The 208,264-nt window shown below is 40.7% G+C and overlaps 4 protein-coding genes and 1 long non-coding RNA gene across 11 annotated transcripts; 2 read left to right on the top strand and 3 right to left on the bottom strand.

The window, feature by feature from the left end:
* Positions 1–11,433: 11,433 nt before the first annotated feature.
* On the bottom strand, positions 11,434–53,754 carry APH1B (aph-1 homolog B, gamma-secretase subunit). Of its 2 annotated transcripts, XM_005894554.2 has the most exons (6): positions 53,494–53,750; positions 51,162–51,332; positions 44,421–44,491; positions 43,209–43,331; positions 24,363–24,490; positions 11,434–14,930 (listed from the first exon to the last, which is right to left on the bottom strand). In XM_005894554.2, the coding sequence occupies exons 1-6, from the start codon at positions 53,604–53,606 to the stop codon at positions 14,763–14,765; spliced, it is 774 nt and encodes a 257-aa protein (XP_005894616.2). In that variant the 5' UTR covers positions 53,607–53,750; the 3' UTR covers positions 11,434–14,762. The 2 variants fall into 2 exon arrangements, with proteins under 2 accessions (XP_005894616.2, XP_070234148.1); XM_070378047.1 differs by lacking the exon at positions 51,162–51,332 and having other exon boundaries at positions 53,494–53,754.
* Positions 53,755–65,465: 11,711 nt separating this feature from the next.
* Positions 65,466–132,146, bottom strand: RAB8B (RAB8B, member RAS oncogene family). Its single transcript, XM_005894522.3, has 8 exons — positions 131,946–132,146; positions 86,234–86,294; positions 82,693–82,753; positions 72,748–72,825; positions 71,664–71,753; positions 70,315–70,380; positions 67,564–67,614; positions 65,466–66,244 (listed from the first exon to the last, which is right to left on the bottom strand). Exons 1-8 carry the CDS (start codon positions 132,067–132,069, stop codon positions 66,152–66,154), a joined length of 624 nt encoding a protein of 207 aa, XP_005894584.1. The 5' UTR covers positions 132,070–132,146; the 3' UTR covers positions 65,466–66,151.
* A 124-nt stretch (positions 132,147–132,270) lies between these two features.
* LOC138989401 (uncharacterized) lies at positions 132,271–168,333 on the top strand. The gene is made up of 4 exons (XR_011465664.1): positions 132,271–132,930; positions 148,154–148,345; positions 160,337–160,518; positions 167,571–168,333. It is a non-coding gene; the product is annotated as an uncharacterized lncRNA (long non-coding RNA).
* On the bottom strand, positions 134,644–205,104 carry LACTB (lactamase beta). Of its 4 annotated transcripts, none has more exons than XM_070378043.1 (11): positions 204,660–205,101; positions 204,149–204,215; positions 200,743–200,933; positions 200,113–200,464; positions 199,060–199,225; positions 181,366–188,041; positions 175,961–176,057; positions 168,347–168,520; positions 162,473–162,524; positions 154,682–154,811; positions 134,644–135,499 (listed from the first exon to the last, which is right to left on the bottom strand). In XM_070378043.1, exons 1-6 carry the CDS (start codon positions 205,020–205,022, stop codon positions 187,510–187,512), a joined length of 1,671 nt encoding a protein of 556 aa, XP_070234144.1. In that variant the 5' UTR covers positions 205,023–205,101; the 3' UTR covers positions 134,644–135,499; positions 154,682–154,811; positions 162,473–162,524; positions 168,347–168,520; positions 175,961–176,057; positions 181,366–187,509. The 4 variants fall into 4 exon arrangements, with proteins under 4 accessions (XP_070234144.1, XP_070234142.1, XP_070234141.1 ...); XM_070378041.1 differs by lacking the exon at positions 162,473–162,524 and adding an exon at positions 138,339–138,547; XM_070378040.1 differs by lacking the exon at positions 162,473–162,524.
* RPS27L (ribosomal protein S27 like) lies at positions 171,024–174,537 on the top strand. 3 transcript variants are annotated; one of them, XM_005894521.3, is made up of 4 exons: positions 171,024–171,178; positions 172,094–172,202; positions 173,130–173,240; positions 174,337–174,537. In XM_005894521.3, the coding sequence occupies exons 1-4, from the start codon at positions 171,173–171,175 to the stop codon at positions 174,363–174,365; spliced, it is 255 nt and encodes an 84-aa protein (XP_005894583.1). In that variant the 5' UTR covers positions 171,024–171,172; the 3' UTR covers positions 174,366–174,537. The 3 variants fall into 3 exon arrangements, with proteins under 3 accessions (XP_005894583.1, XP_070234146.1, XP_014333350.1); XM_070378045.1 differs by having other exon boundaries at positions 171,053–171,178; positions 172,098–172,202; XM_014477864.2 differs by lacking the exon at positions 171,024–171,178 and adding an exon at positions 171,215–171,486.
* Positions 205,105–208,264: the final 3,160 nt, after the last annotated feature.

Genomic DNA, 208,264 nt, shown 5'->3' with positions numbered 1-208,264 from the left:
CCTTGCCTTTGAGGAAGGTTGGGCCATGGGCACAAGGCATCTGGTTAACTTCAGGGACCTCGCTGAAGGACCCTGGCCAGGTGCAGGACCTCTCTCCCCATTTCCTCGGAGTCCTAACATTCCCTCATGGGACAAGGTGTCTCCTCTCTTCCAAGAGGGCGGATGCCTGAAACCCATGTCTCTTGACTTGTTAGCTGTGCCCCATCCCTCACGTGAGAAGGAGTCACCTTCCTTCAAGGTGTGGGGAGAAGCTCGAGACCCACTTATAAGAAATAACAATACCTCCAGGGCTGCCTGCCAGGCAGCATAAGTGCCACCTGGGCAGTGGGGTCACCATGGCATCACCACGCACGTCCACACTGGACACAGTCCTCTGGCTCAGATCCAACAGTCGCAGGTATAGGGGAAGGCGTGAGGCCGGGACAACGCCATGGAGGAGAGTCTCCACACCCTACCCGTGCCCTTTCACTATAGAATGACTGGACAGAAATAAGGGTCAGAGTGCTTTGTGGTACAGAATTATTCACTATAAAAAAATTATTGCAGGGCAGCATAGCATCGAGACTGCAGTCAACCAGGAACTCAGTAATGGTTCCTGGCGGTACACTTTTGAGTGGGTCAGTGCATCTTCACGTCCTTATCCAACAACCCAGGGAAAGAGAAAGCCCTGCCCCGATCTTATAAGGAAAACGAAATAAGGGCTGGTGCTCTGGGCTGAGTCATGCCCACAAAACTCCCGAGGTGGAGGATCTTCAATGACAGTGCAAGGTTCACCCTCCACAGCTCTAGTGACATGGAAACGCCTTCATGTAACAGAATTTACCATGCTTATCACAATCATGCCACAACCTCATAAAACCCCACACGATAAAGACACTAAAGGCCTTTGTGACAACAATTTCTGGAAAGTCAACCACAACCCCCTGCCTCCAATCTGCTTTGGAATGTTAAACTCCAGCATCTGCTCAGAAAAAGTTTGATGAAGTTTGACCACTACTGGTAGCAGACAAAGGAGTCAGCTTAACTTCGGGGATGTTCCCCTCACCTCTAACTCAGCGAACCAAATTCCCCAAGGACACGTTCACTGAACTTTCTCCTTTCCTAAAGCTGAACTGGAGATAAGGAATAAATACACACACACATATAAACACAGAAACATACACATATATAAACTTCATTTGTATAAAATTCTAAAAAATGCAAACTATAGTGACAGAAACCTCAGATCAGTGGCTGATTGGGGACGAGGTGGGAGATGAAGGGATTACAAGGGATATGAAAACTTGTTGAGATGATGAAAATGTCTGCTATCTTGATGGTGGTGATGGTTTCTCTACATATGTCAAGACTGCTCAAATTTCATACTTGGACTAGTGCAATTTATCTTACATAGACTATACCTCAATAAAGCCATAAAGAAGAAGAAGAAGAAAACCCCCATAGAGCAAATAACATCCTGCCCCAACCTCGCATTTCCGTTCAGAGCTTATACCCCTGGTGCATCAAGAAGGAGATGCCTGGCCAGGCCTGGAGCACATCTCTGGGACTCGTCCTGCTGGCGGGAGCCCAGGAGAGAGCGTGATCTCTACTCGCATGGCCACTTTGACCTCTCCACATTGTAAGTCAAAGTCATTCCTTCTGCTTGAGTTCACTCATTTCAAATATTAACTTACAATTACCTGCAATGAAGACAACAGACACAGGGCCTACGAGTTCAAGGGCACACTGAGACCTCTACAGCAACTGTGCCAACGGTGACAGGGTTGACCAGCTTCCCTGAAACAAGCAAAGGCTCTTCTGGTGAGGCAGGTAACGTAACCAGCTAGTTCATCTGCTGAAACTAGTGGCCCAAGCTACCTAGAGATCCAACGACAGGTCTCATGCATCTTAATCTCACTGCTTCCCAACCATGCGGCACATACCCATTTGAAAAGTTTTCCTGAATATGCTACATCCTTTTCATGTAGAACAAGTGTGGTCAGGAGCTCATCACTCCCTCTGAGCCACTGGGTAAAATCTGGCTTAATCTTATGTGATACAATAAGAAATAAGTACATGGTCTTTGTCTTCAGTTCCTGGCACAGAGATCCTAAATGTTATTTATAAGAAGCCCCTTTAAGCCATACCTCAGCTGATGCTGCAGAGGTGATGAAGGACTTGCCTTGTGGTCCAGAGGTTAAGAATCTGCCTGTTAGGGCAGGAGTCATGTCCAATCCCTGACCTGGAAACAGTCTACATGCTGTGGGGTAACCAAACCCATGTGCTACAACTGAGTCTGAGTCTGTGCACCATGAACACTGAAGTCCATGGACCGAAAGACTGTGCTTGCGACAAAAGAAGCCACCGCAATGAGAAACTTGAGCCCCACAATTAGAGAGTAGCCTCTGCTTGCTGCAACTAGAGCAAGCCCAAGTGCAGCAATGAAGACCCAGTGCAGTCAAAATTAAATAATAATTTTTTTTTTTTTAGTTAGGTGATGAAGCTTGGAGGATGGGGGCTGGTTGCCGGAGGAAATAACCATGTGACTGGAGGGCTGCAACTTTCAACCCCAACCCTAACCCCTAGGAAGGGGAGAGTGGCTGGGAACTGAGCTCAGTCACCAATGGGGATGATTTAATCAATCTTACCTGCATAGTGGGACCTCCATAAAAACTCTAAACAATGAAGTTCAGAGTGCTGCCAAGGGCGGTGCTAGGATAGGGGTGCACCCACAGAGTACATGGAAGCTCTGCCTCTTTTCTCCATGCCTTGACCTACGGACTTCTTTATCTGGCTGTTCATCTGTATCCCTCGTAATATTCTTTATGACAAACTGGCAAATGTAAGTAAATGTTTACTTGAGTTTTGTGAGCTGTTCTAGTAAAATATCAGAGCTGAGAAGTCATGGGAACTTGCAATTTATAGACAGAGATACAGGAGACAACCTGGGACTTGCAACTGATGTCTACAGTAGGGGCAGGCTTGTGGGATTGAGCCCTCAGCCTTTGGCATCTGCAATATCTTCAGACAGTTAATGTCAGAACTGAGTTGTTAATAAATTGTAGAACACAGTTGGTGTCCACCAAGAACTAGAGAATTGCTTGGTGTGGAGAAACCTACAGGTTTGTCAAAAGTGTTAAAAGAAAACAGTATTTTCCTTTATCTCTCTTCTCTCATTCAAAGTAACTTCCAGCTGACTCTTTCTCATATTTCCTTATTCAATAGCAAAGATTTAATGAGGAACCACTGTCTGCTTTAACACAGAGTAAGTGATGGTGATTCAACCATAGTTAAGATACAGCAGTACCTGTATTCAATGATAATTGACATCACAATCTTATTTGAGGAGACAGACGGAAACCATTAACCATAATAAAGAGTTGTATGAAAAGATGCTACATGTCTTATCAATAAAAGGACTAAACAAACTGTATATCCCTAAGATGGAATACCATTCAGCAAAAAGTCACAACTTACTGATATACCTCAAAGCATGAAACTCAGGAAATTACCTTGAGGAAAGAAGTCAGATACAAAAGAGTACACTCTGTGTTATTCCATTTATATGAAGTTCAAAAGTAAAACTAATGTATGGTGACAGAGGCTGGAAACAGCCATTGCTTCTGTGGAAGCCATTGCCTCTAGGAAGGGGGGGAGGGAACCACTTGGGGAACAGTAAACACTCCACAGTTTCACTGGGGTGGTGCTTAGACAGGCGGACACAGTTTCAAGACTCATCCGATTGTACACTTCTGAGATCTGTGCATTTTTCTGTATGTACATTATTCCTGGATTTAAAATATATATATACATGAATGTTAAGAAATCACAGTGGAAAAAGTCACTTGTTTTCCTGAGTCTAATCAGGAAACACTTCACAAAGAGGGACACTTGAGCAGGACCTTGAAGGAAGAACACCATGTTTTCTGGTTGGAGCTAAAAACAAGAAAAAAGATGTGGAGGTTTGAGAGTCCCTGGTACATAGTAAGCAGAGGTGTCAGGGACGTGTTTGAGAATGCCTGGGAAGAGAGGATAGGGAATGGTGGGAGGCAGGACAGTAGTTGGGATCAGAGTGTGAAAGGCCTTGTATCATATATTTTGTGATACATAAAATATCATATACTTTCTTTTTTTGATAATACATTTTTTTTCAATTTTATTTATTTGATTTTTAAAAAATCTTTTTGGCCATGCCATAAGGCATGGGGATCTTAATTCCCTGACCGGAGATCAAACCCACATCCCTGCATTGCAAGTGTGGAGTCTTAATCCACTGGACTGACAGGAAAGTCCCCATGTATACTTTCTAATAAGGACAGCAAAAAAAATCACAGAAGTGTTTAGATTACATTTTGGCTGATTCTGTAAATAATATCTACTCATTCTTTTAAAATATAACTATTTAATTATGTAGTAAAAAAAAAACTGGCTGCACACCAAAACACAGGGGATCTTAGTTTGATCAGGGATCACACCTGTGCCCCCTGCATTGGAAGGCAAAGTCTTAACCACTGAACCTCCAGGGAAATCCCCTAATTATGTATAAAGCCAAAAAGTCCCCCATAATCTTAACTCTTGAAATAGTCATAGCTAACTTTTTTTTTTTTTCCATTCCATGTGGTTTGTGGGATCTTAGTTCCCCAGCCAGGGATGGAACTCACGTCCTCAGGAGTGAGAGCACGGAGTTCTAAGCACTGGACCAGCAGGAAATTTCCACTAAAAATTTAATTTTATCTTTCCACAATTAATTTGTGTGTTAAACATTCATTTTCAAATATTTAATAAACAGATCTCACCTGCTTTAACTATTGTATTCTTGGTACCTAGCACAATGTCTGGCATATTAAAATACTAAATGGAAAAATGGTTTATACCTTGCTTTTTGTTTTCTAGCATATTCCAAATATCCTCATTCTTTTTAAATGGCTGAAAAGTGTTCTGCAATTGGAGGCAAAGCTCTATTGACAGACAGACATTACAAATTCTTTACAGTTACAAGACTATTACAAGATGCTTATGTTCCTGGATATATTTCTGGAGGATCAATTCCTAGAAAAGGAATTGCTGGCTCAAAAAATGCACATCTCATGGACTCTAGAAAGATGGTACTGATAAAACTATTTGAAGGGCAGCAATGGAGATGCAGACATAGAAAACAGATCTGTGAACATGGTCGGGGAAGGAGAGGGGAGGACAAATGAAGACAGTAGCATGGAAACACACACACCAGCGTATGGAAAGCAGCCAACCAGTGGGACTTTGCTGTGTGACACAGGGAGCTCGGCCCGGTGCTCTGTGACAACCTATAGGGGTGGGATGGGGATGGGAGAGAGGTGCAAGGAGGAGGGGACATATGTATACCTGTGGCTAATTCTTATTGGTGTGTGGCAGAAACCAGCACAGTATTGTAAAGCAATTATTTTCCAATACAATTTTTTCCAATACAATTTTTTAAAGACAATAAACTCAACTAAACAATTTAAAAACACATCTCAAAATCTTATCAATATTTTATAAATTTTGCTAAATTACCACCCAAAAGGATTGTACTGGTTTGTTTGCTGACAACAAGCTGTTCCAACCTTATCCTCAACAGTTCTTTATTTTATTGAGATTGACATATAGCACTGTATAAACATAAGGTATATGGCATAACGACATGACTTACATACATCATGAAAATGATTATCACAATATGTTTAATGAACATCTATTATCTCATACAGATACAAAATTAAAGAAACTGAAAAAAAAATTGTGTGTGATGAGAACTCTTAGGATTTGCTCTCTTAACCTTCACATATAATGTATAGGAACGTTAATTATTGGAGAAGGAAATGGCAATCCACTCCAGAACTCTTGCCTGGAAAACTCCATAGACAGAGGAACCCGGAGGGCTACAGTCCATGACATCACAAGAGTCACACATGACTTAGCAACTAAAGGACCACCATCACCAATGTTATTTACCATGTTGTGCATCATATCCCTAGTAGTTATTTAACTTATAACTGAAAGTCATAGTAGTTTATGACTGCTTTATTCAATTTCCCCCTTCCCATACTCTCCACTCCTCATAACCATATATTTGATCTTTTTCCATTTGTTTGTATGTTTGTTTGTTTATTATTGTTTGTTTATTATCAAGTATAACTGACCTATAACACTATGCTAGTTCTTATGTTACATAATGTAGTGATTTGGTATTTCGGTATAATTCAAAATTATCACCACAATAAATCTAGTTACAAAGTGTCAGCATACAAAGGTACTACAGTTATTGACTGTATTTCTCACACTGTACGTTTCATACCCATGACTCATTTATTTTGCAACTGGAAGCTTGTCCCTCTTAAATCTCTCTCACCTATTTCTTTTCTCTCCCCACCCCTTCCTCTAGTAACCACTTGTTTTGTTCTCTGTATCGATAACTGTTTGTTTTGTTTTTAAAATTTCACATATAAGTGAAATCATACAGTATTTGTCTTTCCTTGCTGACATTTCACAAAGTTTAATACCCTCATGTTGTTGAAAATGGCAAGATTTCATTCTTTTTATGGCTGAGTAATATTCCATATTTTATACACACACACACACACACACACATATAAATATATTGGGCTTCCCTTGTGGCTCAGCTCATGAAGAATCCGCCTGCAATGCTGGAGACCTGGGTTCGATTCCCAGTTGGGAGGGTCCCCTGGAAAAGGGAAAGGCTACCCACTCCAGTATTCTGGCCTGGAGAATTCCATGGACTATATAAGTCCATGGGGTGCAAAGAGTCGGACACGACTGGGCGACTTCCACTTCATATAAATACATATAGCACGTCTTCTTTACCCATTCACCTATCGATAGGCACACTTGGACTGCTCCCGTATCTTGGCTATTATAAATGCTGCAATGAACACAGGGTGCATGTATTTTTTTTAATTAGTGTTTTTGTTTTCTTTGGATAAATACCAACGGGTGGAACTGCTGGATCATACAGTAGTCCTATTTTTAATTTTCTGAAGAACCTCCATACTGTTTTCCATAGTGACTAAATCAACTTACATTCTCATCAGCAGTCCAGAGGCTTGCCTTTTCACTGCATCCTTGCCGTCACTTGTTATTTGCAGCCTTTCTGATGATACCAGCTGACAGGTGTGAGGTGATATCTCAGTGTAGTTTTGATTTGCACCCCCTGATGATTAGTGATGTGGAGCACCTTTTCACGAGCCTGTTGGCCAACTAAATGTCTTCTCTGGAAAAATGTCTTTTCAGATCCTCTGGTTGTTTAATTGGATTGTTTGCAGGTTTTCTTTTTTTTTTTTAATGTTGAGTTTTATGAGTTCCTTATATATTTTGTATTATTAACCCTTTATCAGATATATTATTTGCAAATATCTTCTCCCATTCAGTAAGTGGCCTTTTCATTTTGATGACAGTTTCTTCTGCTGTGCAAAAAGCTTTTCAGTTTGATATAGTCCCATTTATTTTTGCTTGTTTTCCTTGAGACATAGTCAAAGAAAATATTACTAAAACTGATACCAGAGTACTGCCTTTGTTTTCTTCTAGAAGTTCTATGGTTTTATGTGTCTGTTTTTTATGCCAATACTATAATGTTTTGACAACAACAGCTTTATAACATAACTTTTCTGGTAGAATTCTTCAGTGAAGCCTTTTAGGAATTTCTTTATGTAAACTGGAAATTCAGAGTCTTTAATACACATAGGGCATTTCTGGTCAGCTCCAATACATAAAGAGCTTGAAAGCTGTCACTCCCACACTTAGAGTAATAAAATTCTAAAAGTGAAAATCAGTATTTTTCTCACCTTCATTAGAGAAGGTTAAGGGATGTAGGCTCACCAAAAAACTAAATCTTAAGATTTAGTCTTAAGATTGTAGGACATCTCCTCTTCCACATCAACCTTACTATCAACCAACAGGGCTCCAATACAAAAACAGTGGGTTACAGTTCAAAGATCTGCAAGACATGGACTTTGAGAAGGAGCACATGGGAGAGCCCAAAGTCAAGAGGGGAGACAAAACCAAGGGCACTGGAAGGACCTAAAGCCTCTGGTACTCAGCACTGCAGCAAACATTAAACACTGTCCAACTCTTGCTCAGACTGACACAAAACTTATATTAAAGGCCTATTTACTTCAGTTACCATTACCCAATACATATGTCTAGCTTGCAATCAATAATTACAAGGCACATTAAGAGGTAAGAAAAAACACAGGCTATAGAGATATAGGGATATCCAGATTTTCTAGTCCTTCTTGAGTAAGTTTTTAATTAAAAAATTTTTTTTCTTTAAATTTTGGATGCACAAGCTCTTCCTTGAGGCACGAGGACTTTCTCTAGTTTCAGAGCATGGCCTTGAGAGTACGCAGGCTCAGTAGTTGAGGGAGGCAGGCTTAGACACCCTGAGGCACATGGGATCTTAGTTCCCCAACCAGGGATCAAACCCAAGCCCCCTGTACTGGAAGGTGGATTCCCAACCACTGGACCACCAGGGAAGTCCCTTGAGTGAGCTTTATTAAAATGGAATTTGTCTACTTCATTTACAATTTTAATTTATCGCCTTTAAGTTCTTCATAATATTCCCTTTTTATTTAATAATGTAGATGCTGTGGTGATATCTTCACTTATTACTGATATTCATATTTTGTACCTTCTCTTTTCTCCTTATCAATCTGGACATAGTTTTACCAACTGTATTGATTTTCTCAAAGATTTTCATTTTATTGATTTCTCCACTGTTTTTCTGCTTTCTATCTGACTTACGCTATTCTTGTATGCTCTTCTCTTCTAATTTCCTTTCTTCTGCTTATTTTAGCTTTAGTTTGCTCCCCTGTCTCTAAAAACTTTTTTTGGCCTCTCACATGTGGGATCTTAGTTCCCTGACCAATGATCAAACCCACACTCCCTGCATTGGAAGTGCAGAGACTTAACCACTGGACTGCCAGGGAAGTCCTTCCTCTGTAAAAGTAAAAGTTTTTTAAAGTAAAAGTTTAAGTTCTTATTTTTAAATATTTTAACTGATCTAATATAACATTTAATGCTGAAAAGATCACATTGCATTCTCTCTTCAGAGACTCTACTTTGGCAATTATCCCCTCTACTACATCAATTTTTCCCTTTCCACTGAATCATCCCCATCTTCTTACAAACATGCTGTTACAGTACAATATTATAGAGAAAAAAAAAAAAAAGAACGCCCTCTCCTGCTCCCACATCCTTCTCGGGCTATCATCCAATTCCCCTATTATAATTATATGGTTATCTGTACTCTACATGCTGTGGCTACTTCCTTATCTCCTAATCTCTATAATCCACTCCATTTAGGTATTCACCCCTACACCGAAAGTACTTTTATCAAAGTCACCAGAAAATTTCATCTGTCCATATGCAAAGATCAATTCTTATTGTTAGTTAGAATTCTCATGTTAGTCATTGCTCAGCAGCATTTGACATACATCCCCCTAGCTCCCAGGCCACCATGCCCTCCTGGTTTTTCTTCTTTCCTCAGTGATCACCCCACCTCTACCTGTCAACTGGAGTGCACCCAGAGCTCAGCCCACAGTCCCACCTTTTCCTCTGATATACATCCATGACCCAGGTACCCTTCTTCATGTCTAAAACTTTAAGTATCATCTTATGTATTCAAGCTATTCGATATCATTTCCTAGTTTGTAGTGCATTTTGTAGCTGCCTTATATATTCTCTAAAAACAATGATCCTCACCATCTTGTTCTTTTCTACCCTTTTAAAGTCTCTCTCTTACACACACCCACACAATAAAGTATCTGATACAATGTTCTGTGTATGGTGAGCCTTGATTAAACACTGCAGATTCCATCTCTAATTTTGTTCAAGCACAGAAAATATGTATAGATTTACTATTAGGTAGAAAGGCAATGGCACCCCACTCCAGTACTTTTGCCTGGAAAATCCCATGGACAGAGGGGCCTGGTGGGCTGCAGTCCATGGGGTCGCTAGGAGTCGGACATGACTGAGCAACTTCACTTTCACTTTTCACTTTCATGCATTGGAGAAGGAAATGGCAACCCACTCCAGTATTCTTGCCTGGAGAATCCCAGGGACAGGGGAGCCTGGTGGGCTGCTGTCTATGGGGTCGCACAGAGTCGGACATGACTGAGCGACTTAGCAGCAGCAGCAGAAACAGGATTTACAGTGACCCACACTTAAGCAACAAGCACCACCTACTAATTATTGAATATTAAAGCCAGGGCTCATAATCTACTGTCATCCCTTTAGAATGTGTCAAATCCCCAATTCTTCTATGGAGGCTGAGACCATAAGCCTGGAGTGGGTCCTTCACTCAGCATTTTCAATGAGGCAAAGGTAAAATACGTAGGTCTTTCCATGGGAGGTTTCTTATGTGTTGAGGCTGGTCACAGGGAAATCCCTGTTCCAACTAAATATCAAACAAATAATAATTAAACTAGAGCCAGAATTCCAGTGCAGAAGGAACAGAGAAATTGTACATGAATCTGGGCTGTCATCTGAGGAAAGCCTACCTTTTGTCTTACAAGTTATGGTTTTGTTACTATTTTTTAAATTATTTATGTATTTATCTGGCTGCGTTGGGTGTCAGTTACGGCACTTGAGATCTTCACTGCGGCGTGTGCGAGCTTTCCTTCTGGGGCACAGGATCTTTTGATGCGAGGCACAGGCACTTCCAGGCGGTGCGCGGGCTTCTCTAGTTGCAGTGCTCAGGCTCAGTAATTGCAGCAGGCAGACTTAGTAGCTCCACAGCATGTGGGATCTTAGTTCCCTGACCAGGGATCAAACCTGCATCTCCTCCATTGGAAGGCAGATTCTTAACCACTGGACCACCAGGGAAGTTAGACCAGAATCCTTGGTTCCTGAGGATACTTCACCGAATAACACGGTTAACGTAAATGTGGAGCAGCCTCATTTTAAACCAGTATCAGGACGCATCACAGGGTATCGAATTTCAGGCCCTAACAACTCTCTGTGTAACCTGTCTGATGGTGGAGGCCAAGCCCAGCCCTTTAGCCACACTGACTCCACACCAAGGGAAGGAAAAACAAAAATGACTCTACAGGCTGCTCAGGGTCACTAGGAGAAACTAAATTATACTATCCTGGTCAACCAACTGCCATCTTTAGCCAGGATTCCATGATGGTTTATAAATTTACTATCTCACAATTACTTGGGAGATTTTTTCAAGGGCATTCAGGACCTTCGAGAATTCTCCTCCACTAGGTTTATGACACCTCAAGGAATTTGCCTGCACCAAACTGCTTTTGAACAAACAGAAATGAAATCAGCCTTTTGAATTTTAAATCAGAAAACAAAGATTTGTCTTTGAAAAGAATCTCAGAGTTGACCAGTTACAAACAACATACAATCAAATTTTATAAGAGGCAAAAATTGTAGTAACAGACACTGAAGGATACACTATTCCAAAGAAGAGGAAACATGAGAAACAAGTCGTGACAATCTTTTTATTGTTTACTGAAAAATACAAGTCTGGAAAGAGTCTATTGCATTGTGTACTGAACGTAAGGTCTGATACTGCAAGTATATACAACATAACAGTATAACTTATATAAAATGATACATATAGAACACAGAGACAGTGCCCAGCCCTCTAAACACTAAAAGTTAATGGGATGAAGCAAAGTCTTGTATTAAATCAGAAATGTAAACACTGCAATCATATACAAAGTGCTCTAAGAGAAGAACTCTGAAACTTTTTTGTTGTGACAGCCGTCTACCTGGAGTTGGGAATGGTTGGGCCTTAGGAAAACGAAGTCAGCAAAAAGCTGACACTCTCAAGGAGTTCTTCCCAAGAAGCCGGCTGCTGACACCTGAGACAAGCTGCCATTCTGGCTTCTCTGGAGCCCTCAGGCCCACTCTGACCATTAATCCATGTCTTAGGGCTAGTGTGAGGCCAGCGAAGAGGATCAGGTAAGAAGACACTTCCATCATGACTGCTTGTCCTGCACCAACTCTATGCAATAAGAATACCTAGCATTTTTGACCCGTAACTGCCACTCCCAGGAAAAAATGAAATGTGCTCGAGAAGAAAAATACTAACGTTGGGAACAAAAGCCATCTTCTATACAATCTGCAGATACCATTCATTCCTTTCAGCCATGTTTTCACTAAGGTTTGCAAAGAGGCTGCTACTATTCTATTGCCAGTCACACAGGCCACGATCAAGGGTAACAAAACGTCTCCAGTTACAACCACTAACTCAAATGAGTTAAAAAAAAAAAAAATTATTAGAGAACCATAAGCGATCTCAATGATTCACACGGCAACAGAGTCAAGTGCTGCAACAACATTCACATTCCATGGTCAACTTTAACTACAGCCTCACTTCCCTCCAAACTGAGAAAGCTCTGTGTGGAGGAGAACATACAAGATTACCACCATCGCCTCCTCTCCAAACACTATTAGGGCTCAGAAAGTTCCTTAGAGGTAACAAATGCAAAAAAAGAGAAAAGATAAAAAGAAAGCACATCTCAATATATACATACAACAGAGGAAGGCTGCTCTCCCTCTGGGCTTCCTTGGCATCAGGCAGAACAAGGCTATTTGCAATAACTGTGCCTAAGCTGACTATGGCAACACTCACAAGAGAAATAAGGAGCTACAAAGTTCCTTTATTCATAGGTAAGCATGGATTACTAAATAATTACTAAATAATTTCCTGAATTAAAAAGACAGTCTCACCATCAAAGAAAATTTTCTTCCTGCCTGAGATGCATTTATAAATGAGATTTCACAATATCCCAGATTCTTAATATTGAACTATTAATGCACAGAAGACATCCTCAGAGCTCAAGTATGAGTAATATCAATATTCTCAGATATTTATACACTTTAAAGATCAGCAAATATTTTACGAGGTTATACATTCAAGAGATTTGTAAATCAACCGTCATAACCAACTGTATCTTTTTCTTATTCTGTTCATCAAAGAACACCATGTTCCAATAGGAATGAAGCCCAGTTCAATGGGTATATAATTCCCTTCAATTCTGCACAGCAGATTTCACTATTCAGTCTCTATGTCCTTGACTCTTCCATAACTCACCTAGTCTAAAGAAAATCTTGTATAAAGGTGGAAAATTGCAAACCCCAGCAAAAACACTGGTGTCAGTGCTGAAATACACTTTAGGGGAATAACTATAATTGCTTACGAAACTGTTTATAGTTTTGCCAGAAATCCTACTGCTCCTGAATCCCCAGATTGAAAAATTCAAATAATTTAAACATAAGAGGGGATTTCACTGATAAAGATCTAGTTCACGTGTAAGGTTCTGGTTCTTAGAATGATGTGTGACTACCCCAAAATACTGGCTGCATTTCCATTTTAAACATATCTGTTAAATTCTTGTCAAATTCTCCCACCTGTCACCTCACTGGTGAACCCTTTCATTTCCTGCTTCTATTTCTTTTGGCTGTTCTATTGTACATATGGGATTCACTGAGGTTCTCTCTTTAATGTGTACGGAATTTCCATTTCATACCAACAGCTCCCTAAAAGTCATCAAAAGGGAACAATTTCTAGCCTAGTAAAGGCACAATTCCTCTTTATAGAGGAAACCAAAAAAGAGTCGTTTGGAAGCTGAACAAACATCTTAGATACGCCTATAAAGGGAATGCCCTATCTGCCAACAATAATCCAGAGACATTTACAAGATCTAAAGAGTACATGGACTATGTTAAAAGCATGAATTTGGCAAATTTAAGACATATTCCTAATTTTCCACTACACTATTTGGGGGGAATGTGCCAGTTAGTGTCACAGGAGCAAATTAGAAGGGTCAACACCGCTCTACTGGCTTGCTCTCCTCCTGCTTTTAGTAAACTTCTGCCAGCTCCAGTGAAGCCTGTCCCAGGGTACATCACTCAGCAACCTGCAGAGCTGCTCAGAGATAGAACAAACGACTTCAGGTCAACTAGTCCAGCAGTGAGCACTCAGCTGGTAAACACTGCCCCGGGGCAGAGCCCATGAAGAGCCTTAAGCCCAGGACCTACAGAAGTTGCACAAAATTCTTGGTTTTATATCATCTTCCCAGGAAGTTGGAAATTGGGTTTTAGTTAAAGAAATGGAACCTATGCTCTAAAACAATGTGATGCTTCAAAAAAGCAAAATCAAGATTGGAAACAGTAGAGAAAAATACAGTCTATTCGTCATAGCTTACTTTGGCTAAATGATCATAGTGTCAGTGCAATGTATTATTGTATTTGAAGCACGGCCTCCACGTTCTCATAAAACAGGGTACCAGTGAAGTACATGAAAACAGTTCATAGAGATGATAGCCCTTTAGCCTTCTGTGACTTCAGAACTCGAAAGACACAGGCTAACCAGGATTTATATTCAGATACTCGCTCAGTGCAGGCTGAGTTAAGAGATAGCAAAACATCTGATTTTTATTCACCTACAGTGTTCTCAGGAAGTTCCTATTTGGGCAGCAATGGTTCTCAACCTGGCTGTGCATCAGTGTCATCTAGAAAGCTTTAAAGAATTACCAAGTGCTCAGACCAATTAAATCTGGAGATGGAGCCCAGAGATCAGTATTCTTTGTTCCCCAGGAAGTTCTAACATGCGCTGGCTGCACCAGAGATGTATCCCTTTCAGAAAGCTGTTGCATGAAAGCCGAATCGTGTCTAAATAGTTTGGTTTCTTCTAAATTCCACCAGGAAAAGGGATGTTTAGAAAAAGGCACAGTTGTGCTTCCTCTAATGAGGCAGCTTACTGTTTGAGAAGTGCTGGTTCTCGGAGGTTATCTGGCACGCTGGTTGAAGAGGAGGAAGTCCTTGTCTTGGCAGAGCAGGCAGAGTTTCAGGCTTCGGCAGCTGCCTCCAGAAACAAAGAAGGCCCAGACGCCCATGAGCACCATGATGATATATGCCAACACCAGATTTAATCCGTAATGAGGACTGATTAAGGTCTGCAGAGGGAAAATAAAAGCAACCTTATTAAATATGTGGAATAACCTAAGATAATGGAAAATATGAAATACTTTCAATAGTGGAGGTGTGTTTCACCAAACATCTGATGTATGTCATGGGCCCACAGACACACAGGAATTAACCTGGTCAGCAGACACTAGCCCATAAACCTGTGCTTTGGTGTATTCAAAGGGCAACCCTAGAAGGTAATCAGAAGCCAGACCTAATGAAATACCCAATAGAAAACAGATGTTATATAACCAGGGTCCAGTTTATAATCATTTTTCTGTTAACTAGCTCTGAGAATTGAGAAACTTAAGACAAGTCTGTGTTGAAAGTGAAAGTGTTAGTGGCTCAGCTGTGTCCAACTCTTTGTGACCCCATGGACTACAGCCTGCCAGGCTCCCCTGTCCATGGAATTTTCCAGACAACAATACTGGAGTGGACTGTCATCCCTTCTCCAGGGACCTTCCCGACCCTGGGTCTCCTGCATTGCAGGTGGATTCTTTACCATCTGAGCCACCCTCTCCAATCAAGGGAACAAGAGGGAACAGCATCTCTTTTTCAGCTGCACAACTGCTGAGGGTTCCAAAAGTTCATTTAAAAACCACTGATGAGGTCCCACAAGGTACCAGTGAAGACCACAGAGCCTATCCTAACAGAGCTTATGGCAGTAAGGGAGACAGGCAATGAGTGAAGAAACAAGTAACTAATCACAGGACATCCTTGGTGGCCCAGTGGTTAAAATCTGCCTTCTAATGCAGAGGACATGGGTTCGATCACTGATCAGGGAACTAAGATCTCACACGCCGGGAGTCAACTAAGCCTACACGCCACAACTAGAGAGCCTGCACACTGCAATGAAGACCCAGTGCAGCCAAAGTAATAAATAATAAAAAAAATAAATACTTACACATTGTGATAAATGCCAGGACAGAATAACTACAACTGAGACGGTGCTAGTAAAGGTTAAGAACAAAGTGATCCACTCAAGGTGGACAAGGAAGGCGTTGAGAAAACGGCATTTAATCTGAGACTTACAAGAGGAGGTGTAAGCCAGCCTGGTTTAGACTAAGGGAGGGAACCCAAGCAGGGCAAAGAGTTTGGTGCAGCTGAGGATCTGAGAATCACTATAAATGATGTGTAAGTATGGAGAGAAAGCACAGAGATAGGAGAGGAAGGCAGGGGCCAGATAGGCATGTCGGTGCTAAGTGTGAATTTTACCCTCAGAACAATGAAGGGTGCAGAAGGATGTTAGGTCAAGGAGCTGAACAATTTTAGATTTTTAAACTGCAGAGAATGCATTCGAGGAGGCAATGGTGAAAGCAGGGAGAACAGTTAAGACAACTCCTCACCAAATGAGTGGAGTACAGGATAGTGGCTTAGTCCAGGGTGGTGGTGGTAGAGATGGAGGGAGTGGGTGACAGGACTTGACTTGCTGATGGATGCAATGTGAGAAACAGAGAGCCCAGGGGTGACTTCCATGGTTCTGGCTTTAAGGAAATAGCGATAGTAATGAGCTAGGCAAGACTTGAGGAAGACCGAGTTTAAAAAACTTGGGCAAAGACTAAGCTAGGAGTGATAGGTGGGAACCAAGTCCAAAGAGGACATACTAAGAGTGGGCTGGCTCTGAGATTTCAAAAAGCGGGTGTCAGGGGACTTCCCTGGTGGTCCAGTGGTTAAGAGTCCATACTTACAATACAGAGGCACAGGTTCAATCCCTGGTTGGGGAACTAAGATCCCAAATGCTGTAATGAATGGTCAAAAACAAACAAACAAACAAACAGATGTCAGGTAAGCAGTTAGGTTTCTGAGTATGAGGCTCTGAGGAGAGGCCTGGGCTAAAAAGAGAAATACAGAAGCACAGTTCATAAACGGGCTTAAAGCCACGGCTACGAATGTGATTACCCACAGAGTTAGTGTAGAGAGAAGGGAAAAGCGAAGTCAAGCTCCAGTCCTGAGAACAATTATAAAGTATTTGTGCTGTTTAGTATTGCAGGAGCAAATAAAAGCACCAGCACCACCCTACTGGCTTGACTCATACTGAAAAAGAGTTAGCAAGGCATCTGAGAAGAGCAAGGAGTGGGATGAGAGGGAACCAGGACAGCGCGATGCAGAAGCCAAAAGAGGAAATGTTACAAAGAGGGGGCGGCCAACTCCTCCTAAAGGCTGATGAGATGGAGGGGAAAAAAAAAAAAAAACCCAGCATCCTTTAGATATGGAGTGATGGAGGTCCTTTTTGATCTTGAAACATGCAGTCTTAGAAGAGTGGTTGGACAGAAGCCAGAATGCACTAGGAACATGACAGAAATTTCGCTGCGATGCAGACTAGGGAAAACAAGTCACGGCTAGAAAGAACCGGCAATAATGAAGAGTTTTATTTAAGATACGTCTAGGGACTTTACTGGTGGCTCCCAGTGGCTAAGACTCTGCACTCCCAAAGTAGGGGGCCTGGCTTCGACCCCTGGTCAGGGAACTAGATTCCACATGCTACAACAAAGACCTGGTGCGGCCAAATAAAACAAAAGCAAGCCCCAAACCCAGACACGTCTATGTGCCGGTGAAGAGACGGTAAGGCTGGTGATGGAGGACAGAAGGAGTAAGGTCGCAAAGAATTAGGTCTGGAGCTCAAACAAGGGACTAGCCTTTGACAGGAGAAGGAATACTTTCTCTGCTCGACCAGGATAAGGTGGAGAAACAGGTTCTTTTTAAGAAAGAAGAGGCTCTAATTGGGTCAGTTTGTCACCACACACCTCTGCCCGGCGAGGTTTCAGGGGGAGTGCTCCCCAGCACCTCAGCGTCCTCACCCTCGCCCTGCCTGCACATTCCCTTGCGCGAAACCCCCGAAACCTTCCTACCCGCTCTGGCCAGGGTCACAGGCTGATTCTGCAGACAGCACCTTGTGCACAAAGAGCGCTTTTCTCAGGAAGCATCTGCGGGCATGGCAGGCACTGAGCCCTTCAGGTTCTCCTTCAGATTCTTAAGGATAATTCTATTCCTCAAATCTGCTGAGTTTTAACACACTTTGTAGGGTGCTAAGCTACTTTGGCCACCTCGTGCGAAGAGTTGACTTATTGGAAAAGACTCTGATGCTGGGAGGGATTGGGGGCAGGAGGAAAAGGAGACGACAGAGGATGAGATGGCTGGATGGCATCACCGACTTGATGGACGTGAGTTTGAGTGAACTCTGGGAGTTGGTGATGGACAGGGAGGCCTGGCGTGCTGCGATTCATGGGGTCGCAGAGAGTCGGACACGACTGAGCGACTGAACTGAACTGAAGCTACTTTCCATCTTTTAGCTTGTTTCTTTAATAAAATTATCTCTTTTAAACAATTACAGAAACAATACGTGATTATTGTAGAAAATTAAAATGTACAAACGAGTAAAACAAATTTTAAAACTTGAAATTCAGATAGGCTAATTTTTACACAACACTCAACATTAAGAGAATGTAAAGACAAACCACACTGTAGGACAAGTTATTTATAATGCATATATCTAATAACAGAGAAGGAAATGGCAACCCATTCCACTGTTCTTGCCTGGAGAATCCCATGGACAGAGGAGCCTGGCAGCCTACAGTCCATGGGGTCACAAAGAGTTGGACATGACTGAAGTGAGTAGACAGGCATATCTAATAAAAGCCTCTTTTAGAGAATACCAAAAAAGAACCTAAAAAAAAAAAAAAGACAGACGACCAGTAGAATGATGGGTAAAAGATGTGAACAGGCACATCCCAAGAGAATTATCCAAATGGCTGATAAACATAGGAAGACACGCTCAACTTCATTCACCATCACGAAAATGAAAATGAAAACCAAAATGGGACACCACTACACATCCAGTGCTAGATAAGGGTGACAATAAAGAATGCAATCCTAAGTGCTGATGAAGAGGTGGAGAAAATACAACTCATAAATCAATGGTGGAGTGTAAGTTGATACAACCTCTCTGAAAAAGTGAGTGGTATGAACAATCGACATATGTACACCCCATGACAAGGAATTCTACCCCAGGTATACATCCAGAAGAAATATGCATACATTTTTACCAAGAGATACACACTAGAATGTTCAAAGCAGTACTGTTCACAATGGTTAAAACCTGGAGACAGCATAAATGCCTCTCTGTTGTGGAATGGATAAATGACGGTACAGTCATACCGTAGAACACTATTCTGCAAAGAAATAGCAATCAATAGCTATAAACTAATTAATTTCCCAAACAAAGATTGAGTGAAAGGAGTCAGACGCAAGAGCAAACACTGTACTGTTCTGTTTAATAAATACCAAAAGGCAGGGCAAGGTATCGAGTCAGAAGTCAGGACCGTGGTTATCCCTGGAGGGGTGTGGGGGGCGGGGAGCAGTGAAGTAGCACCAGGAAGCTCATGGCAGCAGATGTTTTAGCTTTCATTTGGGTTTGAGTGACATTGGTGTGTTCACACTGGGAAAATTCATCAAGATGCACACACTGGACCTGGGTGGTCTAGTGGTTAAGACTCTGCGCTTCCAATGCAGGGGGCGTGGGTTTGATCCATGGTTGGGGAAATAAGATCCCACATGCTGCTCAGTGAAGCCCAAAGATTAGAAAAAAAAAAAAAAGATGTACACTTTTGATTCATATACTTTACTGTACATGTGCTGTATTCATAAAACTTAAAACTTTTTCTGAAATCTGTCATTCAGAGACAACTATTGTTAACATTTTGGTATGTAATCTTTCAAATTTTCTGGGTTCTTTTCAATCATCAGAGAGAATAATATAAACTTTTCAATATTCAACAATAGTTACTGGCCATCTCCTATGTGCCAGGGATTCAGGATACAAAGATTGACAAGATCCCATCCTTGATGATCAAACCCTAATTGGAGACGTAGATGTAAAAGCTGTATCAAATAAAATAATGCTGGCCAGGGAGAAGGGTTATAACACAGCTATAAAAAGGGGCTAGGATAGTGCTTTCAGAAATGTGCACCTTTTCCAGGAAGGCCTCACATGAAATGAACAGTTTTCTAAGCTGACCTAGGTTAGGGGGGAGACCCATCACTGCAGATATTACAGCATGAACAACCTGTGAGCCACACTGGGTCAGTTCAGATAGAGTGTATGATATGAACTATGGGGAGCAGCAAGAGCTAAGTTTAGCACCAGTAAGATTCAGTAACAGGCTTATGTCAAACGAAGAGGTCTGGGTTTTATTCCACTGGCCTCTGCTACAACCCATCACTCTCTCTTCCTTAATACACTTAGCTTCAGGACACCTGACTCCTGGTTCTCTTCCTACGTCACTAAGTTGCTCCTTCTCAGTCTCCGTGGCTGGGTTCTGCTCTTGCCCCAGCCTCAAGGTTGGAATGCCCCAGGGCTTAGTCCTCTGGCCTCTTCTCTCGTCTGCTTAGACTCACTCCCTGTAATGACCTTTTTAAGCTTGGATTTCTCTCCCAAACTCCAGACTTTTTCATCCAGATACCCACCTTGGATGTCCAACAGGCACCTCCAAGGTACCAGGACCAAAGAGGACTCCTGCTCTCCCTCACAAGCTTCTCCATCCCAGCTGATGGCAACTCCATCCTTTGAGTTGCCCAGGCTCAAAATTTTGAAGATGTCCTTGGCTCCTCTTTCTCTCCCTAGCGTTATCCAGTCTGTCAGGAAACAGCTATTAGCTCTACTATCAGAAACATGTCCTGAATCTGAACATTTCTCATTGTCTCCATTGCTATCTCACCCAAGGTGTCCCCATCCTTCTCTTGATGATTTAATTTCTTCCCCTGTTACAGTCTACTCTGAAAACAGCAGTCAAAGTGAGCCTTTTAAAACGTGATTCAAATCAAGTCCCTGTATCCAACACCCTACAGGAATCCATTTCACTAAGGCTAAAAGCCCAAGCCTTGCATTATCTAGATATGGTTCCCATTTCCAACCATGACTTCCATCCCCAATTTCAAATCTGTGACAGTATCTCCTACTAACTTCCCCTGGCTCATGGTTCTGGCCACTCTCGCTTCCATAAACGTGCCAAGCATGTTAGTCTTAGGACTTTGCCACTAGCTGTTCAGTCTGTCATGTTCCTTCTCCAGACAGCCACATCACCAACTTCACTTCTTTGCTTAAATGTCACCTTCACAATGAAGCTGACTTTGAACTACCTAGTTTGAAAATTCAACATCCCCAGCCCCTACAATCTAGAATCTTTTTTTTTTTAATTACTTATTTTGGCTGTACTGGGTCTTAGTTGTATCATGTGAGATCTAGTTCGCTGACCAGGAATCGAATCCAAGTCCCCTACAATGGGAGCAAAGAGTCTTCCCCACTGGACCACCAGGGAGGTCCCTTGAGCCCTTTGAACCCACTCTACTTTCCCTTTTTTCTCACAGCACCAATCAATTTCTAACATATTTCGTTTTATTATGTCTATTGCTTATTGTCTCTCTATCCACTAGATAGTAAAGGCACAGTTTTTTTTTTTTTTTCCTGTAAATTGTTTTGCTCATCTAGAACAGTGTCTGTAATACAGAAGGCACTATTTGCTGAATGAATGAATGGTGGACTGGATCCATAAGAAGGACATTGGCTTTTTCTTGCTATTTCCTTTCTGACTATTAAAGTATATACAGTAGAAACTTTGGAACATGTTGAAAATCATAAAGAATAAAAGAACCCATCCAGAGATGAAAACTGTTAATACTTTAATGCATTCTCTCTCCAATTATTTTTCCATGAAGATTTGACTTTACATAGTTGTCATCATTGGAGAAGGACACGGCAACCCACTCCAGTATTCTTGCCTAGAGAATCCCATGGACAGAGGAGCCTGGTGGGCTGCCATCTATGGGGTCGCACAGAGTCAGACACAACTGAGGCGACTTAGCATGCATGCATGCATTGGAGAAGGAAATGGCAACCCACACCAGTATTCTTGCCTGGAGAATCCCAGAGATGGAGGGGCCTGGTGGGCTGCCATCTGTGGGGTCGCACAGAGTCAGACACAACTGAGGCGACTTAGCAGCAGCAGCAGCAGCTGCCATCATATTAAGGGTAACTTTAGTATGACTGAAATGTTTTAGGTAGGGAAGGCAAGAAGACTGTTCTTTAGATGGGTGAGAGAGCAGAGTCCAGTATAAGAAAACTTGATATGAACTCTAAATGGATGGAGAAGAAAGAAACATGAAGCAGGACACCATCAGAAGGAACTTTTGAATACTTTAGGTGAGAAATGATGACGGTCTAGATGAGGCAATGGCTGGGATCATTCTAAGTATATGACAAGTTATGATTAAAATCAGACCAAAGCATTAAACAGTGCTTTAAAAATACACCTAGTCAAGTATCCTTTTCAACTTTCTTTTGAAAACTGGCATTTTAATACCAGTGAGGAGGGATTAAGATGGGTACTCTTTGGGAGGGGGTTTCACATTTTTTTGGCCATGTGGCATGTGGGTGGGATCTTAGTTCCCTAACCAGGGATCAAACCTGAGCCCCCTGCATTGGAAACTTGGAGTCTTAACCACTGGACGGCCAGGGAAGTCCCAGGCACTCTTGATATTAATCAGAATGATTAACAATAGTATAACCCTTTTGGAGAGAATTTTAGCAATCTGCCTCAAGGGCTTTAATATATATATATATATAATTTTTTTAGATTTTAATATTAAGAGCTTTTTTTGATGTGGACCATTTTAAGGTTTTTATTGAATTTGTTACAGTATTGTTCCTTTTATATATTTTGGTTTTTTGGCCTCCAGCCATGTGGGATCTTAACTCCCGATCAGAGGATCAGAGATTGAACTGGCATCCCGTGCATTGGAAGTCAAAGTCTTAATTACTGGACCATCAAGGAAGTTCCCAATATTTATTATGCCATTTTTCTGGGCGACAGCGATGAACTGTCTCGTCCTAACAAAATTAGCATAGTTATAGTTCTTCCCAAAAGTAAAGTATCTTGAGGAAGGAAATCCTTTTTCTAATTTGCACGAAAGTGACATATTAAATTTTTTTTGGATAAAATTTTATTAAAAATCTAGAAAGTGAGTTCTTGTATATAATGCTTTCTAACACAGATTAAATTATCTCTTTAAAAATTAATTAATTAATTTATTTGTGATGGTACTAGGTCTTCATTACTGCACTCGAGCTTTCTCTAGTTGTGAAGATCAGGGACTACTATTCGTGGCGGTGCACAGGTTTCTCACTGCGGTGGCTTCTCTTGTTGCAGAGCAAGGGTTCTAGGTACTCGGGCTTCAGTAGTTGTGGCTTGCAGGCCCTACAGCAGGGCTCAGTAATTGTGCACAGGCTTTAGTTGCTCTTGGCATGCAGAATCTTTCCAGACCAGAGATCGAACCTGTGTCCCCTGCATTGGCAGACAGGTTCGTATCCACTGTTGCTGCTGCTAAGTTGCTTCAGTCATGTCCGACTCTGTGTGACCGCATAGACGGCCCACTGTCTTATACATACATATAGCCCACCAGGCTCCCCTGTCCCTGGGATTCTCCAGGCAAGAACACTGGAGTGGGTTGCCATTTCCTTCTTCAATGCATGAAAGTGAAAAGTGAAAGTGAAGTCACTCAGTCGTGTCCGACTCTAATGACCCCATGGACTGCAGCCCAGCAGGCTCCATGGGATTTTCCAGGCAAGAGTACTGGAGTGGGGTGCCACCGCCCTCTCCGTCATATCCACTGTACCACCAAGGAAATCCTTAAATTGTCTTTTGAGTTTGTCTGAAGTCTTTTTTTTCCCTCAAGCTGCAGACAGGTTTTTATTTTATTTATTTATTTTTGACATTAAAAAAAACTGAATAGTTGATTTGTGCCAATTTCTGCTGTACAGCAAAGTGACTCAGTTTATACACATATATACATTTTTAAAATATTCTCTTTCATTATGGTTTGTCCCAGGAGATTGGATATAGTTCCCTGTGCTATACAGTATTCGATTTGACTTCCTAACTCCATTCATTAGAATCTGAACAACATATTGAAAAAGTTTCATATACAATGATGTTCAATTCAAAACAGCTTTCTAATAACCAAAAGTAGAAAAACAAATGATCAGTTAAGCAAACTATAATTTTATGTAATGATATAAAAAGCTATTAAAATGTAAATATTAAAAGGATCCATAATAATGTAGAAATTGCTTAAAATGTGTTCCATAACATAAGCATAATGCAAGACTATTTCAGGTTTGACTAACTTAATTAAAAGAAGACAACTACCAAAAAGAAATAGTTTATGAGATCAACCAACAAATTAATAGTTATCTTTCTATAGTAAGACTTGGATGATTTAATCTATCATTCACTCATTGTTTTAAATGACTTTTTCTGAATTTCCTCATTATCCCACGAGAGTGTATTTCACTTAGAGTGGAATCTATCACTTCAGATGTGTGGACTTAAAGCTCCAAAACCCAGTTCGAGCAGATTTGCAATACTCACCAGGGCTGACACCAGCAGATGGGAGAGAAGAACTACAAGAAGGGTATACCACTTCTTCTTCTCACAGCCATCGAAAAACACGATGCCCCAGAACACGTGCAGCAGCGTGATCACCAGTGTCATGAAAGCTGGAAGACAGGCAAGCATTAGTGCCCAGTCGCAGGTGAGCAGACCCCAAAGTCCACTGAACACGCCCTTGGACGCAGGCTCTTGGGGTGCCCCGCACTAGTGTGAGGGTTCACCCACAAGTGACAGAGGACCCTGCCACAACATTCGCGTGAACAGTAATTCTGAAAGCAACATTTCTGAACCAGGGGCCAGCTCTGCAGCAGCTTCTCACCTAGAATGTGAACCGGTCAAACAGTCAACCTGGATCTGGCTTTCAAGGAGTTTCTCTTAGGAACAAAATAAAATTACTCTGATATATACTCAGCTTTTCCAAGTTGGCCTTCTGTACTAATCAAGAAGCTTTTTTTTTTTTTTCCACTAATCAAGAAACTTTTTTTTTTTTGGCCACACAACAAGATGTGTGGGATCTTAGTTCCCTGATCAGGGATTGAATCCATGCCCCCTGCACTGGATGCTCAGAGGGTGTCTACCACTGGACCACCAGTGAGGCCCCCAAGAAACTTTTCTAAATTAAAACAAGTGTCTTTGATTTAAACAAGTCTTCTCATTAAAGTGGAATTTCTTCTTGGATCTTTTTTTAAGGCCAGTGGGAGAATAAAAATATTAGAAATTGCAATAATCATCTAAGATTCTTCTTAAGCAATGGAAACTGAATCCGATCAGTACACACAGGTTTTTCTATGGAATACTGTGTGTGTGCACGCATGTATGTGTGTGTCCTGCATCCTGGAGATTTTTTACTTAAAATGAGCAAGTTTCAGGAACTCCTTGGCCATCTAGTGGTTAGGACTCTGTGTTCTCACTGCCAAGGGACGGGGTTCGATCCCTTGTTGGAGAACTAAATTTCACAAGCCATGAGGTATGGCCAAAAAGAGAGAGAGAAAGCAAGTTCTGGATATTCTGAAAGCTTCAACGTGGGGATGAATGAATAAACCAGAATGAATAATCAGGATGAATAAACCAGAATGAATAAACTGTGGTGTATTCACACAGTGGAATACTTACATGTTCTATAATGGTCTCAAGAAAATAATGTTGAGTGGGGGAAAAGCACATTGTGAGAAAATGCCCATATTTCAGTTATACGAAGTCAAAAGGCAAATTATCACAGAGACATAACTGTTGAGGTTGGAGGAAAGCAATTTGTTACATCTAGTGAGAGTGTTTCAGCAAATAATGAGAAATACTTTACAGGAGAAGGGGGATAGAAAAAAAAAACAACTTTGGAACAATAGCAGACTAAACTAAAGTGATTTATTTTAATCCCACTGATGATCCTTGAAAGGGCAGTTTCCCTGAAGATATAGATGCCTGGCTGTGTGACAGTGTATAGAGTTGAGACAACTGAAAGCACCCAGTAGTTCATTTTATGTCAGAAAAGACCAGAGTAGAAACTGTGATTCACAGACACAGACGTTCATACTCTAAGGCTTTTCTAAAGCCTACATGTCAATCAAGTGTCAAGAGAAAGCAATGACACCACTAATGAGTCATCTGTTCATCAGCTATGTGAAAGGAAGATCAAAATGGAGTCAGTGTTGCTAATAGAACTCTCTAAATAGAGCCAGGCGGCCATTAAGGAAGTGTGACTTAGGCATAGCTTAGCTGAGATGGAATCTGATATTTTTACCTGATGAAGTCATAAACCTGCCAGAAACTCAAGACACTTCTTAAACCCTTACCCTAGAATAACTCACGAGAGTCTACCCACTTAATGGACCACTACCCTAAAACAACATGTGATTCCTTAAGGACAAATATTTTCTAACTTATGTCCATCACAGTTCTTACCACTCAACTTTTAACAACCTCATAGCCTTTTGTCTTATTAGGCCCGACTCTATTTCTTCCGTGGGACTTTCTTTCAAGACTACCCATTCTTGTAAGACTACAAATCTGGGTCTTCCAACTAGTAATTCTTAAGACTCCAGAACACTCTTATTTGCAGCCTCCTGCTTTATCTTTTGTTTGACAGCTCTATTTGCCCTCTCCTCTACACATTACCACGAATATTGAAACCAGCCAATCATCTTCCTATGGTCAAGTCTGAGAGTTCAGATACCTCGAAAATGCTCTTACTTATGGACTTTTTAGTTCATTCTCATCCAAAAGAGCATTACTCTGTTTCAGACAAGCATTCTCAAGGAATCACTAGCCTTGAACTTTCTTCCAAATTCTAGGTGAGTATTTCTGCATGCAAGGCTCTTTCCTGATAAAAATTCTCTCTGATGGACTGACTCTGTCTCTAAAGTAAAGTCCAAGCATCTCAGGTTAGCATCCAAGGCCCTCTGCAACCTAGACCCAAACTACTATCCTCTACTCATCTTCAAACACATCCTACTTGGTAGGAAACCAGAAGTCCTACATATACTCTCTCTGTGCCTCTATGTTCTCATTTTTTTAATTGGCTGTCCCTTTCGCCTGAATCCTCTACCCCTCGCCACCACCCTGCCCTTTTCACCCCACCTAAATCTTACTTCTATTTAACACCTAGCTCAATGCCATCCCCTTAATGACGTCATCCTGATGCCTCCTCTGTTTTTGCACTCCACACACAGTTACTGAGCGCCTAGAGAGTCTGCCTGGGGACGATGCCTATGGCTCTAGGGCCGCACAGCCCTCAGCTGGGATCCTGGCCCCGCAGTGTGCCTTCGGGCGAGCGATCCAACTCCCCCGAGCTTGTGTCCTTTATTTCCAAAATGCAAATAATGCCCCAGGCTGTTGTGTAGGGAAGAACAGTGCTTTGCAAACCGTAGTTTTTCAATAAATGACGATTACTATGTGCTATGTTGTCTAGATTCAAAGATGAATATAAGCCAGGACCTTCAATTTAGTGAGTTGCACTAACACGTTGGAAAGTGAAGCAAAGCAGCAAGCAATTATCACATGTACCCAAGCTTCCTGGGTACCTGACTATGTTTTAAAACGTATTCTCAGACTGTCTTGGTGGTCCAATGGTAAAGAACCAACGCAGGGGACATGGGTTTGATCCCTGGTCCAGGAAGATTCCACATGCTGTGGAGCAACTAAGTCCATGGGCTGCCGCTACTGAAGTCTGTGCACTCGAAAGCCTGTGCTCCAAAACGAGAGTGGCCACCAGAATGAGAAGCTGAGCACCACAGGAAGAGCAGCCCCCGTTCGCCCCCCGTTTGCTGCAACTAGAGAAAGCCCGAGCACAGCAACAAAGACCCAGCACAGCCAAAAATAAGTGAATAAAACACTTTAAATATGCACTCCTTCACTCCTGTGGATTTCTTCTTCATCTAACACTGGAGTATTACTCTTACATTTACTTTCTTCCCTTCTCTTTTATTAATCCATACAAAGATTTATTAGCACCTACTACGGGCCAGGCTTCCCTGGTGACTCAGATGGTAAAGAATCTGCCTGCAATGCAGGACACCTGGGTTCGATCCCTGGGTTGGGAAGACCCCCTGGAGGAAGGAATGGCAACCCACTCCAGTATTCCTGCTTGGAGAATTCCATCAACAGAAGAGCTTGGAGGGCTACAGTCCATGGGGTCGCAAAGAGTCAGACATGACTGAGCGACTAAGCACATGGCCAGGCAACAGGGCTATCCCAGAGGATAAAACACAGTCCCAAGGAACTTCCTTTTCAGAAAACAAGCCCATTTTTTTCAGTTTACTATGTTTTATTAACACAATACCTAAACAGGATCTCTCAGACATTTATTAAAACACTGGTATTCCTATTTGATGGCTTATTTATTTAGCTAGCACTAGTTCCAAATCTGGAGAAGGAAATGGCAACCCACTCCAGTATTCTTGCCTGGAGAATCCCAGGGACGGGGGAACCTGGTGGGCTGCTGTCTATGGGGTCGCACAGAGTTGGACACGACTGAAGCGATTTAGCAGCAGCAGTTCCAAATCAGGAAAGGAGTACATCAAGGCTTTATATTGTCACCCTGCTTATTTAATTTATATGCAGGGTACCTCATGAGAAATGCTGGACTGGATGAAACACAAGCTGGAATCAAGATTCCCCTGAGAAATATCAATAAGCTCAGATACGCAGATGACACCACCCTTATGGCAGAAAGCGAAGAAGAACTGAAGACCCTCTTGATGAATGTGAAAGAGGAAAGTGAAAAAGTTGGCTTAAAGCCCAAATATTCAGAAAACTAAGATCATGGCATCTGGTCCCATCACTTCATGGCAAATACACGGGGAAACAGTGACAGACTTTATATTTGGAGCCAGACAGGGAAATAGTGGCTGATCTTATTTTTGGGGGCTCCAAAATCACTGCAGATGGTGACTGCAGCCATGAAAGTAAAAGACGCTTGCTCTCTGGAAGAAAAGTTATGACCAACCTAAACAGCATATTAAGAAGCAGAGACATTACTTTGCCAACAAAGGTCCGTCTAGTCAAGGCTATGGTTTTTCCAGTGGTCAGGTATGGAATTGAGAACTGGACTATAAAGAAAGATGAGTGCCAAAGAATTGACGGTTTTGAACTGTGGTGTTGGAGAAGACTCTTGAGAGTCCCTTGGACTGCAAGGAGATCCAAGCAGTCAATCCTAAAGGAAATCAGTCCTGAATATTCATTGGAAGGACTGATGCTGAAGCTGAAACTCCAATACTTTGGCCACCTGATGCAAAGAACTGACTCACTGGAAAAGACCCTGATTCTGGGAAATATTGAAGGCAGGAAGAGAAGGGGACAACAGAGGATGAGATGGTTGAATGGCATCACCTACTCAATGGACACGCTGCTGCTGCTAAGTCGGTTCAGTCGTGTCCGACTCTGTGCGACCCCATAGACGGCAGCCTACCAGGCTCCCCTGTCCTCGGGATTCTCCAGGCAAGAATACTGGAGTGAGTTGCCATTTCCTTCTCCAATGCATCAAAGTGAAAAGTCAAAATGAAGTCGCTCAGTCGTGTCCGACTCTTAGCGACCTCATGGACTGCAGCCTACCAGGCTCCTCCATCCATGGGATTTTCCAGGCAAGAGTACTGGAGTGGGGTGCCATTGCCTTCTCCTCAATGGACATGAGTTGGAGTAAATTCCGGGAGTTGGTGATGGACAGGGAGGCCTGGTATATGCTGCGGTTCATGGGGTCGCAAAGAATCAGACATGACTGAGTGACTGAATTGAACTGAGTTTCTATTATTAGATGGCTTCTATGGTCATAAGCCTTTACTATTACAATGTGCTGCTTAGATTACTGGGATTTGTTTTTCCTAATTGGTTAGAGGTCCAACAGAAACTGAGACCTGAATATCTAAAATGATTCTGTCATATACATGTAGCTAGAGCTACATACACACTATTTTGATACTTCTCTATAGTAAATGGAATTAACTACAATTAGAAATGAAGATTTGTTAATAGTATCACTAGGGTACTGTCTGGAGAAGGTGATGGCACCCCACTCCAGTGCTCTTGCCTGGACAATCCCACGGGCGGAGGAGCCTGGTAGGCTGCAGTCCATCGGGTCTCGAAGAGTCGGACACGACTGAGCGACTTCACTTTTAATTTTCACTTTCATGCACTGGAGAAGGAAATGGCAACCCACTCCAGTGTTCTTGCCTGGAGAATCCCAGGGACGGGGGAGCCTGGTGGGCTGCCATCTAAGGGGTCGCACAGAGTCGGACACGACTGAAGCAACTTAGCAGCAGCAGCAGCAGCAGGGTACTGTCTTTTATTTACTAAACCTTTCTCATGTCATGTTCCTAAAGATACAAAATTCTAAAAGTCCTTCAATGAATCAATGAATCTAATTCTAAAATTTAGCTTTTTTTTTTTTGCCTTACCACACAACACGCAGGATCTTAGTTCCCCAACTAGGGACTGAACCCAGGAAACCTGCAGTGGAAGCTCAGAGTCCTAACCACTGGACCACCAGGGAATCCCCATTGCTTTGTTCTAATACTCTTAAAAGTTAAAAAAAATTTCAAGACTTTCCTGGTGGTCCAGTGGCTAAGACTATGCGCTCCCAATGCAGGGGGCCCCGGGTTCAATCCCTGATCAGGGAACTAGATCCCACATGACACCACTAAAGGTCCTGATGCCACAGTGACGATTGAAGATCCTGAGTGCTGCAAATAAGACCTGGCACAGCCAAATTAAATATTTTTTTTTAACGAAAAAATACTTTTCTAAGTTAACTATAAGAATATCAAAATTATGTGCTTTTATAATCCAGATTAATAAAAAGAGCTTCCGTAATTTCTAATATTTGGGAACATCAATCAGAAAGCTGAAGAGTGCTAAGAAGTATTGTACATCTGTTTGTGAAACTATAGCTTTCTAGTTTTGTTTTGTTTTTAGCTTGCTAGTTTGATAATGGACTTCCTCTTCTAATAACCTTTTACACATTCTCTTGGTAGAGAATGTTTCAATCCAACCTATTTCTAAAGAAAATGTTTCAGTGTTATCTCTAAGAGGCTACATTTACTATTTGGTTCATCAATCCTTGCTGAACACAGCCCAAGCTTTCCAGCACACAAACTCATAACTATCTTCATTTTCATGCTTGTCCCTCTCTCCCTCATTCCCAGTATCTACTTTTCTGTCCTTACAGACAACAGCCTAATATAGCTACTGATTCTAATACTAGCATGGAAACAGCTATCTGGCTTCCCCTGCCAACTTCAGAGAATGTCTATAACCAGGCTAGAGAGCGCCACAGGCTGCTGCTGCTGGGTGGTGGCAACAACAGGCAGAGGAGGACTTCCCAAAGCCAAGGCTCAAACTCAGCTGCCCAGAGCCACGGTGTGATTACTAAAGGGCTCCTGATTTCTCTTCCCCAGTAAGAGAAGGGTCTGGCGCATCAAGGTTCTGCAAAGTGACAGCCTCTCCTCTTTCCTTCCTGGTTGCAGAAACTCGCCAGATCCTGGAGAGATCTCTAGTGACCTAGCCCAAGTCAGACCCCAGAACACATCTAGTGCTTTTGAAAATGCTTTTCCAGTAATAAGGATTTAACTTTACATTTTTGCTTTAAAAACTGTAACAGAATTCTGTTATCTAGTTTATTGTAATATAAATGTACATTTATTACTAACCAAGTAACATTCTCCCACATTAAAATAAGACATTTTGAACGCCATCTCATATAGCCATAAGAAAGGCATAGTACTAGCCCTTAATACCAACCAGATCAAAAAGAAAATGTCCTGAAAGCAATCTGAATATAAACAATATAACACTATGAAATATCATTTCAGATTTATGAAAATGCTCCTGAAGGACATTCACGAGCTGAACAGACTGCCAAGGAAACAATGTTATGCTGACAAGCCCCAGAGCAGATGGTGACAAATGATGAAATTCTCTCCTCCAATCAGTGTGGAGAGTCAGCGTTGGGAAGCCCCTTAAATGCTGTCTGATCCAGTCCCCTGTGCAATGAAAAAGCAGATCCCACACAGGGTCCACTTCCAATTACTCCCAGTTTAGAAGCTTATTTCATCACAACAGTCACTATGGGAAAGTCTCTTCTCAAACTGAACCCAAATCTGGCCTTTTAATTTGGTGAATCTCAAGTGGGGTGATTTTGCCCCCAGAGGTCACCTGTCAATGTCTGTAGACATTTTTGGTTGCCACACTGCGGGTGGGGTACTTCTGGCTTCTAGTAGACAGAAGCCAGGGATGCTGTTGAACATCCTACAATACACAAGACAGCCCCCGCCACCGCCCCAACAAAGAACTCCAAAGACCAATAGTAACAAGGCTGAGAAATCTTTTACCAGCTCCTGCTTCTTAAGAAGCCTAGGAAGGTTCTTTGAAGAACCAAAAGTCAACTCTTTTTTCCCATATGTGGCACATTAAAAATACCTGAAACTCCCTGTTATAGCTCAACTATTGTCACAAAAATGCTGCATAAGAAACCACGCCAAACTCACTGGCCAGAGCTGCCATTGGCACGTAGGGTGTAAGGCAGTGCTTATAGGAACCTGGGGTACAAGTTCCTAATTCAGTGTGTGTGGGCTCTCAGGGTTCTATTAATACTTTGCATGTTGTAAAGCAATTATCCTTTGATTAAAAATAAATTAATTTAAAAAATACTTTGTATGACTGCTTCACTGACTTCATGAAATTAACTAGGACCTTCCCACATCTGATATTGCCCTGGAATGGCTGCAGGTTTACCTTACCCACCATCAGGTTTATCTTTTCTTAAAATGCTTGCTCCAAACCAGCTCTCAAACTTCCACTCCTAAAGCCATATCTAAAGCAAAACCGAGCCCATAAGAACCTGGATGGAGATTTAAATGGAAGTTAGAGGTAACATTTGCAGTTGGATTAGATGTGACTTAATGAAAAAACAGGAGAATCAGGATTACTCCAAGCTTTTGGGCCTGAGCAACAGGAAGGATGGAAGTGCTTCAGCTGAGATGAGGGAGACCACAGAGGTACTCCGCTCTAAAGACGCTGTCCCTCTGTCTTCTGTCCTCCAGAAATGCTTGTAGGTCCAGGATACTGTAAATCATTGTTTCGGTGAATGTAAGGAGAAAGTCCCCTGAGAAATGGAAAAACAGCCTACCATTTGAAACAAGGCACTTCAATCTCAAGATAGAAACATTCAAGAAGATCTTTGTAAATGAAAATATTCAAGTAAATGTTTGGCTAAGAACTTGAGAATGAAAAAGATGGTAAAATCTGATAGCTCCGTCTCTTAAAATAAACCTCAAGCTTGATTAATCCCTTAAAAGAACCATGAAGATTTCCAAACATCTATGCATGTAAGAAAAGCGGTTTGGGGAAACTGAGCTAAAACCTGTTCCAGGAATAGTGTTGGAAAACTTCAGATAACACCAATGAGACGTGTTGCAACGTGAACAATTCCCTCAGAAACCGAGCCATGCAGCCACCCCGAGGGGAACAGGGTGGTTCTCTCTAGCAGAGCAGGGGAGAGGGAGAAGATGAACTGGTAGAAGCGGTTCCAGTGCTGATGAGAATCCTTGGTGAGATGTGAGCACAGAGCAGGTCAGTAAATGCCAGGGGCCCAGCCATGGCGCTGCAGAGGATCAGGAAGGCCAGGCTCATCAATAAAGCTGAAGACAGGATTTTTTTTTCTCCTTGCAAATTATTAATATTGGGTGTCATGGGTAAATTAATATTCCTATAGAACTAAATGAAGGAAGATACTACGCTGAATGATATTTTTAAAAAAAAGACTACTTTTTCCCAATGCAAATCATCTTTACAGGGTACTATCATGGCTGGTCATCGTGGCTATGAAAAAAAACTCTGTAAGATTCATTGAAGAAAAAGACACTAAACACACACCAAATAAATAAATGTTTATTTATTCATAGCACCAAATGTTAAAGGCAGCAGTAGATAAAGAAAATAAGGACCAATTCACATGTGAGGATGACACAGACCTCAGACTTCTCTGGTGGCCCAGTGGCTAAGATTTCCAATGCAAAGGGCCAAGGTTCGATCCCTGGTCAGGAAACTAGATCCCACATGCTGCCCACTAAAGATCCTGGCATGCTGCAATGAAGACTGAAGATCCTACATGCCACAACTAAGACCAGACACAGCCAAATAAATAAATAAAAGAGGATATAAGGCCTGGAGAGACAGAAGCACAAGGCTTCAGGCTGCTTGAGCTGCAAAGGGGTCAGCAGGGCCTCTTCCCAGCCACGGGAGCAAGGAGACGTCAGTGTCTCAGAAGGTTACCGGGGACACCCGTGGAAGAGCCGCAGGCTGTGGCATTCTTTCAGCCACTCTCTGACGCAATTCACTGAACTGCCTGTCTGTGCTCTGCCGTCTATGGGGTTGCACAGAGTCGGACACGACTGAAGCGACTTAGCAGCAGCAGCAGCTCTCCCTGAAGATGGCCACCTGGGCTCCGCACACTTGATAATGTATCACAGGCTACTAGAGCCTGCAACAGGCCAAGGCTTGGGGAGAGGAAATTTACAAAGTATAACCTTAACATTTTCAGTTATTTGAGCAACTTGAAGGAAAGACTATTGCACTACTGATGTAAAGAAAGCACAGAATGAAAATACATCTTTGGTGACAAAGCCAATGACAGTATATGAAGTATCCTTGTATCACCAGCAGAGACAGTTGGGATCATTTATTATAATTAAGACTCTAACAAATTCAGAAAAAGATAAGAATTGCAGATTAAGCTTTATAGTCAATTACTTTCTCTGTATCATTAATAATGTAATAGTTCCTCTACCACTTTGGAATTGGTAGTTATTAGATAGTTTTTGGACAAGGCAATGGCACCCCACTCCAGTACTCTTGCCTGGAAAATCCATGGACGGAGGAGCCTGGTGGGATGCTGTCCATGGGGTCGAGAAGAGTCGGACACGACTGAGAGACTTCACTTTCACTTTTCACTTTCATGCACTGGAGAAGGAAATGGCAACCTACTCCAGTGTTCTTGCCTGGAGAATCCCAGGGAGCCTGGTGGGCTGCCGTCTCTGGGGTCGCACAGAGTCAGACACGACTGAAGCGACTTAGCAGCAGCAGCAGCAGAGATAGTTTTGCACACCAAGTGCTTTCACTTAAAAGTCTAAACATTTAACAAACTGCCACATTATAGAGATTATACTCAAAATACTGTGGGGATAAAAGTAAAATGAATTAAAAAAAAAAACTCACTGGGTTTCAACAAGAAAGATTTACTCTCATGCTCATTTGTCTAGAGGATGACTATGCTTTGGCTGATCAAGTGAGCCCAGGCTCAGCTGGACAGCTCTGTTACTAGTACAGCTGGGTTGGCTTGTCACTGCAGGCTGGGCCCAGGTCTGCTTTATACACGCTCATTCTGTGGTCCAGGCTAAAGGGGCATTAACTACGGGGCATGTTCTCTGGTCCATGACCCAGATCCGAAGAGGGCAGAACCAACCATGCAAGTGCTTTTTAAGTCACTGACTTATATCCAGTTAGTGACTTACATTACATTAGCCATTTGGCCAATTCGTGTCACAGGACTGAGGTCAAAGTCAGCGATAGGCAAGCACAATCTAGTCATCATAAGGCAATGGAAGGATGTGGATGTATAATTTTACTACAGCAGAATGACAAATTTGGACAAAAATGGAATCTCCCACATTCCCTTTCATTTTTCTTTAAGCTCAATATTCCTCTGCCCTTCAGTCATACAGCTTCTAGGTTTTTCACCATACGAATGATGTTCTTCTACACCAACTTTAGTGCTTCAGTATTCCTATTAAATCACAATGCTCAGAACTGAACACAAGGACTTCCCTAGTGGCCCAGTGGTTGAGAATCTGCCTGCCAATGCGGGAAACACAGGTTCAATCCCTGGTCTGGAAATGTTACACACACTGAGTGGGCCAACTAAGCCCATGTGCCACAACTACCGAGCCCTAACTGCTGAAGCTGGTGCTCTGCAACAAGAGAAGCCACTGCCATGAGAAGCTCACACACCACAGCTAGAGTAGCCTCCACTGGCCACTACTAGAGAAAGTCCGTGCTCAGTATCAAAGACCCAGCACAGCCAGAAATAAGCAAATATAATTACTTTGAAGAAATAAAAAAGAACTGAACATGATACTTCACATGCGATCTGACCCGTACTGACTTCTCCAAATAAAAGGTTTAGTAGCTAAAAAGTTGAAAATCTCACCTAGACAAGAGCACTGCCAAGAAAATATAATGTAAATGAAATGACTTAGGGAAGTTTTAAAAATAAAACATCAGATATTCTTACTGAGTAATTAATACATTTTTCTTCTAAATCATAAGGGAGCCGATTCAGACTGATGAACCCAGATACCACATAAATCAGAGGAATTATCCTTTCTCTAAATGCTATGCTTCAAGAACCAAATTCTCTACCCTTAGGCCATTTTATAGTTTATAAAGCACTTAAATATATGCTAATTTCATTTAATTCTTTATAACCCGGAGCTAGGTATTATTTTTGCCTCTGATGAAAGATGAGGAAATTGAAGGCTGGACGGAAGTCCAGTACTTCTGTACCCATGAACACTGTCTGTCTTACCTCCGGGACTACTAGGAAGACTGCTTCCCTCTGCCTGGAACACTCCTTCCCAACACCCAGCTTGCTATGCCAGCGTACCTACTATTCATCCTTTAACTTTCTACTGACAGCACTTCCTCCATAAGCAATGCCTACCTTTCCTTTTTTTTCAAAAAATATTTATGAGTTCATCTAGAAACAAAGAACTCCACAAAGTGCTGGGGATACTGCAGGAAACAAGGCAGAGTCTTTGCCCTTTTATGGCTGAGCATCCAGTTGGGGTGAAAGACACAAATAACTACACAGTTGACTAATTACCTACAAATATGGTAAGTATTACAAAGGAGAAGCACTGATACAATGAGTGGGTGAGAGCTGTTGTGTGCATTCATGGCTCTTCCTCATCACAGTACTTAGCGCACTTTGTTACCATCAGTTGTTTGTCTTTATTCCCCACTGTGAGTGGAAAGTATATACAGACTGGGCTGTTGAATAAAAATATTTATTTATGGAATGAGAGATTAAATGATCAAAGGACTTGCCTAAAATACTAAATTAATGAGCCAGGATATGACTTGAACTTAAGACTCAATTCCCATATCTTGCCTCTATACAGAATTTCTAAGAAATGGTAATGATTCTAATAAAAGTTAATGTTAGCCTGCTACACAACTACAAACAAAAAGAATTAACTTATAATACATTTAATTTATAAACTATGCTTAGTTGCTACATGACAACCTATGTACATACAGGTATCACATAGTATATAACTTGTACTAACAGATACACTAATTAGATCTCATAGTCTTTTTTATTCTGGTTATTACTTAGCCATTTGTAATGGAGTACAGTAAAGAGCCTCTTGAGGAAAGTGAAAGAAGAGAGTGAAAAAGTTGGCTTAAAGCTCAACATTCAGAAAACTAAGATCATGGCATCTGGTCCCATCACTTCATGGCAAATAGATGGGGAAACAGTGGAAACAGTGACAGACTATTTTTTTGGGCTCCAAAATCACTGCAGATGGTGACTGCAGCCATGAAATTAAAAGACGCTTACTCCTTGGAAGGAAAATTATGATCAACTTAGACAGCATATTAAAAAGCAGAAACATTACTTTGCTAATGAAGGTCTGTCTAATCAAGGCTATGGTTTTTCCAATAGTCATGTATGGATGTGAGAGTTGGACCATAAACAAAGTTGAGCTCCAAAGAATTGATGCTTTTGAACTGTGGTGTTGGAGAAGACTCTTGAGAGTCCCTTGGACTACAAGGAGATCCAACCAGTCCATCCTAAAGGAAATCAATACTGAATAATCATTGCAAGGACTGATGCTGAAGTTGAAACTCCATTACTTCGGCCACCTGATGCAAAGAACTGACTCATCTGAGAAGACCCTGATGCTGGGAAAGACTGAAGGCAGGAGGAGAAGGGGACAACAGAGGATGAGATGGTTGGATGGCATCACCAACTCAATGGATATGAGTTTGAGTAAACTCCAGGAGTTGGTGAAGGACAGGGAGACCTGGTGTGCTGCAGTCCATGGGGTCGCAAAGAGTTGGACACGACTGAATGACTGAACTAAACTGAAACTAAATGAAAAATTTTAAATGATCTCATGCTTAAATACATGGTAATAGCAGCAAATAATACATACAATAAACACAAATACAAGCAAATTTGAGATTATATTCTTAAATGCAATAAGCAATTTCTTAAATGTATAATTCAAAATTTATGCTCCAAAGAATGATGTTATAACAAATAAACTCTAGCACATGATAAAGTAACAGGTATTCCTGACTCTATAGGTACACATTCATAGTATGGTCAGCCTGCTATCCTAACTTAGCTAAAGATATTCAGTTCAGTTCAGTTACTCAGTCATGTCCAACTCTTTGCGACCCCATGAACCGCAGCACACCAGGCTTCCCTGTCCATCACCAACTCCCGGAGTCCACCCAAACCCATGTACGTTGAGTCGGTGACGCCATCAAACCATTTCATCCTGTCGTCCCCTTTTCCTCCTGCTCCCAATTCCTCCCAGTATCCGGGTCTTTTCCAATGAGTCAGCTCTTAGCATCAGGTGGCCAAAGTATTGGAGTTTCAGCTTCAACATCAGTCCTTCCAATGAACACCCAGGACTGATCTCCTTTAGGATGGACTGCTTGGATCTCCTTGCAGTCCAAAGGACTCTGAAGAGTCTTCTCCAACACCACAGTTCAAAAGCATCAATTCTTCAGCGCTTAGCTTTCTTTATAGTCCAACTCTCACATCCATACACGACCACAGGAAAAGCCATAGCCTTGACTAGACGAACCTTTGTTGGCAAAGTAACATCTCTGCTTTTGAGTAAGCGTCTTTTAATTTCATGGCTGAAATCACCATCTGCAGTGATTTTGGAGCCAAGAAAAATAAAGTCAGCTACTGTTTCCCCATCTATTTGCCATGAAGTGATGGGACTGGATGCCATGATCTTAGTTTTCTGAATGTTGAGCTTTACGCCAACTTTTTCACTCTCCTCTTTCTCTTTCATCAAGGGACTTTTTAGTTCCTCTTCACTTTCTGCCATAAGGGTGGTGTCATCTGCATATCTGAGGTCATTGATATTTCTCCCAGCAATCTTGATTCCAACTTGTGCTTCATCCAGCCCAGCGTTTCTCATGATGTACTCTGCATATAAGTTAAATAAGCAGGGTGACAATATACAGCCTTGATGTACTCCTTTTCCTATTTGGAACCAGACTATTGTTCCATGTCCGGTTCTAACTGTTGCTTCCTCACCTGCATACAGATTTCTCAAGAAGGAGGTCAGGTGGTCTGGTGGGCCCATCTCTTTCAGAATTTTCCACAGTTTATTGTGATCCACACAGTCAAAGGCTTTGGCATAGTCAATAAAGCAGAAATAGATGTTTTTCTGGAACTCTCTTGCTTTTTCGATGATCCAGCGAATGTTGGCAATTTGATCTCTGGTTTCTCTGCCATTTCAGCTTGAATATCTGGAACTTCATGGTTCATGTATTGCTGAAGCCTGGCTTGGAGAATTTTAAGCATCACTTTACTACCGTGTGAGATGAGTGCAATTGTGCGGTAGTTTGAGCATTCTTTGGCATTGCCTTTCTTTGGCATTGGAATGAAAACTGACCTTTTCCAGTCCTGTGGCCACTGATAAGTTTTCCAAATTTGCTGGCATATTGAGTGCAGCACTTTCACCGCATCATCTTTCAGGATTTGAAAAAGCTCAACTGGAATTCTATCACCTCCATTAGCTCTGCTCGTAGTGATGCTTCCTAAGGCCCACTTGAGTTCACATTCCAGGATGTCTGGCTCTAGGTCAGTGATCACACCATCGTGATTATCTGGGTCATGAAGATCTTTTTTGTACAGTTCTTCTGTGTATTCTTGCCACCTCTAAAGATATTATCTAAAGATATTATAACACTTTTTTTCTTGAATTTACAGAAGTCACACATACTATCACCAAATTGCTGCACATTTTTTACTTTCTTCTAAAAGAATCTTTTTAAGTCAATCTTGCAAAAACAGCCTAGCTCTCTAAAGGGAATTAGCGCCATCTAGTGACAGAAGCTGGTAGAAAAATAAATTTCATTAGGAGACTGTTATTTGAGAAGCAAAGAAGAAAACTGCTTATGTAGCAGTATAATACACTGATTTAGAAAAATACAGAAAACTCTAGCACCCCCTCCTGGCTATGTTTTATTAATTTATATTGGATTCTAACAGATTTTAGCTACTTGTACTCCAGTTCTAAAAAAATACTAAGACTCCTTATTACGATCATTTTTTTACGTTGTCAGAAATATTCTAGTTATGGGATGTTTAAAAGGAAGATAATTTGCTCTGTTAGAGGCACGACTAAATCAGTATGACCCACTGTACTAACATACTTTCCTTTCCCTTAACTTGCAGCCAGATGTGAAGGGCCTTGACTTTATCCTGCAGGCCTTGAAAAGCCCTTACCTAGTTTTACACAGGGAAGATTTATTTGGGGACAGTATAAAGGATGGATACCTATAGAAAGTGTGTTGAGGAAAGACTAACCAGGTGGGGGTTAATGGTAGTAATCTAGACAGGAGGTAACAAGGCCTAAACCGAAATGATGAACAAGAGTCCACTGGGTTAGAGGATCACTGTAACATGCAGGATATCTGTCAACTTTTTACTGCAGCAATTTTTTAAATTCGGTTATACCTCATCTTATCCTGGAGAAGGAAATGGCAACCCACTCCAGTATTCTTGCCTGGGAAATTCTGTGGACAAAGGAGCCTGGCGGGCTACAGTCTATGGGGTCGCAGAGAGTCCAGCGTCACTGAGCGACTAACACTTTCATCTTATATCTTTTCTGTTATTACTTCAAACTGCCTTGACGAGATTAATCACTTTTTGGGGGGGTCTTATTCCCCCTCCAAAATGATAAGCTCCTTGAAGACAAATTACTTTTATAAAGATGTTAAAGATGATTTAATTAAAAGAATCTGTGCATGGGGTCATTTATTTCAATGATATAGCTTATGAAGACAAAAAAAATACAGTGGTGTTTTAGAAAACTATTTTTTGATAGATTCTTGTGTAATTTAGGAGAGATTTTATACTAATTATGTACACTACCAACTCTTAAACGTGTGATCATTGTATCACGGGGACAATATTCATCTGGTGGATGAAAAAGCAGTTTGAAATATATTGGCTTTTTTTTATAGGCATCTTTGGATAAAGGTGAACTCAACTATTTTTTTTTTTTAAAGAATACAGTACAGTTTATTTTTAAATGTTCAAAAGCAAGAAGACTAAATATATTTTTTCAGATACACACATGAAGGTAAAACTTCCAGGTTTTAGCATCAAAGTAAAACATCTGTACATGTTAAAAACCTAACATCTGTACATGTTAAAAACCTAACTTTCAGACCTGGCTAACCCAGGGACTGAACACCACAAAATCAGGGCCGCAGTTTCCTGTGGGGGAGGAGTGGGGAGGAGCAAGGGACTCTAAGTTCCTGCTCATGTTCCAGTTCTTAAGAAACAAGGAAGATGGGTTGTTACAGTTGCAATTTTAGATATGGTACACACATTTTTTAGATAAGTGACATTACCTCACATTAAATAAGAACTGTTTTCCTTCCTCTCAATTTCAAGATTAAATTATACTTTCCATCCCCAAAAGCAGCCAAGATGACAAACTATAAAGATTAGTCCTTACACTGCCAATAAATAAAAACAAAAACAACACAGGCAGAACACTTTGACTGAAATCACAGCAAGATCCTCTATGACTGACCTCCTAGAGTAATGGAAATAAAAACAAAAATAAACAAATGGGACCTAATTAAGTTTTTGCACAATGACAGAAACTACAAGCAAAGTGAAAAGAAAACCCTCAGAATAGGAGAAAATAATAGCAAATGAAACACGGACAAAAGATTAATCTCCAAAATATACAAGCAGCTCGTGCAACTCATATCAGAAAAACAACCCAATCAAAAAGTTGGGCAGAAGACCTAAACAAACATTTCTCCAAAGAAGACATACAGATGGCTAATAAGCACATGAAAAGATGCTCAACATTGCTCGTTATTAGAGAAATGCAAATCAAAACTACAATAACGTATCATCTCACACCAGTCAGAACAGTCATCATCAAAAAGTCTACAAACAATTAATGCTGGAGAGGGTGTGGAGAAAAGGGAACTTTCTTGCACTGTTGGTGGGAATGCAAAGTGATATGGCCACTATGGAGAACAGTGTGGAGATTCCTTAAAAAACTAGGAATAAAACTACCATATGACCCAGAAATCCCACTCCTGGGAAATCATAATTGAAAAAGACACATGTACCCCAATGTTCACTGCAGCACTATTTACAATAGCTAGGACATGGAAGCACCTAGAGGTCCAACAGGTGAAAGGATAAAGAAGTTGTGGTCCATATACACAATGGAATAGTACTCAGCTATAAAAAGGAACTCATGTGAGTCAGTTCTAATAAGGTTGATGAACCTAGAGCCTCAGAAATAGAGTGAAGAAAGTCAGAAAGAGAAAGACAAATATTGTATATTAACACATATATGTGGAATCTAGAAAGATGGTACTGATGATTCTATTTGCAGGGCAGCAAAAGAGGTGCACACAGAAAGAATAGACTTTTGGTCCCAGTCAGGGAGGGAGCAGGTAGGAGGCTTGAGAGAGCAGTACTGAAACGTACATTACCACATGTGAAACAGCCAGTGGGGACATGCTACATGATGCAGGAAACCCACTCTGTGACAACACAGAGGGGTGGGGTGGGGAGGGAGGTGGGAAGGAGGTTTAAGAGGGAGGGGACATGTGTATGCCTGTGGCTGTTTCATGCTTAAGTATGGCAGAAACCATCACAATATTGTAAAGTAATTGTCCTCCAATTAAAAATAAAATGTTAAAAATAATAAATAAAAATAATGCTGTTAGAAAAAATCAAAAAAGCATGTAGCTAGTGCCTGAACCCTAACCCTATAAAAATTCACTTATATCAACTATACAGCAAAATTATTAGTATAGTAACAGAAAAATGAATTTTATACAAGCTAAATCCACTCTAAAATTCAAAAATACCTTAACTGTAATTCTTACTTTCCTAGGTCTCTTTCATCACAGTGTCTAACAGTACCTTGCCTTTAGAAGGTACAACATAAATTTCTATTCACTGGAATTCCTAAACCAGGGAATTCCACTAGGGATGACCATAGACCAGAAGTCTGAACATTCAAACCAGACACATACCTGAATATAGGAAGAACTGGGGAGGGTCTCCATGAATGCCCACCGTGCCTGGTCCCAAGGAGTCAGACAGGGTATTTACAAAGGAAAATACGCCACTCATGATTCCAAAGCCCAGGCCAGAAACTAAAGAGGAAGGAAAACACTGTTAAACCTTATTCACACTATGATTTCTCTTCAAATCACATCCCCAAGGACTGGGGGACACTATTTTGCTGAAGGAAAAAGGGTGCACAGACTGTTGGAGAAGCAGTGGGAAGTTGTCTCAGAAAAGGCAAGTGTTTGGCAAAATGATGAACTGGGGTGGAGGCGTGGGGGAATGGACAGTGAAATGTAGCAGAGAAATGAAAAACGAAAGAGATCCAAGAAGGCTCTGAAGTGACAGGCGAGACAGAAGGATATGATATTAAAGCTCTGACTTTAATTCATGATAACAGAGTCTACAGAATTAATTTTGATGCAATTGAGCTTGAGGGGTGACTGCATTGTAAAGAGGGATCCCTCAGTCAAGCTGGGTGACTCAATTTAGGAACCTAGATCCAACCTTTAAACCATAATTCTGAAAGAAAAGTACGAAAAGGTATTAACTGTATTAATATGAAGAGTTTTCCCAGTACAAATTCATGGAATCAACCCAGAGAGGGTAATAGTAACATCACTTGGAAATTGTTAACGGAGTGTATACATGTTAATAAAAACCTAACTGTCAAATTTGGTTAATAGTTAATGGACACACAGATAAGAGTCAATTGAAATCACTTTCCTTTATAAAAGGGCTCTGCTACTACTGCTAAGTTGCTTCAGTCGTGTCCCACTCTCTGTGACCCCATAGACAGCAGCCTACCAGGCTCCTCCATCCCTGGGATTCTCCAGGCAAGAACACTGGAGTGGGTTGCCATTTCCTTCTCCAATGCATGAAAGTGAAAAATGAAAGTGAAGTTGCTCAGTCATGTCTGACTCTTTGTGACCCCATGGACTACAGCCCACCAGGCTCCTCCGTCCATGGGATTTTCCAGGCAAGAGTACTGGAGTGGGGTGCCATTGCCTTCTCCATATAAAAGGGCTCTAGAAAGAAAAAAAAAAAAAAAAATACACCAATAGGTCAATGCAGTAATACTACTAGAAACCCACAAAGCTATAAAAGATAAAAATGGCTTTTAGGTCAAGTTTTTTTTTTTTTTTTTATCTTTACAACACTATGCAGCTCTAACTTACCATAAGCCAGCAATCTCATAGAGGGTGCTTTCTCATATGGGTTTATAGTCTTCAAACCCTCACTGGCTTTTCTAAAATAAAAACACACATATAATTTTTTTAAAGTAGTATATCAGAAAAACACATAAGGTATCTTAAAATTCAGATACTTAATGAGGTTTTTGATCAGATTATACTCTAAATCTAAAATCCATTTAAATGAGTACAACAAAGCTTCAAATAACTAAAATCAACCAAAATTTCCAATCAACTTTTGCCTTTTATCTGACATTCACAAAGAATAGGAAAAATAATATAAGTAAACAAGCCATCAGTATTGGGTTTAATAAGGGGGAAAAAAAGCAATACTTATGACTAAGCTTGTGTGTTAAGTGACTTCAGTCATATCTGACTCTGTGCGACCCTATGTACTATAGCCCGCCAGGCTCCTCTGTCCAGGATGCTCCAAGCAATAATACTGGAGTGGGTTGCACCACCCAAGGACTGAACTTTCATTTCTTATTCTCCTGTACTGGCAGGTGATTCTTTACCACTAGCACCACCATGACTAAGCTTCAGTATCAGTTCACTCACTCAGTTGTGTCCAACTCTTTGCAACCCCATGGACTGCAGCACGCCAGGCCTTCCTGTCCATCACCAACTTGAGGAGTTTACTCAAACTCATGTCCATTGAGTCAGTGATGCCATCCAACCATCTCATCCTCTGTCATCCCCTTCTCCTCCTGCCTTCAATCTTTCCCAGCAGCAGGCTCTTTTCAAATGAGTCATTTCTTTGCATCAGGTGGCCAAAATATTGGAGTTTCAGCCTCAACATAAGTTCTTCCAATGAATATTCAGGACTGATTTCCTTCAGGATGGACTGGTTGGATCTCCTTGCAGTCCAAGGGACTCTCAAGAGTCTTCTCCAATACCACAGTTCAAAAGCATCAATTCTTCGGCACTCAGCTTTCTTTATAGTCCAACTCTCACATCCATACATGACCACTGGAAAAACCATAGCCTTGACTAGACAGACCTTTGTTGGCAAAGTAATATCTCTGCTTTTGAATATGCTGTCTAGGTTGGTCATAACTTTTCTTCCAAGGAGCAAGCGTCTTTTAATTTCATGGCTGAAATCACCATCTGCAGTGATTTTGGAGCCCAGAAAAATAAAGTCAGCCACTGTTTCCCCACCTATTTGCCATGAAGTGATGGGACCGGATGCCATGATCTTCGTTTTCTGAATGTTGAGCTTTAAGCCAACTTTTTCTCTCTCCTCTTTCTCTTTCATCAAGAGGCTCTTTAGTTCTTCTTTGCTTTCTGCCATAAGGGTGGTGTCATCTGCATATCTGAGATTATTGATATTTCTCCCAGCAATCTTGATTCCAGCTTGTGCTTCATCCAGCCCAGCGTTTCTCATGATGTACTCTGCATAGAAGTTAAATAAGCAGGGTCGACAGTATACAGCCTTGAAGTACTCCTTTTCCTATTTGGAACCAGTCTGTGTTAGGAAGTACTTAATTCAACATGCCATGGCATCTACCACTCTGAACTGTTCCTCTCCCCAAAGTACTGTATCTTTAATTCCACTTTCTTAGTACTTTGCTGCATTTCTGCCTGGGTTAGACTTATTGTGCCACCCTCCCTTCTACCTTCCACTCCGTAGAACCTGAATGGTACTCATTCCTCAAAGTCTAGTTCAGGCAACAATTGCTCAAAAAAGCCATCTTTACCAATGATTGATAGTCATTCACCCCATCTCTCTCTAGTCTTAGGTTTGTTTGTTGTTCTTATGGGGATCTTTCATGTGGGATCTTAAATCCCTGACCAGGGATCGAACCTGCCGCCCACACTGGAAGCCAGGTCTTAACCACTAGACTACCTCTCCTTAAGGAAGAGTTAAGGAAGTCCCTCTCCTTAACTTTTAAATCCTGTTCACACTGATGGTCTGAACTCTCATATGGATACCTAATCACATGGTCTTCTGATTCTAAAACAGTTCTTTCATATCCCCAATCAGGCTTCAGGGGAGAATAAAATGCTACCTTCAGAAAAGAAGATAAGTGAACACCTGAAAGAACCACTGCTCAGTAAGAAATGATCTTCAGAGTGATTGTATCCAGGCTTCTGTTGTGGACAACCTGCAAACTTACATGAGTCCTGCCCCCCACTCCGCCACAAATGTGTCAGGACTGTGGCCAGGTCAGTTCCACTCTCGTCACTATTACTATCCTTTGTTGGTTAGAAAGTCTGCAACAATATTCCTGACTCAAAGGATATTTAAATTATATTTACCATAAAATACATTTTGTAAAGCTACTAAGGAACCAAACATTTTAGAATGACTTTTCAACAAGTGCTGAAACAAGAGTGAGTGAGGTTAACTCTAAGAGTAGAAAATTAGCCAGAACACAGAACTTATATTCTGGGTTATTGTGTTAATTAAATTTCAAGGTATGCATATTCACTGCAGTGAGCCTATCTCATCACATAAATATAAATATATATTTATATATATTTGCCATATATATATATATTATTTAATGTATTAAACAAGGCAACACAGAATTCAATCAAAATAGTAATATGCATAAAGAAAAATGTCTTTGGGATTTCCCTGGTGGTCCAGTGGTTAAGTAAGACCCAACACTTGTATTACAGGGGGCACAGGTTTGATCTCTGGTCAGGGAACCAAGATCCCACATGCCACACAACAAGACCAAAAAAAAAAAAGGAAAGAAAAAAAAATTTGCCATTTCATTTGCCATACTGTGACCACCTTTCTCTGGAACAGTAACCACCTGAAATGCCCAAGTAGCCTATATAAACTCACCTATCACAGGAGTGTTTTGAAAGGCTAATGAATGCTTACAGACCTACATAAGAGCAATAATCTCCATCAACAAACAGATATAATGGTATAATAGAATCAGTAAATTTTGGAAGATTTCTGTTTTATATAAATTGCTCAGTAATGAATAAAAGATTTTTGATATTTAGTATAACAAAGTACTGCTATCACAAATATATTAAGGCTGTAAACTGAAAACTTTTGTAAATGTCCTCCTCCTATGAGGAAGGAAAGGTCTAGTGCACCAACAGTTCTCAGCGCCAATACCAGGAAGTGAAAAAGTAAAAGGCACCGTCATCTGCTTCCAAGTTCCTGATGGAACAACACACAACTGATGACATGAGGGACAGTGATTTTCATTTCACCATTTTACTGAAATGGAAAAATTCTGTTTGCATTTATTATTGTTTCTAAGAACAAAAAAAGAAAAAGCTCAATTTTTTGAAATATAAACTGAAATACCAGCTTTCTTGTTTGCTCTGATTCACTCTACATGTGTGTGTAAGAGAGGGAAAGTACCACGGAATATGCATGTAAATGCACTATTTTAGAAATTTTTTAAAATAGACTTATGCCTTTTAAAAGGTTATAGCAATGATTATCTTATCACTTCTTCTATAAATGATTTTTAAATTACCAAATCTTTATGGGATCAGCATTATCAGACAACTGAAACTACAAAAGCTTCACTCCAAGCCAAAAACATTCTAGTGTATATTTTAGGCAATACGCAGGACCATAACTTGGATTTTTTTTTCCTTCTAATTAAGCTAGAAAAAACTATCATTTGTGGCCACGTGTCAATTTCTCACAGTGCAATGCTTTGCTAGGCTGAAAGTTACGATTCATTCATTCAAGATGAAGCACTGTTCCTAAGGCCTGAGTCATGAAATAAATTCATATTGAACTACAATGATAAGTGGCCTTCCCTAGTGGCTCACGGTGGTAAAGAGTCTGCCTGCCAATGCAGGAGACGCAAGTTTGATACCCGGGTTGATACCCTGGAGAAGGAAATGGCAACGCACTCCAGTATTCTTGCCTTGAGAATTCCATGGACAGAGAAGCCTTGAAGTCTACAGTCCATGGGGCTACAAAAGAGCTGGACACTACTGAAGTGACTAAACAACAATAAATACTTTGATTCAATTCTATATATATATATATATATATATAAAACTGGTGCAAGCTCTCCACACTTTAATCTTGGCACCAAATTCAGGTAGCAAAAATATTATTGAGGCAGTACTTTAAACTTAAAATTTCAAAACCTACCTTGGCAGTGGAGATAGTTAAAATATTGATTAAACTGAAGTTCTTATATTTAATTTGGTGAAGCCTAAGAGAGCAACTTAAATGTATCTATATAAATGTTAGTCATGAGTAAAGTACATAATTTTCAAACTTGTTTTAACATGTAACTATATAACATCCAACATTTTAAAAATGTGCTAGGAAAATACTTATCATATTCCAAAGGTTTGTTGCAGATCCATTTTGTAAAGGCAAACAAAGGCACCTGTTAATACATATTTGTCCTATTATTTATCTGCAAATCGCCAAAGGTCCTTTTGGAGGACCAAATATGGTTTCCCCAGAAGGCCAAGGAGGTTTCTCTGAATTTCCTGGCCTGAGAGCCTGCAGACTGACAGCAATACTTCCTTCCGCATGTGGTCCTATGCCCTCACTGCCCTCATTAAAAAGGGCAACCCATGGGGAATTCCCTCGCAATCCAGTGGTTAGGACTCCGCACTGTCATTGCCAGGATGCAGGTTCAATCCTTGGTCAGGGAACTAAGATCCCACAAGCAGCACAGCAATAGCCGCCATTCCCCGCCCCCACTCCCCACAAAAAGGCAACTCATGTTGGGCTTGTTGTCTTTTGGAACCTTGGGTTGCTGCTGCTGCTGCTAAGTCACTTCAGTCGTGTCTGACTCTGTGCGGCATAGACGGCAGCCCACCATGCTCCCCCGTCCCTGGGATTCTCCAAGCAAGAACACTGGAATGGGTTGCCATTTCCTTCTTCAATGCATGAAAGTGAAAAGTGAAAGTGAAGTCGCTCAGTCGTGTCCGACTCTTAGTGACCCCATGGACTGCAGCCTACCAGGCTCCTCCGTCCATGGGATTTTCCAGGCAAGAGTACTAGAGCGGGTTGCCACTGGAACCTTGGGTTAGAGCCAATAAAGCTTTGCATTTCAGGAGGAAATCATGAAGAAACACAACAGTAAAGAACAGCAGATACTCAGCCAATTCAGGTAACTGAGGTTGTAGAATCTCAAGACCTAAAGGGTTATTACTAAAGCCAGGACCTATCTATGAAAATCTACTGAAATCAGAAAACGCAAAACCAATGTGAGCCAATGACGATGACGTTAGAGTAAGAAAGTCCAGTACAATTAGAAACTGGCTTAAGAGAAAAGTGCCCTGTCAACGGTGGGAAGGGCCCTGCTTTCTGAACCACTCTGACCACAGCGGGGCACTGTGCTGGGTCCTGGGCACAGGTAAACCCCGGGCATTGCCAAAAAGGGGTGTGTCCACTGACATAAAAGAACAGAGACAGGAAAAGATTTGGAAGTCACATCCCTGTCTTCTAAGGGCCAGGTGAGAAAATGAGGAATGCACAGTCTTGAAAGAGATAAGATGACAACCATGTGAGAGACCGCTTTTGCCTGTGCATGGTAGAGGTGAGACAGAGGGGAGATTTTTATTACCTTACCATATTCTACAGTAAAAATTAAATTTTGGAATGGCAGTTAACTGCTGCATGCCAGAAATATTCAACCATAGCTGAATGTCCATCTCTTAAGGATACTGTAATTCCCATGGAACCTGAAATGTTATCTTTGATTTTTATCTGTTGCTCTTTAATATTTCCAGGAACTAATGGAACTTTCATTTTTAAACCTTTTCTAAGATACTACTTTTGCTTCTAAGCAATGGCTTCCTGGTTTTCTACTCGTGGTTTAAATTGCTTCATTATTAAAATTTCAGTATCTGTTATTAAAAGCATCAAGTAAAAAATACAGAAGCCTTGGCATTTTGACAGGAACAAAGGATCAGAAGCCTATTACAAGAGATGCTATTGAGGTCCTTTCTGTCTTGGTTGCACCCCTGAAAGTCATAAAGTGCTTTAATGAACTCATTTGCAGAAATGAAAAAACAGCACATTTATCAGCCTACTAACTAAGCATTACTACGTAATCAAAGCCAAACTCATGACTGCCGGAAGGAAACTACTGCTCCAAGTTCAAGCTCTGCTTTCAAACAGTGGTTTCACGTGAGCTCCTCATGGATCCTACAGATGACCTGCTTCTTGGCCTAGAAAGGGAACTCACGCCCACTTTTTTTTTTAATGTATTTTTCTATTACAGACATGAAATCATATGACATTATCACAAAATGAACACCTGTTTCCCCAATACAGTCAAAATTATGGCAAGCATAACTGCCATAAGAATTATCTATTTTAGGTGATGTCAAAGAGAAGCACATATAAATTCTGATTTGGAACAGTTTTTGTACTTATTGTTTCGATGACTTGCTCTACCTTATTTTTCTCTATGGCACTTATCTTGTAATGTATGATATATTTTCTTATTTATTCATTTGTTGTCTCTTTCCACTATAAGGTACCACCACCATGAGACTGTCTTTTAATCATGATGTATCCCCAGTACCCAGAGTAGTGCATGGCATTAAGCAAACTCTCAAGACATATTTTTTGAATGAGTGAAGGAAGGAATGAGGGCCCACAACTCAAAATACTCAATATTTTCAGGCTGGAAGTGTACCATCCCCTGGCTTGGAACTATGTAGGAAGACACGGACCTTCAAATACAACAACATACTAATGTTTCAAATTACTAAATAATAATTCAAAAAAACACTGGGGAAAAAGGTAAACCAAACACTTACTTTAAAAGTTTATAATATGCAAACCGGAACATTTCTTGGATAAGGACTGAGATTAACACTCCAAAAATCAGCAGATATTTCTCTCTTGGTTCATCTTTGTTACCAATAAGGGTTGCTGTCGTGAACCAAATGAGGGAAGAAAACAGCAGAGACACCAACCAGAAGAAAGCTCTGAAAATTGGAGGGGAAAAAAGTTATAAGTGAACAGGATCAAAAATGATTTAAAAGCAGGAAAGAAAAAAGGGACTTCCTTGGTCATCCAGTGGTTAGGACTCTGAGCTTCCAATGCAGGGAGAGCAGGTTAGATTCTTGGTTGGGGAATAAAATCCCACATATCACATGGCAATAATAATAATAAAATGTACAGGCTGCCACATAACACTGAGCACGATTCCATGTGCTATACACAGTTGCTGCTGCTGCTGCTAAGTCGCTTCAGTCGTGTCCAACTCTGTGTGACCCCATAGACGGCAGCCTACCAGGCTCCCCCGTCCCTGGGATTCTCCAGGCAAGAACATTGGAGTGGGTTGTCATTTCCTCCTCCAATGCATGAAAGTGAAGTCGCTCAGTCGTGTCCGGCTTTTCGCGACCCCATGGACTGCAACCCACCAGGCTCCTCCATCCATGGGATTTTCCAGGCAAGAGTACTGGAGTGGGGTGCCATCGCCTTCTCCAAACACAGTAGGTTCTGGTTATTCATTTTAAATATAGCAGTGTGGTTTGGGGGAGAATGGATACGTGTATCCATATGGCTGAGTCCTTTGCTCTTCACCTTAATCTATCACAACATTGTTAACTGGCTACAGCTCAAAACAAAGTAAAAAGTTAAAAATAAATAAAATGTATAGAGCCAAGATATACTGCTTACAGCTGAAAGAATTATAAATAAAATAAATAAAAATAAAACCCTGCTTGAGAATAAAGAGATTTCCTGACAGAAAACGTTCAACTGTTCTTAATTAATGTGCGGTTTCCCTGGTGAAACAAACATGCAGTCCAAGAGGAATTTGAAATTTTTCGTAAAAAAATCACGTTTTTCACTGACCCCTCTTTTTGTAAGTACATCTGAAGACTATTTGCCAAGGACTGTCTGGCTGGAAACTTCGTTATTTGCTAATTAAGCTTCCTAACTAAAGCTTTGTCCACTGATGTGTAAATATTTTTTCCAGGAAAATGTCTATGTCTCTATTAACAGAACAGTTGTTTAAAATCCAGATGTTGAAAGCCTGTGCTCTGATCTAGATCAGTTTCCCACGTCTGGTTTTTACAACATTCCTGTGGAGTTTAATGATTATAACAAGCTTTACAGACCTTCTGCCCAAATCTCTATTGTATTTTGTTTTGTTTTACCTGGCCGCATAGGATCTTAGTTGTGGCCAGCAGGCGTGGTTACCCCAAGGCAGGCATGTCCCATCTTGGTTCTCCAACCAGGATCGAACCAGAGTCCCCTGAACTGAAGGGCAGATTCTTAACCACTGGACCACCAGTGAAGTCCCTCTATATTGGTTTTTAAATGACTCTTGTGATGCAGCACTTTCAATACAGTGAGAGAGGTGAAGAAGTTCAGAAAAGGTGGGACTCACTGGCCTGGCCTGGCCGTTTCTCCTGATGCCAGTTGAGACTCAACAGCACAGAGGGTCATGGGGAAGCTCCAGTAAGAGCTGCCAGATAGGTGAAAACTGGCATTATGATCACATTCGCCACAGGAGTTCGGTATTGACCAAGCTCCTGCAAAGAGATGTACTACAGGTGCCGCGGAGTTTTCACAGGCTTCTACCCCTTGGCCGCATACCTGGATCACCTGGGTCTTTTAAAATAAATTGCGTGTTCTGAATCCCACCCCCTATACATTCCTATTCAGTTGATCACGGGTAGGGGCTGGGCAGGAGTGTGTTTTAAAGCACCTGATCCCCAGGTGCTTAAGGGCTCTTAACTAGCTTGGGATTACAGACGCCTGTTTGAATCTGAGGCGCGCTCTCTCCAAAATAAATCAAAGATGCATATTTGAAGTTATCCACAATTCTTTACACAGTTTTAATGTATGACCAACGCCCACCCACGGACCCTAGGCAGACTACCGAACCAAGCGTCAGAGTTTTCTGAGACCCACGGTGTTAGCTCCTTTACGATGTGAGCTCGCTCTCTGAGGTCGCCGACCCTCGGAGGAGGGCAAGAAGTCCCAGGGAAAGGGGTCTCAGCTCTCCCTCTTCCAACCATTCTCCGCTCTAAAGCCCAACGTGATCAAGAAGTTTGGTGGGGCGCCAGGGATCGCGGGTACCCCCAGCGGGGGAGGGGAGCCGCGGGTCCGGGTTTCCCGGAGCAACCGCCTTACCCAATGATGAGAAAGATGATGCGTAACGGCTCGGTGACGATGGTGAAGATGTAGAGGGCAAGCGCAGGCCCGAAGGCAATGAAGGCGCAGCCGAAGAACACGGCCGCCGTCATGGCGACCGCAGAAGCCGGCCGGGGGGCCTGGCCTGGACCCTGGGGCGCAGAGCGCCGAACCAGCTGTGCACCGGGACGAGGGCGGAGCAGGACCAGGGACTGGAGGCGGGGCGAGAGCAGGGCGCGGCGGAGGGCGAGGGCGTGGTGGGGGCGGGGCGGGGCGCGGCGGTGGGGCGGGCCGCTGCGGAGGGGCGGGGCGGGGCGGGGCAGGTCTGGAGGGGCTGGGGGGCGGGGTGGGCCTCACCGGGCTTCCGCTCTGGAGGCGCTGTTGTTGTTTGCTTACTCAGCCCTCGTCGACTCTGCGAGCCCTTGGACTGCAGCATCAGGCTTCCCTGTCCTTCACCATCTCCCGGAGTTTGCTCAAATTCTTGTCCATTGAGTCGATGATGCCATCCAACTATCTCATCCTCTGTCGCCCCTTCTCCTCTTGCCTTCAATCTTTCCCAGCAGCAGGATGAGCTGGCTCTTCGGATCAGGTGGCCAAAGTATTGGAACTTCAGCTTCAGCATCAGTCCTTCCAATGAATATTCAGGATTGATTTCCTTTAGGGTTGACTGGTTTGATCTGCTTACAGTCCAAGGGACTCTCCAGAGTCTTCTTCAATAACACAGTTTGAAAGCATCAATTCTTTGGTGCTCAGCCTTCTTTATGGTCCAACTCTCACATCCATACATGACTACTGGAAAAACCATAGCTTTGACTATGTGGGCCTTTGTCAGCAAAGTAATGTCTCTGCTTTTTAATGCGCTGTCTAGGTTCCTCACAGCTTTTCTTCCAAGGAGCAAGCATCTTTTAATTTCATGGCTGCAGTCATTTGCAGTGATTCTGGAGCCCAAGAAAATAGTCTGTTGTTTCCCCATCTATTTGCCATGAAGTGATGGTACCGGCTGCCATGATCTTAGTTTTCTGAATGTTGACTTTTAAGCCAGCTTTTTCACTCTCCTTTTTCACTTCCATCAAGAGGCTCTTTAGTTCCTCTTCGCTTTCTGCCATAAGGATGGTGTCATCTGCATATCTGAGGTTATTGATATTTATCCCGGCAATTTTGATGCCAGCTTATGCTTCATCCAGCCCGGCATTTCGCATGATATACACTGCATATGAGTTAAATAAGCAGGGTGACAACATACAGCCTTGACATACTCCTCTCCCAATTTGGAACCAGTCCGTTGTTCCGTGTCCAGTTCTAACATGTCTCAAGGCGTAGTAGCTTCTGATCCAGAGGCAGAGATCGCTGGAGATTTTAAAATTGGAGCAAAGCACTCAGTCCCCTGCTGCCACTAATCGTATACATCAGGCTGGCCAAGGACGCCAGCCGTGAGGTGCCTAAGAGGAGTGGAGGTCCCCAACCCCCTTTGGATCCAGGACAGGGGAAGATTCCCGATCAACTGAAGAACACGCAGGACATAGGCAGGATTCCATTTCTAAACAAAGGAGTCTTTTTTTTAAAGGACATTATGCCATTTGTTGACTGTACAAAACTGTAGCTGGGGTGGCTCTGATGACCCAGGTGATAACCCTCAGACTGTAAAAGGCCCATCTCAGGGTTGTTTAGGTGAGCTAGTTTTATTTGTACTCCACTCCTGCCAAGTCTTTAAAAAATTGTTTTGAAGGCATTCTTTGATTACCCCATAGTAACAGGAACATCTCCCTGCTCAGTTTTTACTCGTTTGTCTCTCCCATTAATACATAAAACTTTGGAGGGCAGGGTTTTTGTTTTGTTCTTTGCTGTTTGCACAACAGCAGTGGCTCAGATGGTAAAGAATCTGCCTGCAATTCAGGAGACCTGTGTTGTATCCTGGGGTTTGGAAGATCCCCTGGAGAAGCGAATGGCTACCCACTACAGTATTCTTGCCTTCAGACCAGAAGAGGGTGCTCACTAAATACGTGTTCAATGAATGAAATAATTTAAAAAGTGGAATTCACAAACATTTGCTATTTTATATTAATTGAACAGTTTCTGAGAGTTTTACAAATTAAAACCAGAAGGTTTATTTCCCTGATCATTCACATCTAATAAGATTTATCTCCATGTCTAACAGTCTGGTCTTAAGTCGCTCAATCTTGTCCAACTCTTTGTGACTCCATGGACTGAATGGAGCCCGCCAGACTCTTCTGTCCCTGGAATTCTTCAGGCAAGAATATTGGAGTGGGGTTATCATTCCCTTCTCCAGGGGATTTTCCCAACCCCATGATTGAACCCAGGCCTCCTGCATTGCAGGCAGATTCTTTACTGTCTGAGCCACATTTAATGGGGATAATATTTAACATATTATGGGTTATTTTGAGAATTGTGCCTGCTTGGTAAGTGCTATATAAGTGTTAGCCATTTCTACTTATTCTTTATCTATCATGAATAAAGCTCTTTGGAATCAACACTGAAAAGACAAAAATTGGGACCTGACTGAAAATGTTTTGCGGCTCATTTCTTTATGGTAAAATGTCATCTTTGTCCATTTAAAAGAGACATATATAGTTTCCTTTTACTCCACAGAATTTTTCTTCATTTTGAAATGTCTTTTCCAGTATCTATTAAAACTCAGGTTGAGACAATAGTTGAAACTGATAAAGTGATTCACCATTAGATAGATTCCTTTGGTTCTATCCTGAATCAGATTTGCCAAATGTAATTACATTATTTCAGGTCCATGCAGAAATGCCTTCATGGAAGCATATCATACTCATGTCCTTGGTGTGAAATTAAGCTTTTTTTAATATGAGAAATTGTAAGCAGATACAATAGAGGATCCCCTGAGAAAGACAAACAGGCATGGCTTTATTGACATAAGAAAAGCCATTTTTGGCTTAAGCTGTTTTGTCATCTAAGCCTGGACACAATGCTTGTCCTTGAACTGGTCTTAGTAATTAATAATCTTCTTTTAAAAAATATTTATTTCTATTTATTTGGCTGTGTTGGGTCTTAGTTGTGGCATGTGGACTCTAGCTCCCTTGCCAGTGACTGAACCTGGGCCCCCTGCATTGGGAGCACACTCTTAGCCACTGGACCACCAGGGATGTCCCAGTAATTAATAATCTTAAGGAAACAAAAGAATGCACGACTATTATCAGGCAAGAGAAGCAACAATGGTAAAGATAATACATCAGCAATAAAGACTGTTTCAATGGTAAAGATTTGCCTGAAACCTCAACCACCAGATCAACTGGAACCTGAGGGATGATGCATTTGACCTTTCCTGACCTTCATGACTTCAATCAACTTAAGCTTGGACTACTGTCAAACTTAGTCTCGATTCTATGCTGAATTCCCCTCTGCTCAAGCCCCTTCATGAATATGCATGCACAGTTACCTTGACATTTCCCCATTTTTGCTGTCTGTACACTGCTTTGAGAAAGATCCCCAGTGTTCTCCATACTTGCTGCGAGTAATAAATCCTTCCTTCTCCTGATCTTTGGCTTCCTTGTGTTTTTTTGCATTGACGTCCACCAAGAGGTGAACCCAGTTTTTCATGTAGCAAAATGGCTATCTACATTTTTCTTGCAAATTTCACAAAACTATTTCATTATCATTATTCAATATCTCTAATTTACTTTTTAAGTTCAGGGCTAGGAAAAAAGTTTTATTTTGCCTGACAAACACATATGCTCAGCCTGAGAGCTAACTTATCATATTCAGGCTTTATCTTAATTCCCAGGAAGCTTGGAGCTAAATCTAATAGTCGATTATAGCAACTATTCTTCTTCGTTTTAATTACAATTACTGCCATGACTTCAGAATATGGCTTATTCTTTTATCCCTATTTTGATTTGATTACCTTGATTTTAACCAAGATCTGTGTCTCCATTAAAGCTGCCTCAAATACTTTGGAAGTAGGCAACTCAACATAGAGAGCTATAAGTTGGGGGAATTTGTACTTATGATATCTTGACTATATCTCAGTTCAATTTTAGTCTTCAAGTCTAGTTAAAAAATGGGGAGGCAGTGTAAAACCTATAATTAAGTTAAGTTTTCATCATTGGGGAAATGATGTTTTAACAATCAGTTATCCACTCTCCAAAAAATCATACCTAGGCCTTACAAAGAAATATGAGACAATTGTATTTAGCAGCTCTAATTATGAAATAAATGGCAACCCACTCCAATGTTCTTGCCTGGAGAATCCCATGGACAAAGGAGCCTGGCAGGCTACAGTCCATGGGGTTGCAAGAGTCGGACACAACTTAGCGACTAAACAACCACCACCAATGTAAAATGTAATGAATCTGCCCCCTATCTATGAAGATATCTTTTTAAAATTTATTTTTAATCAGTGGATAATTGCTTTACAATGTTGTATTGGCTTCTGCCATACAACAACGTGAATCAACCATATGTGTGTATGTGTGTGTGTGTGTGTGTGTGTGTGTGTATCTCCCCTCTTAAACCTCCCTCCTACCCCCACCCCCAATATTAGGACATCTTTAACTGATATGTCTGTTGGAATAGAAATTAGCTAGAACAAACCATCAAAATCATCAACAAGATAATCTTCAGCACTCATGGTTATTTACTAAAAACACTTATTTCAAGCTTTGTCTGAATTACATTTATGTAATGCATTGCTGTTTAAAAAGCACTTTACACTGATTTTAGCAATTCCGTTTACTAGTGAGGACTGAGAAGCTAAATAGCAGTGCTATTGACTTCTCAAGTTTTTATGAACTTACTATGAGCTTTCTCCAGAAACTCGAAAACATACTAAGTGATGTTGGGAGTTAAGTCTCGAAAAGATACCTGGGGGAAGGAGGCTGACACGTGCTATGGACAAGAATACAAACTGCTGGAGGAGTGGGAGTATAAAAAGTAATACCACATTTTAGCAATTTATCCAGTAATGCTTGGACATAGCTACTAGTAATTCATAATATGCTAATGAATTCACTTGAGCTTTATTTTCTGATAGTGCTGATAGATTATACTCAACCATTTACTTATTCATTCAAAATGCATGTTGCATGACTATGACGTATCAGGCACAACGCTAGGCACTGGGAGTTACACCAATGAAACAGCTGTGCATCCTGTCTTCACCGAGCTTACAGTCTAGTGAAGACACCAGACAGGAAAGTGAAAGTCGCTCAGCTGTGTCCAACTCTTTGCAACCCCAGGGACTATACAGTCTCCAGGTCAGAATACTGGAATGGGCAGCCTTTCCCTTCTCCAGGGGATCTTCCCAACCCAGGGATCAAACCCAGGTCTCCTGCATTACAGGCGGATTCTTTACTAGCTGAGCCACAAGGGAAGCCCCAAAATACTGGAGTGGGTAGCCCATCCCTTCTCCAGCAGATCTTCCCGACCCAGGAATTGAACCAGGGTCTTCTGCATTGCAGGTGGATTCTTTATCAAGACAGGCAAGGAGAAGGATTATGAGGATATAAGAAAGGGGAAAGTGAATCCATGTAACTCAGATTGGACTCAAACCCAGTCAAAACCCATGGTCTTTTAACTGAGATCACACACTTGTTTTCAGAACTTAATGAAACTCAGGTTTTGGATGTTCCACTGCAGAAAGAATTCAGTGAAAGACAAAAGTGATAAGTAAAAAAGTGGATTTATTTAGAGAGAAACACACTCCACAGTATGTTGGCCATCTCAGAAGGTGAAAGTGGCCTTGAAATATGGCATGGTTATTTTTTATGGGCTGGGTAATTTCATAGGCTGAGTGGGAGGAGTGTTCCAACTATTTTGGGGGAAGTGGTGGGGATTTCCAGGAACTGGGCCGCTGCCCACCTTTTGGCCTCTGATGGTTGGTCTCAGAACTATCATGGTGCTGCTGGATGTGTCATTTAGCTTGATGATGTGTTACAATGAGCATATAATGAGGCTCAAGGTCTCGTGGAAGTCAACCCATCTGCCATCTTGGACCTATTTGTTTCTTCATCCACCATCTTGGACCTATTTAGTTCTGATCAGTTTATGTCATGTCCTCGGGCTATGTCATTTTTTCAAAGGTTGTACCCTGCCCTCTTCTCTCCTGTTTCAGAAGGAGAGCCAATCCAAATTTGTGAGGTATTGCTAAAGAAGATGACACCCACTCATTCAGGACTCGGCTTTGGAGTTAGTAAAGCTAGGAAGTAGGAGAGACATAGAAAGACAAGAGAAAAGGCTTCAAAGTGAAAGAAAGCCGAGCATTTCTGAGCATAGGAAGTAGGTCAGGATGTCCTCGGAGTGTGAGGAGAGATGAGACAAAAAAGGCCAGCAGGTTAGAGTTCACCTCAAGTTCCAGGCTTATCCAACGGAGTGGCAGGCTCTGATCTCCTTTGCAGATAATGGGAAATGGGATTCCAGATAAGAAGTTCTTGGCATCTGCAGGTATGAATCAGGGAAATAGCAGGAGTCTGGAGAAAAGCAGACAAACTCAAAAGAGATTTAGGAATTGTGCAAAACAAAAGTTAGTTACTGATGGGCTCCATGGAGTGAGGAAGAGGGAAAAATCAAGGATGATGGTTTCTGCAAAGATATATATATACACACACAAATTAATTAATTTTACTTGTGTTGACTGAAAAAAAAAAAAGGCACAACCTAAAAGTTGAGAATTTTGTTTCATTCAGCCGACTTCATTCATTAAGCCCATAAGACAGCCTCTCAGATATTTCTGAGTTACTGATTCAAAGAGGCAAGGAAGGAGCCAGATATATAGGAATTTTTGAAAAAGCAAAAAACCTGGTAGTCAGAACATCAAAAAGATTACTGTTCATGTTAATGAATTTAGCACTTTTCTACAGATGGGAAGATGCAAGAGTCTGGGCTCACTGAAATCATTTCTTAGGTATGTACCTTACCTATCTAGATCTAGAGTCAGCGTCCTGCTTTTCTTCATCCTGAATCCCCTCTAGGTGCTGTTTTGCGGGGTGTGTGTGTGTGGGGGGGGTGGTGGTGGTGGATGCAGTGGCTCATGGCTTGATGGCCACAGTATCCTTTGTTTGCTGATATGGCCATTGATGTGTTTCATACATACTTGCTGTGGGAGTATACTCATGTATCCCTGTAACTAGTATTAAAAAACTTAAATTTTGTGAATAGGAAACATTGAAGAGAGGGGGAAAGGATTTACTCAATTTACTGATATATAAACAGCATTCTGGGTGATTTGTCTTATTAAAAGAAGATCCTTCTGTATTTAGTAAAGGTTAAAATAGTGTAAAATATTTAACAAAGACTAAAATAAAGATGGGGGCCAGATAATGAAGCTTCTCTTTTTATTGCCAAACTTACTGAGGCTCTGATGAATTTACTTCCAACTTAAAAAAAAAAAAATTATTATTTATATTTGGTTTCTGTTGTAGCACCCGGGCTCCAGAGCATGTGGGCCACCCATTGGGCATGTGCGGGCTCAATGGTTGAGGCCCTTGTGGGAGCATGTGGGATCTTAGTTTCCTGACCAGGCATCAAACCCGAGTCCCCTGCATTGGAAGGAAGATTCTTAACCACTGGACCACCAGGGAAGTCCCCCTTTACTTTTAATCTTTCTTCAAATTAAAAAGTAAATGGAGAACCAAACAACTCCTAATTTATACTTAACTTTCTTTAGTGACAGTTGATTTTGATGACTGCTGAAATTCACTCATTTTTTTCCCCAACATTTCTTTAACACCTACTATATGCCAGGTCCTTTGTCTGATACTGTGAATACAAAAACCAAACACTCAGTCCCCAGCCTACAAGAGCTGAGTCTAGTGGGGAAGGAAAGTAAACAGATGATTCCAATCCAGGGCCGTGAGTGACACTTTGGGCAGACATAGGACAGGGTTCCTAACCATGGATGGGGTTGTTGCTGAAGTCTTCCCACCAAACCCTTACTGAATATTGAAAGATAAGGAGAAGTCAGTCAGGCAAGGGGTGGGAAGTCAGCAGAAGGAGCAGCCTAAGGAAAGGAATGACAAAGCATGTTATGTTTGGAGATGCAAGTACTGATGAGGCTCAAAAGATATGTGTGAGTTCAAGTGTGACAAAATCAAAGGCTGGAGAGAAAGAGGTGGAGATCGCAAAAGACTTTGCAAGGCTAAAGGGTTTAAATGTGGCAGTTACAGATTTAAAAACCATTCAGCACAGTGAAAATTGGAGAGGAGGAAAATAAAATTAGAGACTAGAAGACTGGTTAGGCGAGATTACAGAAATCTAGGCAAAAGATAAGGAGGCCTGAACAAAGAGAAACTAACATGACATTGTAAATCAACTATAAATCATCAAAACTGCTGCAAAATATAAATAAAATTTCCCTCTCCCAAAAAACAACAACAAAAAAGAACTCTAAGTCAGATGTAAAGTTTGCTAAAATATCTCAGGTCTACCATGGTTTGTGACACATACCTAGCAAATTAGAAGAAACATTTTTTAAATGTGCATTTCAGAGAGACATGAGTATTTTCATTATGTAGTTTTTATTTTAGACGAACATTGTAAAAAAAAGTTCATCTGGAATAAAATCCATTTTTTTTCTTAAAAAAAAACCCAAAACATAGCATCATTATCAGTACACAGTTAATGACTTGGCTTAAACAAGATTAACAACATGACAGATCCATTTTATCTGCAGGTTTTTCACACTAAGCCGTTGGAGCAAAGGTAAAGTATGCTGAAACATAGACAGGAGGACAACTCTATGGAAAAAACAGGTATTTCCCACTTGGGACATGATTTTAGTCAAAAACTTTAAGGTACTTTGCTTTAAAGGAACAGTGTCAGCTGCAAATAAACAAAATAAGACCCATCTGTAAGGCCATAGGAATGAATTATAATTAAATTCACATTTTAAAAAAAGGTAAGAAATGAAACAAGAAGTTCTATTAGTTCTTGGCAATAAGAAATGCAATTGCGTATGGCACAAGCATTTTAAAAAATGAAGTAAAATTTGAAAATATACCTAAAACAATTGCTTGCTAATTTCCATTTCTGCAAATTTCAACTACATTTTTTTCATCGTGATCATGACATTAATTTTATTAGTCTGAAAAAAGACCGTTTCTACTGTAAAATTGTGCTAGTACTTGAAATTTTATTAGCATATCCTCTCCATCTACATCTCTACCGGACAAGGCATTTTTTAGACATTCCCCCGCCCCCTTTTGGATGTAACAAGAAGGCAAAAGCAATGTCCTTTCTGTTAAAAGAAAAAATCTAAAAAATCTGATATGAGAAACAAGTGCTTAAAATCTGAGATAAGTAAACCAACATAACAAAATACTGTTCTAAAATGTTAAGCTTAAAAACTCATCTTTCAAGATTAAGAACTAAATTTATAAAGAAATCAAAGTTATGAACAAGGAAAGAAAGTCTGCTTACATGTATCACTTACTGCTCACAAGAAAAACTCAGTAAGCCTTAATACAGATTCTCAGCATTCAGAACCTGTAAAATGGAGTTATAATCTCTTATTTAGAAATTTCTGCAAACATTTATCTATATTGCACAGCTAAATTTATTAATGGAGACAGGAAGATAATACTTTTTTTTCTGCGCTATTGGATAAGACATGTATGATCTATCCTAAACTACCTCCTACCTTTTCCAATGATGCTTTAGTTCAAAACAAAACATAGAGTCTAAATTGTGCTGGATACTTAAAGACTGGCTCACTGTTTTTCTACTAGGTATTAGAATACTAGTTAGCTAAATGAGGTATAATTAAAAAATAGTCCTTCAAAGTAAAGAGTATAGTCTTCTGAAAATTTGTAACAAAGACTGCACAAAATGTTCATGTGAAGAGAAAGAAACCTTGCAGCACCGCCTAACTGATGCACAGGTGGATTATTTTCCCATCATCTGTCTGAAGAAAAATGTAGCTAAAGTAAGTTCCCAGGGAAACATTTTATAATTAACTGATCTACATGCTACTTAGTTACAGCACATTTGCATTGTCTGATAACCCTCAGACTCTTATTTGAAAAGGTCGAGCCCAATCATTGTCAAAAATCAGCACATTGATAATAAAATGCAGCCACTGAACCACTAACACTGCTGCAAAAAATCTTCATGTATCCTGACCCATAAAACCACAAAAATGTTCACACAAAACTAGATTTCTTCGGTTTCAGCAGGGAAAAGACAATTATCTCTCACTAAATTCATCTACAAATAGAAAAAATAATGCACTATATGTACATTATTAAGCAAAGTGGAATATTTATTGGGGCAGTGTTACCATGCAGAAAGTGAATTTCCTATGGTCTTAGCTCAAATTATATACAATTTAGCAAAGCTAAATGTAAGAAAATAGCAAGGACAATTTATTTCTATATAACAGAGTATATACCCCCAGTTTGCTGCTACTTCAAAGAACACTTTTAGACTCATCTAACTTTTATAGGCTCTTTCAAAGGGAAGTTCATGGAGACTAGTTATTAACCCATAAGCAACAACAGAAGAGAAAAGGAAAAAACAAAACAAACAAAAGCAAAGCATTCTGTTAAAAATAAAAAAAGGCTAACCACAGATTATGTCAGTTTTGGTTTGCAGACAACCCCTGAGATATAAACCAAAGTGTTAAGACACCAAAGAGTCCGAGGTAAATTACTAAGAGGGTTACATTCATATGTGGTGTCATAGCACTTGCCTTTTAGAAATTACCTTGTTACCATCCAGAAAGCTTAACTGCTGGGATCTTTTTCTGAAAATTAGTGAATACAAGATGTTTCTAAGAAACTATTTTCTTCATTTCAGAAATATATCAATATCTAATTTTAAGATGGTAGACTTACAATCCACTTGTGATCAAGGAACTACTGATTTCACTGGTACACCAATAAGTGCTTTTAAGCCTATGAGTACCAAAAAAAAAAAAAAGTCAAGGAGATCGAAATTTGTGAATATTAAGTTTAGAGAACCCATCAAAACTAGCTCTGGTATATATTTCCTGCCACTAAATTGTGCCTAAGTTTTCAAACAAGTAGTAAAGACTGACTAGGCCAAGTATTCCAGTGATACATCTTAATTTGAAGCAGAATTCTCTGCAGTAACAAGCAATCCATTTCCACTTTCATCTTCCAACCTTAACCATCAAGCATGATGGCAACCAGTGTGAAACAAAACTGGCTTAACAGGAACTATAATTATTAGTGCCTAATCACCTCGTTATTACTCTCTCTGTCTTATGACACTGAAGGCTGGAATAATAGAATGAATTTGGCACCTAAGTTAATACTAAATACTTTCTTTTTTCCTTATGTGACAGATTCATCTACAAAAGGCATTACCAGTACCAGTGTTATGATGAGAAAGGCAGCTAAGCTTTTGGTTGGCTTTGGCCCAAATGGCTGGACCAAGTTCTATAACAGTGAACCTGAACAGATGGATCTGGGTTCTACACATTCAATAACAGCTGTTGTAAAACTGAAACCATGCTCTTATTTTCTCTAATGAAAAGGTGAGACTTTTCCTAGAGGATGCACTAGAACTAATTACTCTTAATAATAATAAAAGTCCAATTAAAAAAAAAATCATTTCTACCATTACCAACAACTATCTCTATAAAATTACATCCACAAGTTAACCTCTCTCCCTATGGGTAAGCTTTCTGTGAACTGAGTCTGAATCTAACTCTTCAGACAGGGATTATGGTAAGAACTGGACATTACTACTAAACCAGCAAGCTAAGAGCGAGTCTAGGAAGAGCTATATGACATATGCTGATGTGACAAAACATCAATTAGATGCTGAAATAAAACCCTAAACTAACTCTCTGCCTATGTAAAATTCCAGCTCAAGAAGTTTACATGTAGAAACAGACAGCAGTGTTCAAATATGTCTTAGGTGAGTGATTATAATAGGTCAAATGTAGGAAAGAGGAGGGAATACAAATCTCAAGAAAAGTGACATTAAGATGGTTTCCAAATGCAGCTTCAATAGATTAGGCAGAAGTAATCAATTAAAAAAATGATTTATTCAGCTACTCAGACTCTTCGGCAAAAAGGTCAGGAATGAAGAAAAACTCTGAATAATCTAAAGAAATAAACTGTGGCCTCTGATGGGCATTTTTAGGAATTTCTAAGATAAACTTTTATCAAAATTTAATGACTCTTATTTAAGAAAACCAGAGCCTTTAAACAAATGCTATCAATGCAATAACATTTGGCCATATGAACCAGACCAAATGTCCTAAAATTTTAGTATATTAACTTCTGCTTTAAATGTTCTACTCTTTTTTAAAAAACATTCCCCAAAGCAAATTTGTCTAGAACTTCATGTCAGAAGTGTGCAGATAAGAATCTCAGATTGTGCTGTAACAATGAAAGGCTAACACTGATGTGCAAAGTGAAAAAGAAAAAGATAGCAGCTTCTGCAACACGCAATAAAACAGAGGAAAAACAAGTTAAGTCCGGCACGTGTCTCCACTTCATGGCTTCCACGTTTGAAGAGAGAAGCCTGTTATCCTGATGGGCCATAAGGCTGGAATCCACTGCACACTCAGTGTGCAGAATCTAGGTATAGGTTCAGCGGTGCTCTCAGTAGCAGCCAGGCAGGATGGTTCTGAGGCTGGGTGACCTGTGCTTTCAGAGAAGCAGGAGAGGGTCCTCAAGGTGTGCTGCAGTCTCTCATAAAGAGTTCATCAAAGGAGCAAACAACGGAAGAAACTGGTCTTCTTCGATCGGTTTTCTGTTATTTTCACTGGTCCACCTGCCCCTGATGAATTGCTGTCGTTCTGAAAAACAGAAAATGAAGTTACCAAGGAGATAAAAGTCTCATGGTTTGAGCCCAATTATCTAAAAAATAAAAATATCTAACCATGCTCATAAATTTGTACTCAGTAGTCTAATTAGGAAGGGAACTAGCTAAGCTCTTATGTTTTTTATTTCTTTGGAAACGGTGGGTTAAAATGGGAAAAATATTTTAAGGTGAGCACCTAATACATTAACAACATTTTGGTTAGGAAGTTCCTATTTCCAGTCCAAAGAAATTATAACCACAAGAGTGTAAAGTATCAAGGATAATGATGGAGATGATGTTAAGATACTACGCTTACTCCTTGGAAGGAAAGTTATGACCAACCTAGATAGCATATTCAAAAGCAGAGACATTACTTTGCCGACAAAGGTCCGTCTAGTCAAGGCTATGGTTTTTCCTGTGGTCATGTATGGATGTGAGAGTTGGACTGTGAAGAAGGCTGAGCGCCGAAGAATTGATGCTTTTGAACTGTGGTGTTGGAGAAGACTCTTGAGAGTCCCTTGGATTGCAAGGAGATCCAACCAGTCCATTCTAAAGGAGATCAGCCCTGGGATTTCTTTGGAAGGAATGATGCTAAAGCTGAAACTCCAGTACTTTGGGCTCCTCATGTGAAGAGTTGACTCATTGGAAAAGACTCTGATGCTGGGAGGGATTGGGGGCAGGAGGAGAAGGGGACGAGAGAGGATGAGATGGCTGGATAGCATCACTGACTCAATGGATGTGAGTCTGAGTGAACTCCAGGAGTTGGTGATAGACAGGGAGGCCTGGTGTGCTGCGATTCATGGGGTCGCAAAGAGTCGGACACGACTGAGGGACTGAACTGAACTGAACAGGCAATCCTGTTAGAGGCAAGAAGAGCTGGTAACATAAGGTATACAATTACATGCAAGATTTAGGGTAAACCAAACTTTTCAGGTTGTCCTAATGAGTCATCACTGAGATTGTTTCAAATTGAAGCAGACTTGAGCAACTTCAAAATCATAGTTATATACAGACACAGAGAGAGATTAAAATATTTAATTTGTGCCATTATTACTTTAATTATTCTGAACAAAATTCAATCAAAGACCACTTATGGAGCCAGAGGAAAGAACTGAAAGAGTTGCAGTTCAGAAAAAAAAAAAAAAATCGGAGGAAACAGAAATAAGAATCAAAATTTAACTGGGATAAAAGGTAAGACAGGGAAAAAATGACTTAATGTGAATATATGCCTTTTCTTTAATTAAATAAATAACATAAATAAGAAAATTTATTTAAACACAGCATAAGGAAAATAAAATTATATATTATACAAACCATTTTTCTGTTGAGTTTTGTCATTATATCTCGTGCAAGTGTAAAAAATGCCTAAAAGATAAACCAAAAGATTTCATTATTATATGTTTATCTTTTAAATTAGAAATGTAGATTTATTTCATTATAGAATAAAAATATATTACTTTAATGTTTTTAATTGAGAAAAAGAACATAACTGCAATCAGTAGACACATGACTACTGTAACTTTTCAATTTTATCATAAAGGTTTTCCAATATAATCAAACTGTCATTCATCAAATATTTTCTGCACATAACATCTGGCACTGGGACTTCCGTGGTGGTCCAGTAGTTAAGATCTACCCTGCAAAGCAGGGGACACAGGTTCGCTCCCTGGATGGGGAACTAAGATCCCACATGCCACGGAGCAACTAAGCCTGAGCGCTGCAACTGCTGAAGCCTGCATGCTTTAGAGCCCATGTGCCACAACTAGAAGAGTCTGTGCACTGCAACAAAAGACCTGCATGATGCAATGAAGACCCCACATGATGCAGCTTAGACTCAACGCCGCCAAATAAGTAAAATATTAAAAAAAAAAAAACCCACAAACATCGGCACAAGTTCCTAATATGACACCTGTTGAGTTGCGAGGCAGAGGCTCTACAGCACTTGTGTGTCCCCAAAGTCAGGGCATAGTTTCTGGTATAGGAGATGATGAATATCTGCTTAATAACTGAAGCAATAATTTTCCCTGGTGGCTCAGACAGTAAAGAATCTGCCTGCAATGCAGGAGACCCAGGTTTGATCCCTGAGTCAGAAAAATCCCCTGGAGAAGGAAATGGCAACCCACTCAAGTATTCTTGCCTGGTGAATTCCATGGACAGGCTACAGTGTATGGAGTCACAGAGTCAGACAGAACTGAGTGACTAACACTTTCATTTCACTTTCACAGCTCTGAAATCTATTTTCATAAAAATTTCTACCCTTTATTCCCAACTTCCTCTCTTTCAAATGACTTTCACTCTTATCCCTGAAAACATAGAACCTCTCATGTCTCAACCCCCCCAAATCTCAAGAGTTTCTACGCTCAACTAAATTCCCCACTATGGTAATAAGTTCCAGTGGTGGCAGGACAAAATCTCAGTGGCATTTTACGCCTAGTGTGTCTTGACCCAACTCTAAGTCAAATGTTTTTAAAACTTATCATCCTGACTTTGCTTCTACAGAGCCAGGATTCTTAAGGCTTCTTCAGTTGTCTCCATGCTAAACCCACTGCTATGTCAATCTGTTCCCAACAATTCCTCACGTCCCCAAACATGTCCAGCAGGGTTATTATTCCCAAACCAGTCAAAAAGAAGCAATACGATAACTACTATTATCACTTTGTCAGTGTCTCACTGTCACACTGGTCACCTGTGAGTCAAAGTTTCTAAGTAATCCTATCCCAGTTTTTGAGCTTAAGTTAAAGCTCTGGGAAAACTGCTAATCTCTGCAGGAAACCTGACTAGAATAAGCAGCCTGAGCAATCTCCAGGTCAGTATTTCCATAGAGAGAGCTCAGTGTGCTCTCTTTCTCTTTTTTCTTTGGCCATGCCACGTGCCTTGTAGGATATCTTAGTTCCCTGACCAGGGATTGAACTTGGGCCCTCAGCAGTAAAAGTGCAAATCCTAACAATTGGACTGCCAGGGAATTCACAATTCAATATTCTCTTTAAGTCACAGGTGAGATCAGGGCACAGGACTAGTGGAGACTGTAGTCAGGGTACAGAAAATGTTCTGTGGCACAGTCCTACCACATCTCAGAGCAAGTTTCTCTCCTGTCTCCACCATTAAAGCTGACTGAAGAGGCTCCTCTCTTTTGCATGAAAGGAAATCCTTTTGTTGCAAGCAAAAGGAAGCATTTTTCTACTTTTCTGTTCTCCAATAAATAAATCAGAAGAGGTTTCCTGTTTCCTAACACCCCCTACCTGAAAAAATGACCATTAGTTATTTAAAAGAAAGAAAAAGTTCTGATCAGTGACCATGAGTCAAGTCATTAAAGTCTCAATTTGCAGTCATGATGTCACGGTGAACAGTGACTTAGCTTGAGAAAGTAAATGTTTACGAAACCCTCAGTATTACTGTTAAGTAAATGACATGTATTAACATATATGTATTATTTTTATGATCAATTTAAAAAATGTTTTTAAAAAAGAAAATATTATCAACATTCTGCCCTTCTAAAGAAAATCTATTTCTTAGAAGACTTTAGATAATTTGGTTTTAACAGTTAACTCACTGAAAACTTATTAAAACTACTCTCTGATGAACACAGTTTCTTACATCTATTTAATGCCATTGTATTAAAAGGGATCATGCTTAATTGACTTCAAGCATGTATTCTAAGGGAATCTGTTCAGTAAGCTAACAGTTGAATTGTCTCTTGAGAGTGCAGACATGAAAGGAATTAAGACTCTGTGCTACAAGTTGGTGTAGGATGACATGAACAATGATGAATGAGCAGAGACCACAGCAGCAGGATTTCCAGCTTCCCAAACAAAGGGCAAAACTGCACTGAACCTGAACTGCCATCTTCTGTCCAGTGACTCTAATGAAGCGACCTAATATATGCCAAGTGAAAGACAGGTGCTAGAAATCTAGCAACCACAGTCCTCGTAACAGAAGCACAAAAGTTTATGAAATGGAAATGGAAGCATTCACTAAGTCAGGAAATATCAAGGCTCGGAGAGTTGAACGCAGGCACCAAGACATGAACGCTACTACGTAACGAGTCACCAAACATTTCCTTCTCACCTCTTCTACATTCATACTGGATTTTGCACTCGTCTCCAAGAATTTAATCCCATAGTCAATTGCTAACTGAAAGACAAAAGAGGAACAATGAAATTCAGGGCAAGCTTCTTGAACATATAGAGCATTTATATTTTTTTAGGTTTTCCAAAGTCCCAAAGGGAGAGTACTTAGTTCAGAACTCCTGTGGTCCTCAAATTTCTTTGCTTTCTTCTATTGTGTTTGAAATTTAGAGATCCAGTTCCATCATCATAAGTAACTAAAATGGCACCACTTCCTCTCCAAACATAACTTGAGTACTTCTCTTTTTTTCTACTATATCTTTAGTTCTCTAATCACTAGAAAACATATTAGACACTCACCTCTACCATAAATTTGGGATACATTTGCCTTCAAATTACAAATCTCCAGCAATTACTATTGTAAGTTTTCATTATTTTCTTAATACATTGGATATTTAAGATAATACATATTATTTTAATAAATAAAATAAATAAATTTTATTAAACTGCATAAAAGAACTAAAGCTTAAAATACTAAAACTTAAAATCTCATTGCTTGGGTTTCTATTATCGTGGCAAATTGTGAATTCTTCTACATTCCCATCTATTTCCAAAGAATTCCCAGTTCATTTGCAACAAGACTAAGTGTTTTCAGGCGAGAAAAGTGTATAGTCAGATTAAAAAAACAAAATGCATTTTGCCTGTACCCCTAAAAAAAAAAAAAAAAAAAAAAGCTAAAAAAGCTAAAGCAAAATTACAAGACTTAAAAAATTGAAGCCTTTAAGTCAGTTTGGAAAATGTCATAGAAATGAATATATATGTATAATAGACTTGTTTTGCAGGACACAAAAGAGAGAAAGGGTTATAAATATAAATATCTAAAGCTCAATGAGTTTAAAAAGAGTTTATTCATAATGACCTAAATCTAATGTGTAGTAAAATATTCTTGGAAAAAAAAATAATGAACTGAAAAATGATTACTGTTGAAACTTTACCTATCCTCTGACTTTTTTTCTAAGAGAAGGAATTGGTTTAACTTCAGAACTGGGCATTTGCACACAGATACGGAAGAAACAGCCTGAACTCTCAGCTGCACGAATCTGAAAAAGGACCAAATTGTATCTCCCAGAAAAGAGCAAATTCTTGAAGAATGAGTCATGACTACACAGTGTATGGAGTTGGAGCTTGAATACTAATTCATACCATTCAAGTATGGATTACAACTGTCTGCTGGCTTTTTAATGGATTAAAATATAGATATTTCAAAAACTTAAATCAATAAATAATAGTATGAAAATGAATGCTTAACATGAACAGACTCCAATCTTCATTTATTCAGTTCAAATTTACCTTCTCTCCTCTTTCTTTTGATACTTGTCTTTTGTCATTCATATCACATTTGTTACCCAGGATCATTCTTTCAACATCTGAAGAGGCATGCTGCAGGGATAAAGCAGTATATTAGGAGACAACATGAGAAAAACACAGCTGTCCAGTAGGCAAATCTTAACCTGTCAGAAGCAGATCCATAAATTTAATTGCAAAACAAATAGTCTCTTACTCAACACAAAACCTGATTCAGAGGAAAAATTTTTAAATGAGAGGAGGGGAAAGTTATAGCATAACTTTTCCCCCAAAGGCCTTGTAGTCATTCTTAGGTCTTCTTTGGTACATGAACAAACAAAAATAAAACCTATAGTTATCCAACAATAAAACTCCCAAATGTTAGTCTGGGTCAAAGAAAGGAGAGAATCTCAGTACCAAGAGAGCCAATGCAGAAGGTATTCTGGATTTTGAACTACTTAAACAATAAATTCACATGGTTTAATATAAATGTGTATGAAATTATTTCAGAGTCTGAAATGTCAGAGACATTAAAAAAAAGGTCTCAGTACCAATCAAAGTGGAATTAAATCAAATTTTAAATATCTAAGATGAACAAAATATTAGAAGGGCAAAATGAGTTACCAGAATAAGGACATATTTCTTCCAGTCAAACAGTATGAGGGAACAGACAGAACCCGAGAACCAGACAATCCATGGGGTCGCAAAGAGTCAGACATGACACAGAGACTGAATGACAACAACTCCTTTTTAAAGGCTCTAAGAGCACATGCCAAGTTACCTCTTTCTGACCTGAGTCTTCTCATGTGTAAAAGAGGGGTTTTTTAGATTAAATTATTTTCAAGATTGGGAACAAGTTTAAAATTCTGTGAAACTGCACCTCTGTCTGCACTCCCTAGGCCAACGGAGCAGTCAGACTGGCAGTACCAGAGATGTTACTGTCCCTGGTACTCCTCAGAGTGAAGGGTCTAACCTGCCTGCACCCTGCTTCCAGCAGCTCAGCTACGTGACAGGGAGACAGAAGGAGCGAGCCCTCTATAAGCACCCAGCAGGATTCTTCTCCAGTATCCACTGTCTTTCCCATACCTACCTCTTCAATGTTTCTTATCCAATTTTTAATATTGTCAAAGGACTTCTCATTTGTGATGTCATAGACAAGCATAATTCCCTATAAGAGGAAAAAAAAAGATCTTTATTTAGTGCTTTATACATTTTAAAGCAAAGAATATCACATCAATGTATCTTCTCTTCCAGGAACTCTGTGTTCGTCCTTTTTCTGTCTTTATAAAAGGAATTTATAATAAAAGTTTAAAATACAGAGAAACAAAATAAATAAATAAAATCTTCCATTGTCTCACCATGTAAATAAATTCTGTTTACATTTTTCCACTGTTAACCTTTAATGAATTAGTGATTATGGTAAAGGTGATACACCCTTTCTACCTGACCTCATAGGATGAGAACTGGTACCAATTAAAGCTAGCAGGATATTTACGTTAAAATAGAGATAACACTCGGAGAAGGCAATGGCACCCCACTCCAGTACTCTTGCCTGGAAAATTCCATGGACCGAAGAGCCTGGTAGGCTGCAGTCCATGGGGTCACTAAAGAGTCAGACACGACTGAGCAACTTTACTTTCACTTTTCACTTTCATGCATTGGAGAAGGAAATGACAACCCACTCCAGTGTTCTTGCCTGGAGAATCCCAGGGACGGGGGAGCCTGGTGGGCTGCTGTCTATGGGGTCGCACAGAGTCGGACACGACTGAAGCAACTTAGCAGCAGCAGCAGCAGAGATAACACTGAAGGTAAGAGGGGATCACTTCTGCTGTGCACTTATTTATTCTAAGCAGAAAGTATCTTGCTTCTTACTCTTAAAAAAATTTTTTTTAATTTTTTTGGCCACATCACACAGTATGTGGGATCTTAATTCCTCAAACAGGGATTAAACCTGAGTCCCCTGCATTGGAAGCATGGAGTCTTAATCACTAGACCACCAGGGAAGTCCTTTTGCTTCTTACACTTATTCTAAGACTATAACCACACAACTTTAGAGTTATTTCTTTTTATATGAACTGATCAAATGTTACTAATCTAAAAAAAGTAAATCACAGACACTCAAAATATAATGCATTTGTTACACAGTTTAATGAAGGCACAATCATCATATTTTGGAAGACCCCATGTCTGGTATTTTAAACAGTTAATCTTCTAAATGTTTCAGCTGACACTTGTATGCTACCCATTTCAAAATCTATATCACAAGACTGCACTTGCATATTAAGTGCTAGATCCACCTCTATCTATCCATTTCAACCTACCTACTATGTGCCTGATAGTGTAACAAATGCTACCAGTAGTAAATAAGACAGACAAGTTCCCTTCTTCTTATGGACGGTTGGCAAAGAAAACAACGAACCACTAGTTATATAATTAATTATAATTTAGACAATCTATAAAGAAGGCTGAGGAGTTCTGAGTGAAAATGCTAATCTAATCTGGTTGAGGGGCTAGGGTGGTTCACGGAGGGTTTCCCTGAGAAAATGACATTAAAGCCAAGGCCTGAGGACTGAGAAGATTTGAACTGGGCACAGGGATAGAGGCTGGGGTGAAGAGGGGAAACCCTCAGTGTCTGGAATATCACAGAAATGGGATAAATTATCTTGCTCTCCAGAAAGGCCCAGAACCTATTAGATTGAGTAAAGACGGTCAGCGTGGCAAGAGTGCCCCGGTTTGAGGGACTTTACTGGTGGTCCAATGGCTAAGACGATGAGCTCCCAATCCAAGAGGCTGGGGTTCGATCCTGGTCAGGGAACTAGATCCCACATGTACCAACTAAAGATCTTAGAGACTGCCAGGAAGACTGAAGATCCCGTGTGCTGCAACTAAGACCCAGCACACTCAAATAAATGAATAAACATTATAAAACAAAACAAAAAAAGAGTGCCTGGATCCAATGGGAGAAGGGCACAAGATAAAGCTGAAGACAAAGACAGGGGTCAGGGTGCCCTGGAGAACACTGATTGGACATCAGCTCCCAGATGGCCCATTTGGTTACCGAAAACTCAGCTAAGCGAAACAGAAAGTTGTCTTTGTCCCCTCCAAATCTTCTCTTTCTCCCTCCGCTCTCAAGTGCAGTACAACCCTGTAGGGCTCCCCTTGTGGCTCAGCTGGTGAAGAATCCGTCTGCAATGCGGGAGATCTGGATTCAATCCCTGGATTGAGATATCCCCTGGAGAAGGGAAAGGCTACCCACTCCAGTATTCTGGTCTGGAGAACTCCATGGACTGTATAGTCCTGCTGCTGCTGCCAAGTCACTTCAGTCGTGTCCGACTCTGTGAGACCCCACAGACGGCAGCCTACCAGGCTCCCCTGTCCCTGGGATTCTCCAGGCAAGAACACTGGAGTGGGTTGCCATTTCCCTCTCTAATGCATGAAAGTGAAAAGTGAAAGTAGTCGCTCAGTCGTGTCCAACTCTTAGCGACCCCATGGACTGCAGCCTACCAGGTTCCTCCATCCATGGGATTTTCCAGGCAAGAGTACTGCAGTGGGGTGCCATTGCCTTCTCCAACTGTATAGTCCATGGTGTCGCAAAGAGTCAGACATGACTGAGCGACTTTTACTCACTCACTCAACCCTGCCAGCCTGCACAAGCAGACCCCTGGAGTAATTTCCTCTACCACCAGTCACTAAGTCCTATGGACTCAACACTCTCAATATTTCCACAATCCGATACCCTACATGCATGGCCTTATTCACATTTTCATCAATTAGCCTTTACCTGGGTGACTTAGGTCTCCCTGCTTTCACCAGGGTTATCACCTCATTGCTTAAAATCCTTTAGCATCTCTCCATTGTACTCTTAATTATATTAAAATTCCTTAAATAGTAGGCAAAATCTTTCAGGGTCTGGTTTCCAACTTTATAAATAAAAATATAAATATAAATAAACATAAATCATATACAACACACATGTACACGTAGATGAAAGAATTCAGGAAACATAGCAAAATGTTAACAGAAGCTATGTCTCACGTGGGGTTTTAAGATGGTTTCTTGGGATTTTTAAAGCTTTCGAATTCAGCAGTGGCCACAAGACTGGAAAATATCAGTTTTCATTCCAATCCCAAAGAAGGGCAGTGCCAAAGAATGTTCAAACGACCACACAATTGCGCTCATTTCACACACTAGTAAGATTATGCTCAAAATCTTTCAAGCTAGGCTTCAGAAGTACATGAGCCAAGAACTTTCAGATGCACAAGCTGGGTTTAGAAAAGGCAGAGGAACCAGAGATCAAACTGCCAACATTCGTTGGATCATAGAGAAACCAAGGGAGTTCCAGAAAAACATCTACTTCTGCTTCACTGACTATGTTAAAGCCTTTGACTGTGTGGATTACAATGAACCATAAAAAATTCTTAATGAGATGGGAGATCACCTTACCTGTCTCCTGAGAAATCTGTAAGTGGGTCAAGAAGCAACAGTTAGAAGCTTACATGGAACAACATACTGGTTCAAAATCGGAAAGCACTAAAACAAGGCTGCATATTGTCACCCTGTTTACTTAACTTATATATAGAATACATTATGCGAAATGCCGGGCTGGATGAATCACAAGACGGAATCAAGAAAAGGATCAACAACTTCAAATACACAGATGATACCACTCTAGTGGCAGAAAGTGAAGAGGAACTAAAGAGCCTCTTGATGAGGATGAAACAGGAAAGTAAAAGAGCTGGCTTAAAACTCAACATTCAAAAAACTAAGATCATGGCATCTGGTCCCATCAATTCATGGCAAATAGAAGGGGAAAAAGTGGAAGCAGTGACAGATGTTATTTTCTTGGGCTCCAAAATCACTGTGGACAGTGACTGCAGCCATGAAATTAAAGCACTCTTGCTCCTTGGAAGGAAGGCTATGACAAACCTAGACAGCGTATTAAAAAGTAGAAACATCACTTTGCCAACAAACGTCTGTATAGTCAGAGCTATGGTTTTTCTAGCAGTCATGTACGGATGTGAGAGATGGACCATAAAGAAAGCCAAGAACCGAAGAATTGATGCTTTCAAACTGTGGTGTTGGAGAAGACTCTTTGGAGTCCCTTGGACTGCAAGGAGATCAAATTAGTCAATCCTAAAGGAATCAACCCTGAGTATACATTGGAAGGACTGATGCTGAAGCTGAAACTCCAGTACATTGGCCACCTGATGCTAAGAGACGACTCAGTGGAAAACTCCCTGATGCTGGGAAAGACTGAAGGCAAACAGAGAAGACAGAGGCAGAGGATGAGATGGTTAGATAGCATCACCAACTCAACTGACACGGATTTGAGCAAACTCCAGGAGATACTAGGGATTCCCTGGTGGCTCAGATGGTAAAGCATCTGCCTGCAATGTGGGAGACCTGGGTTCGATCCCTGGGCTGGGAAGATCCCCTGGAGAAGGAAATGGCAACCCACTCTAATATTCTTGCCTAGAAAATTCCATGGATGGAGGAGCCTGGTGGGCTACAGTCCATAGGGTCACAAAGAGTCGGACACGACCTCACTTTCACTTTCCAGGAGATTCTGAAAGACAGAGAAACTTGGCGTGCTGGAGTCCATGAAGAGTGGGACACGACTTAGCAAATGAACAACAACAACATTACATGTAAGCTTTTCACAAGCAGAAAAATAAATATTCTTTAAATTTAAATGGCAAACAACATTTTTCTTTACCCTCCCTCCTCCTAGCCTCAAAAGGAAATGTTTAACTTTGACTACACTGTAAAGAAGATTTTACAATAAGCAAATTTAATTTAAAAAAATCAAAGTGGAGAACTATACACTTTGGCTCAGATGGTAAAGCGTCTGTCTACAATGTGGGAGACTCAGGTTCGATCCCTGGGTCGGGAAGATCCCCTGGAGAAGGAAATGGCAATCTATTCCAGTACTATTGCCTGGAAAATCCCGTGGACAGAGAAGCTTGGTAGGCTACAGTCCGTGGGGTCGCAAAGAGTCCGACATGACTGAGAGACTTCACTTCACTTCATACATTTAAATGCTAAATTTTATATTACATATATTTTACAACAATTTTTAAATGCCTCAAAAAAATGCAACCTGAATAATTCCTGATTCAAACAGCTTGGCTGCCTACAATTAAAATTAATCAAAATACTTCCAGAGCTCTAATACCTCTTGGGCTATACAGTCAACCTGGATCTTCACTGCTTTCTGTCTGTGAAGTAGTACCTGGAGCAGTTAGCACAGGAAGTAAACCCAGTGTAGTAGTTAAGGGCACAGAGTCTGGAGTCAGAGACGCTCAGGCTGGGCTTCACCACATGCTACCTGGGAGATGCTGGAGAGATTACTTTGTCCCTCTCAGTCTGCATTTACTCATTTGGGAAGTGAGGACAGAATATTTTCCACACTGGCCCTTTTTAAAAAAAAAAAAAAAAACCACAATATTTATTTATTTACTTTAAAGATATGTGTTATTTATTTTTATTTATTTGGCTGCATCAGGTCTTAATTATGGCATGCAAGACCTTTCGTCGTGACATGCACACTTCTCCAGTTGTGGCATCTGGGCTCTGGGGCATACGCACAGACACAATAGTTACCGCACGTAGGTTCAGTTGCTCTGTGGTATGTGAGAGCTTAGTTCCCCAACCAGGGGTTGAACCCATGTTGCTTGCATTGTAAGGCAGATTCTTAACCACTGGACCACCAGAAGTCCCCAGATTGGATTTTTGAGGATCAACTGACATATTATTTGTAAAGTACTTTACTTAGAACCTGGAAGTTCATGGTTCACGTACTGTTGAAGCCTGGCTTGGAGAATTTTGAGCGCTGCTTTGCTAGCATGTGAGATGAGTATAATTGTGCGGTAGTTTGAACATTCTTTGGCATTGCCTTTTTTTGGGATTGGAATGAAAACTGACCTTTTCCAGCCTGTGGCCACTGATGAGTTTTTCAAATTTGCTGGCATATTGAGTGCAGCACTTTCACAGCATCATCTTTTAGGATTTGAAATAGCTCAACTGGAATTCCATCACTTCCACTAGCTTTGCTCGTAGTGATGCTTCCTATTCTTGACTTGACTTCATATTCCAGGATGTCTGGCTCTAGGTGAGTGACCACACCATTGTGGTTATCTGGGTCATGAAGATCTTTTTTGTTTAGTTTTTCTGAGTATTCTTGCCACCTCTTTTTAATATCTTCTACTTTTGTTAGGTCCGTACCATTTCTATCCTTTATTGAGCCCATCTTTGCATGAAGTGTTCCCTTGGTATTTCTAATTTTCTTAAAGAGATCTCTGGTCTTTCCCATTCTATTGTTCTCCTCTATTTCTTTGCACTGATAGCTGAAGAAGGCTTTCTTATCTCTCCTTGCTATTCTTTGGAACTCTGCATTCAAATGGATATATCTTTCCTTTTTTCCTTTGCTTTTAGCTTCTCTTCTTCTCTAAGCTATTTGTAAGGCCTCCTTAGACAACCATTTTGCCTTTTTGCATTTCTTTTCCTGGGAGATGGTCTTGATCACTGCCTTCTGTACAATGTCAAGAACCTCTGTCCATAGTTCTTCAGGCACTCTATCAGATCTAATCTCTTGAACCTATTTGTCACTTCCACCATATAATCATAAGGGGTTTGAATATCCATGAACTTCCAGATGTTCGAGCTGGATTTAGAAAAGGCAGAGGAACCAGAGATCAAATTGCCAACATCCGTTGCATCATAGAAAAAGCAAGGGAGTCCCAGAAAAACATCTACTTCTACTCTATTGACTACACCAAAGCCTCTAACTGTGTGGATCACAACAAACTGTGGACAATTCTTAAAGAGATGGGAATAACGGACCACCTGACCTGCCTCCTGAGAAATCTGTATGCAGGTCAAGAAGCAACAGTTAGAACTGGACATGGAAAAACAGACAAGTTGGCTTAAAGCTTAATGTTCAGAAAACTAAGATCATGGCATCTGGCCTCATCATGGCAAATAGATGGTGAAACAGTGGAAACAGTGACAGACTATTTTTGGGGCCTCCAAAATCACTACAGATGGTGACTGCAGCCATGAAATTAAAAGACGCTTGCTCCTTGTAAGAAAAGCTATGACCAAGCTAGACAGCATATTAAGAAGCAGAGACATTATTTTGTCAACAAAGGTCCGTCTAGTCAAAGCTATGGTTTTTTCAGTAGCTGTGTATGGATGCGAAAGTTGGACTATAAAGAAAGCTGAGCCCTGAAGAACTGATGCTTCTGAACTGTGGTGTTGGAGAAGACTCCTGAGAGTCCCTTGGACTGCAAGGAGATCCAAGCAGTCCATCCTAAAGAAAATCAGTCTTGAATATTCACTTGAATAGGACCAATGCTAAGGCTGAAACTCCAATAGTTAGGCCACCTGATGCAAAGAACTGACTCATTGGAGAAGACCCTGATCTGGGAAAGGTTGAAGGTGGGAGGAGAAGGGGACGACAGAGGATGAGACAGTTGGATGGCATCACTGACTCGATGGACATCAGTTTGAGTAAGCTCCAGGAGCTGGTGATAGACAGGGAAGTCTGGTGTGCTGCAGTCCATGGGGTCACAAATAGTCAGACACGACTGAGAGACTCAACTGAACTGAACTAACTTACCTAGAACCTAGGACACAGCTTGGACTCAATGATTGGCAGCTATTACTAATTTATATCTGGTTTCAGTAGCAAAAACCCTTTGACTACTTCCTATGTTTTTAGGCTAATTGATACTATGAATCAGTTGGAAATACAAATTCAGGTACACCAGTTAAAAATTTTATATATTTAGTATACAGACCTTTAACAACAACAGCCAGACAGTACTGAGAAATGTTGAATATGGTCCCTCTTCTCCTCAGAGCCTGACTGTCCATCAGGGTTACTGCTCTGCCTACACGTGTTGCTGAACAGTATGAAGCAGGTCCAAGGACTCTGTCACGGTGGCAGACAGCAGTGTGCTTGCCACTGTGCTGTGCACCTGAGCCAACCCAACTAAACCTGCCAGAACCACCAACTGTGGAAATGAGAACATGATGACCCCACATCCCACTGAAATGGATGACATGCAGGATCCAAGACTCAAGTAGAGCAGGGTTTCCTGAGGATGTGTCTAAGACTGTTTCTAGGTCTGAAATTTTTCACTGATTCACTCCTTTGGCAAGTATTTATTGAACATCTACTATGTATAAGGCCCTGGCATCATAGCAAAGCAAGAGAGACAAAAAATCCCTACCGTCAAAATGGAAAGGATGATATATTTTAGAATAGCAATGATATCTAATTACTTGCAATAATGTGAAAATGGCTAGGCAGTAGATAAATGAAAAAGACAGACCATCTTCAAATCTCAAAGAACATATTTCAATGACCTCTTGCTTTGTACCATAAGCTAGAGCTACACATCCAAGGCAAACATTTGCTTCACACTCTAAGTGTTCTTGCCCACTGTCTAGTGAAAACAAGCTTGTAAGTAGTATCGATACATTACTCCCCCAAAATAAAAAACTGTGTTTAAAAGATGCCTCTAATCAAAATTACCTATGAACTATTCTAAATCATCCCTGTTAAGATGTTCTTATTTACCCTTAAAAATCCTTTCTGGGGGAAAATAAACAACAAACAAACTTCTTCACACAAGGTAAGTCCCTTCCCTTGGATTCTAATCTAAGCAAAATAGAGAGTAGTTGACAACCGCCCTTCTTAAAATAATGACTTTTAAAACCTTAAAGTATTATAGGGTGGAGAACATATATATATGTAATGCTTAGTTGTATATAGTTCCCAGGCAGGAGAGCTTTAAAAAGGAATTCCCAAAAGGAATTCCCAACCTCTGTGGGGGGTATTACTGGCACTCAAATAATGGAGGGTAAGTGGCAGTGAAGGAGGCGGGGGGAGCAGCATGACAACAGAGGGACCTGTGGGTTCAGATCACAACTGCCTGCAGCAAAGGGACAGCCATCACCCCTACAGCTCCAGCACCTCCAGACACTCTCAGCACCAAGTCTTTTACACAACAAGCTAGGTATGACGGCAGCTGGCACCCCAGAGTCTACCAGGTTGGTCTACCTGATCTCGACTGTGCAGTCTTCTCTCCGAGCATACGGGATTTCATCATAATTTAAAGCTCTAAGTTATACGTGCTGCTGCTGCTGCTGCTGCTGCTAAGTCGCTTCAGTCGTGTCCGACTCTGTGCAACCCCATAGACGGCAGCCCACCAGGCTCCCCCGTCCCTGGGATTCTCCAGGCAAGAACACTGGAGTGGGTTGCCATTTCCTTCTCCAAAGTTATACGTGACTTAGGCCTAAAAGCCAGAGATAAAGCCCTGCTCTGGGTCTGGCGTTCTAGGTTTGGTTCAGTAGAGCTCAGTTTCTACACTGCCTTATTCACCATTGTACTCGCAGCACCACAAAGAATCCACCATGAGCCAACAATAGAATGGGTTGTGTAGATGAAGCATCTTAGGATGCAAAATAGCCAAGTGACGAAGTTATGATAACAAGGATAAGGCAAGTATGTAGCAAGGAAGGACTTGGTAGTCAAAGATTCACCAGATGCTAAGCCTCAGATAGTCACACATCTTTCGGCTAGTTCCTGGCCCGCTGGCAGAAGACTGGTGCAGGAGACTCCAGAAAGAGGAGCCAATAGGAGCGGATGTTGTAGATCTGGTGAGAGACAAAGTATGGTGGTGGCAGGGCTGAATGGGGGAGAAGGTGCAAGAAATGAATACTTGGTCACAGAGCTTGTGGTTTGTTCAGATTTGGCAAAGGCATTAATAAAAGGACAAAGCACAAAAATATATGATCACTCAGAATGTGTGGAGTTCTAACCCATCTCCAAATACATGAGTAATATTATGAAGACCAATGGTTGAGGACACAGCTACTAAACGCAGTATAAAAACACCCTTTAAATGCCTTGTTTTCACATCAGAAAATCTATTTTCTTCAATGTATGAGACTCCAGCTTGAATCCTACAAACCTGACGAATGAATATACATGTTTTACTTCCACAAAACCCTAAAACACACTCACCATGGCTCCTCTATAGTAGGCTGTCGTGATGGTTCGAAATCTTTCCTGACCCGCTGTGTCCCTAAGATTTGAAACAAAGGAAAGGGTAGTTAGAAAAATCATCAACAACATCGCTGACGAGAGACTCTGAGCTGCAGGAAGATGTAATTGCGGTCTGCTCACAAGTGCAGTGGTTTCAGGGAAAAGGGGGCAAGACACAAAGAGAGCCTGTTGTGCGTCTGTGAACTGGGGGCGGCCGTGGCCACGGGCGCCTGTCAGGAGCTCACAATGACTTGGGTGAAAAACTTGGACTCTGATAACAAAAGCAGCGACAAGAAAACGCACAGCCCGAACAGGCACACTGTGTTCGTCAACCAGAAGAGAAAGAGAATAGAGAATAGTTGTAAATTCTTGGACTCCTAGAGGCAGTTCAATTCCTTTCTATAAATGCCTAATCATTAGGGCATTTTGCTCTTTTGATGGAAAGTCTGATTTCTATACAAAGCAAGCAGTCAGGCTGGACTTACTACTGTGCAAATTCTGCTCAGTAGAGCATGCTAAAACGGATCTCCTCAAGAACTTTTTCAGCTCTAGAGCCCGTGATTAAATGAGACCCTGGAGTTCAACATGCAATTGTTGACCAAGAATTCAAAATATGAACAACACCTCCAAGTTATATAAACTTGCATTTATTCTTACTTTTTTGGCTAATGACATACCATTAAAATACATTCTGAAAAATGTTGGCATTTCAAATTACATTTACCAAAGCAATTCTTATAAAGGAAGTCAAATTTCCTTGGTATCTGGGAAAAATCAATATTCCTAAATTTTCCACTTCCTGCCAGAACTAATTTCACTCCCTGTGTTACTAAGACAAAACTAAATTGTTTAATTTGATTGCTTCTAAAAAGGATGCATTTGTGGAAATACACTGAAACTCTAATATGTGCATACCAAATTTAAGTGAGATGAAGGCCCAAGGAAAATATGGTCATTTAAAATGTTAATAAATACCTTACCATTTATGTATACCTTACAAAATACTTTCAGATGGTGTGCAAATGATGCCCACCACAGCCCAATGAGGTAGTTTTGCCATCATCCATGTTCTCCAGAAGAGGAGACAGGCTCAGGTGGGCTGTGGGCCCAGCTCTGCCACTAAACAGCTCATCTGAGTGCTGAGTCGATTCAGTCGTGTTCAGCACTTTGTGACCCCATGGACTATAGCCCGCCAGGCTCCTCTGTCCATGGGATTCTCTAGGCAAGAATAGTGGAGTGGATTGCCATGCCCCCCTCCAGGGGATCTTCCCAACTCAGGGATCAAACCTGTGTCTCTTAGGTCTCCTGCACTGGCAGGTGGGTTCTTTACCACTAGTGCCACCCGGGAAGCCCAAACAGCTCATACACTTGAGTGAGAATCAAGTATCCAAGGCCTTGGCTGTTTGGTGCAGGGCCGGGTCTCACACCACCATTATCTTATCTTGCTATCTTCTCCTTGATCAGGATTAGGTACCACAGGCACTTATTTGGTACCCAGCAAACAAATGGAGAAAACAGAAGCAAAGCACCTTTGAGCAGACTAAGTATATTTTGATTCTAATATGCTACCTGATTTAGAACCAGCTTTGCAGTGAGGATGGAGAAGAAACCCTACCATCCTGAATGCAGGTCATGAAGACTGAATGTAGACTATTTTGCTGCCAAGAGTGCTGATAAATAGTGCCATGGAGCTCTAATTAGCTGATCACCCACAGGCTCCTAGAAATGTTCCTTATTGTTCTGATCAAGACTATACAGCAGTGGTTCCCAGCCTTTTTGGCACCAGGGACCAGTTTCATGGAAGACAGTTTTTCCACGGACTGGTTCAGGGAGAACAGTTTCAGGATGACTCGAGCACACTGTATTTCTTGTGCACTTTATTTCTATTATTATTGCATTGTGATACATAACAAAATAATTAGACGACCTGCCATAATGTTGAATCAGACCATCAGGCATTAGAGTCTCATTAGGAGTGCCACAACCTAGATCCTTGCATGTGCAGTTCACAAGGTTTGTGCCTCACATAAGTTTGCATTCCTATGAGAATCTAATGCTGCCACTGATCTGACAGAAGGCAGAGCTCAGGCAGTAATGTGAGCGATGGGGAGTGGCTGTGAATACAGATGAAGCTTCACTCTCTTGCCCGACCCTCGCCACCTGCTGTGTGGCCTGGTTCCTAACTAGGCATGGTAGTGGTCCCTGGCCTGGGGGTTGGGGAACCCTGCTGTACTGCACAGAGTCAGACATTCTCTTTGCTTTTCCCTTAAAATAATTTTTTTAACCTTTAAAATATTTGACTTCTTATTAAATAGCAACAGATGAAAAGAGCAGCATGTGGTAACCTTCAAAATGTCTTGCAATGAAATATACTGGGAACCTCTATCTGGGGTTAATACATGAAGCTGACGCAAGGTTCTGGGGTACTGGGGTAGTTGTCCCAGTTCTATCACTAACCCAGACACACGCCCTCAGATGGACTTAACCACTCTATGTCCCAGTTTCCTGTAAAAGGAAAGTGGTGGATTTCAATATAATGTTCTAGTTCTATCCTGGTTCTGAAATTCAAAGAAGAAAAACAGCCCAAGGAAAAAGCTGGCGTATACGTATTACTTGACTATTTTGGCCTGCTTTCTTCTGAGTCTATGATGTTCTCAACGTCTAAGCTTTGTTTCCTGCTGTCGTCGTCACACATCAGGTCAGTAAACACCATCAAAACCCTTCCTTAAGGCTGCAAACCTATGTGGCTCCATGGAAGGCCTCACACTGAAAGAACTTAGATCGGCTTATAGGAGGTTCAAAAAAAAATCAAAGAGTGTGAGTTCAACCCAGAAATATTCAACCAGGCAATCTGGAGGAACCATATTTATTCACTGTAGTTTGACAGATTTTTCAGGAATTAAACCAGTTGGAGTTGATTGATCATAAGGAGACCTTTGCCTCGTATATTACATGAGAGATCAGAGGCCTGAGTTTTTCCTCCCTTATTCTCCAGTGCAGGGTTCCCCATTTTAAACTGAAGGAGAAGAAATAGGCAAATAAATGAGGAAATATCAGAGCTGGAAGGGAACTCAGATGTCATCAGTCTGACAAACCAATTTACAAATGAGGACAAGAAGGCCCTGAGAAGAGAAGCAAAGAGCTCCAAGTTCTTAGTATATAGGCTGACTCCAGATTGGCACTTTGTTTGGGGTTCTTACCACTTGACTCCTTTGCCCCATCTAATTTCACAGCTACAACAACCGCAGGGAAAAAGTAACTGACATACTCTAGAATTTAGTTTCCTCCCCTCTAAAATTAGCATTTTGGAAGAATGAGTTCTCAGATCTCTCCTGGCAGTGAGCGTTAGACATTTTCGAATACTTACCCATTCCCCCTTGGTTCTGGTAAAGAAAAGATGTTTTAGCTACCCAAGGATACCTCTAATTTACCACAATTCACCTTCTCATTCCTGCTTTAGTACCTGACTAAAGTAGAAATGCTATATATATATATATATATTTTTTTTTTTTTTACTTACCATATCTGAAGCTTAATTTTCTTTCCATCTAGTTCTATCGTTCTGATTTTAAAATCAATGCCTGCCAGAAAAAGAAAGAAAGACATGCTCAATGTCTTCAAATATAATTCAAGTCTTATTGGGAAAAGGACAAAGATTTCTATTGAAAAAAAGCTCTCCAACGCACTGGAAAATGTGAACACAGAGAGGGTGTGAACGGTATGTGTCCCCTGAATACAGGCTAAAGAAAGGAATGCTAATTACTCTGCAAAGAATTCCCACACATGTTAAATGCAAAGTATTATATGCCTCTTTATTTTGACACAAATGGATCACATCCCTCAAAGTTACGTAATTTAAGATAGATTGAGACCATGCCATATTTTCTACTTCCTGAAATGCAATAAACAAAGCTTCCTACCCACCCCTCATGCCCCTTCTCAAAGAAGGCCATGAGACCTCTTTCTGTTTTCTTCCACCTCCTTCCATTTATTTCTTTAGAATCTGCAACTGGCTAAAGAAGAATGAACAAAACAAAAACCATCTATCTGAAGGCAGAAATAGGAAAGTCTGTAGATTTATTTTATACAGTTAGCAAGTATTTTACATACACGTTAATAAATGTAAATAGCGAAAGGGGCTTTTAGACCTGGCCGCACTTTAGAATTACCTGAAGAACTTAATAAAAATAATGGTTAGATCTGCTCTTTTCCCCAAATTTTGAGATTCTGACTTAACTGTTCAAGGGTGGGATCTGCACACTAGTAGTTTTATTTTTTATTTTATTTTTAATTTTTTAACTGAAGGACAATTGCTTTACAGAATTTTGTGGTTTTCTGTCATACATCAACAAGAATCAGCCACAGGTACACCCATGTTTATTTTTATTTTAATATTTATTTATTTTGGCTGTGCTGGATCTTAGTTGTGGTATGCAACATGGGATCTAGTTCCCTGACCAGGAATCGAACCTGGACCCCCTGCATTGGGAGAGCAGTCTTATCCACTGGACCACTAGGGAAGTCCCCACACTGGTAATTTTAAATGTTCCCCAGGTGATTCTGACCTGGAAGCCAAGGTTAATAAGGTATCAACAGGCCTGACAGGTAGCACTGTGACAGTCATTTGCCATTCCAACATTCAAACACTTAACTCTTTCCTCACCTATTTATCCCCCCACTGAAAGTGAAAGTTGCTCAGTTGTGTCCGACTCTTTGTGACCCCATGGACTATACAGTCCATGGAATCCCCCAGGCCAGAATACCAGAGTGGGTAGCCTTTCCCTTCTCCAGGGGATCTTCCCAACCCAGTGATCAAACCCAGGTCTCCCACATTGCAGGTGGATTCTTTACCAGCTGAGTCACAAGGGAAGCCCAAGAATACTGGAGTGGGTAGCCTATCCCTTCCTTCTCCAGCAGATTTCCCTAGGGATTGAACTGTTGTCTCCTGTACTGCAGGCATATTCTTTACCAACTGAACTATCAGGGAATCCCTATCCCCTCACTACAGTAGCTCAAAATCTACTCAGCAATTTCAAATACAAAGAACCACAAAGTCCCTGACAAATATCAGCATCCCCTATGATTTATCAAGAACAGGCTGCTGCTCTTTCTGAAGGGACCAATGAGTGAACACAACTCAGTTGCAATTTACTAAATCCTCATCATCTGGCCACTCAGCTTTTGTTTCAGATGTTTCTACTCCTTCACATTCTCTATGCTGTGCTGTGCTGTGCTTAGTTGCTCAGTCCCCTCTGACCCTCAACCCCATGGACTGCAGCCCGCCAGGCTCCTCGGTCCATGGGTATTCTCCAGGCAAGAATACTGGAGTGGGTTGCCATGTCTTCCTCCAGGGGATCTTCCCAACCCAGGGATCAAACCCAGGTCTCCCACATTGCAGGAGGTTTCTTTACCGACTGAGCCACCAGGGAAGCCCATGAGTACCGGAGTGGGTAGCCCATCCCTTCTCCAGGGGATCTTCCCAACCCAGTAATCGAACCGAGGTCTCCTGCATTACAGGCAGATTCTTTCCCAGGTGAGCTACCAGGGAAGCCCTTACATTCTCTATAGAACCCCTTAAAGAGGTTTCCAAGACATTTCAAGAAAATATGTCAACTATGCATTCTCTGAAAGCAAGGGTCCCCAACCTCCAGGCCATAGACCAGTACCTACTGTCAGATCAGTGGCAGCATTAGATTACAGTGCACAATAAATGTAAATGCATGTGAATCATCCAGAAACTATCTCCCCCACCCCTGGTCTGTGGAAAAATTCTCCCACAGAACTGGTCCTTATACCGAAAAGGTTGGGGACTGCTGCTCTAAAGTGACTTAAACATCAAATGCAGCTATTTAGAGGTAGAAAAGTCTTCAAGGGCTACATTACTACATTATTTCTGCATATTAGCACTGAGAACACCCAAAAAGGCTGCTTGCCAGCTCTAGCTTCACATAAGGCAAAGGCATAAACCAAGTGGATTTGCCCATTCTTCTCTATGTGGCCACTTTCCCCCAGGGAACCTTTCTAGGTATGCTTGTGAATCTTGAAATAGGTGGCAATCACACCCAAGTTAATCTAGCAGAACAGCTTCTCATTCTGTCCCCTCACTAATAACCAGGTTATATTAACAAATACACTCTCATACCCAACATCCCCAGGTTATCTGACCCACATTCCCTCCTCTAAGTTACCTCGGTACTGCAGGGTCTGCAGTCACTCAAGTAAAACTGAGCAACACAGCACGTTCTTGTTAGCATCACACAGAATTCACTGTGATTATCATTCATTTAAGACTTAACACACACTGATTTTTGTGATTTATCTTTTTATATCTCTCCAAATCCAGTGTAACAAAGACCCTCTAGGGATTCTCTCTAGCCTGCATCTCTTTTTGGCCCTAGCATCAAGAACAATGCCCAGCACCTGGTAGGCAATCAATAAATGTTTCTTGATACTAACATTTTTTTTAAATTCATAATTTTTCAAATTTATAGAAACAAAAAATAGAATGGTGGTTATAAAAGGCTGAAGGGAGCAGGGGGGAAAAAGGAGAGTTGTTTCATTGGCATTAAGTTTCAGATTTGCAAGATGAAAAAGATCTGTTTCACAACAATGTAAATAGACAATACTGCTGAACTGCTCACTGAAAAAAGGGTTAAGATGGTTAACTTATACTTTATGTGTTGTTTTTTCTAATCACAGTAAAAAAAAAAAAAAGAAGAAAAATTCTTGACTTTCAAAATACCTACTGTAACTCCGGAAAACAACCTACTTAACTGGAAGACTAAAGTCATCCAACATTCCATCTTAAATAGTTTGTTCACATTTTAAAAGGACGATGTCTATCAAAATGCCTACCAAGTGAATACTTTCCTTTATTCTATTTTATTAAGATGTAACTCCTTTGCTTTCAAGGCTGTTGTTACCTGTAGTTGGAAGTCATGGGCAACTTTTTTGCCTTCATTTAACAAAACCATTCTGAGGCTCCCTTAAATCTCAGTTACTCTCCATTTATGTGAAACATTGAGAAAGCGTTCTACTGACCTAGGCTTTTGTTTCCTGTATTTGTTAGAAGGATTACCTTTCTGTTATTTGAGGAGGTTCTACTATTGTCTGTGATACTTAACCAACTGTTTACTTTTCACAAGTTTTCATGTTTTATAAGAGTTGTGAACTGGTATTTAGCTTTGGCTGATGCTGCTGTCAGGAGCCAGTTGACAGACAAACAGTGCAGAGTAGTGGTCCCCAGTCTTTTTGGCACCAGGGATCAGTTTCATGGAAGACAGTTTTTCCACAGAATGGGGGCAGGCGGGTGGGGGATGGTTTCGAGATGATTCAAGTGCATTACATTTATCATGCTCTTTATTCCTCAGATCAGGCATTACATCTTGGAGGTTGGGGACCTCTGTTTTAGAGCACAATCAAATTATCATAATTTGAACTTCATAGAAATGGGAAATATCGGTGTGTATTACAATTGAAAAGTACTGGCCCTGAAGTCAAAAGGCCTAGATTGTAGGTTGGGTTCTGTCATCAACAACTTTTAGGAGGTTGCTTACCTGCTCTGAACCTCTAGGTTCCCATCCATAAAAAACGGCAGAGAGGATCTCATTAGAGAAACTAGATAATGTATTTGATAATGCTGTAGGAACTCTGAAATTTCACACAGATGTAAGATATTCCACACTCAGATGCTATTATCTGGCAGCTCTTGTCACCTCCTTCATGGATTATGGTAATAGCTTCCCAGGGCACCATGACAACATCTCTCCCTGGTCTAATTCCCCTGCATGCCACTGAGAGAAAAGCTTTCAACAAGCCCTGTGGAAATGTCACCTCCCCATTCAAGAAGCCATGGACCCAACTTCCTGGGCCTGGCAATCCAGCCTTTCCCACCGGAAGCACCGCCACCCTCACAGCCTCTCTCCAACTTCAACCTCTGTTCCTCTCACTGGGCCCCGCACCTCCTCCCCTCGGCAGGTGCATGGCCACCGCACTTGGCAGCCTTCTCTGAAGATGCCACTCTACCCGGTGGTCCTGTCCCTCCTTCCCTCCTCCGGTCTCCACTCAGCCCATGTTCATCCCTACCTCCAGGCCTGGCCTTTACACAGCAGCTCAGTACTGTGTTACTGGGTTTAATAAACTACTTGGAATTGTTCTCACATCAAGTAAGGGCTCCACCTTCTCTTTGCCAACCAGGATGCACACAGAAACATGTAGACCACAGATACTAAGTGAAAAGTTAAACACCTCTACATAATTAGGTAGGACTTCCCAAGGGGCATTAGTGGTAAAGAATCTGCCTGTCAATGCAGGAGACATTAAGAGACACAGGTTCGATCCCTGGGTCAGGAAGATCCCCTGGAGGAGGGCATGGAAACCCACTCTGGTACTCCTGCCTGGAGAATGCCATGGACAGAGGAGCCTGGTGGGCTACAGTCCATAGGGTCACAAAGAGTCAGACGTGACTGAAGCGACGTAGCGCACATACACACATAATTAAGTAAAGGTTCTAAGTGTGGAGAGAGCTAAGAAAATCTCAGAAGTTTAAAGTTTTGTTAGCACACTCTAGTGACAATAATATGGATGCTGAGAAATTATGACACTAAGAAAATGAAGATCTCTACATTACCATTAGCTTTGACAGTATCAGTAGAATATATAGTGTATTAACAGTTGCTTTAAAGGAAAGGCAACTTCCTGAGGCTACTCCAGGATTAAAAGAATAGCCAGTCATAAGAATAATAATATAATTATATCAATGAGGATGCTTTCTGTTGCAAATAACAGAAACCCCAAGTCAAACTAGCTTCAGGTAATTTGTTGACTCATATGATAAGCCCAGTGGCGAGTGGGGGTTCAGAGACGGCTCAGTCCAGTAGTTCCGGTTCATTTCTCTGCACCTCCTCTGGCTCTGTCCTCTTGGGAGAAGCAATTTCATCCTTTGACCGACAGCAGTTCCTGACTACAACAGCAAAACTGGAAAGAAAAGAGGTGATCTTCCTGTGCCTCTCTCTTAAAAGTGAGAAATGTTTCCCCACAGCCTCCAGCGACCTTTCTTTCATGGCTCATTTCTGGATTTATAACCATGGGGATGGCCTGTTCTGGGGGCCTGAGCTTCAAGGCTAAGCTCCTGAACTAATTACTGCCATGGGCAGTTACCAAGATTGGATTAATCTAAGCCCAGCCCTAAATTTAGATGAATCCAGGCCCATCCCTGGAGCTGGGTCACTGCCCCTGATCTCCAGGGCTGCTAAAAATAGGAGAGAAGGGAAAGCTGTTGAATCAGTCCTAGTATCTGTTAGAATAATGCAAGTTTATTTAATAAAATTTAATATTCATAGCTACATGAAACAGATAAATCTTAACAGCTATCACTACTACCCTGGTGCGAATGCTATTAAATTTCATGATAACTATAGTACTCCTCTGAAGATAATTTCTCCTACTGTTCAGCCACGAATAAGAAAGAAAACATGAAGGAAAATAAGGACAACGAGCAGCCCAAGTAGCTGCCACAACCTCTCTGGGCTAAACCATGATCTTCACTGCTAGGAGAGTCCCCGAGTCCACAGCTCCAAAGACCTGGCTTATGCTCTGGCCCCAGAGGAGTACAGACTGCAGAGGAGGAAGTGGTCATTACTGCCAGCAGCAAGAACCAAAACTCATCTTGGCAGTAAGAGAGCAACTTTTTTTTTTTCCCTTTAAAGGAACTACACAATCTCAAAAAACATGGCTTCTGGAGAGATTACATTTAGGGTCAAAAAGCCCTCTGTATTTCAATAGCCTTTTAGAAAGCATCATTTTTTGGCAGCATATAATAAATCATGTTCAAAATGACAGTCCTGAGTCATCCCACCTCATGAGCAATCCATGAGCCACCAGCCTGCACGCAGCCTACCCGGCCGGCAGCACAACCAACATCAATGCTCAAGAGAAGACTCCATCCTTGCTTGAACATGCCCTGACATTAATTTTTTGATGACTTTAAAGAATTGCCAGTTTTCTCATTAATATTCATCTAGTCAATAAAACAGGAAATCTAAATTGTAAGAAACACTGTAAGAAAACTTTAGAAGGGACTCAAAAGCATTTTTTATTCTGAATTTAAATACATGCATACACACTCACACTAATAGGTTTTCATTTCTTCTGAACTGATTCTCATGATAAATAGTTGCTCATCGCTGATACATATGATGCAACACAAGCAGGCCTGGAGGGAAGAAGGAAAGGAATCACAGAATCCTAAGCCTGGGAAGTAGCTTGTGGTGGTTTAGTCCAGTCCTCACTCTGTGCCGAGGAAACCTGCAGCCCAGGAGATGCAGCAACTCATTGGCAGTTCACAAGAGCCAATTCAGAACGGGGTTAAAATCAAATTCTGACATTTAAAGATCAGGACTTAAACAAATAAATAAATAAAGATCAGGACTTCGTAAACAGGTGTGTACAAGAATTTCATGTCTCCCTGAAGAGGCCTCCTCTCTAAGGATCATAGCAAAGTACTAGCAACAATGGAAATGCCCTAGTATACAAGGCCAAGAACACCCTGGAACACAAGGAAATACTAGGGAACAGTGAACAAGAGCCACATGAGTGAAGCTCAAAACAAAGTCAAGTGAACAGAGCAACCACAAACACGCACACACAATCCAACCACTTCTGTAAAATTTCAGTAATATCCAAAACAACAGAAGGTACCAGTTATATCAATACATCTATCCATGTGTAATTAAAGTATTTTAAAAATGCATAAGAAGGATTATCGACAGAATCCGGATAGCTGTTTGCTCTCTCTGGAGAGAAGCAGAAGACTAGGGAGGGGTTCCCGGGGACTTCAGCTCTACTTCAGTTCAAAATTTCTAAACGTAAGTGGTACATGGATGGGGAGCTGTTTTATATTAGGTATACTTTTGTATGCCTAAAATTGTTCATATTTTTTATAAGAAACGATTAGTTACTGGGGTAATGACATAGGGAGGCATATATTCATTCATGGAAGGAGAAAAATCAAACCAAATTTTATAGATGAAAGGCACCTGAGAAGATTTAATCCCGGGAAAGGCTGACACCACCCCTTCCCCAACGTGTTCTATACAAAGAGGGACTTGGTGCTCAGTTCAACAGACTAAGCCTTTCAGTTCAGTCACTCAGTCATGTCCGACTCTCTGCAACCCCATGGACTGCAGCACACCAGGCTTCCCTGTCCATCACCAACTCCCAGAGCTTGCACAAACTCATGTGCATTGAGTCGGCCATGCCATCCAACCATCTCATCCTCTGTTGTCCCCTTCTCCTCCTGTCGTCAATCTTTCCCAGCATCAGGATCTTTTCTGAGGAGTCAGTTCTTCGCATCAGATGACTAAGCCCTTGGTGACCAGTTATGGAGTGACAGCAAGACTGGATCAAGTTCAGAAAGTGAGGAGGGAGGGACTTCCCTAGTGGTCCCTGGTTAAGAACCTTCCAATGCAGGTGACCCAGGTTAAATTCCTGGTCAGGGAACTAAGATACCACAAGCCTCGGAGCAACTAAGCCCCAGAGCCACAACTAGAGAAGCCCTCGCAGTGCAACAAAGAGCCCATGTGTCACAGCAAAGACCCAGTGCAGCCCCAAAAATAAGGTGTGCTGCCCACTCAGACTTCAAATAGGGGGTTCAAGAACATTTCCTCCCCTGCCTGGAGGAGAAGGAGCTTCCATTTGGGCCAAGGACAAGGGAGGAATATACAAGTGGTCACTGTTGGGAGTGCACTGTGGGAGAGAACAAAGGAGCCCTGATTTTCCATCTCTAATGGGACAGGGAAGAGGCTTTGCCTGGGAGAGGGGAGGTGAGTTAGGGGCGGGGGCGGGAGGGTCTGCCCAGCACCTCTAAGGAGAAGGTGGAGTGTACCTAAGATGTTTTCATTGTTCAGGGTGACCCACAGGGGCAAAAGCTGGCAGAAGCCACAGTGAGGCTTTACTTAGGGATATGGACCCAGCACTTGCCTAAGGCACTGCTTATCAATCAGACAGTTCTCAGAAACCAGTGGTGGACTTGGAGGCAGCTGAGGGAGGGTGTGATCAGCAAAAGAAAGGGATGGAAGCTTTGAACTTGGCTCAAGTACACAGTTAACAGCCTCAGAGGGAAAGGAAGCTTGGAATGAGCAGTCTTGGGCCTCCTTTCATTCTGCGAGTTAGATACGATTTAAGGTGGAGAGAAGACAGATTGACAAAATTCTCTTACACTGAAGTCAAATTAGTCAGCCAACAGATATAATAATGTTACCTTCTCTGTTGCAAGAGAACAGGGCAGTTGCTGGGCTTGTGAATGGGTGAAAGGATACCCTTGCTGGAGTGTGGGAAACGGTACAAAGGACTTTTCCTGGCCTTCAGAACTCACTCTCTGGGCCCAGGGCGCTGTCTTGACCTTCGGCCTAAGCTGTGACTGGATGCATTTTTGCTCTGTGGCTGCTGGAGTTTCCAACACACATAGCTCTTCTATCTCAGGTCACTTAGGCAAGTCTGTTGCCTCGCCAAGAAAAATCAGGAGTTGAGAAACAGTAGGGACCTTCCTTCAACTGAGGTTTTAGATATGTGGTTCCCACTGATGTTCTTCTAAAAGTCCAATCTGGCTGAAGTCAAGAGAGCCATGAAAAAAAAACAAACAGATTTCTGGGATATTTAGCCTTTCAGTGAATGATAGCAATGCAAGCTTTCAATGCTGGGTTTATCCCAGTGCTGTGCACACTGAGAGAGAAAAAACATGGATCATCTATCCCCTTTGACCGACTTTAGGAAGCAGAAGTTTAACACTGAACTTTTATAATTAGAAAAAATGTACTTTGTTTCAAAAGTACATTTGGGAACAACAAACATCTGTGATTCCAGGCGATCTGAATATGAGTTATGTGGTTTGTCTATTTACATTTCAGAGAGATATCCCAGAAACAGAAAAAAAAAAAAAAAATTCTCAAATATTCAAATTCACTTTAAAGAAATGTTACATTCATTTCCTCACTCAAGAGCTTTATTATTAACGATAAAGATACAGCATAGATAGATCCTGCCAGTTTTGAAACCTTGACAACCATATTTGCTTGTGCTTTTTCTGTGGAGAATAATAAACATGGAGAATAATAAAATGGAGAATAATTAAATTTTAGAGCAGCTAATTTCAGGATAATTGGCTAAAGCTCTAATTAGAAAAACAGATTAATGAAATAGGAAAAAATATGAGTCATAGATTGAAGCTTTAAAATATTTTTTTTCCAAAATAAAGGAAGGACTTAGAAAAACAATGTTTAAAGGTAGAAATAAAGTTAAGGATGTTACTTAGATTGAAAGAGAGAAGATCAAGGTATTGTTCTTTTTAAGAAGCACATTCTGTAAGTTCATAAAAGCCATATTTCCACCAAGTGCCAACTTTGCTGCATATATTTAGAACTATTTTTTGTCTTATTCATTTGTATTCAAATTTAATATCTGTTTTCTTATTTGAAAATTAGAAAATCTAAAGTTTAAGAGGAAAAACACATTAAAAGTAAATTTAGAAGACAGTGTGACAACAGTTTGAAATGATCACTGGCAGCAAAAGATGTAAGTTTTGTTAAATCCAACACTGGAAAAGGGGGATTTTTTTTTTTTTTTTTTAAGGTGGACTAACAAGAGGTCTGTGAACATAATTTACCCTTAGAGGAAAGAACATATGATATACTAAAAAAGAAGGCAGACTAGACGTTTTCAGATTTCTTTGGTTCTTCTACTTGGTGAATAGGAAGTGGCAAATGAAACCTCATTTATGGTGTAAATCAACACTGACACTTACCACCATTTCCTGCTGAAAAAACTGCACGTCTTTATACTGTTTTGGAATTTCCTACTTGTTACTGAATTAAATCCAATTCTTGGCATTCTTCATAAGACAGCTGAACCCATAAAATCTAATCACACCAACAAAAGATGACAAATTCGTAAACTAATTCTAGCTATTAGGAAGAATTTACTTATTTTTCTTCAAGCCATAAATATATGCATGACAGATACAAAAACAGAACATTTAAGAATAGTTTTAAGGAATCTCTGTATTTGAGAATCTCAAAGGGCTTTATAGACTAAAATATAAAGATACAATTAACCTTTAAAATATCTTTGGGCAATGAAAAGTCAAAATAATAAATCACCACAATACCAAATGATAACTGCTGCTGCTGCTGCTAAGTTGCTTCAGTCATGTCCGACTCTGTGCAGCCCCATAGACGGCAGCCCGCCACGCTCCGCCATCTCTGGTATTCTAATATAACTGAATTACAAATTAAAGTTCTTTAATGCTAGAACAGCCAAAACATCAAGAAAGAAAAACAACTGGCAAACAAGATGTAATTACACAGCTAAAACAACTCATATAAAGTATGCAGAAACACCTAGGAAGGACTGAGCATGTTTAAATCTGATTAAGGAGCCAGCAGTGATCATTCAGCATTCAACTCACCATTTGAGAATGGCCAAAGAATGCACAAGTCTCTTTTGCAAATTGTGCACTTTCAAAAGGAAATGTGTTTTGAGTGTTACTCAATCTGGAAATAGCAATGTGCTTGAAGTTGTCAAAATGTGGATTTTAAAGGCTTTCAATGAACAGATGTTTTCCCTTCAATAAAATCTCTTTTCATAAAACCTACGAACCAGAATTCCTTGTAGTTAGAAAAGTTTAGAATGCCTCTAAGAGTTCTTTTTTCCCATTATTAACTAATGATCACCCCCAAAACCAAACCAAACTGCTCCTCAATGAAACCAGTTGCATTTCCTCTGCTCTATCCACTGTTTCTGATGGTGTACTTTTATAACAGCATCCACTAGAGTCCCAACCCAGGAATTTCTTTGTACTTTGACAACTCAGGGTCAGGTGTGCTTCATTTAATGGTGAAGGGAATACTGTGGTTATTCGAAAGATGAAGATAAAAAATCTCAGATTCTACATATTAATGCTATGGGAAAACCATACTGCCAAATCACTGGAATTACCACTGGAAAAAATTACAACTACATTCCAATGATGTTGCACCAAAAATATAGCAAAACTGATCCTTTAAATTTTTCCAAGTTTTGACATGTATCACATTTTCCATTCATTTGGAGGTAAATGAAAGCTATAAAGAAAAAAACAAAAAAACTAAGTAACAACATTACATGGTGTAACTAATTAAAAACAAAGTGTATATTTTCCTTTTGAGAAAAGAATGAGTTCTTAAAAGAGGAAAACCAAAAAAAAAAAAAAAGATTGTTATCAATGTAATATACTAGTCAGTAACTAGGGCTGAAATAAACCTTAGCTACAATCTTTTTTTTTGACTGCACTGGGTTTTGTTGCTGCCTGGGCTTTTCTATAGTTGCAGCAAGAGGGGGTGCGGGTTTCTAATTATAGAGGCTTCTCTTATTGTGGAGCACAGGCTCTAAGGCTCTGGGCTCACAGGCTCCAGTAGTTGCAGCACACAGGCTCAACAGTTGTGGTTTGTGGGCTCCAGAGTGGAGGCTCAGTAGTTTTGGCACATGGGTTTAGTTATTCTGTGGCATGTGGAATCTTCTCAGACCAGGGATTGAACCTGTGTCCCCTGGATTGGCAGGAGGATTCTTACCCACTGCGCTATTAGGGAAGTCCAGCTACAATTTTATTATTGAGTATTTTCCAGGAAAATTTCCAAATCTCTTGTTTAAGATTTCAGCTTATATTGGTACAAAATGTAAAAATTTCTTCATTCAGTTAACACAAATCAGCTTTTAATGCGGAATAGGTAGGGTCTATACCAAATTACTGGAGGCTGAAGAGAAGAATCATCTAAAGTCTTACACTGTCTCCTGCAGTACCCACCTCACCCCTCCCATCCTCTTTTCCCACTGACTTTTCTCTAGATAAAAGGAAAGTGATCAGAGATTACAAAATAAACAAACATAGCTGCAAACTCACACTGCTCTGAATCTAGTTAGCAAAAACGCCTTTTCTTGATCAAAACCAACATCGATGCCACAAAACAAGAGTAAAATAAAGCAGCACTAACAGCTCTCTGCAGTCAGGGTGGCAGATGGATAATTATAATAAGCTATTGCTAATGAGTAGGGTTAAAAAACAGATGGGGTATATGCAAGCAAAAGGATGAGACAAAAATCCACAAAAATGGCACAAACAGAATATAGTTCTCCTAATCAAAAGTGAAAACCTTTTTCAGATGATTATATCGGCCTGATCTGTAAACATACTTCCCTATGATACAAAAGTTCAAAGTTGACAACACCCTATAACTTTCATGTATATAGGAAATACTTCCACCAGCCTATAATGAACATCTCATGTATATATATAGCCAGCCACCTCTAAATACTTGAGACATTTTTGTAACTTTATAAGGTGATAAAGGATTATGCCACCTACTACTTTCTTGGTTTGATTTTTAAAACAGAAAACAATGTTACAACTGGTTGGTAAATCCAAGACCTTCTCTAACTTATGGATGTGGTCTGGACCAATGATGCAGCATGTCATATTTTATTTTCTCCCCTGTCCCCTGGCTAACTGCCACTTTAAACTTCAAATACACAAAGAATGAGTAATAACTAGATTCAAAGCATAAAATGAGTGGGTTACAAAAATATGTTATAGTGAATTCACTTTTAATCATTCTTTCTACTTCCAAAGCCCTGTGTTTTGGAGGGGTTCAGTGGGGAGGAGACCTACACACTACTGACAAGAGATCATTTTTTTTTTTTTTTAATAGATCATTTTTAAAAAGCCATCCTAGAGGCTTCCCTGATGGTCTGGTGGCTAAGACTCCATGCTCTCAATGCAGGGGGGCCAGGTTAGATCCCTGGTGGGGGAACTAGATCCCACATGCTGCAAGTAGAGATCCCATGTGCCGCAACTAAGATCCAGTGCAGCCAAATATATGTATATATTTAAAGCCATCCTATACTTTAATGGTTGGGAGATTCATCCAGCGCCACATAAAACAGTTTTCTAAAATTGATCGAAAAAAATCTATTTAACAGACAGATCTTTTCAGGTTTATCTGTATTTTAAAAGAAACCCACTTTCTTTGCCTTAAAGTCTGACTCCCCAGTGGTGAGATTTTAGGCTATGTGTGCAGAAGTTACGTAAGGTGCATTGGGAGTAGATTTCCAGCTTTCTGGGAATCAGCGTGTTTTATAAAACCAACTTCAAAGTGGAAAACCCCACTCAAGGTCCCCTACCCCCATGGCCAATAACTAAGGCCTCAGGCATTACAGCAAAAAACTACCTCCATGGTTGCCTCCAATTGGTCCTCCATCTTGGATAGGAGAATTATTTACCTGAAATTTCTTTCTACCCATTTTGTTCAAAATAGACAGCTCTTTCCAAATCCTAGAGAAGACGTATGTTAAGGATCACAGAATGTGTGTTAACACCTGTCCTTCTCAGGCAAGTGTTGCAAAGTTACAAATATGTTCTTCAAACAAGCCATAATCAGGCAGTGTGGGCTTCCCAGGTGACTCCGGGGGAAGAGAATCCGCCTGCCAATGCAGGAGACAGAGGAGACGTGGGTTCCATCCCTGGGTCGGAAAGATCCCCTGGAGAAGGAAATGGCAACCCACTCTAGTACTCTTGCTGGACAATTCTATGGACAGAGGAGCCTGGTGGTCTAAAGTCCATAGGGTTACAAAGAGTCTGACGTAACTGAGCACACATCAGGCAGTTGCCCCAACCAACAGGTATATAAAATGCAAACAACTCATTTGGAAGTCTCCTTGAGTCTGGAGCAGAACATTATTTCCCACAGAAGAACACCAGGAGTGAGTGACCAAGAGTTACACTCTCTCTTAGGCAGCTACAGACAGACACTTCCTTGAAAAGGGCATCCGCTTGCCGCCCCCAGCCCTGCCTCCCCACCGACAGCTCCTCCCCTATTTCCAATGCTAGGGAAGTCACTGAAAGCTTTGCTTCTTTCTCACCATGAAAGAGTATTTTCAGTCTATTAAAAGCAATCCTTGATCATTATCAAGAATACACAGAAACTTGGAAAGTATTTATGTTCTAATTTGATAAAGTAGCAAAGACCCAGGGGTTTCAAAGAGTCGGACCCGACTGAGCGACTTCACTTTCACTTTTCACTTTCATGCATTGGAGAAGGAAATGGCAACCCACTCCAGTGTTCTTGCCTGGAGAATCCCAGGGACGGGGGAGCCTGGTGGGCTGCCGTCAATGGGGTCGCACAGAGTCGGACACAACTGAAGCGACTTAGCAGCAGCAGCAGCAGCAAAATATAAAAGGCATTATGTCTGTAAATATGAAAATATTTGTACATATATGTATATGTACATATGGGAAGCAACATGTAAAACAGTAAAGCAGTTATGTTAGGGTAAGTACATTACTGTGAGGTGATTTTCAAATTTATGAACCTAAAATGTTCACATATTCCCACATTTCTTTACATTATGCAATTTTGAAGAAAATGTTACAAATGCTAGAGATGAAATAGTAGTCACTGAAACTAAACTTCAAATTCTGGATTAAAGAAGTTTTGGGGGGGGACTTCCCTGATGGTCCAGTGGCTAGGACCCTGAGCTCCCAATGCAGGGGGCCTGGGTTCAATCCCTGGTCAGGGAAATAGATCCTACATGCCACTACTAAGGAGCCGGCATGCCTCAATGAAGACCCAGTGCAGCCAAATAATAAATAATTAAAAAAAAAAAAAAAACAAGCTTTGGGGGACTGCTCCTACAAAATCTTACCCTTGAATATAGTACTGTTTCTATGCAGGGGAAGGCGTAAAAAGGCACATCAAATAACCAATTTCATACACTCCTGAAGAGTCTTGAAGTGAAGACTGCAACCGTTATCTACAAAACAGCCTAGACAAATGTGTCCCTTTTCTAATTCCTCAGATTCAGTTTATTTGCTGTCACCTGTTGGGGGCCAGAGTGAGGTACTCCGCCCATGGCAAAGGTCATGAGGAAGGAGGCTCGACATACGCAAAGGCGGGATCGAGCCTCCTGCCGGGGACCAGCTGTCACCTGCAAGAAAATGTATGGTAAGACCAAAACAAGGGATAAAGAAACGTGAGCTTGCTTTCACATGATGTGTCCTGGGGGCATCGGCAGGACACACCCAGGAGGAAAGGCATCTTTCCATGCTATCCCTGCCCTTAATTAACAAGATAATTCTGAGTTTGCCATACTATAATTTATTAATCTTATTCAATTAATCCAATCAGCTGTAAAACAGAAGAGGGCAACAGTGCAAGCTTTAATAAAGGGAGCTCGCTGAACTTGAAAAGCTGCTTAGCCGAGGCTCACAATACCCCCACACACCACAAAGGGCACGAGTGGCCCTGGTGAATAATTTGCTTTGTGTATTTTTAACTCATCTTTCTACTTAAGGTTCCATATTACAATGTGGTTTAGAAAAAAACAAACAGCAGGTATATACAGATTATTTTAAAAGTAAACTCGGGGGTACAGAGAATAGATAATTTCAGGTTCTTGGGCGTGGAGGGGTGGATCCAGCCCAAGTGTTGCCACATATAAACAGCTGAGAAAAAACTACACAAAACAAACCTGATCATCAAGTTGAAAATTTGACCTCTGCAATTGAAAAGGTGGTATTTTAAAATGCTAAAACTCATCTACCCAGTTTCTGACTGATCCAAAAAGTACACTGGCAACACCCTAACTGTAACCCTCAGTTACTAAAGTGAAAAACAAAAACAGGACTCTCCAAGCATGTGATCATTTTATAGACACACTGTCATTTCAGTGATGTTCTCGGGCAAGCCCGGAGCAGGATTTCCACATCTGGTGGTCACGATGTCAGTGCCCCCGGTTTGGACAGCGCAGTCATTAGGTCAGGAAATGCATACAACAGTGATGCAAAGAGGTTAAGAAACCTGATACACAATGACTGTGTATTTTTAACCCCAGATGGTCTATCAGCAGAACAAGGAAGGTGAAGAAAAATGTCACTGGCCATTCTGGGAACAGAAGAGATCACACCCATTGGACTGGTATTCTTTGAATGGATTTCTGAAAGTGACAGAAAAAAGTTGTGCACTCAGAAAAATGGATACCGAATCGACTTCAAATAAGCCTCTGCAGGCCTCAGCGTTGCAGTCCATGTTTGAAAATTATGATATATTGAGCACAGAGAAGTGGCAGACATGGCCCTCTTTTCGACTTTGCAACTGGTTCCTCAGCCTGTCTGTGAGTATAATCCACGACTCAAATTATAAAACAGAAAACTGACTGAGACAGCTTCATTTTGTCTACATAAAAGACACTGCTATAACAGTGTTCAACCACATACGACAGATACAAGGAAGCTGAGCTTAGGCAGATAAGTCACATGAATGAAAATCAAGTTTACTAATGAAAAGACAAATTTCAGTATTCATCTGACACGAAGTCCTGAGCCTGACAAGATGCTATGTGCTAAGGAATACAAAGATGAAAAGTTACGGGCCTCAGGGAGCTGAGTCTCAGGCCAACAGGCCCCAAAATCTCATAATGTGAAAATCCCATGTCATACTTACATCTTTTGTTAAAGATAATACTCTAAGGTTTGTTCTTCAGAAGCATGAACTAACAGCAGATGATGAGCCAACAGAAAACATGATTTCCTAAGATATGAAACTGCCTGCTTTAATTCTATCTTCTCCATAAGCAAGTGTATAATTATCTCCCCAAAGGCTCAGAGAAAACAAGTGGCATTTGTCTATCACAAATGGCAAAAATGGTAATAGCAATTTTTCACTGTTGTTTAGAAACCGATTTGGCTTAGGATTTAAAACAGTCTTAAAAAAAAAAAAAAAAGAACTCATTCTATCCACCCAGCTCTCCAATATATAAGCGATAGTCTTGGTCAAGTGTGATAGTTTCTCTGAACTCTAAGAGCTGTGATGACCAGGTAAAAATCAAAATGAGCAAACATCACATTTACAAAGAATGGTAATATCAAAAACAATTTTTGCTAGAAACTAACACAAACATTGTAAATCAGTTATACTCCAATTAAAAAATTAATTTAAAATTAAAAAATTCAAATGAAAACTATCATTTCTAAGTTATATGAGCAAAGACTAAAAGGCTCAGATACCTCTGGAGCTCATCTGTAGAATCTTGAGCCCCTTCCTCAACTCTTTTGTCTGCTACTGATGAAATGATATTAAGGAGCTACCATTTACTGTGTACCTACTATGTTCCAGGTATAACCACAAGAAATAGCCATTATTATCCTCCATTTCACTATCAGAGAACCTGAGGCTCAAAGGAGTAACTTGTCCAAGATGACAGGCTAGGAAGAGCAAAGCAGGGATGTTTATCTGTGCCTGCCTAGCTCGCTTCAGTTGGCTATCCACTAAGAATTCAGATCACAGAGGATCTGGGAAGAAGCACTTTCCGAAAGAGCAATGAAAGTTGAACCTAGCTCTAGGTCATCTCTAGATCACAAAAGGAGGATGGGTCTACTCTGGGTGGACCTGAATACTAGGTATTAGTTCTGTGAGCCCTCTCAGTATGTTTGGTATAGCCATTCCATAAAGAATTCTTATTCTAGACTAATATGAAACAGATCTGATCATCTTAGAATCTTTCCAACTGGAAAGACTCCATCACACCAAGTCTGTTTTGAATCAAAGCAAACCTCTCTCCTCAGGCAAGGCCCAAAATAAGGGGTGTTCAAGGAGAAGGGGCAAGAGGCAACTTTTGCTCTTACAACGGAAATCCATTTCGTGTCAGCCTGCAAGACAGGAATTATGATAACTCACGCTGCCCCAGGGAACATGCTTTTGGTTCCAAAGGAAAGCTAGGAAGAACCAAAAAATCTAGGATACCAATGGTATCATCAGTGGTCAAGTGTATTTCCTGGTCATTGAGAGAGTACTCTTTAAATGCACTTAGATTTCTTCCAACATGAGATGACTGCTTTATACAACTTAATAATTGTAGGTGCATCTTCTAATTCTGAGTTTGTAATGAGAAAGAAACTATGTTGGAAATAACTACAAATGATCACAAAAGATTAAAATATGACCAGCTGATAGACTGTTCTGGGACTTCAGTTAGGTTCTAAACCTAGTGTTCTTTTCACATCACATTGCTTTATTAGGAGATATTTTGTGGGATAATAAAATGGGTTGATATCTAGTTCTGTGGCTGCACTATAGAAAAAAACAACAACACAAAGACAAAAGAAATACTCCTTTTTTGAAACAACGCATCAGTTAGGGTCTAATCAGGAAAGAGAAACCACTTCAAGTATTTACACAGGAGGAATTTAATACAGGGAATTGGTTATACAAGCCATGAAATTGCTGAGCACCAAAGAGGGGATTCCCTGGGCTTCCCTGGTGGCTCAGATGGTAAAGAATCCACCTGCAATGCGGGAGACCTGGGTTTGACCCCTGGGTTGGGAAGATCCCCTGGAGGAGGGCATGGCAACCCACACCAGTATTTTTGGCTGGAGAATCCCCATAGACAGAGGACCCTGGTGGCCTCAGTCCATGGGATCGCAAAGAGTCCGACACGACTAAGCAACTAAGTACAGCAAAGAGGGGATGATAAAGTAAACCTTTCTGCTGCAACAGCAGGGAACCATTACCACTCCCAAGCCAGAGAGACAAAAGGAGACAGTTACTGGAGCTGAAGGCCTAGACCTGATAAAAGGGTGGAACCACTGTGCCCCTATCCAGTGGGAGCTGGAGCCCCGGAGAAACAGTCTGCTGAAGAAGCCACCTGGGGCCAAAAGGGAGGAGAAATACCTTGTTTCTCCCCTTCTCGTCTCCTCCAATCTCCCTCCAATGTCTCTAACTGGTTGAACTCAGTCTAAAGCCAGCTGACCCAGGAGCCTGGGTAGGAAAAGAGTTGGAAGAAATGGATTTGACAGAACTGACCAAGGATATGATCAACCTTTAGCTGTAAGAATTAAATGTGTTACTGTTGTAAACCACTAAGATTTGGGGGCTGTGTATCAGCAAAAGCTGACTGATACCTCTATAAACAACATCAAGTAGGCAAATAAATAAGCAGACAGAAAAGTCAGATAAATGGAGACTCAAACGTTCAATAATGTGAATAATTATTTTCAACAGTTGTTTTAAAGAAAACATCTTCACCATTAATGTGGGAGCCTGGGGCAGAGGGCAAGTCCCTGGACAGATCCCCAACCACATCCTGGCCCTGAAGGAGAAGCACATTCAGGATCTCAAGCTGGAGCTGTATATACCTGGCTATTACTATCTTGCAGGAAGATCTCAGTAATGTACATACCTCAGTACATACCTTGCTATTACTGTCTTGCAGCTTCAGAATCAACTGGGGGCAGTTTGGGAAAGGAAGAGCTGGTGAACTTAAGTGTGAAATATGCTAGCAAGTCAGGAGCCAGGCTTCCAAAAAGAAGTCTGTCACTGAGTCAGCAATGCTGCCAAGCTCTAAGCCGGAGCAGTACCAATATAGCTCAAGGGTAGCCACTGACACGGTGACTCCAAGGTTTTTGCTTATACTACTTCCACCATGGTACCAGCCTCCATCATGTTCACAGGACATTCTGGTTAATTATTTATAATCCCTTCTCCCAGACTAGATGATAAGCACCTCAGGATGTGGAGTGCCTTTTTAGCTTCTGAGTTCTCTACAATTATCCACCTTAAAATACATGGCCTCACCCAATATATCTAACCCTACTTTTCACAGTGCCTCAGTACATACACTCAGAAATGCTTCCCTCATGTTGCCCTCTGATATTCCCTGTCTTTCCAGGATTCCCCTGCCATCTGGAACATTCTCCATCCTTCCCCTTGGAATCCTGACAAGTAGCCCAGTAACTCCACTTCCTCTGTCCTCCAGACATCTGGGTCAACTCTGCTCACTCTCGACCCTAAATTTCTACCAAATTTAGAATACCATTAGTGGTGGCATTTAATTATTCTTGTTGCTTCATATGATAAGTTTTGCCTTCCCGATTCAATTTAGGCAGAGCATCTGGCACAGTATGCAGCTGATTAACTAGGTGCTCAATACATGTTTAAAGGGATGAAGGGAAGTGAAGCTTCATCTTTTACAAGCTATTCTCTTTGTAACCTTCCCTCCTGTTTGCCAAGAACATCATAGGCACTCAATAAATACTTATTGACACTGATTAATCACTTCTACTTCTGAAAACAATCAGGTTGACATATTTCCAAACCGATCCTACTGGAATGCATCTTAATGCCTAACAAATTAAGCTACATATTTGGATAACTTTAGGGAGGGAAGAAAGGAAGGAAGGAAGGGAGGGGAAAAAAGAGAGGGAGGGAGGGAAGGCACACAAACACTAAATTAAATTATTGAGAAAAGAACAAATCAAAAACACAGTACTCAGCACACATAAAACAGATGTCTTTTCTTTTTAGAATGAAGAAAAGATAGTAATACAGTCTCTTCTAGAGAGACAGAATTGAATTAAAAGTTCTGTTACCTATAATTTAAGGTTCTGTTACCTGATAGGCTTAGGAATCTAGATGATTTTTAAAAACATACATGAAATGAGATAAAAATTCTGTTAGGTATATTAGGAGAACCAATATAACACCCCAGGTTGGGAGGAGGAGTGGAAACTGAATATTTCATATAGGGAAGTTTTACTTCCTTCAGAAACCATAATTTTCTTAAAACTTTGGCAACAACCACAAAACCATATGTTATAGACATCTCTGCTGTGTGGGACCTTTTGCCATTGCTCCAACAACTAGAATGGTTGTTCTCCCTTCTCTAAGTGGACTTAGAGACAGAGAAAGCAGAAAAACAAAAAAAGGAGACAGAATATAGGTTTATTACCCCAAATAGGTTTATTACCTTACAGAAACACAGCAAGTCAAACTAGCAGTGGAAGCCTTCCATCAACAAAAGCCTGAGAGTTAAAAAGTCTAGTTTTTTTCACACACACACAAATAATTTATTCAATTAAATACAGTCTCCACGTTGCTGCTGTTGTTGTTCAGTGGCTCAGTCGTGTCCAACTCTTTGGGACCCCATCAGTGGTGGCACACCAGGCTTCCCTGTCCTTCACTATCTTCTGCATTTGCTCAAACTCATGTCCATTGATTTGATGATGCCATCCAACCATCTCATCCTCTGTCGCCCCCTTCTCCTCTTGCCCTTGATCTTTCCCAGCATCAGGGTCTTTTCCAATGAGTGGGCTCTTCACATCAGGAGGCCAAAGGATTAGAGCTTCAGCATCAGTCCTTCCAATGAATAATCACAGTTGATTTCCTTTAGGATTGACTGGTTTGACCTCCTTGCTGTCCAAGGGACTCTCAAGGGTCTTCTCCAACACCACAATTTGAAAGCATCAATTCTTATGTGCTGAGAGTCTTCTTTATGGTCCAGCTCTCACATCCATACAGGACTACTGGAAAAACCATAGCTTTGATTATACAGACCTTTGTCGGCAAAGTGATGTCTCTGTTTTTTAATATGCTAAGTTTGTCATAGCTTTTCTTCCAAGGAGCAAGCATCTTTTAATTTCATGGGTTCAGTCATCGTCCACAGTTATTTTGGAGCCCAAGAAAATAAAATCTGCCACTGTTTCCACTTTTTCCCTATCTATTTGCCATGGAGTGATGAGATCAGATGCCATAATCTTAGTTATACATATACATATATATACTCTTTTCCATTAAGGTTTGTCACGTTATTGAATATATTTTGCTGCGCTATACAGTTGGAACTTGTCATTTTCCCATCCTATATATAATAGTTTGCCCCTGCTAATCCCAAACTCCCATTCCTTTCCTCCCCTACCCCGCACCACAACTCTGTTCTCTATTATCTGTGAGTCTGTTTTGTTTAGCAGGTATGTTGATTTGCATCATATTTTAGATTCTACGTAAGTGAACACTGGGGTTGCAGGTATCCTTTGGAACCATGTTTTTCTCTGGACACACACCCAGGAGTGGGATTGCTGGATCATATGGTAGCTTTTCGTTTTTTAAGGAACCTCCAGACAATCCTCCATAGTGGCTTCACCAGTTTACATTTCCACCAACAGTGCAGGAGGCTTTCCTTTTCTCCACATCCTCTCCAGCACTTGTTACTTGTAGACTTTTAATGATGGCCATTCTGACTGGTGTGAGGTAATAGCTCATTACAGTTTTGATTTGCATTTCTTTAATAATAAGAGCTGTTAAAAGTCTATCTTTTTGGGTGTCTAATGGCCACCTGTATATCTTCTCTGGAGGAGTGTCTATTTAGGTCTTCTACCCATTTTTCAGTTGGGTGGTTTTGTTTTTTTGTTGTTGAGTTGTATGAGCTGTTTGCATATTTTGTAAACAATGTATTTTCTTTTCTATTCTTATGTTCTGGTCTAGTCTCTTCCCCTCCGTCCAAAGAGAGATTGGTCTGGACACACTAAACTGACTCCATGACCCAATAATGGGCTGCAATCCACAATGAAAAACACTGGCTTAAAGAAAATTCTGGAAGTCAACCAAAGGTCACATGCTATTTCTTTCTTTTCTAAAATTCCTTTGCTGATAAGAAAAAGCCACTCCAGCTTCACTTCTTAACAAGAGAGAGAGAAAGGGAAAAAAATGACAACTTCAGGGCCCAGTATACTGTAAGCACTAAAATATCTGTTAAATTTAAGAAGCCATTAAAAAGTGTACATGGATGTTTTTGTGTTGTGGGTAAAGTTAACAGAGAGGAGTAAGGCGAAGAAGACTTAAAGGAGAAAAAGGAGAATTCCAATGACAGAAATGCTGCCTGGGTAACGTGCCCAATTTTTTGAGCAAGACAAAGCCAGAGCTTCTGCTTCCTCATTACCTGAGATGCTTTGATTTACTGGCCCAAGCCCAAGAAGAAAATGAGAAAAAGTACCTTCAAAAAAGGGTACAAGAATTCAACAGGGTTTGATAATTTACCTTATTACAAATCAATAAAATAGAACTGTATCTTTTAAACGAGGGAATAATTGCCTGCAAAATCAAGGATTTAAACTTCACTTTAAATCAGTCCAGAATGGCTACAGTACAAATTGTACCAGAGAACAAAGTGTAGCCAAACAAATGAGCATCAGATTAGATCACCCTGTATAATGGAATCATTATTAAATAATACCCCTCAAGATATTCTCCTGAGACTCCTCCCCCTTCAACATATAATGATGCTGACAGTTATAATGGGATAGGCTATCATTAATAAAAATAGCTGACATTCCTCAAGAGCCCACTTAGTGCCAGGCTCTGTGCTATGTACTTAATATACCTTACCACTAGTCTCAACATAAGCCTTCATGAGGGCTACTATCCCTATTTTACACAAGAGGAAAAACCTAGGTCCAGATGGAGAAGACAGAGGTCAAAATCAGAGAGTGGAGGAGGAATGAGTCTGAGAGAGGAAGGATCCTGGGACTCAATTATGCAGACATTAGTCTCCAAACTCCCTGGGCCCCTGTTGGTGGTCTGGGACCACCATGGCATTTGGTCCCAAACAGGAACAGTAGGTATGGGGCCCATGTGGAATGGGGAAGCAACTCAGAACCCTGTAGAGACTGCAGACACCTGATTCTACGATGATGAGGTAGAAGGTATGAGGACATGGCACTCTAGAGACCCTCCTTCAATTCTAAAGACCTTAGTAAACAAGAAAAATAAATACTATATATGTATCTCATAGAAAATATGTTTTTCTTTAGAAAAAAGTATACAGTGTTTAAGTTAGGAGGGGGGAAAAATTGTAAACGTGAACTCTCAGAAGCAGAAACTCAAATCTTGATGGTTATGTAAGAAAAGAGAAATGAACTGCTGTTGAAATTGGAGGCAGGAGACCCGCCCTGGTCATGTCCATTGTCAAATGCACAAGCTTTGGAATGCGTTAGAAACCAAGCACACCCCTTTCCAAGGAATTCAACACCATCACGGAATTTTTTTCCAAACTGGAATTAAGCTCTTGGATAACTACATTAAACAGACCCTTTACCTCCCACACTGTTAAGGCTTTGAAAAGAATAACCAATTTGAATTTTTAAGCACTGAAAATGTCTACATTATACAAAACTTATGGACAGAATGAAGCTACGTTTGTTTTGTTCCTGAGAGCAGATATGAGAGGAATAGATGGAAAATGCAGAATGTTATTTGGAAGACAATTTACTCATTTTAAGTTTCAATACTCATAAACAAATGTGGTTGGAAAGAGAACTCGTGTTAAGAATTCCCCTTAATCAGAGGAAGACTGTTTGGTTTCCTCATTTTTTTTAACGTCCTTATAATAACTTAAGCTTTTGTCATCATTTTTAAAATGAAAGCTGCTTTATCTGTGGGCATAATGCACAGCCTAATGAATTAAAAGAGGAACACATTAGTTTTAGCATAAGTACAAGTGGCTAAATGAACAAGAAATTCTTTAGGCTTTTCTGGGCATTTGGCACTATGTGGAGGACAAAGATTTACCATGTACCGATCCACTGACCGAAGTCATATTATGATTGCTCCCCTAACTTGACCTGTCTCCCTTCCCATACCCCACCTCCACACACATCCACCTGTTTGGGGTAGTGAAATAGTGCCTCGTAGACATTTATCCTTCAAATTTCATTTGAAGAAAGATGTTAGAAAGCAATTATCTAGTATAACTCAGGTACAATTTCAGGTACTAGAGAAATGAAAATTAATTTAATCTGTGTTGAGGTTGGAATTATCCCTAGTTTTGAAAAGAGATGAGTCAGAACCTAGAGAGTTTCCTTTCATTTCCAAAGGGAAGGGAGGAAGGGAAGAAGGAAGGAAGGGAGGGAAAGAGGGAAGAGGAAGGACTTTGACACTAAAACATGTTTTATGTTTCTGCCAAAGTCTTATAAAAACCTAACATGAACCTCACAGTTAACTACTGACAGTGACATGTGCTTTTAATTCTATTCTGAAAATGTGCAAGCAAGCGAGGCAAAATTTTATCACGGTCCTCATTTACATGTATCATTTGCTCACTACGGGAATATATAATCACATACAGACATCTGTGGCTGATTATACATGAAGATGGGCCTTTCAGGATCAAGTGTGAGAGTTTCAGCGTCTTTCTCTCTATTCATACACCAATCGTGAGGCAATTCACTAGAGCTGTCTCGGTGGATAAGGCAACATATGGGGAAGTCCAGAGGCCCTTACCCTGCCATGTATAGAAATTCTATAGTAATTTCCCTGATCCACACCCCACCTCCTTCCCACAGTAAAGCTCAGAGGTGACTTTCCTTTCCCCCACCTGTTTATAAGAATCATTGTGTCCTTTTCAACACTTTCCTTTGTCAGGGGTTCTCTATTTTTCTCCTCGAGTCAAAGGTGATGCCAGATTATCACTACAGTATCTTGGCTATTCTGATCCCCAATCAGAATTTCCCCTCCCCTGGGTGAAAGTGACATTTTCTAGCACAAAAAAATTTCCAAGCAAAATGGAGTTAAAAGTAGAATGAGTCACAGCTGAACATGAACTGAAACAGCAAACGTGCTGGTGAAATCCCTCCCTTAAAAACTATCTGTAAAAATGATAAATAAACACGGTGGCCAATGCAACAACCTGGGTATCGAGCTGTTGCTGTTTTTTGCTGGGAACTAGCTCAGCATGCCCTGCACCAAGGATGACTCCATGCCAACTCAGAAGGCAGGACCACAATGCACCATCCAAGGAAGACAGGACTCCACATGATGTGGAACAATCAACTAGGGTATTTCATCTTCAGATCTGATATATAAGAGATGCTATCTCAGTTGCTATGTGGTGAGACTAAGGAAAATGTGGGTGCCTGGCAAAAAATTCACCAAAGCTATAAGTGGATTTAACCGGAAGTTAATTTTGAACTCTGCCATACTCACTTTTACTTTTAACAAGCTATATTTAAAGGCAGTATTTGCTAAACACAGTATCAAGATCCTTCATATAAATAAAATTTCAAACTAAGAATCTCTCCAAAGCCTTACACATTCTGTCCTGTCAAATGGCCCTCATCATTAAAGTATGACAGGGTTAAATAATCCTGTCCCCAGGAGATACCGGGAGTGAATGCAACCTGGAGTGGAGCAGTCACAATACACAGTAATCTCCCAAGCTCCCAGCACGTAAAGGGGCAAGAATCCACTCAACTTGGCTGAAGTTTCAGGAACATCTGTGAAGCATTTCCCCCTAATCCCAGTGATTTCTCTACTTGTGATCTAGCAACAATATTCTATCATTTGTTCCCCTGTCAGAAAAGTTAGGCCAGAAAAGCCAAAAGAGATTTTAATGTAAAACACTTAAGCCAATGAGGGTGGAGCTGATCATTCACTTTTATCCTGGCCTTTTCGGATAAGACACACGTCTCAAACAAAGTACAGAACCCTCCCCAAACTATTCCTGCTTTAATCTTCTGATGTTGCAAGAACTCCAAAGGGTCACTGTGCAGTGGTTATCTTTCAGCAAAAAATGAAGAAGTTCCTTGGGACAAGTTTAAGTACTGGCTCTTCAAAGCTAATCAGAACCACATCAAGCAGCACTGTTTAGCACACTGCTTATGATGTTAAGCCTTCCTTCTCTTCAAGAGACAATTCAATTTCTTGTCTTCTATTTACCCACCAGTCACTCATAACACAAAAGCAGCCTCCAGTTTAGAAAAAGAAGGCCAAGAACTAGCCACAGCTGTAGGCACCACCACTGCCATCACTAGTCACTGCCCTCTCCATCTCTTTTTCAGTAGAAAAGACACAGAAGAGGCAGCGGCTTCCTCTTCCTTCTCCTCTCAGGGTCTTCCATGTGAGAAACCCACCATTGTCCCCAAGTCCAAAATGATGTCAGTGCTTCCGTGGAAAAAGTTGAAAAATTGCTCCATCACAAGAGGTCAAGAACCCAAAAGTGAGGGGACTTTCCTGGTGGTCCAGTGATTAAGACATTGAGCTTCTACTGCAGAGGGCATGGGTTCAATCCTTGGTCAGGGAACTAATATCCCATATGCCACGTGTCATGACTAAAAAGGTGGCGGGTGGTGGGGGGAGGAACTTTGCACAGAAGGTTGCCTCGGGTGTGTATACTAGGAGGCCCAGTAGTGAAACTACCTGTCTTATCTCCCAGCCAGGCTTGCTTTCCCATAATCCAAATTCAGTAACAGAAGATCTGGTGGGACAGGGCAGGCACAGGCAAAGTGGGAAGAAAAACCGAGTTCATTAAAAAAAAATTTTTTTTGTTTTGTTTAAAGAAGAATAAAAGTGACAGGCCTGTATCTAGTTCAAAGATAGCTTTTTCGCAGATACAGAGAAAGCCTCCTTATCCAGATCAGGCCAATGTTCACAGGGTGCTGCCAGCTCTAGGGCAAGCCAGACAAAGTGCAGCCTTATCACCTGGGGGAAAGAAGACTTTCCAGGGCCTCCTCTTGTCCAAATGAAATCAAAATCAATGTTCCAAGAAGTTCCACAAAAAAAGGCCAAATGAAATGTTTAATTTTTTGACCACCTCAACCACAGCAGACCTTACCCACCCACCCCCTCCCCCGGCCCGGAGCTATCTGGGGTTGCAGTCTAAGATTCTTTTATCTTTAAAAGATAAACAGATCATCATTCCTAACATATTTTAGTAATTCTAATTTCAGAACTGTCAGAAGAAAAATTCTAAACTAGTGCCTTTAGAGGTTCCCTACCTCCAAAGATGAGCTTTACTTAATCATTTCATCAGTATCACCCTGAAATTTCAGCTCAAGGGCAATTTTTCCAAGCTCCAAATATGTGCCAAATACAACGTCTGGCAAATGCAAAGAACACAAAGATAAAACAAGCTTCTGCCTCAAAGAAAGCTTTCGTGGGGGTGGGGAGCTGGGAAAATAGAGAAGGAAGCCGGCTCTACCTTGAACACAGGAAGAACATGGGAAATGCCATGCCGAAGTCCAAACTACTACAGGGTATAAAGTACTACTGAGGAAAGAGAAAGCACAGAAAGAAGGCTCTGACAACAGAATGAAAGTAACATTTGAGGGGACTCAAGAAAGAAAGGCAGAATGTCAACAGGCAGAATGAGGGGTGTCATGGAACCATCTGTTCTCATAGAGCAGTGATTCTGAGACTCTTGAATTTTGTGAATTAGTGAAATCTCCGGCGGCGGGGTTGGGGAGGGGAGGGGGGCGGGCAGGGGCAGGGGCAGGAGGGGACACAGGGAGAAAGGATGAAAGAGTAGTGGTGGCAAGAATGAAAGAAGTTAAAATACGGAATATACTAAGCTAGGAACTCTGTATTCCATAAAATTTGCTTGGGTAGAACACTGGCTAGAAAGGTTTTTCTTCCCCCTGGAAAAACAAAATAGCCAGAATTCGACTGATTGTATTTCTTTTTTAATTTTGCAAAGGATAATGAGATAAATAATGACTATCTATTAGTACCATCATTTTACAAGGAGCATTTTCATTCCAAAAATGCAGGAATCACTTCATCTCAGAAACTTAAAAATGCAAGTCCTTCCCATGAAAGTGAAGTGCTAGTCGCTCAGTCATGTTCAACTCAGCAATCCCATGTACTGTAGCCCACTAGGCTCCTCCATCCATGGAATTCTCCAGACAAGAATACTGGATTGGGTAGCCATTCTTTCTCCAGGGGAATTTTCCCAACCCAGGGACTGAATCTAGGTCTCCCACACTGCAGGCAGTTTCTTTAGTGTCTGAGCCACCAGGGAAGCCCTCTCATGGAAGGGTAGCTGGTAACCTCACTGGTCAGGTGGAAACTCAGGCATTGCCCACTGTGTAATAGGAGTCTGTGGGCTAACCAAAAAGGAGATGAAGGAAATAAAGGTGACGCCACAAGGTAGGGGTTTGGAATGGCAGACTGAGCAAGATACAGTCAATTAGACAAAGTGAAAGATAAGACTTTTCAGGGGAGGGAAAAGGGATTAACATGATGTACAATCAAAGCTATGTTCCACAGTTAATTGATCAGAGTGTATGAGATGGAATGGAGTGGGTGGAGGGGGTTGCTGTCCAAGTGAGACTGAGTGCTCAGGCTACCCAGGAGGAGAATGCAAAGTTCAGGTGAGAGGCATTGAGGGCCTAAAGCAGGGTACTAGAAGAATGGAAAGGATTTAGCAACAAATTATGTACAGGATGTGAGGAAAAGAACAAAGAGATTTCCAGATTTCTGAACCTAGGTAAATGAAAAAAATATGACAGTAGTGTTAACAGATATATGAAAATTCATGAAGGGTACTAGACATGAAGAGGACATTAGTTCATGTTGGGGTGAAGGGCAGGAGTTTGGGAAAGGCTGGGGATACAAGACAGGACACTGGAGAGTCAGACATGGAAGGCTTACAAGGGGCAAGCTTACCTGCTTCATCACTTATGGATGTCTGCTGCTGCTGCTGGTAAGTCACTTCAGTCGTGTCCAACTCTGTGCGACCCCATAGACGGCAGACCTCACTATATGCCAGGCACTATACTAGGTGCCTAGAGATACACCGAAGACCAGCAGACCTGGGACCTGCACTCACGTAATCACACAGGTGGGTGATTGCAAATTGCATCAGAGTGTCTAATTTCCGAAAGAGGAAAAAATAAATAGAGAGCAGATACTTGGAAAATTACTTCAATCAAAAGGCAAAATGAGACTACCCATGGAACCAGAAGGCAGTTAGAACAGTAGGAAACGAACCGGAGCAGACAATTCCTGGAAGTTGGTGCAGGAAGAGCTTCAAGAAGCAAGTAATAAACAGTGCCAAGGGGGATGAGGATTGGGCAAAGGCCACTGACCAGTTGAGAACAGGACCCCCTGAGTGCAGTGTTGAAGCAGGCAGGGCAGGATTTCTAAGGGTTAATGAGTGAGGAGATGGTAGGAAAGCGCAAGCGATAAGACTTCTCTTTCAAGAAGTTAAACAGCGAGAAAGGTGACGTAAGGAAGTGAATTTAAGGGATCTCTTTATCAAAATGGAGGTGATTTCAACAGGATTAATGGCAGAGCAGAAAGAGCCAGCTGAGCCAGAGAAAGAGGAGCGAGAAGACATGAGAGGAAGATGACTGCCAGAGCCTGGCTCCAGCAGAGTGGAAAGGTATTCCATCAAAAACATCAACCAGGGACCTCCCTGGTGGTTAAGGGTTAAGACTGCGCTTCCAGTGCACAGGGCACAGTTAAATCACTGGATGGGAAACTAAGATCCCGCATGCTGTGCAGTGTGGCCAAAAGAAAAAAAAGAAAAGAAAAGAAAGAGGGTCAACCAAGAGGTCAACACCGGCTCCTTGAAGAGAAGGGAAAAGGAAACAAGGGAAGATGAAACTATCTGGAAATTTCTGGCAAGAAAGGATGTTGGCAAAGTTCTTGTTAGTCATAGGGTCTTTGCTGGAAAAATACGGGGAAAGAGGAGACACTGGCTGCGATCTGAGTGAGACATGAACAGCTGGAGAGTGCCAATGGCCACCAACTGTACATTCAGGCTACAAACACTTAAGCAGGGCCTTCCACACACCAGAAACTGTGCATTTACAAGTGGGCATAAGTGAAATCAGCAGGCATTTATTACGATAGGCAAATACTCTAGGCAAAAGAGAAACAGACTGATTTTATCACTCTCATATCTAGAGAAAGACCATAAGCAGTAACAGGTGATAATTACATATCCTTTGAAGATTATGTATGTGCTAATGGATGAGATCTCACTATTACAAGAGGCTCAAATCCATTCCTCAGAAGGAAATATATGGTGTTAGTTCATTTATCCCACAGATACCGCATGCCTGAACATCAAACAAATGAGCTCTGAAGAGGCAAGCCATGGTTCCTGTCTTCCAGAAGGTCACCATCAGGTGGGATGTCCTGAAAGCTTCTGCATGCTCACAATTTTGGCACATTTGAGTGCTCAGAACATTAGCTGAGCCAACCCTCACAATTTTTATGCTTCATCAGGAGGCAAGACTGGCTAACTGAACGTTTTTAACATTACACTTTTCTGGACACAACATGATTTTAGGGAATGGACTGGACCAGAAAGCTCCACGGCGTGGTTTTCAGTGCCATCAAACCCCAAGACAGAACTCATCTTAAAACCACTGCCGCTTTAAAACTGATCAATTATGTGTATCATTTCCCTGCACGTGGTCCTGCATACGTACTTTCAACTGCAGTCAGAAAAAATGCTCTCCTCCTAACCTCAGCCCTCGAGGCTCCTTGTGACCTGGTCTCTGTCACCTCCTGTACCATCTTTGTATATGTGTGCATGTGTGCATACACACACATATATATAAATGCTTAAAAATACTTTTAAACTAGAGGAGAGCATCTCACCTCACCTTCTTGGTTTAAGTAAGCACTGTACAAAGCCAAACCCAATTTTGGCTTTATTCCTACCATGTACAAGTAATCATTTAGTATGTGGGAGGAAACGGGTTAAAAGGGAGGAAGATCATGCTATACACTCACCCTGACACATTTATTTCCCTAATCCTCTTGGAGAGATAGTTTAATGATTAAAAAGAAACTACTAGCATGTATCGATACTGTGAAAATATGATTAATGACTTTTGATTATTAGGTAAAGAAAAACCTAGTAACTAACTTTCGAGTTGGGTAATTTACTCCATTAAAATCAGCTATGGTGTTTCAAGATTAATATATTGTTCAAATTCATGTATGCAAACAAATTCGTTAAAATTCAGAACCTCACTCAGAAACTCACTGCATTTAAAATTCAGGGCCCTAACAGAGGACACTGAGCTCAAATATTTAAATTGAAACATCTGTCCCTCCTAGACAGGGCATTCAACAGTGATTTTATTTATATTTTCACCAGAAGGAAGAATTCAATATGCCTGAGAGTTTGCAGCAGCTAGAAGGCTCTGAAGAACTTGCCCTTTATATCATCACATTAACATCCTACAGCCAAGGCCAAGGGCTGTCTTGGACACCTCCTTATGCCAGCTGAGGCATAAGGACCTTCACTTTGGGAATGAGTTTAAAGAAACGGTTCCCGTTTTAGCTTAGTTAAACGCATACAGTCCTAAACTTTAAAGCACATCCCATTAAGTAACCAAAATGTTCCCATTCATATTTTTTATGTAACTTATTCTAACAGGTGCTTCTTAAGTTACCAGGGAAAAACCAAACCCTCACCATTTACTAAGCCTGGCTGCATGTGTAGCCCTGTGTTAAATGCTTCCCTCCAGTACACTCCATTAAACCATTCCAGGATAGTTCTCTGCAGAAGAGACAGGGACCAAGGTGGTTTAAAGGATGTAATGATGTCACCCAGCTGGTAAGGAGCTGCCCCGCAACGCATCGTGCATCACATCAACTCCTTGTGTGTGTTACTCGCTCAGCTGTGTCCAACTCTTGCAACCCCAAGACTGTAGCCTGCCAGGCTCCTCTGTCCATGGGGATTCTCCAGGCAAGAATATTGGAATGGGTTGCCATTTCCTTCTCCAGGAGATCTTCCCAACCGAGGGATCGAACCTGGGTCTCCCACATTGCAGGCAGATTCTTTACTATCTGAGCCACCAGGGGTAGCTAATCTTTTTCTTTTTTAATATTTCTGAGTCACCGATGGGGCAGAAAGGCTTAGGGCTTAAAACCACAGACTCTGGAGCCAAACGGCCTGGATTCAAATCCAAGTTGGTTCTACCACTTATGAGTTCTGTGACCCTGAGATGTTCTTTAACATCTGTGCCTCGATGATCTCATTTGGAAAAACGGAAATAATAACAATGTACCTGAGAGGCTGTTATGAGAATTAAATGGGTCAACCCATGAAAAATGTTAATTCATGTAAAATGCTTAAAACTGTACCTGATATATAGTAAACACTCAGTAAATATGCAATTCAGTTCAGTCGCTCAGTTGTGTCCGACTCTTTGTGACCCCATGAATCACAGCACGCCAGACCTCCCTGTCCATCACCAACTCTCAGAGTTCACTCAAACTCATGTCCATCGAGTCAGTGATGCCATCCAGCCATCTTGTCATCCTCTGTCGTCCCCCTCTCCTCCTGCCCCCAATCCCTCCCAGCATCAGGGTCTTTTCCAATGAGTCAACTCTTCGCATGAGGTGGCCAAGTAAATATTAGCTCTTATTAATTAAAAGCAAGTGTTGTAACATTGAAACCCCCATGGATCGCCAAGGTTCTCAGAGCTGTGTGGACCTACCTTCAATGAACTCAGACTGAGTTCACCCACACAGTCACACACACATGCCTTTCTGTCTCCCACGTGCCAAAGGTATTATGCACACAACAATGCATTTCGTTCTCGAAATAAAACAAAATTCTTGCAGTACTCTTCCTTTATCAATAAGGAAAATGGTTAAATAATTCACTCAAAGCTCTCAACAGGAATTAGCAGAGTCTGGATTTGAATATGAGTCTCTGTCTCGAAAGTCCAAGTTCTTTTTTACCTGTACAATGTCATCTTCAGTTTTCACATCTGTTTTTACCATTTTGTGAATAAAAGTGGTGAGTGAACCCGTCGTCACCACTTAGGATCAGAGTTTTGGAAGGGACTATAGAGTGAATCTAGCACAACATTCCCTGTTTGCTTATGGAGAAAAAAGGAAGCCTGGGAGGCTGGCTGCTGACTTGCCCCAAGTCACATAAAGAATGCCACTGCCACGTTGCCACTTCTTCCTCTCAGATGCTGATGGCCCACCTCTAGGAGGCCCCCAGCCCTGCTTTAAAGCAAGAATGCAAATGCTAAGTTTGGATCCAGGGGCTCCCTCCCCAATGAGGCAAGTTCAGCATTTTAGCAAATGGACTTTGTATAACTAGCTTTGCTGCTTGGACCTTTCCGCTTTCTGGCTCAACAACAGCGTTCTAGAGACCCAGAGTCAGCAAACAAATCAGGTGTTAGACTGGTCTACAATGTCACTGTGAATCTGAGGAAAACTGCCAAACACAGCTTTACAAACAAAACCCAGAGCAGAGCCAATTTCACTCTGGAAAAAAAAGGAAAGGAGAGGCTAACGTAAAGTTTAAATTTAATTTGTCAAAGGAAGGAAGCTCACAATTAAAGCAGCAGTTCCTAGCACTCTACAGTCTAGCTGAGACCAACAACAAACGTACAAGTATAACAAACCATTGGCCCCATGTGGAGAAGCAATGCTGAGATTTCAATATAATTAGCTTCCTTTCCACAAAAGACTTGGATTCATAATTAAACTCTGTCTCCTCCTGCCCTGGTTCTGCTGTGTATGTATTTGATTGCTTCCTATGGGACTGGGTGGGGAAGCCAGGAGACAATCTGAAACCAGAGTCTGCTGACCTTCCACAGCCAGCAAGCAACACGATGCGTGTTTGCATTAGCTGTTACTGGGCCTCGTCCAGGGAGAGGCTGATTTCATCCCTCTACTCAACACACTTCTCAAGGGTTTGCTGGTCAGTTTACAAAGTTCTTACAGACCAGTGGAAGTGACCGCTACTACAGGCTAAGTGACAGAGCATTGCTGCTGCTAAGTCGATTCAGTTGTGTCCGACTCTGTGCGACCCCATGGACGGCAGCCCACCAGGCTCCCCGGTCCCTGGGATTCTCAAGGCAAGAACACTGGAGTGGGTTGCCATTTCCTTCTCCAATGCATGAAAGTGAAAAGTGAAAGTGAAGTCGCTCAGTCGTGTCCAACTCTTAGCGACCCCATGGACTGCAGACCACCAGGCTCCTCCATCCATGGGATTTTCCAGTCAAGAGTACTGGAGTGGGGTGCCATTGCCTTCTCCGGACAGAGCACTGAGTCCCATGGAAAATTTCAGGACCCATCCTGAGAGGAGCAGGTTGTTGTGGACAGACTGTGGTTCAGAACTGAGTTCAAGGCTCAAGTCTTGGCTCCTCTACCTACTTAGTTGATGGATCAAGAGTCTATCACTCTGTCAGAACCTTACCTTCCTCGTCTAGAACATGAAGACAATCTCTGTCCATGGACATGATTACTGAGGAGTTTAAACAGGGTTGTTAGTTAAAGTGCTCTGTAAATGGTAAAGGGCCAAAGGAAGGACGGGGCAACCAAGGATGTTTGCTTATCTCCTCACTGGTCTCCCTGTAGAAAATCCCCAATGACTCCCCACTGCTCTCAGGATAAAGTCCAGACTCCTGAACAGGTTTAAAGTCCCTTCACAACCTGCCCTCTGATTACCCTTCAAGTTGACCCGTGCCACATGCCCATCTATTGAGGAGGAGCTCCTTCAGGGGTTGTCTCCCCGACATCTGCAGGTGAGAGCCCCTCCTCCTGACACTCCAAATTCGACCCAACTAAGGCCTCCTGAGGTTCTGATCTTAACCTCCACATTATTCTCTCCTAGATGCCCTCCTCTCCCTCTCCTCTACTCTTTGCTGACATCTTACATTAACCCCTTTGAAGCCCTTTTCATCACTGAGTTCAAACTGCCTGGACACTTGCTATTCTTTCTCTTCTCAATATTTTGTGGACTGAAAAAAGCTGCTCACTGAACGAGTAAAATTCGTGAAAATGACTTGGTATCTGACATTAGTAGCCTACTAATAAATCACTACAGTTCCCAACCCCAGCTTCTCCTTTTCACAAATAAACACAAAGGCAAAAAAAACACAACAAAACCTCACTAGTGTCCACCTGCAAAAAGAAAAGAAAGAAAGTGAAGTCGCTCAGTCGTGTCCAACTCTTTGCGGCCCCATGGACTGTAGCCCACCAGGCTCCTCCATCCATGGAATTTTCTAGGCAAGAATACTGGAGTGGGTTGCCATTTCCTTCTCCAGGGGATCTTCCTGACCCAACTTCCCCACAATCATTAACTAAGGACAAATTCTTTTTTCTTTACAGATACTACCTGATTTCATAGACTCACAGAACACTGCAGCCAGAGAGATTCTCAAGACCCCTGAAGCCTGAACTTTCCTTTCACAATGAGAAAACAGACCCAGGCTAATGTCCTTAGGAAGGACCTGTACCACCACTGACTGGAAACATGCACCATTGTTTTTCAGAGCACTGTATATGTGGTAAATCATATTAATGAGATCCCAACATAAAATAAAATACAATGGTGTTTATCCAAATTGAAGGCTGAAGGGCTAAGACAGAGACACACCTCTGAATTTATATATATATATATATATGTTTTTACATTTCATTGTTATGGAATTTTGTGGATGTAAAAGAAATTATTTCACTTGTTTCATTACTTTTTCATGCTTCTATAAGACTGGAAGTTTTCAAAACAATAGTAAGTAGACAAAGGAAATGTACTTACTCAAATGATTTTGCTTGTGGACAAAGTCTTCATCTGTTCATCACAGGTTATGACTGAAACAAGCACCTAGTTCCCTGACCAGGGATTGAACCCTGGCCCCCTGCACTGGGAGAGCAGTCGTAGCCACTGGACCACCAGGGAAGTCCCCCAGAAATGAACTCTTATAATGCAACTTTTAAGTAGAACACCTTATATTTCATGTATGTTAGAAACTGTCCTTCTACTGTATATATCAGGAAAGTATCTATGAATTATTAAAATAACTACTGCCAAGTTCTCTCCCCAAATATACAAAATTGCAATGTGAAGTGGGGAAATCATGATTTTTTTATTATTTAGTTTTAAACACTGTAAGAAAGTAATGCAGTCAAAAGTCACCATATTTTAGGCAGAAGTTTCTCACTTCTCAGCCAACAATTTACTCCAATTTACAAAAGCAAAAGAGGCTGAACAAGTAGCCAAAGAAACTGATACAGGAGGAGGGTAGAATGCTGTTTTCATCCTTCTCTCCCCTATTCAGACCCCTCGCCCCAAATCCTGATAGGGTTGATGTGTCAATGGAGAGTGAAATGAGAAAGTGGTCTGAATCATTTCAAAAATGGAATAGTTAACTCTCAATAAAGAACTGTTTTCCACGCCATCTCAAGATGTTATTCAGAGACCTTACGATAAAAAATTCCTTGTTGAAAACCATAAACAGCTAACCCATCCAAATTCATAAGCAACAAACAAATTACAGTACGGTCAGTCACTGACATCTCACAATGTATACACTTTTCTTTCGTAATGGATTTTTTGTATGAGATTAGAATATTTTGCAATACCTATTCCAGCTAAGAAAATATTGCATAGGGTTACAAGAAATGAACTTTTTTGGGGTGCCGGGATCTTATTAATAGTTCCCCAATCAGGGATCAAACCTGTGCCCCCTGCAGTGGAAGTACGGAGTCCTAACCACTGGACAACCAGGGAATTCCCAGAAATAAACGTTTTTTTAAAAATGTTTATTTATTTGTTTCGCTGCACTGCGTGTTTTGTTAGTTGCAGATGCCGTATCTGCAGCTGGGGCATGTGAACCCGTAGCTGCAGCCTGTGAGACCTAGTTCCCTGACCAGGGATTCAACCCTGGCCCCCTGCACTGGGACAGCAAAGTCGTAGCCACTGGACACCATGGAAGTCCCCCAGAAATGAACTCCTATAATTCAACTTTTAAGTAGATCACCCGATATTTCATGGCAAAACTTGATCATGTATGCTAGAGACTGTCCTATTTTATACATCAGGAAAGTATCTATGAGTTATTAAAATAACTAGCCAAGTTCTACCCCAAATATGCAAAACTGCAATGTGAGGTGGGGAAATCATGCCACTCCCAACTTTGCCAGCAGAAAGCTGTGAAACGCTACATATTGGTTAAGACTTTGTAGTTGGTTTTTATCATGATGAGGTGGAATTCCATACCCTACTGAGCTTCTGCAAGTGCTCTGAAGTCCTGCAATGCCGTCAGGGGACTGCAAGCAGCACTGTCACCCAGCCTGTCGTGGTGACAGTAAGCCTAATCTGACGAGCATGGGGACGTGCAGAGCTTTCACACTTCCTCCCGGGAGCCAAGAATTAAAATTCTGGGCCCAGGAAGATGAGAGCTCTGTGGAAAATGTCCAAAGGTTGAGCAACAGGGAAACACCAGAGTGCGTAATTAAACTGATGCTGAATGCTACAGCTTAAGACAGCAAGAAAATACTTTGTCACAGTCAGGGCACAGGGCTGCTGTAAGAACTGTTTCTGAGTTGTCGCCATTACTTTATGTGCTTCGCTAAGGAAGTCCTGAGTAACTAAGTAACTTAAAAAAAATAGCGCAGACATTTCTTCCTCTGAAGACAATCAGGCACCTATTTCCTTTAAGGTTCTTTATAATTCAATGCAAAATAAAAATAATCCAAAATTTAAAAGTGAACAAAGGAAAAGGACACATCTCCAGACACAATATATCCCGCAATCACTGACAGATAATATTTTAATACTGAAATTTAGCCACGACACATTGGAAAGCAAATACTACCTATTCACTCCAGAAAAAAAACAAAACAAAACTGAAAACACTCATCAGTTCCAAGGATACAGTTTGCCAGGCTGTGCCCAGGGACATCTTCTATCAATATACATTGCAGAGCAAAACTATCAATGGACTGCTTCTTTTATAACACGGTGGCGGAGGTGGGGAGGGGCAGAAACAGACAGCAAATGTGTAGGAAGTTGCCACCCACACTCTCCATCCCCTGCCCACGACTCACATCAGGAATTTGTCACAGTCTTCGGTCTTGCTGAGCTCAGACAGGACCTGAAAACTCTATACAACACAGCATGCCAGGAGGCAGCTACCAACTCAGCACTGGCATTCAGGCTGAAGCCCATTTCACCCCAGCTCTGCATAGTCCTCAACCTACTATACCGAAATACTGAAACCAATCTTCAGAGAAAGCCACTTGGTGACAGTTTCAAGACTCCCCAAAACCCTTCATTTAAGCCAAAAAAAGGTATTTTTCCATATTACATAATTACTAAAGGATAGTAAGAGCAGAAAACATAACTGCAAACATTAGTTTTCCTCTAGACATGAAGCTGTTCCACTGAGATACACAAGCAGTTCTATGTAATAAATGTTTATATTCATCTTTTTCAAAATAGCATTTGGCTTTATTCAACCCAAAGGCCCAACCCAGTTCCAATCCACTCACTATGCTGTCACTCAAACCAGTGCTGGGCAGAACACAAACACAAACACAGCTCCATCTGCTAATTAAAACTGGGCATGAAACTGTTAACAGGCATCTGTTGCATTGTTTGCAGCTAATGGGCAAAGACAAAGCTGAAATGGCTCTTCTAAAGCAAACCCAGTGATTTCACTCATTTTCTATTTGGTATTTATGTTAGTGGGGGGTTGGAAGCAGGGTGTTAAAACAGCTTATTATGGAGACTGAAAGACAAGTGATATATCTTTCAGAGTCTAAAATATCCCTTTAAAACTGATTATAGAAAGACAGCATTTGATAGAGGGAGAAATAGTGTTAGGAATTCAAATTAAGCACTTTTAATCTCATCTCTGACATCATCTAATTATCTAGAATACTATGAAAGATAATGACTAAAATTCAAGCAATGCTGTATGGCTCACAGTGCTTTATAATTCATCCATCCAGCCATTCATTCATCCAATTGATCAGTCATTTAATAGAGGCCTTAGAGACTTAAAAAGTGAGTAAGATTTGATTCTTGCCCTAGGGAACACAGAACACCCGTGAAAAGTTGGCATAGTAGTAATATACTCTAGTACAGATAAAGGAACTAAGGCCCAAGAAGGACCACCAACTCACTAAAGGTAAGACAAGTAGGAATAGCAGATGTCACGACATGAACCCCAATTTGACTCCAGACCTATTGCTCTTAATTCACCGTGCAATCTTCCTAACACCAAACACCGACCACGCCACTTCACTGGCTACTTACATCTCAGTAGCTCCATATTAAGCTATGGAGCATAGCATAGCATACTATATTATATAGCTACACTACCATCTAACAGCTAGTTCCCCATTCCCTACTCCCACCCTCTTCTCATGCCACTGTGAAAACCCTTTTCTGCACATCTTTCCCATGTAGCGATTCTAACACACACAAGAGCTCATCTCCAGAACAGTCCTGTGTACAGGCAGGCAGACCTGACCTAGAGCCAGTCAGCCTCAGGCCGTGTCAGCAGCTCCCAGGTCTCCCAATTCTGGTTCCATATTTTTTTCTCAGATTCAGTGATGAGCTTCCATTAAAACATCAACTGCTAAATTTTTCCCTGTCTTCAAAGACCAGACATTTTCCACTTAGGCAATATCCAAACCTATTTCCCTCCAGCATTTCTCAGAGGATCCAAACAGTTTTGGTGCTGTTGCCAAGAGAACCTCCTCCCTGGTTTGCTGCCATGCAGAACAGCTGGCGAAGCTCTTTGTTAAAGCACACGTATTCTTAAGACATGTCCAGGTCTGTCTCCAAGACTCAGTTTCCTACCTTAATTTGTTGAATGGCTTTTTGCAATCAGTAGAACACTAACGGAGGAGACGAGTTTAACCCTTCAATCTCAGGTATTACACTCTTGAAACAGTGTTATTTTCAAAGCTGTCACTTAGGTGGGAAGTCTACTGACACTCTGAAAGAACACAATGGCATTAAACTAAGGTTTTACGGACAAAATGTTCAACTTGAAGTTGCCTGAAAGTGTTCCTCGCTCAGTTGTGTCTGACTCTTTGCAATCCCATGGACTGCAAGCCTGCCAGGCTTCTTCCTCTGTCCATGGAATTCTTCAGGCAAGAATACTGGACTGAGGCCATTCCCTTCTCCAGAGGATCTTCCCAACCCAGGGGTCAAACCCACATCTCCTACACTGTAGGCAGATTCTTTACTGTCTGAGCCACCAGGGAAGCCCTGAAGTTGCCTGGCCCTTGCATATTTCTGTTTGAGAGGCTGAAATCAAACAAAACAATGATGAAAATCAAATCAACTTGTACTACATATCTGGATTATGCTCAGCCAAATGCTGATATCATCTTGGATAAAAATGTAAATATGACAAAGTTTGTTTTTCGGTCAATAAGTCTTGATAAAAGTTTTGAATTGCTACCAACTGAAAACAGTATTTAATTGTAACGTGGGGTCAGCAAACTCTCTGTGAAAGAACAGTTAGTAAATATTTTTAAGCTTTGTGGGACACATATGGTGTCTGCTTCATATTTCTTGTTTTGTGTTAGTTTTTAATAACCCTTTAAAAATGTGAAAACCATTCTTTGCTTGTGGACTGCACAAAAACAGGCAGGAGGCTACATTTGGCCTGTGGGCCATAGGCCACCAACTCCTAAACATAGAGAAAGTGTATCCAAGAAAAAAATGCCAGGGAATAAATTGTCTAAAAGTGCTCTGATGGGACTAGGCTCCAATTACCAGCACACTATTAATACAATGTCAATGTCATTAGTTACTTTGCACATGGAAGGAATTTTAATGGCAGGATGCACTTTGATTCCCTAACCTGAAACAACAGACATAGAAAAAAAGGGCAAAGGACAGTTAAAACATGCTGAGTTAGCCCATATAAACTTCTACAGGACTCTGAGTTGTTGTATTAGCATTTACTGTTTCCCTGAAGAGATACAACTGATCCAAATGGTAACACTTTAACTTTCCTCACATATAAGCAAATGTGCAAAATTGAATTCCTCCCTGGAAAAGATGGTAATTTGAATTTACAGCGGTGATCATGCTGATCAGAAACAGCAGCAGCTCAACTATGAGAAGCAATCCAGACTTGGGTTTGAGGTTTCACTAGAGATGCTTCTACAAGCATCTGATCAGCTGCATGATCTTGACAGCATCAACCTAAGCTTGGTTTTCTTATTTATAAAACTGGGGCACAGACATCATGTAGATAATTTCTAAGGCTCTTTATGCTGTTCAACTATGACTATACTAAATAATATAACCACTCAGGAAATACCCTAACAGGAAGAGGGGGGCTGGGCAGGGGAGAGACAGTAAAGGGAAGAAGCTGAGACTGTCCTGTTAGAAGACAGAGTTGGGTCTTCTCTGTTCTCCCGGCACCAGGTTCAGTACAGGCCATTCCAAGATGTCCCTCTGCCTTCGTATCAATATTAACATGTATCCACATCCCATAGGAAATATAATTCAGAGAGATTGCATTACTGTTTCTTAGTTGTCTTCATGATACATTTTACATACATTTAATTAACCACTGATAATGATTATGCAATCCATGGGGTCACAAAGGGTCCGACATGACTTAGAGACTGAACAACAACAATGATTATGTAAGGGGCTTGAGAAGCCAATCAAAATTGCTTTTTCAGTTCTTAAACATCTGAATTGAATGAGAGTTGGTTGTTGGTTCTAGGCACTGAACCTACAACTTCAAATGGATAAAACATCTCTACTCAATAGTTAATAGTTATCTGACTGATACGTGAAGACTCCCAGCAAGTCAGTTGAAAGAAGTATACCCTCCACCACCCTCAAGAGCAGAAAGGAAATGAGGAGAGCCAGGATATCAGAGAAGATACCAGAACCTTACATACATGAAAGAAGAAACTATCTGTGAGACAACTATATCTGTAATGAAAATGACTGTCTCCTTCCTTTCATGAAGGCAGAATCCCTACCAAAACAGGGTCGAGAGGTGGCAGATGTCCTTTTCTAAAACTACCTAAATTTTAATAAAGCAAAATTAAGACAGTAAATGTAACTCCATGGGAAGAAAGAGATATTTATATATATAACTCCTGAAACACACAACACACACACACAAACCCCAGGTATTAAGAAATAGATTTTTACTGTGACGTAGACCTTATCAAATTTTGTCAGCAATCATGTGGCAAATCTTTCCAAACCCAGTCAGAGAAGCCCTGGAAACTTCCATGCTGAGATGCCTCAAGAAATAATTGTGACTGGGAGGAGGTGGACCACCAACGCTTCCTTCAGCAACTTCAGACCACCTGGAAACGGGGGTGAAGGTTGGGGGCATGGATATTTCTGCTAGAGATGCAGACACTTCAAGCCTATGTTTGTGGTCAATGTGTGTGGAACATTTCACTAGAATGATGTTAACATTCACCTTATTTTCCTAACTTAACTTCAACTCCAAAGCATTAGGTTGCAGGTAACGTATTTTTTGTGCTGTTTGAAGCCTCTTGGCTACCACTTCCTGTCAGAGCTCTTGGGGCTAAAAAAGAGGCATGGGATTTCCCCTCCTCCATGTCAACTGAAGACACAGCTCAGAGCCTCTTTTTACCACGTCTACTCCATAGAAAATGCAAAGGCCAACATCATACATGAGATTCACCCCCCCTTTAATGCTTCCCTCCAGGTCTAAACTTTTTCAGGATGCTCACTTTCCTGCAACCCTCCACAAAACAGAATTTCAATCATTTAAAAAAAAAAAATTCACACAAGAAAGATTGTACTCCCTCAGAATAAAAAGTAATTTTTCAAAGCTACTATTGTAAAAGGAAGCAGACACTCTCACAGAAAAAGTAGGACAAAAATTAAGACTAAAAAAAGAGGAAACTAACAAAACTGTTACAAACAAGCAAAAGTCATTTAAGGAGCTTAACAGAAACAGCCTCAGTGAGATTTAGTCACTTTCGATGCAGGAGAATGCTTCTGGGAGGTTCACTCATAGAATGGACAAAAGGCGACCCGCTTGACTTGTTAGAGACTGTCCTTTACCTTCTGGACTTCAGTGTGCACTCAACAATGAAAAACGGTGATTTGGGGTTTTGACATGAGTACCAGCATCAAAAATTAACACCTTTTGGTGGCTACAACAGCTCCCATCAAATCTCTTAAGAACATACTTGAGACATGACATTTAAAATCTGCTTCCTCAGAAAAGAAAAAGTCCCACTCACGAATGACTGCCAAGAACTTGCAACTCAAACTTCCCTAAGCCCAGACATCATTAACACCCAGGAGGTTTCAGACCATTCAATCCATATGAAAGATGCCAGAACAAACAAACCATAGCTTTTCCCAGTGCTTCACCGAACAGTGCTCTATACCCCAATACTCTTCTTTTATAAATGATAAATTATCCTTAAAACATAACTCATTACCATAGCACTAGCCCCCTAATAATCCCAGCAATTCATGGTGAAATATGCTATAAGAACCATTTGAAAGATGCTTAGGTGAGAAGTCACAACATCACCCAGACAACCAACAGCTAAGATTCTTAAGGTGCTTAATTAACTCCAGCTCTGATGTTAAGGTCACTTGTACAGGCAGCTTAAAACCAGCTCTGATTTGCTCTTCTTCAGTTTAGGTTAAGTCTGAGATCTTGTTACCTGAACAGAGTCCTCCAAAACTAGGAAGGACAGCTCCCAACCAAGACCAGAAAAATCAGAATCAATTGAAAGTAACTGGGGGGTACACTGCATGTTCTGATTCTTTTAGCAAGTAATAAAACCAAAAGGAAAATACACAGAAAGGCAGGTAGAATGTAAGATCAATTTCCCAGCTGAGACTTACTAAACCTTCAAGGGTAAGAATTTTAAAAATTGAGATGTGCTGCTTTGCAGGAGATAGTAAACCATATTTTCCTGATCATATCATTCCAAAAGTCACCAACCCTCCCAACGCCCATTAACACTCCCAGAACAATTTAATGGTCCATAGACAGTATCTCATTAGTCACTTTTTGCTCTTTCTCCTGCACTTGATCCAGAGGGAGTAAAGAAAGAGAAATGGTAACCAGTACTCCCAGTAACTAGAGAAAGTTCTACTTTCTATTTCTCTCCCTTTACCATCTTCTCTCTTCTATGCCCCACCTCTTTACTGTATATTTTGCTTTTCCTTTCTATTTCACACCCAGCTCTCCTTTACTTTTTCCGAGTATCCTCATTTCGTTCTTGAGTCCCCTTAACTCATCTACCTTTTCCTACGATTTCCTCATAGTATCTCTGACCAGACTTCTTGCAGCCAGTGTCCCTCTCATCCCTCAACTCTCAATCACTCTTTCCTCCGAATTCCTTTCGGATTCCTGGGTTCTCCTCTACCTTGTCCCTTGGGTCCTCGGTCCCTTTACTCCCCGGACCTTCCATTCCCACTCCCCCAACCCTTCGTTTCCCCCTTCCATTTCCTTCCTCTTTTAATCCATTTCACACTCACTATCCCCTTCTCTTTCTCTATGAGCTTTCCTGTGTCCCCCCACTCTGTCTCTCTAAGATCCCCTCCCTGTCACACCCCCAACCCTCTCATTTCCCCCAATACCCCTAGTCCTTGTTCTTCTGGTTCCTCCTCCTCTTCCTTTGCCCCCAAGTTCCTCCTTTCAACCCTCTCAGCCCCACGTCCTCATCGCCTCTCTCTCTCACGCCTTCACCCTCTCCCACTGCCCTCGCCGCCCAGCTGTCCTCGGGGTCCCCTCACTGAGGCTCCCAAGTCCTCCCACCGCTCTCTCCCGGCCCCCTCGCACCCGCCCCCCATTTCTCACTCCCAGTCCGCGGCCGCAGCCCCTCCCTCACCGATGGTGGAGATGAAGGTGGTGTTGAAGGCGTCTTCGGAAAAGCGAAATAGCAGGCAGGTCTTGCCCACCCCAGAGTCGCCGATCAGCAGCAGCTTAAACAGATAATCATACGTCTTCGCCATCTTCTCGCTCCGGCCCTCTGACCCGGGAGCCAGAAGAGCGGCTGAGAGAGGCGGGGAGGGGGCCGCGGGCGAGGGGGCGTGCCCGCCGAGCCGCCGCTCGCCCCGCCCCTTCCCCCGCCCCCTTCCCCGGAGAAGGCCTGCGCGCCCCGCCCCGCGTGGCCAATCCACGGGGGTTTCGTAATCACAGCCGGCGTCCCAGTGTTTTATGGGACTTGTAGTTCTTGTGAGGCGCTTCGGGCGTGCCTTGGGCGGGCTGTCCCCGCGGCCCCAGAGGATAAAAGAGGATCCTCTCTAAGCTGGGTGACCCGGCATTAGGCGTTTCCTCTAGAGCTAGCTGGGAGGCCGGGCTTCCAACTCTGCGTGTTGCGCCACCGGAACTTAATTTCATCGTTTCTTTGTGTGCGGACGCCTTTCAAATGCAGGACCTTGAAGGCTGAGTCCGCAGTTCCCGCATCTCTTCCACCGCGCCCCGGAGCTGAGATGCTTTCGTTCCTTCATGCTGCCGTGGCGCTGCCTGTGGATTATTTGCAGAGTGCCTTATCTTGCTTCTCCTCCAGTTCCTGTCCAGCACTACGTCTAAGCCCCCTCCCCTCCCTCAACCCCTCAATTACCGAGCTCAAAAAGAATGACTGCCTTTCTCACTTGAATCCACTCCTATTCCCTTCTTCAAACCTCCAGAGCAGAGCTAAATACAGTGGGTATTTTAAAGGATCTACTGTGCAGACCGCTCCCCTCTTCCTGCAGGAGGATGGACAAAAAGAATCTGGGAATTGAAATCTGTGAGGCTTGTACGTCAGGCATGTGCCTGATAAAACTGCAAGCATTCATTCGAGGCAGAAACTGACGGTGGGAATCTGGAGGGTAAGATTTGGATTTTGTCTTGGCTCAGCTGCTTAACAGCACATAGGCTTTCTGCACCTCAGTTTTCTCATCTGTAAAATGGGTATAAAACAAGTGTCTCATAGGATTGTAGGAAAATTAAGTGAGATACTGAATGTGAACCTACTTTGAAATCCTTAAGGCAATGTGGCAATGTTAGTATTGATGGTTACCTTCTTCAGCCCTTTGTAGGCTCTCATTTTAATGGATAACAAATAGGGGAGAAGGAACATTCTGTTATACCCAATCCGTCATTTATTGTCTTAGACTATTATTTAATTGTTTCATGGATGTATTGTTAAGGCCTCTTTCGGTAGCTAGGGGCAGAGCCCCAGCCAGTGAAGGGGATTTAACGACTCAGGTAAATCACAAGGGCAAGTGAATAGCTAAGGAGGTCTGGGACCAAAAGCTGTATCCACTAGGGGTGTCTCTGTCTCTCATCTCTTTTATCTTCTAATTTCTAATATGTCAAATATGAACAAAAGCTCTTTAGAGGCCTCAATAATTTTTAAGAGGATAAAAGGATCCTGAGGCCAAAATATTTGAGAACGACTGTCTATGGTTCTTCGCTCTAAAGAAACACCTTTCTGGGAGGTTGAAGGTTATTAAGGGAACTAATGCACTCAGCCTTTAGTAGACTAAGGGGAAAACTTGGACAGTTGGTTGAAGACGACAGCAGGTTTTTCTAAAACACGTCTTGAGTGCCTTGTGACTTCATATTCAATGCCAACGATATTACATTCTTAATCTTGTGAGTTAAGAAAGAGTAGCAAATTCAATTGGCCCTAGTAACTACTTTCACCTTCTATGTGGAAAAAACAATGAAATGTGTCATTGACACACTTATTAATCATACAATAGCCAGAGGCTTGTTGCTAATCTAATGTCTAATTTCTAGAGTCCACTTGATGGGAACAGATCTAAGAAGGTCAAAGTCACAGTTTATATCCCCTAATGAGGACAGATTATGCCCTCTGGCACAGGCTGAGCCTCCCTGCCCCAGTCAGAGCGCTTGGGCAAGTCCTGTGAACTGGGCCTCAGCCAGGGCTGAACAGGACTTCCCAGGTGGCACTAGTGGTAAAGAACCCACCTGCTAACACAGGCGACATAAGAGACACAGGTTTGACCAATGGGTTGCGAAGATGCCCTGGAGGAGGGCATGGCAACCCACTCCAGTATTCTTACCTGGAGAATCCCATGGACAGAGGAGCCTGGCGGGCTATAGTCCATGGGTTCACAAAGGGTTGGACATGACTGAAGCCACAGGACAGCGTAGCACAGCACCGTGCTGAACAAATATGGACAGTTTAGTTCTATACCTTCCTATTCATTCTGGAAAAGAACAGGGAAATCTTTAAGACCACTGGAATCCTCTTTCTTTTATAAAATGTGTACTGATTAAAATAACTTTTAGTTCCACTACCTGCATGCAACTGTTGGCATTCTCTCTGTGTATGAATAAGAACACAATGATGTGGCAAAGAACTTAAATTCATAAGAGAAGCTAGAGTTAGGAATTCTAAAGTCCCTAAGTTTCCTTAGGGGAATTTTGTTAATTTTTTTGTCTTGTTTTCACTTCCTTGGTTTTTCTCTATCAGCAAGTGTGTATAACGTTGGGACTTTCTAGCTGGTAAGTTTATGCACCACTGTTGAACCATGCAAGCATTCTGATATATGACACTACTTCAACAAGTATTCAATTTTTTTCATTTTGTGAATTATGCATTTTCATATTTTGTATAATACCATGTTACTTAGAGATCAGATTTGGATGGTAGCAACTACTACTGAATCAAGGCACTTTGCTTAAAAGACTGGACAAGAAGTGTATTCGTAGAGCTGAAGGTTCCACAGGTGACAGGTTGCTGGCTGCCACTTTTTCTTTAAGTGGCATGTTGCTATGTTCTAAGAAAACCACATCAATACATTTTTTTTTTTGCCAGTTGCCTGGTAATGTAAAATGCTACGTCACTGCAGAACACCAGGCAGACCAGCACTTTCAAATTGATTCTGTACATGTCTACTGAAGCTTTTGATAAGGTTGATATTACATGGCAGCTTGACTTACAGAAATCTAGCTGTCCAAGGAGTTTACCCTCTGTGGTTTTTGTCAGGCCAGCACTCTTTTTCTTCTTGCTTTTGGGAAGCTGCTCCTCCCCCACTGGTGGCTGTGAATCATGGTACTTTACTCCTTCAGCCACAGAGATGGGCATATGGCCAGGCTGGGTTAAACTGAGTTCTTCCTCGTGAATTTTCTAATGAGGTGGGGTGATGATGCTGGAAGGAGGTCTCTCCGATAGGAGGTCTGTGTGAGTTTCAGGCTAGTTGATCAGAGCAATAGTCCATCTTCCTCTGTTCTCTTGTTGCTGCTCTCCTCTGTTTACTTTGTCCTCAGTCTGGCTTTCCTTATGGTAGCAAGCAGGACTGCCACGTTGCACAATTCCAAGAGCCATTCTTCACTTCTTACACTAGTTTATTCATCTTGGGGGTCTTTAACCCTCAAGAATCCATGAACAGGGGCTTCCCTGATGTCCAGTGGTTAGGAATATGCCTGCCAATGCAAGGGACATGGGTTCAGTCCCTGGTCGGGAACATTCCACATGCCACAGGGCAACTAAGCCTAGTGCCACAACTGTGGAGCCCAAGTGTAGCAACTACTGAAGCCCACGCTCCACAAGAGAAGCCACCACAGTCAGAAGCCCCCACACGGCAGCTAGAGAGTAGCCCCCGCTCTCTGCAACTAGAGAAAGCCCACGCAGCAACGAAGACCCAGCACAACCAATAATAATAATAATTAATAAACAAATATTTTTAAAAAGAATCTACAAACACATTCTTGAGGATCTGTGTGTTCTCTAGGCAAATTTCCAAATTAATTCAAGCATCCTTTAACTAGTTTAAAATTGTTCCATGACACCTAAATGCAAGAAGTGTCACCTTTCGTAACTGCTTAAGTGAAATTAAACTTGGCTGAGATCCCTACTTCTCAAGGACTGACAAGACTGGTACCAAATATTACTGGGATTCTTCCTCCTCTTAATTTTATCCTACAAAAATCCAAGTGCTTATATGGTCCTAAAAAATTCGGGACAAAGAAACCTCTGCTCCTCTGCCTGCACTTAGCCTGCTGATGCTTCTATCCAGCCCCCCATGGATTCTGGTCCTCTGCCAGTTGAGCACAGCTGTCCCGGTGGGCTACAAAGATGTCCTTCATGGTGATTATTTTCACTGACTGATGACTCAGCCATCGAATAAGTTCTCTCTCTGTTATCTAACAGTTTGTGAACTTCTTTGTCTTCTCCCTTAAAAGTTGAGCCTTTTGAGGAAAGGGACATTGCTTATTTTTCACTGTGTCCCCAGCATGCCTAGTAGGTACTCAGTTGTTGAATGAATGAATGAACATCTGACTATCATGCCAGCCGTCTACATTTTTGTTGGGGGGGGCCATGCTACGTGGCATATGGGATCTTAGTTCCCTGACCAGAGATAGAAACTGCACCCCCTGAAGTGGAAGCGTGGAGTCTTAATTACTGGACCACCGGGAAAGAAAGTCCCCAGTCTAGGTATTTTTTAAAAACATTTGGGACACCTTCAGTTTATACTAAGCCCTAGGTATTTTTAGCTTCACCAATACCTTTCTGGTTGTCCTCTACCTTGTATTTGTATGTTATTCATTCTGTAAGAATAATATTTATTGTTGTATTTAAAAATAGTTGTGATTATGTATTATTTCTCTAGGTTGTCAAGATCATATTGAATGATAACTCCTCAAAAATATCAATTTCTCTTATCCACTGTGTGTCATCTCAAAACATTCTGTTTATTTAGTGATAATCCAGTGGGATAATTCTATAATTATCTTCATCAGAGAGGGACACACTGTACTCTTTCCACCCACTGATGTTTCCTGAGCAATCACTGGTTGAATCATGTCCACTTAAAGAAATAGTCATTAAGCTCACACTATGAAACCAGCTCAGCAAGGCCTACCTGGAGGAGTCAGAGGTATCTATCATGTGGCCCCTGCCCTTAGTTTGCTTCCCAGGTAATTGAAGGGAGATCCCACAAGTTCAGTGATGAATGGGAGGCAGATATCTGGTTGACACACACTTCATTTATTCTGATGGATCAGGTTGGCTTTAATTCTGATTGTTTAGACATTCAATCTGATTGGTCAAGTGCTCATGCCAAACATTGTTAAGTATTTTACATATCACCACTGAATGTAAAAGTTAAATAAAAATGACATGATAATGCTGAAAAATGACTACATGAAATTTACTCCACTATAAGGTGGATTGGAAGAAATCTATTCTGATACAGCTTATATTGTTTCTTTTCTAATAGAAAAGTTTTCATTAGCCTAGGCATTGCTATGTAGTATTTTTTGTCAAGTAAGGTACATACACAGTAAGTACTCTGCGTTTTGGGTAGAGTTTCTTGTTTAAATGAATGATTCAATAATGCCTTTTGGAACCAACTCTAAACTGGACTTTGATCTAATGGTGAAGTCAAGATGTGCTGAAACTCATAATCAGCATCATAACAGATACTGAGATACATATGGCAGTAAATAATAGAACACTGAATGACTTAAATAATAAAGATATTTACTTGGACTTCCCCCAGCAGTCCAGTGGTTAAGACTCCATACTTCCACTGCTGGAGGCCCAGGTTTAATCCCTGGTAGAGGAAGTTTGGTGTGCTATGTGGTGCAGCCAAAAACAACCCCTAAAAAGCAAAACAAAACCAAAAAATTTACTTAACACATACTAAAATAATCAGATCTACAAGGAGTGACAGGTGAGTAATCCAGTAGATCAGATGACATGCCTGGGACCTGGTTTCTCTCTCTTGGTTTCTTAGCAATGCTTCCTCAACTGCTAAGTCACGTCAGTCATGTCCGACTCTGTGCGACCCCATAGATGGCAGCCCATCAGGCTCCTCCATCCCTGGGATTCTCCAGGCAAGAATACTGGAGTGGGCTGCCATTTCCTTCTCCAATGCATGAAAGTGGAAAGTGAAAGGGAAATCCCTCAGTCGTGTCCGACTCTCAGCGACCCCATGGACTGCAGCCTACCAGGCTCCTCTGTCCATGGGATTTTCCAGGCAAGAGTACTGGAGTGGGGTGCGGTTGCCTTCTCTGCAAAGTAACACTTAATTCAACAGGCCAACCCCATGTTTTTGTAAAATGTTTTCCTGAAACTCCTGGGACTCTTTGATTCAAAGAGAGCAGAAGGTAAAGAATCTTCTTTCTCAGGAATTCAAATAACCTGGAATTCAGCTCCATAGGCCCTGACTACTCTTTTGTGAACTGATCCTAGGGTCCAAGAGAATGGCGTATGCCAACTGGCTTAAGTGATTCAAGCTGAGTATGGGGTCAGACTTACCCTAGATCACAAGGTTCTGTTAGAAATAGAGAAGACAGGAGGCAACAAGGCTGTAGAAACAACCAATGAAAACTAATACTTGTTTCAGTGTCCAATGCATATAGGTATTTATATCATGTTTGGTTATATTGGAATTTCTGGAGGTCAGAGGGCTGAATCCAGGAAAATTCTGACTTGTCATTCTCTTAAACAGATGGATTGATGTTGAACTGGAAAAAAGAGGCAAGAAAGAAACAGTGTTTCCGTGAGGAGGGGATGGGTGCCTAAAGTCAGAATTAACATAGGCATTTAGACACCTGCTACCTATTCTATCCCACTTAAGCAACCAGCTAAGGCTAAGCACTTTGGGAGCCTTGAACTTTCTAAATTCTCTGTCAGACCCTGACAAGCCTGTCCTGAGTTTGTAATGGAGGGAGAATTGGACAAAGCATCAGGTGACTGGGGTTCTCTTCCTAGTTCCGCCACTAACAAGTTCTATGACCTTAAGGACAACGACTCTTCTGTGCCTCAGTTTACTCTTTGTAAAATGAAAAAGGCTGGACTAGAGAATCCCTCTCTGTCCATAAAATCCTTTGACTCATGAACCCAAGCTCCTAACACATGTCCTAAGATCTGCCCTAGGGGTTCTGGTTTACAGACTTTGGTCTCCAAGGCCAACCAAACACCGTAGTGAATTTGAGATTTATCGACAGGCCTAGCAGTCTCTTGGAGGCCAGGCAGAGTGTGGTGTTGGGAAAGGAGCCCAAGACACCTAGTTCCTTATTCTAAAGAGCTCTCAGTCCACCCTATGACTCAGTCATCGGTACTTCTCTCTTTCCAAGGAGCGCAGAGTATCAGTCCTTTCTGTGATGGCAACAAGTTACTGGGTTGCCAACAATTTATTTAGTTGTCAACCTGCAGGATGAAGAGAATGAAATTCTGTTTTGTATTTTGAGCCATATTCAATAAGATTACTGCCTCAAATTCCTACTTAATATTGATAATCATTTCCTGAATAACCTTACACAGACTTTTCCCTGCCACCCTAATTTAACAGCAGCAAGGGCTTATAAGTGGAATTAGTTAGGGAGCTATGAATACTCCCAAACCTATGATAAAACACCCTGTCTCTCTTGAAATTCATTGTTCTTTGTGTTAAGGAAGAACTGAAGAATTAATATGGAATCAAGCAGATCTCTTTGATGGCTCATTTTTAAGATTTACAATTATAAATTATGGTGACAAGCTAATAGAATGCTGAGAAATAAGGCTAGGTAGGTGATTCTTTTGGACCAGGATGAATATTCAGATTAAGAAGAACTGCTAATGAAATCCCAATCACATAGTAATTTCCCCCCTATTACTTTCTGGAACTCAAGTAGCTATATGGCCTAATTAGGCCTGTTTGGGGGATTATCACATTTTATTTCTGCAATGAATGGCATCACTCGGCGTTTAATATTCATTGAGGGTTTTACAGAACAGAGAGGTTTCCATATGTCTCTAGAGCAAAACATTTGTGTTTGCCATCTGCTACTCAAGAGTAGTTCTGTAGAAAAAAGAATGCAAATCACTTGGTTCTTTAATTACTTTGGAGTTAGGCTATACTATAGCTGGGACTGTGGGACAGCCAAGTCATTGCTTCAAGAATACTGTTGTTTACTTAGCCACCAACTCAAAGGACTCTTTTTCAAGCAAATGGCATGAAAAGAAATTGAAGCCTAAAATTATCTTTGTCCTTTTAAGTAGAGTCAAAGACCATTGTGAAGTGATGTGTGAGGCTTTTTAAAGTTGGCATTAAGGAGACACTATCCAGAGCACTGGACACTGAGGTCAGTATAGAAACATCAGTTCTCTTAGTCCTGACACCAAAGGAATATATGACTCAATACTTAAAAAAAAAAAAAAAAAATTCAAGGATCTTGAACTCAATATCAAAAAAGGTAATTTACTCTTAGTCACCCAGGAGCTAATGACCTTGACTTTGGACTCAGTGCCACTTGCTTCTCCCTCTCCCGTTCTCATTAGCTTCTTGAATTGTGATAATTGTCTGCTCAGTAGTATCTCCACTGGCCTATGGATGTACACCATTAGTTTTGTTTAATCAAGAGTAACTTCAAACAACAGAGTTTAACCAAACTGGAAACCCTGGAGCTTCCAGGTTACTTGTAGATTTCAATGACTGATCCTTTTTCTAATCCTTCTCACAGTAAAATTTCATTCACTGTGGTTTTTAGCATATAGAATGTGAAAAACTGGCAAATGAAAGGGACCTTATTTGGCCACTGACTTGCTATGAGATCCTAAACTCATAGGACCTCTGATTTCTAAGGCTATTTTCTGCTTTAAATTGCTATAAAATCAGTGCGTTTAAGAGATCATTTATTCTAATGTTTCCAAAGTTCATACCTCAGAATACTAAGTGAATCAGCAGATGTTAGTAGGTGAAACTGGAAGAGAGAGTTTCATGGTCAAACTCGTTTGAGAAATGCTATCAAGTGTTTGGAAGGTACAGCCTGTCGGAACCTTTCTAGGCTGATGCGGCCTCTGACTGCACCACTGGGTGTGGCGGGCAGCTTGCCCTGCTGTGCTGCTCCAGGCCACTTTTTGAAGAAGTGTCTTATGGGACCCATGGGCTTCCCTGGTGGCTCAGCAGTAAAGAATCTGCCTGTAATGCAGGAGATATGGGTTTGATTCCTGGGTCAGAAAGGTCCTCTGGAGAAGGAAATGGCTACCCTTTCCAGTATTCTTGCCTGGGCAATCCCACGGACAGAGGAGCCTGGGAGGCTACAGTCCATAGGGTTGCAAAGAGTTGGACACAACTGAGCAACTAAACAACAACTTACGAGATCTGTATGTTTTGCAGAATATAATTTGGGAAACTCTGATGTAATCAAAACCCTTAGTTTTAGTGATGAAAATCAGCATGTTTACAGGAAGCTGTAGAGAAAGGAGGCAGTGTCCATTACCAGAGTGTCCATTACACACTGGACTGAGAACACTGCCCTGCCTCCTGGGTTTCTCCTGACTCCAGGGCAGGGCTCTCTCATGCCTCCTCTGTCACCATCACACCCACAGAGAGGTCAGCCAAGGGTGGGGGTACTGCAATGGCTGTTCCCTCCCTGCTTTGGGCTGTTGCTTTACCCTCAAGTCCTGGGGGGACTGGCAGATACTGTAGTAACTGAAATAAAAATCATCTTAGGTGCAGGAGCAAATTCACCCAGGATTCTGAAAGTGCAAAAAGCTAGATCCTTAAAGGAACATTCTGGATGCTGTTTTTTAGTGGGGGGAAAAAGGCAAATATCAAGTAATTAAGCTAACATTCTCACATTATTTCTTTTCTGTTATTCTATATTTTGAATGAGTTATAGGATGTGTTAGACTGTCACATCACTCCCAGGCTAATTTATTACAGTGACATCTAAAGTTCTGTAAAATGATCTGCACAATAAAATGGTTTTAAATGAATTATTTACACTTCTCTAGGGCATGAATTATATTCACATTTTATCCCTAATGACTAACACAGGGCTTGGCATATATTAGGCACATAATATGATAAATATGTCTGTGTTAATTAGTAAATTATAATCTGATGATTAGGCTTTAATAATGGTAATAATATATTAATGGTACTAATGATGCCCTACTTTTCAAACATTTCCTTGTCCTGGTTAAGGTTGATGAACAGAAGCTAGTTAACACTCCTTATTTGTAACCTATTTTCATAAACAGTTGCATTGTGATGTGATGCTTCTTTTAGGCAGTAATAAATGTGATCTCTTCTGTATTTGACTTTGAGACACATACACACAGACTTAGTTCTGGAATGAGTCAGTAGACATCAAGTTCTGTCTTCCCGTTATTACTGAATTCTGCTTTCGGTTACTTGGCCCATATTAAACATCTCCAGAGAAAATACACATAATAACAAGCCTGAAGAAATGTGTGATCCCAGAGGGCCTTTTGAGTCATCAAAGAAGGATTAAGTCATGTTGGTAAATTATAGTCTGTGTTCTATACAGTTGACCCTTGAACAACATGGGCTTGAACTGTATGGGTTCACTTACATGTGGATTTTTTTTCAATAAGTATCCAAAAATATATGTGTAGAACATCCTGTGCAAGACTTGAAGAGAACAACCTATACTTACATAAACCTGAGGTGAATGATATTTAATTGAGGCCTGCAGGATCTTTAGTAGCAGCAGGTGGGATCTAGGTCCCTGACCAGGGGGTCAAACCCAGATTCCCTGCATTGGTAGCATGGAGTCCTAGCCACTGGACCACCAGGGAAGTCCCCTCTTACTATTTTATAATTTTGCTTTCCAAGAATTACAGGACCGTAGAGTATGCCTCTCTTTCCCTCCCTCTTTCTCTGTCTCCCTCTTGTTACTGGAGAAATTGCACATCAGCCTATCACCACAGGTAAGTGTTTTTTGTTTTGTTTATTTGTTTTGTTTTAATATTGGGACTTCCCTGGTAGATAGGTGGCTAGGACTACACATTGCCAGTGCAGGGGGGCCTGGGTTTGATCCCTGGTCACAAAATTAGATCCCACATGCTGTAGTTAAGAGTCTGCATGCCGCAACTGAAAAAGATCCCACATGCAAAGGGGAAGGACATCAGAAGGAATGCCCCATCTCAGGAAAAGGAAGGCCCAAGCTTAACCCTCTTCTTCTCAGCTCTTGGTAACCAAAAAAGAAATTGATGGGGCCTGAGGGCTCCTCACCTGGTTCCACAGAACACCACCCTGATCTCCTCTGAGAAATCCAGGGTTACTTTAGAAGTAGCAGGAGAGCAAATTGAATTTTTGTTAGATACTGGAGCCAGATTCTCAAAGTTGACAACCTCAATAGGGGATGCAACATCAAAGAGGAAGGATACCAAGAAATATTGTCCTAAAAATGTCCAACATATGGCTCTTTTGACATCCTAAAACTGGGCTATACATACGCAGTTAGTAAAAAACCAACTTTCCTATAAGGAACTTGTTTCTTTGAGATGTAAATGTTCTATCCAGGCTCTCAGGAACTTTTATCTAGACCATTTTTAATTCCTGGGACTGAAAGAGAGAAAAAAAAGGAAGCTTTTTAAACTTAAGAAGAAAACTATGACATCTTTGTGTCTATATGAATGTATATATATGTTCATTATAGATGTGATATGTCTACCTTTAGACAATATTATCAAAGTAATTTGTGGATGAGCTCTATGTGATTGGCTTAAGGAAATTAAGCACTTAGAAAAACTCTCACAGATGTTAAGGGAACTGGCCAGAATGAATTTCAGGTTCACATGATCTAGGAAATAGTTTCTATAATATCAATATCTGGTATTAAAGCCAATTTAAGTTTGGCTTAACTTAAAAACTAAATTAAGTTAAATGAACCTTAGTTTCATTTGAAACTAAAATAAGTTAAATGATGAGAATTCATTGACTACCTAGGTCATTTCAAATAGGATAAATACTGGAACAGTAATTGCTGGCAGGTCTAAGCTTACCTATTTCTGCCTTCTTATCAGAGAGAAACCGAAGATGCTTGGGTTTATTAAACACATACTCTGTACCACATTGGTGAAAGAAATTTTGTTATGAGAAAATGTGTCTCTAGAGATTATGGATTGTGTTCAGAAGTTTTCCAAGTGGGAAATACTAGTATGATAGACAATTTATAATTGCTTGCTTCTTGGTTTTCACTGGAGATTAAGGTTTTTAAGGGTTAATATTATAATATATGTAATTAAAGCTACTAAGATAGTAAAACAGTTCAGTATGCTAGGACAGTAGGATGTGTGTTTTCAGTCAAAGAAGTGTGAGGAATGGAAATGCATTTCGTTAAAAGAAAAAAAAAGGGAGGGGGTTTCCCTGGTGGTCCAGTGGCTAAGATTCTGTGGTCCCAATGCAGAGGGCTCAGGTTTGATTCCTGGTGAGGGAACTACATCCTGCGTGACACAACTAAGAGCCCAAATGCCACAAATAAAAAGAAACCAGATGCAGCAACAAAGGGCCTGTGTGCCACAACTCAGACATGGTACAGCCAAATAAATAAGTAAATATATTTTTTTAAAAGGTAGTTTTGCCCTAAAGCTTTTTCTTTTTTAATGGAAACTAAAATAAAGGACAAAATATGAATACAGAAAATTGTAGGTTTATGGAAAAGGAACACTGAGAAAAGAACTTTGTACATGGTCAAGACTGGCTTAGACTGGATTAAATTTAATTAGGTAAACAGATTCTATAGACTGGTATAGGACTGGAGTATTGTGCCCTCTATTGAAAGAACAAAGTTTTCCTGAAGTTCCGCTTTTGATAACAGATTATGTGAGGTTCTTTGCCTTTCAGTTCAGTTGCTTAGTCGTGTCTGACTCTTTGTGACCCCATGGACCAGCACACTGTGTCCACTGTTTCCCCATCTATTTCCCATGAAGTGATGGGACCAGATGCCATGATCTTCGTTTTCTGAATGTTGAGCTTTAAGCCAACTTTTTCACTCTCCTCTTTCACTTTCATCAGAGGCTTTTTATTTCCTTTTTACTTTCTGCCCTAAGGGTGGTGTCATCTGCATATCTGAGGTTATTGATATTTCTCCCGGCAATCTTGATTCCAGCTTGTGCTTCCTCCAGCCCAGCATTTCTCATGATGTACTCTGCATATAAGTTAAATAAGCAGGGTGACAATATACAGCCTTCATGTACTCTTTTTCCTATTTGGAACCAGTCCATTGTTCCATGTCCAGTTCTAACTGTTGCTTCCTGTTCTGCATACAGGTTTCTCAAGAGGCAGGTCAGGTGGTCTGGTATTCCCATCTCTTTCAGCATTTTCCACAGTTTATTGTGATCCACACAGTCAGAGGCTTTGGCATAGTCAATAAGGCAGAAATTGATGTTTTTCTGGAACTCTCTTGCTTTTTCGATGATCTAGTGGATGTTGGCAATTTGATCTCTGGTTCCTCTGCTTTTTCTAAATCCAGCTTGAACATCTGGAAGTTCATGGTTCACGTATTGCTGAAGCCTGGCTTGGAGAATTTTGAGCATTACTTTACTAGTGTGTGAGATGAGTGCAGTTGTGCAGTAGTTTGAGCATTCTTTGGCATTGCCCTTTCTTTGGGATTGGAATTAAAACTGACCTTTTCCAGTCCTGTGGCCACTGCTGAGTTTTCCAAATTTGCTGGCATATTGAGTGCAGCACTTTCACAGCATCATCTTTCAGGATTTGAAATAGCTCAACTGGAATTCCATCACCTCCACTAGCTTTGTTTGTAGTGATGCTTCCTATGGCCTTTAAGTGGTCTGTATTTGCTTTTGAAGTCTTTAGTCATTTTAGTTAAGTGAATACTGCTTCACAGTGACCTGTGATCCTATTTGACCAAGTATCTTGAAACCTTTTTGATATTTTTATAAAATCACCAAATATCAAATTTTTTTGTCCATGCTGCAGGGCTTTCAGGATCTTAGTTCCCCAACCAGGGGTCAAACCTGTGTCCCCTGAGGTGGAAATGCAGAGCCTTAACCACTGGACTTCCAGGGAAAGTCCTCCAAATATTAAATTCTAACTGAAGTTCTTTTGACCTACGGCTAACTGTGATGTTTCAGAGGAATCCTGAAGCATCTTAAAGAGAGATATTAAATTAAATAGGATAATCTGATATGTTAAATTACATGGGAAGCGCTGTCAAATAAGTGATAAGCCATCTGAGGTTATACTATAGGAATGTGCTCAGTTGCTCAGTCATTTCTGACTCTTTGTGATCCTATGGACTGTGGCCCGCTAGGCTTCTCTGTCCATGGGATGCTCCAGGGAAGAATACTGGAGACGATTGCCATTTCCTCCTCCAGGGGATCTTCTCAACCCAGGGATCGAGCTTGAGTCTCCTGTGTCTCCTGCATTGGCAGGTGGATTCTTTACCATATCATAGGAATAAATATCATAAATATATTATTAACACAGACATTCTAGAAATTATACATTTCTGAACTTTGGATATGTCCTGGTATGATTATGTTATAATTTTAGTTGCTATCTTAAAATGCTGTATGTCAAAACAGTAACCAAGATCCTTTGTCAATTACATTGTAATCAGGTGTGAATCATGTCTTTTTAAGTCCTTTGCCATTTGTAGACAGTTATTGTTATACTTTGATATTTTGCAAAAGTGCTTCATCTTCGAGAAGATTCTTAGGAAGAAATTTTTGAAAAGTATAGGTCTCTGATAAATTTCAGATCATACCATTGAACTAGGTAAGAAATTAAAGAATCCTAATGAAAACCTGTCTAGGTTTAGGTTGACAGGTTTTCATTAGGATTCTTTAATTTCTTACCTAGTTTTAGACAGCATATTAAAAAGCAGAGACATTACTTTGCCAACAAAGGTCCATCTGGTCAAGGCTATGGTTTTTCCAGTAGTTATGTATGGATGTGAGAGTTGGACTATAAAGAAAGCTGAGCACCGAAGAATTAATGCTTTTGAACTGTGGTGTTGGAGAAGACTCTTGAGAATCCCTTGGACTGCAAGGAGATCCAAGCAGTCCATCCTAAAGGAGATCAGTTCTGGGTGTTCATTGGAAGGACTGATGTTGAAGCTGAAACTCCAATACTTTGGCCACCTGATGGGAAGAACTGACTCATTTGAAAAGAGGAAAGATTGTAGGTGGGAGAAGAAGGACAAGGTGGTTGGATGGCATCACAGACTCAATGGACATGAGTTGGAGTAAACTCCAGGAGTTGGTGACGGACATGGAGGCTTGGCATTCTGCAGTCCATGGGATTGCAGAGTCAGACACGACTGAGTGACTGAACTGAACTAAACTGAATGAAAACCTGATGGCTTCATAAAACTATTAACAAAAAGGATCAGTTACTGAGTGAACTGATGAATATGGTTATAATTTTTAGGGTTTTTGTCTAAAATATTACTGGCTTTAATCTGTGTTTTCCAGACATAATGATACACTCCCTCTCAAGCTAATTATGACTAACAGCAATTTGGTAAATTAAACCTTTGGAAGTAAAATGGAAATGTTTATCTTTTCTCTCCACCTGATTCCTCCTCCAAAAATTAGAAATCCTTAAGTTTTCAACAGCTTTATCAGGTAAATAAGGAAGGTCACCTCCTAACGGATGCAGGAAACTCAATGTTTGGAGACCTTGAAAATGGTGGAATTCACTCAAATCTGTAGATGTTGCAGGTGATATCTGTGACAGGCCCACAGAATGGCTTTTCTGGCTTTGAGAAATATTTCAACATTTCAATCTGAGATCCCTTATGAAAAGCTCCAACCCAACCAATTTAAAAGAGGCTAAGTGATCAATCAATCAGACTTATTCTGAAAACAAATTGGTCTTAATTTGGCTACATTTGGTAAAAGTGAGGTTAACTTTAGAGGAAAAGAATGTTTCAGTGGATATTAAAATCTAGTTTTGTTAATTGAAGTCTGTATTTACTGTCTGAGACTCAACTGCCAGATAGCTACTTATTGTTAAGTTACATAATTACAAAGTTTAAATGAACTGTTAAAGGGACACTCTTAAGTTTGTTTCTGAAGCTTACCATGACAATATATTTTTAGATGAAGATCCAATACCCCATGTTCAGGCCCTATCAAAATCGAAAGTTATTGTGTTAGCCATACATTTGCCCTGATGTTCAGGAGGAAAAGAAAATTATCTAGTGAAGTTGCCACAGAGTATAACTACTCATGACAGGTATCTCTGCTTGCTTTAAGTCTAGGGCTAAAAGCACTTATACAATGTTTGTGTTATAATTTGATACAATTGATAAATGTGTAACCTACAAAATGTTTCCCCACTAACATACCTCTGAGCCTCTTCACAGATACCTGATAAATTCTCCCCCAGTGTGGATACCTAGGCAAATATTTCTATATTAACAAAAAGGAGGCCTAGCACCAAGGGACATGATGGACCCAGGACAGGCTGCAACCACCCTGGCATCAAGGGACAAGTATTTTTGTGCGTTAGAAGACTTGCGATCAAGAGGGGAACTGACAAAAATCTTCTCACTGAGGTATGGGGTAAGTCATGCTGGCTTATACATGGTTTAACTTAAACTTTACTGACCAGAGTGGCCTGTTTTGTGGCCTATAGAACATCCATTGTACATCTACTTTGGCCATTAAGGAGAGGACTATTTTTAGAAAATCAAACATTAAAGGAAACTCCCTGGTAGTCGTGTTTAGGACTCAGCACTTTCAACTTTCACTGCACTGGGTCTGGTCAGGGAACTAAGGTCTCACAAAATGCATGGCACGGCCAAAAGAAAGAAAGAGAGAAAGAAAGAAAGAAGTCAAACATAGAGGACATCATCACTCTCATAGAGGCTTTAGCAAAATTTACCCAGCAAGCCTTAACAACAGTAATCAGGCTGTCAGTCTAATCAACTCAGAAGTTTCTATGATGAAAAAATGGCCCTTGATATTTTAAAAGCCTCCCAAGGAGGAACTTATGCTATAATATATACCAAACGCTGTTTTTAATTCCTGATGAGTTTTCTAATGTGATCCACATGTGATCATTTTTCTAAATGATCCACATGAAAAAATCAAACCTCCTCTCTGAAGGTTCCCTTCCCAGTTTAGTGAAAATATTAGAAAAATGGTTTGGTTTGGGGGCTCTTCGCTGAAGTCTCTGCTAATGATGTTGCTATGTTGCTGTTAATTGTCTCTCCCACTGTGCCTCTTCTACACTTGCTAGAATAATGCTACTGAAGCAAGGTTCAGACACTACTTTGGTGGACCCCAAAACAGACCTAGCTCTAGCAACAAGGGAATTTCACTCCTCTAATTCAGGAAACTGAAACATCCATTCTCAGCAGGAAGCAATTACAGAGGTCTTAACTTTAGTCCCATACCCCTCAAGACTGAAGACTGAAATTTCTTAAAGGGGGATTTTGTAAGCAGCTTGGGTAGAAGGTCCCCACAGAAAGAAAACTAGGCATGACTTTTGACAAAGAGAAGCCGCTTTTGGCCTAAGTCATTTTGTAATCTAAGCCTGACCACAGTGCTTGTCCTTGGACAGATCTCAGTAATTAATAATCTTAAGCTGGAATCAAGATTGCCGGGAGAAATATCAATAACCTCAGATACGCAGATGACACAACCCTTATGGCAGAAAGTGAAGAGGAACTAAAAAGCCTCTTGATGAAAGAGAAAGTGGAGAGTGGAAAAACTGGCTTAAAGCTCAACATTCAGAAAACTAAGATCATGGCACCTGGTCCCATCACTTCATGGGAAATAGATGGGGAAACAGTGGAAACAGTGTCAGACTTTATTTTGGGGGGCTCCAAAATCACTGAAGATGGTGACTGCAGCCATGAAATTAAAAGACGTTTACTCCTTGGAAGAAAAGTTATGACCAACCTAGATAGCATATTGAAAAGCAGAGACATTACTTTGCCAACAAAGGTCCGTCTAGTCAAGTCTATGGTTTTTCCAGTCATCAAGTATGGATTTGAGAGTTGGACTGTGAAGAAAGCTGAGTGCTGAAGAATTGATGCTTTTGAACTGTGGTGTTGGAGAAGACTCTTGAGAGTCCCTTGACTGCAAGGAGATCCAACCAGTCTATTCTAAAGGAGATTGGTCCTGGGTGTTCTTTGGAAGGAATAATGCTAAAGCTGAAACTCCAGTACTTTGGCCACCTCATGTGAAGAGTTGACTCATTGGAAAAGACTCTGATGCTGGGAGGGATTGGGGGCAGGAGGAGAAGGGGACGAGAGAGGATGAGATGGCTGGATGGCATCAGTGACTCGATGGCCGTTGAGTCTGAGTGAACTCCGGGAGTTGGTGATGGATAGGGAGGCCTGGCGTGCTGCGATTCATGGGGTCACAAAGAGTTGGACACGACTGAGCGACTGAACTGAAGGGAACAAAAGAATGCAGGAACAAATGAGTGTCATCAGGCAAGGGAAGTAACAATAGCAAAGATAAAAAATCATCTGTAAAGACTCCCAGTTGTATTTCAATGGTAAAGAAGAGCCTGAAGCACTTAAATTACCAGATCAACCTGAATCTAAGGAATGATGATGTTGACCTTTTCTGACCCATGTGACTTCAATCAACTAAAGTTTGAACTCTGTTGACATCTGCCTCAGTTCTGCACTAAATTCTTCTCTGCTCAAGCTCCTTCATAAACATGCATGTACCTTTGGCTTAAAACACCTCTAGTTTTGCTGTTTGGAGAGACACTTCTTTGGGAAAGATCTCCAGCATTGTCATTACTTGCTGCAAGTAATACATACTTCCTCTTTCTGATTTTTGGCTTGGTTGTGTCTTTTGGCTCAACACCCACCATGAGGTAAACCAAGTTTTTGGGTAAAAGTGTGACATCTACAGTGTTTTGTATCATGTAAGATAACATGGATGCAAGTACTTACAGAAGATTCATCTTGTAAACAAATAACTTAAACAGTATCAATAAATATAGTATAGTACTGTAAATGTTTTTTCTTCCTTATGATTTTCCTAATAAAAATTTCTGTAGCTTATTTCATTATAAGAATATACTATATACACTACATATAACATACAAAATATATGTTAATAGACTGTTATGTCATTGGTAAGGCTTCCATTCACTAGTAGGCTATTAGCAGTTAAGTTTTGAGAAATGAAAAGTTTTATGCAGATTTTTGACTGTGTGGGGTAGGCACCCTTTCCCCACATTGTTCAAAGATCAACTATATTTTCATTCATCTAATAAAAACATTTTTTAGCACCTACAATATATAAAGCAACTCTCTAAGTACAGTAAGGGGAATAAAGATGAAACTGATACAAATCATCCTTTAAGAACTCAATGGCCTTGCAGGGGAGGTGGAGCACACACATAAATAATTGCAATGCCAGGTAAAATTATGATCTGCCAGTAATGTGCTGCTGTGTTATTTATAGTTCCTTCCAAATTAGTTTACTTTTCTTTCAAAACTGGTAGTCTATAGTTAAGCAGATTGCAGTTTATTAGAACTACCTGTTCCCTAACTATTCTGGATAAATGAAAAGTTACTTTCCTTGTATCAGTGACATCAGATATTATCAGCAGCTATCAACATCATCTGAGAGGCATGCTTGTCATTCAATGACAGAACTGTAGCATTCCAGCAAAGTCTTATTGACAACACCAAGTCACCTTCTTTGGACCTATAATTCACCTGAACTGGAAGGGCAAGGAGGATGAATCAGATAGCATGGGAATTTAAACTGCAGTGGGGAGGCAGAGGGCATGCTTTCAGGAAGTAGGGCAGTTGTGTGGGTAGCAACACAAAAGTAGATGGGTCATGTTGTCAAGTGGCAACCAGAAATGGGGTCAGTACAGGCACACAGACTGTCCCTGGCTCTGCAGAAAGAGTCTGTGTGAACAGATAGAGGATCTTTGGCGGAGAAGTCTATGGGGGCAGGAAGAGAACCTATCTGTCCACACTGCAGATGTGACCACTATCTGATGGTGTGAATTGATTTATTCTGATTTATTCTGTTTTATTCTGATTTGGACTGTATTTTTATCTCCATTTTGAAAGCAAAATAATAATAATAATGAATTTATATAAACACTATCTAAAGATCATTAAGGAAATACATCCTTCATACATTAGGAACAAAACTGTAGGAGAAGGCTTCACTAAAGCCTTTGAATCAAGACATTAGAATTCAGGGACTTCCCTGGTGGTCCAGTGGCTAACACTCCATGCTCCCAATTTAGGGAGCCTGGGTTCGATCCCTGGTCAGGGAACCAGATCCCAGATGCCACAACTAAGATTTCAAATATCAGATTAAAGATCCCACATGCTGCAACTAAGACCCAATGCAACCAAATATATATATATATATATATATTTAAAAATCTCATTATTTAAAAAACAAAAGAATCCAGAATTCAATGCTGTTGGCACTGACATACATAGCAGCCACAAGTTAGCATCAAAATATACATCTTATACATTTCCTTATTTATATCTTTAGCCTTAAGAATTTTTTAATAATTTTATTTAATCATTTCGTTTTGGCTGACTGGGTCTTTATTGCTTTGCACAGGTTTTCTCTAGTTGCCGTGAGCAGGGGCTCTTCATTGTGGTGCTGCGCAATGCTTCTCAGTGCAGTGGCTTCTCTTGCTGTAGAGCATGGGCTCTAGGCACGTGAGCTTCAGAGCTGCAACACACAGGCTCAGCAGCTGCAGCCAGCAGGCCCGAGAGCACACAGGCTCAGCAGCTGCAGCATATGAGCTCAGTAGTTTCGACTCACAGGCTCAGTACTGTGGTGCACGGACTTAGTTGTGGAATCTTCCTGGACCAGGGATCAAACCTGTGTCCCTTGCACTGGTAGGTTGACTCATCCACTGTGCCACCTGGGAAGTCCTGCCTTCAGAATTTGGTGATAAAAATACTGTTTATATGTGGATATAGTTCCCTTAAAAGTAAATGTTGTACATCATTAATTGAAACAAAATAGAGATATGAGTTAATAAGAAAGCTTGTGATGTAAACCTCTTTTCATCTCAAGCCCCAGGACTGGGATTATGACTCTGATGCTATGGAAAATGATGTGGACAGAGGGATCTGTTTTGTCCCCAGGGTCCTAGCAACCTTGACTGACCTAAGGACCCCTCCACAAAGAGCACGGCAGCACATTTCCAGGGGACCAGGGAGTCATGCTTCTCTTTTTCTTCCTAGTTCGTCCATTTTGGGGTGGCAATAGCAGGGGTACCCTACTTAGTGTCACCATCTAGAGTTCAGACATCTGGTTATTTTTATGGGAGCTCAGCCTCTCTAGTAAAATATTTAATTACAGAGCTGATTCATTTGGTTTCTGGCCCTTATACCTACTGAAGACCATGCCTATTGCCCAGAGTAAGTAAGTTATTTGTGGAAGGCGGCAGACATAACATTTGAAACAGCTCATGCCTCTGGGTCTTATAACTGAAATGAAATTATTTTATGGTAACCAGATTTGTATAGACTCCAATATTAACTCACACTTCTGGATGACTTATTCTTTGGCCAGATATCATTTGTTCTTAGATCTTGGCAAGAGGCCCCTCCCTGGGGCCCACTCTTTAGAGAGCCCCCTCTTGTTCTCTTCTGGTCACTCCTCTTCACTAGTCAAGGAATCCACAGGCCAAGTGATTTATTCACTCAGAGCCCTGCCCTGCTTTTAGGCCCAGAATTCCCTACCCAAGTCCCTGCTTCTTCAACTGGCATGAACCTCTTTTCCTGATCTATCCTTTCAAGGGTAGATTGTGCTATTGATTGTGGTACCACAGGCCCAAGGTGGTGGTCATGAGGGGGTGCTGATGTGGCAGGAACTTGCACGGATGTGGGGTGGGATCATCACTGAATGTATACGAGGCCCTTTCTGATATGGGCCAGGCCTGTCCGTGGGGAAGGACATCAGGTCAGAACTGTTCTCCTGGAACCAGACCATTCTGATGTGGACCTCTGAGAAGTTCTGCATCAGTCAAACTAATATTACAGGTCATTATAAAGACAAGTCTGTCAAGATAGGGAAAGTTAACCAGCCTATCAAGGCTAACTAGCTTGTTAGCTCCAGCTACAATTTTTACATGGACATATGGTATGTGGGCCTCCGGTTTTCCTCTTCCCCACATCCCACCAATATGGGACTAGGCCTGCTCTTGGAATAGGTTTGCTTCTGAATTCATTTGAAATTTTAATGTAAAGAATCTGGTAAGAGAGGGGTGAAGAGTGGGTAACGAGCAGGCTGCTTTCCACCAAGTCAAATGTCAAAGGCAGCATTGCTACAACTGCCCACATGTCCTGGCCTGCTCTCTGGCCTGACGGGAGAAACTTTATGTGCATATGTGTTTCACATCCACTGAGAGCCAGAAAAATAAGAGTTGGCTGTTTTCAAATAATTCAAGCCACATACTGTGCTCCAATCATAACGGCTATCATTCCGCTGCCAAGCAGCTCTTGCCAGCTGATGTCCTTAAGGTGCTTGGAGTTAAGAACTGGGTACTTTGAAGGCCTCTTCCAGGCCAAAAAAAGAAAAAAAAAAAGAATGAACTCGAAAGGGAAATGGGGCAAGGTTCCTTGGCTGAGCACTAATTCACCTCAGCAAATCCCTAAGCCTTACTATCTGTTTTGTCAGCTGTAAAATGAGCAGACTACTTCAGACCTGGCTCAGAAGGCGCGGAGTGGTAGGTTTAATTAATGGTGATTGTGATGGCCTTTGTCATGTAAAGTTGTATACAAATGAAAAGGAGCATTAGAGCTACTTTATCCAGAGTCTGGAGTTCATCCTGCTTTCTACTGCCACAGTTAAGCCTCTAAGTCCTGTTCACAGACCACTGCCGACTTCAGGGGTGAAGAAAAGTCCAGCTGGGCTCGCCTTACCTGAACAAAAAGCGGGTTTAGTCTTGGCAGTGGAGCACAGAGCAAGCGATCATTGCACAGTTCAGATTTCTGATGGCAGGCGGCACCGAGATCCACTGGATCCAGCTGGCTGCAGATGGTGGACTGGTTTCTGCAATCAAAGGACAAAGAACAGGTGTACTCATTTATTCCTGGGGCTGTTTTGGAAAGATCTTAAGACTGAAAGTTTCATGTTGAGGGGAGAGTTTTTGTTTTTTTGGTTTTTTTTTTTGCACTTCTCCCTGTTGTCCCAGGTTTGCTGGCTGACAGCTCACGGTAGAGGTGCTTTCTTTAGGGACAGTGTTTGTTTACTGAGAACAGGCAACAAGGATCAAACCTAAGATCCATTCCTGCTTTTAGTCTTATAGCTTATTACAAAGGGTCACAACTCACAGTTCACTTAAAGACACAGGTACATGATTAACCAGAAGTCATAGTGGGCCTGCTGAGAATCACACCTGAGAATAGTTGATTACTTTGGCTAACAAGGGATTTCTATCCCTCACATGATTCAGCTAACAACATTCATATGCAGCAAATCGTAACTTTTATATACTTAGTAGACATGATTGTTCCTTCCCTTCATCTCCTGGAGCTAAGATGTTACTGGGATGGCACCTCATATTCAGTGTTCTATTATAACTATTTGTATATCCTCTTGCTCAATATTAGATGACCTTGAGCTCCTTGAAAACCCTAAGAGGGTCTTAAACATTTTTACATTCCCCTCGACGTCAGTGCCTGTCTTCAGTTCAGTTCAGTCGCTCAGTCGTGTCCGACTCTTTGCAACCCCATGGACTGCAGCATACTAGGCCTCCCTTCCATCACCAACTCCCAGAGTTTACTCAAACTCATGTCCATTGAGTCAGTGATGCCATCCAACCATCTCATCCTGTCATCCCCTTCTCCTCCCACCTACAATCTTTTCTAGCATCAGGGTCTTTGCAAATGAGTCAGTTCTTCCCATCAGGTGGCCAAAGTATTGGAGTTTCAGCTTCAACATCAGTCCTTCCAATGAAGAGTCAGGGCTGATTTCCTTTAGGATGGACTTCTTGGATCTCCTTACAGTCCAAGGGACTCTCAAGAGTCTTCTCCAACACTACAGTTCAAAACCATCAATTCTTCGGCACTCAGCTTTCTTTATAGTCCAACTCTCATGTCCATACATGACTACTGAAAAAACCATAGGTTTGACTAGACAGACTTTGTTGGCAAAGTAATGTCTCTGTTTTTTAATATGCTGTCTAGGTTGGTTATAACTTTTCTTCCAAGGAGTAAGCGTCTTTTAAGTTCATGGCTGCAGTCACCATCTGCAGTGATTTTGGAGCCCAGAAAAATAAAGTCTGACACTGTTTCCACTGTTTCCCCATCTATTTCCCATGAAGTGATGGGACCAGATGCCATGATCTTCGTTTTCTGAATGTTGAGCTTTAAGCCAACTTTTTCACTCTCCTCTTTCTCTTTCATCAAGAGGCTCTTTAGTTCCTCTTCACTTTCTGCCATAAGGGTGGTGTCATCTGCATATCTGAGGTTATTGATATTTCTCCCTGCAATCTTGATTCCAGCTTGTGCTTCATCCAACCCAGTGTTTCTCATGATGTACTCTGATCAAAAGCAAAAGAAACAAACTTGCTTAGATGCATTGAAAATGAAAACTCCTCATGAGATAAAAAAATGATAGGAATGCCTTCTGTTCATTAGGGAACTTCATTTTCAATAAAAAATATTTCTTGCTGGAAGATCTAAACATTTTATATTGGTTAAGTTCTTCAGCTTCAGCCAGACTTAGGCTTCTATCTTGGTTCTTGCAAATTACCATTCGTGGGAACTTGACTAGCATGGTGCCTTAGTTTCTTCATCTGTAAAATGTGGGAAATAATACTATCCATCTCATAAAGATGTTATAAACATTAAATGAGATAATCTATGTAAAATGCTTAGCACAGTGCCTGGCAAAAAATTAGTGCTCAGATAATACCATCATCATCATCATCATCATAATCATTGGAGATTGCTAGGAAGGAGTCTTGGTTGCTTTCTGAGACTAAAAGTATAGCCTTCGGGGACCTCCCTGGATGTTCAGTGGCTAAGACTCCATGCTCCCAAGACTCCATGTTCAATTCCTGGTTGGGAAACTATATCCCACATGCCACAACTAAAAGTTGACATGCCTCAACAAAAAATACCAAAGATTCTGCGTGCCGCAACTAAAATCCTCCCTATGCAGCCAAATAAAGTTTCTTTTAAAGCCTTCAGATTTAATAACCTGCTCCAGAGTTCCCTTAATGCCACCTTATTAATCTGAGGCACAAATTCATTTATGTTAGAACCTCCATGTTTTCTGCTTCTAATCTCTGATTTCAGGTTTTATTCTTTGGATACCTAGAGAAGTATAAATATGACACTTTTCATTCAGATATAATATGAGGGCTGTTTTAAAAGGCACTTTGCAAATTAATTGCCTGTACATATAACTAAGTAATTCTGTTGCCTATAAAAAATATACTGTTAGGCAATGTAGATCCTTGTAAAACAGGCTCAGTTCCACTGTACTTGGTAGGTCTTTAGTTTAAATTGGTTTTTCCCCTTAATGTATAGTTCCTAGATTATTCTACGTGAAAAACAATGTTTTACTTGCAAACCTTCATCATCAGTTTGGTGACGTTCGTGATGAAGGTCTTTTCAGTTAAACTATGTTTAGGTATTGTTCAGCATTTCAGGGAGAAGGCAGAGTTACAGCGAGGCAGCTGGAACAGGGTGGAGGGGGGTCTTAGAGCCACTGGCTGTCTTAACGACAGTTTGGAGGGAGTAGGCACCTTAGGGGGTCTTCGTTCAGTCTGGGTCTCCTGTTTTAAGAGCTTCTGTGCCATCTGCTCCCTCAGGGGTGGGCCCCAGGAGTCACTACCACCCCAAGGGCCCACAGCTGATTGGAGGAGACACTCCCAACCCAAATTGAGACAGCCAGATTCTCTCTGCGGGACATCTGGAATGGGGACACAGGCCTTCTGGTCAGTCACTATTGGCCCCAGATCTAGGACACCATACAATTAGGGGCTGGCATGGTCATTTTCACTATGTGCTCTGGGAGGCAGGAAAAACTGGAATGTAGAGAAAGATGACTAAAACAGCGTCAGGGAGAAAAAAGTAGAGATGAGAAACCAGGTTGCCACTGGACAAAAAGGGGAGGGGGTGAGAGAATAGCTGTGTACATTCCCAGGGGCCTCTCAGGGCTTTGTTCTGACCCCCATGAGGCCCAGCTGCCCTTCCGGCCCTGGCCCATGTCCAGCCCACTCTCCATTTTAGCTCAGGCAAGCTTGAGCTGTATCTGTTATGTGAAACCCAAGGAGCCTTGGCTAAGCAAGTGGGCTGGCACGGAAAGAGAGGCCAAGCCAGGCATTCTGGTTGCACAGGCATGGTCCACATGGGGATGCCCCTGTGGGGGTGGGGTGGTGCCATCACACTGGTCTGCCAAAATCAGACATGCATACAAGTGATTTTTGCTGATGATAAAACTGAATAGAACAGATTCATAGTTATTCCAAAACAATGTTCTCTCTTAGTCACTTCCTGAAATGCTTTCTTGTGTAGTAGGAAGCAGCTGGCATTGTAGATGGCACACCCAGAATTGTGTCTAACCCTGAATATTTTTAAAGGGGTACATGTACCTACAGCTGTCATTGGTCATGCATGTTGCAGGAGACAAAACAAGGCACAGCTGCATAGGCACTGGTCTCTTCTAAGGAGCTGTAAGTCCCCATGGCTGGGCCACTGGACACTCATCTGTAGCTTTGGCCCTTCCCCAGATTCAGGGTCAAACCCTGTCTCTAGCTGAAGGCCTTAAACAGCCCTGTTTTGGTAGTTCAGGATATAATTAGGATATCCTGTAACTTGTCCTGATCAGATGCCCTGGTTCTGGCCTCTCAGCTTTTGCCTTCAACCTGGTATTGAGTCCTTGTTCTAATTCCCTGCTGTAGAGTCTGAGTCCTTGGCTCCCCAGGTTTTAGCTCCTCTTCCATAAACTGACCAGGACCCTGGCCTTTTCAAAATCAGGACTCTTAACTTGTTTACGTCTATTTTCTCCAGGTATCACACCTGAAATGTGGACCAAGCTGGCAGCTCACTAAACTGCCGCTTGTCCTGCCTGACTGAGGCTGCCAGTCTGGGTCTCTCACACTGTTCCTCCCCCATGCCACAGTCCCTACTTTCACCACTGCCAATAATCACATTTGTTCCGTGTATAGGACACCTACATTTTGCTACCTTCTGGATCTTTCTAATTTCAGTTGATTCTAATTGAGTCTCTCTCAAGTATTATGTCACTTGTTACTACTCTCAGGAGCCATGTGGTCCTGCAGGCCTGCCTGCCTGGTAGACTCCTCCACTGATTTCAACTGGGCACCAGTCACAAAGCCTCACACATAGCAGGGGATAGGGAGATGGTGTGGCATGCAAAGACCACAACATGAATATGGGCATCCTGGACAGACCTGAGTTTATATCCTAGCTCCTCCACTTGCCCCAGTTCCTTAATGCCTGTAGGACTCAAAGGTGTTGAAAGAATTATATGAGGTAATATATCTGTTAAAATTTATTAGTTATTTAATAAAATACCACATTTTTTTCTTTTTGGATGCACAGCACAACGTGTGGGATCTTAGTTTCCCGAGCAGGGACTGAATCCATTTCCCCTGCTGTGGAAGCATGGAGTCTGAACCACTGTACCGCCAGGGAAGTCCCTATCAAATTCAGTACTTAATAAAACACACGTCTTTCTTTCTTGAACTTGTATTTCTAACAGTTTATTGAGATTAAATCTACAAATCATTCAACCTACTGATTTAAAGGGTACAATTCAATGGTTTTTAGTATATTCACTGAACTTATATTTCTTAAAATGGAATTAGAGCATAAAGGCTATGAAGATTAATAACAGGTAAAAAGGCTTAGATTTTAATCAGCTATGATTTTTTGTAAATCAAGAGTGTGATGCCATTGTGTTGCCAAAAAATCTTACGTGACATTGAGCTATGCTGATACACATGTCCATTCTTCCTCCTACTTCTCATTCCGACTCTCTGTTTTTTAACTAGAGGAAAGAGAAAAGGAAGCCCCAAATCATCAATATGGATTTTTTTTAGCACTTCTGATGATAATGGAAATATTTATAAAATAAGACTCTGGCATTACCTAATTAGGATATTGTGCTCATCTCTCCCCCACTCTGTGTTAAGGGACTTCATCTTAGTACTTGAAACTGGCCATGGTGGAAACAGCTACAGAAATTAGCAAACATAGCAAATCATCTTCCCCTACTCCTCCAGCTCATCGACCAGTGCCCACTGCTTTAGCAGCCACACTACCCAATGATGACAGAGCTGGCACTGTTAATAACGACAATAGACCCTCTACTAGATTTCTTGACCATGTGTCTCTATAAGAAATATATTTAGATAATGGTAGTTAACTTCCATATAAGGGCAATCTGGAATTTAAGTAATTTATTGTAATTAGTTTCAGATGAGTAGAATATTTAGGGGGAAATATCTGGGGAAGACTGGGCTCATTCTTAACGGCCTTCTAGGCCACATCTCTTTTTAAGGAAAACCCATAATCACCATGGTCTGTATATTTGAACAGCCTATTCTGCACAGCTACTTATGGAGTGGCCATGTAACAGACTAGGAAGACACATGCAAGATGAAGGCCCCCTGAAAGTGGAACGATACAGCACTCTGTTGGCCAGTGCCTGTCCTGCACAAGTGGCTCCTTGTGCCCCCTATCGGATTTTGAAAGAACAATCTCTCAGCCTCGATTCAAAGGTGAGACTCCAGCAAGTATTTTCTGCAGGTGGAACATATTTGTAATCTCCTTCAAAGTAGAACTATTGTAAAAACTTTGCCCTGTACACATTGTCATGAGGGAAATCGCCATCAGTTGAAGATTCCCATAGTCAACTGATTTTTATTTTTTGGCCATGCCATGAGGGTTGTGGAATCTTAGCTCCCTGAACAGGGACCAAACCTGTTCCCCTTCAGTGGAAGCCAAGTCTTAACCACTAGACTACCAGGGAAGTCCTCCAGCTGATTTCTTTATCATCAACAAGCTCTAGGAATTACAGCTGGCATTTATTGAGCATGTGTCGTATACTATGTACTTTAGAAGCACTGTCTCATTTTATCTTCAATTAACCTTATCTAATAGGTATAAATCATCAGGCAGTCTATCAGATCTAGTCCCTGAAAACTATTTCTCACTTCCACTGTATAATCATAAGGGATTTGATTTAGGTCATACCTGAATGGTCTAGTGGATTTCCCTACTTTCTTCAACTTAAGTCTGAATTTGGCAAGAAGGAGTTCATGATCTGAGCCACAGTCAGCTCCCGGTCTTGTTTTTGCTGACTTGTTTTGCTTGTTTTCTCCATCTTTAGCTGCAAAGAATACAATCTGATTTCTGTGTTGACCATCTGGTGATGTCCATGTATAGAGTCTTCTCTGTTATTGGAAGAGGGTGTTTACTATGACCAGTGCGTTCTCTTGGCAAAACTCTATTAGCCTTTGCCCTGCTTCATTCCGTATTCCAAGGCCAAATTTGCCTGTTACTCCAGGTGTTTCTTGACTTCCTACTTTTGCATTCCAGTCCCCTATAATGAAAAGGACATCTTTTTTGGCTGTTAGTTCTAAAAGGTCTTGTAGGTCTTTATAGAACCATTCAACTTCAGCTTCTTCAGTGTTACTGGCTGGGGCATAGACTTGGATTACTGTGATACTGAATGGTTTGCCTTGGAAATGAACAGAGATCATTCTGTTATTTTTGAGATTGCATCCAAGTACTGCATTTCAGACTCTTTTGTTGACCATGATGGCTACTCCATTTCTTCTAAGGGATTCCTGCCCACAGTAGTAGATATAATGGTCATCTGAGTTAAATTCACCCATTCCAGTCCATTTTAGTTTGCTGATTCCTAGAATGTCGACGTTCACTCTTGCCGTCTCCTGTTTGACCACTTCCAATTTGCCTTGATTCATGGACCTAACATTCCAGGTTTCTATGCAAAATTGCTCTTTACAGCATCGGACCTTGCTTCTATCACCAGTCACATCCAAAACTGGGTACTGTTTTTGCTTTGGCTTCATCCTTTCATTTCTTTCGGAGTTATTTCTCCACTGATCTCCAGTAGCATATTGGGCACCTACTGACCTGGGGAGTTACTCTTTCAGTATCCTATCATTTTGCCTTTTCAGACTGTTCATGGGGTTCTCAAAGCAAGAATACTGAAGTGGTTTGCCATTCCCTTCTCCAATGGACCACATTCTGTCTGATGAACTATGGATGGAGGTTTGTGACATTGTACAGGAGACAGGGATCAAGACCATCCCCATGGAAAAGAAATGCAAAAAAGCAAAATGGCTGCCTGGGGAGGCCTTACAAATAGCTGTGAAAAGAAGAGAAGCAAAAAGCAAAGGAGAAAAGGAAAGATATAAGCATCTGAATGCAGAGTTCCAAAGAATAGCAAGAAGAGATAAAGCCTTCCTCAGCGATCAATGCAAAGAAACAGAGGAAAACAACAGAATGGGAAAGACTAGAGATCTCTTCAAGAAAATTAGAGATACCAAGGGAACATTTCATGCAAAGATGAGCTCGATAAAGGACAGAAATGGTATGGACTTAACAGAAGCAGACGATATTAAGAAGAGATGGCAAGAATACACAGAAGAACTGTACAAAAAAGATCCTCACGACCAAGATAATCACGATGGTGTGATCACTCACCTAGAGCCAGACACCATGGAATGTGAAGTCAAGTGGGCCTTAGAAAGCATCACTACCAAAAAAAAAAAAAAAAAAGCATCACTACCAACAAAGCTAGTGGAAGCGATGGAATTCCAGTTGAATTATTTCAAATCCTGAAAGATGATGCTGTGGAAGTGTAGCACTCACTATGCCAGCAAATTTGGAAAACTCAGCAGTGGCCACAGGACTGGAAAAGGTCAGTTTTCATTGCTATCTCAAAGAAAGGCAATGCCAAAGAATGCTCAAACTACCACACAATTACACTCATCTCACACACTAGTAAAGTAATGCTCAAAATTCTCGAAGCAAGGCTTCAACAATACGTGAACCGTGAACTTCCAGATGTTCAAGCTGGTTTTAGAAAAGGCAGAGGAACCAGAGATCAAATTGCCAACATGCGCTGGATCATTGAAAAAGCAAGAGAATTCCAGAAAAACATCTATTTCTGTTTTATTGAATATGCCAAAGCCTTTGACTGTGTGGATCACAATAAACTGTGGAAAATTCTGAAAGAAATGGGAATACCAGACCACCTGACCTGCCTCTTAAGAAACCTGTATGCAGGTCAGGAAGCAACAGTTAGAACTGGACATGGAACAACAGACTGGTTCCAAATAGGAAAAGGAGTATGTCAAGGCTGTATATTGTCACCCTGCTTATTTAACTTATATGCAGAGGACATCATGAGAAACGCTGGGCTGGAAGAAGCACAGGCTGGAATCAAGATTGCCGGGAGAAATATCAATAACCTCAGATATGCAGACGACACCACCCTTATGGCAGAAAGTGAAGAGGAACTAAAAAGCCTCTTGATGAAAGTGAAAGTGGAGAGTGAAAAAGTTGGCTTAAAGCTCAACATTCAGAAAACGAAGATCATGGCATCTGGTCCCATCACTTCATGGGAAATAGATGGGGAAACAGTGGAAACAGTGTCAGACTTTATTTTTTGGGGCTCCAAAATTACTGCAGATGGTGATTGCAGCCATGAAATTAAAGGATGCTTACTCCTTGGAAGAAAAGTTATGACCAACCTAGATAGCATATTCAAAAGCAGAGATATTACTTTGCCAACGAAGATCCATCTAGTCAAGTCTATGGTTTTTCCAGTGGTCATGTATGGATGTGAGAGTTGGACTGTGAAGAAGGCTGAGTGCCAAAGAATTGATGCTTTTGAACTGTGGTGTTGGAGAAGACTCTTGAGAGTCCCTTGGACTGCAAGGAGATCCAACCAGTCCATTCTAAAGGAGATTGGTCCTGGGTGTTCTTTGGAAGGAATGATGCTAAAGCTGAAACTCCAGTACTTTGGCCACCTGATGTGAAGAGTTGACTCACTGGAAAAGACTCTGATGCTGGGAGGGATTGGGGGCAGGAGGAGAAGGGAACGACAGAGGATGAGATGGCTGGATGGCATCACCGACTCGATGGATGTGAGTCTGAGTGAACTCCGGGAGTTGGTGATGGACAGGGAGGCCTGGCGTGCTGCGATTCATGGGGTTGCAAAGAGTCAAACATGACTGAGCAACTGAACTGAATAGGTATAAATATTTTCATTTTACAGATGAGGAAACAACTTTAAGTGTTTAGGCAGCTATTAGAGTTAAAATGTTTCTGTGCTCCTAGGAAACAGGGTTTACATTGCCTACTGCTTTGTATATAGCAGACATTCCATAAATAATTCAATCAGTTTTTTAATGTGAATAAATAGAGCACCATTCTTCCTAATACTTTGAGCCCTTTGACCTATTAGTATTTCAAGCAGCTTTTATCTAATGGAAAATCAGAATGATTTCCATTTATTTCGCTTCTACACATATTCCAGGGGCAGATCTCACTCTAATATCTCATTAACCCTACATTGACACAAATATTTTCTCAATTTTAGAAACAAGTTAATGAAGGCTTAGCTGGAATTAATATTTGACATTTTTATCACATAAAGTCAAGGCAGAGGAAAGACCAAAGGCATGCTTTAAGAAGAACCTAGTTCTGGGATTTCCCACATGGTCCAGTGGCTAGCACTCTGAGCTCCCAATGCAGGGGGCATAGGTTCAATCCCTGGTCAGGGAACTAGATCCTACATGCAGCAACCAAGAGTTCACATGCTGCAACTAAAGATTCTGCATGTTGCAACTAAGACCAGGTGCAGCCAAATAAATAAAATACTTTTTCAAAAAAGAAGAAGAATCTAGCTCCTACTGTATAGCCACAGGGAGCTATGTTTAATATTCTGTGATAAACCATAATAGAAAAAATATAAAAAATAATGGATATATATGTATAATTGAATCACTATGCCATAGAGTAAAAATTAACAACATAAATCAAGTGTACTTCAATAAAATAAACTTTTTTAAGATGAGCTTGAACTTAAAAGAAATTTTAATAAGAAGAACCTAGTAAAGTTATGACTAGAAAAAAAGGGCTCAAGATAAACTAGGAGGGAAACTGTCCTCAAAGAACGACCACAGGTCAGTTCTGTTGAGTATGTCACTCAGTGGATAGAGTTCTGTGCTTACTAAGCACTATACTAGGCGTCAGGGAGATGACACCAAATACTCATTTTGAGACACCTATGAGCTTTTAGGGAACAGAAGACAAAGACACATAGACATAAGGAAAATGAATTCACAGTATGAGAGTGTAAAAAGAAAAAGCACGCGGGATAGCAGTGGTTATTGAGAAATGGCTAATGTAGGCAATAAGTTCAGAAAAGGGAAAGATTATATTTGTATACATTTATGCTGACCTCAGTACCTTCACAAAACCTCTTTACTATGAGTTGTAGGAAGACAATGAAGTTTGAGAGAGCATCTGGCTTCCAAGGAGCTCCCTTTCTTCCCTGAGAAGATCAAAGACCTAATCATCAAGATAAGATAAGACCCATAAGATAGTGCTGAGACCCATAAGATAAGACCCAAGATAAGATAAGACCCATAAGATAGTGCTGAGACAACTCCTCTTGCTACTGAGCCTGGGTATTATGAATTATTAGCTAATGATGTTTCTCTCTCTGTATTTTTCCCTCTTTCTGCCTTTAAGAGTAGCCTGGAGTCCTTTTGGGGCTTTGCTTTTGACATTTTGAAGCCCTTCAGAGAACTTAAAGCTGCTGCTGCTGCTAAGTCACTTCAGTTGTGTCCGACTCTGTGCGACCCCATAGATGGTAGTGGTTCTCAACCCTGGCTCCTCTTGGAATCACCTGGGGAATTTTTAAGACTGCCACCTGGGTCCCACACCCAATACTCTAATTGAATTGACCTAGGATGCTCCTTTGGTGATTCTAATGTGCAATCAAGTTTGAGTATTTAAAGGGTTCCTAGACATGATAAGCAGAGAAGGCAATGGCACCCACTCCAGTACTCTTGCCTGGAAAATCCTATGGGCAGAGGAGCCTGGTAGGCTGCAGTCCATGGGGTCGCTAAGAGTCGGACATGACTGAGCGACTTCACTTTCACTTTTCACTTTCATGCATTGGAGAAGGAAATGGCAACCCACTCCAGTGTTCTTGCCTGGAGAATCCTGGGGACGGGGGAGCCTGGTGGGTTGCCATCTATGGGGTCGCACAGAGTCGGACACGACTGAAGTGACTTAGCAGTAGCAGTAGACATGATAAGAGAGAGTGAGACTTGCTAGAATGAACAGAAGTATCTTGGAGAAACAGAGGAGGTGGGGAGCTTCCCTGCTCCAATCTAGAGAAATAAGCTTGATTCGCTATCCTGGAGTAGTAGGAATCTGGCTTCCCCACAGCCCTACAGGAAAGGTAGAAAGACTCCCCTCACCCTGGGATACACACACAAATCACCATGGGATCTTGTTAAAAGGTAGATTCTGACTCAGTAGGTCTGAATGGGACCTGAGAGTCTGCATTTCCAAAAAGTTCCTAGGTGACCCCAATGCTGCTGGTCCACAAAGTGGCAGAGATCTGCATGGCCATGACTCTAGGCCATCTCCCTTAAGATTCCCACATCCATCTCAAACATGGAACAGGAGGAGTCACAATCTGTCAGACCTAAAGGGTTCCACAGACAGGGACAGTGGACAGCTGTGCAGTGACCTGTTTAGACTTATGACTGAGAACCAGATGGTCCCCATCTGCAAAGCTTTCTACACTAAAAGGGGAGCATATCCCGGCAGGGGATCCTGGCAGATCACAGATGACTCACTCAAAAGGGGTCTAGAAATCAGAGGGCAAGAGAAGTCAACTGATACAGCCCAAAGTCAGCCTCCTGGGCACAGAGCAGGGTGAGGGATGGAGAGCAGACCCAGATAACAACATATCTGTATGTTACAGATAACCTGGCACAATCCCCAAGAATGAGGTGAAATGTTCTGCCAGGCCAGCTATCTCAGTCTGTGTGACTGCTGTAACAAAATACTGGGACTTCCCTGGTGGCCCAGTGGTTAAGACTCCATGCTTCCACTGCAGGGGGCACAGGTTTGATCCCTAGTCAGGAAACTAAGATCCTACATGACACAGGGTGCCAAAAAAAAGAAAGAAACAAAGAAAAGAATGAGGTGAAATGTTCTGCTAGGCCTGCTATCTTAGTCTGTTTGGGTGGCTATAACAAAATATTAATCCTCTAGACTGGCTAGCTTAAACACATTTATTTCTTCTAGTTCTGGAGGCTGGAAAGTCCAAGATCAAGGCATCAACAGATTTAGTGTCTAGCAAGAGCCTGCTTCTCAGTTTACAGATGGCATTCTTCTCACTGCGTCCTTGCTCGGTAGAAGTGGTGAGGGAGCTCTCTGGGGCGTCTTTTTTAGTGGTACTAATTCTGTAATGGACCAGGGCCCTTTGGGGCCTTCCTGGAACAGACATCTCCCTCCGTATCCTCGGCCTGCTTGCCTCTTGTTTGTAGAAAACCTGTAGTCTCCAGGCCTCCCCTGAGTCACAAAAGCCTGGCTCAAGAATTAACTATTGAAAGGATGTGAATATGTAGTGACAAAAATAGCAGTTGGGCCAGGAGAATTGCTAAGAATTTAAATAGTAAATCAGCCATACAGCAGTCACAGAATTTTTAGTCCCTCCCTGAAGTACCTGGATAACTGTCTGATACACATTTCCTTCATTGTTTTACAGAAACTAAAACCCCCCACAAAATGGAAGAAGTTAACTACCTGCTGACCATGAGGACTTAGCCCCCAAAGCCTGAGGATTGATAATGTTGACCTCTGTTGACAACAGCCTGTTACCTCACCAGCAACCACAATCCTTTGATTCACATACCCTGTCACCCCCGCCCTCACCTTTAAAAATACTTCCCTGAAACCCATCGGGGAGTTCAGGTCTTTTGAGCAGGAGCCGCCTGTTCTCCTTCCTAGGCTGCACAGTAAACCTTTCTCTGTTCCCAACTCCAGCTTTTCAGTTTGTTTGGCCTCGCTGTGTTGGGCACACGATCTTAGGTTTGACAATTCCAACATGAGGGCTCCATCCTAATGACTTAATCACTTCCCAAAGGCCCCACCCTCCAATACCATCACATTAGGGATTAGGATTCAACATATGAATTTTATGGGGACATAAACATGATGGCTCCGACGATAAAGAATCCGCCTGCAATGCAGGAGAGCCAGGTTTGATCCCTGGGTTGGGAAGATCCCCTGGAGAGGGAAATGGCCCCCTACTTCAGTATTCTTGCCTGGAGAATTCCATGGACAGAGGAACCTGGCAGGCTATTTATTGTCCCTGGGGTAGCAGAGTCGGACACAACTGAGCAACTAATACTCACTTTCACACTATAGTGCTAGCCCTATGGGGGTGCCGCCTCAGTCAGAAATTAAATTGGTAGGAAAATTAAAGAAAATGATGTCAGAGCTTACATCTGAGACTCTTACCCCTTAGAGCTGGGAGCTTACCTGAAGTGTCAAACATCCTCATGAGTGGCAGATGGACTGCAACCCCAACAGCAGAGCTTTAGGGACAGTGCTTATGTCTCTGTTGGAGAACTGATGTGCAGAAAAGAGGTGGGTTTCAGAAGTCACTGCTGCTTTCAAGAATGTGTTGAGAATGAGCCACACGTGCTTTGCAACCTGCCCACAGGTGGACAAAAGAAAGAAAAATAACGCTGTCTTGGTTAAAGTTTGATGACAATATGGATTTCCCTAAGCTTCTCCGAAAAATACTTAGAGGCAGTGGTAACAAAAGTTTACATTAGGGCCCCACCTCACACCCTGAATTTCTTAAAGCTGAGACTAAACTAAACCTCTTATTGTCTTTGTGGGAAAAGAAGAGTATAAGCCTGAGGAACTCCAGCCCAGGTGAAAGTGGGGAACCAATCTGTTTAGAACCGATTTTGGCCAGCTTGAAATTTAGCCTCAGTGGGTTGATTTGGTTTAAGGTGAACACCTGTGGGTTCTCCCAGCCTTTGAAGTTTGGAAAGAAGGAAGGGGCTGGAAGTAGCCTCACACTTCTAAGGTGAAGGGGGCTGGATGCTGAATGGAGGGTTCAGCAGCACCTTCTCAGACCTCACTAGAGAGAACAGCTGGAAAGTTCTCAGGCAGCATGCAGAATTTCAGCTGGCACTTCAGAGTCCTTTGGGAAGCCAGGCAGGAGTTCCTTGAGCAGGATCCTTGAGTAGGCTGCCAAGGCCAAGGGATCCTGCACCTTGCACCTGCCTATATGTCTCTTTATCTGTCATCAGTGCAAGGGCCTGGGGACATGTTAGGAGAAACTGAGCTTTGGACAAGCAGGCAGAGTCCAGATCTCCTTGACCTTGAGTTTTATTTCTCACACTGTTACAGTGTCTCAGAAGTGAAAGGGTTTTGACACTGTACTGGGCATTGGTTAAGAAGCTGAAACAATATAACTAGGCCTGCTCATTAGACATTGTTCTGAGACCCACTACACACCAAGTGCCAAAAGGAATTCCAGGTTAGGGAGTTCCCCAGTGGTCTAGTGGTGAGGATTCCAGGCTTTCACTGCTGTGCTCCATGTTCAACTCCTGACCAGGGGTTAACTGCAATTCTGCAAGCTGTGTGATGCAGCCACACACACCACCCCCCCCTTGCAAATTCCCAGGTTAATTAAAAACTTATAGATAAATGCTACAACAAAAGAATTAAAACTTAGGCAAATATTTAGCTGATTCTAAGGAAGGCTTAGGGGAGAGTCCTTTTCCAGCTCCTAGAGGTACCTACAATCCTCCACTCACCACCCTCTTACTCCATCTTCAAAGCCAACAACATGGCATCTCCCAGACTCTTCTTTCAGCACCACACCTCTCTCTGTCTTTCTCCTCCACGTTTAAGGGCCCTTGTTATGACACTAGGTCTACCCAGATAACCCAGGATAATTTTCCTAGCTTAAAGCCAGATAATTAGCAAACTTAATTCCACTTGCCATATAAACACAGGTCCTGGGGATTAAGAAGTCTTTGGGGCCATGATTCTTGCATACACAATTGTATTATTCCATACACGAATCTGTCTGAAACTATTTAACATTAATATTTTAAATATTAAGCATTTAAAAACCAGCCCTAATGTCTACCTTAGTCTATGGATGACATAAGATATATATTCACAGGATGAATGCTCTGCGCCTATTGAAAGTCATAATGTAGGAGAATATATAGTAACATGGAGTGACGTTCACTACACAGTAAGTTGTGTGTATGGGGATTCGTCTATAAAAGAACATGCACAAGATGATACCAATTATGTAAAACCAAATCCCAAAACAAACCTATATGCAAGTGAAAAATAAATGGGAGGATATAGGTCAAAATATTAACAATATTTATCTCTGGATGGTGATTTTAAATTTCTTTTGCTTTTCTCCATTTTCCAAAATAGACATTACATATGCATCATGTTTTCGAAGAGAAATAAAAGCTGATCGAGAACGTCTACCTAGGACAATTTTCTGATCAAGTATTTTTTAGCTTTTGACAACACTCGCTCAATCTACAGGATGGTGCTCTTCATCAAAAATATTTCAAGTCTGGCCATCGGTGACACTCACTGTTTTTTCAAGTCCGAGCTGTCCACTCTGGAAAATGTGACCCACGGAGGATAGGAAGGAGCCACACAATGAACTAAGCAGCAAATAGGTGCTTCTTAAAAACCTTTTCAAGGCCAAGCAAACCCAAAGCACAGCCACACCCCGCGAAGAATTTAATAACCAGTAATTTGGAGCCGGATGCACAAGTAAAGGAGCCTCTTTCATAACCTCGCTGGCACGTGTTAATAGTGTTAATTAGTAATACTGTTTTTAATACATAAAAGAACATAGGCATCGCCCGTGTGCCTGCCAGCTGAGTGGCGGAGAGTGTCTTGCCGGCGGGACCGCTGACAGGACCCAGCGTGCCCACCCTGGTCCGCTCCCGAAGCCTGAGGCGGCTTCCCAGACGAGAGTGAGCCGTCTGAGCTCGACCCTAAGCACCACTGGGCCCAGAGCAGAGACCTGAGGCCGGGGGCCCTAGCCCGGGAGCGCGTTAGAATCCTGGGCTTTGCGGTGTCGGATGGGCGCGCGCCTCAGCACCTCCCCTCTCCCGGCACTCGCGGATCCCGGCCGGAGCCAGCCCCTACCACCGAGAGGTGCGCCTAGAGGGACGAGCCCGCCGCTTCGCTCCTCCCAGCCTCCAGTATCCCGGAAGTTGACGCCGCGCGCTTCGTCGCGTGCTGCTCGCTGGGGTTGTCGCCTTAGAGATCTGCACGGGCTGGGCTTGCGAAAGGATCAACATGCCTGTGAGTTGTTTACTTTCGGGCTTCGCGTTTGTGTCGGCCTTCTCTGTCGCCCGAGGGGCCCCGAGGACAGGCTAGATTCATGGCTCCGCTGGGCCCCGGGGCTACCTGCAGAACGCCGCTCGGCGCCTCGGATGGCGCGGCTCTTTCGCGCGTGGCGGACTTGTTGGGACTTGCCCGAGCGGCGCGGCGAGCCGGGCCCTGCCAGGGCGTGGAACTGGAAGCCCGGCGCCGCCCTGGGCTGCGGTCTGGAGTTGCTGGTTGGCAGGGAACTGCTCCCTGCGTACCTTACTCAGCCCTCCTGGGTTTCGGTGGGCATCCGCGAGGCTATGATCGTTTACGTCTTCTTGCTTTCCTTTCTTTTTGTGGTTCTTGCCCCCCTCTGCTTCCTCTCGGAAGCGATTTTCTGCTTGTTTCCTTTTTGAAAACTGTCTTCGAAGTTGCCATACAAATTAACTCTATCAGGGACAGTCAAGCGTCAGCCACTTAAGAGTTCTTGTCAGATCAGATGTTGAACCCAGGGGGCAGAAATCACCTCGCTGTTGACATTCTCCGGGTCTACCTCAGCAATTTCTTGTCTCAGCGGGTCCACCAGGGTCAGGATCATTAGCACCACAGTTTTATTTTCTCTGGCGACTGTTATTAGTTACGAACAACGGAGTTAACCTTACCATCTGTTTCCGGATCGTTGTAAAGCCCCTTAACTGGGACTTAGAGAACTCAAGCATTATAAACAGTGTTGATGAAAGTTAACAGGCTTAGAAAACAAAAACTAAAGTGTTGTCTGTGCTGAGTATGACTGTTATTCCTATTTTTGCATGTATATTTTACATATGTTAAATCTGTCAGAGTTGTGGTATCATTGTAGTACTCATACTGTTGTTTGTTTTTTTTGTTTGTTTGTTTGTTTTAATTCAGTTAGCTAGAGATTTACTGCATCCTTCCTTGGACGAGGAAAAGAAAAAACATAAAAAGAAACGGCTGGTTCAAAGTCCAAATTCTTACTTCATGGATGTAAAATGTCCAGGTGAAATTTCAAACTTTAATTCCTTTCCTAAGGAAAATTTCTCTAAAGGACTACTTACAGAATTTCTGTAAGGACTGCTAATAATCTGTTGTGTACATTTAGATATTAGGACCCTCTGTTGGAGTAGAAGTGGGATTAAAGAATTGGAATGTCCTAGGGTTATTTGCATAATAAACCACTTCAGAAACATTTGGGTAGGGGGTTGTGAAGATGGGATTTCCACAAGGGACATGGCATTGAACTTATTAAGTCTTTAAGATGCTCAGATGGTAAGTTTTCTTTTTCATGGTTCAATGAAAATTTGATTCTTCATTGTAAAGCTGTGGGATCCAGTATGGTGGCCATTAGGCACATGTAGCTAGTGAGCACTTGACATGTGGCTAGTCAGAATGGAAAAATTCTTTTTCATTCTTTTTTTTCTTGAGGTATAACTGACATAAAAGTAGTTTATGATGTCATGATTCCATATTTGTATATACTGGGAAATGATCACAATAAGTCTAATTAATACCCATCACCATACATAGTTACAGTTTTTTTTCTTGTGATAACTTTTCAGATATATTCTCTTAGTAGTAACTTTCAAATATTCAGTATGGTATTATTAACTGTAGTCACTACAGTAATTTGCTGTATCTTTAAAGTGTGAAATACACACCAGATTTTGAAGATATAGGGAAAAAAAGGCTTTGATTACACGTTGCAATGATATAATTTTGGAAATACAGACTTCCATAGATTATATTATTAATTTCATCTTAAAAAAAAAAAAACACTTATTTTTAATGTGGCTACTAGAAAAGTTTGTTACGGATGTGGTTGAACAGCACTGAAGTTCCTAATCTTTTACAAGGTCTCTACTAGAAGTACACTGAACAGGTGCTGTGTTTTCTTCTGCTTTTCACTTCTAACACTGCCCTTTTTTAGGTTGCTACAAGATTACCACGGTCTTCAGCCATGCTCAGACAGTAGTGCTTTGCGTAGGCTGTTCAACAGTGCTGTGCCAGCCAACAGGAGGAAAGGCCAGACTCACAGAAGGTAAATCATTTGGCATTTTCTAACCCAGGGATGAGATTTTATGATTTTAGAGTCTTTTTACAAAAATCAGTTTAAAAGAAATCATAGATTCGTAATTACCAAAATAATTTTTATCTTTCATTGTGTGCTCTTTTTAGTAAAGAGTACCCTTTTAAATTAGATAAGTTTGTACTCTTGACCTTGCAAAGAATTCCATAATCTGTTATTGGTCTTAGTTTAGAACATCTAATTTTGTTGTATTATATTTAGTCAATTTGCTTAACTTGGAATATTAGACATAATCAGAATGCAGTAAACGAATAAATACATGTAAATATTTTGTTTCCTATGTATTTGGTACATATAATTTAAGATAGTTTTTATCAATGCTAGCTAAGCAACAGATAACTATATTTAACATGTTAGAGGTTTGATTTCTATGAGCAACTCATGATTAAGACAGTCTCATTTTTAATTCTTTCACTTTTGTGCAGTGAGAAGAAATAATACATATGTATATAATTTTCCATAGTAGTACTTAGGGATTTACAATTCAATAATGATATTTAAAATTGGCTTGTGATATTTTTGGTAACATGGTAAATTCCATGTTATTCTCACTGGAAGAGTTATAAGTGAATTGGTAACAAATCCAAGATCTAGTTAGTATGACCTGGTGAGATCTAACTTTGAAGTCAGCACAATATTTAAGTGCAGTATTCTGCTTAAAAATGTACTTGCAAGATTGCCAAAACCTGCATATCATGCCATGATCTTAGAATTTGTGTCCACATGCTGACAGATGATTAAAAGGGTGCATATGTACTAGAGTTTTCCTAAAAGATCTGAGATGAACTCTAACGAAAATTATTTTATGGAGAAAAGAATTTAGAATAGTTCTTAAAAATTAAGTTTGCATCTTCTGACAGCTTGCATTAAAGTTTTAACTCATGGTCTTAAATGAATTTCATTATAACATTTGAGAGGACTTAATGATTATTTAATCTAAAATTTCTAAAAGCTAAGTTTTTATGTAAAAAGTACTTTTTATCCTTACAACTCTATACCAGAGATAGAACAGACTTGTGTTTAATATGCTCTTGTGATTCTTTTGCAGGCTGTTCATTTAGAAGGAAGCAACACTAATGATCCACACAACTTCTTGAATTTGTGTTCTATCGCAGAAAGCCTTATCAGTTCAGTAATTCCAGTTAATCTACCAAGATAATGTAATTACATTTAATTTTGTAAGGTATACAGCAACACTCTCCTATTTTGGTGTCAGTTTTTCAATAAAGTTTTGATTATGGGCAAATTACTTCTTTGCTTTTTTTAAAAGTATGTGTGAATATGCTCTACATTTATATATACTGTGTATGTGAGTTTGGTTTAAACATTTTTAAAAGCATATTCTGATTAGTTTGTGTCTCACTTCAGGAATAGAAACTCAATATTTATTTTATGTCATTTTTCAAATTACTCTGAAGGGGTTGTGCTGTGCTGTGCTTAGTTGCTCAGTCTTGTCCAACTCTTTTTCACCCCATGGACTGTAGCCCACCAGGCTCCTCTGTCCATGGCAATTCTCCAGGCAAGAATACTAGAGTGGTTTGCCATGCCCTCCTCCAGGGGATTTTCCCAATCCAGGGATGAAACCCAGGTCTCTGGCATTGCAGGCAGATTCTTTACCATCTGAGCCACCAGGGAAGCTTACAAATGGAAAGTTCATTATTTATTAATTCTAAATGTAGTTTGGTTTTGTAACTATGGAAACGTATAGAAGTACATATTTAATGCAGTAACAATCACAGTGTAATGCCTTGGATTTATGTGCCCATAACATACTGCATAATTTAGTACAGTAACTGTACCTGGCATCTGAGTTATACTTAATAGAAAGCTCTTCAGGGGCAGAAAATTTGAGAGGAGGAATCAAGAGTATTGTGATTTTTCCAGGATGTCCTGGCAGGGAGCAGTAGATGGTACTACGTTCTCTGGTCCAGACAAGTGAGCACTGGTGACTGCAAAACATGTTAAGTGGCTCTGTAATCTCATTGTCATTCTTATGGTTTATAAAGTGACCCTTGGGACTTAGGAAGTAGAGTATATCTCTCCCTTTGTAGCCCTTATATGACTGCCCGTTAGACTGGGAAGATAACTGTTTCTGTTTACCCGTTATCTTTAAGCCAGGCACTTAAGACAGGCATTTTCTACCAAGAGGTGTTCCTATATATACACCCCTAATCCGAGAGACTGATCCATTAACAATACTGATTGTTATATCAGAGGAATGTTGCATGAGAACTGAAGAACTGTGGAAAGTTTGGGGTGTATTGTATGAGAAACAGATAACTCAGGGCTTCTCAAACTTTCTTGGTATATAGCCTTTTTAGTTTCAGTAATTTTTTTCATGGAGTTCCCTGGCCAAAAGAAATAGCTAATGGTTAAATTTATTAAGTAGTTAAATTATAGCAGCTTTAGTACTAAAGTAAAAAAAACTACATGTAAATTAGAACCAAAGTGATACTTTTTGCTTCATTCTTAAATGACCTGCTAATGAAACGAGTGTGCCTTCTGGGTACTGAATATCTGTCAAAATTTGGATCACATTGGACACTGCCATTTTCATTTTTTCCACATTGATTTTTGCATAGTATTAGATTCTTATCACAGCAATGACCCAAAACCCAGCTTCACAAAGATGTATCACCAAAGGAAATGTGCTATCTAAATGTAACAATTACCTGGAACTCGAAGTTTGTGTGGTCTCCAAAAGATGTCAGGTGTCAGTGTTTGCTCCAAGGCACCTCAGCGTGCACAGTTTAGGAACTTTGGCAAAACCTGTGATAAACAGGGAGCAAATTCTTGCAAATTTTCTTGGAAATAGCATCAAAAGAAAGTATGGTACTTTAAAGAACCTAAGAGTTAATTTAAAGAGATATTTGGCTCTGGGAATTGAATGGTATATTAAGTTTTATTCCATTATTAAACAGTATGACTTGATTTGAAAAATGCTCAGAAGAGAACATTCAGACTTTTCCAAACTTAAATAATATGTTTTCCAAACATTATTATTTACTGAGTGTTTTTCTTTAATATTATCATTTATATTGTCCTCATTTTTTTTTGGGCCTTGCCACAGGGCACGTGGAACCTTAGTTTCCCTGACCAGGGATGGAATGCCATGCCACCTGCAGTGGAAGTGCAGAGTCTTAACCACTGTCTTCATTTTTTAATGTAAGGAAAGTCTAACCTATCCATAAATTAGAAAAAAAATTACATAAAAATAACTAAAAATTAAATTCTTGGCTTCTGATCTGATCAGATAACAAATGGTTTCTTATCTGGTTGCCTCTGTAAATCATCTGATACAGTTTAATTTTTCAGATATAATGTATACCATAAAACTCAACACTTTACAATATAAATTTCAGTGGTTTTTATTATATTCACAATGTTGTTCAACCACTGCCAATATCTAATAATTTCAGGCAATTTTCATTATGAGAAAAAGAAACTCCATACTCACTAGCATTCACTCCCCATTGCTTCCTCCTCCCAGATCCTGGCAACCACTAATACATTTTCTATCTCCTTGGATTTGCCTGTCTGGACATTTTATATAAATGGAATTATATAATACATGGCCTATTATGTCAGGCTTTCATTAACGTAAATACATATCATGGCCATTCATGCATGTACTTCATTCCCTTTTTAACTGAATAATAATATGTAGAATATACATTTTGTTTACCCATTAATCAGTAATGGACATTTATGTTTTTTTCACTTTTTGGCTATGAATAATGCTGCTATGAATTTATGTGTACAAATTTTTGTGTAGAGATATTTTAAATTCTCTCAGACGTATATACCTAGAAGTAGAATTGCTAGATCGGATGGTAATTGTTTAGCTTTTTGAGGAATTGCCTGTTTTCCAAAGTGCCTGCACCATTTTATTCCTACTAGCAACAACGCACAAAGGTTCCAGTTTCTCTACATCCTTGTCTGTTTTTGTTTGTTTTTTAATTATAGCCATCTCAGTGTTTGTGAAGAGTTACCTCATTAGGGTTTTAATGTGCATTTCCTTTATGACTAATGATGTTGACTATATTTAAATGTCCTTATTGGCTATTTGTATATCTTCTTTGGAGAAATGTCTATTCAGATCCTTTGTCCATTGTTAACTGGGCTGCCTTTTTATTTTTGAGTTGTAAGAGTTCTTACATATTTTAGATACAAATCCCTTATATATGTGGTTTGCAAATATTTTCTCCCATTCTGTAGCTTGTCTCTTCATCTTTTGTCCTTAGAAACACAAACATTTTTAATTTATATGAAGTCTAATTTATCTAAATTTTTTTGTTCTTGTGCTTTTGGTGCTATATCTAAGAAATTATTCCCTATTCCTAGGTCACAGAGATTCATGCCTGTTTTCTTCTAAGAGATTTATAGTCTTCATTCTTACATTTAGGTTTGATCTGCTTTGAATGAATTCTGCATATGGGAAAGGGAAGCAGGGATCCAACTTCATTCTCTAATTCTTTTTAATGACTGCACAACAGTCCATGGTGTGGAAGTACCATAATTTATTCATCATTATCCTATTGGTGGGCAATTTGTTTCTAGTTTTTTCCCACTATAATCAATGCCATAAATATATTTAAGTATTCCTTAATAATAGAGCTTTTATTTCTGTGGGTTAGATTTACAGGAGTAAGACTGCTGGTTAGAAAGATAAATATATTTTTAATCAAGTGATGCCAGACTTCTTTCTATCAGCGATATATGAGAGTATTTTCCCCCTTCCCCATCTTCCATAAATAAATGGAACCCTTTTTTTTTTTTTTTGCCACTTTGGTGATTGTAAGGTTATTTATCATTGTTACTCTAATTTGTGGGCTTCCCTGGTAGCTCAGAGATGGTAGAGAATATGCTTGCAATGCAGGAGAGCTGGGTTCAATCCCTGGGTTGAGAAGATTGCCTGGAGAAGGGAATGGCAACCCACTCCAGTATTCTTGCTTGGAGAATTCCATGGACAAAGGAGCCTGGAAGTCTACAGTCTATGGGTTGCAAAAAGTCAGACACGACTGAGTGACTAACATACTCTATAATTTGGATATCTAGATTACTGATGAGTTTAGAAGTGGAAAGAAGCCAGAATAAGCTACTATCTTCCTAGGGTTCATTTTCTCTCTCTCTCTCTTTTTTTTTTTTAACAACAATAACAAATTCTTCATATTAGAATTTTGGTTTAAAATAGTAGGAATATAGTTTCCTACTGATGCTATAACAAACTACAACAAACTTGGTGGCTTAAAAAAAAAAAAACACATGAATTTATTATCCTACAGTTTTGGAGATGAGAAGTCCACAGTGGATCTCTTGAACCTAAGATCAAGGTGTATGTTTCTTCTGGAGGCTCTAAAGGGAGAATGTTTCCTGGTCTTTTCCAGTTTCTAGAGGCTACCTGTATTTCTTGGTTCCTGGCCCCAGATTACTCCATCCTTTACTTCTATCATCACATCTCTGACTCTAACCTCCCACCTTCCTCTTATAAAGACCTTTGTGATTACACTGCATTCACTTGGATAATCCAGGATAATCTATTTCAAGATCCTTGATGTAATTACACCTGCAAAATTTCTTTTGCTATGTAAGGTAACATTCACATATTCTGGAGATAAGGATGTGGACATTTTAGGGGGCCATTATTCTACCTGTCATAGAATACAAAGTTGAAGAATTCTATCCAGATTTGAAAATTGAGATTCTGTCTATAGTAATAATAATAAAAACTCCCTGCAAAAAAAAAGTCCAGCACCAGATGACTTCACTGAGGAATTCTACCAAACATAAAAAGAACTTAAACCAATCCTTCTCAAACTCTTCCAAAGGATTTAAGAGGAGGGAACATTCCTAAAATCATTCTGTGAAGCCACTACCATGCTGATACCAAAATCAGAATAAAGACAATACCAAAAAAGAAGAACATAGGTCAATAATGTTGATTAATATAGATACAAAAATTCTCAACAAAATATTAGTAAATCGAATCTAACAACACATAAAAAAGATCATAAACCATGACCAAGTTGGATTCATCCTAGGGTCACAAAGATGGTTCAACATACACAACCAATATGATAAACAACAAACAAACACATCAACAAAGAAAAGACAAAAACTATATCTCAATAGATGCAGAAAAAGCATCTGATAAGATTCAAAATCCACTTATGATTAAAAACTTACTAAAGTAGGTAAAGAGGGAACATATCTCAACATAATAAAAGCTATTTATGATGAACCCACAGCCAACATAATACTCAATGGTGAAACACTGAAAGTCCTCCCACTAAAGTCTGGAATAAGATAAGGATGCCCACTCTTACCACTTCTATTAACATAATATTGGAAGTCCCAGCCATAGCAATCAGACAAAAAAAGAAATAAAATGTATCAAGTTGGAAGAGATATAATATGCAGATGACATAATACTATATATAGAAAACCCTAGAGATGCCACACAAAAACTATTAGAACTGATAAATGAGGCCATCAAAGTATACCAAGATACAAGATTAATATACAGAAGTCTATTGCATTTCTTTACATGAACAGTGAAATATTAGGGAAAGTTTAAAAAAATCACCTTTAAAAATGTAGGAATAATCGTGACCAAGGAGATGAAAGACGTATATGCTGAGAACTATATAACAAATTGATAAATAAAACTGAAAATGATTTAAAGAAATGGAAAGAAACCCTACACTTTTGAATTGGAAGAACTAGTATTGTTAAAATGGCAGACTTAATGCAATCCCTATAAAATAACCAATGACATTTTACACAGAACTAGAAGAAAAAATCCTAAAATTTATATGGAACCATAAAAGACAGAGAATTGCCAAAGCAATCCCTGAGGGAAAAGAACAAAGTTGAAGGTATACTGCTCCCATCCTTTAGATAATACTACAAAACTACAATAATCAAAGCAGCATGGTATTGGGACCAAAATAGACATGCATCAATGTAACAGAATAAGGCACTCCGAAATAAACCCACACCAATGGCCAATTAATCTTTGACAAAAGGGGCAAAAATATATGATGGAGAAACGACAGTTTCTTCAGCAAGTGGTGTTGTGAAAGCTGGACAACTGCATGTGAATCAATGAAGCTGGAACACACAAAAATAAACTCAAAATAGCCTAAAGACTAGGAATTCCCCTGTGGCCCAGTGGTTAAGACTCTCTTTAGAGTCTCTCTCTTGATAAGAGAACAACATAGGAAAAATTCTCGACTTGAATTTTTCTTAGGGAAGCAGGTTGGTTTTGATTATTCTACAGGAACATAATATTGGAGCTGCCACTGCCATCTGCACCCAGAGCTCAGGAGATACCAGTTTTAGCCCTGCTCACTGTTTTGTGGTTGTGTTCTTCAGTCCATGAGTATCTTTCTCATTTTCTCATTTCACATTTTATATATAATGCTATGTATATAAGAGAGGTGGTGTTTAAAAGTATGACTCTACTGTGCCATTTTTGTCTTTAATTTGCATAATAACAGAAGTTGTGAATATTCTTTATTTGAAGCCAGATTTACTATTTAAAATCCCAATATATTTTTATTCAATTTATATGACAATTTTTTTTTTTTACTAAATATTTCACCTGTAAAGTTGGATGCTACCGAATGTCCTTTTATTGGGCCTGTAAATTTTTAGAGTTTTCTTTTTTAACGGGAAGACAAGATAATTTTAGAACAGCCTTTTGAGTTAGATAAGCCTGGATTTGATATGAGTTCTAATGGTTAATGGTTATGTGACTTTGGGCAAAATGACTATAATACTTTCTACTTAATGGGGTTGTTTTGAAGATAAAATGAGTTAATAAAGTTCTTAGCACAATGCCTGACACATAGTGAGCGCTCTGCTAATAGTATTCTTTTAAATAAAAAAGGATCCTGCCGATTCAAAATCAAGAACTTTCAAGTTCTATTTTTTCTTTCAAATTATTTACCCACCTCATTACCACACTTGAGCACAGTTGTGCTAACTACTGCTGCAAATCAAGCCACCCCAAAATTTAGTGGCTTAAAATGATGATGACATTCTTTTTCATGATTCTGTGGGTTGATCTTACCTGGGCTCATCATGTGGCTGCCTTCATCTGGAGGCTCAACCGGACTGGAAGGTCCAAGATGACTTCAGTCACATGTCTGGTGCTGGCTGTCAGCTGAGTATGTAGTAAGCTAGTCTGGTTTTCTTACATGGCAGTCTTGGAGGCGGTGTTCTCAGAGGGTAAAGATGGAAGGTTTGAAGACCTCTTGAAGCCTGAACTCTGGAACTTACGCAACATCATTTCCACAATATTCCACAGGTCAAAGAGAGTCACAAGGCCAGCCCAGGTTCAAGGGAGTGGAGAAACAGACACCACTTTTGGCTGAGAAGAGAGGCAAAATCACATTGCAAAGGAGCATGCAAAATGGAATGGGAGGAATTTGTGGCTATTAAAAATTTTACTACATTTTGGGAGACTTCCAATATTTATCAAGACTATTCATTCTCCAACTCCATGAACATGTACGTCCACAATCAATTTTTAAAGAAATGCTTTATTCATTTCCCCTATTCTGGATGGGCACAAATATAGGTAGGAAATTTAGAGGAAATCCAGGTGGCCAATGAATGCGTGAAAATAGGTTTAACTTCACTAACAATAGGTAAATGCAAGTAAAAATAATCAGATATCATTTTCTATCCATTGCTCAGTCAAAAATTAAAAGTCAGTGGTGGTATACAAACAACAGAATTAGGTTCAGCTACATAAAATTATCTATGTTCAAGCATCTTTTGATTTGGAAAAATAACAATTTCATATGGTTCAACTCAAAGAAAAGGATGTTCCTTACAGCTCTGTACATAATAGTAAAAAAAAAAAAAAAAAAAAATCAGCTAAAAAATGGAGAGTATAATGTGATTATGTTGTTGTTACTTAGTCGCTAAATTGTGTCCAACTCTGCGACCCTAATGGATTGTAGCCCACCAGGCTCCTCTGTCCATGGGATTTCCCAGGCAAGAATACTAGAGTGGGTTGCCATTTCCTTCTCCAAGGGATCTTCCTGAACCATGGATTAAACCTGTGTCTCTTACATCTCTGGCATTGGCAGGCAGATTCTTTACTGCTGAGCCACCAGAGAAGCCCATATAATGTGATATAGTCATACAATATCATATTTTATAGCAGTAAACTGGATTTATATTTATCAACTTGAGCAGATCACAAAAATCAATGTTAAAAAGGGAATGTAGAACATGTTTTATTTACATTTATACAAATAGCACCATAGTATACATAGTATACACACAGTGTATATGTATATACTTGGCTGTGAAAGCATTAAACAAGGGAGTGGATGAATATACACCAACTCCTGACAGCTGGTCCCTGTAGGGCAAAAGTAGTGGGGCTTTGGGTGATGGTTCTAGGGGTCTTCAGTTTTATCTATTAAGTTTTACTCATTATTATTTTAAAATGAAGAAAATTTGACTAAATATTAGCATTTTAAATTCTGGGTACTGGGATTACATGGGTATTTGCAATGTGAAGCTTTTATGCTTTCTAGTATTTTTTTAAAAATAAAAGATCAAGGGAACTCCCTGGTGGTCCAGTGGTTAGGACTCTGCTCTCACTGCCAAGGGCCCAGGTTCAATCTCTGGTTGGGGAACTGAGATCCAAAAGCCTCATGGCACAGCCAAAGCAAAACAAAATATCAAGTAGCTATTCCAGTATCTCCTAAGAATAGAACTTAGACTATTTGAACCTGAATCAATAGCAAATAACAATATAATTCTTTATGCCTATGATTGTGATAATGTATCTGTAAAACCCTAAAGGTTACAAGTAACTTCTTTCTTAATAAAATACAATAATAAACTCTAACCCATCTAAATGAAGATTTACATTTTTTCTATAAAAACTACAAAGACATATTTCCAGAACCTCAACTATCAAATCTGGAGCAGAATTTTGAAATTTTTTATTCTACCACAGGAAGGTAAAGCAAATCGTTTGTAGCCAATAACCACCTTGACAAGTTGTACATTTCAGAAAAACAAAAACAAAAATGCAAGCAACTTGTGTCAAATTCTCCTGAGTTCTTTTCCCTAAAGGATCAGCCACACCGCAATTACCATTTTGGGAAATGCGGAAATTTATCAAAGCATTTCTAACACTTCTATTTAGCACTTATCAAAGCATTAAGTAAGAAAATAAGTTATTATGGTCAATACGAATTCTTAATGTGGGGTCAGTGAACCCCTGACGTTTGTATATTGATTCACTTTGAGAAAATCCCCAGCTTTCTCATGGCTTCAATAAGAATCCTAAAAAGTGAAAAAAACTAGTCTAAAGCAAGTACCCTGTTCATAGTACACATTAACCAACTTCACAGATCTCTTCACACTTTGTGGCTGTAACCCCTTGGACAGTTCAGTCACATCGCACTTCTCCCCAACACTCAGACAATGCGCTTTTCTCCTCTGCTAGTGTAAATGTCACCTCCTGGTAGGTCCAAGCGTTTTGCTCTATGGTATGTGTTAAGGTTCAAAGCTCACATTGGTATCACATGATCAAACTGAAAACATGATTAAAAAAATTTTGTTTTTGTCTATAGTGCACAGCATGTGTGATCTTAGTTCCCAGACAAGGGATTGAAACCACACCCCCTGCATTGAAAAGTGGATTCTTAACTACTGGACCACCAAGGAAGTCCAAAAACATGATATTTTTATCAGAAATATTTTTTTAATTGCTGTTAATTTTATTTCCCTTTTGTCACAATAATTAATGTTTAAAATTTAAAGAATAACATTAAAGGAAGGCATTTTCTATTTATCAAAGAAGTATGGGTTGAAAAATTTGACAAATATGAATAGAAGACCTAGAAGTCAGAAGCCAGAAAGAAACAAGGAGATAAAATGGATCTGTTGTAGGGAGTTGCTGTCTGTATTCTGACCTCTCAGAAATATCCATCTACTTACCTCTATGGATCAAAGTGGAGTGAAGAAACAGGCTGAGAGCTCAGAACTATAGAACAGGCCTCTTTTATTTGAGAATAAAAAAACTTCCATTGCTTTTTGAATTTCCCCAAATTCAGTGTAGTCTCCAATACTGATCATCTATGACTATTACAACAAAATTTCCCAGTATGTCAACACTATAATAAGCCATCCATGGAGCCAGTCTCCCAAGATGGCTCCCAATGAGCCTTACCTTCTGGTATTTATTCAGCTTTTGTGTAGCTCTCTCCTACACTGAATCAGGGTTGGTCTGTGTGATCGGGAGAAATTGGCATAAGTAGTACTGTTACTGTATGGCCTTCAAGGCTAGATTATAAAAAACACTGTGGCTTTTACCTTCTCTCTTTAATCATTCAATCTGCGGGAAGCCATAGGACAGTCAAGCAGACCTATGGAGAAGTCCACGTAGTGAGACGCTGAGACCTCTTCCCAAAAGCCAGCAAGTGACAGAAGCTTCTTGCTGATAGCCACATGGCTGAACTATCTTGGAATTAGATCCTCTAGCCTCATTCTCAGAGAAGGCAATGGCACCCCACTCTAGTACTCTTGCCTGTAAAATCCCATGGACAGAGGAGCCTGGTAGGCTGCAGTCCATGGGGTCGGTAAGAGTCGGACACGACTGAGCGACTTCCTTTTCTCTTTTCACTTTCATGCATTGGAGAAGGAAATGGCAACTCACTCCAGTGTTCTTGCCTGGAGAATCCCAGGGACAGAGGAGCCTGGTAGGAGGCCATCTATGGGGTCGCACAGAGTCAGACACAACTGAAGCGACTGAGCAGCAGCCTCATTTTAGCCTTCAGGTGACTGAAAGTCCTGCTAACATCTTGTCTGCAGCCACAGGAGAGACCCCGAGCCAGAACTGCTCAGCTAAAATGCTCCCAAACTTATAAAACAGAGAATTTTTGAGATATACTAGTTTGTTATGCAGCAATAGATAATTAATGCACATTATAGTTAAAGAAGCCAGACACAGAAGGCCACATATTATAATTCCACTTATATGAAATACCCGTAATAGGCAAATCCAAAGAGACAGAGACTAGATCGGTGGTTGTCAGGGCCTGGGAGTAGAGAGGAATGCACAGCAAATGTTAATGGGTTTAAGATTCCTTTTTGGGGTGAAGATATTCTGGAATTGAATGGGCACACAATCTTGTGAATATACTAAAAACACTAAATTGTACACTTTAAAGGTTGACTTTTAAGGTATATGAATTGTGAATTATATCTGAAATACTAATTTTTTACATTGTAGATTTTTTACCTGGAAGCAGAGTGCAGCTATAACAAAAGCCCAAAATGGGGGAGTAAATTTAGAACAGTGAATAGAAGCTGAAAGGATTTTGAAAAGAGTGTCAGTGAATGCCTGAGGAGCCTTGAAGAAACTGTTTAGAAGTATGATGGCCTTTGAGGAGGCTGCAGGTGTGGACTTAAAGGAGAGTAAGAAAATGTTGCTGTTAATTGGAAGAAAGAGGACTACTGCTGTGAAGCGGCAGGAAGTTTAGCAACATTATTGCCTGCAAGACCACAGAAAGTAGAAAATGTGCCTAATGAACTAGGTAATCTAGCTGAGATTTCCAGACCCAGTACTGACTCTTGGCTTCTTCTTGTTGCTCACACTACAAAGCTGGAGAGAGACAAGCTAAAGGAAGGGCTACTAAACAAAAAAATGCATCAATAACTGACGGTTTAGAAATTTCCCAGACTCTCCAAATGACAAAAGATGCTAAAATTAAGAAAGGGCTTCAAGGCAAAGATAAAATTTAGGGCACTTCCAGAAAACAAAACAAAAAACAGTCTAAAGATGAAATTGAGGGTATGATATATAAAATCCTTTATGACCGTGGAAAGAAACAAGATGGTATCTTGAGAGCTGTTTTAACAACAGGTCTTAATAAAAGCTGAACAGTGTTTTCTCCAATTGTCTTAGCAGAATCCCAAGTTTGAGAGGGGTCTAGTTTGAAGAGATTTGGGGGCACAGCTTCTGTTTATTAGCATGATCCCCAGTGAGATTTTTAAGGGACTCACAGAGTTTTAAAAAATTACATTAACAGGAAAAGTGTTAAGTTAGACTGAAAGGAGAATATAAAAGAGGCCTTTGGACCCTCAAACTTGTACAAGTAGGAAAGCAGGTTGTAGGACTTCCCTGGTGGTCCAGTAGTTAAGAATCTCTGCTTCCTCTGAGGGAGCATGGGTTGGATCCCTGGTCAGGAGCTAAGATTCCACATGTGACTTGGTGTGGCCAAAAATGAAAGCAGGCTGAGAAAGCCACTTGGATGCAAACACATGTTGCCTTTCATGAAAAGAGTAATTCAGAGGGCAGAGCCAAGAGTTTAGAGAACACAGCCAAGAGCCAAGAACTATTCTTAGGCCTTGAGCACTAATCAAGCAGCTACCAACCTGTGTCTGGCTGGGGAGCAAATAATATCTTTAGTTCACAAACCTTAAAATCTGTGAGTGAATGAGCATTTGCGAAACATTTCCTCTAGGACCAGAAAAGCCTTTAGATAACTACAACATATTGTCTGCACCCTCATTAGAGACTCTGGTGCCAGATCCATCCAGTCAAGCTACTCCTGAATTCTTGAGCTTCAGAAACCATGGGATAATAAATGTATGTTGTTTTAAGCTGCAATAGAGAACTAATACACCATTTCTCACAATCTTGTTTCTGCCGTCATTTTTTTTTCTTTTTAAAACATATTTATTTATTTGGTTGTGGCAGGTCTTGGTTGTGGCATGCAGGATCTTAAGTTGCAGCATGTGGGATCTATTTCCCTGACCAGGGAGTGAACCTGGATCTCCTGCATTGGGAGCAAGGAATCTTAGCCACTGGACCACAAGGGAAGTACCATCTGCTGTCATATTAAAAGAACAATATTTTGAGTCTGCTGTTGAATGAAATTTCCTCTATATTACACATTCAGAAAGTACACTTTTATCAGAATATTTTATTTCAAGAGTTAACACTTTTTTCAAAAAGTAAAAATATAATTACTTCCCTGAGTATAAAGAACTCATCCTCCAATAAAAGACAATTACAAAAGTAAGCAATTAGAGGTACATAATTCTCTGCATTCAGTTATACTCTATTACAAATTTATTCTTTAAAATTGCATGTATTTTGGGACTTCAATGTTTCAAAACAAAACAAAAACCAACAAACAAAAACAAAACCATAACAGCTTGTTTTGCACCTGTGATGTTAAGGTACGTCTGATCTGTCTTTATCAAATTCCAGAGCAATCTTTAAAGCAGTGCTGTTGAGGCCAACAGACTGCATGTTACATATGATAGAAACAACTATTCCTCTTGGGGGGACCTTGTTATTTAGCGCTTCTGCATCCAGTTCTTCAGGAAGGACCAGCAGGACACTACTGGCACCCACTGCGCCTCCAGTGTGAGAGGCATAATGCCGCTGCTTCCTGCAAGAACCGTATGTCTGCTTCTTTTCCACCACGCCCCAGGCCATTGCATATTTACCCTCTTTATCCCAAGACATCTCTGTGTTAGGGACTGGTGTCCAAATCATCAGCATTGTTTCCGGTTTAAGATATCCAGGTAAAAGATTTTCATTTGCATTCTTAAACAGCCCGACTTGGTAACCATACAGCATCGCATTCCCAAATTTCAGAAGGTCACCCACTGTAGACAGAAATCCACCACCAGCCCATTTATAGGAGTTATCCACGTAAGGTGTGTTGACAAGGCGTTTCTTTTTATTGTAAACATAAAATCTAAAATGAAATAAGAATAGTCATTAAAAATGTGATAGTCTAGTATTGACTTCATACATGAAGATGAATAGAAAAATGTATACATGAGACAGATTGTATTTCATTGTAGTGAATATATTTTCTCAGAAAGTAACCACTAGTTTTCAGTATGATTCAAATAAAATGAAACACAAGCTACTGAGTAAAGTATAGAAAGCTGATTGTTTTTTCTATTGCAAGCCTTGCCCATGCTGAGTGTATGAAACTTCTAATACTGTTAAAAGATGTACTGATTAGTACACATGATATATATTTGCCCTGTGCATATGCAGAAACACCTAATGTTTGGTGTTTTCAGTTCCTGGGTTCAGTGAACCATGTGCTACATGTAAATTTTATAACTAAAAACATATCATTGGGATGTTCAGGAGTAAGGTTAATATTTATAAGAAGACTACATCTCCTGATTAAAAATAACATAGAAATACTATGTATAATGATGGGATGGGGTACTTTCTTGGTGTAGTGGAACAGCTGCTGCTAAGTCACTTCAGTAGTATCCGACTCTGTGCGACCCCATAGACGTCCGGCAGCCCACCAGGCTCCCCCGTCCCTGGGATTCTCCAGGCAAGAATACTGGAGTGGGTTGCCATTTCCTTCTCCAGTGCATGAAAGTGAAAAGTGAAAGTGAAGTCGCTCAGTCGTGTTCGACTCTCAGCGACCCCATGGACTGCAGCCTTCCAGGTTCCTCCATCCATGGGATTTTCCAGGCAAGAGTACTGGAGTCGGGTGCCATTGCCTCAGCAGGAGTTAGCAAATCTCAGCCTGAATCCCAACTCTCACCCTTAATAACTATGTTTATTTTATTTGATTAATAAACATGTATATACTTCTTACTATGTTCCAGGTATTGTTCTAAGAACTATATACATATGAACTAATTTATTCCTGTAACAATGTTAGGAGATAGATACTACTACAATTCCTAAGGCACAGAGAACATATATAACTTGTCCAAAGCCACACAGTTTATAAGTGGCAGAATTGGATTAAAATCTAGGCAATCTGTTGCCTCTCTGCTTCCATCTTAATTTGTAAAATGGGGACAAAAACATCTACTTTGCAGAGTTAGAAATAAATGTATAAAGCACTCTGCATATTTCTAATAGGTACTTAATAAAGGTTTACTCGCTTAAGTATTCAACAATTATTGATGGAACATGTACTACATGCCAGGCACTGTTTGGATGCTGGGATAAAGTGTAAAACAAAAGAGACTGACCTCATGAAGTTTCCATTCTAATATGAGGAGACTGTACCATACATTAGGTACATAAAATGAAATCACAAAATAAATAATAAAGGACACAACTCTTGAGGCTTCTGCCTTTCAAGATTCATAATAAAATGGTACTCTTGGGTTTTCAGTTTGCTGACAGTCTCACCTGTAATGACTCTCATCTTCATCTATCCTTGGCTATTCATAAGCACAGTTAGACCTGAATCTTACCATCACTTTTTTATCTGTTTTAACACTAGGGTCTCAAACTCAGAAATTTCTTCCTATGACTATGACTTCCAATCCTTCCAGCTCTCCAAATGAACCTGCTCTCTGTCCTTAATGGAACCTTCATCCATGCCCGTTGAGTCTTCTCAATTTTCCCAGGTCTTTTAGTTTCTAGTGGTTTCCTCTGATTTTCTCTTCTGCTGTTGCTGCTGGTATTCTAGGCTGAACTATATCATCAGTCGTTTCACCTATTTTGGTTGTGGTCTTTAGTGAGACCACATCTTTTGGTTCCTTACTGTTCTGAACTTACACTATACCAATCCATTAATTCTGAATAAACCTAGGTATCCCGTATATACCAAGAAAGGCTGCAGGAATTCATATAACAAAGCTGACTGCTATAAATTCATACTCTTGCTAAGGGTCTTTGCTGTTGTTCTCAAATCCTTTTATTCTTCTCCTGGGTACTCCCTGATATGTTGTTGCTGTTGTAGTCACTAAGTTGTGTCCGACTCTTTGCAACCCCATGGGCTATAGGCTACCAGGCTCCTCTGTCCATGAAATTTCCCAGGCAAGAATATTGGAGTGGGTTGCCATTTCCTTCTCCAAGGCATCTTCCCAACCCAGGGATGGAACTTATGTCTCTTGCATTGGCAGGCAGATTCTTTACCACTGAGCCAGCAGGGACGCCCCACTCCCTGGTGTACTCTTCACAGTTGTGATTCCTGATCTCACCCTCAGCCCCCTATGCTACTTTAGGCTTAGTCAGCAGATAACTATATTCTTTGTTTTACTGAGAAGATTGAGACCATCCAAAGTGAGCTAGAAACTCCCATCTTCATCTTAAAATGCATTTACATCATCATGCAATCTATACAAAAAATTTCCTATTGTTTTCAAGAGTAATTCTACTACCTGCATCTTCGACCACCTCCTATCACCTCTACAACCTTGTTTCACCAGTTATACTTCCTAGACTGTAGTACCTCCTTGCAGTTTGCCCTGCAAGCAGAAGCCACAGATTGTGCCTCCTCCTTTTCCCAGCCATAAAAAACCCTCCAATGGTTATGAATGTAATGAGAATAAAACCCAAATTTCTCACAATGGTCTATGATACAGTCAATGGCCTTCAGTACAGGCAGGACTAACTCCCCAAGGGAAATTGTGAGAGGCATTTTTTTTTAGCTGTCACAATTATTGGAGGGCTATTACTGAGACTTAAGGGGTAGGGGCCTAAGGGTCCTAAATGTCCTGTAGTGTATAGGAAAGCCCCACACCATGGTGCATTCTCCTATATCTATATCCTGTGAGGTCAACCATCCTACCAGATGTTCATGTAAGCAAAAATAAAATCTGTTTGTAACTAGTTGAGCCTAGAACCTCCTCCATTTTATATGTAAATACAAACTACTTTTGGCACATTTTTACTCTAAGATGAATTCTTGAGTGCAGCCTTAGTGAAAATTGAAGACCACACTGTATTTTGCTTAAAACTTTAGCCAGAGTTTTAAGGACATGGGTTGAAGCACCAAATGCAATAAACCTGTACTGGTCTGCATTTACTTGTCACATTGAAAATAATTTTACATATTAAGTTGCAGTTAACTTTGTTACATCTTCACATGTTGTGGTAAGTAAATTTTATCATATTGAGACATCTATTATATACCATATTTTTCTATTATATAATATTCCTTTTATTTCTTTTTTTTTACATTTTAGTTAAGAGTATTGAATAAGGTTATATGATTTCCTATTTTCATTTCACATAATAAGGGAAGTGTTAAAACATATTGTTAAAGTAAGGAGCAGTGCGTCTAATGGCACTGATCCTCACTGTCCAATATAATTTAGCCCTTGCTTACCTCTGGGACCTCATCAATTACAACCTCTGTCTTCCTTCATAGCTTTCCTTATTATTCATATTTCAATTCAACTGACATGGCCTAAAACCAATATATTTTAAATAGACCTTCCCTTAACAACCTCTTCCTGTATATCCCACTGCTCTGTTCTATTTTCTTCATGTCAATATAGGAGATTCTTCGTTTACACTCCCATAGAATGTAAGTTTCATAAGGGCAGAAATCTTATCTACCTGGTTCATTGGTATTTCCCCCATCTAGAACAGTACTGGACACCCACTGAGTACTGTGAAATATGTTGAACATGTGAAAGCATCATTTGTTGGCCAAGCATGTAATGGAGACTCCTTGCAAGGCATGGACAGAAAAGAAAAACCATACACTGTGGCTGCTCTCAAGGGCAAACAGTCTTGTTGGACAGTTCTTAAATTTTAGAGCACCATATGAATTGCCTGGAGATTTTGTTAAAATGCAGATTCTGCTTCAGCAGGTCTGGGGGGGGCCTCAAATCTTGCACTTCTAACAAGCTCCCAAGTGATGCCAACATTGCTTTGAGTAACAGGTTATGGGATGACTAGAAAGATGGATGTGAGGAATCCTGAGCACTAGTGAGAGCAAGACTTGTTGAAATGGTTCCTCACTCTGCTGGGGAGCAAAAGAGTTCAGTCTGACTGAAGCAGAGAGTGCTTCACAAGGTGATGCCAGAGGAGTAGACATGGGACAGGGTACACGTCATAAAGGCTTTCCTTGCCATGATAGGAATTTTGACGCCTTCACCTTTAGTTCACAAAATGCTCTAGTTTTCTATATGCTAAGGGAAAACACACACACACACACTTTTTTTTTTTTTCTTATCCTCGTTACAGCTTCCAGTTTCCAGTCTTTTCACTCTCATTTCAGTTCAGTCACTCAGTCGTGCCCGATTCTTTGCGACCCCATGAATCGCAGCATGCCAGGCCTCCCTGTCCATCACCAACTCCTGGAGTTTACCATGTCCATCGAGTTGGTGATGCCATCCAGCCATCTCATCCTCTGTTGTCCCCTTCTCCTCCTGCCCCAATCCCTCCCAGCATCAGGGTCTTTTCCAATGAGTCAACTCTTCACATGAGGTGGCCTAAGTATTGGAGTTTCAGCTTCAACATCAGTCCTTCCAATGAATATTCAGGACTGATCTTTAGGATGGACTGGTTGGATCTCCTTGCAGTCCAAGGGACTCTCAAGAGTCTTCTCCAACACCACAGTTCAAAAGCATCAATTCTTCAGCGCTCAGCTTTCTTTATAGTCCAACTCTCACATCCATACATGACTACTGGAAAAATCATAGCCTTGACTAGATGGACCTTTGTTGGAAAAGTAATGTCTCTGCTTTTGAATATGCTGTCTAGGTTGGTTATGACTTTCCTTCCAAGGAGTAAGCGTCTTTTAATTTCATGGCTGCAATCAACATCTGCAGTAATTTTGGAGCCCAGAAAAATAAAGTCTGACACTGTTTCCCCATCTATTTCCCATGAAGTGATGGGACCGGAGGCCATGATCTTAGTTTTCTGAATGTTGAGCTTTAAAGCCAACTTTTTCACTCTCTGCTTTCACTTTCATCAAGAGGCTTTTTAGTTCTTCTTCACTTTCTGCCATAAGGGTGGTGTCATCTGCATATCTGAGGTTATTGATATTTCTCCTGGTAATCTTGATTCCAGCTTGTGCTTCTTCCAGCCCAGCATTTCTCATGCATAGAAGTTAAATAAACAGGGTGACAATATACAGCCTTGACGTACTCCTTTTCCTATTTGGAACCAGTCTGTTGTTTCCTGTCCAGTTCTAACTGTTGCTTTCTGACCTGCATATAGGTTTCTCAAGAGGCAGGTCAGGTGTTCTGGTATTCCCATCTCTTTCAGAATTTTCCACAGTTTATTGTGATCCACACAGTCAAAGGCTTTGGCATAGTCAATAAAGCAGAAATTGATGTTTTTCTGGAACTCTATTGCTTTTTCGATGATCCAGCAGATCTTGGCAATTTGATCTCTGGCTCCTCTGCCTTTTCAAAACCAGCTTGAATATCTGGAAGTTCATGGTTCATGTATTGCTGAAGCCTGGCTTGGAGAATTTTGAGCATTACTTTCCTAACGTGTGAGATGAGTGCAATTGTGCGATAGTTTGAGCATTCTTTGGCATTGCCTTTCTTTGGGATTGGAATGAAAACTGACCTTTTCCAGTCCTATGGCCACTGCTGACTTTTCCAAATTTGCTGGCATATTGAGTGCAGCACTTTCACAGCATCATCTTTCAGTATTTGCAATAGCTCAACTGGAATTCCATCACCTCCACTAGCTTTGTTGGTAGTGATGCTTTCCTAAGCCCACTTGACTTCACATTCCAGGATGTCTGGCACTCTCATATATTGCCAAACTACACAAAACAGTCCACACCTGCTGTTTTCATGCACTCACCCTCTCCATTCATTCAGTTCCTTAGAAGGCTTCTGTTCCTTCATCTCTACTAAACAGCTCTCTTGCGTGTTATCAAGGATCTTCTAATTCCCCTCATTCTAGCTTCCCCTGTAGCTCTGTGACCCAACACATCACTGACACTCCCCACAGGCCACTTTGCTCTGTGCTCTCTCTTCTAGCTCTCAGTCCCGTGATTCCCCAGATCCCTCCCATCACCAGGGGTTCCAGGGTCCCAGGTCTTCTTTTCTATAGGAATTAACTACAAAACTGCAGCTGTACCACAATCCCTGTTCCAAATTTACCACCGGTTTTTCTATTAGCATTAATGAGTCTCAAATTTGTTTCTCAATGTTGTTTACCAGATTGAGTAGTGGGCCTCACCCTTTCCTTCAAAATTCATAACACTGAAGGATAGTGGGCACATAATTTGCAAAATGACTCCTCTTTCTTCTGTCATGATTCTTATATGTCTCCCAAAAGTCCAAGTCATAATATTGAGTGAAGCAAGAGTGACCATAGGTATATGCTCTGAAGATTAAAAAAGTCTACAGAGGATCTAAATATGCTCCCCTATGAGCCAATGATTTGATACATCGTCTTCTCATTTTGCAAAATGAACGTGTCCAGAAGTGATCTCGTCTGAACTTTCTCATATTTCTCCTCTCCATTAAGACCTTTCTTGCCTCTCTTGCCCTCAACTCTCTCACATTCAGTAATGACAAATCTCATCATCCAACCTTAGCTTTCTGTCTAATCTTTCTCCCTTCCTTTCATTTCTATAGCCACTCTTGTATTTAAGGTCCTCGTTACTTTTTGCCTGAATGCTGATTACACTTGTATTTCCAGTCAATCAAATTTCAAAAAAATCTCACATGATAGAAAATTAAAAATAGGTTTCTCAATGAAAAATATATTTGTTAGAGTGATCGCCAAGTTTGTAAACTAGGAGAGACCTACAAACCTATTTTGGTTAATAATCAGCTTTGCATTATACAACTTTTAATGAAGTGTTTCAAGCACTTACATCAAGGCTGGAAATTAGGATGACTCCTCTTTTAAAATAAATTCTAAGCTTTAATCTTTTGATTCCTTTTTACAGAGGACAAATTAATGACTTCTCATGAAAATATTCTTGATCAGCTGAATAACTTCACTATTTCAAATTCTTAAAGGATTTCTGCACTAAAAGAATGGAATTATGGACACAAGTTCTTAAATTACTGGAATATCTTTGTAACTGAATAATTGATGGAATGATGCCAGATGACAAAACAGTCACCCTGAAGAATCTCTATAGTTTCTGCACAACATTATAGTACTATAGAAATCTACATCTAGAAGCTTATAAATGCAAAATAATTTTAAATCCTTTTTAAATGCCTTTACAAATAATTATGCATCACTTTGTATTTTATTGCTTTAAGAAGTTAAAAAACCTATAGAATTTAACATGCATATTATACAAACCAATCTCACTCTAACATTTAGCATTAACATGGGCTGAACCTACTACCAGATAGGCTAAAGGCATAAAAGAAAGCTTCACAAGGAACAATGCTTAATCTTAGAAGATACTTGAAAAAATAAAAATAATTAATAATAAAGACAATAAGAGAAGGAAAAGACCATACTTATACTGTCAAACTACAGAAAACATTTTATTTGATTTTGGTCTTATCCAATTATGAAAGAGATCTTTGTTGCAAGTATTACGCCAAACACAGAGAAAATATGAATGGTATCTAATAATAAGCTAATGCATTGACTAAGGATTCCCCCATCAACAGTGTCCTTCAGTGGCAAGAACATTCACTCCATTCCCCTGTGGGTTTTTGCTTAAAGGGTTATTTAGTTTACTTGCTTATACAGAGTACACTTGAAATACAGAATAAATGTATCTATTTGCATATACAGAATCAATGTTCCTATTCTTCAAGAAACCCCAGTTTTATTCAGGACAACAATGCACCCAGCTAAAAACGGATTTCTCTGCATTCCTTACAGCTGAATGTGGCCTGACACTAAAATTCTGGCCAAAGAAAAGTAGGTAGTATTTCGGGGTGGGATTCTGGGAAAATATCTCAAACAGGTGACAGATACTGTGAGACACTATTTTAAAGACACACACACATTCACACAGAGAAGTGATAGAGATGATAAATACTTACTTCTGGGACACAGTAACTCTAAAAAGCCTAGGTCAAGATAATACAAACATATGTATGATTATACCAAGGGGTCAGTAGACTAGATAACAAAGCTGCAAATTTTTGCTCAAAATTTTATTTCTTGTAAAATTGTACCATAAAACAAATAGAAACATATGCAATTACTAAGTTTTACTTTAAGGTTTTTTGTTGTTTTTTTTTAAACATACATCTTTGAGAAGATTTCTTTTACTCCCTGCACTTCCACTCGAACCTGATGCCTCTAAGCCCTTTTGAAATAACTGTTACAAAAATAAGAATCAGAGTTGAGCTTTTAGAGGCCCCAGTAGAAATTCTATCAAGTAAAATAAAAACAAAGAAAATGGACAGAACATTTTCCTCTGTAACAACATTTCCTTCTTCTTTTAGTGTCCTACTTTATTTCTGTAGCCCATTTAATCTACCTAAACAGAATCACTTACTCCTTTAGCACCACTGGGCACAAGCAAAATCTAAAGAAAAACCCAGAGCTGATGGAAACCTTTAATGGTAGAAACAGAAACCCACTGCCTTTTCTCAAAGAATGGGCGATAAGATGAAACTAACTCACTGTCACATGCCATGTTTTGGTATTTGTGCATTACTTACTAAGAAAACAACAAAAAACAGCTGACTTGCAGTCTGCACATTCATGGAGACTTAATTTTCAGTTGAGAAAAGAGGCTCAGTGATTCCCCCTTTTATAGAAGAGCAGGTATTTGTTATCAAATGCCTAGATTTAACTCAAAATAAGGTTATGCATCTATTCCAACACTACTAGAGAATCTTTTCTAGATTCAACTGACAACTTCAGGTGTTATTTTTTCCTATGTTTCCAGTAGAATATAATGTGGACCTAGACATAATAAGCATTGTCTGAAAACTAAGGTCATTTCCATCATTAAACTGTCTACAAATAACAAATGCTGGAGAGGGTATGGAGAAAAGGGAACCCTCCTACACTGTTGGTGGGAATGTAAGTTAGTGTAGCCGCTATGGAGAAGAGTAAGGAGGTTCCTCAAAAGATTAAAAATAGAATTGCCATATGATCCAGTAATACCACTCTTTGGCATATACTTGGACTAAACCATAATTCAAAAAGATACATGCACCTCTATGTTCACAGAAGCACTGTTTGCAATAGCCAAGACATGGAAACAATCTATATGTCCAGTGACGAATAAATAAAGATGTGGTGTGTATACACACACACACACATACACACACACATGATGTATACTCAGCCACAAAAAAAGAAATAATGTCATTTGTAGCAACATGGATGTAACTAGAGATTATCATACTAAGTAAGTCAGGAAGAGAAAGACAAATACCATATGATATCACTCATATATGGAATCTAAAATACTGCACACATGAACCTACCTACAAATCAGAAACAGACTCACAGACATAGAGAATGGGCCGTGGTTGCCAAAGGGGAGGTGAGGAGGCAGAGGGATGAACTGGGAGCCTGGGGTTAGCTGATGCAAACTGTTACATTTAGAACGGATAAACAACAAGGTCCTACTAATACAGCACAGAGAAATATATCCAACCTCCTGGGATACACCATAATAGAAAATAATATTAAATAAAGAATGTGTATATGTGTATAACTGAGCCTCTTTGCTATACAGCAGAAATTAGCACAACATTGTAAATCAACTACACTTCAATTAAAAAAAAAAAAGAACAAAACAACAACAAAAAAAACCCTACAGGTCACTTAAACTTATAATTCACTGCTTGCTGCTAACCTAATTTCTTTTAGGTTCAAAAAATCTCTTTCAGGCTGATTTGCAATGCATATTTGATCCTTTTAAATAAGCTGATAATTTTAAAATGGTAATTTAACTAAATACAACAGAAAACTGAACAAAGCTAGTATGGGGAGATAAACCTACAAACCTCTATCATTTCATCCAGTCAAGTATCATTAAGTCATTTGTAAAGTGTGTCCTCTAATGGAAACTTAAAAGGTAAAAGTAACAGTTGATTTGTTAAATGTGTTGTTACCTTTCTAACCAACCAAATAATAAGAGTAAAATGGAAAACACTATAACTGTAAAACTCGAATTAGTCTTTAGTCACAAGATTTTCTTTCACTGCCTTTTTTATACATTACTACTAAAAATTATGACAAAATTTTAGCTTGATTATTTCAATAAAATGATTTTCAAAGTTTTACAGGGGAGAAAACTGGTATATACCACTTCAAATTATCATCACCAGTAAAGGAATACAATGAATTCATGTGACTTCTGAGAGACCTGACGATTAAATGTAACGTGCGATCCTAGATTAGATCCTGCACCAGAAAGAAAAATGTTTTTTCTTGTGTTATAAAGGACATTATTGGGGCAACTGATAAAATCTGAATACTGTGTGTAGATTTGATACAGGCATTATGTTGATGTTAATTTCCTGAATGCCCTTAGTTTTAGAAAATACATATTTAAGTATTTATGGGTACCACTTAAGTATAAGGGGTAGCATATTACCAACTGATTTCCAAATGGCTGAGAAAAAAATAACAGAGACAGACAGATAAAGCAAATGTAGTAAAATAACTAACGTGGGGAATCTGGTTGAAGAGTATATGAAAATTCTTTGTACCAGTTTGTGTAACTTTTCTATAAGTGTAAGATAATTTCTAAATTTAAAAATAATTAAAAATAATAAAAGGTAAATAAAAGATTAACTAAAATATAAGGGATGATGGAAGATCAAATTATAGATAGCCATGATGGGTAAAATTTTAGTTTAATTATTCATGTGCTTAAATTATTATTGCTAACTTTTATCTAAGGAACTTGGACTACTTCATATATATATATATATACACACAAATATATATGAAAAATAAAATACATTTTATTTTACTTACATTTTAGGTGGAAAAAGAGACATGAAGAAAAGCTCCCAAAATGTGGCAGGTTGATTATGGAATGGAGACAAGCAAAGCGTGACTTTAAATTGATAACATAGTATGAAGATGCAATATAGCTAGACATACCAGAAGGTAATCATTTACCTTGCTCTATTGTAAATCACTGGCTCATTTTCCTCCTGCACAGTTGTCAGCATATCCAAGTCATGGAATATTTTCTGCATATAGTCCAAATATTTATATCCTGAAGCTCTTTCTACTATGGCTGCCAGTAGGGTATAGCCAAAAGTTGAATACAAAAACTGACTACCTTGAGACATCATTGCAAAGGGGGAAAAAAAAAAGTGCTTCATTATTATTCAAAAACACGCAAAATATTTTTCTACTGAAAACTGGCATATTTTTAAAACTAGAATATTTTACTAACCATTTAGGTGAAGATCATGAATGATATATTAACAAATTTAGTCAACTTTGCAATGGCCCTGCTTATTTCATGTCTCAAACACAAGCATGTTAATAAAATGATCGATATATTTATTAGTTTTTTTGTTTGTTTTTTGTTTTCTTCGCCATGCCCCAGTTGGGATTTGAACCCCTTGCCCCTTGCCATGGAAGGGTGGAGTCCTAACCATTGGATGTCTAGGGAATTTCCACAAACCACTTTTAAAATGAAAATGGAATACAAGGACATAAACCTACAATAAATTTAAAGATAAAGTGGTTTTGGCAGGCATCATACCAAAAAATACACAAAAAATTATTTTTATAGAGCAGCTTTTTGGGAAATAAAATCAAGCTGGGGTATGCTAATTTCTTTAAGAAACGAATGCATAAAACAAATTGAACAATTTAATTAAATACTAACAAAATAAAAAAAATTAGCAATGCTTCATCATGCAAACTTTGGTCCAAATTTTATTTGGAGGGCTATTCCAACACCTTATTTTTTCCATGAATATCCTGATACTGAGAATCCATTAAATGTCTAGGTAGCCTCCAGTGAAGTTAAAGCAAACAACTAACGGCCTGAATGCTAGGCTTTGTTAAGAACTATAGACAACAAAGGCAAGCACGTAACAAAACCATACCATCATCAACCACATTGAATGCACTCAGGATGGTATCATTTTGGAGTTTCTGAAAATTAATCATTCAATAATGATGATTTTGTAAAAAGAAGAAATTAACACTCACCAGGTTTGAAGAACAAAGGGTCATTTTTAAATAATCTTAGAGATTCAATTGAATTTTCAAATTTTTCTTTCAAATATAATTCACCTTGTTCAAAATCATTCTTTTTCTTGCAAGGTTTTGAATTTCGGCCTTTGGTTTCATTATCTTGCTCTACCTTAGCTTTCGCAAAGTCATTCTTTTCGTTACTTTTGCCGCCTTTTTCTTTTAACTCTTTTTCTTGGTCAGATTCCATCATCCCTTTCATCATCTTTAAGGCTTTATAAGCTTTCTCTTCTTTCACCTTTTTCATGTCCTTTTCATAATGACGAATTCCACTTAAATGGGAAATCAATAATCTTGTTGTGACAGACACCTAACAGTAAAAACATGAAAATTCAACTACGGTATTAAACTGCATAATAAAAAGTCAGTAGCCTTGGAATAATGTTCCAGCAATATTTTCCATTTTAAACTGCTGCTATCATGTACGCATCTTTAGCCTCAAATTTTAGAAAAATATCCAATCAGTTATTACCAGGAGAAAATAAAACTTTAATCCATTAACAAAATTTAAAAACAAATCAAAGAATCTTATGAAAGCTTTTAAACCACTTAGACGTCATTAGAAAAAGGAACTATGAGCTTCATTACCTTTTCACCTTCATATTCTTTTTCTGGGAATTCAGGAACATAATGTTGTACTGGAATATCAAGATCCAGTTTCCCTGCTTCCCACAGTTTGGCAATAGCAACCATAGTGAGGCTTTTGCTGATACTGGCAATTCTCATAACTGTCTCTGGCTTGCATGGTACACGGTTCTCAACGTCAGCATAACCTAAACCTTTGGGAGAAAAAAGCAAAAAGTCATAATAGGTCTCATGGTCAAAGGAGTCTTCAAAAACTGAAATAATACTATCTTAAAACATTCCATGTGCTTATCAAAAGAAAAAGCTATTCCGCTTGCATAACTAATCAAAACTGAACATATAAGGGATGAGTCTTAGCAATACTGACAACTGTAGGCCTAACAATTTAACCTTATAACAAGACTGAAATTGTACCTTGTGCAAAACAGTAATGTTATGATTCAGTTACTAATGCTTAGCTTATCTAAACAATTTGTTTATTCCATATTTTAAATAAATTACATTCTTTAAGGAAAACATCATTGTTCTTCAGATTATATTTATTCTTGATTTTTTAGTGAGTTTATACAAAATCCCTAAAAATGATTAATAAAACAAATGTGAAAAGATGCCCCAGAAAACCAATCAAGCTAATCATCAATTAAATTCAGCTGCAGGTCAGAAGAAAACTAATGTACTCATGGGGTCACAAAGAGTCAGACACGACTGAACAACAACTAGTTTAAATAAAGCTCCTTCTAACCTCTGAGCCACCAGGGAAGCCCAGAAAATATTTTACGTTTGGTTTCATCTTCTGTAGGATAAAAGTGTGGCAATCTAAGATATATAAAGAACTTAGATCTGAAAAGAATGAAAAGGTATAATTATTTTCACCTGTAAATGTAGATTATGCAGAAAAATACCTGCATAAAAACAAGCCCTCACCTACAGAGCTGACATTTATATAATTTTTATTATAATATCTTTCATAAATGTTGATTGGGCTATGCTTAAACTTGGATAAAGAATCACTTTTTCTTTAAATTCAAAACCTTACTGCTCCTATCAACTTCTAAAAGTACTCCTTCCTTTAAATGATGTCTGAAACAACACTTCCTAAAAGCTGGGTTTCTAAAAACCTGCTGTGATGAGTTGGACCAATTTGTGCACAGTGGAAAAGTAAATCAAATTACAAAATTCTTTGATAAAAGTATCACAGAATGACTAGGAATCTATCTTCCCAAGTCGCTAGCTTTTTTCTGAAAATATAGCTGACACCCCTGTATAGTCAAAAACAAAAACAAATAAAGTAGATTGTAAACTCATTGAAGAAAAAGAATCATGTATATCCCCAGTTCTTAGTACTGTGCATTTTACACAACAGAGGACTCAATAAATCGACTGAATAAAAAAAGAAAACCACTACAGTCTGATGTTTTATTTAATCATAAGGGTTATCTACAAACGTGCAGTTAACAGACTGTTTTATACACAACTTTGAAAGCAATATCACTGATGAACATAGATGCAAAAATCCTTAACAAAATTCTAGCAATCAGAATCCAACAACACATTAAAAAGATCATACACCATGACCAAGTGGGCTTTATCCCAGGGATGCAAGGATTCTTCAATATCCGCAAATCTATCAATGTTATACACCACATTAACAAATTGAAAAACAAAAACCATATGATTATCTCAATAGACGCAGAGAAAGCCTTTGACAAAATTCAACATCCATTTATGATAAAAACTCTCCAGAAAGCAGGAATAGAAGGAACATACCTCAACATAATAAAAGCTATATATGACAAACCCACAGCAAACATTATCCTCAATGTTGAAAAATTGAAAGCATTTCCTCTAAAGTCAGGAACAAGACAAGGGTGCCCACTTTCACCATTACTATTCAACATAGTTTTGGAAGTTTTGGCCACAGCAATCAGAGTAGAAAAAGAAATAAAAGGAATCCAAATTGGAAAAGAAGTAAAACTCTCACTGTTTACAGATGACATGATCCTTTACATAGAAAACCCTAAAGACTCCACCAGAAAATTACTAGGACTAATCAATGATTATAGTAAAGTTGCAGGATATAAAATCAACACACAGAAATCCCTTGCATTCCTATACACTAATAATGAGAAAACTGAAAGAGAAATTAAGGAAACAATTCCATTCACCATTGCAACGGAAAGAATAAAATACTTAGGAATATATCTACCTAAAGAAACTAAAGACCTATATATAGAAAACTATAAAACACTGATGAAAGAAATCAAAGAGGACACTAATAGATGGAGAAATATACCATGTTCATGGATTGGAAGAATCAATATAGTGAAAATGAGTATACTACCCAAAGCAATTTATAGATTCAATGCAATCCCTATCAAGCTACCAACGGTATTCTTCACAGAGCTAGAACAAATAATTTCACAATTTGTATGGAAATACAAAAAAACCTCGAATAGCCAAAGCTATCTTGAGAAAGAAGAATGGAACTGGAGGAATCAACCTGCCTGACTTCAGGCTTTATTACAAAGCCACAGTTATCAAGACAGTACTGGCACAAAGACAGAAATATTGATCAATGGAACAAAATAGAAAGCCCAGAGATAAATCCACACACATATGGACACCTTATCTTTGACAAAGGAAGCAAGAATATACAATGGATTAAAGACAATCTCTTTAACAAGTGGTGCTGGGAAAAGTGGTCAACCACTTGTAAAAGAATGAAACTAGAACACTTTCTAACACCATACACAAAAATAAACTCAAAATGGATTAAAGATCTCAACGTAAGACCAGAAACTATAAAACTCCTAGAGGAGAACATAGGCAAAACACTCTCCGACGTACATCACAGCAGAATCCTCTATGACCCACCTCCCAGAATATTGGAAATAAAAGCAAAAATAAACAAATGGGACCTAATTAAACTTAAAAGCTTCTGCACAACTAAGGAAACTATTAGCAAGGTGAAAAGGCAGCCTTCAGAATGGGAGAAAATAATAGCAAATGAAGCAACTGACAAACAACTAATCTCAAAAATATACAAGCAACTCCTACAGCTCAACTCCAGAAAAATAAATGACCCAATCAAAAAATGGGCCAAAGAACTAAATAGACATTTCTCCAAAGAAGACATACAGATGGCTAACAAACACACACACACACACAAAGAAAGCAATAAATTCAGTCTTTTAAGAAAGTGGGGGTAGAAACAAGCCATCTTTAAGACTCCAATTTATTCATCAGAGTCATATTTTAAACCTTGCTATTCTATTCCAACACAGAATAAAGTCCAATTCTTTATTCTGTTAGACACTTTTCTGTAAAGTATGTATTCCACTTCATGGGCAAGATTTTATTCACCGACTGGCAGAAAACAAGCCAATAAATAAAGCTATTCTGAGCCTACCTTCTGACCAGACTTCTTTTCCATCTACAGAGACTCCAACTACGATGCCCGGTGCGCCCACCTCATCCTAAAAGCCAAGGGGAAAACACAGTTCAAGAGCACAGCTCAAAGACAGGCCGAAATCCGCCGCAGGTCCGCCAGCGCCTTACTCGAGGGCTTCTCTCGGCCCCGCCCCACCACGCCCCCTCAGCCCGGGCCCCGCCCACCTCGGCTCCGGCCGGCCGGGCGCTAACGGTGAGGGGGTGTGCCTGCTGGGCACCCTGAGGGGGAAGGGGCGGTCCCCGAGGCGGACCTTGACCTCCGCCCCGACTGGGGCAACCTCCCAACAGCTTCTGACCACGGCCGGGAGAACGGGAAACGGGAAGTCTTTCTCGCCACCAGCCGGCATCCCGCCGCCCGGGATGGGGTCCGCTCGCCCCGAAGGATAACCACCAAGGGGCCTCATTATTCCAGGGTTACGCCGGGGGTGGGGCGCCGCGTTCCCGGCTGTCTACGCCCCCGATCGCTCCACCTTGATCCTGTGCAGGAGGTCGCGGCTGCTGTCGATGGCTCTGGCGAAGTGCCTGGCGTGCGGCGGCGCCGGGGTCTGCGGAGACCACGGGGCGAGGGGCTGTTCCTGTGCCTGCAGCGGCTCGGCCTGAGGCAGCGCCTCAGGGTCGGGGGCCGCGGCAGGTGGCGCGGGGGATGCGCCCCTCAGCCCGCCGGCCAGCTTAACCCCAAGTGCCAGCCCCAGCCCCAGTCCGAGGCCCCCGACCCACCCGGGGCCGAGTGGCGGCAGCCCGGCGCGCTGATGAGCCGCACGCCGCCCACAGCCCCAGGCGCAGCCCCCGGTGGTCGCGGCTCTGGCCATCACAGCTGACAGAAGCCGGTACATGGTGTCTCTGGTGAGCCGGCGGCTTCAGAGATCCCACAGGCCGGGCTGGCGGCTGAGGCTCAAGGAAGGGATGGGAGGGAGGGGAAGGGAGGGGGGCGGTGACTGCGCTCAGACCCTAGCAGTCAAGGCACGATGGGCAGAGCGCCGATAGCATCGAGTCCTTCCTCTTTTCCTTTTTTAACTTTGTCCTGTGTCTTTCTCGATGTTTCTTCATCTTTCTCCGTCCCCTCCAGTTTCCCCACGTCTGCCTCCTCTTAGATCCGGTGTCGCCTCCTTAGAGAAGCGTTCGTAGGCCCCGTCCCTAGGAGCTCTCTCCACACCTGGAGCCCCAATGCGCACATCTCTTCAGTTCTGTTCAGTCGCTCAGTCACCGCCAGGCCTCCCTGTCCATCACCAACTCCCGGAGTTCACCCAAATTCATGTCCATCTAATCGGTGATCCCATCCAGCCATCTCATCCTCTGTCATCTCCTTCTCCTCCTGCCCCCAATCCCTCCCAGCATCAAAGTCTTTTCCAATGAGTCAACTCTTTGCATGAGGTGGCAAAGTACTGGAGTTTCAGCTTTAGCATCATTCCTTCCAAAGAACACCCAGGACTGATCTCCTTTAGAATGGACTGGTTGGATCTCCTTGCAGTCCAAGGGACTCTCAAGAGTCTTCTCCAACACCACAGTTCAAAAGCATCAATTCTTCGGCACTCAGCTTTCTTCACAGTCCAACTCTCACATCCATACAGGACTACTGGAAAAACCATAGCCTTGACTAGATGGACCTTTGTTGGCAAAGTAATGTCTCTGCTTTTGAATATGCTATCTAGGTTGGTCATAACTTTCAGTAACACTTAACACTTTGTTTTACTCAACTAATCTGATTTCTTACCAGGCCAACTTACTTTAGATCTTCAGCTCCTGCAACAGCACTGGGCACACAGCAGCAGCTCAGTAGGCAGCTCCTTTCCCCAGGACCCTTTTCCTCTCTTGTCATGTCTATTCTTTATGTCTCATTTCAGCTTCTTCCATTTCTCTGAGGCTCTTTAAAATCTCTTACTTCTGAAAGTCTAGCTTCACACCACATCAAGCATATAACAATATTGTTGTATCTAGGCCTCCACTCCAGTACTCTTGCCTGGAAAATCCCATGGATGGAGGAGCCTGGTGGGCTGCAGTCCATGGGGTCGCTAGGAGTTGGACACGACTGAGCGACTTCACTTTCACTCATTGGAGAAGGAAATGGCAACCCACTCCAGTGTTCTTGCCTGGAGAATCCCAGGGACGGGGGAGCCTGGTGGGCTGCTGTCTACAGGGTCACACAGAGTCGGACACGACTGAAGTGACTTAGCAGCAGCAGCAGGCCTAATATTAAAAAATATATATGCTGTTAAAAATTCTGTGAATAAAATTTGCACTTAAAACTTTTAATCCAAAAGTATCATGTAATTTGTAGTTAGCTATGATCTCTGACAGCTGTAGATGATCAGAGGTTCTTGTGAAATAAGAAACCTAACCTCAGGTTACCATAATATGTAAAAGGTGTATAATCCTAACTGAACAGTTAATGAGATGTTAATTTTGAAGATAATTAAGCATTCATTACTTCGGGATATATAATTATCTTTCATATATTACATATTATATATAGTATATTTAAAATATTGTATTTTTTTTAAGATAAAAATATTTAATATTATGTATTAAATCAAATTATTTAAATAATAAATATATTTATATATTTCCCAAGGATTTCTGAACGGTTGTAAACCTTAGCACTGGGGCAGCCTACACAATGTATAAAATGAGCCCGTCTTTCCTTACACGTGGAATTTGTAGAGAGAATTCACAGACTTGACAAGCTATTGTTAAGAGAAAAAGTTGTGAACATCTTGAAAAAGTGAAAGTGTTAGTCGCTCAGTCATGTCTGACTCTGTGACCCCATGAACTGCAGCCTGGTAGGCTCCTTTGTCCATGGAATTCTCCAGTTAAGAATACTGGAGTGGGTTGCCATTTCCTTCTCCATGGAGCTTCCTGACCCAGGGATCAAACCTGGGTCTCCTGCATTGCAGGCAGATTCTTCACCATCTGAGCCACCAGGGAAGCCCAAACATCTAGAGCCATTATTTAATTTTAAGGAAAAGGTAATAATGGTAACCACATCTAGTCAGAAGATCCTGGAGCTAAATAATTATACAGTGATGGGCTGTTTATAAAGCCTACAACCCTGAAGAGACCAGGTTATCCTAGGACCCAAAGGTTTTTGCAGTGAAATTCACTGAGGACCCTGGAGCACCACCTGCTGTTAGAGTGGACAGGGTGTACTCTGGCACCATGGTATTGGAGGTTCCTGTTATAGGGGACTCCACTACTCCAAGCACATCTCAGTGAGAGAGAAAAGTATAAAGAATGTAAAAGACAGACAATAGTGGTTACAATAAATTCTCATTTTATCATTCTTTTAAAAACTATACTATATATGTTATGCACTCTTCACCTCTCCTTGAATCAGAAGCACAGAGCCATATAGAGAGCAAAAGCCAAGATCCTCATGGACTTCTACCGTTTTAGAAGTAGGGAGAGGCCACTCAAAGTGTGGCTTCTGTGAAGGTAATGAAGAATAGATGTTCTCCATGGAAATCAAGGGCATGGGGTCCTTAAGAGTCGGACACGACTGAGTGACTTCACTTTCACTTTTTACTTTTATGCATTGGAGAAGGAAATGGCAACCCACTCCAGTGTTCTTCCCTGGAGAATCCCAGGGACAGAGGAGCCTGTTGGGCTGCCGTCTATGGGGTCGCACAGAGTTGGACACAACTGACGTGACTTAGCAGCAGCAGCAGTAGAAGGCAACTTAATCAAGCAGCTGGCAGACATGGTGGCAGGGTTTTTACTATCACTGTGAGCCAGGAGCCTAGAGCTCCAATAGTTCAGCTATCTCTGGATTGGGAGCAGAAAAAACCAAATAGAAGAAAAGTAAACCAGGAGACGGAAAAGGAGTGGGATGACAGGAAAAGGAGAGGACGGCAAAAGAAGAAGGAAAATTTTCCACTAAAAGTAAACCTGCAAACCAAATTTCTGAAACACATAAGGAAAATATTTTTAAGAAAGACTGGCACCAAAATCAGTGATTAAGGAGTGAAATCAGCTCAGGCAAATGAAAGCATTAAAATAATCTACAGGAAAAGAGAAAAAAGGGGAGACCTCTTTGGTGGTCCAGTGGATAAGAATTTGCCTTCCAATGCAGGAGACACAG

Source organism: Bos mutus, chromosome 10, assembly GCF_027580195.1.
Source record: "Bos mutus isolate GX-2022 chromosome 10, NWIPB_WYAK_1.1, whole genome shotgun sequence".
Lineage (NCBI taxonomy): Eukaryota > Metazoa > Chordata > Mammalia > Artiodactyla > Bovidae > Bos > Bos mutus.
This window is presented reverse-complemented; position numbering and strand designations above follow the sequence as displayed.

Excerpts from the sequence above, each read along its gene's own strand:
- APH1B (XM_005894554.2), bottom strand. The coding sequence starts at position 53,606 with ATGACGGCGGCCGTGTTCTTCGGCTGCGCCTTCATTGCCTTCGGGCCT. Across the intron at positions 24,491-43,208 it reads CCAGTTCTTCCTATATTCAG|CTTTCATGACACTGGTGATC; the intron begins GTATGTGTCTGG and ends CCTGTCTTCCAG. Across the intron at positions 14,931-24,362 it reads ATCTGCTGGTGTCAGCCCTG|ACCTTAATCAGTCCTCATTA; the intron begins GTGAGTATTGCA and ends TTCCCTCTGCAG.
- RAB8B (XM_005894522.3), bottom strand. The coding sequence starts at position 132,069 with ATGGCGAAGACGTATGATTATCTGTTTAAGCTGCTGCTGATCGGCGAC. Across the intron at positions 71,754-72,747 it reads GGATAAGAAACATTGAAGAG|CATGCCTCTTCAGATGTTGA; the intron begins GTAGGTATGGGA and ends TTATCCCTGCAG. Across the intron at positions 70,381-71,663 it reads CAAAAGAAAGAGGAGAGAAG|TTAGCAATTGACTATGGGAT; the intron begins GTAAATTTGAAC and ends TTTGTCTTTCAG.
- RPS27L (XM_014477864.2), top strand. The coding sequence starts at position 171,310 with ATGGCGCGGCTCTTTCGCGCGTGGCGGACTTGTTGGGACTTGCCCGAG. Across the intron at positions 171,487-172,093 it reads CTCAGCCCTCCTGGGTTTCG|TTAGCTAGAGATTTACTGCA; the intron begins GTGGGCATCCGC and ends GTTTTAATTCAG. Across the intron at positions 173,241-174,336 it reads AAAGGCCAGACTCACAGAAG|GCTGTTCATTTAGAAGGAAG; the intron begins GTAAATCATTTG and ends ATTCTTTTGCAG.
- LACTB (XM_070378043.1), bottom strand. The coding sequence starts at position 205,022 with ATGTACCGGCTTCTGTCAGCTGTGATGGCCAGAGCCGCGACCACCGGG. Across the intron at positions 200,934-204,148 it reads AAAAGAAGTCTGGTCAGAAG|GTTTAGGTTATGCTGACGTT; the intron begins GTAGGCTCAGAA and ends TTTCTCCCAAAG. Across the intron at positions 200,465-200,742 it reads AAGAATATGAAGGTGAAAAG|GTGTCTGTCACAACAAGATT; the intron begins GTAATGAAGCTC and ends TTTTACTGTTAG.